This window comes from Oncorhynchus keta, chromosome 8, assembly GCF_023373465.1.
Source record: "Oncorhynchus keta strain PuntledgeMale-10-30-2019 chromosome 8, Oket_V2, whole genome shotgun sequence".
NCBI lineage: Eukaryota > Metazoa > Chordata > Actinopteri > Salmoniformes > Salmonidae > Oncorhynchus > Oncorhynchus keta.
The window spans coordinates 2,301,178-2,589,535 of record NC_068428.1 but is presented as its reverse complement, the minus strand read 5'-3'; the positions used below and the strand labels follow the sequence as shown (position 1 = coordinate 2,589,535).

The following is a 288,358-nucleotide window of genomic DNA, read 5'->3' as shown; positions in this document are numbered from 1 at the left end:
TAGTAAAAATAAAGAAAAATCCTTGATGAGTAGGTGTGTCCAAACTTTTGACTGGTAACGTACATTAAATAAACAAATGCATCTGCTCATTTACAGATTTCTTCTTGCCTCTGTAAAGAGGGTGCTCTACTAGCTGCTCTTTGAACATCATTCAGCCAGCCCTAAGTCACAATGTGAGAGAGAGTAGGCATGGGGGTTTGACAGTGAATAGCTTGCCACAGCCAGCGTGTATATATATATATTTATATATTTTTTCCTTTATTTAATTAGGCAAGTCAGTTAAGAACAGATTCTTATTTTCAATGACTGCCTGTTCAGGGGCAGAACGACAGATTTGTACCTTGTTAGCTCGGGGATTTGAACTTGCAACCTTCCAGCTACTAGTCCAACACTCTAACCACTAGGCTACCCATTTGAATAAGTAAATAATCAAAACCACACTTCACCAAGGAAGCAGCCCTGTCCTCATCACATTCTCACGTATTTAACGTTATGCAAACTTATAGTGTATTCAAGATTTTAAAATGCTTCTAAAGTTTGAAGTTTCTTCTTAAAAATGTCAGACTTGAAGAAAATGTCACTGAATTTTATTGTAATCACAAGTGCTAGCAGGTTGGCTGCTAGGTAGTTTACACAATACAGCATATTAATGACCATATATTGGCGTTTTATATCACTTGCACTTCTAGAGGCCTTAACAAAGGCTTGCAAACTGGCAGCAACTACAGGGCAAAACTTTGAAAACCTTTAAAAACTTTCAAATGTGTTGACTGGTCTGGATTGAGTTGCTTACATTTTACTTTTTGATATATTTTATACTGATTCCACTTTTTGTCCTTCTTCTTTTTCTCCATCCTCTTTCATGGAATTTCCTCAACATTCTAAAGCTCCCCATTGTGACATCATGACTTCAACATTCACTGTAAACAATGTAACTTTTGACACAAATCAGCTACTTTGAGCACTTTCCCAACAAGTTGGTTTACTTCTCTGCTATTCAAATCATCTGGAATCAGAACAGAAATATGTCATACAGATTTAACGATATAGCTGTTTAGAAACCGCATCAACAACTTTTCGTCTAATTCTTCTTAAACTGTCGTTTAGACCACTTTCCCGAACAAGTTAGACAAAATATTAGATGGTATGACATCTTGATCTACTTCACTGCTATTTTAATCTGGATCTTGTACAGATCTAACGATATAGCTGTTTTAGTTTACGCATAAACAACTTTTCGACTAAAACTGTCGTTTTTTTAATATATATATATTTTTACCCCCTTTTCTCCCCAATTTCGTGGTATCCAATTGTTAGTAGTTACTATTTTGTCTCATCGCTACAACTCCCGTACGGGCTCTTAACACAGCGCGCATCCAGCCCGGAAGCCAGCCACACCAATGTGTTGGAGGAAACACTGTGCACCTGGTGACCTGGTTAGCGGTGCACTGCGCCCGGCCCGCCACAGGAGTCGCTAGTGCGCGATGAGACAAGGATATCCCTACCGGCCAAACCCTCCCTATTCCGGACGACGCTAGGCCAATTGTGCGCGGCCAGCTGCGACAGAGCTCAGAGACTCAGGGCTCGAGTCCTTACTTTATTTATCTATCCTATTTATTTATATATCCTATTTATTTATCTATCCAGTCACAACTTTCTTTATACAGCTTCATCATTTGATTAATACATTAATGTATGGTTGAAGTAAGGGATAAACACTTAGAATAAAATAAAGTGTTTTAATTTATTTTAGACTTCAACGATGCCTTGTATTCTGTACTCTACTATAACAGTGCATATACTGCACTTCAAAAAGTAACTTACTGTCTGAGCCTTTTATATTAGCTAGAGGGCTTTTGTAGTTAGTTTTCCAATATATGCAATCTGCAAAAGCAAGACAGTTGGCGCAGATCAAGGTTACCTTAAAGTGTTTTTTTACATGACCTTTGACTGTTTTACACACTGAACAGTCAAAGGTTTAAACCTAACTGAGGTATAGCCTAGTCCCAATGAATTAACACTAAGTAGCATACAGCAAAAACACCTACATTTAGCAGTAAAAACACCGTATATTGCATATTTACTGTATTTTTATAGCAACCAGTAGCCGGTTACAGGAAATATACCTGTAAATTACCATAAAACAACGGTACCCAAGATTACAGTAAAAGTATTTGTTACATAAAATGACTACAGTAGCATTATTGGATACCATAAAATACAGTTTAGTAACATCCTGCACTTTTTTTAACGGTATATTTTTTCTTACAGGTAACTAGCTGCTAGTAAATAACCGTAAAAACAAAAGGGTATTTTAAAGTGTACTGCAATTCCATCCCTCAGAATACCGTACCATACCATATTTTTGGAGTGCCAAAAACATTTTGACCACTAGTGAGTTCATGGTATTGTTGTTTCTGGCTCATTAAACACATCACATAGCAGCCAACCTGCTTGCAGTAATCCCATGTAATTACAGTAAAATACTGTGAAATACAAACCCAAATCCCCTCAATGAATTTCATCCATCCATTCCTTAATTAGTTAGGATTATGGTAGCAGTTACTATTAGTTTTTTTTTACAGTATGATACAGTCAATTATTCAGTATTGTACTGTGTGTCATTACACCATACTTGCTTAGATACTGTAGATTACAGAAGGTGTACTGCAATATGAAATACAGTAACTTAACTTACCAATGTGCTGCTTGTAAATTACTGTCAAATTCACGGCTACCCCTTCACAGTGTAGATAACGTTTCCAGCAATGTGACAAGTCTAATTACCACTTTGGTGAATAGCCCAGTTAGATACCTAAGAGTGGGTGTGTGTGTGTGTGTGTGTGTGTGTGTGTGTGTGTGTGTGTGTGTGTGTGTGTGTGTGTGTGTGTGTGTGTGTGTGTGTGTGTGTGTGTGTGTGTGTGTGTGTGTGTGTGTGTGTGTGTGTGTGTGTGTGTGTGTGTGTGAGAGAGAGAGAGAAACCCTAGACGTATGGGCTAATTGTGTGAAGAGTGTCTCTGTATGGGGCCCTCAGCAGGCCTTCTCTCTGAGAGTTGTTCCGCCAGCATGAGACACAAGCTGTAGTGATGACAATATGAACCCCACAGAGCCATACATTATCACCAGTGAGGAGAGGTGAGGGACTGTTTGAATAGCTGCTCTTGTCACTGCTCAACAGGACCACGAAAGCTGTGCTTGTGTGCGTGAAAGCTTGGGCTAAAATATCCATTATACAACTGGAATCGATTATCTGACACAGTGACAATGCTTCAAGATGTTCAACCTCTTATCGATCACCTTAGTCATATGGGCTAACAGTAATGACAAGAGATTGTGAGTGTTGCTCATTGTATATTCAGAGTGTAGAGTGTGAGCTATTCTATTTCACTCTCTTTCTGCATGTACATGCACGCACACACACTTTGGCGGAGAGTTTTTCCCTAGATCTCGCAAGATCTCGCAAACTGGAACTCCCAACTTCTAACACACATGGACCCAGAACCAAATAAACGAAGCTGACCAAATTACGCAAGATTCTAGTTCTGGGTTAACTGAGATTAGATTGCTCTAAGGAGTGACTGCAATCCACACTGGTTTTGCTTATGTTCAATACAACCTCCTGATTGTGTGCTTATTGTTTAACCATTGATATTTTCTAGGGGCCATTTTGAGTTTTTGCTACCATGGGTAGGTTTTAGCTTGCTTGAGCCTGCTAACTGAGAAGTGTTAATTCACCTGTTTCCATACATGTTTCATTTAAAAAGAAATTATTTTACAAAGGAGTTGTTTAGACTATCATCAGTTTAGACTATCATTTTACAGATGTATGTTGAAAAGGTTTTTGGGAGCTGCGATCGATAATTGGGGATATTATTATTATATTATATTATTATTCAATATTCCCTATCTTTTGTTGTTCAGTGAAATCATCCCATGTGAACAGTCAACTCATTTAATTATAGTTCAATTTGTAACTAAACCGTTTTTTACATTTCTATTGGAAGGATTTAATCATTTACAATTATGTCTACTTATGGTAAAAGGTTTATGTGCCTGTCTCCATATGATATGGTAAATATTGCAAGGACCTGAAGCCGAAGATGAGAAGCAGGTACGGGGAGTCAAACATTTATTCAGGAACAGACATAGAACACGACAGGAACAGCGTTAGCACACGGGTATACAAGGACATATGACAAACAATCCCGAAGCAGGGAACAGAGCTAGGAAACAGACAGATATAGGGAAGGATATTACACAAATAATTGAGTTCACCTGAGTCCGATGAGCGCTGATGCACGTGACAGGGAAAGGCAGGTGTGCATACTGAAGGTGGCTTGAGTGCATAATGTTGGGGGGTCTGGTGCCCTTGAGCGCCAGAGGGAGGAAGAGCGGGAGCAGGCGTGACAGTACCCCCCCCCCTTCCCCCCGGCGTCCCACCGGCCGAGACATAGGCTGGGGGAGAGGAAAGAAGAGCAGGAGCATGCATGGCAAGTATATCCAATGCAAAAAACAATGACATTTAAATGGTATTAATATTAGTTTGCGTATATTTCCGTTAGTTCCCATATATTCCCATTAATTCCCGTTAATTCCTCTGAATATTCCCCAAAATGTGCAACCCTACTTGTACATCAAGCTGCCTAACACGACAGGGATCCTTAGGCTACTTACCACCATCCTGACTAAAGCGCTGTGTGAATCAAAATGTAAGCTCTGAGATCAAGATGGTGGAATGAAACTACCCCACTAGCATCTGAAGAAAATAATGTTAGAAATTCCCTCCCAAATGACCCAGAGTGTTTTCGAGTTCAGTGTATTTCTTCCAGAGGATTGAATAGATGAATATTTAATCACAGCAAGCACTAAGCACTGAGTTAAGCCTTTAGAGGTGCAGGCTTCCATCAGGGTGCTGTGGGTGATGACAGGGCCATGGTCCCACTCTCTCGGGACTAAAACGGCTGCTGGATTGCTGCTAAGCGGATGACACACACATCTGCTCATGAACAGCACTGGGAAAGTGTGTGTGTGTGTGTGTGTGTACAGTGCCTTCAGAAATGATTCAGACCCCTTGACTTTTTCCCCATTTTGTTCGGTTACAGCCTTATTCTAAACACAATACCCCACAATGACAAAGCAAAAACAGGTTTCTAGTCATTTTTGGTCATTTATAAAAAATTAAAAGCTAAAGAATTGCATTTACATAAGTATTCAGACCCTTCCCTCAGTACTTTGTTGAAGCACCTTTGGCAGTCACTACATCCTTGAGTCTTTTTGGGTATGAAGCTACAAGCTTGGCACACCTGTATTTGGGGAGTTTCTCCCATTCTTCTCTGCAGATCCTCTCAAGCTCTGTCAGGTTGAATGGATACTATCACTGCAGCGCTATTTTAAGGTCTATCCAGAGATGTTCGATCGGGTTCAAGTCCGGCCTCTGGCTCGGCCACTCAGGGACATTCAGAGACTTGTCCCCGAAGCCACTCCTGCATTGTCTTGGCTGTGTGCTTAGGGTCATTGTCCTATTGGTAGGTGAACCTTTGCCCCAGTCTGAGGTCCTGAGCGCTCTGGAGCATGTATTCATTAAGGATCTCTCTGTACTTTGTTACGTTCATATTTGCTTCGATCCTGACTAGTCTCCCAGTCCCTGCCATTGAAAAACATCCCTACAGCATGATGCTGCCACCACCATGCTTCACCGTAGGGATGGTGCCAGGCTTCCTCCAGATGTGACGCTTGGAATTCAAGCCGAAGAGTTCAATCTTGGTTTCATCAGACCAGAGAATATTGTTTCTCATGGTCTGAGAGTCTTTGGGTGCCTTTTGGCAAACTCCAATCGGGCCGATAATAGATAGGTTCTGCTTTCCTTGACTGCGTCCCAAATGGCACCCTTTTTTTGCCATTTGGGAGGCAGTCTTCCTCTGAGACTGGCGGTGATTTGATTAAAGTATGCATCCAGCCATACATCAACACACACTCGATATCAGCATCCCGTCACACATCTCTCATCTCACTGCAGACCATCCAAGGCAGCCGTACAGAGCAGAGGAGGCTGGTGGGAGGAGCTGTAGCAGGACAGGGTAATTGTAATGGCTGCAATGGAATAAATGGAACGGTATCAAACACATCAAACATATAGAAACCACATGTTTGACTCTGGTCCATTCATTTCATTCCAGTCATTATAATGAGCCCATCCTCCCACCAGCCTCCTCTGGTACAGAGCCACCACTGCAGTTTAGAGATAGTTGAGACAAGATGATAGTCTCTGCTAATGCTCCTGTCAGCCCTTGCCCGCCAAGAAGCAAGCCACCATTATGTACTCCAGGGTTATACAGTTGAGTTGTTCAAACTCTTTCTTCATTCAAATGCAAACACGAAATCCTCTGAGGCATCTGACTATGCTACCAGTCAACCAGATCATTAGTTGATGCAAAGTTAAAATGACTCTATAGATTTCTGATTTGGGGCAACCCTCTTTGGTGAGCCCCTGAGTTAGCCTCGCAAGCAGCCTTATCTCGCGAGCTTACATGTTCACTACTGCAGTCAGTCTGATAATTACCAGGCTACCCCTGAGCCCCACAGAGACTAATCGAGGGGAAGAGAGCATTTAAGAGGGAGAAAAATACCTGGATGGAATTGGCCCAGGTACAGGCCCTTATCAGGTACTACAACCTGAGAAATTGGCACAGAACCGAACAGGAGCACCATTTTCTAAGTAACAGTGCTATGGGCTAATCTTTCCCTGCATCTTGACTAGGTTTTGCTTACCAAAATGGCACTACTTTTGACCAGGGCCCCAAAATAGTGCACTATGAAGGGAATATGGTGCCTTTTGAGACAGCCTGAGTTAGTTCTCTTCAAGTCAAGCTCACCATCTTTTATCCATGAAAGTAATTTGGTTACTTGGAGGCATTAAGGTGTGGCACTGAGAAATGTCTCAGCATGTCAATTTGCCTATACTCTTCCTTCTGCAGAGGAATATATCTGACTAATGTAAATGGGATATCTTGTTCAGGCACATTTAGTCTGTTTCAGACGTGCTTATTTCAGACAGTATTGTCTAGAACAGAATACAAAACGCTTCCTCTAAGATCTATCACCACAACACTCACGACTGCAATTTGTGATCATGGCAACAGGTATTACTATTCATCACACAATGCAAATCTGATCAAAGCATATATATTCTCCCATTCAAGGGTCTGGGTCCAGTGTCTCCCCCGGCCTGCCATGTCTGTATGTACACAACTCACACGCCTGAATTTCCACCCTGCCATCCTATCTCCCTCTGTCTACATCTCAAATAGCACCCTATTGCCTATATAGTGCGTTTCTTTTGACCAGCGTCCAATTTGAATAGGGTGTCATTTGGGACACACCCTCTGTCTCATTATCCTGCTTCCAGTCTCCTTCTGAATAAAGTGATATCAAATAATCTGCAAAGGGTACACTATCTCTTTCTCATTCTATTCTCGGCACCTACAGTTGAAGTCGGAAGTTTACATACACTTAGGTTGGAGTCATTAAAACTCGTTTTTCAACCACTCCACACATTTCTTGTTAACAAACTATAGTTTTGGCAAGTCGGTTAGGACATCTACTTCGTGCATGACACAAGTCATTTTTCCAACAATTGTCTACAGACAGATTATTTGTTGCAGGAATTTAATTCCTCTGTTTTAATTCCCAATTAAAATTAAACACTCTGTCAATTCATAAGAATTTGTATGACCCTTATTTTATAGAGATCGACAGAGCCCGGTCTTAAAGTCAAATAGCAGCCTTTATTCACGAGAGTACTGAACACGATACAGTTTACCACATGTTATAAACTGAAAATTACATCATTAGTTTCAGCACCAACCCGTGCCATCTCCGTTTCAGTACAAAGGCTGTATGGTTCTCACATTGGCTCATATTATTTATGAGTCAAGGTCTTCTTGTGTAGATAAGCATTCTAGCCAGTCTGAAGATATCGTTCATTCATTTCTACCAAGGAACAGAAAGTAATTGTTCTAACTCTTGACCACATTCACACACATTATATTCAGTACTGGGATCAAGAAAGAAAACTCATACATATACAGCAACATAATAGTATTCTGATTAGTACATATACAGTAACATAATAGTATTCGGATTAGTACATATACTGTAACATAATAGTATTCTGATTAGTCAGTCCTGATTGAAATGTATACATAATTAGTCATCATTGATAAAAATTCCATTATTTCACTTATAATTCACTGTATCACAATTCCAGTGGATCAGAAGCTTACATACACTAATATGACTGTGCCTTTAAATAGCTCGGAAAATTCCAGAAAATTAAGTCATGGCTTTAGAAGCTTCTGATAGGCTAATTGACATAATTTGAGTCAATTGGAGGTGTGCCTGTGGATGTATTTCAAGGCCTACCTTCAAACTCAGTGCCTCTTTGCTTGACATCATGGGAAAATCAAAAGAAATCAGCCAAGACCTCAGAAAAAAATTGTAAACTTACACAAGGCTGGTTCATCCTTGGGAGCAATTTCCAAATGCATGAAGGTACCACGTTCACCTGTACAAAGAATAGTACACAAGTATAAACACCATGGGACCACGCAGCCGTCATACCACTTAAGGGGGTGACGCGTTCTGTCTCCAGGAGATTAATTTACTTTGGTGCGAAAAGTGCAAATCAATCTCAGAACAACTGCAAAGGACCTTGTGAAGATGCTGGAGGAAACAGGTACAAAGTATCTATATCCACAGTAAAACGAGTCCTATACCGACATAACCTGAAAGGCCACTCAGCAAGGAAGAAGCCGTTGCTCCAAGACCTCCATAAAAAAGCCAGACTACGGTTTGCAACTGGACAAAGATTGTACTTTTTGGAGAAATGTCCTCTGGTGTGATGAAACAAAAATAGAACTGTTTGGCCAAAATGACCATCGTTATGTTTGGAGGAAAAAGGGGGAGGCTTGCAAGCCGAAGAACAGCTTCCCAATCGTGAAGCACGGGGGTGGCAGCATCATGTTGTGGGGGTGCTTTGCTGGAGGAGGGACTGGTGCACTTCACAAAATAGATGGCTTCATGAGGAAGGAAAATTACGTGGATATATTGAAGCAATATCTCAAGACATCAGTTAGGAAGTTGAAGCTTGGTTGCAAATGGGTCTTCCAAATGGACAATGACCCCAAGCATACTTCCAAAGTTGTTGCAAAATGGCTTAAGGACAACAAAGTCAAGGTATTGGAATGGCCATCACAAAGCCCTGACCTCAATCCTATAGAAAATTTGTTGGCAGAACTGAAAAAGCGTGTGCGAACAAGGAGGCCTAGAAACCTGACTCAGTTACACCAGCTCTGTCAGGAGGAATGGGCCAAAATTCCCGCAACTTATTGTGGGAAGCTTGTGGAAGGCTACCCGAAACGTTTGACCCAAGTTAAACAATTAAAAGGCAATGCTACTAAATACTAATTAGTATGTACATGTAAACTTCTGACCCACTGGGAATGTGATGAAAGAAATAAAAGCTGAAATAAATCATTCTCTCTACTAATTATTCTGACATTTCACATTCTTAAATTAATAAGTGATGATCCTAACTGACCTAAAACCTGGAATTTTTACTAGGATTAAATGTCAGGAATTGTGAAAATGGAGTTTAAATGTATTTGGCTAAGGTGAATGTAAACTTGTGACTTCAACTGTAAATATATTATGCCTGATAGATTATATGGCTTATTGATTTGCTTTTAATTGGACCGTTTGTTTTCAGTTCCACACTGATACAAGAGGGGGAAGGATATCATCTGATTAATATTAATATAACAGATTGAAACAGTTGTCATACCCATTTATCATGTATGAGAGTTACTGCTGTATCCCACCAGTTATGTATCAAACTACCATTAGCCAAATGTATTTCCTGAAAAATCTATATTCCATTTGCACTATGTAGATGACATGCCTATTTCATCATTAAATGGGGAAAGTCATTAGACTGTAGACACATCCCTGAGGATCACGCATCTGGTTATACAGTGGGGCAAAAAAGTATTTAGTCAGCCACCAATTGTGCAAGTTCTCCCACTTAAAAAGATGAGAGAGGCCTGTAATTTTCATCATACACTTCAACTATGACAGACAAAATGAGAAAGAAAATCCAGAAAATCACATTGTAGGATTTTTAATGAATTTATTTGCAAATTATGGTGGAAAATAAGTATTTGGTCACCTACAAACAAGCAAGATTTCTGGCTCTCACAGACCTGTAACTTCTTCTTTAAGAGGCTCCTCTGTCCTCCACTCGTTACCTGTATTAATGGCACCTGTTTTAACTTGTTATCAGTATAAAAAACACATGTCCACAACCTCAAACAGTCACACTCCAAACTCCACTATGGCCAAGACCAAAGAGCTGTCAAAGTACAACAGAAACAAAATTGTAGACCTGCACCAGGCTGGGAAGAGTGAATCTGCAATAGGTAAGCAGCTTGGTTTGAAGAAATCAATTGTGGGAGTAATTTTTAGGAAATGGAAGACATACAAGACCACTGATAATCTCCCTCGATCTGGGGCTCCACGCAAGATCTCACCCCGTGGGGTCAAAATGATCACAAGAACGGTGAGCAAAAATCCCAGAACCACACGGGGGGACCTAGTGAATGACCTGCAGAGAGCTGGGACCAAAGTAACAAAGCCTACCATCAGTAACACACTACGCCGCCAGGGACTCAAATCCTGCAGTGCCAGACGTGTCCCCCTGCTTAAGCCAGTACATGTCCAGGCCCGTCTGAAGTTTGCTAGAGAGCATTTGAATGGTCCAGAAGAAGATTGGGAGAATGTCATATGGTCAGATGAAACCAATATATAACTTTTTGGTTAAAAAAAAACTCAACTCGTCGTGTTTGGAGAACAAAGAATACTTAGTTGCATCCAAAGAACACCATACCTACTGTGAAGCATGGGGGTGAAAACATCGTGCTTTGGGGCTGTTTTTCTGCAAAGGGACCAGAACGACTGATCCGTGTAAAGGAAAGAATGAATGGGGCCATGTATCGTGAGATTTTGAGTGAAAACCTCCTTCCATCAGCAAGGGCATTGAAGATGAAATGTGGCTGGATCTTTCAGCATGACAATGATCCCAAACACACCGCCGGGCAACGAAGGAGTGGCTTCGTAAGAAGCATTTCAAGGTCCTGGAGTGGCCTAGCCAGTCTCCAGATCTCAACCCCATAGAAAATCTTTGGAGGGAGTTGAAAGTAGGTGTTGCCCAGCAACAGCCCCAAAACATCACTGCTCTAGAGGAGATCTGCATGGAGGAATGGGCCAAAATACCAGCAACAGTCTGTGAAAACCTTGTAAAGACTTACAGAAAACGTTTGACCTCTGTCATTGCCAACAAAGGGTATATAACAAAGTATTGAGATAAACTTTTGTTATTGACCAAATACTTCTTTTCAACCATAATGAATTATCTGCCCCATTGTATATGGAATTCATATGGAGGACGTACCAACCAGGGTTGAGGTCCATTTGTATTGAAGTCAGTCAATTCAGAAAGTGACTTGAATTTAAAATTCCAAAATGTTAAAAATTCACATAAATTGCTTCTCTTTTTGAGCTTATTGAGAAGATATTGAAATTAGATGGCCTTTTTTAAATGATTGAATTTAATTTCACTTTAATACCTGAATTGAATGTCTTGAATTTGAATAGACCTCAACTGTGAAAAACCCAGCAGTGTTACAGTTTGACAAACTCAAACCGTTGCGCCTGGCACCTACTAACATACCCCATTCAAATGCACTTAAATATTTTGTCTTGCCCATTCACCATCTGAATGGTTCCCATACACAATCCATGTCTTAATTGTCTCAAGATTTAAAAATCCTTCTTAAACCTGTCTCCTCTCCTTCCTCTGCACCAGGTATGGGCAACTTTGATGGGGGCCACAAATAAACTCATCATGAGGAGCTGCAGTGGCTCGTGGGTCTGCGTGCCCACATCCATGGGCCTACAAAAGAGGGGCCATGGACCCCTGATCTACATTGATTGAAGTGGATTTAACAGGTGACATCAATAGGGTATCATACCTTTCACCTGGATTCACCTGGTCAGTCTGTCATGGAAAGAGCAGGTGTTCCTAATCTTTTGTACACTCTGTGACGATGACATCATGACAGAATCTCTCAATTGGAATTACAGAAGGTCCTATGGACCATAGAGATCCTATTAAATATGCATGTTCTATATGTAATTCTATGCTACTGTATCTGACCAAGGGGAACCTCGTGGAAAAAGTCCCACCGCTCAACTTGACCTGTGCCAATGCTGATGGATAAAGAACCCATCCCGTGGTTTTACATATCCCTCTGATGTTGCTATGTTTCTGTCAAGCTGGACGTACAGTAGAATTTGCCCCCATCTACAGACCTGACCTAGGGTCAGCTCACCAAACCTCTGTGCAACAAAAACTATTTGAAGGTAAAATCATAGCATTATCTTTGATCTGGGGCCATATGTGCAGCATCAAGTGTCTCAGGGTAGGTGATGATCTTGGATGAGGTCTCCCCTGTCCAAATAACTGTATTCATTACAATCTGAAAGGGAAAACTGTTCATGAATCCCCACTCCTGCTCTAAGACGCTTGATACATACAGCCCCTGTGCATAAGGGTAGCTCCATCCTACACTCAGCCCCAGCCTGCTTGTTGGGAAGGTGGTCTGGGGGGTATGACTAAGTCTGAGCCATGGCTGAGTGACGTCTGCCTACCTGTGGGGACAAGAAGCACCATGTAACGCTAGCTACCCCTGGAGCATCGTGATAACTCAGCATTTCAAGGTTAACTAATCAAAAGTGTGAAATTCACTGAGCTGAAAATGACATTAAAGTCCCCTTAAGCTTTATTAAAAATGTTTTCTCTCTCAATTTCACGGTAGGGCAAAAAATGCAAAAAAAAATGTATTGGGGAATTAGTTTCAGCACCGCCGAGCAGAGCAATATCACAGAGAGTTCAGGGGACGTTGTGCATGCAAATGGGAGTGATGAAACTGCAATAAAATGATAATGATTTTGGGAAATTTCACAAGCTTGGTGTACGGTTTGACTTTGCTATTCCTATATTTTTTAGAGGCATTGTTGTGGAGGAAAAAGGAGGGAGTACATGGATAAACCTAAGTCTGTGTAATCACCACTCACCACGTTCAATGTACCCTCTAAATAAGATGCTTTTGAGACAGTCAGTAGCACATAAGGAGGACTGTGTGCTCCAATGCCATACTGACTGCACTATTAGGCATAGCTGTAGCAGAGCGTGTGGGGCTGAGAAGGAAAGCGAGGGGGAGGTGGGTTGATACTTACCGCTCAGGCTGAGTGAGCATGCCTGAGTAAACCCTGTTTCCAGGCAGGTTTCAGGAGACCAGACAACGCCCAGAGGCTTCTCTCTCTCTCCTCATTTCTGAAAGAGTGCCTGTTACGTAATGCAGCTCGACATTTAGCTGCAGCCTGTGTGATCTACTTTGCTGGCAGGAAGAGGAGCGAGATGGGTGTGTGTTAGAAGGGGTTACTGGCGTCTTGCAGGGGCATAGCCACTCCCTGGCTGCCTCTTCACACACACACACACACACACACACACACACACACACACACACACACACACACACACACACACACACACACACACACACACACACACACACACACACACACACACACACACACACACACACACACACACACACACACACACACACACACACACACACACACACCTGACACACACACACACACACACAATCCTGACAAAGCAGTGTCGGTGTCCTTGTTCTAGCTGGAATCCAGAGAGTCTTATCTAGCCATTAACTTCACCTCCCCTCCCTATTGCAGAGCCGCCTCTACACATAAGGCTACGGTCAGCTCTCTCTCTCTCTCGCTGTACCTTTGACTCTCTTTTTCTTTCTCTTTTTTTTAAAAACCCGTCCTTGATCTCTCTCTCAACACCCTCAGAGCAGGTGCAGTATATCAAACACCCACTGAGATAAAGCCTGGGCTGTGGTCGTTGAACCCATGAAACCTCTCCGACACATTTACCTGTCACAGAACTGTGCTTGTATAATGGGGAGGGTGAGGCTGCTGACTGAATGACTCATACATAAATAAGAGGAGAGGATAGTGACCAATGGACAGCACTGTGCTGTTTTAGATCTCAGTGAATCAGACTATGCAAAAAAAGACTTAATAGCACAAAATAAAATGTACATTGGCCTCAGATACAGAGCCCTAGCTTTCTCTGGATTATGTTGATCCCTGAGTGTCAAAGATTCCTCTAGTCTAGAGAGTATGACATTTATGACTTAGCAACGGAAGAACATTCCAGTAAATCAGAGGAAAAGAGGTGGTGTGTCTCATCATTCTGACTCTGGCATAATGGATGGGATCACATAAAGGAGAACATTCCAGACCCCCAGAATCGTATCCATATCTCTGCTACAGAGAGAATCGCATTGCCCATTCTTCTACCAGCCATAGAAAATTCTACAGATGAATAAACCCTCAAACCCAGTGTTTTATCAAAGCTTTCCTGGTAATGCTTCCTTCTAGTTACACTGACAAACGCAGCTCGATCTATCCTGTCTATTCACTGTGCAGCCATACCTCACCATACATATGCCCAGGCTTGCCTTGCTTAAAGCCTATGTAACACCATAATTGTAGAGCAGAACGAGAGACAAGACACCGCTCTCCTTGTTTAATGTGATTTTGCTATTACACAGAGGAATAATGGGTATCTGGGTCTTTCTTTTTCAAAACAAACCTTTGCCGTTGACTGACTGACTGGATGCATGTCAGGAGTTAGTGAAAGTGCCCAGAAATCTCCCGAGGGGACTCAAAATGCCACATTCTGCATGGTTCACACTTAAACTCAACCATCTTGTGGAATGGGGTGACACACCTACAGTGGTTTCATGGCATCAATGTCTTCTGTTATAGATACACACATAAAAGCCTTAGCCTTCTCTCTGAGATGAAAGGTTGTCTGTGTCTTCTGGCTGTGGTCTCCTGAGGGATAGGGAATTCTACCTCCAACCCACTCTATGGGCCCTGGTCAAAAGTAGTGCACTTTGTAGAGAATGGGGCATATCAAGTGGGCTTTCCCATTTCTTTTCCTCCTCTCTCACTGTGACACTGTCTCCATGACAAACACTGGGCTCCTTCTCCACAGTCTTCCTGCATGACTGGCTCTAATGATGGGGTAAAGGAGCAGGAGCAGGAGCCTACCACTGGATACAGGCGCTGCCATCCGGAATGATTGCATCCTAGCCACGGGGAAATGCACATTTAATTTGTCCTTTATTTAAGCGTACAGTCATCATAATCTATTAAAAGAATTGTACTACAGAATAAAATGAAAACGAGTTGGTTTATTTCACTAATTCATGTCACACACACACACACACGTGGGTGGTGATCTCTTGCCGACAGATTCCACAATAAAGGGCTGGTCCTTGCAGTCCTCCTGGCATTAGAATTTGTGGTGGTGATTCTCAAACTTGATAGGCTAATCTGGACTTTCCAGTATGATTTGTATGTTCTATAAGACAAGTGTTCCATGTAGACTGAGAACTGCTTTCACTCATTGGCCCTTATGACAAAAACCAACCCTTCCTCCCCCATTACATTCTCTCCCATAACTCTCACCCAGATATTCACCACCAAGACCAGGGACTAATTGTACTGGTGACCTCATGAAGACATTCTGAATCAATGGATGACAAATCAATGGATGACAAATCCATCAAATCTGTATTCAATATTGTTCACTTAGTGACATTTTTTTTCATGAGGTTATGATACCCATTAATTTGTGTATGCAGCATTGCAGGTGTATTCCCACTTCTGGAGGGCTGAGTCGCTAATGGCACCCTATTCCATATAGTACTACATTTGACCAGGGCCTGGAAATAAAACAAGTGGGCTCATAAACCTTGTAATAGCTTATTCCTTTATTCTTGGTGGTCACACTTTTGGGTAAAATAGTATAGGCTGATCCAACCATTAATGACATTTTAACTGCAAAGTATCTTGCAAAGATGTGTGTGTGGCTACAATCTTGTTCAATCTGCCACACCCACTAGCCTACTTATCAAATATGGTTTACTCTGGATTATATTGACGATGTATGTGTGTGAGATCAGAGATATTACAGAAAGAAGGAGATAGGAATCCCATTAGTCAATGAATTGGAGGAACGCGTAATGCCCCACCCAGCAGACTGTGGACCAATCGCGTTCACGTTGTCATGCTGCGTCACACGGTTGCTAACGCTAATTGTCACATAAATCCCTCCTCAAAGCCAGGGTATGATGCTGCTTTCAAAAAAACCCAGAACTTGGAAATGTCAGACTTCCGACTTCAGTGTGTTCAAGACAACTGGGAACGATCTCTGACTGGGAAAAATAATTTTCAACAGTCATCCAACTCTGAATTCCAGTTGGCAACGATTGGCCTCTTCCTAAAGCTCTGACTTTCTGACCTGAAGACGTCACTAACATCATGATTTGACCCAATTCTTTTTGAGTTCCTAGTTGTCTTGAAAGCACTATGAGTTGAGAAACCTGCCTATTTTCCTCAAAAGTATGCAATCTCACGATTCCAAAGGAATATAATATTACAGAGAACAAGTTAATTATCTTACATCTCTGAAAATGTTTTAATGTTGTACTTGTTGTTGACGAAATTCATGCGAATGTTTGATTTTTGAGCTTGCGACCAATTCACTCCTTGGAGGAGAGCTCTCCTTGTCCCAGAATCACCCAGAATGCACTGTGTGGCCCATTGATGATGCATGGGCAACGTACACAATGGCCGTTAATACTATTCCAAAGGAGTTTCCCATCTCCTCAAAAGTATCTCTGGAGGAATGCACTGAGGTATATATAGAGAGAAATTGTAATGGCATGTTTTCGTAGGCACCAACTCCACCACAGTTAGTTGGACAAAGCCTATGAGGAAAATGAATGCAGTTTTTGGATGGTATTTGGATAAACTAGAAAAATAAACACAGGCGTTGGAGATCTTATACTTCTTGTTCTATGAGATAATCATCAGCTAACGTCATTTTTGATAATTTTGAAGGATTTATACAATCATAAAAAACACATAAATCACATAAAGGCTCCATAATTCATAAAGGTCACGTTTAACTGATTATTATCTCATAGAAGAAAACGTATATGATCTCCTAAACCTGTGTTAACCATGGACCTTATTTTCGGCGTTAATTCCAAAACCCTATTCTTTCCCTATAAATGTTTCCCATAGGGATGGCTGAACGAACCAAAGGTAACCTATTTCCGGGTTTTAGGTGTACAAACGGACGATCTCTATTGGTGTGACGGGAGGTCGTTGGATATCCATGGTAATGGTGACGTCCTCTCTTGCTTTAATTGGTTGAGTTAGTTTTGCATGGCCCGGTGTCCCGGTTAAGTAGAGAGTTCGCTTTAAGATCCAATGGAATGGTAGAAAACATACCAACTCCGCCTACCTGGCGCACCGTGCCATGCAAAACAAATTTTCCCATTGGAGAAAACCCCGTTGCTTCAAAAAGCCCTCCTTCTTTCCCCGCCCTATCGTCCTATTAGTTCTTGTTTTGAACGATGACGGGTAATTCCGATTCAAAGACCGGTTCTCATAGGGCTATTGTTTTGTTAGACACGCCCTTTGGCCATGTTTGGTTGAAGGCGTAGATTTTTTTCGCCTGCCCGAAGCTCATAGTGTATCTCCTTGGAGTGGCTGATCGGAACAACCGAGCGAACTAAAGGTTGGGAAATATTCCTTCTTCTTTATATCGTGGAAATTAATGTGTAGCTTGGTTACTATATTTAAGATCAAGTTCGATTGTTCCAATCGTGTAAGGAAATGTAAACTGTCTATCTATGGCTTGTTAGCTTACGGTGTGTGGTTGCCACTGCCAGTGCTTCAGAAAAAATATTCGGTATCGTGCTATTTACTGCAGCCAGACAGCCATCCAGCTAACGTTAGTTTGTTAGGCAATCAAATTTGGATGTTGGGCAAACCACCACACTTGCTTGTAAACGAGATGGCATAAGTTGTAACATAGTATTATATAGTAAGCTCTTGAACAAGTCAAGTGAATTACAACATATCCGTCCAACAATTTTACTAGTACACTATAACTATCTAACGTCATTAGCTAGTTAGAAGAGTAGTTATGTTACTTTAGCCAGCTAACGTTAGTTAGCAGACTACATCTGCCTGGCTAGGCTACGCTGCAGATGGTTGGCTAACGTTAACTAACACACATTGGCATCATACGTTTTAAAAAGTACTAACGTTACTGTAGTATTGGGGAAGCGGGAAGGTTACACAATATTGTCTGGCTAGTGCCATTTCACCGAACTGGGTCGCTCACGACCATGACTGAGTTGACAGTGGGTTGGCTTGATGCTGAGAGTGAAAGCTGTGTGCAGTAGTCGGGAGTAATTTGTGTCAAGCCAGGACTGTTTCCCAGCTAGCTAATGTTATATTAACAAGTCAAATATTTAATATATTTGTTTTTGTAAAAGGTGAACGAACCAACCAACCAACTTCATCACTACAAGTTGTGTGCAAGATTTGACCATCCTAAACAATCTTCTAATCTTCCTCCCCAGGTGTCCCTGTCTGGATAACATACCTGTACCTCCATTCACCTGTCCATCGATTATAAATATCTTATCGTTCTACACAATCTATCTACACGATCTAGCCCCACATCTTTGTCCCATTCCTTCCGCTCTCTTGGGACTCTATTTGCATCTGCGAGCGACAGTTTGAACATCAAATAACACATAAATATGGATAAAACAGAGCTGATTCAGAAAGCCAAGCTGGCGGAGCAGGCTGAGCGTTACGACGACATGGCTTCGTCCATGAAGGAGGTAACTGAGAAGGGGGCAGAGCTGTCGTGTGAGGAGAGAAATCTTCTTTCGGTTGCCTACAAGAACGTTGTCGGGGCCCGGAGGTCAGCATGGCGGGTCATCTCCGCAATCGAGCAGAAGACCGAGGGCAGCGACAAGAAGCTTCAGATGGTGAAGGAGTACCGGAATAAGGTGGAGACCGAGTTGCGAGACATCTGCAACGACGTATTGGTGAGTTAATGTTTTTCCGTCAGCCAGAATGAGTGGGCATGTATGGCTTTGAGAGAACCAAATTTGATTTACCCAGTCCACTCTCTGCTGGTAATTGAGGACAGACTGTCTGTGACGACCACAATAAACCATTTGTGGGGGTCAATAAATGGTCAATCGTGGTATAAAAAGCTTCTTGATAGATGGAATCATCAACAAATTCTCACTGTGTCTGTGAGGCCGAGGAGAGAGAAAGAAGCTGTCATCCATTTTTTTTCTTTGGAGATGAGATGATTTGGTTGACTGACTGTGTCCTCCCTCTTTATGACAATCTATTTACTAGTAGTGCAAAATAGAACAGTCCTATAAATCCTCTGTTTGCTGTAGTGCATTAGTGGAGACCAAGACTGTTCTCTGGCTGGGTCTGCCGGTTGTCAATTATTCTAACCTTCTACGAAAAGTAACGTGGCAGGTTAGGCTAATTAATGTGGCAGGTTAAAATGCAAAAATGGTCTCAGACACGACTCAAACATATACAGTATCTAGCTAAAACCTGAGAACAGTGTTAGTTTCCACTAATGCAATGCTGCCCCTCATTCCTGGACTTTAACATTGCAGTGCTTCTATTGGTGTGATGTTTATCTGAAACTATGCAGAAAGGCTGCACCAATTGATTATCTGAGCCACAGTGGTGCAGTGGAATGACCTCCCCTTTCCACTGCTGCTCACAATCAATACAGTGCATTCGGAAAGTATTCAGACCCTTTCCACATTTTGACCAATTCCACATTTTTATTTTACAGCCTTATTCTAAAATGGATTCAATTGTTTTTTCCCCTCATCAATCTACACACAATACCCCATAATGACAGAGTAAAAACAGTTTTTAGATATTTTTTTAAAAACAATTATTCAGAACCTTTACTCTGTACTTTGTTGAAGCACCTTTGGCAGCGATTACAGCCTTGAGTCTTCTTGGGTATGACACTACAAGTTTGGCACATCTGTATTTGGGGCGTTTCTCCCATTTTTCTCTGCAGAGCCCCTCAAGCTCTGTAAGGTTGGATGTGGAGTGTCACTGCACAGCTATTTTCAGGTCTCTGCAGAGATGTTCGATTGGTTTCATGTTCGGGCTCTCGCTGGGCCACTCAAGGACATTCAGAGACTTGTCCCGAAGCCACTCCTGTGTTGTCTTTGCTGTGCTCTTAGGGTTGTTGTCCTGTTGGGGCGAAGGTTCTACTTCCAGTCTGAGGTCCTGAGCGCTCTGGAGCAGGTTTTCATCAAGGATATCTCTCCATCTTTCCCTCGATCCTGACTAGTCTCCCAGTCCCTGCCGCGGTGCCAGGTTTCCTACAGACGTGACCATTCTTGGTTTCATCAGATCAGAAAATATTGTTTCTCATGGTCTGAGAGGCCTTTGGGTGCTTTTTTGGCAAACTCCAAACGGGCTGTCATGTGCCTACTGAGGAGTGGCTTCAGTCTGACCACTCTACCATACAGGCCTGATTGGTGGAATGCTGCAGAGATAGTTGTCAGTTTGACCGTGCGGCCAGCTCTAGGAAGAGTCTTAGTGGTTCCAAACTTCTTCCATTTAAGAATGTAGGCCACTGTTCTTTGGGAGCTTTAATGCTGCAGATTTTTTCGTGTAACCTTCCCCAGATCTGTATCTCGACACAATCCTGTCTTCTAAAAACCTGTTTTCACTTTGTCATTTTCAGTTATTGTGTGTAGATTGAAGATTCCATTTTAGAATAAGGCTGTAACATAACACAAGGTGGAAAAAGTGAAGGGGTGTCAATACTTTCCGAATGCCCTGTATGGTTTGCAGGCACAGGCCGTAAAGGCAGGCAGGACCTCTTTTCTTCCTCTTTTTACATTTCACTGAATAGTTTTATTAGGGTTGTCAACAGAACAGTCATATGTTCTGAGTCAAAGGGCACAGCAAATGTCCACATAATAATGGGCTCTACTTGGTAGACTGATGTTTAGTTGGCTTGGCTGTTTGAGTTTGATATGCCAGATCAAATGAGGCAAAACAGCAGTATGTGAACTGGGCCTCCAGTGGGGATGTTGGAGCATCTAGACACGATCAAATCAAATGTATTTATATAGCCCATCGTACATCAGCTGATATCTCAAAGTGCTGTACAGAAACCCAGCCTTAAACCCCAAACAGCAAGCAATGCAGGTGTAGAAGCATGGTGGCTAGGAAAAACTCCCTAGAAAGGCCAAAACCTAGGAAGAAACCTAGAGAGGAACCAGGCTATGTGGGGTGGCCAGTCCTCTTCTGGCTGTGCCGGGTGGAGATTATAACAGAACAAGGCCAAGATGTTCAAATATTCATAAATGACCAGCGAGGTCCAATAATAATGAGGCAGAACAGTTGAAACTGGAGCAGCAGCACGGCCAGGTGGACTGGGGACAGCAAGGAGTCATCATGTCAGGTAGTCCTGAGGCATGGTCCTAGGGCTCAGGTCCTCCGAGATAGAAAGAGAGAATTAGAGAGAGCACACTTAAATTCACACAGGACACTGAATAGGTTCAGGAGAAGTACTTCAGATATAACAAACTGACCCTAGCCCCCTGACAAATAAACTACTGCAGCATAAATACTGGAGGCTGAGACAGGAGGGGTCAGGAGACACTGTGGCCCCATCCGAGGACACCCCCGGACAGGGCCAAACAGGAAGGATATAACCCCACCCACCTTGCCAAAGCACAGCCCCCACACCACTAGAGGGATATCTTCAACCACCAACTTACCACCCTGAGACAAGGCTGAGTATAGCCCACAAAGATCTCCGCCACGGCACAACCCAAGGGGCACCAACCCAGACAGGAAGATCACATCAGTGACTCAACCCACTCAAGTGACGCACCCCTCCCAGGGACGGTATGAAAGAGCCCCAGTAAGCCAGTGACTCAGCCCCTGTAATAGGGTTAGAGGCAGAGAATCCCAGTGGGAAGAGGGGAACCAGCCAGGCAGAGACAGCAAGGGCGGTTCGTCTCTCCAGAGCCTTTCCGTTCACCTTCCCACTCCTGGGCCAGACTACACTCAATCATATGACCCACTGAAGAGATGAGTCTTCAGTAAAGACTTAAAGGTTGAGACCGAGTTTGCGTCTCTTACATGGGTAGGCAGACCATTCCATAAAAATTGAGCTCTATAGGAGAAAGCCATGCCTCCACCTGTTTGCTTAGAAATTCTAGGGACAATGAGGCCTGCGTCTTGTGACCATAGCGTACGTGTAGGTATGTACGGCAGGACCAAATCTGAGAGATGGGTAGGAGCAAGCCCATGTAATTCTTTGTAGGTTAGCAGTAAAACCTTGATATCAGCCCTTGCCTTGATAGGAAGCCAGTGTAGGGAGGCTAGCACCGGAGTAATATGATCAAATTTCTTTGGTTCTAGTCAGGATTCTAGCAGCCGTATTTAGCGCTAAATGAAGTTTATTTAGTGCTTTATCCGGGTAGCCGGAAAGTAGAGCATTGCAGTAGTCTAACCTAGAAGTGACAAAAGCATGTCTTTTGAAGAACATATCAAGACCATTTCAAGGACAGCTTTTTTTCCATCTACGTAACATTGCAAAAATCAGAAACTTTCTGTCCAAAAACGATGCAGAAAAATTAATACAGATCAGGGTCCAGAGTAACGCTGAGGTCCTTCAGTTTTATTTGAGACGACTGTACAACCATTAAGATTAATTGTCAGATTCAACAGAAGACCTCTTTGTTTCTTGGGACCTAGAACAAGCATCTCTGTTTTGTCCGAGTTTAAAAGTAGAAAGTTTGCAGTCATCCACTTCCTTATGTCTGAAACATGCTTCTAGCGAGGGCAATTTTGGGGCTTCACCATGTTTAATTGAAATGTACAGCTGTGTGTCATCCGCATAGCAGTGAAAGTTAACATTATGTTTTCGAATGACATCCCCAAGATGTAAAATATATAGTGAAAACAATAGTGGTCCACAATGACACGTTACAATAATACTTAGCAGTTGTGGTACTGATAATATTAGCAAGTGACTGCACTGCCATAATCCTGGTTTTATACAGGAAGGTTTTTACTTGTTCTATACATTTCCTGTTCAACTGAGCAAATTTTAAGCACACACCTTGATCCCCATGTTGTATTGAATGACTCAGTGACACTATTTTGGGGATCAACTGTAGCATGAGCTGTCATGGGCTGGTCATATGCCCCAACCCAATGAGATGATGGTGGATCCTGTGGCCTTTGCTGTCCCTCAGTTCTTTGTTATACAGAAGGGCTGTGGCTGCATCTCAAATGGTACACTATTCACCCCATATAGGGCTTTGGTAAAAAGTAGTCAACAGGGTGCTATTTCAGACAGAATCCTAGTGTCGTCTGGAAGTTGCCTGACCTGTTTGCATTGATGTCTTATCTACTGTCACTATGGGAGAGTTTATTCTTACTCCTGCCTGCAGGGCTTAAGTGGGTGTGGCCATGGTGACAGACGGTACCTGTAATCTCTCTCCGATTACTTGCCGGTGCCACAGCCCCCTAATGTTCATCCACTTTAAAAGACACGGTTTAACACCAAGGTGTGCCGATACTATGGGCTAACTTCTAATTCTGCCTGTTCCAGGAGTGGCCAGTTTATCCACTGGAGCATGATCTACTCTTTATGATTGACTAATGTAATCATAGCTGCCCCCCCCCCCCCTTTCTATGGATAGAAAAGAGCAGAAGCTTTATCTGACCAGGACCCAGTCGTAGAAGACTCATGCAACACCCTGAAGGGTGTCTCTGTCAACTGCATTCTTGACATACTCACCTAAAGCGTAAAGCAAGACTGACATTCTCATTAGTTAGTGCATGACCTTCCCATTGGCTCACTATTCAGTTTGTGTGTGTGTGTATAGTACTCGATGAAACCGTATGAACATTTCATATCACGATTACAGTGACCGAAATTATCACTGTTATCAGTATTATCGCTGTATTGTTAAAATGTGTGGAAATGTTCAAAAAGTACTGATAGACACACTCAAATAATTTCACCAAGTTTTATTTTGAAAACCAACAAACAACAAATAAAATTAGCAGCACAATGCACTTTGTGTCCATAAACATTAAACTAATAACATTAAAGATGACACTATGTGGCCATGAGAGGTAAGTTTCCCCAGTGCAGGTTTAATCGAACACAACCTGAAGTAAGCAAATCCAAATAAAGAAACCAAAAATAAAATTAGTAGCACTCACTTTGTAGTGAGGCACGGCAACCTTCATCAGCCTCAAAGCCAGGCCTCTCAACAATTTTTGAAATGGCATCATCTCCTTTGCAATGTAGTATGAAAAGGCTGTAGTGAGGTCTTGAGCATTTGTTTTTGATGTGGGTGCATCCGCAGCCTGCCTTTTAAAAAAAAATGCTTGCTCGAGTGTCTGTGTTACAACTGTAGATGAGGGACCAGTAGCATCACTGGGTTTGCCTGCTTGCACGCCCACTCTGTAAACAAGGGAATGGCAAACGTAGTATTATTATTGGTGTTATTTATTATTATATACACACACAGTATCTTCTGTGTAGCATTTCAGTATATGCAATGACCCAATGCACAATTGACATAAATACAAATGTCTTAAGAAGACAGTGATAGTAATTACAATGAGCCCAACAATTGACGTAAATACAGGAGTCTATAGTTTTCTCCTGTTGAAACACTTTTACAACCGAGTCGACGTCTGCCGGATTTTAAATGAACAAAATATGTTGGTTGGTTGACTAAACCACATAACGTGTTATCGTGTGCAACGGCCGAATAGAGTCTGCAAGACACACGACGCATACAGCAGCAGAGCAACGCGTAGTGTTTTTACAAGAGTAGGTAACACTGAAAGCTTCAATTGACATTGTTGACAGGCTATTAGCAGACAAACCATGACATTTTCCCCCATTCCGAAGTCCCACATCATGCATTGAGCTAAAAGTGAACTTACCTAGCATTCCCTATAAAGTAGTTGGTGGTGGTCACGAAGATGACTCAAGAGATTTGAAGTGTTGCCCCCTTTCGCGGCATTTTTTGTTGTTGTTGCGTGTTCTGCAGACAGGGTGACCATCTTCGATTTTTAAGTTTCCCTAAGCACTTTCGTAAAACCCAACATATGACCACCCTTCAGATTTGGTCCTCTTAGAAGGCAGAAACATCTCCCGAGTGCTGTCACTGCCTTACGCCATGTTTCACATGACGCCACGTTGCGTGCTGCGCCTACGTCAGACTGTTGCTAACTTTGGTTGATGCTGGACAGTATTTACCGTGAGTTTTTCAAACCGCGGTAATCAAACACGGTTTTAATGATAATTGAAAAGGCAATACTAATCGTCAGGAATTTTACTGTGGTTTATCGTGAAACCGGTAACCGTTTCATCCATATATAGTACTACTCTTTATTGTTAACTTACTCAACCAGCTCCATAACCCTCTGTATATATGTGTCACCATCATGCTTTAAATAGGACAGAGATGTTTGTGTGAAGCGTAGCTGTATTTTTCAGTTTATCCCTCAGAACAGTGTGGGTTGCATCCCTAAAAGCACCCTATTCTCTATATAGGGCACTTTTGACCAGGTAGTAGTATAGGTCGGCTGATAGTATAGGTCGGCCGATTGTGATTTTTCAACGCCAATACCGATTTATTGGAGGACCAAAAAAGCTGATACCGATTTAATCGGCCGATTTTGTTTTATTTATTTGTAGTGATGACAATTACAACAATACCAAATTAACACTTATTTTAACCTAATATAATACATCAATAAAAATCAATTTAGTCTCAAATAATGAAACATGTTTAAATAATGCAAAAACAAAGACACACTAGCCCTGAGCATACAGTACCAGTCAACAGTTTAGACACACCTACTCATTCCAGGGTTTTTTCTTTATTTTTACTATTTTCTACATTTTAGAATAATAGTGAAGACATCAAAACTATGAAATAACATATATGGAATCATTTAGTAACCAAAAATATCTTAAACAAATCCAAATATATTTTATATAAGATTCTTCAAAGTAGCCACCCTTTGCCAAGATGACAGCTTTGCACACTCTTGGCATTCTCTCAACCAGCTTCATGAGGTATTCACCTGGAATGCATTTCAATTAACAGGTGTGCCTTGTTAATTTGTGGAATTTCTTTTCTTTTTAATGCGTTTGAGGCAATCAGTTATGTTGTGAGAAGGTAGGGGTGGTATACAGAAGATAGTCCTATTTGGTAAAATACCAAGTCCATATTATGGCAAGAACGGCTCAAATAAACAAAGAGAAACAACAGTCCATCATTACTTTAAGACATGAAGGTCAGTCAGTACAGAACATTTCTAGAACTTTGAAAGTTTCTTCAAGTGCAGTTGCAAAAACCATCAAGCGCTATGAGGAACTGGCTCTCATGAGGACCACCACAGGAAAGGAAGTCCCAGAGTTACCTCTGCTGCAGAGGATACGTTCATTAGTTAACTTCACCTAGATTGCAGCCTAAGTAAATGTCTCAGAGGTTAAGTCAAAGACACATTTCAACATCAACTGTTAAGAATCAGGCCTTATGAATCAGGCCTTAATGATTGTTTTTGTTCCAACCGCTGTGTCTTTGTGAGACGCAGAGTAGGTGAATGGTTGATCTCCACATGTTTTGTTCCCACCGTGAAGCATAGAGGAGAAATTGTGATGGTGTGGGGGTGCCTTCCTGGTGACACTGTCTGATTTATTTAGAATTTAAGGCACACTTAATCAGCATGGCTACCACAGCATTCTGCAGTGATACGCCATCCCATCTGGTTTGCGCTTAGTCCCACTATCATTCGTTTTTCAACAGGACAATGACCCATAACACTCCTCCAGGCTGTGTAAATGCTTTTTGACCAAGGAGAGTGATGGAGTGCTGCATCAGATGACTTGGCCTCCACAATCACCCAACCCAATCTCAACCCAATTGAGATGGTTTGGGATGAGTTGGACCGCAGAGTGCAGGAAAAGCAGCCAACAAGGGAAAAGCATTCCTCATGAAGCTGGTTGAGAGAATGCCAAGAGTGTGCGAAGCTGTCATCTTGGCAAAGGGTGGCTACTTTGAAGAATCTCATAGAAAATATATTTGGATTTGTTTAAGATATTTTTGGTTACTAAATGATTCCATATATGTTTCATAGTTTTGAAATAACTACAATTCTACAATGTAGAAAATAGTACAAATAAAGAAACCCTTGAGCGAGTAGGTGTGCTTGATTGGTACTGTATGTTGGTCTATACAGTTGTTCTCTATACTCAATTGTGAAGTACACACTTAATTCTAGGTGTTTGGTGATGGAGGAAAAGTTCAGTTGTATAGTATTTCTTGTGGATGAGGTTTAGATCTAGCTCCCTGGTGGATTAAAGCAGATTACCAGTAATCCAGACAGGTCCACCATCTATTCAGGTGATTCCTAACTCCAGTCTTGCAGTTCCCTCAACGCACACATACACCCTTTTGATCTGAGCTGTGATGGGGGTGTCAGGCTGTTCATCGAAGCAAGCCAAGCTCTCATCCGCACAGGCCCTTAACTTAACCTACATACACTGAGTGTACAAAACATTAGAATATCTGCTCTTTCTATGACGTAGACTGACCAGGTGAATCCTGGAGAAAGCTATGATCTCTTATCGATGTCACTTGTTAAATCCACTTCGATCAGTGTAGATGAAGGCAACGAGATGGGTTAAATAAATATTTTTAAGCCTTGAGACAATTGAGATATGGAATGTGTGCCTTTTGAATGGGATATGGTAGTAGGTGCCAGGTATACCGTATTGTGTCAAGAACTGCAACACTGCTGGGCTTTTCACACTCAACAGTTTCCCGTGTATATCAAGAATGGTCCGCCACCCAAAAGACATCCAGCCAACTTGACACAATTATGGGAAGCATTGGAGTCAACATGGGCCAGCATCCCTGTGGAATGCCTGATGAATTGAGGCTGTTCTGATGGTGGGTGCTCTTAATGTTTGGTATACTCTATATGGCATGCAGGACCATGGTCAAGTGGGCAATATTCTCGGCACAAGCCACATGTACACGCCTCCCCACTGGAGACCAGGGTTCAATCCCAGTCTCCACCCTTCATCCTATGTCACCCTTCTATAGCTATACCTGTCAAATAAAGAACAACAAAATATTCTGTTTAAATAACACATCGTCCTGCTGTGTCACTTCCTGTCCTGTGTGTAAAGGAAGCTGTAACCCTGACAGACACGGATGTTCATTGAGGATGCAGCCTAGTGTTTTGGTGTGGCAGGCTCAACACTGAGCTAGTTCGCACACTGGCTGAGCAGCATCTGTGTGCTCTAAATCTGCATTGGCCATCTGTTAGTGCCCTGTGGGCTCGTGCCTTGGTGCTCCAGCCTCGTATTACATAAGTATGTGTGCTATTACATATTCTAGGTAGTGGGTACACGCAGGGACAGTGATGTTTGTCTGGTCAAGTTATCACACATTGGGTACAGTAGGTGATTTGTATTGCCTATCTGTCTGTGCTGTCACGCCAACTCATTGTCATTTCATGTTTGGTAAATATGTCATTGTTTTGGTCAAATTCCATTGACAATGCCACCATGTGTCCCCCCTGTGGGAGATAGATTGAGAATCTCCTCACCGCCGCCCATCAAATTAGCCTACATTTAGCAATTGGTTGTCTATTTCACACTATGTTGGGGTATAAATCTGAGTATAATTCTTGTATAGATGTTTATTTATAAAAAAAAAAAAAAAACGTATTTAACTCGGCAAGTCCATTAAGAACAAATTCTTATTTTACAATGTCGGGCTACCCCGGGCCAAACCCTCCCCTATACCGGACGACGCTGGGCTAATTGTGCGCCACCCTATGAGACTTCAGATCACGGTGGGTTGTGATACCGCTGTGCCACTCAGGAACCCTCAAAATGATGTCAACCCCAATACATGTTCGTGTCATCGTCACCAATCGGCTGCATTCGCCTTCACTTAACGGCTTCAACTACCATCACTGATTTCTATATGCTAGCTTTGCTACCAGCTTATATGAATGGGAGTTAGCATTTAGCAGACCCCCCCCCCCCCTTTTCTCTAAACCCTAAAATGACAACTTCTAAGTATTATACAGTGAAAACAGACAAATATATCCAAATGGGATTTTATTAACCTGTTAGATCACAGAAATCATGACTGATTTCACGAATATCCATTTTGGTAGATTTGTTGAATGGGTGCCAATGACGGCGCCCTTCTATCCCCCACGTTCTGCGTTCCAATGATCTCTTTACCCACATGCATGGAGTTGGCAAGAGTACAAACAGATCTGGGAGCAGGCTGGATTTGTGTAACCTATGGTAAGCTGTTCATGAACCCATACAAACCCATAAGGATACTGACTTGACCAATGTTTATGATGACTGCGTAATATGCTGCTTCTGGTACTGTGTGATGTGCAATGGGTTAAATGGTGTAAGTCAAAATAAAAGGGGTCTGGAAGCGTTTAGTTTTTGTCTGTGCTAGTGACACTGTTAATTTGCTCTCGTCACCATGAATAACGGGGATATGCCATCTGCTGTGGTCAGATGACCGTTTAAATGTAGCTAGGCTATGGAAAGAATCCAGCTCAGTGGTCACAGTATGGCACTACAGCGTCAACATTGTCATCTACTTTCACTTTATTTCATGTGCTCCTGCTACTTGGTTGTTCAGGTGCATAGGGAGGTCAGTGACTAACACTTGTGGTATAGGGTGAAAGTCAACGTTGGCTAAGTGTTGACGACATGACCGTGCCCCAGCGCTCTGTTTGAATGGATGTGTCCCAAATGGCAACCTATTCCCTTGATAGTGCATCACCCATAGGGCACTGGTCAAAAGTTGTGTGCTATATAGAGAATAGGGTGCCATTTGGGACGCATACTGAATGTCTGAGCACATGTTTGTTGGGAGGCGGTAGGGAGGTTTACAAATTCCTCCCCTCTATCTGTGAAGGTTGCTGGTGACGATAGGAAGAGAAAATATTTATTCTGTCCTGATTCCCACCCTCCCACCAGGGATAAGATCAAACTGGAAGAAATAGTCTGTCACAAATAGCACCCTATTCCCTAAGTGGTGCACTATTTTTGAGTCATTTGGGCCCTGGTCAAAAGTAGTGCACTATATAGGAAATAAAGTGTCATTTGGGACACTCATAGAGAGGATGGCAGCAGAGAAATGAGAGAGAAATTCAATCCAGGCAGAATCCAGGCTGTATCATAAGCGGCCGTGATTGCGAGTCCCATAGGGTTTGGCCGGTGTAGGCTGTCATTGTAAATAAGAATTTGTTCTTAACTGACTTGCCCAGTTAAATAAAATGAAAACCCAGCATGTTCACTTGAGGAGTCTAAGTGAGCTCTCCACAATAACTGTCAGGCCCAATTATGAGGTTTTTATTTTGCCTTGTAAAATGCTCAGTTAGAGGTGCTGAATCATGCCATGAGCCTTTGAGGACTTCTGCTTCACTGACCTGCTAACACACGCATACCTGCTGCGCGCGTGTGCGCACACACACGTTCTGCGGTGTGGCTGCTGAGGATGGAGGAGTGCCTCTCTAAGGATGTTTGTGGTGACGATTTCACTCTGAGGAAATGGCTGCCAGTTCAGCCCATTTCCTGGGTTTGCTGCGTGGCTTAAGTGTGTGCATGTGGGAGCATGTGACTTCTCAGAACAAGCCTCAGTTAAGCTGTACAATTAAACGGATACTTTGGGATTTTGGAAATGAGGCCCTCTATCTACTTCCCAGTCAGATGAACTCATGAATACCATTTTTAGGTCTCTGTGTGCCGTTTGAAGAAAGTTGCTAGCAATTGCGCTACCGCTAGTTAGCAACTTCCTTCCAACTGCATGCTGACTTCCTCCAAACTGCAAGATATCCACGAGTTCATCTGACTCTAAAGGGCCTCATTCCCAAAATCCCAAAGTATCTCCCCTCTCTGTGCATCTCTACAGCAGTAGTATGATGTCATGGGACACTCACTGTGAACAGTTGGTTGTATAGGTGTAGTGAGGGTGGGTGGCAGGTAGCCTAGTGGTTAAAGCATTGGGCCAGTAGCTGACAGGTCGCTGGTTCAAATATCCAAGCTGACAATGTGAAAAGATCTCTGGTGTATGTGACAAAACACTGTGTTTTGTCAGTTGCCTGTACATCAGTACTGTGGGGCAGGTGTAGTTGCCTGTGGGGCAGGTGTCGTTGCCTGTACGTGTGGCGATCATTACATTTTGTCAGGTGGTAACTGTCATGCAAATAACTGCCAGTCTCACGGTAATTTAACGTTAATTAACATAAACGTTTAGCATCTCCTGGCTTCCACGCATAGGCTACGAGCCACTGATGTAGACATCTGGAACATCCACATTTTTAAAAAGTATTTTTACATTTTGTTTTAATATAGTTTATACCATAACAATTAATCCATTATTTATTTTAGGCAGGTATAAAGAAACATGATATGAAAAAAGTTTTGCCCATTTCAGAAGATGGCTGTGGGTTACACTAGTCCATTTAGCAGACAAGATTTGCCTGTAATTCCTGTGGCATTATTTGATATTAATATAGTTGAAGTCGGACGTTTACATACACTTAGGTTAGTCATTTAAAACTCATTTTTCAACCACAAGTAATTTTTTCCAACAATTGTTTACACACAGATTCTTTCACTTATAATTCACTGTATCACAATTCCAGTGGGTCAGAAGTTTACATGCACTAAATTGACTGTGCCTTGGAAAACAGCTTGGAAAATTCCAGAAAATTATGTCATGGATTTAGAAGCTTCTGATAGGCTAATTGACATAATTTGAGTCAATTGGAGGTGTACCTGTGGATTAGAGGTCGACCGATTATGATTTTTAAACAGCGATACCGATTATTGGAGGGCCAAAAAAGCCGATACCTATTAATCGGCCGATTTTTATTTTATTTATTTATTTATTTGTAATAATGACAATTACAACAATACTGAATGAACACTTATTTTAACTTAATATAATACATCAATAAATTCAATTTAGCCTCAAGTAGATAATGACATGTTCAATTTGGTTTAAATAATGCAAAAACAAAGTGTTGGAGAAGAAAGTAAGAGTGCAATATGTGCTATGTAAGAAAGTGAACGTTTCAGTTCCTTGCTCAGAACATGAGAGCATATGAAAGCTGGTGGTTCCTTTTAACATGAGTCTTCAATATTCCCAGGTAAGAAGTTTTAGGTTGCAGTTATTATAGGACTATTTCCCTCTGTACCATTTGCATTTCATTAACCTTTGACAATTGGATGTTCTTATAGGCACTTTAGTATTGCCAGTGTAACAGTATAGCTTCCGTCCCTCTCCTTGCTCGAACCAGCAACACAACGAAAACAGCCAGCCACCCTCGAAGCAGCGTTACCCATGCAGAGCAAGGGAAACGACCACCCCAAGGCTCAGGGCGAGTGACGTTTGAAACGCTATTAGCGCGCGCAAACTAGCTAGCCATTTCACTTCGGTTACACCAGCCTAATCTCGGGAGTTGATAGGCTTGAAGTCATAAACAGCGCAATGCTTGACGCACAACGAAGAGCTGCTGGCAAAATGCAGGAAAGTGCTGTTTGAATGAATGTTTACGCTCCTGCTTCTGCCTACCACCGCTCAGTCAGATACTTAGATACTTGTATGCTCAGTCAGATTATATGCAACGCAGGACACGCTAGATAATATCTAGTAATATCATCAACCATGTGTAGTTAACTAGTGATTATGATGGATTGTTTTTTATAAGATAAGTTTAATGCTAGCTAGCAACTTACCTTGGCTTACTGTATTCGCGTAACAGGCAGTCTCCTTGTGGAGTGCAACGAGAGGCAGGTCTTTATTGCGTTGGACTCGTTAACTGTATGGTTGCAAGATTGGATCCCCCGACTGACAAGGTGAAAATCTGTCGTTCTGCCCCTGTACAAGGCAATTAACCCACCGTTCCTAGGCCGTCATTGAAATTAAGAATGTGTTCTTAACTGACTTTCCTAGTTAAATAAAGGTATAAAAAAAACATTTATCTGCAAATCGGCGCCCAAAAATACCGATTTCCGATTATTATGAAAAATTGAAATCGGCCATTCCGATTAATCGGTCGACCTCTACTGTGGATGTATTTCAAGGCCTAAAATTCCAGAAAATGAAGTCATGGCTTTAGAAGCTTCTGATAGGCTAATTGACATAATTTGAGTCAATTGGAGGTGTGCCTGAGGATGTATTTTAAGACCTACCTTCAAACTCAGTGCCTCTTTGCTTGACATCATGGGAAAATCAAAAGAAATCAGACAAGACCTCAGAAAAAAATTGTAGACTTCCACAAGTCTGGTTCATCCTTGGGAGCCATTTCTAAATCCCTGAAGGTACCACGTTCATCTGTACAAACAATAGTACGCAAGTATAAACACCATGGGACCATGCAGGCGTCATACTGCTCAGGAAAGAGACTGGTTCGGTCTCCTAGAGATGAACGTACTTTGGTACGAAAAGTGCAAATCAATCCCAGAACCACAGCAAAGGACTTTGTGAAGATGCTGGAGGAAACCGGTACAGAAGTATCTATATCCACAGTAAAACAAGTCCTATATCGACATAACCTGAAAGGCCATTCAGCAAGGAAGAAACCACTGCTCCAGAACCGCCATAAAAAAGCCAGACTACGGTTTGCAACTGCACATTGGGACAAAGATTGTACTTTTTGGAGAAATGTGCTCTCGTCTGATGAAACAAAAATATAAATGTTTCGAGGAAAAAGGAGGAGGCTTGCAAGCCGAAGAACACCATACCAACCGTGAAGTACGGGGGTGGCAGCATCATGTTGTGGGGGTGCTTTGCTGCAGGAGGGACCGGGGCAGCTCCAGCAGGGCAGAAATTTGACAACCTGACTTGTTGGAAAGGTGGCATCCTATGACTGTGCCACGTTGAAAGTCAGGTCTTCGGCAAGGCCATTCTACTGCCAATGTTCGATAATGGAGATTGCATGGCTGTGTGCTCGATTTTGTTAATTTGTATGTATGTATGTATGTATGTATGTATACTGCTCAAAAAAAATAAAGGGAACACTTAAACAACACAATGTAACTCCAAGTCAATCACACTTCTGTGAAATCAAACTGTCCACTTAGAAAGCAACACTGATTGACAATAAATGTCACATGCTGTTGTGCAAATGGAATAGACAACAGGTGGAAATTATAGGCAATTAGCAAGACACCCCCAGTAAAGGAGTGGTTCTGCAGGTGATAACCACAGACCACTTCTCAGTTCCTATGCTTCCTGGCTGATGTTTTGGTCACTTTTGAATGCTGGCGGTGCTTTCTCTCTAGTGGTAGCATGAGACGGAGTCTACAACCCACACAAGTGGCTCAGGTAGTACATCTCATCCAGGATGGCATATCAATGCAAGCTGTGGCAAAAAGGTTTGCTGTGTCTGTCAGCTTAGTGTCCAGAGCATGGAGGCGCTACCAGGAGACAGGCCGTTACATCAGGAGTTGTGGAGGAGGCCGTAGGAGGGCAACAACCCAGCAGCAGGACCGCTACCTCCGCCTTTGTGCAAGGAGGAGCAGGAGGAGCACTGCCAGAGCCCTGCAAAATGACCTCCAGCAGGCCACAAATGTGCATGTGTCTTCTCAAACGGTCAGAAACAGACTCCATGAGGGCCCGACATCCACAGGGGGTTGTGCTTACAGCCCAACACCGTGCAGGACGTTTGGCATTTGCCAGAGAACACCAAGATTGGCAAATTCGCCACTGGCACCCTGTGCTCTTCACAGATGAAAGCAGGTTCACACTGAGCACATGTGACAGTCTGGAGACGCCACGGAGAACGTTCTGCTGCCTGCAACATCCTCCAGCATGACCGGTTTGGTGGTGGATCAGTTATGGTGTGGGGTGGCATTTCTTTGGGGGGCTGCACAGCCCTCCATGTGCTCGCCAGAGGTAGTCTGACTGCCATTAGATACCGAGATGAGATCCTCAGACCCCTTGTGAGACCATATGCTGGTGCGGTTGGCCCTGGGTTCCTCCTAATGCAAGACAATGCAAGACCTCATGTGGCTGGAGTGTGTCAGCAGTTCCTGCAAGAGGAAGGCATTGATGCTATGGACTGGCCCGCCCGTTCCCCAGACCTGCTTTCGTCCAGGTCTGGGATGAGATCCCTCAGGAGACCATCTGCCACCTCATCAGGAGCATGCCCAGGCATTGTAGAGAGGTCATACAGGCACGTGGAGGCCACACACACTACTGAGCCTCATTGACTTGTTTTAAGGACATTACATCAAAGTTGGATCAGCCTGTAGTGTGGTTTTCCACTTTAATTATGAGTGTGACTCCAAATCCAGACCTCCATGGGTTGATAAATTTGATTTCCATTGATAATTTTTGTGTAATTTTGTTGTCAGCACATTCAACTATGTAAAGAAAAAAGTATTTAATAAGAATATTTCATTCATTCAGATCTAGGATGTTATTTTAGTGTTCCCTTTATTTTTTTGAGCAGTGTGTGTGTGTGTGTGTATATATATATATATATATATATATATATTGTCCACTTCAGTTATTATACAGAACATATAGGCCTATGGTCTAGGCTACGTAATGCATGTGACTATGATTAGAAAAAGTTGCAAAAAAATGCATGTGCTTTTTCTTGCCTTAGACTGCACACGCTAGGCATCAAGTGATGATATTCTCACCCATCAGACTATTCTCAATATAATCTTGTCTTTACATACACTAAATAATGTGTGAAATGAGTTATTTATCATGAGCCTGTTGGAACAGGGGCAGTGGGGGGAAAAAAGACATCTGTATGCACTTGAATAGCGAATGGAGGACGCTTTTCCCCGGTTCGTTTAATACCAGCCAAGTAGAGCGCCGTTTTGGAGAAGCCTAGTTACCATGACTCAACAGTCACATGGAATTTGACTGCGGTCATGGCTCGTGACTGCCAGTGTGGTTGTAGTATGGTCATCGTAACAGTCCTGCCTGTATGTCAGTGCTGTGCTCTGGCATGTGTAGTTGCCTGTGCGTCAGTGCTGTGCTCTGGCATGTGTAGTTGCCTGTATGTCAGTGCTGTGCTCTGGCATGTGTAGTTGCCTGTATGTCAGTGCTGTGCTCTGGCATGTGTAGTTGCCTGTGCGTCAGTGCTGTCACCAAGCGTCTCACCCAGGCTGTCAGATTGTCGTCACACCCATGCCGAGCTGATAATCAGGTATTAGAGAGCCAGCATTAACTGCGGCCTGCAGTTGGTATCACCTTCCCTCAAGCCTTTCACTGAGTTCTCTATGCCTCCGCATCTTTCACTGTGTCTTCTGGGTTCGCCCACTACACAGATGAAACACTATGTCATTGTAATTCCTCCCTGCCTCCCTCCTTGGCTCCCTCCTTGGGGCTGAACATTGGCCTCACCATGCTGTAGTACTGACCTCCGCAGGTGCAGGGAGCTGATAACTGCTTACCACACGTGTGGTCTAGAGCCAGTTTGTGCTGTCATGCCAACTACCTGTCACTCACTGCCATGCCGAACACGATTGACTCGACGATAACAATTATGGAGTAGACGAGCACAAACGTATGTGGGAACAGGCTACCTAACACACGTGGTCTCTAGGTAGGACTCTGTCTACTGCTGTAAGCAGCGTGCCCTTATTAAGAGGAAGTGGACGATTGTTCGGTTTACACAGGAAGCTGGTTGTGGAGTGCTCATTCTTTCGTACCAGTGTTATGTGCATGTAAATGCCACCACAATCTGTTTGTGGGAGTAGCACACAATCTGAGGCAACGGATAAGTCAACAAAGTACAGCTACAATAATTGATAGCGGTTTGTCCCAAATCGCACCCTATATGGTGCGCTAATTTTGACCAATTCTGGGAATCGGGTGCTATTTGGGACTCATTCAATGTTTTATATGTGCGATAACCATGCAGAGTGTTTTGGTATGTTTACGAGAATGTAACTCCAAAAAATAATGTCCAAGGTTTTATTTAACCCGAGTCATCCTGCACCATTGGCCAAAGGAAGGAGTCCATCACATTTGATTTTTTTCCCTTTTTGTAAATTATATTTCCCGTTGCTGAAGAAGCACTCCCTCTCTGGATGCCACACTATTTTCTTTCTCCTCTTCAAAGCAGATCATATTAATGAAAAATATACTATTTTTCTTGAAGTTACAACTTCTAAGCATTTCTTCCAATTATGTTCTCCCTCCAATTTTAATTATTGAACTGTGGCCTGTCATGGAATCCTGCCTGTACAAAATGAGTTGGGACGTGTCCCAAATGGCATGTGTCCCAAATGGCACCCTATATAGTGCACACATTTTTACCAGGGCCCCAGTGTACTATGTAAGGAATGGGGTGCTATTTAAGACGACGCAGACCTGCGTCTCAAATAGTTCTTCACATTAATATTAACTCTCCTCCTGTCGGTTTTTCTCCCTCAGGGGCTGCTGAGCAAATATTTGATTGAAAATGCTCCCAATGCGGAGAGCAAAGTGTTCTATTTGAAGATGAAGGGAGACTACTACAGATACCTGGCTGAGGTGGCCTCCGGAGATGACAAGAAGGGTAAGTACTGGTCCTCTGGACTTATCAGTGCCAAATGGCACCCTATTCCCCATATAGTAGACTACTTTTGAACACGGACCATGTCTATTCTCTAAGGGCCTATGTCAAAAGTATTGCATTATATAGGGAATAGGCTGTCATTTGGGACTCAGATTCTTTCTCTCGGGGGGGGGGGATTTTGATAGTTACGTATCACAATATTTCTGGATGATATTATATCGATATTTGACTCCCAAGTTTCAATTTGTGAACATTTTTTATGTATTTATTTTTGGCTAGTGTAGGTAGTGTTAGCTAGCGCTAGTTTGCTGTACCTGCACCAAATCGGCGGTATTTTTAAATTTAACTAGGCAAGCCGGTTAACAACAAATTCTTATTTACGATGACCGCGTACCCTGGCCAAACCCTAACCCAGTCTTTAGGGGACTCCCAATCATGGCCAGTTGTGATACAGCCTCTAGTACTGAGATGCAGTGCCTTAGACCGCTGAGCCACTTGGGAGCCCAACAGCCTATAACTTGTTCTCCATCTTCTTTTTAAATAGTGAGCAACATGTTTTCAGCACTTATTTCCCTGACTGATCAAAACTAGTTTTCTCCTCTCCCTCTGCAGCAGACATGTAGTGAGCAATATGTTTGGCACATCAAATCATAGTATCAATTCGCAAAACATCTAGAAACGTGAGAATCGCAATGCATATCTTATCAACACCTAAGTATGGTGATAATATCGTATCGTGAGGTCCGTGTCAATTCCTGGCCCTAGCTCCCACTGTCCCTCCCTTTTAACTGGAGTTTACAGTGGATAAAAGCATGAACTTTATTGTAGTAGAAAGGATTACAGGGGCTTATGAGGTTGTAGTCTGACCATGAAATGAAATGATGGTTATGTTGTAGAGCAGACAGTATACCAGGGAGGACAGCAGCTCTGCGTCCCAAATGGAACCCTATCCTCTTTCGTGCACTAATTTTGACCAAAGCCCTGGACCCTGGTCAACCATAGTGTACTAGATGGGAAATGAACCGGGTGCCATTTGGGATGCTCATCAGTTCTCTTTTGTTTTGTTGTCAGACCGTATGTGTTGATAGGACATCTGTTTTTGTTTTCCTGTTTCCCCTCAAATCATTATAGACCTTGAAGGTATTTAACAAGCGTTTACTCAAGCATGCATCACCCTCTATCTAAATACATTCTGTGTGTTTGAGTGCCATCCAGACCTCTCGCTTCAGGGGATTCAAGTTTGTTGATTTATTGCAGGCTGAGTTAGTTTGGGCTCTGAACGTGGAGATGGGTATATGAATGTTCCCTCCCTGGGGGTCTCTTCCCTCCCTCTCTGCCCCAATTGAAGATGGAGGGGGTTGAAACGGGGAAGGGAGGATGTCTGGCACCAGCTACAAAACAGTTGAAATGTTGGCCTAGGTCTAATCAGTTAGTAGCATAACGCTTGCTGGCTTATTTTGGCAGCCACTTCAGGCACTCTGCAATTAGGTCCACATGGATCATATCAGGGGATTATTTGGTACTTTTTAATTATTATTTTATATATATATTTTTCTATTTTACCCCCTTTTTCTCCCCAATTTTTTGCTATCTTGTCTCATCGCTGCAACTCCCCAACGGGCTCGGGAGAGGCGAAGGTTGAATCATGCGTCCTCCGAAACATGACCTGGTTAACCGCTCTTAACACCCGCCAGCTTAACCCGGAAGCCAGCTGCACCAATGTGTCGGCGGAAACACCTTTCAACTGGTATCCGGGGTCAGCCCGCAGGCGCCCGGCCCCTCCACAAGGAGTCGCTAGAGCGCGATGAGCAAAGTAAAGCCCCACCGGCCAAACCCTCCCCTAACCCGGACGACGCTGGGCCAATTGCGCGCCGTCCTATGGGACTCCCGACCATGGCTGGTTGTAGTAAGCACAGCTCGGGATATGAACCCGGGACCATAGTAACGCCTCTAGCACTACTGCATGCAATGCAGTGCCTTAGAGCCCCCGGTACTTTGTTATTCTTAATGCCAGGGCACTATTTGTGGCTTCGGTGCTCAACAAAGGATATTTATAAGCCCATTATCTCATATAGCATAGCTCTCAGAAACACTTTCAGATAGGCTGACAATTGTCAGAACAGTGGCCAGGCCAGAGCAGGGAAAGGAAAGTGATGCCATCTGGAGCAGTGATGGATTCCTAGAGACACATGACTTCCTGACCAAAGTCACATTTTTACAAAGGTTGGGAAATGAAACCGAGACCATTGGTTTGTCCCAAATAGCGCCTTTATCCCTAATGAAGTGTACTACTTTTGAGCCTATGGGCCTGAAATGTAGTGCACTATATAAGGAGTAGGGTGCCATTTGGGACATAGAGAATGTTTTTAGAGTCAGAGCTCTATCTTAATTATTCCTTCTTTACCCCCCTCCTCTCCACAGAGACAATATCCAACTCTCAAGACTCCTACCAGGAGGCGTTTGACATCAGCAAGAAGGAGATGCAGCCCACTCACCCCATCCGCCTGGGCCTGGCCCTCAACTTCTCTGTCTTCTTCTACGAGATCCTCAACTCCCCAGAGAAGGCCTGCTCACTGGCCAAACAGGTCGGGAAAATGACACAATGCAGAAGCCCACACTGGCGGCATCCCACTCTGCACCCTATATAGTGCTTTATTTTGACCGGGACCCATATGGTTTGACCGGGACCCATATGGTCAAAAGAAGTGCACTATATAGGGAATAGGGTGCCATTATGTTGTGCGCACTATACAGGGACAGATATGTATTATATGCCCTCTCTCTCTACCTTTCATCTCCTTGTTCATATGCGTATATCAACCATTTTATTATTTGTGTGGGTGCTCGTAGGCCTTTGATGACGCCATCGCTGAGCTCGACACACTGAGCGAAGACTCGTACAAAGACAGCACCCTCATCATGCAGCTGCTGAGAGACAACCTCACAGTAAGTACCCTCCTGCCTCCCTCCACAGAGCCACGAGATTGGTCAATGCTGCACCACATCTGCCCACCCTCCACCGAGTGACATGATTGGACACATCCCACCTACATCCATTGACCAACACAGGCACTGACTGCAACCCCCTCTAGTGTATGTGCGACTTAGTTTAGTGTTTTAATCTCAAGCAGTGCAATATGTGAATGATTAGCTATGATTATAGGGGTTTGAAATGATTTGACCTAAGTGGAGCACATGTATTACATTTACATTTTTTACATTTAAGTCATTTAGCAGACGCTCTTATCCAGAGCGACTTACAAATTGGTGCATTCACCTTATGACATCCAGTGGAACAGCCACTTTACAATAGTGCATCTAAATCTTTTAAGGGGGGGGGGGGTGAGAAGGATTACTTTATCCTATCCTAGGTATTCCTTAAAGAGGTGGGGTTTCAGGTGTCTCCGGAAGGTGGTGATTGACTCCGCTGTCCTGGCGTCGTGAGGGAGTTTGTTCCACCATTGGGGGCCAGAGCAGCGAACAGTTTTGACTGGGCTGAGCGGGAACTGTACTTCCTCAGTGGTAGGGAGGCGAGCAGGCCAGAGGTGGATGAACGCAGTGCCCTTGTTTGGGTGTAGGGCCTGATCAGAGCCTGGAGGTACTGAGGTGCCGTTCCCCTCACAGCTCCGTAGGCAAGCACCATGGTCTTGTAGGGGATGCGAGCTTCAACTGGAAGCCAGTGGAGAGAGCGGAGGAGCGGGGTGACGTGAGAGAACTTGGGAAGGTTGAACACCAGACGGGCTGCGGCGTTCTGGATGAGTTGTAGGGGTTTAATGGCACAGGCAGGGAGCCCAGTCAACAGCGAGTTGCAGTAATCCAGACGGGAGATGACAAGTGCCTGGATTAGGACCTGCGCCGCTTCCTGTGTGAGGCAGGGTCGTACTCTGCGGATGTTGTAGAGCATGAACCTACAGGAACGGGCCACCGCCTTGATGTTAGTTGAGAACGACAGGGTGTTGTCCAGGATCACGCCAAGGTTCTTAGCGCTCTGGGAGGAGGACACAATGGAGTTGTCAACCGTGATGGCGAGATCATGGAACGGGCAGTCCTTCCCCGGGAGGAAGAGCAGCTCCGTCTTGCCGAGGTTCAGCTTGAGGTGGTGATCCGTCATCCACACTGATATGTCTGCCAGACATGCAGAGATGCGATTCGCCATCTGGTCATCAGAAGGGGGAAAGGAGAAGATTAATTGTGTGTCGTCTGCATAGCAATGATAGGAGAGACCATGTGAGGTTATGACAGAGCCAAGTGACTTGGTGTATAGCGAGAATAGGAGAGGGCCTAGAACAGAGCCCTGGGGGACACCAGTGGTGAGAGCGCGTGGTGAGGAGACAGATTCTCGCCACGCCACCTGGTAGGAGCGACCTGTCAGGTAGGACGCAATCCAAGCGTGGGCCGCGCCGGAGATGCCCAACTCGGAGAGGGTGGAGAGGAGGATCTGATGGTTCACAGTATCGAAGGCAGCCGATAGGTCTAGAAGGATGAGAGCAGAGGAGAGAGAGTTAGCTTTAGCAGTGCGGAGCGCCTCCGTGATACAGAGAAGAGCAGTCTCAGTTGAATGACTAGTCTTGAAACCTGACTGATTTGGATCAAGAAGGTCATTCTGAGAGAGATAGCGGGAGAGCTGGCCAAGGACGGCACGTTCAAGAGTTTTGGAGAGAAAAGAAAGAAGGGATACTGGTCTGTAGTTGTTGACATCGGAGGGATCGAGTGTAGGTTTTTTCAGAAGGGGTGCAACTCTCGCTCTCTTGAAGACGGAAGAGACGTAGCCAGCGGTCAGGGATGAGTTGATGAGCGAGGTGAGGTAAGGGAGAAGGTCTCCGGAAATGGTCTGGAGAAGAGAGGAGGGGATAGGGTCGAGCGGGCAGGTTGTTGGGCGGCCGGCCGTCACAAGACGCGAGATTTCATCTGGAGAGAGAGGGGAGAAAGAGGTCAGAGCACAGGGTAGGGCAGTGTGAGCAGAATGTATAATATACCATTTAGCTTCACTTTTATCCAAAGTGACCTACAAAGTGATCAAATTTTTAGATGGTGACTTCTGAAATGCTTATGGTCAGTGCATTGTTAATGTTTTTTTTGTCTTGTGTGTTTCAGCTATGGACGTCTGATAATGCAGCAGATGAGCCAGAGACTGGAGAGGAAGGAGAGAACTGAGATGCTCCCTGTCCTTCCTCGCCAAGAAAAAAAAGAGAAAGACCCCCAAAAATATTTTACACTTCATTCCTTATTGTTCCACTCGAAATGATTCTAGTAATGAACGCCTGTCGTTACCGAGGAGCTGTCAGTATGTGGGAAATTTAAATAATTTTTGTTTTCACCACGACTCAGAGTTTTGGTATGAATAAAAGCTAAATTAAAGTAAATAATATCGCCATTCCTGAGTTTGTGTTTGCCCCGACCTTCCTGACGTGCAGTTTCTGCTGTAGAAAAGTATTCGCTTCACTTTAACATCAACATTAACTGTCTGTCCAACATGACAATATAGGATGTATGTGTATGTACACTCCCGTACATATATATTTGGACAGTGATGCTAAAACTTGTAATTTTGCTCTGTGCTCTAGCATTTTGGATTTGAGATCAAATGTTTTATGGGACAACGGTACAGACTTTCCTTTTTGGGGGGGGTTCACCGTTTAGAAATGAATGTACTTCTTGGAAAGTGTTTGGACAAAATCACTAATAGGTGTTCCATTTAGTCAAAAGTTTAGTATTTAGTCTCATAGTCCTAGCAGTGTCTCCATCAAGCTTCTGACTTTGCAAATAGTTTTGGTTGTTTCTGATCATTTTGTGCCCAATAGAAATGAATGGTAAATAATGTGTTGTCATTTTGTGGTCACTTTTTATTGTAAATAAGAATATGTTTCTGAACACTTCTACATTAATGTTGATGCTACCATGATTCCGAATAATCATGACTGAATTGTTAATAATGTTGAAAGATCATACCCCCAAAACATTCTAACCTTTCACCATTACCAATAACAGTGGAGGTTAGGGTTTTCTTTTGGGTATGATATTTATGCATCTAACTTTCCCACTCATCATTAGCCATGATTATCCGTAATCACACATTCATGTAGACGTGTGCAGACACATTCTAGTCTTACTTCCAATAAAAGTGACTATAAAATTACGCAATACATTATTTACCATTTCTATTGGGCACGACATAATCTGAAACAACCAAATCAAACTGCAATTGCATCTAACCAATGGGTAGTCCCAAGCTTGGTGTTGTCCGTGCGTGCTGGGAATATGGGCCCAAATACTACACTTTTTGACTACATTTAATACACTAAGTGAATTTGTCTAAATACTTATGACACCTTACAATAGGGGGACTAGATACATAATGTGCTTTCATTTCTATACAGTGAAAAAAAGCCTAAAATAGACCGCCCGAGTGGCGCAGGGGTCTAAGGCACTGCATCTCAGTGCTAGAGGCGTCACTACAGACACTGGTTTGATTCCAGGCTGTATCTCAACCGGCCGATTGGGAGTCCCATAGGGCGGAGCACAATTGGCCCAGCGTCATAAGGGGTAGGCCGTCACTGTAAATAAGAATTTGTCTTAACTGATTTGCCTAGTTAAAGAAATATTGAATAAAAAATGCAATAAAAGGTGACATTCTGTGCTGTCGCATAGTATGAAACATTTGATTTCCAATCCAAAATATTTGATTTCAAAGTCCTCATTGCTGGAGTGAAGAGCCAAATTAAATGTTTTGCTTCACTGTCCAAATAAATATATGTGTGTGTGTGTCCAGAAAGATCTATTTAGTACATTATGAAAGACCATTTGCAAACAGCGAGCATGGAGCAGTCTGGGCATATGGTGGGGAGGGAAAGAAATGTCAAGCTGACCCAAATTTTACAGCTATTCTGGCGTGCCTCCACGGTTTGGTCTTCCAAAAAAGGTTGCAAGGTAGTTGCATCTGCCAGCACCTGCTGGACCATGTAAGCCAACCTGTCATGTTGGTTTTGTCCCAAATGGCACCCTGTTCCCTTTATTATGCACTACTTTTGACCAGAGCCCTTGTCAAAAGTAGTGCACTATGAAGGAAATCGGGTGCTGTTTGGGATGCAGGTTGTATGGTAACTTGAATACTCCTGCCACCTGTATTGTATGAAGCTGCTGAGGTTGTCCAGCCAGTGGTTGCCTCCCTATTACCTATATTAGTGCACTACTTTTGACATGGCCCCTAGGGCTCTGGACAAATGTATTGCACTATATACGTGTTATTTGGGATGCAGACTCAGCAGAGCATGTGCTAAACATGGGCTCTTGTTACAAGGTCTCTCCCTTTTCGGAGGTCGCAACAACTCCTTCCTAGTTATTATATTATTCAACGTTGAGGTGACCATGTGTTACTTTTTAGCATGTCTGACAGTAAAAAGGTGGCACTTTATGAAGACAAAACAAGTGAAATGACAAGTAATGCATGCCCATTTTTCAATGTACACTGGAATGGGAATCAATATTGCATACACAGAGTCCCATTTGTTTTTGCTTAGTACTTTTCATTGCAGGTTTGTGCACATGTTAGAGGGTGTGTGGTTTGTCCAGTGATTGTCTTTAGAGATTCGGACCACTTTTGTGGTTTTCTTTGCTAACCGTTGATTGTCGTCCCCAAACTCTTGTGAAAAATGTGTAATCGCCTACGGAACATCTATGTAACGTTAATAAACATGACATTTTATAAACCATAAACATTTTGTGAGAATACATTGTTGAATTGATTAAATGTATATATGTATTAACCTTTAACACCATTGAGACCAGGGTCTCATTTCCGATGGCGCTCTGAGAGAAGAACCGTTCAAGCGATGTGAGGAGGCCGCTTGGTCTAAACCAATTTCCGATAGCATCCGTAGCAGGAGTGCGTGATCAACTGTATTGAATGCTTTCGACGGATCAACATGAAGTGCAGCGCAGTGCTGTTTCCTGTTTAGTGCATTAACAATATTAAAACAAAAATATAAACTCAACATGTAAGTGTTGGTCCCATGTTTCATGAGTTGAAATAAAAGATCCCTTACATGTTCCATATGCACAAAAAAACTTGTTTTGTGCACAAATTTGTTTACATTACTGTTAGTGAGCATTTCTCCTTTGCCAAGATAACCCATCCACCTGAAAGGTGTGGCATACCAAGAAGCTGATTAAACAGCATTATCATTACACAGGTGCACCTAAAAATGACACTCTAAAATATGCAGTTTTGTCACACAACACAATGCCAAGGACGCGTAGACCTTACAGTGAAATGTTTACTTACAAGCCCTTAATTAACCAACAATGCTTTAATATGTTTTAAGGAAGTAAGTACGTTTTGAGGTAGAATTTAATGTTAATTTCTCTTCAGTAAGTAGTTTTAGAGAATTTGGCAGTACGTCCAACCGACCTCACAACTGCAGACCACGTAACCACGCCAGCCCAGGACCTCCACATCTGGCTTCTTCACCTGCTGGAGATTGCCTGAGACGGGCCACCCAGGCAGCTGATGAAACAGAGGAGTATTTCTGTCTGTAGTACAGTGATTTTGTGGGGAAAAGCTTATTGTGATTGGCTAGGCCTAGCTCCCCAGCCAAGGTGGGCCTGGGAGGGCAGACCCTGCACAGTCATGTGCAATTCATAGATTAGGGCCTAATTCATTTATTTCAATTGACTGATTCCATTATATAAACTGTAACTCAGTAAAATTGTTGCATGTGGCGTATATATTTTTGTTCAGTATATGTCATTTACAACTAGAGAAGCAGCCGAGATGGTGCTGTGTCCTTGATCACATGACCTAGGCATCTCAAACCAATGTTGTATTGTTCACAGGATAGGAACACACATTGCACACCATTTGGTTTGATTTTTATATAAATATTTGAAACTTTAAAGTATCAATAGCTCTTCAACCACTGGAAACCGAAACTTCCTTACATCCGCACCAAAACCTGGGAAAACATTGCATCCGCTCTCCACTGACTCCACTGTTCACCTACACATCTCTCCATGTCCTGGCTTTCTTACCTCTCTGACATGCTGCACATCTAAATCCCCTGTCACATACTCTTAGAAGAAAAGGTGCTATCTAGAACCAATAATGGTTCTTCGGTTGTCCCCGTAGGATGGATAACCCTTTAAAGAACCCTTTTTGGTTCCAGATAGAACCCTTTTGGTTCTAGGTAGAAGCCTTTTGGGTTCCATGTTGAACCCTTTCCACAGAGGGTTCTACACGGAACCCAAAATAGTTATACCTGGAATCAAAAAGGCTTCTCCGATTGGGGACAGCAGAAGAACCCTTTTGGAACCCTTTTTTCCAAGAGTGTACTCATCTGACTCCGTTTTCCTTATCTCCTGCAACACCAGACTCCTGGACAGTGTTGATCTCGTCTTCAGTGCCTTCAGCTCAACTGCACTTCTGAAACTCCTGGAACATCCATCACGCTGCTTGCACATTTGAAAGCAGACTCACAAAGCATCTCTTCAGACAACACTTACAGTGAGGGAAAAAAGTATTTGATCCCCTGCTGATTTTGTACGTTTGCCCACTGACAAAGAATTGATCAGTCTATTATTTTAATGGTAGGTTTATTTGAACAGTGAGAGACAGAATAACAACAAAAATCCAGAAAAACGCATGTCAAAAATGTTATAAATTGATTTCCATTTGAATGAGGGAAATAAGTATTTGACCTCTCTGCAAAACATGACTTAGTACTTGGTGGCAAAAACCCATGTTGGCAATCACAGAGGTCAGATGTTTCTTGCAGTTGGCCACTAGGTTTTGCAAACATCTCAGGAAGGATTTTGTCCCACTCCTCTTTGAAGATCTTCTCCAAATCATTAAGGTTTCGAGGCTGACGTTTGGCAACTCGAACCTTCAGCTCCCTCCACAGATTTTCTACGGGATTAAGGTCTGGAGACTGGCTAGGCCACTACAGGACCTTAATGTGCTTCTTCTTGAGCCACTCCTTTGTTGCCTTGGCCGTGTGTTTTGGGTCATTATCATGCTGGAATACCCATCCACGACCCATTTTCAATGTCCTGGCTGAGGGAAGGAGGTTCTCACCCAAGATTTGACGGTACATGGCCCCGTCCATCGTCCCTTTGATGCGGTGAAGTTGTCCTGTCCCCTTAGCAGAGAAACACCCCCAATGCATAATGTTTCCACCTCCATGTTTGACGGTAGCGATGGTGTTCTTGCGGTCATAGGCAGCATTCCTCCTCCTCCAGACACGGTGAGTTAAGTTGATGCCAAAGAGCTCCATTTTGGTCTCATCTGACCACAACACTTTCACACAGTTGTCCTCTGAATCATTCAGATGTTCATTGGCAAACTTCAGACGGGCATGTACTGTATATGTGCTTTCTTGTGCAGGGGGACCTTGCGGGCGCTGCAGGATTTCAGTCCTTCACAGTGTAGTGTGTTACCAATTGTTTTCTTGGTGACTATGGTCCCAGCTGCCTTGAGATCATTGATAAGATCCTCCCGTGTAGTTCTGAGCTGATTCCTCACCGTTCGCATGATCATTGCAACTCCATGAGGTGAGATCTTGCATGGAGCCCCAGGCCGAGGGAGATTGACAGTTCTTTTGTGTTTCTTCCATTTGCAAATAATCGCACCAACTATTGTCACCTTCTCACCAAGCTGCTTGGCGATGGTCTTGTCTCCCATTCCAGCTGTGTGTAGGTCTACAATCCTGACATCCTTCGAGAGCTCTTTGTTCTTGGCCATGGTGGAGAGTTTGGAATCTGATTGATTGATTGCTTCTGTGGACAGGTGTCTTTTATATAGGTAACAAACTGAGATTAGGAGGCCTTCTTTTAAGAGTGTGCTCCTAATCTCAGCTCGTTACCTGTATAAAAGACACCTGGGAGCCAGAAATCTTTCTGATTGAGAGGGGGTCAAATACTTATTTCCCTCATTAAAATGCAAATTAATTCATAACATTTTTGACATGAATTTTCTGGTCTCTCACTGTTCAAATAAATCTACTATTAAAATTTAGACTGATCATTTCTTTGTCAGTGGGCAAACATACACAATCAGCAGGGGATCAAATACTTTTTCCCCCTCACTGTAGGTTACCCTCCACTCTTCCCCAAGTCTCCCATTTCTTTAAAAAAAAGACATTACTCCAGTGCTAGCCTCTGGCTTCCTGTTAAAGCCAGTGCTTATTTCAAGGTTTTACTGTTAACCTATAAATCATTGCATTGACTTTCTCGTTTCTCTTATCGCCCTGATTTGGTCCTGCCATGCGTACATGTACACTACACGTACACAAGACTCAGGCCTCCTTATTGTCTCTATAATTTTGAAGGAAACTTCTGGAGGCTTTCTCCTATAGAGGGTCACTTTTAGGGAAGGGTCTGCCAATCCATGTGAGAGAAGCAGACTTGGTCTCAACCTTTAAGTCTTTACTGAAGACTCATCTCTTCAGTAGGTCCTATGATTGAGTCTAGTCTGGCTCAGGGGTGCGAAGGTGAATGGCAAGTCACTGGTGAGAGGAACCACCCTTGCTGTCTCTGCCTGGCCGGCTCCCCACAATGTCCTGGAATTCTCTTCCTCTATTACGGCTTGTTCAGGCTCTTCCATGCTGTCCCTATGAGGGTGCATCATGTCATGCCAGGCTTTGTTTACTACACTCAACTCCCTTGGGTGGGTTGAGTCACTGACATAATCTTCCTCCAGTGTTACGCTCCCCCTAAGGCTAGTGTGGTGGGGGAGATCTTCCTGGGCTATACTCGGCCTTGTCTCACGGTAGTAATTTTGGACGAGGCCACAGTGTCGCCCAACCGCCCGTCTCAGTCCCCAGTATCTACGCTGCAGTAGCCTATGTGCCGTAGGGCAAGGGTCAGTCTGTCCTATCTTGTGTACTTCGTGATCTTAGGCATGCTCCTGCTGTTCCCCCTCTATCTCTCTGTTTCTATTTATGTCTCCCCTCCCAGAGGACCTGAGCCCTATGACCATGCCTCAGGACTACCTGGCCTGACGACTCCTGGCTGCCCCTGCCCCTAGTCCACCTGGTCGTGATGCTAATCCAGTTCTGCTGTTCTGCTTGTTACTATGGAACCTGCTACCTCCAGGACCTGCTGATTCAACCCTCTCTCTATTTCTCTCTCTCTCAGACATGCTGTCTCAACCTCTGACTGCTCCGATTTGAAAGTCAATTGACATCTACTCCTGAGATATTGAACTGTTGTACGGTCTATAACCTCTGTGGCTATTATTCGACCCTGCTGGTCATCTATGAATGTTTGAACGTGTTGAATAATGATCTGACCTTAATAACCATGAACTCTTAAAATGTCCACCCGGCACAGCTAGAAGAGCATTGGCCACCCCTCGGAGCCTAGCTACGCTTTAGATTCCTTTCAAAGGAGTTTTTCCTAGCTACTGTGCTTCTTCATCTGCATTGCTCGCTCTTTGGGGTTTTAGGCTGGGTTTCTGTATATCACTTTGTGACAACTGTTGATGTAAAAAAGGCTTTATAAAATGTATTTGATTGAGTAATTGTTTAATGTATTTGTCTTCATACTGGGACCTTGTTTACACCTCATTGACCTGTGACCTTGTTGCAACCACCTCCCTTCACACACCCAACCCCAGACCAGTATTTGTTTTCCTGTTTTCAACGAAAAAATATCAACCTGTTTTTAATTATAATTTGATGCGTTATGTCTTGTGGGTTTCATAACTACATCTTTATAACAATTCAATAATGATGTGACGGGAGGCAGGAATAAGTTCAACTGGTCATCTCAACATTACCCATGATGCTCTGTGCATACAACTAATTGTCCTTGGGTAGTTTTAAAATGTTCTACTTAACACCCGTTTTCCTAAGAGTGTACAACCATAACCCACTCTCATGTGCAATTGAGTTTCTGTGATGTGTTTTTAGTGTGCTGCTGGAATTCTGTAGTTTGTTCAATGTGTTTTGTTCAATTTAAATCATTATTTAAATGCAATTTCTAGTGGTATATTTCTCTTTCAAGTCCTTCTGTAGTTTGAATATGAAAAGGTTTGTGTTTCAGCTTTTCTATGAGTTATTCTGTGTAGACTCCAGAAGTTGGCTAATGTTGTGTTGATAAATGTGTGCCATCCTTTCACCGGCGGGAATAGATCTATTTTCTGTCTTTCTATTGATCCAAATAAATCGTATTTGATGCCAATGAACATACTGATTTATCAAAACAGTTATCGAAGAATGACAGAAATAGGCGCTAGTGCTGGCAAGCTACATACTTAAGGGATGAGTTAGGACAGAGGGAAAGAATGACTGTGTCAGGTTTCCAGTGTAACATTGATTATCAGCATAGTGTCTGGGAACATGGAATAAAGTAAGAAATAAAGATGCATCACAAATGGGTAAATAACATGTAGTAAGCAATGCAGGCAATTATATTAAATAGTTATACACCATTCACAAAAGACACAAAAAAATACATTATTAGGTTGAAACATTGCAAATCACTGTGTGAAGAATGCAAAGGACGTCCTCTTTGACTTCAGAAAGAAGGCTGATTTCATAGCCTCAGTTGACCCTCAATTGAGGACAGGTAGAGAGGTTTAGCAGTTTCGATCATTTGGGGATTATTACAAACAGTAGCCTTAACTTCACTGAAAACACAGTACATTACATTACTTACCTACTATGAAGACTGAGGCGCCTCGTAATAGAGCTACTACGGTCCAACTCATCCCAAACCATCTCAATTAGTTTGCGGTCGGGTGATTGTGGAGGCCAGGTCATCTAATGCAGCACTCCATCACTCTCCTTCTTGGTCAAATAGCCCTTCCACAGCCTGGAGGTGTGTTGGGTCATTGTCCTGTTGAAAAACGAAGGATAGTCCCACTAAGCGTAAACCAGATGGAATGGCATATTGCTGCAGAATGCTGTGGTGAAATGCTGGTTAAGTGTGCCTTGAATTCTAAATAAATCACAGACAGTGTCACCAGCAAAGCATCCCCACATCATCACACCTCCTTCTCCATGCTTCATAGTGGGAATCAAACATGTACTGTACTGCAGCGCTAGCTGTGCCATCAGAGTCCCTGGGTTCGCGCCCAGGCTCTGTCGTAACCGGCCGCGACCAGGAGGTCCATGGGGCGACGCACAATTGGCCTAGCGTCGTCCGGGTTAGGGAGGGCTTGGTTGGTAGGGATGTCCTTGTCTCATCGCGCACCAGCGACTCCTGTGGCGGGCCGGGCGCAGTGCGCGCTAACCAAGGTTGCCAGGTGCACGGTGTAGCCGGAGGCTACGGGTTGGATGCGCGTCGTGTTAAGAAGCAGTACGGCTGGCTGGGTTGTGTATCAGAGGACGCATGACTTTCAACCTTCGTCTCTCCCGAGCCCGTACGGGAGTTGTAGCGATGAGACAAGATAGTAGCTAAATTGGGGAGAAAAAGGGGTAAAACATTTTTTTAAATAACAAAAATAATAATAAACAAATATTTAAAATAATAAAAAATAATAAAAAAAGGATCTCTAAGGTCACAGTACCCCCCCCCCAAAGGTGCGGACTCCGGCCGCAAAACCTGAACCTATAGGGGAGGGTCTGGAGGCTCAGGTGCAGGACGCAGACCCCGCTCCACCACTGGCTCACCCCGATCCCCCGGGCTGGGGACCCTCGCTGCGGGCCCCGGACTGGGCACCCTCGCTGAGGGCCCGGACTGCAGGCCAGCTCTGGAGGCTCCCGGACCGGAGGCCGTCGCTGGAGGCTCCGGACTGAAGGACGTTGCTGGAGGGTCCGGACTGAAGGATGTTACTGGAGGCTCCGGACTGGAGGCCGTCGTTGGAGGCTTCGTGCCATGAATCATCACTGGAGGCTTCTTGCCATGGATCATCACTGGAGGCTTCGTGCCATGGATCATCACTGGAGGCTTCATGCCATGGATCATCACTGGAGGCTTCATGCCATGAATCATCACTGGAGGCTTCGTGCCATGGATCATCACTGGAGGCTTCATTCCATGAATCATCACTGGAGGCTTCATTCCATGGAACATCACTGGAGGCTTCGTGCCATGGAACATCACTGGAGGCTTCTTGCCATGGATCATCACTGGAGGCTTCGTGCCATGGATCATCACTGGAGGCTTCGTTCCATGGATCATCACTGGAGGCTTCATTCCATGGAACATCACTGGAGGCTTCGTGCCATGGAACATCACTGGAGGCTTCGTGCCATGGATCATCACTGGAGGCTTCGTGCCATGGATCATCACTGGAGGCTTCGTTCCATGGATCATCACTGGAGGCTTCATTCCATGGAACATCACTGGAGGCTTCGTGCCTTGGATCATCACTGGAGGCTTCGTGCCATGGATCATCACTGGAGGCTTCTTGCCATGGAACATCACTGGAATGGAGAGACACACAGGAGGCCTGGCTCTGGGAGCAGGCACAGGACTCACCAGGCTGGGGAGACATACCGGAGGCTTTATCCTTGGCAGAGGCACCGGATACACTGGGCCGTGGAGGCACACAGGCGTCTCGAGCGCAGCGCTGGCACAACCCATTCTGGCTGGATGAGCACTTCCACCAGGCAAATGCTGGAAGCTGGCACAGAGCACACCGGCCTGTGAATGCTCACTCGAGACACCATGCGCATCATCCCATAGCACAGTGCCTGACCAGTCACAAGTTCGCCATGGTAAGCACGGGGAGTTAGCTCAGGTCTGAATCCTAACTCTGCCACACTCCCCATGTGCCCCCACCCATTTTTTTTTTTTTTTTTTTTGGGGGGCTGCCTCTCGTGCCTGCTTCGATGGTTAACCTCCTCATATCGCCGCCGCTCAGCTTTAGCTGCTTCCAGTTCCTCTTTCGGACAGTGATATTCCCCAGCCTGCCTCCAGGGTCCTTTCCCGTCCAGGATTTCCTCCCAAGTCCATGAATCCTGGACACGCTGCTCCTCCTTACCACGCTGCTTGGTCCGTTGTTGGTGGGAAGTTCTGTCACGGCCGCTAAAAGAAGAGGACCAAGGTGCAGCGTGGTGAGAAATTGTTAATATTGTAAATTACTATTGTAGCTGGAAACAGCTGATTTTTTATGGAGTATCTGCATAGGCGTACAGAGGCCCATTATCAGCAACCATCACTCCTGTGTTCCAATGGCACGTTGTGTTAGCTAATCTAAGTTTATCATTTTAAAAGGCTAATGGATCATTAGAAAATCCTTTTGCAATTATGTTAGCACAGCTGAAAATTTTTGTTATTATTAAAGAAGCAATAAAACTGGCCTTCTTTAGACTAGTCTGGAGCATCAGCATTTGTGGGTTTGATTCCAGGCTCAAAATGTCCAGAAACAAAGCACTTTCTTCTGAAACTCCTCAGTCTATTCTTGTTCTGAGAAATGAAGTGTATTCCATGCGAGAGATTGCCAGGAAACTGATGATCTCATACAATGCTGTGTACTACTCCCTTCACAGAACAGTGCAAACTGGCTCTAACCAGAATAGAAAGAGGAGTGGGAGGCCCCGGTGCACAATTGAGCTAGAGGACAAGTACATTACAGTGTCTAGTGTGAGAAACAGACATCTCACAAGTCCTCAACTGGCAGCTTCATTAAATAGTACCCGCAAAACACCAGTCTCAACGTCAACAGTGAAGAGGCGACTTCGGTATGCTGGCCTTCTTGGATTAGCAAACTTAGATTAGCTAACGCAATGTGCCATTGGAACACAGGAGTGATGGTTGCTGATAATGGGCCTCTGTACGCCTATGCAGATACTCCATTAAAAATCAGCTGTTTCCAACTACAATAGTAATTTACAACATTAACAATGTCTACACTGTATTTCGGATCAATTTGATGTTATTTGAATCAACAAAAAATGTGCTTTTCTTTCAAAAACAAGGAAATTTCCAAGAGAGTTATAACTGGGAATGATTTTATGAGAAATCCAAAGGCATGTGCATCATGCCTCTCTTTGTTAGGAATAATCAACAGTTGAAATGAGGTTGGTATGTTATTGGTAGAAGAAGTATTGAAATTTGTAAATAGTGATCATGCACTTTGTTGACGGTCCCTAACTAGTTACACTGACAGTGTTACAGGCTGCCTCCACCGTTTCCGTGTGATTATGAAAATAATAAAACCTGTGCAATGTTGTACACTTTTTTCTCATCATAAATAACCTGAGGTATATAGCTCAAATTGTTCGCTAACTATTGAAGTTCCGAATGTCTGACGAATATCGAATCTCAGACCAACTACTCTAGGCTACCACTGTCGTCCAGCGGTCTCATAAAGCCCAGACATAGTATTAATAGACTTCTCAAGACAGACTGAGACTGGAGAATGAAAATAGCAGGCTTTTAAGCCCATCTCACATCACTTCAAGAATAGAGCTCACCACTTTAATATACAGGTAAATGCCAAAATAAAGGAAACACATAGCGTCTTAATAGGTTGTTGGGGCACCACGAGCCGCTAGAACAGCTTCAATGCACATAGATAACTGGAACTCTATTGGAGGGCTACAACTTTTGTTGTTGTACACAGAAGGTTAAGAAGCATCCACTTACCATCAACAATCTTTTTTTTTCTGGGATACACTCAAAATTCCTGTTCTAGGGAGTCCATTAATATGTGCAAAACCAACCAAGTGAAAAGGGATGTAATGTAATCTCCCTTAAGTGTTCAGTTGGTTTGAGATCAGGGATGTATTCATTATGCCAATCCTGTTGCAAAACGTTTTGCATTCTGTTGCACCATAAACCATTTACTCCAAACGGAAAACGTTTAATGGAAACACACACACACACACACACACACACACACACACACACACACACACACACACACACACACACACACACACACACACACACACACACACACACACACACACACACACACACACACACACACACACACACACACTTGCATGCTTCAGACCCCTCTTTCAAAGTCACTGAGATGTCTTGTTCTAGCCATAACAGCCAAATCAATGGGCAAATGGGGATTTTTATAAATGACCCTAAGCATGATGGGACATGAATTGCTTAACTAATTAATTCAGGAACCACACCTGTGTGGAAGCACCTGCTTTCAATAAAATCTATATCCTTCATTTAATTTGTATCCTTCAATTAATAAAGTGTTTTCTTTATTTTGGCAGTTACCTGTATATCATAGCGTAGGCCTACTTAATTTGAATGCTTATTACATAATGTATATTTGTGCAAGAATATAATATGTAAGGTAACTGTAATAGGCGTGTTACTGTATAAGATAAGTTATTTCATGGTTGTTTCAGCGTTGTCAGTGAACGGCCCCCAGAAAATGTTATTTGAAAGTAAAAATGACAGTTCACGTTGACAAAATAGGTCTATACATACACTACTACCCAGGCCTAGGCATATGGTTGGGATTTTAAACGCAAATGTTAGACGTTAAAATGGGATGTCCAAGCATTAAAAATAGATCAGCCCAGATGTCGCTCGGGTTTGCAATCCCTCTACTGCTGCTAAAGCTTTATTATCCTTATGTAAGAGCTGCAGTGACTGAAGCAAAAATGTTCTGCAAGATCCTCCGAACACAGATCTACAGAAGAACAATTTCAATTTTTGGGGGCGGGTAAAATTAGTCTACAACAGGGGATAGATTGCGGTGAAAATAGTTTTTAGGCTACGGGTCATGTTAATGTAAATTGAACAACTGTAATGTGATTTTTTTTCTGTCACAACACTTCCGGGTATGCGGGAGCTGGTTTTCAAGAACAAATATTTTTGCCGAAACTAGAAGTCCGACTTTTAACAATCGGTTATAGTTGCAGAACAACTGAATGTTTTTGCTTACATGGTCACCGTACCAATTTTGTTACATGGTACCATAACAATTTTGTTAAATTGTTGCCTGCCTTGGGAATTCGGAAACACCTCAATTAGTGGGCTTTTGGAGAGATTATCCCGATACAACACATACTGTGGAAACAGTTTTTTGACCAAGTGTATGGAATTTATCTTTTTTTTACACGTTCCACCCATAAATACCGATATGCAGATAGTCCTTTTATTTATAGTTTCTCTATTTTTAACGAATGGTGCAACAAAGCCGCCTGCTGAGGTTGTAGATCCTGAATATGGTGAGTGGAGAGAGCCTAGGCTAACTTGATTTTCAGTTAAACAGATGTCATGAGTTTATGCTACTCGAGATGGGGATGGTCACAAACCAAACATCCCACACACAACAGTTGCCAAAGAATACATCATAATAGTATTTTCCATATGGAAATAACATCTGAAGGAAAAAGTATTTCAGACTTTGCATGTGAGACGATATTCAACCATTTGTACGCGCCAATATAGCAATTATGGCAGCAATAATAGTATAACTACTGGGTTAACCCCCCTGGCACGTGATGTGTTATGAGAGAACTGTTCTGATAGAATCGAATAAAACGGAATCGTTTTAGGTTGAATAGGTTGGTATATGAACGCTCTGGTGTTGGTGGTATTTAGTCAGGAAAATGTGTTCTGTACTTATCTGTTCTGTTATCCTCTGCATTTGTTTCAGACTTCCTCAGTTCCATGCTTTCAGACTTTGAGGTGCTGCCCCTCGCCAGTCTCCAGACTCACTCGGTCCGGCGGCGGGACCTCCAGACACAGACCCACGTGGAACGACATCTCAGCTTCACTGCCTTACAGAGGTAGGAACTCCACGGCTGTGTCCCTATGGGCCCTGGTCAAAAGTAGTGCACTTATATAGGGACTAGGGTTCCATTGGGATGCAAATCAAATGTCAATGCCTCAGTTGCACTAAGTCACGGATCTTATTAATGATCTTTGTGATTGACTTTCACCCCGTTTCCTTACTCTGTTTGTGTGCGCTAGGCATTTCAAGCTGTATCTGAGGACCAACACGGAGCTGTTCACAGAGGACTTCAGTGCTGTGTTCGTGGATGAGGATGGACAGGAGGACAGTTACGAGGTCAACAGACAGAACTTCTTCACCGGCCATGTCATAGGTAAGACGGACACCACATGGTTGGGCTCCGAAGCCACCAGATTGAGGTCCATTATGTGGCTTTAAAGTGCTACATTGATTATAAAAGGTTGCCTACCAGTATCATGTGGACTCATCAACCTTGGACTACTTTTGAGGTCTGAAAACATTTGGCTAACATCTGATTTTGGAGTGAACTATCACTTTAACGTCTCTTTAGTGCCTTAGGAATTTGGCTTTGTCCCATGTTTATATTTTGTGGTGTTTCTCATCATAGTTGTTTACTGAGTGTTGTCCATTTGAAGGGGAGGAGAACTCTAGAGTGCAGGCGCATATTGATGACAATGACTTCTCGGCACACATCCTCACTGACGGAGCAGAGTACAACATTGAGGTATGGTAACACACTATTTTAACAGCAGATTGTGATATTACAACAATATGACAATCTACTCTGAAATGTCTCAGTGTGTGTGAGGAATATTCTGTATATAATCCACCTGAGTTTTATAATCATATAAAATCTTCCTTTCTGGGCAGAGCCGTGGTAACACTCCTGGCATATGTCACATATACAAATCAATCCCTGTGTCCACCCTTCCCAATGTTTCTCTCACCTGCCTGAATCCTCTTCTGATTCTCATACTGTCTCAATAAAGTGTCAAAATACCCCTTTTCGTTTTGACTCCCTGTCCTTTCTCAGCCCCTGTGGAGGTTTACGTCGGCGCCCCCCGATGGCCGTTTGCTGGTATACCGTCCTGAGCACATAAGGAACATCAGCCGACTGGCCTCGCCCAAGGTCTGTGGCTACGTGAAGGCTGACTCCAATGACCTGCTGCCTGAGAGTATGAGATTAGCTAGACTGGAGGATGAGGAGGAAGGTAAGTGTGAGAGAGGGAAGTAGGGTGAAGACGGAGAGGGTGAGTAGGGGAGCACGAGGGAGGGAGAGAGTGAGTGTGGGGGGGGTAGGAGGTGAAGGTTGAGTAGGATTGAACTCATAGTTGACTACGAGAGAAGAATGTGGGGTGGAGCTTTCCCAAATAATGATCACAGTAAAATCCTGTCCCTCATAAGTCCAAACCACATGTAGTGACCACTCCATCTAATGCAACCCAATGTATGCTATTTTAATACGATTGAATTTACAGTCAAACTAAACATATTCACATATCAGGCTATCCAAAAGCCCTGGTCACATTGTCAGTGTCTGTTAAATTAATAATCATATCCCCATTGCGTTAATCTGTTATTCACACTAGCTTAAATGACTTGCCTAGTTAAATAAAATGCAACACATATACTTTAAGTTAGCTGTAATGGCAGACCCATGATGATGACGACATAGCCATGTTCCCTGCAGTTATGGTGTGAGAACCAAATCACTCTTTATGAGAAGCACTCAGTGATCTCAGTTTGCTGTTGTTAATTGTATGGCATGAGATGTCGAATTGCAATATATTTGTGAAATTGACAGCTTGAATCTGCCCAATGCTCTGTTTAGGGTAGTGTAGTGTAGAACATAAAAGTGGTGTGTAGTTCAGCTTGACAATGGCACTGACTGGCAATGAAACATGATCTCCTCTCCACTCATCCACAGAGCCCCTGGTCAGAGAGAAGAGACAGGTTCATGACCACAGGAAGAACACCTGCCCTTTACTCTTGGTGGCTGACCATCGCTTCTTCCAAGAGATGGGCCGTGGCGAGGAGAGCACTACCCTCAACTACCTGGTGGGGGGCGCTGTTTAGTAAAATGTGATGTTATGTGTGTCCCAAATGGCACTCTTGTCAAAAGTAGTGCACTACTCCCTATGCAGTTGCCTCTTCTTTTGACCAGGGCTTATAGGCAAAGGGGGATACCTCGTCAGTTGTACAACTGAATGCATTCAACTGAAATGTGTCTCCCTCATTTAACCCATTTAGCTCTGGTCAAAAGTAGTGCACTATAAAGGAAATGGGATGCCATTTGGGATGCTTCCTATGTTGTTTGGGCTGGTCTTTGGCTTGATGGTTGTATGTGAAAAACACCACATACCTTTCTCCCTGTTCGTGATTGGTCGGTCAGATCGAGCTGATTGACCGCGTGGATGACATCTACAGGTCGACGTCGTGGGATGACGAGTATAAAGGATATGGGGTTCAGATCCAACAGGTGAGTTAGCTGAGACAGGCTGAGGATATGTTCTACTACCACCTCTCGGATTGCCCCCCCATTTTATTTCTTAAGGAGAATGGAGTCTCGTCCTCCTTCTGTATTTCCTGTTTATTTAGACAGTTTCTATGTGGGATTCCATCTCATGGCACTCCTGGACAATATGTGCTCAGTGGACTACAGCACTACCCTGTTGCCATGCTGCCGGGAACAGATGATCACTGTCATTTTTTAAATGTATTTTTTACCATGAGGTGGGATTGATGATTGATTCTTCCTTCCCATCATGCTCAATCTTTAATCCTCAATGTAGATCATCATTGAGAAGGTCCCCACCCGCGTACCCCCGGGGGAGGCCCACTTCAACATGAGGGGAAGTCCCGTAGAGGGTAAGGATGTCTGGGACGTGAAGAAGCTTCTGGAGGTGAGCAGCATGTTCAATCATCTGAGTAATGACATCAGAGTAGTCGTATACTGTATGATAATAGGCCATAATATATTCCCTCTTTGTTCTCATCGCAGCAATTCAGTGTGGACATAGCAGACAACGCGTCCAAGGTGTGTCTGGCTCACCTGTTCACCTACCAGGACTTTGACGAGGGGACCCTGGGCCTGGCCTACGTGGCCCCCTCCAGACAGGGCATCCCTGGGGGCCTCTGCTCAGAGAGTAAGGTTGCGTCCCCAAATAGCACCCCATTCCCTATGTATTGTACTACTTTTGAGCAAGTCCCATGTCCTAAATGGCACCCTATTCTCCCAGGCCTATAAGGCGCTGGTCCAAAGTAGTGCACTATATAGGGAATAGGGTTCCATTTTGGGACGGATAATAAGCCTCCCGTCAACACATTAACCTTGACCACAACTCTGACGTAGGTAAACTGATATTGGAAAATGTTTGCCTTCTCTGTCATCAGAGTGCCCTCCGTCTTCGCCTGAGACGAGAGCTATTTATCTCAACACTGGGCTCACCAGCACTAAGAACTATGGGAAAACTATTCTGACCAAGGTGGGTTTATGAGACCCAGACACAGAATTAACTTAGACTTGGACAGAAAAACAGTTCTCCCGACTGGGTATTAATTTTAGTCCAGGACTAGGCTTAATCTGTGTCTGGGAGACCGCCCCTGCAACTTAAAAAAAAAAAGAGGCTTCCCATTTGGAACATCCAAATGTACACAAAGGCAATAACTATTATTCTGTCTGGAATAGGCACCATCATATTTCACTAATATGACCTTTTCTTATGGTTTGCCCTCAGGAGGCAGACCTGGTGACAACTCACGAGCTGGGCCATAACTTTGGGGCAGAGCACGACCCCGATAACATCCCCTACTGTGCTCCCAGGGAAGACCAGGGGGGCAAATACGTCATGTACCCCATCGCTGTGAGCGGAGACCACGTCAACAACAAGGTTCAAAAATAGCCTCCTTTTTTCCCCACTCGACAAACCAAACATCAATCTTAAACAAACCTTAAGTCTTCATTATACCAAGAATGATTATGGATGTGTCCCGAAACGGCACCCTAGGCCATAGGGCTCTGGTCAGAAGTAGTGCGCAATGGAGGAAATAGGGTGCCAGTTTCGGACACGGCTCTTGACCTTGTTCTGTGTCCCCAGCTTTTCTCCAACTGCAGTAAGATCTCCATTGTGAAGCGTCTGAGGAACAAGGCTCCAGTGTGCTTCAGGGAGAGGAACAGTAACGTGTGTGGGAACAGCAGGGTGGAACAGGGTGAGGACTGTGACCCGGGACTGCTGCACATCAACGACGACCGCTGCTGTACCTCCGACTGCAAGCTCCGCCCCACAGCCAAGTGCAGGTGAGCCCTCTCTGGAACCACCAACCCCCGGATACCTGCACACCACACCCACTTAGGTTCTAGGAACAGTGGTAGGATTCTGACAACATTTGGTGGTAATTTGTGATACGTTGATTGAATGTTATAAAGAATGAATCTTCTCTCTGTGATATCACCCTGTATTACCATGATATCTCTCTCGCTCTCACTCGCTCTCTCTCTCAGGCTGATATCACAGAGAAGAATCATTCTTTATAACATTCTTACAACATATCATAAACGACCACCAAATGTTGTCAGAATCCTACCACTGTTCCTAGAACCTCTCTCTCTCTCTCTCTCTCTCTCTCGATGTAGTGACAGGAACAGTGCATGCTGTAAGCAGTGCCAGTATGAGCGGGAGGGCAAGGTGTGCCAGGAGCCCATCAGTGCCACCTGTAAGGGCAAGTCCTACTGCACAGGTAGGCTGATATCACCTGATACCCCCCAGGAAGGGAGCCCCGCCACTACACCATCCTCATATCTACAAGTCCTAATAAAACATGAGAGTGAAACAATGAAATATGTCTTAGTTCTTTGTTATTTCTACGTCCTTTTATGAACAATGACAATGTCATATTTTCGTTCCCAGGCAACAGTAGTGAGTGTCCGTCTCCTGAGAACGCCCTTGACAAGACTGTGTGTTTGGACAACGGAGAGTGTCTCGACGGTGTATGTATCCCTTTCTGTGAGGCCGTCAAGAACCTGCAGTCCTGCGCCTGCAATGGTACACTCCCCTCACCATCACCGCCCCTCCTTTAAAGGCTGTAGTGGACTAATCCAACCTCAAGACATAATATAATATGCCATTAAGCAGTTTTTGCATTGAATTTTGCATGGGTTGCCTCAGCGGGAATTGTACCCATGATCCTGACATCACAAGCGTCATGCTCTACCAACTGAGCCACATAGAACCTGTATACGCTAAATGTCCTGCTTTATTAAAGATGCCTTTTGCTCATAATATGAATACATTTAAAAAAAAAAAATGTACTACAGTGTGTTGTTCTTCCTACCCGCTCTAGAAACCAACTCGTCATGTAAAGTGTGCTGCCGAAGCACCAGTGGAGTGTGCGCCCCATTCCAGGACGACGGAGGGGAATTCATCTACCTCCGCAAGGGGAAACCCTGCACCGTGGGCTTCTGTGACGGAGAAGTAAGTGACACCTGACCTCTGACCCTTACCCTCTAGTGCAGTGGTTCCCAAACTTTTTATAGTCCCCGTACCCCTTCCGACATTCAACCTCTAGCTGCGGACCCCCTCTAGCACCAGGGTCAGTGCACTTTCAAATGTTTTTTTTTTTTTTGTTGCCATCATTTTAAGCCTGCCACATGCACACTGTACAATACATTTATTAAAAATAAGAATGAGTGTGAGTTTTTCTGTCACAGCCCGGCTCATGGGAAGTGACAAAGAGCTCTTATAGGAGCAGGGCACAAATAATAATATAATAATAATCAATCATTTTGCTCTTTATTAAACCATCTTGCATATAAAACCTTATTTGTTCATAGAACATCGTGAATAACTCACCACAGGTTAATGACAATTTTTCAAATTGGCATGTTTTGTTTCTAGATGTCTGCAAGATGTGAGAGAGTACTTTTCCCACATATAACACACTGTGGCTGAGGAAAGGCACTACTCCCAGTATACACTACCGTTTAAAAGTTTGGGGTCACTTAGAAATGTCCTTGTTTGTGAACCATTCAAATAACATCAAATTGATCAGAAATATAGTGTAAATATTGTTGATGTTGTGAATATTGTAGCTGGAAACAGCTGATTTTTTAATGGAATATCTACATGGGCGTGCGGAGGCCCATCTGCAACCAGTACTAGGAGTACTACCAGTAGAGCTGGTATGTGTCTCTATGGACGTGGGCCTTACTAAATGGACTGTTTGAATTGTTTTTTAAAATCTATATTATATATATTTTTAAACGTGAATCACATTTTTATTTGGCGTACCCCCGACGGCATTGCGCCCTTACCTCAGTTTGGGAAGACCTGCTCTACTGTATTATATATCGATATTCTATCCCCTTTCACTTGGTTGATTTTGCACATATAAATGGAATCACTAGAACAGGCATTTTGATTGTATCCCAGAAGAAAATAAAAAAGAAAGATTGTTGATGGTAAGTGGATGCTTCTTAACCTTCTATGTACAACAAATAGAAAAGTTTTCTTTAAATGTATTTTTTAGGGGGTGGGGGGGAAAAGATCATCTTTATCAATTTAATTGTTTGCATAATTTCTAATCCCCTTGTTAATTTAAAAAAAAATCTCTATATTTCCCCCCCATACCCTACCCTCCCTGCCCTAATTGGAGTAAATTAACCGACAACAATACTTCTATTGCAACTTACAGCTATTTCGGTCACATCTAGCAACAAGTCTTGCATGGCTGTACAGTTTTAATTTCTGGATTGCTGTGGTCTGAGGGCCTTCTTTCTATTCTCGAGTAATTCTATTTCTATGGTTTTCTAACTAGCATGTGATATTTTTGTCATATTCAGGGTAAATGTATGAAGCAAGTTCAGGATGTCATCGAGAGGCTGTGGGATTTCATTGACAAGCTGGACATCAACACGTTTCGGAAGTTTTTGGCAGACAACATCGTGGGCTCTGTGGTGGTCTTCTCCTTGGTCTTCTGGGTCCCCCTCAGCATCCTGGTTCACTGTGTGGTAGGTGTTATGTTTGTTCCTTGATGAATGACAAACTGGGGCATAGGTTTAGCTACTTGTGATTACAAGATTCTTGAGCTAGCAAAATACATGGGTGTGTAGCCAAGCAAGGCATTAGATCCACATCCACGTTGTGTGTTGCATTGTGGGAACTGTAGTGTTTTTTTCTTAACACACAATAATACATTGGATGCCCATACTCAGACATTCTGAGTGTTGTCATCAATCACCTAATACTGTACATGTTGTTATTATATAGTACCTGTCACATGTTATTATATAGTACATGTAACATGTTATATAGTACCCGTCACATGTTATCACATCAAACATATTTTTCCCACTTTCAGGATAAAAAACTGGATCAGCAGTATGAACAGACCACCAAGTCTCTGCTTTTTCCGAGTGTAAGTATTGTTTGATTCATATGTCACACACACACACACACACACACACACACACACACACACACACACACAGTACAAGTCAAAAGTTTTAGAACACCTACTCATTCAAGGGTTTTTCTTTATTTTTACTATTTTCTACATTGTAGAATAATAGTGAAGATATCAAAACTATGAAATAACACATATGGAATCATGTAGTAACCAAAAAAATGTTAAACAAATATATTTAAAATGTTTAATTCTTCAAATTAACCACCATTTGCCTTGATGACAGCTTTGCACACTCTTAGCATTCTCTCAACCAGCTTCACCTGGAATGCTTTTCCAACAGTCTTGAAGGAGTTGTTGGCTGCTTTTCCTTCACTCTGCATTCCAACTCATCCCAAACCGTCTCAATTAGGTTGAGGTCAGGTGATTGTGACGGCCAGGTCATCTGATGCAGCAATTCAATCACTCTCCTTCTTGGTCAATTAGCCCTTAACACTTTTAATACTTTTTTTGATTACATGATTCCATATGTGTTATTTCATAGTTTTGAAAACAGTGAAAAATAAAGAAAAACCCTTTAATGAGTAGGTGTGTCCAAACTTTTGACTTGTACTGTATATACAAATTATACACTGTAGTCATCTTGGTTTTCTGACCCTTGGCTTTGATCCTGCTTGTGTGTCTCCAGAATGCAGAGTTTATGAGCAGTCTGGAGTCAGCCTCCGTACGGATCTTCAAACCCCCTGCCATTTCAGCCCTGCGCTTCCAGGCCTCTGGCCCCGAGCAGACCAGCACTCCCCCCATCCAAGCCCCAACTCGAATCCCTGGGGCCCAAGTCCCAACCTCCACTCCCAGCCCTAGCCAGAGTCCCCTGCCCCCCCTGGAGAGCCCACGCATGGCCACCATCCAGGAGGACCCCAGTTTTGACTCCCACCTGGATGAAGAGGCCCTGGAGGGCGACTTTCCCATGGGGAGTTCGGCTCCACACTCCTTTGAGGATCTGACAGAGCGTGGGCCCCTGGCCCGACGCAGTGACAAGGCCCTGTCCTTCAGACTCCAGAGACAGGCCCGCATCCGCATCAACAGCAAGGAGACAGAGTGCTGAGAAAGGGAGGCGAAGAGAGAGAGAGATAAAGAGGGTTCTTTAACACAGAGGACACTGATAAAGAAAGAGACTGGAGGAGAGAGAGGACCGAGCGTGGGAGAGGATGCTCACCCAATCACCACTGAATGGCAGACCACAGAGTAAAACGAGCTGGACTTGTCTGATACTATATGTGGGCTGAGTTATATAAGGTATTATATGAAGTTGGAGAGCAGCTTCAGTTGAAAATAGGATCCACTGGGCTAAAATGAAACCTACTGAGCATTGAAAAGCCAAATTCTTCAAAACTGAAATTAGAATGAATAGATGAAACGATTACGTCTAGAATTGTCTTGCTACAACCAGGTCATATTGATGATGTTCTGGTTTCAGATGATGTATTGTTTAAGATATCCTGGGCTGCTCACTTGCACAGCCTGGCATATGAACATGTTGCACCATGCCTCCATGTATGTAGTTGAGTTGGTTGACAGTGACACTTTTGGCGCAGTTTGAAAATAGGTCAGCAAATATATGCTTTAACACCCTTATGCATACATCACCAGCAGCACTGTGGCTATGTCTGTAATATCATTGGCCTGGTGTGAGTTAATGTACTTTGTGGCACAGCAATATAACACTAGTTTACCGCTTTGCTCTTTGTAACCGAGGGGGGGGATTTATCATGGAAAAGTCTACAAAACTGTTACTAAGTATTTCATTTGTTGGGTGAGCCGGGATGGCTGTAACTAATAACAAAACCAGCATAATGTTTACTTTTCAATTCTGTGAACCGTAGCCTGAACCAGTATTACTCATAGAGATAAATGGAGGACTCATTTTTGTACCTGTGCCGTTATAGCCATTGAGGGTGTCTCCGTTTTGAGGGAATTTTTTTCCAGGGTCACCAGAAGATTTCTTTCTCCAACAGGGTCACCAGAAGCTTTCTTTCTCCAACAGGGTCACCAGAAGCTTTCTTTCTCCAACAGGGTCACCAGAAGCTTTCTTTCTCCAACAGGGTCACCAGAAGCTTTCTTTCTCCAACAGGGTCACCAGAAGCTTTCTTTCTCCAACAGGGTCACCAGAAGCTTTCTTCCTCCAACAGGGTCACCAGAAGCTTTCTTCCTCCAACAGGGTCACCAGAAGCTTTCTTCCTCCAACAGGGTCACCAGAAGCTTTCTTTCTCCAACAGGGTCACCAGAAGCTTTCTTTCTCCAACAGGGTCACCAGAAGCTTTCTTCCTCCAACAGGGTCACCAGAAGCTTTCTTCCTCCAACAGGGTCACCAGAAGCTTTCTTTCTCCAACAGGGTCACCAGAAGCTTTCTTCCTCCAACAGGGTCACCAGAAGCTTTCTTCCTCCAACAGGGTCACCAGAAGCTTTCTTCCTCCAACAGGGTCACCAGAAGGGATCAGCCAATAAAGTTGGAAGTCCCGCCCAGTTTACATTAAATCCCGACTGTTATTAGGTAATTTGTCAAACCAGACCTGTATGGTGTCTTATGCATGGAGATAGATCTGACCATTACAGAGTTTTCTGATATGCAAGATTGACAAAACTCTAATTGTTACTCAACTCTTAATTGCGGAAAGTGTTTTTGATACCATTTGTATGCTTTCATATGACAATTGTGACAATCAGCAAGATGTCTATTTCTAGCCTCACACGAGCCAGTTATATAATATAATCTCCCAATTCTGGCTTTGGCCACTCTCATCCGATGTTTGAAAATGTATTGTTGTATTAGCTACCTTTTATTTGCCATATTATCTGGTATTTTGTTTCATTGTGAACTCCTGCCAGACATGATCTCACCAACCTGTTATGGGTTTAACAGAGTTTACATTGGAAATCCCATATTTAGGAATTTCTTTGTATTTTATGCTCTCACATACAGAATGATTTATTCTTTGAAAGAAAGCCCCAACAGCATCCTACAAGTATTTTATATCTGGATTTGTGATTAACTTGTATCATGCCTCAGGTAGGTTGTCTTCAGGTGTTCCAATGGCTATATATTAAAATGTCAGACACTCAGAACTTTGTTTACCCATTTTCTTAAATTGCTCACATTGCTGCACTTCTCAATATTTCAGAACATATTCACAGAAATAACTACTTTATAAACCTGCAATATTAGTTCAGAAATGAGGCCAGCAGTCCTTAATTACTTTATTTAAAACAAATTTTGTCAATGCAATGCATAAATACAAAGTCTACACGTTGAGAATCCAACGTAACTCAATGGAGGTTTGATTCCTGTGAAATCTACACTTTCCCAAACACAGATTCTTCCTTTATGTGATAAAGGCAGCTAGAATCACAGAGGAATGAAACGGAGGGGGCAATGTTGTCAAGACATTACAAGTACTGGGACAACATGTAGAATATATCCACTGTAATCATTGCCCGGCTAACATACGCATATCAATTAATAATGCACTGGAAAACTCTTCATATAGACCACGTCAGTACTGCACTGCCCGTAAAGGAAAGTGGGCAAGTGCCTCTGGGTGGTGCTGTTTGGGAACCCCGGTGTGTTGGACAGGCTGCCTGTCCAGGGAGAGAGAGAGAGGGGAGGAGGTGGATGACTCCTCAGATGGCAGGGTTGAGAGCATCATAGAGCCTCTGCACAGCCAGCTCCACCATCTCTCTCAGGGTCTCATCTTCAGCACTGCCCTCCTCATACTGCACCGTCTGCACAACAGACAGACAGGGGAGAACCAGGTCAGAGGAGAACACACACACAGAGAGAGAGAGAGAGACAGAGATATCTACTAAATCCTCACTCTGGTCTCTGGGCAGATGAAGGCAGTATTCCCGTCCACTGTTACTGTCAGGTTCTTATTGTCCTTGAAGTCCACACAGTCCTCCCCAAACATGTCACTGTTGAGGGAAAGATTTCAAATGTCTCAGAGAAGCGATTCTATCCGTTACATTTTGATACACATTCACAACCTTCCTGTTGACCCATGACAGGTGTGTGTGTGTGTGTGTGAATATAGAAAACGTGAATAGGGGGTGGAACTTACAGAAGCATAATCTCCAGCCTCTGCTGGAAAACATCCAGTTCTATACCTTCTTTCTTGTGCTCCATAACTATAGGATGAAGAAATGAACATCAGCAAGGGAAGGGACAAGCACAAAGACATTAAACATACTGTAATGATAGTCCATAACGCAGAGATAATGTTAGAACACGTTCGCTGACCTAGGTAGCACACCTCTTTTCTCCACAAAACTAACCCTGTGTCGTAGGATTTTACCAGTCTTGTACTCACTATACTACACGAGAACATACATGTGAAAACGGACTTTTATAGCGTTCAGATTTCTTCACTGACCTTTCTGTGCTTTAGGGTTGGACTGGACCTCCAGAACCACTGTGGTGACCGCATCAGCATACATGTCATTCAGAGGGTTGGCGATCCACTGCGCACAGCACCAATACAAAACCAGTTAGCTAATGTTCACACCCTTTCCTATAGGGTTGCAATATTCAAGCAACTTTCCCAGATTTCCTGCGTATTCCCTTCTGATTCTGGGACTCTACCTACTGGGATTTCTGGAGGGAAATAACCAGGGAATTTTGGAACCCCTACTTTCCTTATATTCAGTATCTCACCTCTAAAACCACCATGCCAGCTTCATGCACCAGTGTGACATTCTTGAAGATCCTGAGTGTGATTTTCTCTGCAGACTCCACCTCCTCCACATCCCCTAAAAGACAAGCGGGTTTGTATAGTCAGACAGTACCGAGAAAAACTCCAGACCCTGGTTATAGGTGACAGCTTTACAGTGGCTTTGAAAACAGACCAATGTAACCACTACTGTAAAGCAACTGGCACACTCCCACAACAAACTAATAACACCTGCAAAAAAAAAAAAATTCACTAGGTGTTCCCCGTTCGTCTGTTGGTTACCATTTGTTGAGTGATATTTTGTTGGCTTCCACATTTGTCCGATTCGGAATCAATCAGTAGTTGTTGGTGTTGATTGATTGACCAGTGTGCCTAAATTTTCAACAAGGTGAGCAGAGTTCTGTAGAAACCCACCTGCCAGGTTGCGTAGATGGCTGGCCAGCAGAGAGATGGGTCCAGTGAAGGGAATGGCCTGGGTCTGCTTCACTGTGCTCATGGCCAGGTCTGTATAGTCTGGAGACAGAGAGAAGAGCTCGTACACACATGTGGACACACACGGAGGGATGCTTGCGCACACACAGTCAGATAGTGAATCAGTACTGACTGGACAGATCTGAAGGGGTGAGGATGTGGTAGCTGAAGTTGCGTTTGACCAGGATCCCAGACACCCTCTGACCCTGCTGACACTTCTTATCAGCCAGGGAGCCCATCACCTACAGCACAGAACAGCAACAGTCAGTATACACACACACACCACAAGTGTTTGGAAGACACAAATCGCCTCAGTTGTACACACTATAAAAAATCTTTGATAATTCCGCTTGATGCCAATGGATAAAGTCTAACTCAATTCAGTCTAATTCTCCCAATAAATGATATTACAGTAGGAGACCACTAGAGAGAGAGTGGAGGATGGGCTCACCTTAGCCAACTTCTCTCCTCTGAAGTTGAGTGTGACGGCCTCAGTGTTCCGAGGGTTGTGCACCTCGATGTGGACCTCATCATTGTCCTCGTACTCCCTGATCAGAGCAGCTTTCAGACGCGCCATCTCATTCTGCTCTCCGTGCACCAGGATCTGCAGGCGGGACAAAGAAATATGTCACACGAGCAGGCTCAAGTCATTGAAGTATAACAGGGGAAAAAAAGAGAGGCCCAAGCACACTTCCTTGTGGAACTGTGTCCCGTTGGCATTTACAATTTGATTACGGCCCGTAAGATAAGATCTGACTCATTTAATGGCTGACGGAGTGTGTCTATTTACCACATGAGGGGGTTTGAGAGCCCTGATGAACTCGCTGGTCTGTTGGTAGTCAGTGTGGGCTGAGAAAGAGATGTAGTCCACAGACATCTTCAGCTGCAGCTTCTGGCCTGACATGGTGGTGATCTCCTCTGGCTCTGACATAATGTGCTGAGGATAGAGTCACAGAGGAACAGTCAGCTCACACACACAGAGTAATGAATCTTAGCATGGCTGGAAATGACTTGATTTAAAAAAAATTGTGTCCATGGTTATCTGTCATTTGATGACACTAAAAAATACTTGATCACAACAAAGCTTGGCTTGCAATAAGACCCCACTGTAGGATTCCTTTGGTTGTGATGACTTGGTGTGACTGAGAAATGTCTTAAGAAGGGTTGAAGACCGAGCCCCACCTTTGCGAGGGTACCCTCCACAGAGTAGCCGGCGATGATGACGCCGTTCCTCTTATCGGTGCACCAGCTCTCAAACAGCTCTCTTGACAGACCGCTCTGCATCATACCTGGAGAGGCCATCACCACACTGGGCCCGATGTCATCAAAGTGGTCCATGCTCTGGTAGAGAGTGGTACAGCAGACTTAGCATGGACCGAGGGACACAGCAGGTGCTAATTCATTAGAGCACACCGTAGTAAAACTTTTCGAAAAGGAAATGAAAAGGAGTGTTTCTTATTGGACAAGTTCAGATAGTCACTCCCTGTTTCAGCCTGTTTTCTACTTTATGGTGCCTAATAAACTTTTTTTATTTTTTATTATTGAAAAATGCCACTACCAAACATTCATCTGATTAACGTCACCCACCTTGAGGTTGCTGATGTGCTTGAAGACGAAGGGGTTGTTGACGTTAATGGCCTTGCGGATCTTGTCGTTCATAGCGTTGACGTATGTCTGGTAGACGGCCATGCACTTCTTGGCTAGAGACGACGCATAGTAGATGGGAATGTCATGGAGCTCTGGGTGGTTCTGCCAGTACTCGTCTGAAACACACACGCAGAGGCACATAACCACACACATTAGAGAAGGGTTGTGTTCATTAGCGCACGCAACAGAAAACGTTTTAAAACAAGTTTCTGATTGGATTAGGCCAGGTGACTGTTGGTTCCTAATGAACACTTTCATGAATGAGAGTCACTGGATACCTGCTCTAAAGGCAGGCTGAAGAGGGAACTGGTTGGAGAATCTCACCCAGGATGAGCAGCAGTTCCTGGGCTCGGCCCAAGGCGAACACGGGGATGAGACAGCGGCCCTCTCTGTTGACGATGTCATGGATTGTGTTGCAGAACCGGGCCTCCCGCTCCTCCCTCTTCTCATGGATGTGTGTTCCATACGTGGACTCCTGAGGACATAGAGCAATACACATCAAATCCTCATGTTAGGAAAACAAGATCACACGAGAATCAAAATGAAGTATGCTGCTTTTTTGTAGTTGTGATTAGGTTGGGTTGCCATAAAGCACCATGTGACAACTGCTGACAAATGAATTTGATTGCCTGATTGTATTAATTGATTGTAGGAGTGTTTAGTGTTGTATGTTACTATTAGCGGGAACTCACAGTAATGAGGATGTCAGGCTTGACACTGGGGATCTCGGCTGCCATCAAATGCCTGTCCTCCTGTCGGGAAAAGTCACCTGTGTAGAGGATCTATGGACAGAGACACACCCAAAGGAACAAGGATAACAGGAGACAGGTTAGTTTAAACCTACCATTTTAAGAGACAGTAGCAAAGTAAATAGACAAAAATATATTTATTTTTCAAAGAATTATTCACTCATGTAATTGTATTGGGAACATTTGTTCAGCATATGGGTGCCACCTACTGGCCACAGTAAACAATACAATCTGTATACAGTGCATTCAGACAGTATTCAGACCCCTTCACTTTTCCACATTTTGTTACATTACAGCCTTATTCTAAAATTGATTCAATTATTTTTTCCCCTCATTAATCTACACACAATACCCCAGAATTGTTTGAAAATGTATTACAAATAAAAACATTCATACCTTATTTACATAAGTATTTAGACCCTTCGCTATTAGACTCGAAATTGAGCTCAGGTGCATCCTGTTTCCATTGATATGTTTCTACAATGTGATTGGACATGATTTGGAAAGGCACACACCTGTCTATATAAGGTCCCACTGTTGACAGTGCATGTCAGAGCAAAACCAAGCCATGAGGTTGAAGGAATTGTCCTTAGAGCTCCAAGACAGGATTGTGTTGAGACACTGGTCTGGGGAAGGGTATCAAAAAATGTCTGCAGCATTGAAGGTCCCCAAGAACACAGTGGCCTCCATCATTCTTAAATGGAAGAAGTTTTGAACCACCAAGACTCTTCCTAGAGCTGGCTGCCCAGCTACACTGAGCAATCGGGGGAGAAGGGCCTTGAAGAGGGAGGTGACCAAGAACCCGGTGGTCACTCTGACAGAGCTCCAGAGTCCCTCTGTGGAAACCTTCCAGAAGGTCTGATGAAACCAAGATTGAACTCTTTGGCATGAATGCCAAGTGTCACATCTGGAGGAAACCTGGCACCATCCCTACGGTGAAGCATGGTGTTGGCAGCATCATGCTGTGGGGATGTTTTTCAGAGGCAAGGACTGGGAGACTAGTCAGGATCAAGGGAAAGATGAACGGAGCAAAGTACAGAGAGATCCTTGATGAAAACATGCTCCAGAGCGCTCAGGACATCAGACTGGGGCAAAGGATCACCTTTCAACAGGATAACACAGGAGTGGCTTCGGTACAAGTCTCTGAATGGCCTTGAGTGGACAGCCAGAGCCCGGATTTGAACATCTCTGGAGACCTGAAAATAGCTGTGCAGCGACACTCCCCATCCAACCTGACATAGGTTGAGAGGATATGCAGAGAATGGGAGAAACTCCCCAAATAAAGGTGTGCCAAGCTTGTATGGTCATACCCAAGAGGACTCAAGGCTGTAATCGCTGCCAAAGGTGCTTCAACAAAGTACTGAGTAAAGGGTCTGAATACCTATATAAAATGTGATGCTTCCTTTTTTATTTTTAATATATTCGCCCAAAAAAAATCTACAAAACTTTTTTCCTTGTCATTATGGGGTTTTATTTAATCAATTTTAGAATAAGGTTGTATAATAACAAAAGTCAAGGGGTCTGAATACTTTCCGAATGCACTGTGATGATTTGGGGAGATAAAGTTTATAAACGCGCCTCTACAAAACCAAGGTGCGGATGAGGAGATATTCAAACAAAATAAAAAATGGGAGAGAACAAAATTTCTGGGAAATCATGTGCTATTTATGATAAGAACCTTTTCTTATGGTCCTTTCACAAAGAAGATGATGAATAAGCTGTAGTTGCTTTTCTGTCCCAGTCGTCAATGTAAATGTAATATAGTCACCTTCACGCCAGCTATCTCGATCATGAACATGGCTGCCCCCAGGACGTGACCGGCATGGTAACACCAGAACTTGATGCCGGCCACCTCCTTCACCTCGTGAAAGTTGATGGTCTCGATCTTGTCCATGCTCTCCTCCAAGTCTGTCTCTGTGTACAGCATGTCGTCGGCTGAGATGTTACTGGGAGGGAAAACACAGAGACCGTCAGGGGCACAATGTGAACCCGAATCATCCATAATGGATAATGGCATCTCTACAATTGTTTTGCCCTGAAGACATGGCTGTGTAGACTTATGACGTCTAACAGTTAGATGCCAAAGGAATCGACATAGGAATCTACAGCCATGCCTTCAGGGCAATACATTTTGCAGCTACTCTATCAAGAAAGAAACAGTAGAGTACGCTGCTATTTCCACGAACCGAGTAATGTTGCTTATAGGAGCCAAAGGCTAAAGATAAGTCAGGCTGTTATTGGAAGTTAATAAACTCTTGTCTACCTGACTTTGACATAATCAGACAGCAGCCAGCGGTAAATAGCTTTGGTGGCGTGGGTCATGAAGGTCCTTCCTTTGAAACTGGTCTTCTGGAGAAACCAAGGCAAGGCTCCACAGTGGTCCAAGTGGAAACTGAGATAGAGAGAGGAGATTATAGAGAACTGAATATGGTGCATTAGAAAACTGAACTCTTGTCTTCAGTGTGTTAATTCATCTGACCTGGGGAAACATATAATGGGGTTGTGTTTATAAGGCCCAAAACGTAGGAAAACCTCACAGAAACAGGAAGCTATTTATGAACTTGTCCATATAAGAAACATTTGTTTATGTTTTAGGTTGTGAAAAGTTTTGCTACAGTTGAATTTGACCCCAATAAATACAACCCAGATGAGAGATTAGCAATACTCACTGGCTGATAAGAAGCAGGTCTATCTCAGCAGGATCGATCAAGTCAATATACGGAAGAGCATCCATTCCTTCTAATCCTGGGTGGATTCCACAGTCCAGCTACAAAGGAAAACGGTTGTTGTACTCAATTATCTGGTTACTTCTATTTTGGAATGTCTCATACAATCCATGGTAAATTCAACAGGGACAGCAGAGTGCACGTAATATTACCATGATTTTCCGTCCCTTGAACTCCAGAATGATGCATGACCTTCCCACCTCCTGCCCAGCTCCACTGTGAGAGGGAAAGAGACGTCAATCACTGTCTGATGACATTTGTGACACAGTGACGTTATGGCAGATTCAGAAAAATCTTACGCGTTATGAACGTAATGCATAGCTACGGTAGCTACTTGAAAATACCATCTAGCTATCTATACGTATACTAGGTAAATCACTGTGGCATCTTTGGACAACTACTAACACTAGGTAACATTGAACAAATTCATGATTTATCTAACTAGGTAGACAGGCGTCAGTCTTCATGTATTTGCTAGTTAGACGGGCTAAAATAGCTAGCTAGCCAAACAGCTCACGAAATGTTGAATGTATAAACCCACAGTGGTCTGATGAGGAGCTGATCACTTTCCTCCGCAGGCACTGATAAATCAGCTTTGCGTTTCGCCGCCATATTTTCTCTTACGATTTAATAAAAAAATATATGCTTATTATGTATTAATTGTACTAATTCATTCTTCTGACACCTACAGAAACTAACCGCACGCTGACTACAACAACACTTCCGGTCCAGCGATATATGTCCGTACGATGAATGGTCTTTGCTATAATGGGTTCCGGTGTTGTAACATAGGGCGCCCATTCAGGAGCACACAACGTTTTGTAACGTTAAGGTAGAAATATGTTATTTAGAACAAACATGCTTCTCCAACATATAAAACACGAAATCATGTAGGCTGTATTTATGACATTTCTATCAGCAACGTTGGAGAACGTTTGGCAACTGAACATGGTCCTGATTTTAGGGCATAGTAGCCAGAGCACAGTATAATCATAATGACATTGCTATAATCTATCCTCTCAAAAAGGACTCTAACCATTTATGAACGTATTTTAAAAAATAAAAACAAGTTTTTGCTTTCATTGTGCTACATACAGATTACTGAAGAATATGTGGGTTGGTCCATTTTTTTGCCTAGTTGGTCTGTCTAACAAACTTTTGGGGGCTCAAAATTATCACCATCTCGCTAATAATGGTGCCCTCAAAATGGCAGTGTGGGGGCCTCAAGGAAAAATATTGGCTGGTGTTAGAAATACCAGGGGCAATTTTTGGTCCCAGTCCGCCCCAGAATCAGATAATGGTTCTGTTCATAATCATCAAATGGAGTGACCACTACAGATCTGTCTTAACCCGACTGCAATGAAGACAAAACACACAATGAGCCATTTCACGTTTTAATGAATAACCATGGACATGTAAAGAACATGAGGGAAGAGGAAAATGTAGGATGTACATTCCTTTCAATTATCTCAAATGTTACAGCTACAATATACATACAGAGTTACCCTGCAACCCTTTTTTACAGCATCATATATTCACAAATGCTCTCTTGATAAATTAGATTTCATTCCATGTTAGATTCAAACATATCAGTTTCCCATCAGCAGAAGCTGTCATAGGATGATCATGCTCGGTGATACACAGCAATGTAATGACTGATGTAATATATAGACTTTGAGTGGTTGCAGTACAATACGTTTTTTATTATACCAAGTTAGACTTTCAATACGCATCTGAATTTATAACACAATTGCGGAATATTGAATTTAAAGACAAGTTTGACTGTATCCTCAAGGATGCACTGTACTGTGTGGACTTTAAATAAAATATAATTAAGCAGAATCTTGCTTCAGTTATTTCCAGTTGTCCCAGCAAACCAAGTCTAAATATACTTTCTCAAAACTTAGCATGCAGGTTGAACAGTTTCCCCCATTTCCCCCCCCCAAATATTCCAGCATTGTAGATTAGAACATTCTGTTGGCAGGTCAGAGGTCACCTAGTCATCATCTTTGGCTGTTTGGATGCATGAGAATATCACCACCCACACATGTGATGTGCACATCCCACACCTCTTTCACTCATAGACATTGTTTTTCTCCAAAACGATACCCTATTTCTTATATAGTGCACTACTTATAGGGCTCTGGGCAAAAGTAGTGCACTACATAGGGGATAGGGTGGAATTTTGGACAAGAACAGATAACACACAGCCTAGTAGTGAGCGACAGCTTCGGTCACACCATCAGATGCATCAGTCAGTGATTAAGTGCACAAATGTCACAGGGAAGACTCCTTTCCTAGTCGAATCCCCCTCAATATGTCCCACCTGCAACACACACACAACAGGACATACAGTCAGTGGATCAGAGACATAAGGACACAGTCAGAGGATGTGTGTGTGTGCGTATGTGTGTGCGTGCCTATGCGCGTAGGTTGGAGCTGTTGTACTTACCCACCACTCCTGGTCCTCCTCTCCATCCACTACAATCACCTCTCCCTCGGTGAACGTTAGCTCATCTGGGTTATCAGCTAAACAGCTGTAGCGGGCTTTCACCCTCCTGGACCTCTGTTGCTAAGGGCCAAATAATAATAAGTTAGACAAGAAGATGTTAGTTAATGTTTTTTTTGTAAGTGTTCAATAATCAGTGTAAATATGATATTACTGTTTTACTATAATAGCCTGTGTGTTAGGTATTGATTGCATGCCACTGATTGGCTGAGTTGAGGATCTCACAGGGAGGTTAGCGCGGGGCTTGGGTGTTGGTGGAGGAGTTGGACCAAAGCTCTGAGGGGATCCAGTTACAGGTGCATTCTTTACTGCTCACACACAAGCAAAAAGACACATTGGAACATTTAATCATTAATTCATGGACATGGTCCCAGATCTGTTTGTAATTTTACCAACTCCATTATTCGAACCAATTGGCATGACAAATCCATAAGGAATTGGCAAGAAAGAAGAAACAGACTGGCACCCAGATTAATAAAAACAAAGCTCTTTGAAACAGAGCAGGTTAGTTATTAGATATTGTAGGCTGAGTGCACAAAACTTTAGGAACACCTTCATAATATTGAGTGGCACCCCGTTTTACCCTCAGAATAGCCTCAATTCATCGTGTCATGGCCACTGCAAGGTGTCGAAAGCGTTCCACAGGGATGCTGGCCCATGTTGACTGCAATGCTTCACACAGTTGTGTCAAATTGTCTGGATGTCCTTTGGGTGGTGGACTATTCTTGATACACACGGGAAACGGTTGAGAGTGAAAAACCCAGCAGTGTTGCAGTTGTTGACACAAACTGGTGCGCCTGGCACCTACTACCATACCCTGTTCAAAGGCACCTAAATATTTTGTCTTTCCCATTCACCTTCTGAATGGCACACATACACAATCCACGTCTCAAGGCTTAAAAATCCTTCTTTAACCTGTCTCCTCCACTTCATCTACACTGATTGAAGTATATTGAACAAGTGACATCAATAAGGTTTCATAGCTTTCACCTTGAGTCACCTGATCAGTCGTGGAAAGAGCAGGTATTCCTAATGTTTTGTACACTCAGTGTATACTAAAAATGTGTGAATGGTATTTGAGTGTGTGATGTGTTTACCGGATCTATTAGTGGGTCCAGCAAGCCTGCCGGGTGGTCCTTTAGGCATGGGTTTATCTGAACTGAGACCACACACACATTAATTGTCTTAGTTAACTGATAATACATATCATTATAAACCTAACACAAGACTTAATACAATTAAATGAGAACATATGAACCTGAATTGGTCAGCGGACGTATCAAGCGTCTCAGAGTAGGAGTGCTGATCTAGAGTCAGGTCCCCCCCTATCCACATAATCATATTTATTGTGATCTAAAATACTAAACTGATCCTAAATCAGCACTCTTACTCCGAGATGCTTGATACATACTGCCCAAGTTCTTACATAGTGGGTGATTTAGTTGATTTGGACCGTGCGGCTCTGCTTCTGGGATGGTGGGCGGGTACAGGAGGGGGCTGTGTGGGTCGGAAGGAGGGTGCAGGGGGCACTGTTGGCGGGAATTGTGGTAGTGGGATGATGAGGGACACTGGAGGCCCAGGTAATACTGAAGGTAGTGGTGGTAGAGGAGCAGTCTTATGGCTTCTAGACTCCATCACACTGGTCCTTTTACACACCCGGGGAGGCGGAGCAGCAGGTGGAACAGCTGGGGGAAACACTGGATGGAGACAAGGGAGTGATATCAATCAGTCAAATGTATAAAAATAAATAAAAAAGTTTAACATCGGCAGTTGTAACAAAGTGCTTATACAGTACTTAAATCTTGTTGTTGTGCCAGCAGCGCAGTATAATCACATGAGGGATAGGTCAGGAGCTAGTACTATAATGTAGTGCACTTACCATTCATGGAGCTGTTACGCTCCGGGATGTGAGGGTTCGGGGGGTCTGAGGAGGACCTCTGTCTACCCACCACCTCCTCCATATGAGCCTGCTTCCACCCTGGGCCTACAAGGTTACAGTCATAGGGTCAATCATGTGTAGGGTGCAGTCTTTCGGATGGGACGTTAAACGGGTGTCCTGACTCTCTGAGGTCATTAAAAAAGATCCCATGGCACTTATCGTAAGAGATGGGGTGTTAACCTCGGTGTCCTGGCTAAATTTCCAATCTGGCCCTCAAACCATCACGGTCACCTAATAATCCCCAGTTTACAATTGGCTCATTCATCCCCCTCCTCTCCCCTGTAACTATTCCCCAGGTCGTTGCTGCAAATGAGAACATGTTCTCAGTCAACTTACCTGGTAAAATAACGGATAAATAAAATAAATAAAATCATTTATTTATACTACAGTTTGGCATCTGGTGTTTAGTTCATTATTCCAGCAACCATGTCAAGGAACTGTAATCTATTACCTAGTGCAGGGCTGTTTCATTCTGGTCTTGGATGGCCGAAACATTTCCGATTTATGTTTCTAACTTGGAGCTGATTGCACTCACCTGGTGACGTAGGTCAGAATCAAGCCCTGATTAGGAGAGTGAAAACCTGAAAAAGGGTTTTTGCCCAATAGGTCTGTAATTGACCAGCCCTGACCTAGAGCATGACTTATTCTCTATGACCTATGGCCGATTCTCATTGCCAATGGACTAACCTTTGCTGGTGTTCCTGGGGGGCAGAGGTGGGATGTGTAACCCCGGTCCCCCTGGCATGCCGCGGGGAGGGGGGCTGAGGTCCAGGATGGCGCCATAGGTCTCATTGTTCATCATCATGCTGGGGACATGGGCTCTCTGCTTGTCCCTGACCAGGCTGGCTGCATCACGGGCCAGGGAGGCCATGTTGAGACCTCCAGGCATGGGACCCATGGGACCATTTCCGGGGACAAAACAGCTGACCGGACGCTCCTGCTCTAGCCGTCTTTGGGGGATGGGCTGGGTATGGGCGATAAAGAGTGTAAGTATGCTAGTGTAGTATAAGCTAGTATGCTATTGATGTAATGTCTTCAACTGAGGTTGAAGTACTATAGTACTCACTCAAGTACTGACTCGTGCATTTTTGGCAAAATAATTCAACTAATACAGCAGTACAGGTTTGCCTGGTATACCATAAAATCATGGTTAGAAGGATTTGTGAATTCTATTAGAGTTCTATATGAGTTTTGAGTTATGAGGTAGAGGCTATCCAACTCACCTTGTCCTCCATCTCGTCTTCGCTCTCGTCCAGGTCGTCGTCTTCGTTCTGGAGCCGCCACTCATATTCCACATGCACATGGACGTTAAACTTCCCCGTCATAGCCTGGGTCAGCTGGACACCACAAATACAGTCAACCTTTACCATTACCCATGTTGATAAAACAGAACCCCTGGACCATCCTCTAAGACATCTGGATCATCAAATTCAAAGTAGGTGCCACACATCGGTGGTGGATGAGTTTGAGTTTCCCCTTACTTTGTAAAGCGCTTTGGGAAACTATGTGGAAAAGCACTCTACAAGGCCAATCAATTATTATTAGTATATTGTTACAGTGTTCAAATCCATGTGACCTTTAGGTTCAATTCAAAGACTGCACTCACCAGCTCTTCACACTGCGAATGTCTGAGGCGCTTGGCGATGTCCATTGGTGTTTCTCCTGCCTCGTTGGCTGCACACAGACAGACAAACCAATTTATGTGTGTGTATATATATATACATATATATATATATATATGTGTGTGTATATATATATACACACACACATACATACACACCACATACTGTATATATACAGTTCCAAAAAGGTGTTAAACAAATCAAATATATTTTATATTTGAGATTCTTCAAAGTAGACACCCTTTGCCTTGACAGCTTTCCGCACTCTTAGCATTCTCTCAACCAGCTTCATGAGGTAGTCACCTGGAATGCATTTCAATTAACAGGTGTGCCTTGTTAAAAGTTCATTTGTGGAATTTCTTTCCATCTTAATCCGTTTGAGCCATTCAGTTGTGTTGTGACAAGGTGGGGGTAGTGTACAGAATATTTGGTAGTAGACCAAGTCCATATTATGGCAAGAACAGCTCAAATAAGCAGAGAGAAACGGCAGTCCATCATTACTTTAAGAAATGAAGCTCAGTCAAGCCGGGAAAGTGTCAAGAAAGTTCAGAGGAGACTGTGTGATGAAACTCTCTCAGAGGACCACCACAGGAAAGGAAGCCTGCAGAGGATGGAGTTACCAGCCTCAGAGATTGCTCCCAAATAAATGCTTCACAGCAAAGAAAACCACCACTAAAGACACCAATAAGAAGACACTTGCTTGGGCCAATGAAAACGAGCAATGGACATTAGACCGGTGGAAATCTGTCCTTTGGTCTGTTGAGTCCAAATGTGAGATTTTTGGTTCCAACCACCATGTCTTTGTTAGACGCAGAGTAAGTGAACGGATGATCTCTGCATGTGTGGTTCCCACCGTGAAGCATGGAGGAGGTGTGAGGGTGCTTTGCTGGTGACTCTGTCAGTAATTTATTTAGAATTCAAGTCACACTTAACCAGCATGACTACCACAGCATTCTGCAGCGATACACAATCCAGTCCGGTTTGCACTTAGTGGGACTATCATTTGTTTTCAATAGGACAATGACCCAACACACCTCCAGGCTGTGTAAGGGCTATTTGACCAAGAAGGAGAGTGATGGTGCTGCATCAGATGACCTGGTCTCCACAATCACCTGACCTCAACCCAATTGAGATGGTTTGGGATGAGTTGGACTGCAGAGTGAAGGAAAAGCAGCCAACAAGTGCTCAGCATATGTGGGAACTCCTGTTGGACTGTTGGAAAAGCAGTCCAGGTGAAGCTGGTTGAGAGAATGCCAAGAGTGTGCAAAGCTGTCATCAAGGCAAAGGGTGGCTACTTTGAAGAATCTCAAATATATTTAGATTTGTTTAACACTTTTTTGGTTACTACATGATTCCATGTGTTATTTTATAGTTTTGATGTCTTCACTATTATTCTACAATGTAGAAAATAGTAAAAATAAAGAAATACCCTAACATGAGTAGGTGTGTCCAAACTTTTGACTGGTACTGCATATTTTTTGTTTTTTTGTTTTTGTACTCTTCTCCCTTGTACTTTTCTCCCCAATTTCATGAGATCCAATTGGTAGTTACATTCTTGTACCATCGCTGGAACTCCCCTACGGACTCGGGAGAGGCGAAGGCCAAGAGCCATGCGTCCTCCGAAACACAACCCTGCCAAGCCGCACTACTTCATGACACACTGCTTGCTTAACCTGGAAGCCAGCCACACCAATGTGTAGGAGGAAACACCGTCCAGCTGGCAAGTGAGGTCAGCTTTCAGGAGCCTGGTCCGCCACAAGGAGTCGCTAGAGCATGATGGGACAAGGAAATCCCTGCCGGCCAAACCCTCCCGTAACCAGCACAAAGCTGGGCAAATTGTACGCCGCCTCATGGGTCTCCCGGTCACGGCCAGCTGTGACACAGCCTGAGACCAAACCCGATGCAGTGCCTTAAAGACCGCTGCGGCACTCGGGAGGCCCAATTTATGTGTTTCTATGGGACTTGAGTCTGGACTATATAGGGAATAGTGTGCCATTTGGGACATGATACTAGCAGGGCACTTACCAATACTGACCGAGGCCCGGCCCCGCAGCAGCAGTTTCAGACACTCACTGTTGTCTGTAAGGCAGCAGTAGTGCAGTGCCGTGCTCCCTTTGGCTGTCTGCTTCTCCAGGTTGCCACTGACACAGAGCAGACACACCATTGTGGTTAGGACATTCACCTCAAGGGAGTCAGAACTTCCCTCCATCGACATCAACAACTAAATATGTCTAATCTGAGAGAACAACTTCTGATCTTATCTACATGTTTTTGTTTACCGTTAAAATACTTTAGACGAGTTCCCCCTCTTCACATTTGAGATGTTTGCGTCTGCTTTTATGAGACATAAACCCAGCATCTTTTCACCTAATCAGTCCTTAAGTAAGGCTTTAGTACCTGTTCTGGGTCAGGAAGTCCACAATATGGAGGGAGTTGCGGTGTTCGGGTCACTCAAATACATGCACCTTTTACATTTGGGGCACGTAAAGGAACAGCAATTGAAGGCGGTTTGTCTGTTCGCACATCATTGTTTGACCATGCTAAAAACATCATAAAGCTCGATTCTGCACATAGTTTGACCAGTTTAGTCGACCACCATTCGTACTGCTAGATGTAGTGCCGTCTCACCCGGTTCCTGAGAGCATGGACAAATACCCTACATGACTAAAAGTATGTGGACACCTGCTTGTCGAACATCTCATTCCAAAATCATGGGCATTATTATGGAGTTGATCCCCCCTTTGCTGCTATAATAGCCTCCACTCTGGGAGGGCTTTCCACTAGATGTTGGCCACAAGAGCTTTAGTTAGGTAGAGCACTGATGTTGGGCAATTAGGCCTGGCTTGCAGTCGGCGTTCCAATTCATCCCAAAGGTGTTCGATGGGGTTGAGGTCAGGGCTCTGTGCAGTCCAGTCAAGTTCTTACACACCGATCTTGACAAACTATTTCTGTATGAACTTCGCTTTGTGCACAGGGGCATTGTCATGCTGAAACAGGAAAGGGCCTTCCCCAAACTGTTGCCACAAAGTTGGAAGCACAGAATCGTCTAGAATGTCAGTGTATGCTAGCATTAAGATTTCCCTTCACTGGAACTAAGCGTCCTGGCCCGAACCATGACAAACAGCCCCAGACCATTCCTCCTCTACCAAACTTTACAGTTGGCACTATGCATTCGGGCAGGTAGCGTTCTCCTGGCATCCGCCAAACCCAGATTTGTCCACCGGACTGCCAGATGATGAAGCGTGATTCATCACTTCAGAGAATGTGTTTCCACTACTCAAGAATCCAATGGCGGAAAGCTTTACACCACTCCAGCTGATGCTTGGCATTACGCATATCATCAGTTTGTGTGCGGCAGCTCACATTTTATACACCTGTCAGCAACAGGTGTGGCTGAACTAGCTGAATCCACTAACTTTAAGGGGTGTCCACATACCTTTGTATACATAGTGTAGCAAAAGGTATATTACAGAAGCATACATGCATATCGGCAAAAAAACAGTTTACATTTGAATCAGAGGTATTAACATATGACAAATCAGCAGAACTTTTTTTAGTCCACGTTAGAAGTCTGTCATGTGGGGGCATGGTGCAGCAGTAGTGGTAGAGACTGCCATGCACATATTTCCCACAGTACCATGTGTACGAAGCCCCCCACCCTATACTTTGTACTGTTTTCCCTCTAAAACAAGGTATTCCCAAACCCCAGGGGTAAGCGCAATGCCCTCGGGGGTACGCCAAATAAAAATGTGATTCACATAATTGTATTTATTTATTTTTTATTAAATAAAAAAGAAATCAACAATTCTTCACATTTTCAAACAGTACATTTATATTTTCCAATGGGGCTATACATTTGGTTGAGGTTTTTCTCTCCCCTGAGTAGCCTCGTTTCACTGCCATTTTTTTCCCTTGACCATCTAGTGTTCAGCGAAATGTCAAATACAGGAAGCCTTGTCAAATAATTAACATCCAATCACATTAACCTTTACTCTCTCGCGGGAAACCTTCACTCTTTTAACCTTTACTCTCTCGCGGGAAACCTTCAAACTTCACTCAGTTTTCAGAATATAGACGACTTCCGAGTATAAAGACGTGTAAAAGCAACAGATACCATTAACAAGAAGGAACTAAAAGCATCTTATATGGCGAGTTACCGAGTGGCAAGGACAGGCAAGCCCCATACTATTGTGGAGGGCTTAATTCTTCCTGTTGCCGTGGATATGGCTGGGACAATGCCGGGGGAAAAGGCCAAAAAAACTATACTATACGCATCAATGACATGGCAAGAGATGTTTTGAAACAATTACTGCTTCGCATACAAGCCGGTGAATTCTATGCTGGATGAGTCAGACGTGGCGGACAAGGCACAGCCTGGCACAGCTCCTGGTATATGTCTGTTACGTTTATGGGGGGTCAATTAAAGAAGACATCCTCTTCTGCAAACCACTGGAAACCAGAACAACAGGAGAGGATATTTATTTATTTATTTTACCCCCTTTCCGCCCCAATTTCGTGGTATCCAAATGTTAGTAGTTACTATCTTGTCTCATCGCTACAACTCCCGTACGGGCTCGGGAGAGACGAAGGTCGAAAGCCATGCGTCCTCCGAAACACAACCCAACTAAGTCGCACTGCTTCTTAACACAGCGCGCATTCAACCCGGAAGCCAGCCGCACCAATGTGTCGGAGGAAACACCGTGTACCTGGTGACCTGGTTAGCGTGCACTGCGCCCGGCCCGCCACAGGAGTCGCTAGTGCGCGATGAGACAAGGACACCCCTACCGGCCAAACCCTCCCTAACTCGGACGACGCTAGGCCAATTGTGCGTCGCCCATCACCCCGGCAGGCTGCGACAGAGCCTGGGCGCAAACCCAGAAACTCTGCGATGCAGTGCCCTAGACCACTGCGATATTTTTAAAGTACTGGACAGCTTTGTGACATCAAATGGACTTTGGTGGTCAAGATGTGTTGGCATCTGTACTGATGGTGCAAAAACCATGACAGGGATATAGTGGAGTGGTAATGCGCATGCAAGCAGTTACGTGTTCAAGCAGTTGCCCCCGACGCCACTTGGGTACACTGCAGCATCCACCCAGAGGCTCTTGCTGCCAAGGGAATGCCTGGACACTAGAGTGAGAATGGTTAACTTTGTTAAAACAAGGCCCCTGAAATCTCATGTATTTTCTGCATTATGCAATGATATAGGCAGCAACCATGGAACGGTTTTACAACATACAGAAGTGCCTGGCTATCAAGGGGCAAAGTATTGACACATTTTTTTAAATTGAGAGATAAGCTTAAAGTTTTCTTGACTGGCCATCATTTTCACTTGTCTGACCACTTCCATGATGACGAGTTTCTCACACGACTGGCCTATCTGGGTGATGTTTTTTCTCGCCTGAATGATCTGAATCTAGTATTACAGGGACTCTCCTACTATTACAGGGACTCAACTACTGTATATTCAATGTGCGTGACAGAATTGAGGCTATGATTAAGTAGTTGGAGCTCTTTTCTGTCTGCATTAACAAGAACAACAGACAGGTCTTTCCATCATTGTATGATTTGTGTGCAAATTAACTCAAGCTTACAGACAATGTCAAATGTGATAAAGAAAAGCACCTGAGTGAGCTGGGTGCGCAATTACGCAGATACTTTCCCGAAACGGATGACACAAACAACTGGATTCGTTATCCCTTTCATACCCTGCCTCCAGTCCACTTACCGATATCTGAACCTCATCAAAATTGCAACAAGCGGTTCTGTGTAAATTTAATTTAATCAGAAGCCACTGCCAGATTTCTTGATACGGCTGCGCTCAGAGTTTCTTGCCTTAGCAAATCGCGCTGTTAAGACACTGATGCCCTTTGCAACCACGTACCTATGAGAGAGTGCCCTTAATAGCATGACAACTAAATACAGGCACAGACTGTGTGGAAAATTATTTAAGACTGGGACTCTCTCCAATACAACATTGCAGAGTTATGTGCATCCTTTCAAGCGCAGCTTTCTCCTTAACCTGTGGTGAGTTATTCACAATTTTTGATGAACAAATAAGGTTTTATATGTAAGATGGTTTAATAAAGAGCAAAATTATTGATGATTATTATATTATTATTTGTGCCATGATCCTATAAGAGCTCTTTGTCACTTCCCACGAGCTGGGTTGTGACAAAAACTCACTCATTCTTATGTTTAATAAATGTATTGTGTAGTGTGTGTGTGTGTTTGTGGCAGGCTTACGTGGCGCTGACACTGGTGCTAGAGGGGATACGTGTAACAGTAGAACTTTAGACCGTCCCCTCGCTCATACCCGGGCGCGAACCAGGGACCCTCTGCACACATCAACAACAGTCACCCACGAAGCATCGTTACCCATCGCTCCACAAAAGCCACGGCCCTTGCAGAGCAAGGGGAATTACTACTTCAAGCTCTCAGAGCAAGTGACGTCACCGATTGAAACACTGTTTAGCGCGCACCACCGCTAACTAAGCTAGCCGTTTCACATCCGAAAACATACGCAGGTGGAGGTTGAATGTTTGAAGGGGTACGGGACTGTAAAAGGTTTAGGAACCACTGCTCTAAAAGATAGCTCAGTGGTTAGACTGTTGGGCCAGTAACTGAAAGGTTGCTGGTTCGAATCTGCCAATGTGCCCTTGAGCAAGGCACTTCACCCTATTTGCTCTTGGAAATTGCTCTGGATGAGAGCGTCTGCTAAATTAATAAAATGTCAAATATGTCACCTGCCCACCTTCTGGCTGTCTACATAAAAAAATAAGATAATGTGATTAATCTTACATGCTCATTGGCCAGTGGTATGGTCTCCATCAGGTCCACTCCTTCAGCGTAAACCTGGATGAGGGAGAGGATGTTTCGGGTCTTCACTGCCTCACACAGGACGTGGAGCCTGGACTCCTCGTCCTCACACTTCCTCTGAACAAACTTCTTCTCTGTGTACTTCGCTGTGATGTAGTCCTTCCGCGTCTGCCTGAGAGAGACAAGAGCACAGACAGATGGGCAACTACCAAGAGACAGGAAATCTGAGTTTAAGGCCAAGTTCCAAATGGAACCCTATCCCCTAGTACATGGATTTTGACCAGGGCCCCTGTCAAAAGTAGTGGACTATATAGGGAATAAGTTGCCATTTTGGGATGTACCCTAAGACATTCAGGACTATACATAGTATAACAAGAAGTTAAATGTATTGAACTTAATATGAAATAAATAGTGAATGTATTCAGTCAGTGTTTTTCCTGTTATGGTGTTGAAGGAGGGAGAGGAGTGGGTGTGGTTTGCCCGACTGTCTGTCACTCACATGTCACTGGAGGGGTTGGGTTTGGTCACGCCCCGTGCAGACAGGTCCGCTTCCATGATCTCATTGAAACCCGCATTGCCCACATTTTTTGCCAGCTGGGAAAGACCAGATAGAGCACACGTCAATATGGTATCTATTCAGACCCTATAAATCTAGCCTGGTTCCAGATCTGTTTGTGCTGTATAGCCAACTGCCATAGGAGTTGGCAAGACAACACAAACAGATCTGGGACCAGGCTACTACTAATCATACTAAAATAGTACAACAGCTTATACAATCAGAGCTGGATTCAAATAATCAAAACTGCTTGGCTGAGCTTCCCTGGCATCTACCCATCTGGCACTCCAGGCAGGCTAAAGCAAACACAATCAAATATTGTATACCTGTTTGTATACAATGCAACCATTAATGCCTGTGATATTTACCAGGAGCTCTGCGGTTCCCAGGACGTCCAGTGTGAGAGACTGTATTCTAGAATAGTGGACGCCCATCTCCCTGTGGATTCCAGAACACTCGATGCAGATGAGCACTCCCAGGTTAGTGGAGAGCCAGGTGGGCTCTGAAGACAGAGATATATTATCAGTGTAAGACTAGTGTGCTATGGCCTGGGGTGATCTGGTGGGTTGCTGCCACTGCCTTCGGATCTTAGCCCTTAACCTTCTGGCACACCATTTATCCTCTTTACTTTCCTGTCTCTGATTTTTTTTTTGTTGAAAATCTTTAAAAAATGATATTAAAAAAGACTAGTGTGCTTCCACTATAAGTTCTCACCTGAAATAGTTGTACAGTTAAATAAAGTTCCACTCCTAAGAGGGAGATGTGGTATATTGATGCACTATTTTCATTGTCCTATCAGTGTAAATTCAGCACATGGGATATATAGGCAAGGTAGGATTTCAATAACATCTAACCGAAACAGCCAACCCTCTTTCTTCTATATTTGAGGAATTAGTCTGACTGGCCTAACAAAGACTCCTAAGAATGTGTGTGAGCGCATGCACATAGACAAAAGAACACGTCAATCGTCAAACAAAGCAAGGTTGTGCGTTCAGCATGGTAAATTACGAAAACCATGTCAGCCCCTCACACATTCACATACTGTATGTACAACACTGTGTTCATTTTCATATAATACCCCTCCGGGAGGAAGACCACAATATTTTCTTGCTGCCTTTTCCCAGAATGCTCTCTGTGTGTCACTCACTAGGCGCTCCACAGTCGCAGCAGACGTCGTTGCCGCTCATCCTCTTGACCTCACTGACGATGGCCTTGGTCAGCTCCTGCACTATGTTGTTCTCCCCTCCCTCGTCCTGGTCTCCTTTGAAGGCATTGTTCAGCGCCTCCTCCTTACTGTTCTGCAGGACTGAGATCCATCTGAAAACACAGGCAGGTCCAACCGAGACAAAACGTAAGCTTGGAGGCAACATGTACGTCCCAAATGGCACCCTATTCCTTATGTAGTGCACTACTTTTGACCAGAGCAGAGTACACGTTATAGGGAATAGGGTGCCATTTGGAATGCCTACAACGTCAAAGAGGGTCTGAGAAGTGACCAATTACATGTACCCCCTGTATCACGTATACACATAATGAAGAACAGGGTTCCCCAACTGTTTTCTAAGCAAAAAATAAATACAATGAAACAAATGTATTGATTTTTTATTGTTGAACATAAAATACTGTAAAATCACCAGCAAATCAGCTCCAAGTTATTTTAATTCAGGAAATTCTAGAGAGATACACTAAATACACAAAGGTATGTGGACACCCCTTCAAATGAGTGGATTTGGCTATTTCAGCTGACAGGTGTATAAAATCGAGCACAAAGCCATGCATTCTTCCAACATCTAGTGGAAAGCCTTCCCAGAAGAGTGGAGGCTGTTATAGCAGCAAAGAGGGGACTAACTCCATATTAATGCCCATGGTTTTGGAATGAGATGTTCAACGAGCCCATGTCCACATACTTTTGGTCATGTAGTGTATGTGATCATATACACCTTTTAAGTGATGATTATTTAGTCAAAAATGATATCTGTTTTAGCTTCCTGCTGTAAATTTGTAGTCTACAAATCATTTGTAATTATGTTCCGGGCCTCCATCCACTCAAAAAATAAAATCGGCCCGCGGCTGAATCTAGTTGATGAGCCCTGATAAAGGGTGATCAATCAAAAACACATATTTTAAAACAATGTTAATTGTGTAGATACTCCTCTGAGAAAACCAATGGTTCAAACTTCACATCTCTATCATAATCCGTTCAATTTTTTTTTTTTTTTTAGCTTTGTAGGAAGGCCAGAATTAGGGTGACTATGGAGGCCAGAGGCCAGAGAAGAAAATAGCATTGCATCAGCTAGGCTGTATGCTGTTTGAGAAATAACAGTCTCTCCGACAGGCTCACTGTTGAACTCATCTTTCTTCTTAAATCCGAAGGACATAAAACAATATAGAGGTAAGATAGAAATCGAGTTTGAGACATGACATGTTTTATTTTCATATTTCAGTATACACTTTTCAAATGAATGCTATTCTTCTTTTGAAGATTTCTCACAGAAACATGCATATCTCTGTGAAATGTCAACAGAGCACTGAGCATAACGCAAGTTTTTTTTTAAAATTTCAACGCCGTTTACATTTAATTCAACTTCGTGTCATGCTAATTTAGCTTTTTGCGACACACGGAAACAACTTTGCAGACTACCACCACAACACGTAAAATCCTCAAAAGTTGCAGTGCAAAAGTGCCACCGCTCTATCAACAGAGCTCGGAGCTTATTACCGGATGTATTAGGCACAAAATCCGAATTTGGGATATAATGCGAATGACATGTTAGAGAAAGACCCCACCGAACGATTCAGACATGAAGAATCATATTTGTCTTGGTAAAATGTATTTTATAAAATAAGGAAGTGAAATTTCATCACCAAAGTGTGTTTTCATCCACTCTGGGCAGAGTGGATGGACACCCTGCGTAATGATGTGTACACAATGTTCGCACACAAACTTGCACTGTGCAAAAGGCACAGACAGTTCACATTGGTTCAGTGAACCCCTATGCTACTTACATCTGACACTCAGTCTCTTCCTCAGCTTGAAAGTGATAGGTTCTGTCATCTGTTTGGGTAAACAAAAGAATGAGATCAGATTGAGTAAGAGGTAGTTGCAGTAAGAGAAGCTAGGCTACCGGAAGGCATACTACTTAGTACTAGATGGAAGATGAAATGGCTGTCGTGGGAAAAACTAGTCCAGGGTTGCAGAGGTTTGAGATGGAGATGAGCCTCAAACTGCTGCGTAACATACGGGAGAAGAGATCAAAGCTTTTCTTCTCATCTGGGTTGACCTTCACTTGACAGGTTAGCAGGTTGAGTTTAGCTGGTGGTCTGTTCGCCTATGAAAGAGGAGCAGAGAGACAGATGAGAGAAGACCAGAAAAATAAGAGTGTATCATACCGCATGCATATGGAACTTTCCCATGAACTAAGTCAGTTGTGTGATGTCAAACACTCAAATGACTTCAGAAAAATACCATTATCAAATGCTGCAGTAACCCATAAATGTATCATTGTTGAATTAAATGGTATGCTGCTTACAGCCACATCCATATTAAGGCCCAATGCCTTTTGCCTTTTGGTAGGCCATCATTGTAAATAACAATTTGTGCTTAACTGACTTGCCTAGTTAAATAAAGGTTAAATAAAATATAAAATAAATCTATGCACTTAAAATAGCAAATGGAGGACACTTTTCACGTGGTTCATTTTCATTCCAGCCAGGTAGGCTGTAAAGAGAAGCAATGTGCATTAGGGAAGTTGAGAAATATATATGGTAGGCCTAGTCCATAGAAAGCTGATGGGATACTCCTCTTTTTATTAGAGGCCATCCCCCTCAAGCAATTGCATAGCCTATAGAAGTGTTGCGCAACATGAGCTCATATGACGTGTTTGATTACATTTGCATTGATAGAGTGCTGAGTACCAGGCAGTTTGGAAGTTTGGTAAGCTACTAATGACCATCAGCAGCATCAGAGCTTGGAGAAACTTAATTACCATGACTAAACAATCTAGTGGAATTTGACTGCCATCATGACTCGTGACTGCCGGTGTGGCGGTCATACGGTCACCGTTACAGCCCTAATCACAACTGAGACAATGCTATGCCATTAGGATTAATGACGTTTTGACATTAGGGTAATGTTGTCAAGAGGAATATCATGCACGAAATAACTTGTAGCCATTTGTGATTGGATTCCTAGAAGAGGTCAACAGGAATCCAGTCAAAAAAGAAAGAGAAAACCCTGTGCACAGCAGGAATTTAGTCAAGTGTTAATACAGTTCAATCATAGATTGAAATTCTAAGAGTGGCGCAGTGGCCTTCTTTTCATCTTCTTCTTGCTCTGTCTTAACATGTGGTCTGGCTCTTCATCAACAACAAAAAGATGTAATTGTGCTTCGTCGTCTACATTGTCGTCCACAGACCTAATTGAATTACACCGGCTGACGTGCAGTATGTACAAGCAGCATGCATAACGGCATGGTATGAAGGAAAGTGAGTGACCAATAGGAGAAGACAGGAACACGAAAGGAAGCCTCTTACCGTTCCATGGGAGATGGTCAGGAACCCGTTCTTCACAGAACACTTCCTCTTCTGCCACACTTTCCTCAGGCTGAAGAAGAGAAGGGAGAGATAATATTCATTATGACACTACAACACTTCTCTATACATGTTCACCTAGAGCAGGGTTTCCCAAACTTGGTCCCGGGGCCTCCCCAAGTGCACGTTTTGGTTTTTGCCCTGGCACTTCACAGCTGATTCAAATAACCTGGATGACCAATCCACATCTTCAACCACACCATTTCCCGAGCAGCAAATGGAATCATGTACTGTATGTCTAGAGGACATAATATCACCCTATCGCCGATCACCCTATCGCTGCGAGTAAAACGCAAGTGCAAGGTGTCCACAGTGGGTTCCCCACCACTGCGAGTCAAACTACATTTCCCTGCCTTTGCCGGGGAAATATACAGCTGTTCTTGCATCTGACCATAGGCCATATTGGTCATCCACTCACCCCTCGCTCCTCTTATGGAGAATTCCACAGCATTCCGTACCGTAGGCCTTATTCCCCTGGAGCTGATGAAGGCTGTATCCAGTCTGTTTGGCCTGGGAGTCCTAATACGCAGGAACAAACACACGTGCACGCACGCACACACACACACACACATGTACAGAACAAATATATAAGTCTCATCTCTCTCAATGCTCAGACATTCATCCAAATCATGTTTCTTCAGCCTCCTCTTCTGAAGGCCTCCACTACACTATGTCGCCATACTCCCTACAGTAGTGCACAATATAGGTAAAAGGGTGCAATTTGTAACTCAGACAATACCTTCAGCAAAATCGAGGTTCAAGGAGAGGGAAAAAAAAGGCTTGATTGGGGAAAGAGCTAAAGTCCACCAAGAAAGCACACATTCCCTCTCCTGGCCACTGGTGGTAACCATCATCTGACTATTGCATTGTAACCGTAAGTCACGAGCCAAGTGAGACGACACATAAGACCAGTCATCTGTAATCCTGTAGTAGACTACAGGTTTGTTAAGGTAGAACTAGTGTCTTTTCCTATTTTGCTATGACAAGACAGGTAAGACTAAATGCATGACAGTATATGCACTAGAACTGGTCTGGAGAAATGATTGATATAAGTAATTGGATTAGGTCCCTTCCTCTCTGCTACCAAGGTTATGTAACTGGTGGGCTCCTGAGTGGCACTGCGGTCTAAGGCACTGCATCTCAGTGCCAGGGGCATCACTACAGACTCTGGTTTGAATTCCAGGCTGTATCACAACCGGATGTAGTTGGGCGGCGGACAATTGGCCCAATGTTGTTCTTAACTGATTTGCCTAGTTAAAAAAAGGTTAAATAATTTGTTTTTTAAAATACTGGTCTCCTACTAATACCAAGAGGAAATTCCCTCTTGGACCTAAGGTGACACTGGTTTTAAGTCGCAGGCAGGGCTACCTCATCACGAGAGTGTGATTCTAAATCACCGCCACTTCTTACTCCAGTGATTGAGAGCTCACCTCTTTCTGTTCAGACAGTAGGGAGGACTTGAGAACATCTCTGAGCTGACTCAGCTGTTTCCTCTCCCCATCTTGGGTCTGTTTGATCTGAGAAACAGGACGTGGGAGAGTCAAGAGACACATTATTGACAGACATGCAGTGAAACCAGGGCATCTACCAAAGAGAATATTATAAAATGTGGATGAGTCTCAAATGACACCCTCTTCTCTATATAGTTTACTACTTTTGACAGAAGCTCTATGGGCCTTGGTCAAAAGAAGTGCACTAAATAGGGAATAGTGTGCCATTTGTGAAGCAGCCTCAGCGATAGAGAGAAAAACCCCTCTCAGACCAACTCAGACCCACTTCAGCACAATCAACCCAAACACTCAGTTCAAGGAAATTAAGATAAAACATTCCATCTCTTTTTTATAAAGCAGTGTTGGGACTGACTCCTGGCCTGTGGAGACTCAAACTGACACTACATAAACTTTGAACAAGCATTGTTTGGAAAATGCTTATCAAGCATTTGGTGAGAAATGCGGTGTACACATTAAACCAGGAAAGGATAAAGATAGAGGTCGACAGAGTGGCTCACTGTAATCAAGTCTGTCGCCAGTTTCTCTATGGAAGGTTTGAGGCTTTTCACTGCGATTAGCCCATCCTGGAAGAAGCTGTGAGGAGAGAGGAAAGAAACACAGAACAGGAATTTTCAGAGTCAAGATGGGTCAAGCATTTGCCCTCCTACAAAAGACAAAAGCCAATAATTAAACATTGATCATGTGAAATCCCCAAATAAATGAAAATGACATACTTGCACTGGGCGTGGAAATATTTGATGAGGTTTTGGAGGAAGTCGACCCTCTTTTTCGTATCGATTTCATTCACTTTTAGAAGATACTGGAGACAGAATAACACACAGCTAGTAATGGCCACAGAGAGGTAGGATGAGGTGGTGCACTGGCCTGATCCCAGATCGGTTTGTGCTCTCTATGTAACTGAGTTAGATTGTACAGTAACCTCACTCCCCAGGTGTTGAAATGTCTACACACGCGCTACTGAATTGGTCACTTTTCACTGGCACAACTGGCTAAGACGTTGTGGTTGTCCCACCTAGCCATCTTAAGATGCATGCACTAACTGTAAGCTGCTCTGGATAAGAGCTCCTGCTAAATGACTGGAAAACGTTCATGTAAATAGAGGATCACTTGTCGAGCCCTGTAAGGGGACAGGGACACTGAAGGAAGCTCTGCTGTTAAAGCAAGCACAGTCACGTCCATCACATTATAGCCAATACCCATGATCATAATAGCCCATCCAATCTACCTACCTCATCCCCATATAGCTTCTTTTTTTTAAATGTACTTTTCTGATCTTTTGCACACCAGTATTTCTACTTGCACATTATCATCTGCACATCTATAACTCCAGTGTTAATTTGCTAAATTTGATTTAATTTGCTACTATGGCCTATTTATTGCCTTATACCTCCTCACGCCATTTGTACACACCGTATTTAGACTTAGAAGAAGTCCACAGTGACTTAGAAGAAGTTCTATTGTGTCATTGACTGTACGCTTGTTTATTCCATGTGTAACTCTGTGTTGTTGTTTGTGTCACACTGCTTTGCTTTATCTTGGCCAGGTCGCCGTTGTAAATGAGAACCTGTTCTCAACTGGGCCTACCTGGTTAAATAAAGGATGAAATCATTTTTTTTTTTTAAATAATAATAATTGTGATGCCAGCGAAACAGAACTGGGACCTGGCCAGTGGTACACACCCTCTCACCTCACACATCTGGAACTGGAAAAGGCGTCTCTCCTTCTCCATCTCCTCAGCGATCTCTCCGCCACTGAACTCTGTCCGTATCATCCCATGCTGCTTGGCATGCTCCTTCTTCTCCTTCTCTATCTTAGTGCTGCAGGGAACACAGAGGTCACAGCGATGATGATGCTGGTGAAGCACCGCACGAATGGACGAAGGAGGAAAATCATTCACCAATTAACTCATAGCAAGCAGCTGCACGTGGTATCAGCATTTACTCGCATCAGTTTACGTTAAGAGTTATTACACCGTTCTCATTCATCAATTCGAACCAACATGGCCACTCACATCAACCCAAAGGCTCTATGACTATGCCACAGGAGTTTGTTTGCACAAGGCTCTTTAGTAAACTATTAACTCTTAAATGACCTGCCAAGACGTCATACAGTGAACTAGATTGATCTCTACCTTTGTTAAGTAACTTATAATAATCTTTCAAAACATGTCTTTCATACCTGTCATTTTGAAAATGAAAAGATTATGTAGGGACTAGGGACATGTGCCGTATAACTGCAGTAAAGTAAACCCCTTGTCTGTCCATACCATAGTTCATTTGACAATAAAATAACCTCAGACGGACAGAGTATTCACATACAAACAGGAAGCAAGTGCGGCTATTGTAGGCCTAGTCTCATTCTCTCTCCTAAGGGGCTGTCTGTCAGCTGTTTTAGGAATAGCAGCAGTTGACCTTTTACTAGCTTCCATTGTTTTCCCTTCATATTTGTTGTTAAACTGAACCCACATGCAATTTCATGGTGGTGGCAGCTTATGCCCCCCTCCTCTTTTCCTTGTGCTCGTAAGCTATAATCATTCATTTAGGCTCAACTCACACATAGCAAGTGATGGTGATTTTGTTTGAAAGTCAAACGGCTGCAGTGGTGGCGGTGGTAAAACGTAGGGAGTTGTAAACTTGCGAAAGTAAAGTGACTCTAACTCACAGTTTAGTTTCGTAATCTTTCCAGGCTTTATCAAAAGGCTTTTTCAGATCCTGTTGAAAAGGAACATAACAGTATTATTACAAGGGAGAGACACATGATATGAGTTTAAGTCGTGAATATTAAACTGACCATAAACTGTGATTTATATTACAGATTAAAGGTCAGTCACATGGACTTTGCTCATTAAGTCATTTACAAGGCAATCCTTAAATGGCTATAGGGATAGGAATTAGGAGGACCATCCTGTGTGTGTTCAAAATGACTAGCATGGGACAGGCCTACTCCCTACCTCTTGTTCTGACTGGTATTGTAAAACACATGTTCTGATTGGTTATGGTACAACACTGATTGATAATGTTTAATAACACATATATAGTAGACCTACCCCTTTGACCCCTTTCAGGTCTCCTTTCAGTAGACTGTCTATGGGGAAGGTGATGATGTTGTTCATGTTCTGCAACTGCAAACACAAAACAGGTGGACAGACAGAGTTAGAGTGAAACGTGGACAAACAGTGAAGAACAAACATCACTGTAAATACAACCTACAGTGGCTTGAGAAAGTATTCACGTCCCTTGGGGGGGGGTTGTATATCATTTGATTTGCACAACATGCAAAAAATATTTTTTACTGTGAAACAAAAAAACAAGACAAAAAAAAGCTGAAAACTTGAGCGGGCATAACTATTCACCCACCCCAAAGTCAATACTTTGTAGAGACACCTTTTGCAGCAATTACAGCTGCAAGTCTCTTGGGGTATGTCTCTATAATCTTGCCCATCTAGCCACTGGGATTCTTGCCCATTTTTCAAGGCAAAACTGCTCCAGCTCCTTAAAGGGTTCTGCTGGTCTACAGCAATCTTTAAGTCATGCCTGGGGCGGCAGGGTAGCCTAGTGGTTAGAGCATTGGACTAGTAACCGGAAGGTTGCAAGTTCAAATCCCCGAGCTGACAACAAATATGTTGTTCTGCCCCTGAACACCCACTGTTCCTAGGCCGTCATTGAAAATAAGAATTTGTTCTTAACTGACTTGCCTAGTAAAATAAAAAAAACATATATTTTTAAAAAAAAGGTTGAGGTTTGGGCTTTGACTAGGCCATTCCAAGACATTTAAATGTTTCCCCTTAAACCACTCGAGTGTATGCTTATTGTCCTGCTGGAAGGTGAACCTCTGTCCCAGTCTCATATCTCTGGAAGACTGAAACAGGTTTCCCTCAAGAATTTCCCTGTGTTTAGCGCCATCCATCATTCCTTCAATTCTGATCAGTTTCCCCAGACCCTGCTGACGAAAAACATCCCCACAGCATGATGCTATTCTCGGGGTTGTTGGGTTTGCGCCAGACATAGCATTTTCCTTGATGGCCAAAATGCTAAATATTTGTCTCATCTGACCAGAGTACATTCCTCCATATGATTGGGGAGTCTCTCAAATGCCTTTTGGCGAACACCAAACGTGTTTACTTATTTTTCATCTTTAAGCAATGTCTTTTTCCTGGCCACTCTTCCATAAAGCCCAGCTCTGTGGAGTGTATGGCTTAAAGTGGTCCTATGGACAGATAATCCAATGTCCGCTGTTGAGCTTTGCAGCTCCTTCAGGGTGATCTTTGGTCTCTTTGTTGCCTCTCTGATTAATGCCCTCCCTGTCTGGTCTGCGAGTTTTGGCGGGTGGTCCTCTCTTGGCAGGTTTGTTGTGGTGACATATTCTTTCCATTTTTTAATACTGGATTTAATGGTGCTCCGTGGGATGTTCAAAGTTTCTGATATTTTTTATAACCCAACCCAGATCTGTGCTTCTCCACAACTTTGTCCCTGACCTGTTTGGAGAGCTCCTTGGTCTTCATGGTGCCGCTTGCTTAGTGGTGTTGCAGACTCTGGGGCCTTTCAGAACAGGTGAATATATACTGGGGCCGTAACAGATCATGTGACACTTAAATAAAGTGTGCAATCTAACTAATTAAGTGACTTCTGAAGGTAATTGGTTGCATCAGATCTTATTTAGGGGATTCATAGCAAATGCACACATACATATGCACGCACCACTTTTCAATTATTTTGGGGGGGAATTTTTTGAAACAAGTTCTTTTTTTTCATTTCACTTTTGTGTATGTCCATTACATGAAATCCAAATAAACATCCATTTAAATTACAGGTTGTAATGCAACAAAATAGGAAAAGCGCCAAGGGGGATGAATACTTTTGCGATGAACTGTATATTTCTGTTTATTTTCCCTTTTGTACTTTAGCAATTGGCACATCATTACAACACTTTACATAGACATAATTTGATATTTGAAATGTCTTTATTGTTTTGGAACTTTTGTAAGTGTAATGTTTACTGTTCATTTTTAACCGTTTTTTTCCCACTTTTGTTTATTATCTATTTCACTTGCTTTGGCAATGTTAACATATGTTTCCCATGCCAATAAAGCCCCTTAAATTACATTGAATTGACAGAGGCTACTCTGTTCAAGAAAGCCTAAACTCTTCACAAGTCACCCATCACAAGGTGTGAAGGAAACGCTAACAATTCACACTATGAAAATAGCAACTGAGAACTCAACCCCCTCTTGCACAATGTCTTAAAAGGCTAGTTCTGCCTGTTACATAGTCTTAAATAGGTCTAGATATCTTCAAAAGTGTTACACTCCACACGCATGGTTGCAACAGGTCAAATGAAAGGACAGATAAAAACTATGAATAAGAGGAAAACAAGGGCCATAATGGAGGTATTTGAGAGGTGGAGAGAGAAAGGAGGTAGAGACACAGTATGTGACAGTGTATAGCTGTGTGCGTGTGTGTGTGTGTGTGTGTGTGTGTGTGTGTGTGTGTGTGTGTGTGTGTGTGTGTGTGTGTGTGTGTGTGTGTGTGTGTGTGTGTGTGTGTGTGTGTGTGTGTGTGTGTGTGTGTGTGTGTGTGTGTGTGTGTGTGTGTGTGTGTGTGTGTGTGTGTGTGTGCATGTGCGGTGGGGTCTCACCAGGTTCTTGAAGAGGGCTGTGAGCTCTTTGGTAAAGACGGAAAACATGATGAAGGCTGAGCCCACCTCAGGGTCCTCTCTACAGACACAGTTGTCCCCAAACTTCTCCATAGACTGGATGTACTGCTCCTCATTGTCAAAGTGGGCTGGGAAACACACACGGCGGTCACTTGCAGTCAGTGGTCAAGTCGAACCAGAGTTTAAGTAATGGATCATCACAACACACTTTACGTCATTTAAAAAAAACAATTACAAGTGGCTCTACACAGACTCCCATATTCATATTATCTTCTATGCTATGCAATCCAGGTGACTTTTTAGTGGACATTTCACATCTCTGTGATACTGTCCATGTTTCTAAGTTGACCTGGACCTATAAAATGGAAACGCTTTGCCTATGACTAATCACCAATAAGCTTGACCATAGGAGTTGTCAAGACGGCACAAACAGATCTTGGGACCAGGCTAATGAAGCCACTCTCACACGGCCTCTTCTTAAACAATGAACAGCATGTAAGGGCGTGCAAAGTGTGTGTAACAAACTAAGAGCAGCTCCAAACCAAAGCAAGCGCTAAGGTATTACCAGCATGTGCAGATCACACTCGATTAGAGCCATGATTACCAACTCCTGATTGGTTTCAAAAACACCCCAGGATTATGACTCAGGCCTGGGACTACACTGGAAGGTCTGTGGACTGGGTGAAGGGTGGAGAGGTTCAGTCATGGAGAGAAAAGGCCTGGGCCTAGGGACTCTTAATATACCGTATTATAGGAAGGACTGGAGTTACAAGAGCAACACCTCTGTTCTTTTGGCCTGCTGGGACAGGTGTGTGGAATGGGAGGAATGTGGAGAGGCGATATCCCTCTAATTCTCTGTCTCAATCGCTCTTTCAAGGTTACACTTCGCCTTCTTCATACACTTCAACCTTCAAGGTCACACTTCACCTTCGATTTCCAGGTGGCGTGTGAAGGCCCCCAAAATCAAGATCCAGATCCTCTGGGATCAAAATGTTCAATGGTAGGTGAAACACTGCAATCGCTCCAATCTGTGTCCGTGTCGATACAGTAAAGTCTATTGTAGTTTAAGAAGCATTGAGAGGTCAAATGAAAACAAGAGGGTGCTGCACCAAACACTGAATGGTACAAGAGATTACTGTGCAATCTCTTGAAATATACCAACATGCTGCACAACTAAAAAGTTCTGAGGTTAGCACGTAAACAAAAAAGTGTGAAACTTGAGTGGGTGTAGTGATATAGATGCTATAACAGTATACAGTATATGGAAAATGTATACCAGGACTGACTCACTGTACTGTAATGTATAATACTATAGGCCTGGCCTACTATACTGTAAAGCACAGTGCTGTACTGTACTATGCTGTGTTGCGTTGTGCTGTACTCACCCAGGCCAGAGTTGTTTATGGCCTTGACAGACTTCTTGATCTTGGAAAGTACTCCCCGGTCTACGTCTAGAGCCTAGGGGAGAGAGCACAAAGGGGAAGATCAGTAAGGCAGGTATAGAGAAAGAGATACTGTCACTACTCTATTTCCCTCTATACAGTATCCCTCTCTTCTCTCTCCCAGCCCACACACAAACACACACACACACAATTCATAGCCCAGCCCTTAGTCACTATATGGTTGAATTTCCTTGAGATTAGAGAAGTATGGTCATGCTGCCCTGAGCCCAGCCCTACTGTTTAGACAGTAACAACAGACATGGCAACGTGCCAGCCAAGCCCACGCCTGCCTGCTCAACCATAGTACTAATGCTATAGCGACAGGCAGCCACTCTTGTGTGTGTCCAAATAGCACCATATTCCCCATGTAGTGCACTACTTTTGATCAGGGCCCATAGGGCTCTGGTTAAACGTAGTGCACTATATAGGGAATACAGGGTGCCATTTGGGACGCATGCGCTGATATGTAGCTCAGAAACCTTAAGAGAGGCTGTAGAAACAAAGGAAATGCTTTGTGGGAAAACCGCACTTAGGAACTGTGGAGAACAGGTGGTACAGTACTATAATGGCCTATTGAACTATAATATAGAAACACATGAATTAGGTAGATGAGCTCATTCAACTGCGAGGGCTGTCCCCGACTAGAAAAAAAAAAAAATCCAAATGAAATCCAAATAAAAATCTATTTAAATTACAGGTTGTAATGCAACACAATAGGAAAAACGCCAAGGCGGATTAATACTTTTGCAAGGCACTGTGTGCACTGAGCTTTAAGTACACGGTTTTATTAAATAATTAAGACACACACATTATTTGAGAAAGAGCCTGACGGTCACAATGTCATAAAAAAAATATGACAGCGAGTGTCTGTGTGACTGCCGGACGTTGTCTCGCTCCCCACTGCAGCGAAAAGGCACAACAGCCCAGCAAGTGTTTATTGCCCTGTCTGTGCTGAAGCTGCCACATCATTTCAGCCATTTAGTTTTCTTACTTCTTTCTGACTGAAAATCAGATAAAAAAAAAAAACGAAAATCATTCCGTATTCCCTCAACCTCTGCTCGCTCTCTTTATGTGAAACATAAACATTGCATGCACGTGACCAATTGGGCCTGACCTATAGCCTATCAATATCACATCATTAATTGGTTACAACAAACTCCGAACACAGTAATGTTGACACACAAAATGGATGCGGAAAGACGTGAAAAAGAAATGGCTGAATGGTTACCGGTTGGTCAGGAAAAGGAGAAGTCAGATCTGTGGAATACATTTGACTTAGTTGTGGAAACAACTGAAGATCAAGAAAAAGGAAGGTATAGAAGCAAGCATTGCATGAGCATTATGTGTGCCAAACAGGTGCTGCTAGATCGCAATATTATGATTTTTACACTATTTACACTAAATAAACAAGTGTTACAGAGAGTCTGTTCTAACGAATAAAAAATATATACAGTTGAAGTCTGAAGTTTACATGCACCTTAGCCAAATACATTTAAACTCTGTTTTTTTACAATTCCTGATATTTAATCCTAGTAACAATTCCCTGTCTTAGGTCAGTTAGGATCACCACTTTGTTTTAAGAATGTGAAATGTCAGAATAATAGTAGAGAGTATGAATTATTTCAGCTTTTATTTCTTTCATCACATTCCCAGTGGGTCAGAAGTTTACATGCACGCAATTAGTATTTGGTAGCATTGCCTTTAAATTGTTTAACTTGGGTCAAACGTTTCAGGTAGCCTTCCACAAGCTTCCCACAATGAGTTGGATGAACTTTGGCCCATTCCTTCTGACAGAGCTGGTGTAACTGATTCAGGTTTGTAGGCCTCCTTGCTCGCACACACTTTCTCAGTTCTGCCCACAAATTTTCTACAGGATTGAGGTCAGTGCTTTGTGATGCCACTCCAATACCCTGACTTGGTTGTCCTTAATCCATTTTGCCACAGCATTGGAAGTATGCTTGTGGTCATTGTCCATTTGGAAGACCCATTTGCGACTAAGCATTAACTTCCTGACTGATGTCTTGAGATGTTGCTTCAATATATCCACATAATTTTCTCATGGTGCCATCTATTTTGTGAAGTGCACCAGTCCCTCCTGCAGCAAAGCACCTCCACAACATGATGCTGTCACCCCTGTGCTTCACGGTTGGGATGGTGTTCTTGCAAGCCTCCCCCTTTTCCCTCCAAACATAATGATGGTCATTATGGGCAAACAGTTCTATTTTTGTTTCATCAGACCAGAGGGCACACATTTGTGGAGTGGTTGAAAAACGAGTTTTAATGACTCCAACCTAAGTGTATGTAAACTTCTGACTTTAACTGTATAAAGCCTTTAGTACAGCAAACTAAAAACAGTCGCATGCTTTTGTGAATAGTGGCTTTTATTTATTGTTTAGGCTAATTATTCAAAGCTTCCTTTTGTTAATTCATTTCAAAACGAAAATGCTTGATTACATTTCAAAGCATGAATGTATCGTCTGCTGTGTGACGGCATGAACGACTGAATGATTGATTGATACAGTAGCATATATATTGAACTATAGGCCTAAGTAAGTTACAGTACTAAGACTTAATAACAGCAGGCGCTCTTAGGCCTACAGCTTGATGGTGGTTAAGCAAGGCTACTATACAAAGCCTACTAATGATAAAGATATGACATATTATTATAATGATGATCGTAATAATTGTAATAATAGCAATAAGAAGGAGATCAAGAAAAAGGAGGGTATAGGAGCGAAGGCTGTGTGCATAGTATGTGTGACAAACAGGTGCTATTAGATTACAGTATTATTTTTCTGCTTGTTTGGAACAGTGTAAACAACACTAAATCAGTTATAAGTAATACCAGTCTGTTCTAAACATTTTTTAAAAAGCCTTTATTACAGCATAGCAAAGATTAAAAACAGAAAAATCTGTAAATTGCTTTATCCGACACATAGCCATTGCATGAGGCTTGGTGCTCACGGAATCAGTAGGCTACTAAGAACAAACAGGCAACAGAAGCAAGATTTGTCTTATTTCTGTAGATATATATGGATGATTTTTAAAGCCAGGCACATTTAACAGTTAGGCTATTGATTATAGACCTAATTAAGTTTGGGTTTGCTCTCTTCCCCAATTTTCTTAGACAATTATGCTAAGCACTATTCACACGGGACTAGTATTACTAGAGAACGTTGGTTATGTAAATATTACCCCAGAATGTCTGTTATTCCAGATGACGATTCGGACAAGATTGTTTTTTTTTCCAAACTACCCTCTGTAATTGTTCCTTTTTTCCAATAAATGTGCAGTTATGACGGAAGCCTGGAGTTTTTTTTTCTAGGTGTGAAGATATTCCAGGAGATAACAGGGCTGATAACTGATAACTCCAGCTTGGTTTACCAAGTTTGTAAACAGTACCAAACCATCTTTGGTATGGTGTCGTCATTGATTGACTTGATTAGTGTAGTGTCAACAACGCAGCCACTGCCAGCTAGTCTACAAAGTCAACAACGCAGCCACTGCCAGCTAGCCTACTTCAGCAGTACTGTATCATTTTAATCATTTTAGTCAATAAGATTCTTGCTACGTAAGCTTAACTTTCTGAACATTCGAGACGTGTAGTCTCTTCTGTAGCCTGTCAACTATGTGTCTGTCTATCCCTGTTATCTCCTCTCTGCACAGACCATACAAACGCTCCACACCGCGTGGCAACTGGGTCCCCTAATCTGGTGGTCCCAGCGCGCACGACCCACGGGAGTTCCAGGGTCCGGTAGCCTCTGGAACTGCCGATCTGCGGCCAACAAGGCAGAGTTCATCTCAGCCTATGCCTCCCTCCAGTCCCTCGACTTCTTGGCACTGACGGAAACATGGATCACCACAGATAACACTGCTACTCCTACTGCTCTCTCTTCGTCCGCCCACGTGTTCTCGCACACCCCGAGAGCTTCTGGTCAGTGGGTGGTGGCAAAGGATCCTCATCTCTCCCAAAACAAAGTGGTCATTCTCTTTTCTCCCCTTACCCATCTGTCTATCCTTCCTTTGAATTTCATGCTGTCACAGTTACCAGCCCTTTCAAGCTTAACATCCTTATCATTTATCGCCCTCCAGGTCCCCTCGGAGAGTTCATCAATGAGCTTGATGTCTTGATAAGCTCCTTTCCTGAGGACGGCTCACCTCTCACAGTTCTGGGCGACTTTAACCTCCCCATCGTCTACCTTTGACTCATTCCTCTCTGCCTCCTTCTTTCCACTATTTTATTGACCTCACCCACTCACCTTCCCCCTACTCACAAGGCAGGCAATACGTTGACCTCATCTTTACTAGATGCTGTTCTTCCACTAACCTCATTGCAACTCCCCTCCAAGTCTCCGACCACTACCTTGTATCCTTTTCCATCTCGCTCTCATCCAACACTTCCCACACTGCCATTTGGATGGTATCGCGCCGTCCCAACCTTCGCTCTCTCTCCCCCGCTGTCTCCTCTTCCATCCTATCATCTCTTCCCTCTGCTCAAACCTTCTCCAACCTATCTCCAACACACAGATTCTGCCTCCTCAACCCTCCTCTCCTCCCTTTCTGCATCCTTTGACTCTCTATGTCCCCTATCTTCCAGGCCGGCTCGGTCCTCCCTCCCGCTCCGTGGCTCGAACTCATTGCGAGCTCACAGAACAGGGCTCCGGGCAGCCGAGCGGAAATGGAGGAAAACTATTTCCTCCCTGCGGACCTGGCATCCTTTCGCTCCCTCCTCTCTACATTTTCCTCCTCTGTCTCTGCTGCTAAAGCCACTTTCTACCACTCTAAATTCCAAGCATCTGCCTCTAACCCAGGGAAGCTCTTTGCCACCTTCTCCTCCCTCCTGAATCCTCCTCCCCCTCCCCCCTCCTCCCTCTCTGCAGATGACTTGCACAACCATTTTGAAAAGAAGGTCATACATCCGATCCTCGTTTGCTAAGTCAACGTGCACCGCTGGGTCTGCTCACACTGCCCTACCCGGTGCTCTGACCTCTTTCTCCCCTCTCTCCAGATGAAATCTCGCGTCTTGTGACGGCCGGCCGCCCAACAACCTGCCCGCTGACCCTATCCCCTCCTCTATTCTCCAGACCATTTCCGAGACCTTCTCCCTTACCTCACCTCGCTCATCAACTCATCCCTGACCGCTGGCTCGTCCCTTCCGTCTTCAAGAGAGCGAGAGTTGCACCCCCTTCTGAAAAAACCTAAACTCGATCCCTCCGATGTCAACAACTACAGACCAGTATCCCTTCTTTCTTTTCTCTCCAAAACTCTTGAACGTAGCCATTTTGGCCAGCTCTCCCATTTGCTATCTCTCTCAGAATGACCTTATTGATCCAAAATCAGTCAGGTTTCAAGACTAGTCATTCAACTGAGACTGCTCTTCGCTGTATCACGGAGGCGCTCCGCACCGCTAAAGCCTAACTCTCTCTCCTCTGCTCTCATCCTTCTAGACCTATCGTGCCTTCGGTGAACCATCAGATCCTCCTCTCCACCCTCTCCGTTGGGCATCTCCGGCGCTTAGGCCTTGGATTGCAGTCCTACCTGACAGGTCGCTCCTACCAGGTGGCGTGGCGAGAATCTGTCTCCTCACCACGCGCTCTCACCACTGGTGTCCCCAGGGCTCTGTTCTGGCCCTCTCCTATTCTCGCTATACAAAAGTCACTTGGCTCTGTCATAACCTCACATGGTCTCTCCTATCATTGCTATGCAGACGACACACAATTAATCTTCTCCTTTCCTCCTTCTGATGACCAGGTGGTGAATCGCATCTCTGCATGTCTGGCAGACATATCAGTGTGGATGACGGATCACCACCTCAAGCTGAACCTCGGCAAGACGGAGCTGCTCTTCCTCCCGGGGAAGGACTGCCCGTTCCATGATCTCGCCATCCCGGTTGACAACTCCATTGTGTCCTCCTCCCAGAGCGCTAAGAACCTTGGCGTGATCCTGGACAACACCCTGTCGTTCTCAACTAACATCAAGGCGGTGGCCCGTTCCTGTAGGTTCATGCTCTACAACATCCGCAGAGTTCCTGGTCACCCTGCCTCACACAGGAAGCGGCGCAGGTCCTAATCCAGGCACTTGTCATCTCCCATCTGGATTACTGCAACTCGCTGTTGGCTGGGCTCCCTGCCTGTGCCATTAAACCCCTACAACTCATCCAGAACGCCGCAGCCCGTCTGGTGTTCAACCTTCCCAAGTTCTCTCACGTCACACCGCTCCTCCGCTCTCTCCACTGGCTTCCAGTTGGAAGCTCACATCCGCTACAAGACCATGGTGCTTGCCTACGGAGCTGTGAGGGGAACGGCACCTCAGTACCTCCAGGCTCTGATCAGGCCCTACACCCAAACAAGGGCACTGCGTTCATCCACCTCTGGCCTGCTCGCCTCCCTACCACTGAGGAAGTACAGTTCCCGCTCAGCCCAGTCAAAACTGTTCGCTGCTCTGGCTCCCCAATGGTGGAACACACTCCCTCACGACAGCGGAGTCAATCACCACCTTCCGGAGACACCTGAAACCCCACCTCTTTAAGGAATACCTAGGATAGGATAAAGTAATCCTTCTCACCCCCCTTAAAAGATTTAGATGCACTATTGTAAAGTGGCTGTTCCACTGGATGTCATAAGGTGAATGCACCAATTTGTAAGTCGCTCTGGATAAGAGCGTCTGCTAAATGACTTAAATGTAAATGTAAATGTCATAATATTAGATCATAATCATTTGAATTTTTTAGCGATCCGCAGTAGGCGTCCTAAATGTCCCCCAGCCTTCAGGTGTGAGCTAAACAGTGCACTTGTACTTGAGATGAGTTAAGGCTATGCATGCGAAAGTGAACAAATCATTTCGATCTATTAACAGCAAAAGGCACAATATTTTTTACTGATACATTTGGCAATATTCAATTCATATGCACAAAGCATATGAACAAAAGCATTCACTTACAGCATATGACACCATAGTACCCTCCAAACTCGTCGTTAAGCTTGAGATCCTGGGTCTCGACCCCGCCCTGTGCAACTGGGTCCTGGACTTTCTGACGGGCCGCCACCCAGGTGGTGAGGGTAGGAAACAACATCTCCACCCCACTGATCCTCAACACTAGGGCCCCACAGGGGCGCGTTCTCGGCCCTCTCCTGCACTCCTTGTTCACCCATGACTGCATGGCCATGCACGCCTCCAACTCAATCATCAAGTTTGCAGACAACACCACGGTGGTAGGCTTGATTACCAACAACGACGAGACGGCCTACAGGGAGGAGGTGAGGGCCCTCGGAGTGTGGTGTCAGGAAAATAACCTCACACTCAACGTCAACAAAACAAAGGAGATGATTGTGGACTTCAGGAAACAGCAGAGAGAGCATCCCCCCACCCCCCATCCACATCGATGGGACAGCAGTGGAGAAGGTGGAAAGTTTTAAGTTCCTGGGCGTACACATCACGGACAAACTGAAATGGTCCACCCACACAGACAGCGTGGGGAAGAAGGTGCAACAGCCTATTCACTCCACTATCATCCATAATGTTTACATACCCTACATTACTCATCTCATATGTATGTACTGTACTCTATACCATCTACTGCATCTTGCCTATGCCGTTTGGCCATCGCTCATCCATATATTTATATGTACATATTCTTATTCATTCCTTTACACTTGTGTGTATAAGGTAGTTGTTGTGAAATTGTTAGATTACTTGTTAGATATTACTGCACGTCGGAGCTAGAAGCACAAGCACTTCGCTATACACTCGTATTAACATCTGCTAACCATGTGTATTTGACCAATAACATTTGATTTGAAAGTTGATAAATGTTGGCCCTTCATATATAGGCTATGCACAGTACTTTGTTCAATGTATCTAATCAGTTATTGTTTCCTTGCTCAAATTGTGAGCCACACCACATTTCTCTCAACACACAGGGATTACGATTCGCACGGGACTAGTACTTTCAGAGGACCTTGGAGTTCGCCAAACAGTAGGTTGTTCTGGCTGGAATTTTTAAACTCCTGCCATGTACAAATTACTGCCATGGCAAATTCGGATGGGACTAAAATGACCGATGTAGTGTTTTGTGTTTGTGCTCATAATTACATTACCCGACCTCCCCCAGCGGAACTAATCCCGTCCGAATAGGGCTGAAGGCAAGGGCTATTTCCTCGTCTCTACTGCTGCTGCCTCTGCCACATTGTTCTCAATCCCAATGTGCTGGTTAACCTTGCTATTATGCACATAGCAACATAAGGAAAGGTGCCAATTCTACGGCGCACTGAATATTATGTTTCAGAGCCGCGGGCAGCGACCACATCCAGGGCGTGAGAAAGCGCATTTGTTATCAAATAATATTATATTTGTTTGTGTTGCACCATTATTTTTTTACATAACACAACCATATGCAATATCAGTATCACATGTTTTAGAGTGATGGACTGTGCCATCCCCGTGGCCTCCGCAATGGATCAGTCCACTGAGACAGGTGCAAATCAGACAGGTGTCTTGTGCACCATGAACAAAACAAAATGGTGACTGCTCGACTAAAGAAATCTCGGTCGACCAATAGCCTATTGAACAAACAATCAACCAGTCGACGAAATGGGGTCAGCCCTACGACTAACCCATTTTTCTCATTCCTGTGTGAATTTCTATGTACAGTAATTACTAAGTTATATATTCTTGGGTGGATACACAAACAACATGAAAGGGACTTTTATAAACCAGAATAAAGAAGGGGATATTCCCAGTTTCCAACAGTTCAGTTCTCACAGCAAGGATAGGATTCTCCCCTTCAATTAGCCATTTTCATGGTTTAGTTCCTCCTCTCAATGCCATTTGCTCATAATTTTAAAGAGGCATATCACGATCCCCTGTCCGAGATTAATCACTGTACAAACTCTAAATTCTGATGACTGTGTATGCTGGGGGCACTGAAATCTGCTCATGAAGCTATACATGTAGCCTACAGTCATCATCACATGTAGCTTTGGTTGACTCTACCTCTGAGTCACAGCACATCACAGTAGCAGTGCAGGTGGGTGTCTGGAGGCCCCCAACTGACAGACCTGATGAGACTGTTGTGTCAAAAGCATCTCCTTGAATCAATGTCTTAGATCCTCTGTACACTGTCATGCAGACCCAAACCAAATTCCGCTGGCTCTGATATTTTTTTTTGGCCACATTGCCGGTTCTAGAAACTATGGTGGATGAGTAACCAGGTTAGCTCAGTACAGTTTGGTTTGCCTCAGTTGAACTCAATAGTGTAAAAATCACTTTAAAATGGTCAACTTACAGTACCAGTCAAAAGTTTGGACACATCGACTTATTCAAGGGTTTTTCTTTATTTGTACTATTTTATACATTGTCGAATAACAGTGAAGACATCAAAACTATGAAATAACACATATGGAATCATATAGTAACCTAAAAAGTGTTAAACAAATCAAAATATATTTTATTTTTTAGATTCTTCAAAGTAGCCACCCTTTGCCTTGATGACAGCTCTCTCTCAACCAGCTTCACCTGGAATGTTTTTCCAACAGTCCTGAAGGAGTTCCCACATATGCTGAGCACTTGCTGCCTGCTGTTTCTTCACTCTGCGGTCCAACTCATGGCAAACAATCTCAATTGGGTTGAGGTCAGGTGATTGTGGAGGCCAGGTCATCTGATGCAGCACATCATCACACTCCTTCCTGGTCAAATAGCCCTTACACAGCCTGGGGGTGTGTTGGGTCATTGTCCCGTTGAAAACAAATGATAGTCCCACAATGCACAAACCAGGTGGGATGGCGTATCGCTGCAGAATGCTGTGGTAGTCATGCTGGTTAAGTGTGCCTTGAATTCTAAATAAATCACTGACAGTGTCACCAGCAAAGCACCCCCACATCACACCTCCTCCTCCTCTATGCTTCACGGTGGGAACCACACACACTATTCTGTGCCTCACAAAGACAATGCGGTTGGAACCAAAAATCTCAAATTTGGACTCAACGGACCAAACGACAGATTTCCACTGTTTGCTCGTGTTTCTTGGGCCAAGCAAGTGTCTTCTTATTATTAGTGTCCTTAAGTAGTGGTTTCTTTGCAGCAATTCGACTATGAAGGTCTGATTTACACAGTCTCCTCTGAACAGTTGATGTTGAGATGTGTCTGTTACTTTAACTCTGTGAAGCATTTATTTGGGCTGCATTCTCTGAGGCTGGTAACTCTAATAAACGTATCCTCTGCAGCAAAGGTAACTCTGAGGCTTCCTTTCCTGTGGTGGTCCTCATGAGAGCCAGTTTCATCATAGAGCCTGATGGTCTTTGCGATGGCACTTCAAGAATCTTTCCAAGTTCTTGACACTTTCCGGATTGCCTGACCTTCATGTCTTAAAGTAATAGACTGTCGTTTTTCTTTGCTTATTTGCGCTGTTATTGCCATAATATGTACTTGGTCTACTACCAAATAGGGCTATCTTCTGTATACCAACCCTACCTTGTCACAACACAACTGATTTGCTCAAACACATTAAGAGGGAAAGATATTCCACAAATTATCAAGGCACACCTGTTAATTGAAATGGATTCCAGGTGACTATCTCATGAAGCTGGTTGAGAGAATGCCAAGAGTGTGCAAAGCTGTCATCAAGACAAAGGTTGGCTACTTTGAAGAATCTCAAATCTCAAATATATTTGGATTTGTTTAACATTTTTTGGTTACTACATGATTCCATATGTTTTATTTAATAGTTTTGATGTATTCACTATTATTGTACAATGTAGAAAATAGTACAAATAAAGAAAAACTCTGGAATGAGTAGGTGTGTCCAAACTTTTGACTGGTTCTGTACATGCAGGAATGCACACTTGAAAACAAATAGCCTTCTGGTTTTCCCACAGCCCCAGCAGCCCAATGGACTGGCTGGCAGACACTCACCCAGCCCAGGAAAGCATGGGAGCGAGCAAGCTGGGACAGGCTGGGCAGTCAGAGAGAGGGAGGATAAAAAGAAAGAGAAAGAAAGATAACATTCTAGGACAGTTGCAGCAGCCCAACACCAGTCCAGGCCCCAGGGACTCTCCCAGGATGCAGCAGTGATGTACAGTACAGGTAGCCACACAGCCAGGTCTGAGCTAGACTAGATTAAATAGTGATCCACCACACACCATAGCTCTGGTCCAGGGTGTTACGTGCAGCTTGCTGATACTGACACAGCCTGTCTGACTGGCAAACATACTAAACTAAACTAAATAAAAATATACTACACTATGAAACAAAGATGATTTATATAAAGAATATAATAAAAAGCTTTGGGGCACCTTAAATTAATTTTGGGGGGAAAAAGCCAACTCGGCTCCTTCGTTTCATTCATCACAAAGCCCAATGATATTCCAAACTACTTTAATTACTTTTTCATTGGCAAGATTAGCAAATTTAGGGATGACATGCCAGGAACAAACCCTGACACTACACATCCAAGTATATCGAACCAAATTATGAAAGACAAGAATTGTGCTTTTGAATTCCGTAAAGTCCGTGTGGAAGAGGTGAAAAATTATTGTTGTCTATCAACAATGACAAGCCACCAGGGTCTGACAATCTAGATGGACAATTACTGAGGATTATAGCAGATGATATTGCCTCTCCTATTTGCCACATCTTCAATTTAAGCCTACGAGAGAGCGTTTGCCCTCAGGCCTGGAGGGAAGTTAAAGTCATTCCGCTACCCAAGATAGTAATGCCCCCTTTACTGGCTCAAATAGCCAGACAATCAGCCTGTTACCAACCCTTAGTAAACTTCTGGAAAAAATGGTGTTTGACCAGATACAATGCTATTTCACAGTAAACAAATTGAAAACCGAATTTCAGCATGCTTATAGGGAAGGACACTCAACAAGCACAGCACTTACACAAATGACTGATGATTGGTTGAGATGAATTGATGATAAAATGATTGTGGGGGCTGTCTTGTTAGACGCAGCTTTTGACAATATTGATCATAGTATACTGCTGGAAAATGTACGTGTTATGGCTTTACACCCCTGCAATAATGTGGATAAAGAGTTACTTTGTCACGATCGTTTAGAGATGGATTGGACCAAGGTGCAGCGTTGTAGGCGTACATTCACTTTTATTTAAATGACACCAAAAATAAATAAATAATAAAAAAACGAACGTAAAGCTACATGCAGTGCAGAAAGCAACTACACACAAACAAGATTCCACAATCTTGGAAAAAAGGCTGCCTAAGTATGATCCCCAATCAGAGACAACGATAGACAGCTGCCTCTGATTGGGAACCATACCCGACCAGCAAAGAAATTGAAAAACTAGAATGCCCATCCAAATCACACCCCGACCTTACCAAATAGAGAAATAAAAAAGCTCTCTAAGGTCAGGGCTTGACAGTACCCCCCTCCAAAGGTGCGGACTCCGGCCGCAAAACCTGACTCTATGGGGGAGGGTCCGGGTGGGCATCTAGCCTCGGTGGCGGCTCCGGTTCGGGACGTAGACCCCGCTCCGCTCGCTGATCCCTCCGCTTCTGAGGAACCGGACTGTAGATCGTTGCCGGGGACTCCGGACCGTAGATCGTCGCCGGAGGAACCAGACCGTGGAACGTCGCCAGAGGAACCGGACCGTGGATCGTCGCCGGATGCTCCGGACAGTGGATCATCACCAGAGGCTCCAGACCGTGGATCGTCGACGGAAGCTCCGGACCGTAGATCGTTGTCGGGGACTCCGGACAGTAGATCGTTGCTGGAGGCTCCGTACTGGGAACCCTCGCAGGAGGCTCTGGACTGGGAAACCCCGCTGGAGGCTCTAGGCTGCGGACCGTCGCTGGAGGCTCTGGACTGCCGACCGTCGCTGGTGGCTCTGGACTGCAGACCGTCACTGGAGCCTCTGACAGCAGACCGTCGCTGGAGACTCCGGACCTTGGATCATCGCTGGAGGCTTCGGGCCATGGATCATCACTGGAGGCTTCATGCCATGGATCATCACCCGAGGCTTCGGGCCTTGGATCATCATTGGAGGCTTCGGGCCATGGCTCATCACTGGATGCTTCGTGCCATGGATTATCACTGCAGGCCCCGGGCCATGGATCATCACTGCAGGCTTTGTGCCATGGATCATCACTGGAGGCTTCGGGCCATGGATCATCATTGGAGGCTTCGTGCCATGGATCATCACTGGAGGCTTCGGGCCATGGATCACCACTGGAGGCTTTGGGCCATGGATCATCACTGGAGGCTTCGGGCCATGGATCATCACTGGAGGCTTCGGGCCATGGATCATCACTCGAGGTTCCGGACTGTGACCGATTAATCGGAATGGTAATTTTGGACACCGATTTTGCAGATTCTTTTTTTTTTACACCTGTATGTAATCTTTATTTAACTAGGCAAATCAATTAATTAAGAACACATTCTTATTTTCAATGATGGCCTAGGAACAGTGGGTTAATTAACTGCCTTGTTCAGGGGCAGAACGACAGATTTTTACCTTGTCAGCTCAGGGATTCAATCTTGCAACCTTGCGGTTAACTAGTCCATCGGTCTAACCACCTGCCTCACAAGGAGCCCGTCTGTTACGCGAATGCAGTAAGAAGGCAAGGTAAGTTGCTAGCTAGCATTAAACTTAATCAATCATAATCACTAGTTATAACTACACATGGTTGATGATATTACTAGTTTATCTAGCGTGTCCTGCGTTGCATATAATCGATGCAGTGCGCATTCGCGAAAAAGGACTGCCGTTGCTCTAACGTGTACCTAACCATAAACACCAATACCTTTCTTAAAATCAATACACAGAAGTATATATTTTTAAACCTGCATATTTAGCTAAAAGAAATCCAGGTCAACAGGCAATATTAACCAGGTGAAATTGTGCCACTTCTCTTACGTTCATTGCACGCAGAGTCAGGGTATATGCAACAGTTTGGGCCGCCTGGCTCATTGCGAACTAATTTGCCAGAATTGTACGTAATTATGACATAACATTGAAGGTTGTGCAATGTAACAGGAATATTTAGACTGATGGATGCCACCCGTTAGATAAAATACAGAACGGTTCCGTATTTCACTGAAAGAATAAACGTCTTGTTTTCGAGATGATAGTTTCCGGATTCGACCATATTAATGACCTAAGGCTCGCATTTCTGTGTGTTATTATGTTATAATTAAGTCTATGATTTGATAGAGCAGTCTGACTGAGTGATGGTAGGCACCAGCAGGCTCATAAGCATTCATTCAATCAGCACTTTTGTGCGTTCTGCCAGCAGCTCTGCTGTTTATGACTTCAAGCCTATCAACTCCCGAGATTAGGCTGGTGTAACGATGTGATGTGAAATGGCTAGCTAGTTAGCGGGGTGCGCGCTAACAGCATTTCAAACGTCACTCGCTCTGAGACTTGGAGTAGTTGTTCCCCTTGCTCTGCATGGATAACGCTGCTTCGAGGGTGGCTGTTGTCGTTGTGTTCCTGGTTCGAGTCCAGGTAGGAGCGAGGAGAGGTACGGAAGCTATACTGTTACACTGTCAATACTAAAGTGCCTATAAGAACATCCAATAGTCAAAGGTATATGAAATACAAATGGTATAGAGAGAAATAGTCCTATAATAACTACAACCTAAAACTTCTTTACTGGGAATATTGAAGACTCATGTTAAAAGGAACCACCAGCTTTCATATGTTCTCATGTTCTGAGCAAGGAACTGAAACGTATTACACTTTTACTTGCACATATTGCACTTTTACTTTCTTTTCCAACACCTTATTTTTGCATTATTTAAACCAAATTGAAAATGTTTCATTATTTATTTCAGGCTAAATTGATTTTATAGATGTATTATATTAAGTTAAAATAAGTGTTCATTCAGTATTGTTGCAATTGTCATTATTACAAATACATTTAAAAAAACGTCAGATTAATTGGCATCGGCTTTTTTTTGTCCTCCAATAATCGGTATCGGCATTGAAAAATCAGAATCGGTCGACCTCTATACACAACAGCTACTACAGCGACTCAAATGACTGAAACACTCAACAAAGAGCTGCAGTTCGTTTCAGAGTGGGTAGAAAGTAATAAGTTTGTCCTAAATATTTCCAAAACTAAAAGCATTGTATTTGGAACAAAACACTCACTAAACCCTAAACCTCAACTAAATCTTGTAATAAATAATGTAGAAATAATGTAGAAATATGTATATAGTTAATTCATGCGTACTGTGTGTGTGTGTGTGTGTGTTGAGATGACTAAACTTCTTGGAGTAACCCTAGATTGTAAACTGTCATGGTTAAAACATAATGATGCAGTAGTAGCTAAGATGAGGAGAAGTCTGTCTATAATAAAGCGATGCTCTGCCTTCTTATCAACACTATCAACAAGGCAGGTCCTACAGGCCCTAGTTTTGTCACACCTTGACTACTGTTCAGTTGTGTGGTCAGGTGCCACAAAAAAGGACTTAGGAAAATTTCAATTGGCCCAGAACAGGGCAGCACGGCTGACCCTTGGATGTACACAGAGAGCTAATATTAATAATATGCATGTCAATCTCTCCTGGCTGAAAGTGGAGGAGAGATTGACTTAATCATTACTTTTATTTATGAGAGGTATTGACATGTTGAATGCACCGAGCTGTCTGTCTTTCTAAACTACTGGCACACAGCTCGGACACCCATGCATACCCCACAAGATATGCCACAAGAGGTCTCTTCACAGTCCCCAAGTCCAGAACAGACTATGGGAGGCACACAGTACTACATAGAGCCATGACTTACATGGAACGCTATTCCACATTAAGTAACTGACACAAGAAGTAAAATTAGATTTAAAAAACAGATAAAAAACACCTTATGGAACAGCGTGGACTGTGAAGCAACACAAACATTGGCACAGACACGCACGCACGCATGCACACACACACACACACACACACACACACACACACACACACACACACACACACACACACACACACACAACTAGACTACTGCAATGCCGTTTCCCCTGCCATAGCCCCTTACATTGGTGCCACAAAATGATGATGTGCAAATTCACAAAAAAAAACGTGTGCTGTTTTTGGATATTGATTAGCAGAAATGACAAAATATGTGTTTTTAGTTTAGATTATTTGTTTGCAATATGTGATCAATAGGCTAAGATCGCTTCATAAACGGTTTATTCCATTGTGGCGTTTGAATAGTGTGAGAAGTTGACAACATATTTGCTAAGAATCACAACATAGGGTACAAAATCTTTTCTAGCTCTTAAAGGGGCAGTAGCCTACATTGTACTTCCAATTTTAAATTGCATAGCATTAGAGACACGCCCCCCTCAGAGAGAGTGACACAGCTGCATGTGAGCTTTTTTACAAAAGGATAGATTTGGAGTTAGATAAACTTGGATTTTTAAGCAAGTACATGTGCAGGATGCTACCCTCCACAGCATGGCCTTCGCTCCAGATCAAAACTTCAAACCTACAACCTAATTTTGACCAAAATTAACTGAAGAGATAACTGCTTCCAAGGTTTTTCTTTTTCCAAGCTATACGGAGGGTGTTCTAGCAAAGAGACCTGAGGACACCATCCAACCTGGAACTGAGTCAGTAGTGTTCGGTCTGATACTATTTTGAAAGCCAAGAAGAAAAAGAAAAAAGGAAAAGAAAGTACATTACGATGATATATTTTATTTTATGAGGACTGAATGCTGAGTTAAGGCTCCCAGGCTTGCAAGGACAGACCAGATACAAATTCAATTAGCACTAAGGTGTGGAGTAAAGGGTATTGAGGCATTTGGGCCAAACAAGTGGCAGGAGTCTTTGAAGCATCCTCTGAAGCCCCCTCCTGCTGTCCTCCATCAGCACCGGCCTGTACCCTACCTGCCCTAAAATCTCTCCTGGTCCCCTACACCAAGTCTGAATTTGTCCTGCTTGGTGACCTAAACTGGGACATGCTTAAACCACCTGACTAAGTCCTAAAGCAATTTCTCAGATTATTACCAATCCCACAAAGTATGACTCCAAACACCCAGAAAATGCTCCTCTCCTCGATGTTAACCTCACAAATAATCCTGATAGGTATCAGTCTGGTGTTTTCTTTAGTGACCTTAGTGATCACTATTTTACAGTCTGTGTTCGTAATGGCTGCTCAGTGAAATTACCTGTCCTGATTTGTCATAGACTCTTGCTAAAAACCTTTAATGAGCAAGCTATCCTTCATGAACTGGCCTCTGAAAAATGGTATAGAATCAGCTTGATCCCTCTCTGTCGAAGACGCTTGGACCTTCTTTTTTGATATTTCAGTGGTATTGTTAACAAACACTCCCCATAAAGAAAATGAGAATTAAAATCAGGTTCAGCCCCTAGACCATGTTCTTGCAGAGTTACTCCACCTCAAGAATTGCATTTGGCGAAAGGCTCAGCAAACGCATACTCAGGCTGACTGGCAATCGTTCAGGCAAATGAAACATACAGTGGGGCAAAAAAGTATTTTGTCAGCCACCAATTGTGCAAGTTCTCCCACTTAAAAAGACGAGAGACCCCTGTAATTTTCATCATAGGTACACTTCAACTATGACAGACAAAATGAGAAGGGAAAAAAATCCATAAAATCACATTGTAGGATTTTTGCTGAATTTATTTGTTGTTGTTATGTTGTGTTGCTACCATGCTGTGTTGTCATGTGTTGCTGCCTTGCTATGTTGTTGTGTTTAGGTCTGTCTTTATGTAGTGTTGCATTGTCTCTCTTGTTGTGATGTGTGTTTCGTCCTATATTTATACTGTATTTATTACTTTATTACTACAGGTTTGTTATGGTAGAACTAGTGTCTTTTCCTATTTTGCTATGACAAGACATGTAAGACTAAATGCATGACAGTATTTGCACTAGAACTGGTCTGGAGAAATGATTGATATAAGTAATTGGATTAGGTCCCTTCCTCTCTGCTACCAAGGTTATGTAACTGGTGGGCTCCTGAGTGGCGCAGCGGTCTAAGGCACTGCATCTCAGTGCTAGAGGCAGCACTACAGACCCTGGTTCAATTCCAGGCTGTATCACAACCGGAAGTGATTGGGAGTCCCATAGGGCGGCGGACAATTGGCCCAGTGTTGCCCAGTTTAAGGTTTGGCCGGTGTAGGCCGTCATTGTAAATAAGAATTTGTTCTTAACTGACTTGCCTAGTTAAATAAAGGTTAAATTAAAAAAATCTATATAAAAAAATGTACATGCAGTTATTATTCTGCTATTTATTCTGTTACCAGTAATATTTACATAGTATCCTCTGATTGCAATTATTATGTCAAATTTTTGTATTTTATTTCACACTCCTTTTTCTCCCCAATTTAGATCTTGTCTCATCGCTGCAACTCCCCAACAGGCTCGAGAGAGAGAGAGAGAGAGAGAGAGAGAGAGAGAGAGAGAGAGAGAGAGAGAGAGAGAGACAAAGGTGGAGTCATGCGTCCTCTGAAACATGACCAGCCTAATCCAGCTCCCTAACACCCGCAGCTTAACCCGGAAGCCAGCCACACACCAATGTGTCGGAATAAACACCGTTCAACTGGCGAGCGGGATCAGCCCGCAACCCAGCTCACCTCAAGGATTCCCATTCTTCTCTGCAGATCCTCTCAAACTCTGTCAGGTTGGATGGGGAGCGTTGCTGCACAGCTATTTTCAGGTCTCTCCAGAGATGTTCTATCGGGACAAAATCCGGACTCTGGCTGGGCCACTTAAGGACATTCAGAGACTTGTCCTGAAGCCACTCCTGCGTTGTCTTGGCTGTGTGTTTAGGGTCATTGTCCTATTGGAAGGTGAACCTTAGCCCCAGTCTGAGGTCCTGAGCACTCTGGAGCAGGTTTTCATCAATGATCTCTCTGTACTTTGCTTTGTTCATCTTTCTCTCGATCCTGACTAGTCTCCCAGTCCCTGCCACTGAAGGTTTCCTCCAGTCGTGACGCTTGGGATTCAGGTCAGAGTGCAATCTTGGTTTCATCAGACCAGAGAATCTTGTTTCTCATGGTCTGAGCATCTTTTGTTGCCTTTATGCAAACTCCAAGCGGGCTGTCATGTGCCTTTTACTGAGGAGTGGGTTCTGTCTGGCCACTCTACCATAAAGGCCTGATTGGTGGAGTGCTGCAGAGATGGCTGTCCTTCTGGAAGGTTCTCCCATCTCCACAGAGGAGCTATCGGGTTCTTGGTCACCTGACCAAGGCCCATCCCCCCTGATTGTTCAGTTGAAGAAACGATGATCAATGGAAACAGGATGCACCTGAGCTCAATTTCGAGTCTCATAGCAAATGGTCTGAATACTTATGTAAATAAGGTATTTCTGTTTTTGTATTTATAAATTAGCAAAAATTCCTAAAAAAAACGTTTTAATTTTGTCATTATTGGGTATTGTGTGTAGATTGATTAGGATTTATTTTTATTTAATCAGTTTTAGAATAAGGCTGTATGTAACAAAATGTGGAAGAAGTCAAGGGGTCTGAATACTTTCCGAAGGCACCGTAGGTATATGGTATATCTAGCTGTCTGACATTCTGATTGAATGGTAAAAACCCACAGTGCATTGAGTGAATGTTGGAAATAGATCTTAGTTATTTTCTAAACATATTAATGGGAATGCAAAGAGGACTTGGACCAAAAACATTGGTGAAGTGAACTGGCAAAAAAGTTGAGTCCTCATTCAAAGGTAAGGACAGTGTGAATACAAAGAGAACTGAGATATATATTTATGTATTTTTTACCCCAGAGTTCACTTTAAAGAGGACTGAGATCGGTTATTTTAAAGAGGACTACAGTTGAAGTCGGAAGTTTACATAAACTAGTTTTAATGACTCCACCCTAAGTGTTTCAACCACTTCACACATTTCTTGTTAACAAACTATAGTTTTGCAAGTATGTTAGTACATCTACTTTGTGCATGACACAAGTCATTTTTCCAACAATTGACTACACAGACAGATTATTTAACTTATAATTCACTGTATCACAATTCCAGTGGGTCAGAAGTTTACATACACTAAGTTGACTACGCCTTTGAACAGCTTGGAAAATTCCAGAAAATTATGTCATGGCTTTAGAAGCTTCTGATAGGCTAATTGACATAATTTGAGTCAATTGGAGGTGCACCTGTGGATGTATTTCAAGGCCTCCCTTTCAACTCAGTGCCTCTTTGCTTGACATCATAGGAAAATCAAAAGAAATGAGCCAAGACCTCAGAATTTTTTTTTTAGACCTCCACAAGTCTGGTTCATCCTTGGGAGCAATTTCCAAATGCCTGAAAGGTACCACGTTCATCTGTACAAACAATAGTGCGCAAGTATAAACACCATGGGACCACAAAGCCGTCATTCCGCTCAGGAAGGAGACACATTCTGTCTCCTATAGATTAACTTTGGTGCGAAAAGGATCTTGTTAAGATGCTGGAGGAAACAGGTACAAATGTATCTATATCCACAGTAAAACGAGTCCTATATCGACATAACCTGAAAGGCCACTCAGGAAGGAAGAAGCCATTGCTCCAAAACCGCCCAAAAAAAAGCCAGACTACAGTTTGCAACTGCACATGGGGACAAAGATCGTACTTTTTGGAGAAATGTCCTCTGGTCTGATGAAACAAAAATAGAACTGTTTGGCCATAATGACCATCATTATGTTTGGAGGAAAAATGGGGAGGCTTGCAAGTCGAAGAACACCATCCCAATCGTGAAGCCCGTTGTGGGGATGCTTTGCTGCAGGAGGGACTGGTGCACTTCACAAAATAGATGGCATCATGAGAGAGGAAAATTATGTGGATATATTGAAGCAACATCTCAAGACATCATTTAGGAAATTAAAACTTGGTCTCAAATGGATCTTCCAAGTGGACCAAAACAACTTTCAAAGTTGTGGCAAAATGGCTTAAGAACAATAAAGTCAAGGTATTGGAGTGGCCATCACAAAGCCTTGACCTCAATCATAAAGAACATTTGTGGGCAGAACTGAAAAAGCTTGTGCGAGCAAGGAGTCCTTACAAACCTTACTCAGTTTTACTAGCTCTGTCAGGAGGAATGGGCCAAAATTCTCCCAACTTATTGTGGGAAGCTTGTGGAAGGCTACCCGAAACTTTTGACCCAAGTTAAACTATTTAAAGGCAATGCTACCAAATACTATTTGAGTGTATGTACACTTCTGACCCACTGGGGATGTGATGAAGGAACTAAAGCTGAAATAAATAATTATTTCTACTATTATTTCACATTCTTAAAATAAAGTCGTGATTGTACCTGACATAAAACAGGGAATATTTACTAGGATTAAATGTCAGGAATTGTGAAATACCGAGTTTGAATGTATTTGGCTAAGGTGTATGTAAACTTCCGACTTCAACTGTACATGTGAAAACAATCTGTGGCTCCCTGGAACAGAGCTACCCACCACACATCACAAAGAAGCAACAGCATGACACTCCAGTCCACAGCGATACTGTCCTCAACAGGCAGGCAGCCACAGAAGGCTACAAGCAGATGACAACAGGCAGCCACAGTGGGCTGCTACAGGCAATGTCAGGCAGACAAGAGGAACTGGAAAGGGGAGTGCTGCCTGTCAGTCGACTTGATGTAATGATCGCCATTACTGCTGCCTGCCGGCTGTGTGTTCTGGACGTTTGTGTCAATTTATCAACGTGAGTGTAACGTGTGTGTGTGTGTGTGTGTGTGTGTGTATTTGTGTGTCCAACTTGATAAACACAGTGTGTTCACTGTCAACTGTGAAATCTAATGGGGGGAAAGGGGAAGCTAAAGACATGGCATTCTGTTTCAGACTATCAGTTGTGAAACAGGGAAAGTCGTTGCAATACAACACTTCTTTGTTTTGACAAGATTACAGTTAATGTAACACTTACAAGTGTTCTCTAGTCAGCTCTCCTCATGTGGTATATTCTGTATGCAACACTGTACACATATCAGCAGATCCTCTCATAGGGCTATGTGTGTGTGTGACTTCCTCCATTGCGCAAAAACAGTTTGCTCTAAAATGGATAGGGCCTACACTATAACAATCCAGTGATTCATACAGCCTCCCCAAAGGCCAGTAGCGTATCTGTGGCATTGACAGACCATGTTCTTATTACCAGCCTGGCTTGGGGCAACAGCACATCTCCAGAGAGCATTCAGGAGCAGATCTGGATGCCAACAGATGCCAGGGATGCCATAGAAGTACCCATCGTGATCTACCGTGCATGACAATAGGCCTAATGCGAACACAAGGTTTCTGTCTCAAACGGCATACTATTCCCTTTATAGTGCACTCATTAGACCAGAGCCATAGCAGTGCCATTTGGGATATATCAAGGAAATCCAATTCCAATGATATGGAAGTGTGAAGGACCCACTGTGTATTAAAGGTGTGGTACTACTATTCAAGTGTGTAAAGGGCTCAAGCCTCAACGTGGGAAGTGTCCACACACTGTTTTCAAAGTGAAACTGCCTCATAGGCAGTAGTAGGCTAACAGATAAGATAGATTCCTCACAACGGGGTAAAGCATTTTTGCATGAGGTCATAGTAGCCTACAGTAATTACATATTTACAAAGGAATGTTCAACTACATTTTCGGTATATATATTTCTAATTAGAATTGGGTCCGAATTAAATAGCCTATAAACTTTTGCGTTTTATGAGCACTTGTTGGACACTTTTGGGGAATAAGAAAGCAGGATAAGAAAAAATTTATTTGACTTCTCAGAGGTCTTTTTCCGTTCCTCTTTTGTTTTCAGAATAAGTTGCATCCGTATCACTTGAAGGGAAACTAAACTAACTAGATGTGGGAAAATTCGGTTACTTTGTGCGTAAAGGCGCACATTTGATTATAAGAAAAACTTTAATAATGTAAAGTCAATTACAGTATATTGCTACTTTTCACACGGCGGTGGCCTGCACCCACCTCTTCCAATGCTGCCACGGCGTTCCGACAATGCGACATCCGAGTGGTGAAGTTGGAAGTTGTAGGCGCTTTGTAGTCCTCATTAGTTTCGGCCACAAATTCCGTTACCGTGATCAACTCCGGCTGAGGCATCTTCGCTCACTTTAAATGTCTATAAAATAAGTTATATCACAATCCTTAATTAAGTTTCACAAAAAAAAAAAAACTGGTGTGCCATAGGATTTGTTCGGTTACTCCAAGTTTGCCATTCCGCTATCCGCGTCGATCCAGTCAAAACTACAGTAGTGAAATGTCTGTTTATTTGTGTGTTATCCTTGTGTCCAAGACAAAAATACAATATTTCATTATTACAGTTTGTCTTAGCCCACGAAACAACCTGTACTGGGCGCATAGTCAATGGAGCGTCAACCTGAGTATAGAAAGGGGAGGGACAAACGAGTGAATTGGCATGTTTGAACGAATTGGAGCATAGATGGATTTCCCTTTGCTCAGTTGGCTTTCCAGGACTCACTAGCAATGACAAACTCAGTGGATAAGATGTCTCAGGTCTACACCATAGGAATGATAACGATTTTTGAAATACTATTTTTTAATTACATGTCAAAATCGTGTACCTCATAAATAGAAATTTAGCCAGGATGTTGCACATGGAGATAATTAATAAAATAAGGGTTAGATATTTGTTTTTATATACAAGTGAGTTTATTCATAAGAGGATGCATTGGAAGTGATTTCTTAATTAGTAATAACAGATTTTTTTTTTAAACAGAAAGACAAACAACTTTTAATAGGGCATTCAGAATAGTTAGATGAAACAAATAAAACCAAATAACATACAACTGTTCCAATCCACTAAGGTACATGATGAAACTGCTTGGAAAATTTAACTTTATGTACATGAGCATGTGTTACTTTCTAATGACTATAGCTGTCACATTGACACTGTCCACCATTTTGCAAACATTTGAAGATGACTGAAAAGTACAGTAATACAGTAGTGTACTGCAACCACTTTAGTACAGTAAGCCCTGGAGGGCCAACCACAACCCTGCTTTAAGCATGAAACAACTGAGAATCTGAGTGAGGATAGACTGTAAACTCAAAACTACATGTATAAAAATAAAGCTTGTGATTTCATGACTTATGTGCACTTTTTACAATCAAGTCATACGAGGAATAGTTGGCATTTTACACGGAAAAATATATTTTTTTAAAATGACAAAAATGGCCTCTTCCCAAAGTGACAATGTCAGAATGTGGAGTCAGAGTCCAAACAGTGAGACAAAAACATCCAATGAGGACAATGTGACAGTGCAGCATACTACCATAACGAAAGACTATCCACTCTGTACCGCATTCTGTGATGCAGAGGCCCCTACAGAAGGAGAAATTAACAGTTGATTTGTTGACCACAACAAAATACACCGCTCAAAAAAATAAAGGGAACACTTAAACAACACAATGTAACTCCAGGTCAATCACACTTCTGTGAAATCAAACTGTCCACTTAGGAAGCAACACTGATTGACAATACATTTCACAACCTGTTGTGCAATTGGAATAGACAACAGGTGGAGGTAGAGATAGGCAATTAGCAAGACACCCCCAGTAAAGGAGTGGTTCTGCAGGTGGTGACCACAGACCACTTCTCAGTTCCTATGCTTCCCAGCTGATGTCTTGGTCACTTTTGAATGCTGGCAGTGCTTTCACTCTAGTGGTAGCATGAGACTGAGTCTACAATCCACACAAGTGGCTCAGGTAGTGAAGCTCATCCAGGATGGAACATCAATGCGAGATGTGGTAAGAAGGTTTGCTGTGTCTGTCAGCGTAGTGTCCAGAGCATGGAGGCGCTACCAGGAGACAGGCCAGTACATCAGGAGACGTGGAGGAGGCCGTAGGAGGGCAACAACCCAGCAGCAGGACCGCTACCTCCGCCTTTGTGCAAGGAGGAGCACTGCCAGAGCCCAGCAAAATGACCTCCAGCAGGCCACAAATGTGCATGTGTCTGCTCAAAAAACCCCCCAGAAACCGTTTGAGGGGTTGTGCTTACAGCCCAACACCGTGCAGGACATTTGGCATTTTCCAGAGAACACCAAGATTGGCAAATTCGCCACTGGCGCCGTGTGCTCTTCATAGATGAAAGCAGGTTCACACTGAGCACATGTGACAGACGTGACAGTCTGGAGACGCCGTGGAGAACGTTCTGCTGCCTGCAACATCCTCCAGCATGACCGGTTTGGCTGTGGGTCAGTCATGGTGTGGGGTGGCATTTCTTTGGGGGGCCGCACAGCCCTCCATGTACTCGCCAGAGGTAGCCTGACTGCCATTAGGTACCGAGATGAGATCCTCAGACCCCTTGTGAGACCATATATTGGTGTGGTTGGCCCTGGGATGCTAAACGGACTGGCCCGCCCGTTCCCAGACCTGAATCCAATTGAGCACATCTGGGACATCATGTCTTGCTCCATCCACCAACGCCACGTTGCACCACAGACTGTCCAGGAGTTGGCAGATGCTTTAGTCCAGGTCTCGGAGGAGATCCCTCAGGAGACCATCCACCACCTCATCAGGAGCATGCCCAGGCGTTGTAGGGAGGTCATACAGTCACGTGGAGGCCACACACACTACTGAGCCTAATTTGGACTTGTTTTAAGGACATTACATCAAAGTTGGATCAGCCTGTAGTGTGGTTTTCCACTTTAATGTTGAGTGTGACTCCAAATCCAGACCTCCATGGGTTGATACATTTGATTTCCATTGATCATTTTTGTGTGATTTTGTTGTCAGCACATTCAAACAACTATGTAAAGAAAAAAGTACTTAATAAGAATATTTCATTCATTCAGATCTAGGATGTGTTATTTTAGTGTTCCCTTTATTTTTTTTGAGCCTTGTATATACTTTCATAACTTTCCTTTTGTGAGAAAACTGACCTCATTTGATACAGTATTCCCCAAGCCTATTTTATAGTAAACAGCTCTCTCTGCTGCTTGCAGTGGGGAACACACTCAATGTTCCAATCCAATCATGGCATAATCCCTTTCTTACAGAGTAGGACATATCAAGGTACTTTACATAGTTGTAATTAAATGTCTGGGGCACCTGATATAGCTTAACAATTGATTAATTTGATTGAGTGATTGAAAAGCACATCTATGCTGTTACCTGTGTGCAGACGCATAGTCTTAATCCGGCTCTCCTCCAGTGATAGAAAGACGGTTGTCTTTCCACTTCCCTGTGTGGCACGTTGAGGCCCGTCCATCTCACAGGTCAGCACTTTGATTGGTCCCCTGCCTCCCTTCAGGTGGATTTGGATGCCATCCTAAAATGTAAACAATTCAAAGTGATTAGTTCAGCCAATCAACAGACTAATTGGTTTAGAATCGTACCGATTCTGCAACTGTTTAGATGGCATCAGTCCATCATGAGTGAATACGTATGCATGTACTGCAACGGAGTTGTGTTCACTGGGCACAAAACGGTCCAAAACAGAGCGGTACTACGCGAACTTGTCCAATAAGGAAAGCAAGTGTTTTGCACAATGGTTTGCTAATGTGTTTCCTAATAAACACAATCAAGGTCTGTAAAAGCTCACACAAACCAGTAGGATTGTCAAACGTTTCCCTGCAGACAGTACTTAGCACCTCTTTACAGTGTCGGCAGCCAATCTCTTTTGTGTTCACACAGCAAAGATCTTGAAGTTGTCAGCCAATCAGCCTTGTTAAAATACTCTGAACCAAAAGGTGGCAGTAGCGTTGTTGCTTTATGGTCTAGTCAATGTTAGCTATAGCTGCGCTAATGTTGCAATTACCTAGATGGCCACAGCTAGCAAGATGACAAAACATGTTAATTCACTCTCCATAATCGCATAAAGCCCATAGATACATTTTAACTAGCTGTTAGCATGATTCGCTAGCTAGCTGTTGTGCTTGCTAAGCAAAGACGCCGCATTTACTCTCGGCAGTGAGCTACAGGCAGCTGCTTCATGGAAACAAATCCATTGTGATTGAATTGTAATGTTACTAGCTACAATGTCCAGATAGCTAGAGTGGTAAAGCATTGTGTTGCATTGTGTTTAACTTATTACCACCCCATTCGTTTGATATTAAGTGTGTTTGACTGACTTGCTCAGTTAGCAAGCTAACATTTGCTAATAAGTGCACATTTGCAAACCAAATAAAAAAAATCCATCTTCAATCACAACACTCTTTTGCTAGACTTGCTCTAAAAAATGTATTATGTAGCTTTTTGTTTTAGTTTGAACAACTCTGATGAAAAGGGTGGATTAGACTGGAAAAAGTGCCATCTTTCTTCCTTTTTCTTGTCACTCCTGTCGGCTCCCCCACGTGGAGGTCCGTGTTCTCTAATTGGCTAAAAGTCGAGTTGTCTGCCACTGCAGAGCATTACAATTCTACAAGTAGAAACGGCAGTTTGGTTGGTACCAGGTCAGTACACAGCAGGTACGTCTTTTGTTCTAGCAAGAGAAGGAAGGCCTCATACTGCGATAAGTACCTATCGGCAGTCTATCCTCACTCAGATTCTCAGTTGTTTCATGCTTAAAGCAGGGTTGTGGTTGGCCCTCCAGGGCTTACTGTACCTCCTTGGGTGTTGGCACCTCCAGCTTGGTCTCTTCCGGGGCCTTGATGGCAACGACCGTCTGTTCCTGGAACACCTTGATAGCACTGATGTCACTGTGGGTCACGTAGGCTAATGTACAGAGGGAGTTAAAGAGTATACACCAGCAGGATACATAACACCCTTGTACTTTAGTAGACACTGAGGTAACTGAACCAATGTTTGGGCACAGTATGGTTCATTCCTGATGATTGTGAACTGAAACGTAGGTTAATTTACAGTTGCACTTTCTCACGTGGATTTCACAATGGTGGAAACTTCCTCCAGCCAAATCCTATGCTTTTCAATCCATGATGGCGAGGGTGCAAGTGCACACTCCTGGAAAAGGTTTGAGAATCGAAACCCATGTAAGAGGTGAAATGTACTGTATGCTTTTCTAAAAGGATATTCTATGTTGTCCAAACTGTCGGTCATGTCAAAGAGCTGCTGGGCACAGGTCTTGATGAGCGCATCTAGACTCTCCTCCACCGTCTTCAGGTTCTGCAGCTCCCGCTGAAGCCTCTGCTTCGGCCCAATAAAACTGGTGACTGGACACAGACCTCTGGGGAGGGAGAGGAGGAAACCACACAGAATACAGATCACCCCCTTGCAACCATGCAAGTTGACCTGGGGGTCGCATATTCACCAGGGAACGCAACAGAAAACATATAACAAAAGTTTTGCAACAGAACATGAAAATAAATCTTTCTTATTGGACAAGTTCAGGTAGTCCATTCCTATTTTAGTCTGTTTTATTCCATTTGGTGCCTAATGAATACAACCCTGCATGAACACATCCTGTCAAAACAGACACATAAACACAGAAGGTGAGAGCACAGACTGGCAAAGAGGCGGTGTGTTGAAGATATACTACTCACATCCACTTGATCTTGTTGGCCGATTGTTTCTGGATGAGCTTGATCCCCTCCAGGCAGTTGGTGATGTCATATACCCTCCGTTTGCGTGTGTGGAGATTCTGTGCTGCGAGGTTGAGGTCCATGATACCATGAGGGGCGCCACTCATCAGCCTTAGGAACTTCTTGGTCAACAGAGCCAGGGATAGATCCTGGCGGACAAATCCCTTACTGGTGTACGGTAACACTGGCTTGGGTTCAGTAGAAGCACCGACTACAGTGGGAAAAAGGTAAACATTGCATCAAAGCCAAAAATATACTTTGATTTGACATTACCTGCATCCTAAATGGCACCCTATTCCCTATATAGTTTATTAAAAGGCCCTGGTGAAAAGTAGTGCACTATATAGGAGATAGGCTGCCATTTGGGATAAAGTCTTTGTCAAAGGCACGGAAGCAACATTATTTTTCAGTAAAGATGATTACCCATACCTTGTCTTGTCTTTGTCTTGGTGCCTTCAACCAGTTCACGGAACCTAGAGTGAAGAGGATAAAACGTTTTTTTTTAAACACTGAAATAGGCCTTGTGTGCACAATGCATGTGTGCATTAAAAACACAAAAGGATGAATGCTTATATTTGCTATTTTTATCCTAAATACAGGCTAGAGTGCTGCAACCTTACCTAGATGCAGATGGTTCTGTCTCGGCCTGACTCTCATCATATTTTTCTTTAACATCGTCATTCTGTAAATAGAATACATATAGACAGGGGTTGGTCAAAGTTAAAACGACTACAATGAATGCAGTAAGAAAGCTGTCAAAATGATGAGCACATCCTTACGTGCATAGCCGAAGCATCATCATCATCATCCACGAATTCCTCTTCGTCAGAAGAGTCCTCGCCCCACGGGCTGATCAGACTCAGTGGCCCGTCGAGGTATGGGGGCATGATAGGAATGGCATCCTCGCTTATTCCGCGTGGTGTTATGTGGTCTGTCAGAAAGTGGTCTTCACATATTCGGTGCTCCTCTGTTGAATCCTCCTTCTCCGTTTCTCGCAGTGCGGCAAGCCACACTTTCACCCGAGCCTGGTCATTAGGAAAATTGAAAAACCTCTTGGAAGGACGATTCGGAAACGCTCCTTTATTATTGTCACTTCGATTAGGACACCCCTGGACCACGCATTTCACCATGGTAAAATGTAATGTGGCTACCACCTACATTCGAACGTTTCGTAGCTAAATAAAAGATAACGTTTGTTTATCTCAAATTCACGTTTCTTGGACAGGAAAAATATATTTTCAGGCCGGAAGTTGGCGTCACGTGATGATGTTCAGCCAACGAGATTCTTAGAAACGCAGAGGATGTCGGGGTTCCTCGTCTAATTCTATGAAGTACGTTGTAGTTTACGATGTTGCTTTGCCTCCACCTTCAGGAGTGGGGTGAATAACAGTGACACTGCGAGGGGACAGCAGCGCAGCATCTTATTTTGCGTTCAGTGTGCGCGGAAGCAGAGCTTCATATTGAGGACCTGCGCTTAATATAACATTTTAGTATGCTATTTATAAAGAAAAAAAGTTACATTTTGGACTACAAGAGAAATGAAATAACGCGAATAAAAAGTAGCCTATTTCAACTGGAAACGGAGAATTAAAGATCCATTTATACTTTTTAGACTTATTAGTGGCACCAACGCCTATTTAGTCCAGCCTATATGGTGCTGACATTGTCACAAACCATTGTCTAAAGCGGAGATGAGCCGAATCCTTCCCCGCCCAAATGATGGTTGATTTGGGAAGTATTTCCGCCTAGAAGGTGCTGTAGAGCAACCGACAGCCAGTAGTGGCCAGCAGCAAACAGCAGCTACAGCGGTGGATGTAGGATCAGAGTCGGGGCGAATCGGGGATCCACTGTCAGAGGGGAAGGGGAGCAGAGGGACTCTCTCAACACTCACTGAATCATGGCTACTGAAACAGTGTCACCGGCATGCACTGGATCCAGTTTGCTGCAACCCATAAGCGAAATCATCAATCTCCCCCTCGACCAGGTAAATATGCAATTTCTTGTTTTTTTTTCCAACAGATGCTATTCAGTTGTATTTCTAGAATTCCGTCGCATGTCCGAAATCGCAGCAAAACCAACATTGTGCAGTTTATTATTTGATTCCCCAATATCAAACAACGAAGATTGGTATTTTTCGCTCAGAAGAAATCATGAATTTGGATTGCTGTGATTCAATTGCGGTTCCACGGGTTGTGTCAACACGTTGATGCCATATTGGCATAAACGCACATCTCGTAATTATTTAATTAAAGGCCCCTTTTAAATGTCACACAAATGTCACGTTTAGTCGACAATGAATCTTCGGCCAACCTTTCAATTAAGTCGCTTATTTGAACAATATGTACCGTAGGTTTCTGTGTAGCAGACTGTCTACAAAAATCCTATATTTGGATTCACATCTGACATTGTCCTCTCACTGTTCAGGCTATAATGGCTGCGTTCACACAGGCATCCCAATACTGATCTTTTTCCCACCAATTAGTCTTTTGACCAGTTCCATCAGATCTTTTCACTTAAGGTATTTTTCAGAACTAATCTGATTGGCCAAAAGTCAAATTTAGGAGGAGGGGCAGAATTTGGCTGCCTGTCTAAACTCAATGTAGCCAGTTTTATTTTATGCACAAAATAAATAAATGACACATTTTCATTAGCCTAATCAGTGCTGTAGAATAGGCCTATGTGTATTGCTGCCAGTGCCAAATGAATCTATTTATCATACCTTCAGTTATTACCGAAATTAGGGAATGTATTCATTGCAATGGTTTTCACATAGCCTAAACCTATGACTACCTATATGTAAATGAAATAGTCTCCCTTGTCATTAGACTACAGTGAACACTCAGATAACAGAGTAAATTCTATTAACCTGGGCCGCAGTGCACTGGTCTATGGCCCGTGACATGAATGGACAAAAGTGGTGAGGAAGGAGCGCCCTTTTCAAGTCGAACCGTAATCCGTGCCGCTCGGTCATGTTGTCAACAAGGCAGCATGGTGCATCGTCAAGAAACATGCATCACTTTCCATCAAATAAATTGTATACTTTTCAAACTAGTTTTAATTGGGAATGCAGATAAATAATTGTTATCAAGAGAAATGGCCTTTTCACGTGAACACAGAATCCTATTCCACGTGCTTAATCTAGCCTAGGCTACGTCACTTTTGTTTTGAGCGGACATCGCCTCAGGCTTTGAACGGGGCACCGGGCTCACACCGGGAGGCCCGGTTCCAAAACGAATTCAATCACTTTTTACCCGGTACAAACCTCTTCCACCGGGGTAACCATGTCCAGATCATCAAATCCCCTCATAGCCTACTCAGACCACAACAGCTTGTGCAGAGCAAGTTTTAAATTTGCACCTACGTTTACGATCTACACAATATTTGCATCTGAAAAAAGATCAGTGGAAAAATCCTTCTGGTCCTTCTGTGGCTCAGTTGGTAGAGCATGGCGCTTGTAACACCAGGGTAGTGGGTTCGATTCCCGGGATCACCCATACGTAGAATGTATGCACACATGACTGTAAGTCGCTTTGGATAAAAGCGTCAGCTAAATGGCATATATTATTATTATTATTATTATTATATATATTATAAAATCTCTCAGAATATGCCACACGTCTCTTTCACATTCATAACCAACCAAGTTTGAAGCCATGCTCATTTATGGCATGTGGCTCATCCATATAGCCAATGTATGAATCCCCAGCTACAACCTTTCTATTGAATTTTTATTTAACCTTTCTTTAACTAGGCAAGTCAGTTGAGAACAAATTCTTATTTACAATGACTGCCTACCCCGGCCAAACCCGGACAACGCTGGGCCAATTGTGCGACTTGGGACTCCCAATTACGGCCGGATGTGATACAGCCTGGATTTGAACCAGGCACTGTAGTGACGGCTCTTGCACTGAGATGCCGTGCTTTAGACCGCTGTGCCACTCGGGAGCCCTAAACCTTGAGTTATGTGCTGTAATGAACTAGGTAAAGGATGGTAAGAGGGAGCCTCTCTCACTAAGGTCACATCACGATTGAGTCCCAAATGGCACCCTATTCCCTATGTAGTGCACTACTTTTGACCAGAGCCCTATAGGCCCTGTTACGGAATAGGGTGCCATTTGGGACACAAAACACATCTCTGGGATTGGAATCCTGCCGGTTATTGGCCAAGCATCAGCTGTTCCCTCTGATTGCCTCTTTGTCATAAATCTGTGAGAATGAAGAAATGTTCTCCCCACTCCTCGCCTACTTGCCACTTTAAAACCTGTCTGTCACTTAAAAGATCTAGGTGGTTATAGTGTATTGCCTAGTACTGCCTGGCCTCTTTGTTTATAATCAACACACCTTGTTCCTTTTTTCACACCTTATGAGCCCTGGTCAAAAGTAATGCCTTATAAAGGGAATTAGGTACCAGTTGGGCACAATTCAAGAAGATGTACTGTTGTACTTCTGCTTTCTACAAGAGACACTGTAGTTGCCAGTAAATGCTCCTATAGTATTTATGAAGGAAACGCGAACACAACAGTGGGTCATCTGAACAACTCCTTCATGTGGAGAGGTATGCGGTGTGCTTGTTTGGTGACTTCATGGAGTCTATTCTAATGAGTACTCACTGAGTATGTCCATTGATCTCTGTGGTACAGCTTTGGCTCTACATATTGATGGCCTACCTTACAAACAGTAGCTTCATACTCACTCAGAGGTGTGGCATTATATCGAATGATCTTTCTATAACGCTTATCTTTGGCCTCTTTGTACCTAAAAACCAACTGTGACAGCATCTGTCTTCCAGAATACCATCAATTTATAAAAGTATAGCTGCTGATCAACATTATTTAATGGTCTCTTTCCCTTCTCTCTCCAATGGTAGATTTTTCAGTTGTCTCTGATGACAGAAGTTGTTACTAATCTATTAAGTGATCTTGTTCTCTAGGCAGGCAGTAAAATGAGCCCTGGGTCTACTACGGATCCTGTAACATTACTCACTCTTCCGTAGACACTGGTCTGTAGTTACAGCCTACAGATATGTGGCTTACCACTGCCTACGGAATGCAAAGATGCCATCTACGGCCTATAGGCCCTAGACTGAGGTCTGTTGACTGTGTGGACTGGGTCATTTCACCATTCCTCAATGTTTAGAGAGCTCCCTCTGACTATTGGACTTTTGTCATCAGAAAGTGATTTTCCTGTACTGTATTGGCTGTAGATGTTTGCTGTTAGAAGATTACTTCATTGTCAATGTACTACATTCTCCCCAGTAGCCAACACTGATACAGTACATACAACATATTACTATCAGGGTAGGTAGTGAGTGAGTTTGCCAACTGTTGTCTTGTAGTAGGCCTTGTAGATGGATAGGGATTATTACTCCTTTAGCCCTGGCCAAACCCTCCCCTAACCCGGACGGCGCTGGGCCAATTGTGCACCGCCCTATCACCGCCAGTGATATCCTAGTTATTTGGCCTAGAACAGAGATTGTAGAGACCCAAATTATTTTTTTCTTCCTGTCACCTTGAAAATAACAAGTGTATCATATATCCATATTGTGACTAAAATTCTCTCACTCTCTGAATTCAAGATGATAGTTACCTCAGCCACGCTCAAGGTACTAAACGATATCATAAACGCCATCGATAAAAGACGATAAAAGACAGTACTGTGCAGCCATCTTCATCGACCTGGCCAAGGCTTTCGACTCTGTCAATCACCATATTCTTATTGGGAGACTCAGTAGCCCCGGTTTTTCTAATGACTGCCTTGCCTGGTTCACCAACTACGTTGCAGACAGAGTTCAGTGTGTCAAATCGGAGGACATGTTGTCCGGTCCTCTGGCAGTCTCTATGGGGGTGCCACAGGGTTCAATTCTCTGGCTGACTCTTTTCTCTGTATATATCAATGATGTTGCTCTTGCTGCGGGCGATTCCCTGATCCACCTCTACGCAGACGACACCATTCTGTATACTTCCGGCCCTTCCTTGGACACTGTGCTATCTAACCTCCAAATGAGCTTCAACGTCATACAACACTCCTTCCGTGGCCTCCAACTGCTCTTAAACGCTAGTAAAACCAAATGCATGCTTTTCAACCATTCGCTGCCTGCACCCGCACGCCCGACTAGCATCACCACCCTGGATGGTTCCGACCTAGAATATGTGGACATCTATAAGTACCTAGGTGTCTGGCTAGACTGTAAACTCTCCTTCCAGACTCATATCAAACATCTCCAATCTAAAATCAAATCTAGAGTCGGCTTTCTATTCCTCAACAAAGCCTCCTTCACGCACGCCACCAAACTTACCCTAGTAAAACTGAATATCCTACCAATCCTCGACTTCGGCGATGTCATCTAAAAAATAGCTTCCAATACTCTACTCAGCAAACTGGATGCAGTTTATCACAGTGCCATCCGTTTTGTTACTAAAGCACCTTATACCACCCACCACTGCGACCTGTATCCTCTAGTCGGCTGGCCCTCGCTACATATTCGTCGCCAGACCCACTGGCTCCAGGTCATCTACAAGTCCATGCTAGGTAAAGCTCCGCCTTATCTCAGTTCACTGGTCACGATGGCAACACCCACCCATAGCACGCGCTCCAGCAGGTGTATCTCACTGATCATCCCTAAAGCCAACACCTAATTTGGCCGCCTTTCGTTCCAGTTCTCTGCTGCCTGTGACTGGAACGAATTGCAAAAATCGCTGAAGTTGGAGACTTTTATCTCCCTCACCAACTTCAAACATCTGCTATCTGAGCAGCTAACCGATCGCTGCAGCTGTACATAGTCTATCGGTAAATAGCCCACCCAATTTACCTACCTCATCCCCATACTGTTTATATTTATTTACTTTTCTGCTCTTTTGCACACCAGTATCTCTACCTGTACATGACCATCTGATCATTTATCACTCCAGTGTTAATCTGCAAAATTGTAATTATTCGCCTACCTCCTCATGCCTTTTGCACACAATGTATATAGACTCTCTTTTTTTTCTCCTGTGTTATTGACTTGTTAATTGTTTACTCCATGTGTAACTCTGTGTTGTCTGTTCACACTGCTATGCTTTATCTTGGCCAGGTCGCAGTTGTAAATGAGAACTAGTTCTCAACTAGCCTACCTGGTTAAATAAAGGTGAAATAAATCAAATGTGAAAAACTGAGAAATCCACAGCAATGTAAGAGTAATTGAGTCAGTCATAGGGGCTGCGGTACAATCCATCAGAGACGGTGGCAGACTAACATTTCTTATGTTTCCCTAGTTACAGTATGGTGTTTTAATGACACGCTCAAGTGATGTTACTGTGGAAACAACTTGCTATAAGCTAGAAACCAAAAAAGGAGCGGCTCCAGGGATCTGCCTGGAGTCTAGAGCTGGTCTAAGCCAGCTTTACTTCAGACTTCTCCTATGAAAAGAGACAGGCTGTGTCCCAAATGGCACCCTATTCCCTTTATAGTGCACTACTTTTGACCAGAGCTCTATTGCCACTTAATAGCATGCCATTTGGAACACGATCACAGTTTGGTTTCTGCTTGGCCATACCCAGCAACACGGTCATAGTAAGCTGATTTAGTGTTAGGGATTTGTCCAGGGGGAAAAGGGTATCTGCAGCTATAAGTTATAGGCTTCCTAGCTCTTACTGCAAACTCTGGCCCAGGGCAGAAGACTTCTGTAATATCGAAGGGGTAATAACACTTGGGCATTCCAGAAGACACGGTCAGAGTCCCAAAATGGCAGTCTATTCCCTATTTACTAGTGTACTACTTTTGACCAGGACCCTACATAGGGAATAGGGTGCCATTTGGGACGCAGTCATGCTCTGCTCATGACTCTGATATGAGTCTCTGAGACTCCCAAATACTCTACCAGAGTTCACTTTTTTTCATTGTGGTCTAAAAGGCTAAACTGAATCTAGATCAGCACTCTAAGATGCTTCCAGAGCTGTGGGTTAATGGTTCTGAAGTTTCAATGGAAGTGTCTTCCCTATGGCCAAGTTGCATTTACATCCTTGACTGTGGTGGTATAGAAGCAAACTTGGTTACCAGTACTTTCACACATGCAGCGCAATTGACACATCCTGAGTGTGAGATGCGTCACAAGCACTGCTGTCGACCTACTGCAGTGAATATTTTAGCAAGCGGAGGAGCTCAAGCTTATTGCATTAGGTGTGTGTGTGTGTGTGTGTGTGTGTGTGTGTGTGTGTGTGTGTGTGTGTGTGTGTGTGTGTGTGTGTGTGTGTGTGTGTGTGTGTGTGTGTGTGTGTGTGTGTGTGTGTGTGTGTGTGTGTGTGTGTGTGTGTGTGTGTGTGTGTGTGTGTGTGTGTGTGTGTGTGTGTGTGTGTGTGTGTGTGTGTGTGTGTGCGCGCATGAGAGAATCTTTTGTGCCAAGCCATAAATGGTGATGTTCCCCATCCAAAAGGTTTTTGCCTGAGTTTGCTGTCCAACACCCTGGTAGCGCAGTGAGAAGGAATGTGCTCCGGGAGTAGAGGAAGGCTATCTGGCACAGTGGCTGAAACCCAAATGACAACCTATTCCCTGCATAGTGCACTACTTTTGACCAGAGCCTTATTCCCTATGGGCCGTGGTCAAAAGTAGTTCCCTAAATAAAGAAGAGGGTGCAGTCCATGTGTGACCTTTACATAACCACGGGAATGTAACCAACTCAAGTCAGAACATGGAGCTAATAATGCTGACTGCTCATTTGAATAAATCCACTCAACTCCGATTCCCGTCTCATAAAACCGAGAGGGATTCATGTCATAGACCTATGAGTTTGTTGAGTGAATACCCCAGTTGGCTAATTTGTTCCTTATGTTGGCTGAGGTTACGTGACCATGGGACTGGGTTTTCCTATCTCTTCAGGGCTAGGAGCAGATTGGATCAAATGGAACCCTATTCCCTCTTTACTCTACTTTTGACCAGGGCCCAAATGAGAGCCTTTTTGATATTTTAAGTAGAAATGTTTTTAAAAGCCTGTTATATTCAATGAAGTGCCCTTTTTAATATAGGAAACATGGAGAATTCAATAAATCAGATGTGTTTTAAATATGAAAATAAAGACTTTTGGCATTTCACTCCATCCACCCTCTGTGACTTCCAGGAATATTTTAACCCACTTAACCTCCAAGATTTCTCGAAGTTCACCATCATTGTGAATTCCTAGATATTTTGTTGCTTTGACAGTCATTTCTGAAGATTATTTATTTAATGTGATTCATTTTAATGGAAAAAAACCCTGTCCCTCATTTTAAGGTCAACCCTGTTACGTGAACTGAACTCTCTGAAGCTTGTTTCAACAATTTCATTTCATGACACTCAATTGCCCCTCCCTGTGGTACACAACAAGCTTCCATTTCCTCAGTCGCAAGGGAATTTATGGCTGATTTTAAGATGAAACCGTCAACCCTGTTACGGTCAACCCTTTTACTTTATTTGGCACTTACTATAGTCATTTTTGAGATGGGAAAACATGTTTTTTATTGCGTTGACAGAATGTTCAAATGAGGTGAAATCAAATGTTATTTTCCACCAAGTTACACATATCAAAGACACCGAATTGGTGGAATGACCAAGTGCACTAGGGAATAAGGTTCAATTGGGGACGGAACCAGGGATCTGCACGGCCATGGACGTAGGCCTGTGGAAAAGGGTTGGGCGGTATCCATATTTCCATATCTTCAAATAAAAATAGACCCCAAAACATCAGTTAGCAGAATGCTAACAAAATGCTAACAGGTGATAAGGAATTCCCACAGCGGATGCTAGGTAAATGCTAATTAGCGCTTGCAAACATTAACTACAACACAGCTCATAAAGTTATGCAAGTATTTCAAAACATAGCTTGCAGCATGGATAAAAAAATATTAGACAGCAAGGAATGGATGTTAATCCAGGTGGGGATTGTCTCAACTGCTGTTTCCAAGAAGCTGGTGTACAAAACCGAAAGTAAAAGACACAAAAACGAGACTTAAGAATGGGAAGCATAGAAATAGTGCACATAGAACAGACCTACCTCTTCTTAGACTTGCTTTCAATGACCATGATATGTCTATAACTCACTTTTCTATGTGCATTTGGTCAGGTCTCCCAACAAGTTACATATTGCAGCTTTAAATTGTGCTGCAGGAGTGACTCACCTCATGAATCTCCCGAGGGGTATATAGTGCCATCTTTATTTTATTACTTACCTATTTTCCCTCTTCTATCGATCAAAATTAAGTCAAAGTTTTACTGTGAAGTTTCAATTGCATTCTGCCATTACTAATGTGTAATGTGCTAGGTATTTAAACTTTTTCTTTCAACACAAAAACAACTTGATTTATAAAACATTTAATCAGTCGTCTTTGTCAAATGAAGAGGATGGTAAACTCAATCTTTGCGAGAGGGAGGGAATCTGATTTCATTGGTCCTCAATTTGCGGCTCTGACACGTCATTCAGGATAAATGGAGTAATCCCTGAGTTAGCCTGTCAGGGAGCAGGTTAGTTCTGAAGGATTCGTTGCCATAGAAATGTACCTGGCTAAAAGGAGAGCCACTTTTGTGGTACCGGTTATCCCGAGTTAAACTCAGAGTTGACCAAAGTTACATCGCAAAGTCCTCAAACCACGTACATAGTATAGGGCTCTGCTTTGTTCATTGTGGTTCTTTGTAAACAAACACACATGACAGGCTCAAACAGCTGTTTTGAGAAACTAGTACAGTACAAGTAGTACCGGTAAGCATCATAATGGAAAAATTATCTAAAAGGCCAAATTATGAACTTGATCTGCTTTTTCTATTACCTAGTGCACAAGTTGACTGTAGGTATTTATTTTAAAAGTGCCAAAAAAAAAGTGTCTACATCCCAAATTGCACCTTATTCCCTATTTGGTGCACTACCTTTGACCTGGGTAGTGCGCTGTGGTGGTAGGGTGCCATTTTGGGGATTTTTATATCTAAGTCTATAAAGGACTGCTTATGGGACACTTTCTGAGGCCTCGGAGTGCTCTCTGGAGAGCGACTGGGAATCTACCATTTACGCTGTAATTTTCATGTTCCTTTTTCTGATAAATTAAACTAAAAGTGAAACCATGACAGTGTAGAACAGCATGCTTCTGCATTGAGAATAATTCATTTTATGTTGAGGAGCTAATTAATTTAACAAACCTCTTGGGGTTGAGAATCTCTGATGTCGCAAGTGGTTTAGAGACAGCCATTGACCCTGTATTACTCAGCATTTTCACTGACCTAGAGAGGGAGGAAAATATTCTGAACAAAAATATAAATTCAATATGTAAAGTACTGGTTTCATGAGGTGAAACAAAAGATCCCAGTAATCTTTCATGTGTACAAAAAGCATATTTCTCTCAAATTTTGTTCACAAATTTGTTTACATCCCTGTTAGTGAGCATTTCTCCTTTGCCAAGATAATATATCCACTTGACAAGAAACTGATTAAATAAGAAGCTGATTAAACAGCATGATAATTACCTGTTTGCTAGGGACAATAAAAGGACACTAAAATGTGCAGTTTTGTCACACAACACAATGCCACAGATGTCTCAAGTTTTGAGGGAGTGTGTAATTGGCATGCTGACTGCAGGAGTGTCCATCAGAGCTGTTGTTGAGAATTGAATGTTCATTTCTCGACCATACCAACGTTGTTTTAGAGAATTTGGCAGTACCTCCATCTGGCTTCACAACTGCAGACCACATGTAACCCTGCCAGCCCAGGGGATTCCTCACCTGTGTGATTGTCTGAGACCAGCCACCCAGACAGCTGACGAAACCGATGAGTATTTTTGTCTGTAATAAAGTCCTTTTGTGACCCCCCACCATGGCAGTGCCCCTGCCCAGTCATGTGAAATCCATAGATTAGGGCCTAATTTATTTATTTCAATTGATTGATTTACTTATATGAACTGTAACTCACTAAAATAATTAATTGTTGCATTTTATATTATTATTATATTATTACAGGCAGTCTGCCCACGTCCAGGAAATCTACCCCAGTGTTTAAGATTTTATTTTTCATTTTCCTGGGAGATGAACATTGGGTTGTTATTTTACCTGAAATGCATATAGTCCTTTTTTAAAATGATTTGTTGCTCGATCTTTGTAGAATTTTGCTTCCTCCATCAGCACCGGCCTGTACCCTACCTGCCCTAAAATCTCTCCTGGCCCCTTACACTAAGTCTGAATTTGTCCTGCTAGGTGACCTAAACTGGGACATGCTTAAACCACCTGACCAAATCTTAAAGCAATGGGACTCCCTAAATCTCTCTCAGATTATTACCAATCCCACAAGGTATGACTCCAAACCCCCAGAAAAGGCTACTCTCCTAAATGTTATCCTCACAAATAATTCTGATAGGTATCAGTCTGGTGTTTTCTGTAATGACCTTAGTGATCACTGTTTACAGCCTGTGTTTCTAATGGCTGCTCAGTGAAATTACCTGTCCTGATATGTCATAGACTCTTGTCAAAAAAACTTTAATGAGCAAGCCTTCGTTTCATGAACTGGCCTCTGTAAAATGGTATAGAATCAGCTTGATTCCCACTGTCAGAGACGTTTGGACCTTCTTTTTTTGATATTTTCAGTGGTATTGCTAACGAACACGGTCCCATAAAGACACATCCTGCATTGTCTTGGCTGTGTGCTTAGGTTCGTTATCCTGTTGGAAGGTGAACCTTTGCCCCAGTCTGAGGTCCTGGAGCACATTTTCATCAGGGGTTTCTCTGTACGTGACTCCTGGTATTCAGGCTAAAGACTTCAATGTTGGTTTCATCAGACCAGAGACCCTTGGTCTCTTGGTTTTTCATGGTCTGAGAGTCCTTTAGGTGCCTTTTGGTAAACTCCAAGTGGTCTGTCATGTGCCTTTTACTGAGGATTGGCTTTCCGTCTGGCCACTCTACCATAAAGGCCTAATAGTTGGACTGATGCAGAGATGGTTGTCCTTCTAGTAGGTTCTTCCATCTCCACAGAGGAACTCTAGAGCTCTGTCAGAGTGACTATCGGGTTCTTGGTCCCCTCCCTGACCGAGGACCTTCTCCCCCGTTTGCTCAGTTTGGTTGGGCGGCCAGCTCTAGGAATAGTCTTGGTGGTTCCAAACTTCTTCCATTTAAGAATGATGGAGGTGTCTGTGTTCTTGGGGACCTTCAATGCTGCAGAATTGTTTTGGTAACCTTCCCCAGACCTGTGCCTCGACACAATCCTGTCTCGGAGCTCTATGGACAATTCCTTTCGACCTCATGGCTTGGTTTTGCTCAGACATGCGGTGTCGGCAGATAGCCTAGTGGTTAGAGCGTTGGACTAGTAACCGGAAGGTTGCAAGATCGAATTCCTGAGCTGACAAGGTCGTTCTGCCCCCGAACAAGGCAGTTAACCCACTGTTCCTAGGCCGTCATTGAATTTGTTCTTAACTGACTTGCCTAGTTAAATAAAGGTTAATTTTTTTTTTTTTAAACAAACAAACTGTGGGACCTTATATAAATAGATCTGTCCTTTTCCAAATCATGTCCAATCATTTGAATTTACCATGGGTTGACTCCAAGTTGTAATACCATCTCAAGGATGATCAGTGGAAACAGGATGCACCTGAGCTCCATTTCGAGTCTCATAGCAAAGGGTCTGAATACTTATGTAAATAAGGATTTCAGTTTATTTTGAATACATTTGCAAAAATGTCTGAACCTGTTTTTGCTTTGTCATTATGGTGTGTTGATTTTATGATAAATGTTTTCATCCATTTTTGAATAAAGGCTGTAACATAAAAAAAAAAAAGTGGAATAAGTCAAGGGTCTGAATACTTTCCAAATGCACTCTATGCTATTGCAAAAATAGTCCTTTGGTTTTGTTTATAAAGCTCTTAAGTAACATTTTATTTCAAAAAATAGCATTTTCATTAGTTTGTTACTGATGGCTATATCTAATAACCAGACAATTCCATATTTTGTTAAGACATGTCTTAAGAAACATAAAAAACAAATCAATTATATTTCAAAAGAACAGAATTGCATTTTTTAAAATGTTACTAGTCTGCCGCTTAGTAGCCAATGGCTATACTTCCGCAAGTCCTCACATGTAGAATAATATCGTCTGTAATATTCTGAATATTGTCTGTTTCAGATGGCAGCCAACTGTTTGGTGAAGGAACGGCAGGGGGCAAAAATGACATAATATAATAATATATGCCATTTAGCAGACGCTTTTTATCCAAAGCGACTTACAGTCATGTGTGCATACATTCTACGTATGGGTGATCCCGGGAATCGAACCCACTACCCTGGCGTTACAAGCGCCATGCTCTACCAACTGTGCCACAGAAGGACCACATGTCCTCCTAAAACTGCGAATACACATCGACATTTGAATAACGACAGTGTTTTGAATATACTTGAACAGGAAAAGTCAAGGACAGTGGTATATGACTTTGAAAATTGCACTGTAGGCTAATTAAAATGTTTAAATTCATGACTCTTCATATGACGCTTCTAGTGTTAATCCACAGATAAAATAAAAAATGAAGTTCCCCCCTTAAATCTATGATTAATCTCTCCTCATTCATATTTCAAATACCCCACGCGGATTTGTCTGCTCTTGAAAGCCAATGAGTAGCTGGGAGAGGTGGGACTTGCAAGTACGCCAAGCGTCTCAAATAAAACGAAGTTCCATTTTAGTGCCTGGTTACGCAGACACCCGTTGAGGTGCGAGAGCAGTGTGGATGAAATGATTGAAATAGCATGCACGGGGGTTAGGATTTATAACACTGCACAGGATCCTCTTTCAAAAAGGGGTTCAAACCCTGGCACGTGCTTATAATCAATCAGTATATATGTATATGACTACGATAACGCTACATTTGAATAATCAACATCTGAGGGGTACTAGTTTTTACAAATCAGTTCTTTAGTTTGATAATTTTCAGGATTTTTCCTTGTCTACTGTGCTCTGTGTGTGACACAATGTTCTGTGTGCTAGCAGGCCTATTTACATGGGCGTTTGGGCATTTTAAATCTGCTCACTGATTGTACTTGGCTGCCAGTGGGCCCCTCTACTGTGCGGTTCCACCTACAAAGCACTTCCTTCCCTCTATGTGTCAGAGCCTAGGTCCCAAATGACACTGTTGGGTGAAGGACACAGTCAGAGGTGTCTTCCCGGGCGAGGGCGGAGCATACTGGAACATGATGGGAATTTCCCCAGTTCCTGTAGTTAGATCATTCCGGGATGGGATTATTCAATTGATGTATCTGTGAAGCAATGTGTTGTGTGGGAAAGGGAGGTGCTACTGATGATTCATCTAGAAAAGAGTGATATATAGATTCCTCATTTAACATGCTTCTCAGTATGGTGAGTTCTGCCCTTGAACAGGGTCAGCAGGGTCAGGTTACGTCCCAAACGGCACCCTGTTTGCTATGTAGTGCACTACGATTTGGAACACACCCGGGGTCAGAATACTGAACCGCTGGGAAATGAAACCCCTGTTGTGTGAAGTCATAAAGTCTTGCCCTAGTATAACCATCAGGATTGGTAAAGAGAATAACAAAGACAGACTGTAGCTCATGGCAGTAGGGTTGATGACATTGGTACCCTGGCTACCCCCTGCTGCCTCCTGGCACTGGGGCCACGGCCGTGTGGCTTTATGAGGAGGCCGCTGTCCCTCAGGAGTGACTCATTCTATGATTCATTCTCTGTGGTTGTGCCCCAAATTGGACTTTACTCCCTATAGGCTCTGGGCAAAAGTATTGCACTAAATAGGGAATTGTGCCAATTGGGAAGCAACCTATGTCACTGCCACCTCATGACCTGGGTGGATCTCAGTCAGAGCCTTATCCACTCCCAGTTGCACACCCTTTGCGCCCCTGGCCAAAAGTAGTGCACTAAATGGGTAAAAGGGTGCCATTTGGGATGCAGATGCAGACATAGTGTAATAGGAATGATAGAGGGTTTGATGTGAAGTAGTTAAATAGATGAATTGGTATTATTCTTCATGTCCACTATGATTATGTCAGGTGTGCATTATTGCATCACGCATCTTTCTCTGCATGTAACTCATCTTTGCGAACGTGTAATCTGAAAATAAAATGGTCAATACACTATTCTTCCTCTGTAGATCATGGGAGGTCTACCTCATCTCTGGAAACGGCAGTAGTCATTATGATTTCTCTCCTGATCAAACCTCTATTACTTTACCTAAGTGTATGACTGTCTAGCTATGGAGTAATGGTTTAGAATGGGGACTCTTGAGATAAATAATTGTGTGTCTAATGCATTGCACTGAGAGAGCACTTAGTGTTCATGGGAGATTTAATCATCTGAGAGCAACTTCCTGCTGCTCGGTAATACCCAATGGACAAAGCCATCGATCACATGACACAAGTCATTCCTGTTTGAAGACTCAATAGCGCGTTGAAGCCAAACGAAGTCGGTTAAGATATAACATGAGCAGTTTGAGCTACTACCACTCCAGGAAGTGACGTTGCAGGTTAACTCAGTGCTGCATCCTCTCATTGACTAACTCAAATTGATAATCAATTCAAGGACGTACATCTGGAGAATTAGAAGCAATTATTGGTATCATAACTGTCTTTGAATTTTTTTATTTTTTTACGTGAAGATTGCACATTTTTTAAATTCACTATAATGGGGGATCCTGTTTTTGGCATAATAAAGCCTCCACTACTGGTGTACCGCGGTAGGCCTTGAACTTCCGTGGCTTCAATGAGAGGGGGCTGTTGTTCTCTCAGTTAATACTGATGGCGATGACATGCCAAGAGCAGATGTTTTGCACTCGGCCAATGGGGAATAATGGGTTAAGAACACTGGCTTGGTGTGCATTTTCAAATTGTTCCCAAAAGTTTGGGGTCATTTAGAAATGTCCTTGTTTTTGAAAGAAAAGCACATTTCTTTGTCCATTAAAATAACATAAAATAAATATATAGGATATAGGATGGTGGGGCAAAAAAGTATTTAGTCAGCCACCAATTGTGTATTGAGATAAACTTTTGTTATTGACCAAATACTTATTTTCCACCATAATTTGCAAATAAATTCATTAAAAATCCTACAGCGTGGTTTTCTGGATTTTTTGCTTTATTTTGTCTGTCATAGTTGAAGTGTACCTATGATGAAAATTACAGGCCTCATCTTTTTAAGTTCTCCCACTTAAAAAGATGAGGCCTGTAATTTTCATCATAGGTACACTTCAACTATGACAGACAAAATAAAGAAAAAAAATCCAGAAAACCACGCTGTAGGATTTTTAATGAATTTATTTGCAAATTATGGTGGAAAATAAGTATTTGGTCAATAACAAAAGTTTATCTCAATACTTTGTTATATACCCTTTGTTGGCAATGACGGAGGTCAAACGTTTTCTGTAAGTCTTCACAAGTTTTCCACACACTGTTGCTGGTATTTTGGCCCATTCCTCCATGCAGATCTCCTCTAGAGCAGTGATGTTTTGGGGCTGTTGCTGGGCAACACGGACTTTCAACTCCCTCCAAATATTTTCTATGGGGTTGAGATCTGGAGACTGGCTAGGCCACTCCAGGACCTTGAAATGCTTCTTACGAAGCCACTCCTTCGTTGCCCAGGCGGTGTGTTTGTGATCATTGTCATGCTGAAAGACCCAGCCACGTTTCATCTTCAATGCCCTTGCTGATGTTAGGCTTTGTTACTTTGGTCCCAGCTCTCTGCAGGTCATTCACTAGGTCCCCCCGTGTGGTTCTGGGATTTTTGCTCACCTTTCTTGTGATCATTTTGACCCCACGGGGTGAGATCTTGCATGGAGCCCCAGATCGAGGGAGATTATCAGTGGTCTTCTATGTCTTCCATTTCCTAATAATTGCTCCCACAGATGAAGCTGCTTACCTATTGCAGATTCAGTCTTCCCAGCCTGGTGCAGGTCTACAATTTTGTTTCTGGTGTCCTTTGACAGCTCTTTGGTCTTGGCCATAGTGGAGTTTGGAGTGTGACTGTTTGAGGTTGTGGACAGGTGTCTTTTATATTGATAACAAGTTCAAACAGGTGCCATTAATACAGGTAACGAGTGGAGGACAGATGAGCCTCTTAAAGAAGAAGTTACAGGTCTGAAATTTTGCTTGTTTGTAGGTGACCAAATACTTTTTTTCCCACCATAATTTGCAAATAAATTCATTAAAAATCCTACAATGTGATTTCTGGATTTTGTTTCTCATTTTGTCTGTCATAGTTGAAGTGTACCTATAATGAAAATTACAGGCCTCTCTAATCTTAAGTGGGAGAACTTGCACAATTGGTGGCTGACTAAATACTTTTTTGCCCCACTGTGTGTGTGTATATGTGTGTGTATATATATATATGCACACTACTTTTAACCATGTAGTGTGCTATGTAGGGAATAGGGTGCCGTTTGGGACGTAGACTAGACTAGCCTGTTATCCAAACTGTAGCAAATCAGTACATTTACATTTTAGTAATTTAGGCCTAGCAGATCTCCAATGCTTTTAGATTTGTGGGAAGTAGTGAACAAGCTCACACTGCACAGGAGATATTATTAAGAGTGTGATGCATTCTGTTATGTGGACTGATGTTTCTGTGACTGCAGCCTGTGGGGTGTAGGGCCAGGCTGGATCTGATAACAGTCTCAGTGGCCAGGGGCTGGGTCTCTGGAGTGAGACCTGGGGAAATGGTCAGTAGTGAAAACAGGAAAGGGGAAGAACTGTGGAATGTGCAATCAGCCACTGATGTAAAACAGTGACCTTTTTCTGTTGGTCGCAGTGTGGCAGAGACTAGAGAGAAGGGATGTGCATGTCACAGGTGGCTGGTGGCCCCTTAATTGGGGAGGACGGGCTCATAGTCATGTCTGGAATGGAATAAATTGAATGGTATTAAATGTGGTTTCCAGGTGTTTGATGCCCTTCCATTCACTCCATTCCTGCCATTATTATGGTGTGTGTGTGTGTGTGTGTGTGTGTGTGTGTGTGTGTGTGTGTGTGTGTGTGGTGCCAGCTGGGGTTGTGTTCCTCTGGTTTTCTCCAGATGTACATCTTATTGATGTATTTGCGGTTGATAGTGTCTTAATTCCAACTGGCAAAGTGAATTTCCTATTTGCCCATGACAGTATTTTGATGTGAGATAGATTTTTGGTGGGTGGAGATCGTGACTTTGCATATGTTCTAGGCTTGAACAAGAGTAGAGGCAGTGGTTCTCTCTTGTTTTGCATAGGCTGTCCTTACAGCTATAATTGTTAAGAAGAAAAGCCATTGAGGATATGGCTTGTTGCATTGTGGCAATGAGACAGATGATGCGATGAGACAGTTGATTGTAAAAACATGGCCTCTGCTCAGCAGCACATCAACATCTTTGCTATTGGAAGGCATGCAGGCTGTATCCTAGCAACAGGCTTCTTCAGTATCCATTCCATCATGGGCTCCAATGAGCCTTAACATTCACCAGAATGTGTTCTCTCTTGCCTCCTTGTGATTGGATGGATGCTGCGATTTAGAATGGAGGCTCATTCAATCCTGTAATAGAGGAAATTATTATCTTTGTTTGTGTAAGGTCATACTTTTCTATATGAATGACATAGATAGACAGCAAGGCAGGTCTCTTCTAGTGAAATTTTACTTTCCCCCTCAGTTTTTCTGTTGTAGTTTGCGTCCCAAATGGCACCATATTCCCTATATAGTGCACTACTTTTGACTAGAGCCCTATGGGAATAGGTGGACATTTGGGACGCAAACGTAATCCTGTGAGAGAAGCAGGGTGGTGGTGTAGTGATGTATGGGTCTCCCTATTCTGTCGTCTCTGGGCACTGCCTCATCCTGGCCTTATGCATTAGTTTTCCATACAATTTCTAACATTTTGTGTAGTAGTCATCCTTTTGTTTTGGCTTCTTATTGTTTGTATAAAGGCTTAAAAAAAACTCCTTATTTGGCAAAAATAGTATTTTACATCCTCCTGTGGTTGTGGTGTTGTGTTACCATTGTTAAAACATGATTGTGATGTCACCTCATCTGCACATATAATGTACCATTTAAAGGCTGTCTAAAAAAATATTTGACACAGGTTGTGTTACAACAGCCCATTGTAGTAGGAAACACATTTTCTGAAACCTATTTAAAATGTCTATCTACATAGTAACATTTCCTCCAACTCTCAACATTGTTAATTTTCTTCATTTGTTCTACAGTCCACCCAGAATGACCTTGTGATCTGGAAGCTACTTTAACATTTTATCAGAGATTACTGCATACCAGTTCCCGTCTGCGTCCAAAATGGCACCCTATTCCCTGTACAGTGCACTACTTCTAACCAGAGCCCTATGGGCCCTGGTAAAAAGTAGGTGCACTATATAGGGAAAAGGCAGTTATTTCCTGGTCCCTCAAGTAGAACATCTGATTTATTTGCACTCCATCAATGTCCGTCTGCTGGCTGGCTGGCTGGCACATTCTCCCACACATCCAGTACATATCCTCCCCAGCTTTACCTCAACCCATTGCTGTATACAGTATGAACCCAGCCCAGAGTAGGAGTGCTGATTAACGGCCCTGCTAAACTATTGGTCATCCAGCATTGCCATCAACCATTGAGGGAATGCTTCCTTTGAAATCAATGAAAGATCTGTACTGCCTGTGTTGCACCTGCGTTGCGTCATGTCCAATGGAAGCGTCCAAGCTCAAGAGTCGCAGAGTTTCAATTCCTGATGGCTGACGCATGTGCTCATTCTGTCTTGTGAATTGAAATAATGGAAAATTATAGTTGATTTTGGATGAATAATGGCCCCCACTAGACACCACTGGTTATTTTACTAAGATTTATGAAGTCAAGAAGCTACTAGCTATCTGTTACTCTAGCTAGCTTGACTATAGCTGTGTTCGAATACTCATACTGCCCACACTAACCATACTATTAGTGGCGTGAATTGAGTATATCAACTCTGCAAAAGAAGAAACATCCTCACTGTCAACTGCGTTTATTTTCAGCAAACTTAACATGTGTAAATATTTGTATGAACATAAGATTCAACAACAGAGACATAACCTGAACAAGTTCCACAGACATGTGACTAACAGAAATTGAATAATGTGTCCCTGAACAAAGGGAGTGTCAAAATCAAAAGTAACAGTCAGTATCTGGTGCGGCCACCAGCTGCACTAAGTACTGCAGTGCATCTCCTCCTTATGGACTGCACCAGATTTGCCAGTTCTTGCTGTGAGATGTTACCCCACTCTTCCACCAAGGCGCCTGCAAGTTCCTGGACAATTCTGAGGGGAATGGCCCTAGCCCTTCTGGGGGGAATGGACCTAGTGAAGAGCACTTTTTGCCAGTCCTGTCTGGTCCATAGATGGTGAGTTTATGCCCTTAGGCGACATTGTTGCCAGTGATGTCTGGTGAGGATCTGCCTTACAACAAGCCTACAATCCCTCAGTCCAGCCTCTCAGCCTATTGCGGACAGTCTGAGCACTGATGGAGGGATTGTGTGTTCCTGGTGTAACTCAGGCAGTTGTTGTTGCCATCCTGTACCTGTCCCGCAGGTGTGATGTTCGGATGTACCAATCCTGTGCAGGTGTTACACGTGGTCTGCCACAGCGAGGACTGACCCTAGGCATCTTTCTTTTGGTGTTTTTTAGAGTCCGTAGAAAGGCCTCTTTAGTGTCCTAAGTTTTCATAACTGTAACCTTAATTAAGTATACAAGCAGGGGACACTATTTCTGTACTTTAGGGCCCATAATGCAATTCTTTATGATTTAAAAAAAAGAAAATGTTAAAATATGCAGCCGAAGTCCAACATTAGTGGATACAAATTCATTGCTTTAATGAACTAATTATGACAAATTTTAACAAAATGTTGAGCAATGTAATAAAGTCCTTACTTTTCAAATAAATTAGCTTACAGTTATGATGGCTGACAATTTGTTAGCTTACCTATGGTGTCCTTACGAACCACATACTGCTGTAATGATGTGCCATGTTAGCTAATTAGCTATCTGATGTTAGTTGGCTACTTATACATCAAACTTGCCAGTATATTAACTGTAGGCTAACTAACTACCCAACATTTATTGACTTTATTATTCCCGTCATTCTTAGCTAAATGGTATAGTCGTTGTGCGTTCTCAAGGGACTTTCGGGTGCTTTCGTAAATTTGCTCTGAATTTTTGAGCGCTCAACACCGGTCGAATATGGCCGGTGTCAGTTAAAGTCAGCAAAAAAAAAAATTGCAATACAGTTAGTCACCAACACTCTGTATAACATGAAAACTGCCTAACCAGCTCTGCTAGGGCGAGTAAAATGGTCAGTGGTCACTCTCATTTGTGTGGAAGTGGCTAGCAAACTAGCCAATGTTAGCTTGGGTGCTCGACTGCCGTTGTAAGATCAGAACGCTTAAATCAAAACTACTCAGCCCTAGAGTCCTAGTGTGTGCGCCGAGAGGGAAACGCTCTGAATTTACAAACCGACATCTGACAACGCTCTGAATTTACGACCGCACTCTGGCACTCCAGATTGAATTTAAGAACAGACCCAAAATGTCAAACTAGTAATTTGTTACGCTAACTAGCTAGCAAGAGGTTGCATAGCAACAGCATCAACTTCCGGTAGAGCTAGTATGCTAAACTAAAAAGATACTGTTCCGTTCACAGTATTATACTCATTAAGTATGCAGTATACAGTATGTTAGTATGGGTATACGAAGACAGCTTATGTTTACATTCACAATGTAAACAAAAGCAACGTGTGAAATTAGAAGATAATTTAGTACAACCACTTGCAACAGTTGCATGAGTACTTGCAAGAAATGGTACAGTAGAGGAAAATAGAATAGACTTCCCCTCTTCCCCTCTGCTCCTCTCCACTCTCAAACCACACGCTCTGTGTAGCAGGTAGAACTTCACATTGAGGGGATGATGATGGCAAAGCAACACAAGTGTTAGGATCAGTTTTGCCTTTTTAGATCATAATGAGTCAGATTATTATAGACGGGGGAACTGATCCTAGTTCTACTCTACTCTGAGACGCTTTAGGAATATGGGCTCTGAACCGAGCCCATAGTTCAGAACACCTGGCACTGTAGAAGGTATTGTCTCTGGTTGAGGTTGGCGTGCCCCTGCAGGCTGTAGAGAGCAGTGGGAAGGAATACTGTAGCCTAGCCTAGACATCAAGGAGCATGAATTAAAGAAGACGATGACGCTTGAGTGTCTGGAAGGAGCGTACAGGAGTGCACAGCAGTAGAGCCACCATGAGATATTAATGAGCGGTAGATAAATTCAGAGCAGGATTTTTTTTTTTTTTTTTAAACAAGTCTAACTCACCCCTCAACTTTCTTTCTGACTGTCACACTCTCTCCCCAGCATTGCTCATCTTAAAAGGCATCAATCTGAAAGGGGTATAATGGCACATTTCGGAAATTTGCCATCATTCCCCTTTTTTTTAAGTCCTAGACTTCGTCTTTTTTACGTAGTCTAAAACTGCAGTTGTAGGTTTTAGGGTTAATCTACCTTTCGATGAACTGAAAGTATCCTGTGTGAGAAAAAGTTTGAGATCCATCTAATTTGGCCAGGCTATCGTCCTTGTTCTGTCCCATTTTAGAAATGCCATATCTACTCAAACACCATTTCTAGCTTTGTGCATCCTTCCATTTCAATACGTCTCGATACGTATCTAGATACATGGGCTACGATACGTTTAATTTGAAATTATTCAGTGCAATTCGGTTTGATTAGAGAAAGAATCGATACAATTCAGTTTGATACGATTTGATGCACTAACATTTGTTGCATGAACACATTCATTTAACAATCTAAAATAAAATCTGCTACTGATGGAGCTCATGAGCTGGGCCTCTGAGTTGTGTGTGTGTGTGTGTGTGTGTGTGTGTGTGTGTGTGTGTGTGTGTGTGTGTGTGTGTGTGTGTGTGTGTGTGTGTGTGTGTGTGTGTGTGTGTAAATTATGTATGTCTGGTGTATGTGGGTCTTTCTATAAATAATGGGGCCAGTGTGTAACATTGGGATAAAAAGAAAATCAAGGATTTTTATGCAGTTCCGCATGTGAACTTGGACTGGGGAATATATGCAAATTGGCCATACAGTGCCTTCCGAAAGTATTCAGAGCCCCTGACTTTTCCACATTTTGTTACGTTACAGCCTTATTTTAAAATGGATTAAAAAATAAATCAATCCACAGCTACACACAATACCTCGTAATGACAAAGCAAAAACAGTTTCTTTAGAAATGTTTGCAAATTTATGAAAAATAAACTGAAATATTACATTTGCATAAGTATTCAGAACCTTTACTCAGTACTTTTGTTGAAGCACCCCAAGCAGCGATTACCGCCTCGAGTCTTCTTGGGTAGGACACTACAGACTTGGCACACCCATTCTTTTCTGCAGATCCTGTCAAGCTCTGTCAGGTTGGATGGGGAGCATCGCTGCACAATTATTTTCAGGTTTCTCCAGAGATGTTCAAGTCCGGGCTCTGGCTGAGCCACTCAAGGACATTGAGACTTGTCCCGAAGCCACTCCTGCATTGTCATGGCTGTGTGCTTAGGGTCGTTGTCTGTTGCAAGGTGAACCTTCTCCCCAGTCTGAGGTCCTGAGCTCTCTGGAGCAGGTTTTCATCAAGGATCTCTCTGTACTTCACTCCGTTCATCTTTCCCTCGATCCTGACTAGTCTCCCAGTCCCTGCCCCTGAAAATCCCTACAGCATAATGCTGTCACCACCATGCTTTAACGTAAGGATGGTGCCAGGTTTCCTCCAGAAGTGACGTTTGGCATTCAGGCCAAGAGTTCAATGTTGGTTTCATCAGAGCAGAGAATCTTGTTTTTGATGGTCTGAGAGTCCTTCAGGTGCCTTTTGGCAAACTCTGTGTGGACTGTGCCTTTTACTGAGGAGTGGCTTCCATAAAGGCCTTATTTGGTGGAGTGGTTCTCCCATCTCCACAGAGGATCTTTGGAGCTCTGTCAGTGACCATCGGGTCACCTCCCTGACCATGGCCCTTCGTCCCCAATTGCTCAGTTTGGCCAGGCTGCCAGCTCTAGGAAGAGTCTTGGTGGTTCCAAACTTCTTCCATTTAAGAATGATGGAGGTCAATGTGTTCTTGGGGACCTTGGGACCTACATACAATTCCTTCGACCTCATTGCATGGTTTTTGCTCTGACATGGATTGTCAACAGTGGGACCTTATATAGACAGGTATGTTCCTTTCCAAATCATGTTCAATCATTTGAATTTACCACAGGTGCACTCCAATCAAGTTGTAGAAACATCTCAAAGATGATCAATGGAAACAGGATGCACCTGAGCTCAATTCCGAGTCTCATAGCAAAGGGTCTGAGTACTTCTCTGTTTTAGTATGAATACATTTGCAAAAAATTCTAAAAACCTGTTTTTGCTTTGACATTATCGGGTATTGTGTATAGATTGATGATTTAAAAAAGTCTGTAACGTAACAATGTGGAAAAGGTCAAGGGGTCCGAATATTTTCTGAATGTACTGTATATTGTCATTTATTATGATTCTATATGTATTGCAATTTGCTAATGCAAATTAGCACTCTTTGAAAAAAACATTTTAAAAAAATGTATTTAAAAAAAGAGAATAATAATTGATCACTATATGTCTGCTGCAGAGAGACAAAAAAGAGAATGGAAAATGTGTTTTGATCAGTCATGGAAATAAGTGTTCTAAAAATGTTGGCTCACTATTTAAAAATATAATTAAAATTACCAGAGTTTTGTATCAGGTAGAGCTGACTAGTTCTAGCTAATGCTACTTAGACGTAGAGTAGGTGAACGGATGATCTCCGCATGTGTGGTTTCCACCATGAAGCATGGAGGAGGTGTGGGGTGCTTTGCTGGTGACACTGTCTGTCACTTATTTAGAATTCAAGGCACACTTAACCAGCATGGCTACCACAGCCTTCTGCAGCGATACGCCATCCCATCTGGTTTGCTATTAGTGGGACTATCATTTGTTTTTTTAACCTCCAGGCTATGTAAGGGCTATTTGACCAAGAAGGAGAGTGATGGAGTGCTGCATCAGATGACTTGGTTTCCGCAATCACCCAACCTCAAACCAGTTGAGATGGTTTGGGATGAGTTGGACTGCAGAGTGAAGGAAAAGCAGCCAACAAGTGCTCAGCATATGTGGGAACTCCTTCAAGACTGTTGGGAAAGCATTCCAGGTGAAGCTGGTTGAGAGAATGCCAAGAGTGTACAAAGCTAGTAAATAACCCCCCTCCCCCATCACTAGTAAATACCACCTTCCCACTTGGTTATGGACGCATCATGAGCTACCACATTATGTGGAAATTTGATTAGATCATTTTTTAGATCATTGACTTTAAAGGTTAAATATATATAATTTTTTATTCTATAAATTAGAAAATATTTGACAACACTGTTTGTAAGCTTTCAAATGATATTAAACTCAACCGTTTATATTTTTCTGAGATAAAGCCATGGATGTCTAATGGAAGGGTGGGGTTTTAAAAATAGGTCAACTTTGAGCACTTCGATCTCCTAAATATTTTGGCATTCAGGTCCATTAAGTCACTTTCTGACCACTCTACCAAGGGCAAACATGTTTGGAAGATTTCATTCAAATCTAAATGAGTGCAGTCAGAAAGTGATTGAATTCATATGGAACGACCCAGAGCCATGAACAAAGACTGGAAGACAATCAGCCCTGGTCAAATAATATGGCTGTCAGCTGCCCCTTAACACATCCCTGGCTTGGCCCAGGGCTCGATATTTAGATCTGTGCCCCAAATGACACCGTATTCCCTTTTTTATAGTTCAACATTTTTTTTTACCAGGGCTTCCAGGGATCGACCCCACCTGTCAGCCAGCCAGCAAGGACAGTCCAGACTCCAGCTCTGGAGAGAGACCGGGCCAAGGCTTTACCGCCACAGGACCGTCTTAAAGGGCCTAGGAACGTACAGCAGAGAGGCCCCACTTGGTATGCAGGTTCAACAAAGGGCGAGCTGGGAGTGACAATTGATCACTTTAATTAAAAACATTCTGGAAAACTACGGCGTGGTTCTCCAGAAACTGACCACAAAATCAACCGTGCAGAAGCTTTTTTATTTGATTTGAATGGCTCCCCGTGATGATCATCAGACACTTCTGTCTTTCTCTCTTTGCAAAGCTTTGAGGAGGTTATGTCTTTTGGCTTCTCATTTACTCTCACAATGGACTTGCCTGAATAATCATCAAGGAGGTCCTCTTTTCTTCAGTCTCTGCATTCATTTCTCCACTTCAGCAGGGTGGCCAGAGTTTAACCTCCTTATGGATGGATTGGAAGAATGGGCTCATCAAACACACAGCCAGAATATTTTTGGATTTTCATCTGACATGGCGATAATGGCTGGCTCCCAAATGGATCCCTATTATTCCCTATATAGTGCACTGCTTTTAATGGGCCCTGGTCAAAAGTAGTGTACTGTATAGGGAATTGGTCGCCATTTTGGACGCACACAATATGAATCAGTGGGTTTTTATTACCAGTCAATTTTTATGAAGCTCTTTCCCTTATGTCTAAAAAATATGTGGACAAAATACTGAAGTCTATTCAGTGCGTCTGAGCTTGTGGTTGAATTGAGTCATTGGGTTTAGTAATTTCGATATTTAGGGACAGATTGGGGGAGTAAAATAGTTTAACGCTAAGCTAATGGCTGTGCTGTGAATCTTTTGTGTGTGTGTGAGACCTAGTAAAGATTTGAAGTGTGTGTGTGTGCTCATATAACAATATGCGGTACTTGTACATGGATAGATTTTACAATACAATCACAAGCTCTTTAATGTGGAAAACCTACTGTACACACTCTACACTATTGTCCCTAGCCCCGCACTGTAGCTCTTGCATTGTCATTGTGTACGCCTGAGCCGTGCTAAACACAAGCTGTCCAAACAGAGCAGAGGAGATGAGGGCTTTGAAGGCTTTCTCCCTCCCTGCTGGCAGAGAGGAGGACATCTGCGCCCAGAATATCACCCTATTCCCTATTGAGTACACTACTTTGTATCAGAACCCTATGGTCCCTAGTGGAAAGTAATGTACTATATGTAATAGAGTGCCATTTGGGACGCACTCCAGGGCTCCACAACCAAAACAGCCCTTTGAGGCGAGCTGGATGAAATACAATCGGGAATGTTCATTATTATTTCCTATTCACTCCCTTCCCTCTCTGCCTTGCCAAACACACACTAACTTTGTTTAATAAGTTAAAGGTGGCAGCAGGCTGAAGAGAAGGGAGAAGGAATGCAACTCTAGCTGGACTCAACCACAAAAATAGGAAAATATGCATCCTCATTTTTATAGGGTGTTTTCCCTTCATCTAGTATCTGATAAACCTGTGCTGTGTGTTGATAGTGTATCGTTTAGGGTTCTTCTTCTGTTTTTTTCACAGCGTTCGTGTCCCGCTGTGTTTTTGAGCACAGCTTGGCAGCAGATGGCTGCTTACATAAAACGCCTGGAGAATCAACTGATTTAGCCTATTGAACATGACGGTTTCTCCTCCTGACTAGCTTCTGACCCCGTTAGTTTGTCTCCTTGTGGTGCGACAACATCTTAGCATAATGATTCCTTTAATAAAAGATGGAGAGGCAGCACAGAGAGAGAGAGAGAGAGAGAGAGCGAGGGAAAGGGAGCGTGTCATTATATCATCTACAAACACTAACACTAAATGTTGCCCTAAACTGCAGAGAGAACTCACTTGGGAGTGTGCCGTTAGCGATGATGCTAATGAAATCTTCTGGTAGATGGAAAGGCTTTCCCTAAAAGCTTCTCAATTTAAACGTTAACTACAAACGAGCCTGTTCTTACCTGGCAGAATGATATGATTATTTGAATCAATCCAGTGGGTATTTGTTTTGCAAACTCTAACATCACATGTGCGCTTCAAAAACACAACTAAACAGCAGCCTCTTGCTAGGTGCGCACTGGAATTAAAGGGTAACTAGGCTACACCCCCCAAAAATCTAAATTTCTACATTTTCCCAGACCTCAAAAGTGGTTTCCTGACATGGCAATGTTGTGGACGTATAACCATCCAGTTTAGTACAATTTCTGTAATTTGTTTCGCGTTTGAGCGAAAACCTGGAAAAACAAAACAGAGAACAGAATCTAGGGAAAAAAACTGAATCAGGCTAAAAATAAAACTGATTTCATAGGGCCCTACACTAAGGGATGGAGCCATGTGCAGTGCCCTACTGTATGTGCAACGATACACAAATGATTCTTTAGTGACTTGTCCCGCACTACCTATTTATTTAGTATCTGATTTCAACATATATTAGTCATCTGCCAGTGTATAGTACAGGTCAAAAGTTTGGACACACCTACTCATTCAAGGTTTTATTTATTTGTACTATTTTCTACATTGTAGAATACTAGCAAAGACATCAACACTATGAAATAACGCGTGGAATTATGTCGTGACCATTACTTTTAAAACATGAAGGTCAGCCAATACGGAACATTTCAAGAACTTTGAAAGTTTCTTCAAGTTGTTGCGTTCTGAGAATATGAAAATATACTTATTCATGTCACTGATGGAGTGCTAAGGTTGAAGGCCGACACCAGAAGTTAAGGGTTATAGGAGGACGGTATATAGTGGGGGCAACTAAGCTTGGAATGTGTTGAGTGCAGGGAAGTGATTACATGTGGCAGGCATTGATAAGGAGAGACGGGTGGAGATCTTAGAAGCTAACAATGTCACTGAGGGAGAGAGGGTCATGTATAACGTTTACATGATGTCAGGATATGTAATTGTTAGCCATCAGGGATACTATGGGAGGAGAAGAGACACAGTCTGGTATCAATAACCATGACAGCCTTGAGTTGGGGAGGAGTGAGCACTTTGGGGTCGAGGTCAGGTTAGATGAAGTGAGGAAGAACAGATATCACTAAGGTTCTGTCTAGCAACAGAGATGCGTTGGCTGTTCAGGAGGAGGAGACTCAGCCTAGGAGAAAGGGTTAAATATCAGTGCTTGTCTGAAATGTGTTTTTTTTTGTCTGAATTACAGCTGTATCGGCCCTTTGGGAAGAATTCAACTTGGTTAAGCTTCTCTAGTGTTATTTACTCAAAATTAGAACCTAACAAAGTGCCGTCGCAAAACCGTTTTCATGCCAGAGTATGTGGAAGGAAAGATCACAGAAATCCCATGAAGAATAAATTGAGGTCAGCCATATTCCATGAAGAAGACATTGAGGTCATGCATATCATTTGACAGCCATTCTGTAGTGGTACAGTATACTTTGAGTTGTTAAGTGTGGTTTGCATGGATTATGCATGGGGCTGTGTCACACACTCTCTCTTTCTCTCAGTGGAATCAGAAAGAGGAATGAGGAGGTTTGGTTTAACATCACTGACAATTCCTGTGTGAGAGTGCACGTGAGCGTGGTGTGTGTGTGTGTGTGTGTGTGTGTGTGTGTGTGTGTGTGTGTGTGCGGCAGCATGTGTGCTTGTGTGCGGCAGCATGTGTGCTTGTGTGCGGCAGCATGTGTGCTTGCAGGTTAGCCTAGTGGTTAGAGCGTTGGACTAGTAACCGAAAGGTTGCAAGTTCAAATCCCCGAGCTGACAAGGTACAAATCTGTCGTTCTGCCCCTGAACAGGCAGTTAACCCACTGTTCCTAGGCCGTCATTGAAAATAAGAATTTGTTCTTAACTGACTTGCCTAATAAAAAAAATGTGTGCGAGCTTGTGAGCGAGCTTGTGTGAGCGTGCTTGTTTTTTTGTGTGTGTGTGTGTGAGCGTGTTTATGTGAGCGTGCTTGCGTACGTGTTCTTGCTTGAGCGTACCTGCGAGCATGTGAGTGTGCTTGTGAGCATGCGTGTGAGCATGCGTGTTTGTGTGTGAGCGTGCGTGTTCCTCTGCCACATTGCCCTCCAGTTCTATAGCCACCTCTTCATGGACAAGTGGTCTCTCTTGGAATCAGTTTACTGGAGGTGTTGCTTGATGTTAATGGCACGATGCTTTGGGATGGTTCTAAAGGGCTGCATAGGGCTCTGGCCAAAAGTAGGGCACTGAGGGGAATAGGGTGGACATCACAAAGGATGTTAGAGCTGTAGCTACTCATTGTCGTGCAGATTGTGTCAGCTTCCTGTTACGTAAACACCACATGACCACTTTTCCCCTCTCGGTCGGAAGCAAAACAGTGGTTATGTCCCAAATGTACCCCTATTTACTATATAGTCACAAGGACTCTGGTCAATAATAGTGCACTATGTAGGGAATAGGGTGCTATTTGTGCTGCAGACAGTGAATAACTGGGATTAGATTTGTGTGACGGTCTTTGTGGTAACCATCGACATGGTGCAGAGACATAAGTCTGTATGCAGACTGCTGATGCACATCTTGCCAGCCTCGTTAGAGAGGTACAACCGGCAGCACCCACACAGAGAACACCGAAACAAGGCAGAGGGAGAAATAGCAGAGAAAGATGGAAAGAGTATGAGGCACATAGAGACCAGAGGAGGCCAGAGTGGACAGACAATAGGAAGCCAAAAATGGTCTGAAAGGCAAAGGGGAAAATGTGTGGTCATGGTTGATTAACCCCTTACACTTCTGGAAATTGGCCTATATGGATATGGCCAAATTTGTAATATTTCAAACAGGAATACTCTAAAAAGCATATTCATGACTATGTCTTTGATATCATTGATCATAGCTGAAAAGAACGTAGGTGTTATGGATTAACTTCCTCTGCCTTATCATGGATGGACAGTTACCTATTAAATAGAACAGAGGGTTTTCTTTAATGGAATCCTCTAACCCGTCGCAAGTCCCACTGGTTGTTGCTTATTTATAAAACCCTCTTAGACCTCACTCCCCCCTATCTGAGATATCTACTGATATCTACTGCCCTCATCTTCCACATACAACACCCCAAAAGCGCACACATCCCTCTGTCACTCGTCTTTTCAGTTCGCTGCAGCTAGCGACTGGAACGAGCTGCAACAACAACACTCAAACTGGACAGTTTTGTCTCCATCTCTTCATTCAAAGACTCCTGAACACTCTTACTGACTGGCGGCTTTGCATTGCTGTGCTGTTGTCTGAGTACAATCATTATTGGGCAATGTTTTGTGCTGCTGCCATGTTGTGTTGCTACCATGTTGATGTCATGTTGTGTTGCTACCTTGCTGTGTTGTAATGTGTTGCTGCCATATTATGTTGTCGTCTTAGGTCTCTCTTTATGTAGTGTTGTCTCTCTTGACGTGATGTGTGTTTTGTCCTATATTTTAATTTAATTTATTTTTATTTTTAATCCCAACCCCCATCCCCGCAGGAGGTTTTTTGCCTTTTGGTAGGCCGTCAATGTAAATAAGAATTTGTACTTAACTTACTTGCCTAGTTAAATAAAAAAATATGCAAATTCAGGTGAGTGGTGTACCGCAGGGCAGCCGGCTTGGACCATTATTGTTTTCTGTGCTTACTAATGACCATCCACTGTCCTTAAATAAAGCTTGTGTGACCATGTACCCTGACGAATCCACAGTATACACTTTGGCTGCAGCATTACAATAAATAACTGACACATTTAACATAGTGCTCCAGTCAGTTTTTAGAATGGGTAACTAGCAAAAGGCTAGTGCTATAAATATCTCAAACTAAAAGCATAATTTTTGGGACAAATCATTTGCTCAACCCTAAACCTCATCTGGATCTATACTGAACAAAAATATAAACTCAACATGCAACAATTTCAAAGATTTTGCTAAGTTATAGATCATATTAGGAAATTGGTCAATTTAAATCAATGAATCTATGGTTTTCATATGACTGGGAATACAGATATGCATTTGTTGGTCACAGATAATATTTAAAAAAGGTAGGGGCGTAGATCAGAGAACCAGTCTGTATCTGGTGTGACCACGATCATGCAGCGCAGATTTGATCAGGCTGTTGATTGTGGCCTGTGGAATGTTGTCCCACTCCTCCTCAATGGCTGTGAGAAGTTTCTGGATATTCGCGGGACCTGGAACACACTGTCGTAAACGTCGATCCTGAGCATTCTAAAATATGCTCAATGGGTTACATGTCTGGTGAGTATGCAGGCCGTGGAAGAACTGGGACATTTTCAGCTTCCAGGAATTGTGTACAGATCCTTGCGCCATGGGGCCGTGCGTTATCATGCTGAAACATGAGATGCCGGCGACATGACAGTTGGCCTCAGGATCTCATCACGGTATCTCTGTGCATTCAAATTACCATTTATAAAATGTTTGCTGTCTGTAGCTTATGCCTGCCCATATCATAACTCTTCCGCCACCATGGGGCACACTGTTCCCAACGTTGACATCGGCAAACCGCTCGCCCACACGATGCCATACACAGGGTCTGTGGTTGTGAGGCCGGTTGAACGTACTGCCAAATTGTATTATGTGTGTGATGCGTGGTTGGGATACAACTGTGATATGTGGTTGTTTCGACTGTCTATCATAAGATGAAAGCAGTAGCTGTGGGTCGCTCTGGATGGGGGCGTCTGCTGAATGGCTGAATTGTAATGTAAATGTAGTGCATTCGGAAGGTATTCAGACCACTTTACTTTTTCCACATTTTGTTACGATATAGTCTTATTCTAAAATTGATTGATGTGGGAAAACATTTATTCAATCTACACACACTACCCATAATGACAAAGCGAAAACATGTTTTTAAATATTTTTGCTAATAAAAAAATAGTCCCCTTATGGTAAATTCAATTGATTTGGTTGGAAAGGCACATGCCTGTTTCTATAAGGTCCCACAGTTGACAGTGCATGTCAGAGCAAAAACCAAGCCATAAGGTTGAAGGAATTTTCCGTAGAGCTCCGAGACAGGATTGTGTTGAAGCACAGATCTGGGGAAGGGTACCAAAAAATGTCTGCAGCATTGAAGTTCCCCAAGAACAGTGGCCTCCATCATTCTTAAATGGAAGAAGTTTGGACCAAGAACGTGACCAAGAACCCGATGGCCACTCTGACAGAGCTCCAGAGTTCCTCTGTGGAGATGGGAGAACCTTCCAGGAGGACAACCATCTCTGCAGTACTCCACCAATCAGGCCTTTATGGTATGGTGGCCAGACGGAAGCCACCCCTCAGTAAAAGGCACATGACAGACCGCTTGGAGTTTGCCAAAAAGTACCTAAAGATTCTCAGACCATGAGAAACAAGATTCTCTGGTCTGATGAAACCAAGATTGAATTCTTTGGCCCGAATGCCAAGCATCACGTCTGGAGAAAACCAGGCACCGTCCCTAAGGTTGAAGCATGGTGGTGACAGCATCATGCTGTGGGGATGTTTTTCAGCGGCAGGGACTGTGAGACTAGTCAGGATTGAGGGAAAGATGAACAGAGCGGAGGCTCAGGACCTCAGACTTGGGCAACGATTCACCTTCCAACAGAACAACGACCCTAAGCACACAGCCAAGACAATGCAGGAGTGGCTTAAGGACAAGTCTCTGAATGTCCTTGAATGGCACAGCCAGAGTCCAGACTTTTAAAAACTGATCGAACATCTGTGGAGACCTGAAAATAGCTGTGCTGCGACGATCCCCATCCACCCTAAAAGATCTGCAGAGAAGAATGGGAGAAATGCCCCAAATACAGGTGTGCCAAGCTTATAGCGTCATACCTAAAAGAAGTAGGCTGTAATCGCTGCCAGGAGTGCTTCAACAAAGTACTGAGTAAAGGGTCTGAATACTTATGTAGTTTATATATATAAATACATTTGCCAAAAAAATTTTGTTTTTGCTTTGTCATTAAGGGGTATTGTATGTAGATTGATGAGGGAAATAAAATAACAATTTTAATCCATTTTAGAATAAGGCTGTAACGTAACAAAATGTGGGGAAAAGTCTAGGGGTCTGAATACTCTCCGAATGCACTGTATATTTATGTATGTTATGTTTTTATTTGTTTCCTGTTTGGACCCCAGGAAGAATAGCAGCTGTCTTGGCAGTGGCTAATTGGGATCCTAATATATACACACACACACACACACACACACACACACACACACACACACACACACACACACACACACACACACACACACACACACACACACACACACACACACACACACACACACACACACACACACATAATTGCATTTGAATTGCATAGGAATTTGCTGAGTTTTTGTAACTATTGCACACGAGTGGTGACTGTTCCTTATTTCACTTACGTAATAACTCCATTATTATGCAATGCTAAGGCAATTTCCAAAGTCCTATGTAACGATATTGCTATCTTACTACACATTTTTTTATTTTTTTTACCAGGCAAGTCAGTTAAGAACTATTCTTATTTTCAATGTGGGAACAAGTTAACTGTGTTCAGGGGCAGAACGACAGATTTGTACCTTGTCAGCTCAGGGGTTTGAACTCACAACCTTCCGGTTACTTATGAAAATATATTTGTTAGTCATTTTGAAGCTGCGAAAGTGGTCGACTCTAATGTTGAGGTGATTCCATGCCCCTCGTGTATTTAATTCTAGGCTGTAGGCTATATTAAGATTCATATCCAAGAACCCTCCAAACCATGTGCTTATGATCACATATTTAGACTAATTCAACCAACGTTTGTAGTTTTTGGTTCTATATATAAATATTTGGGTTCAAAATAACTTGCATAGATTCAAATACCTTTTAAATATGATTTGGTTTTCTGGAGAGAAGAGAACCAATTTTCAAGGGTTTGAGTAAGAGGTCCAACTGGCGTCTCCGAGTGGCCACACGGCTCTTCAAACTATGCACAGTTCAGAAGTAATTTCAATAACAAAATGTGACTGAAGGAAAGAGCCTTCAATATAAACGTCTCCATCGCACCTACAGCGACGTTACATTTTGGCACACCAGAAGTACATCCATTTCCAATGGAACGGCGCGTTTGCTTTGCAGCATGGCGTTGCAGAGGCAGTTGCAGTGCGTTCTGTGTGGCGCAGACGTTGGATTTATCCAACATATGCATCCAATTTTATGAGTGGACCGCTTGACAGAAATGGTAGAAGGTGAATGTTGAACTTTTTGTTGCACACGTATCCAGATGATGCTGCGTGCTATTTTACGCAATGACGCTGTAGGTGTGATCAAGGTGTAACGTGCTTTGTTTAGCTCTCCTAGCTTTGCCATTGACGAACTGAATCAAGTACACTTGTAGTTTTTTTTGTTTGTTTGGAACACAGCCCTGTGTCCGCACCGTCACACAATTACTGTTGTTTACGCAATCCAAAAAGGTCCATTTATAAGTCGCAATCTGGGTCAGGTGGGGATCATTTTAAAGCTTATTCTATTGCCAACATGGGTAGCTAAGTTGTAAAATACGATCTTACAGTTTCGAAAGGCACTTCAGACATACATAGGAATGAGCCTGAATGATGAAGCTTTGCAGAAAACTGAGGTGATAAATCATTTAAAGGGGCAGTGCAGTAAAACTAGATTTTCTTGTGTTTTTATATATTTCCACACTGAAATTGGAATAATATTGTGAAAATTATGATAATGCAATTTTTAGTGTATTTTAGCTGTTTGAAAAGTGCCTGAAATTTCAGCTTGTTTGGCTGGATGGACTTTTTGGACCACCTGGTGACATCACCAAGCCGTGTAAGTTAATAGACCAATAAAGACAACAACAGCTAGTTTTCAGGTTACTCATCTCTCCCATTTACGTTCCTACAATTAAATTTTCGAAGAAGTCATTTATTTTGTCCTTTTTGACCATTTTAAATTTAAAACAGAAAGATACTTTATTGTTAGCAAGAAATGATTTGATATTGAGATAACAACGGCTGCATTCGACCTTTTAAATCATGACTCAAGCCATGAGTCTAATATGGTATTTGAAAGCATGTTCCTCCCTACCTGTATCACTGCCTCGCCGATTGACGCAGGCCTTTCTGTTATTTGGTTGAGAGGAATGCCCAAGACTCTCGTTGTCTTTGATAGGCAGCAGATCGACTCACCCTGGCATGGGGTGAGTTGACAGATGTGCTGTCCTTAAACCAGGGCCAGCCTCTCTGTCTGTGTCCCAAATTGTACCCTATTCCCATAGCGCACGGTAAAAAGTAGCGCACTATATAGGGAATAGGGTGCCATTAGGACCAATGGCAGACGGGAAGGGTAGCAGAGCTACAGATGAGGGGATTGACTTTGAGAGGGGTGATGATGCCCTGCAGCAGAGGGTGCGGGCTGTCTTACCCTGAGCTGGACCGCCTCCCACTATAGTGACATTTGACCCGAGAGAGAGGGAGAGCATGGGTTGTCCCCTCTTGCATCCCTGCCAGCTCCTCAGTATTCAACTCGCACCGGCCCAAGAGCTCTGCTTAAGTGTGTGTGTGTGTGTGTTTGAGCTCGTGTCCCTATGTGTGTGTGTGTGTGTGTGTGTGTGTGTGTGAGGCCCCTTAGCTCTGTTCAGTCCAGACTCAAGCGCTGTATTACTGTGGCTCCACTTGGCTCTTGGCATTATGGCATATGCTAACAGAACAGCAGTTTTATCTGGGTCACAGGGCATCTTGGGTAGCCCAGCGCTACTGGCCATGCCCTTGCTTTGGATGCGTCCCAAATGGCACCCGTTTGCATTTATTTCACAACTTTTGCCCAGAAACCAGAGTAGTGCACTAAATAGAGAATAGTGTGCCATTTGGAATGTAACCTTTGAGTCACACCTCATTCTGCTTCCTGTCGTTTAGCCTACATTTTCCCCTGTTATCCTTGTGCGGTAGCCTGGTTAAACCTGACTGAGCGCTGCACTCACCAAGTGAAACAGTGTTCAGTCTGTTTTAAATTTGTTTGTGTGGTGTATTTCGACAGTCCTGAAATGACAGAGGGGATACAGATGGGTTGGCGAATCCGATTGAAGGATAGGAGTTGGGAATTGAACCCCGGTATCCGGTGGTGTGAGGAGTCTACATGAGTCGCAGCCAGGAGTGTTACCGTTAGACTATGGTCGCTGCACATTCAGTATGGTTCAACCAGGCTATAATGTAAGGTTGGGCAGTATCCAGATTTTCCTACCTTCGTACCATACCAGAAGTGCACAAGGTCCGCTCTTTCCAAACTTTAAGCAGGAAACACGTAGAGAATCTGATTGCCGATACAGTAGCAGGCCGTTCCTTCCCTTGCTAGAACAGAAGACGTACCGACCTGGTACCAACAAAACTGCCGTTTCTGCTTGTAGAATTCTAATGCTCGGCAGTGGCTGACAACTCGACTTTAAGCCAATTAGAGAGCACGGACCTCCACGTGGGGGAGCCGACAGGAGTGACAAGAAAAAATTTAATAGGGCACTTTTTCCTGTCTAGTCCACCATTTTCATCATACTTGTTCTAACTAAAAAAATAAAACTGCATAATAGTTTAAAAATATATATTTTTTAAATCATCCTTTAAGTCTAGCTAAAGTTTGTTAGGTTTGATAATGTACACTAGCGTATCAGGTTAGCAAGGCAGTCCAACACACTCAATATGAAACGAATGGGGTGGTAATAAGTGCAGCTCAATGCAACACTAAATGCTTTACCACTCTAGCTATCTGGTCACTGTAGCTAGTAACATTACAGTTCAATCAATGGATTTGTTCCCATGAAGTAGCTGCCTTTTAGTTGGCTGCGTAAAGACAGTAGAGTGTGAAGGCAGACACTGCTTCTCCAATAAGATATCCCCGATCACACTTATAGGTGACGTTGACAAGCTAAGCTCATGCGCAGAAACGCGTCATTGGGGGGGTTAACGATCATCTCTCGCCGAACTGCGCAGGCCGGAAAAAAATCAAAGGCACTCCTATGATATAAAGTAGTGGATTGATTGTCTCTGCTGTAAGCAAGACGCTTAATCTTGCAAGGTAACCACTGCCTGAGTCCAAAATGGAACTATTTTGCCTGTTCCCTATAGTGCACTACCTTTACCCAGGGCCCAATGGAGAATCGAGCTACCATTTGGGACATTTACAATTTTGTCATTTAGCAGATGGTCTCATCCAGAGCAACTTACAGTAGTAGTGAGTGCATACATCTTCATACCCTATGGGAATCGAACCCACAAACCTGGCGTTGCAAGCCCCATGCTCTACCAACTGAGCCACACTGGACCCCAGTCTATGTCGTCATATCTCTGGCACCAGTTTTGTTGATCGGAATATAAAAGGATCTGCATTGTTCAGACATCTCCGTGAATGTATTCTCTTCACAGTAATTTGCTGCAAGTCAATGGAACACACACTGTTAACATTGGATTTCTGATCTTATCATTTAAATGAATCCCAAATTCCCGGCTGTATGCCTCATCTCTCTGGTTAAGACTTTATACAACTACATTATGGTCCTGGAAAATAACACATGCCAGCCACAATAACAAATTAATGCATCTCTCCCTCTCCTTCCATCCTTCTCTCTCCTTTCGCCCCCCCCTCTCTCCTTTCGCCCCCCCCTCTCCTTTCACCACCTCCCCCTCTCTTTTCTCCAGGTGAACTTTGTTGTGTGCCAGCTGTTTGCCCTGTTGACAGCCTTCGGGTTCCGTCTCTATCTCCATCCCAGTAAGACCAGTCCCTTTGTCAGACATGTGGTGGCCACGCTACTGGGATTCTACTTTGCTCTCTTCTGTTTCGGCTGGTGAGTCCGTCTCTCTGCCTACACACACACACACACCCACACACATTCTCAGGTTCCACGCGCTGTGTCATGGTGGCCAAACGGGTCGATTTAGAGGGGAAACCGATACCCCCATTCCAAGCACTCTGCTTGCGCTGCTGCATATAAACGGGACGCTGTAATTTGTCTAAGCATGGGTTGATAGGGGGCAGTTGATTTGTTTTGCGAAACTTTAGCCGGGAGTAAGTCGCGGAGTTAGAACCAGATGGTTGTGTCGTATTGGTGTTCACAATCTGATGCTCTCAGGTTCAAGAGGATGTTTTTGCTTTGCACACTGATGTTCTATTGAATAGGACTGTGAGTGGATAGGATAGGTAGTGGGACAATGAATAGGGATATTCTTAAGCCCTCGTTAAATATTGACCTGCTGCCTCTTGGCAACTATCTGTTATTAAATACTATGACATAGTCTGTGTACATTTCATATACTTTTAAGCAACATATATTTATTTGTTTGCAAGCCAGTATTTTGAAGAAGCTCTTTTGACTGCCTCCAAGTATAGTTAAATTAGTGAAATTAATAAATTAATTAGGGACCGGTGATTCCTTATGTAAAATATCCATAACAGGATCCCCACCTCTAACCTGATTCATGGGCACCAAGGGAGGACATGCCAATATGGGTCCGCCAATAGATGTATCATCAGGTCAATATGCTGCTGGACTCATCACCGACTAGTGCTCTCCTCAATTTTTATCAGTGTTGCTAAAAAGATTTCTCTCATTAACAGATCTGCTTTAATAAAACAAACCGGTCGATGGACCAATGGGGCAAATGAGGGTTGTGTCCCATTTGTCCCATTATTCTCTACGTAGTACACTTCTTTTGACGAGTAGTGGACTAAATAGGGAATAGGGTGCCATTTGGGACACTGCCGAGGACTGAGTGCCAGGACGTTTAGTTGTAACACTGTAAACTGCCGGATCTCATTAGAGCCACACACATACTTACAGGGTGTGCATCCCAAATGGCACCCTATTAACATAGGGCTCTGGTCAAAAGTAGTGTACTATGTAGGGAGTCAGGGCTACATTTACTGTATATGGGTTGTTGTTCGTAACATGCAATATGTTGTGAAAAATATGAATTCCTTGCCACAAAATGGCATGCAAACATTGCCATCCTTTGTGACCACAAACTGCCACACGTGGCCGATTTATTTATTTATTTTCTTAACTTAAAACTATATAAAATGGGCATGCTTAATTGTCTTCAATGGAAACAATGACTGGGTAAAAAGTCTGTGTAGCACTAAATAATGTGCTTGTGAGGTGTTGGGTATGTATCCACTTTGGCATTGTTCCTATGTAACTGCACCCAGTCGCACTGTTGAGTGTGTGTGTTATGGGTGAATGTGTGTTAAATTAAGCTAATGTAGGGACAAATGGTTCTCTGTAGGCTGACTGGGCACATGAACCTTGGCCCATTACTGACTGGCAACAACATGGCAAATGGCACAGAGGAAAGACAGACTGAGGGAGGATGGAGGAAAAGAAGGGTGGAGGGAAAGCGAGGGAGGGGAAAAGAGACGTGGAGGGAAATAAAGAGGGAGAATGAAAGGGGAATATGCAAATGACACAAACTCCCTTTTTCAGGAACCTGTCTTTCAAAGATAATCTGTAAAAATCCAAAAATCTTCACTGTAAAGGGTTTAAACACTGTTTCCCATGCTAGTTTAATGAACCATGAACAATTAATGAACATGCACCTGTGGAACGGTCGTTGAGACACTAACAGCCTTGCCATGATTAAAAGCGGTGGTTTGCGCTTTCAGTTTTGCGTGAATGCTGCTATCAATCCACGGTTTCTGCTAAGGAAAGGTTTTAATAGTCACAGTGGGTACGACATCTCGAATGCACTTGCTAATAAACTCGCTCACCGAGTCGATGTATAAATCAATGTTATTGTCGGAGGCTATCCGGAAAATATCCCAGCCCATGTGATCGAAGCAATCTTGAAGCGTGGATTCCGATTGGTCAGACCAGCATTGGAAAGACATGAACACGGGCGGTTCCTGTTTTAGTTTCTGTCACTAGGCTGGGAGCAACAAAATTTGAATTCTACCAGCTTGTGTCGCACATTCACATTCATGCTGATAGAATTTAAGAGGTCTTGTTCTCAGGTTAGCTTTCTTAAAATCCCCAGCTACAATAAATGCAGCCTCAGGATGTATGGTTACCAGTTTACATAGAGTCCAGTGAAGTTCTTTCAGGGCCGACGAGGTATCTGCTGGGGGGGGGTTGTGTATTGTGTATATGATTGTAAGGAATTATAGGTCAGGTGAACAAAAGGACTTGAGTTCCTGTATGTTGTTGTTATTACACCATGAGTCGTTAATCATAAGGCCCCCGCCCTTCTTCTTACCAGAGAAATGTTTGTCTCTGTCGGCGCGATGCGTGAAGAAACCGTGTGGTTGTACTGACTCAGACAACACATCCCGAGTGAGCCATGTTTCCGTGAAACAGAGAATGTTACAATCTCTGTCTCTCTGGAAGGCAACTTGTGCCCTAACGTCATACACCTTGTTATCTAGAGATTGGACATTGGCAGTTAATATGCTCAGAAGCGGTGGATGGTGTGCTCACCTTCTGAGTCTGACCAGTAGGCTGCTCCATCTGCCTCTCCTGCGGCGACCATGTTTCGGGTCGGCCTCTGGTATAAGATCCAATGTCCAAAGTGGACGTCAAAACAAAGGATACGCTTCGGGAAAGACTAATTCCTGGCCGTATTGTTGGTAAGTTGACATCACTTTTATATATCCAAGTTCTTTCCGGCTGTTTGTAATAACACTTGAGATTTTCTGGGCTGCATAGTTTTCTAAGGACTTGAAGTTAGGCAACCATCTCTGTCGGCGCCATTCCTCCAAATGCTGATGCTCCGTTTCTGGAGTATCAGCATTTGTGGGTTCGAATACAGGCTCAAAATTTTCAGAAACAAAGACTTTCTTCTGGAACTCGTCAGTCTACTCTTTTTTTCGGAGAAATAAAGGCTATTCCATGCGAGAAATTGCCAAGAAACTGAAGATCTCGTACAACGCTGTGTACCTCTCCCTTCACAGAACAGTGCAAACTGTCTCTAGAACAGAATAGAAAGAGGAGTGGGAGGCCCCGGTGCACAACTGAGCAAGAGGAGTACATTGGAGTATCTAGTTTGTGAAACAGATGCCTCACAAGTCTTCAACTGACAGCTTCATTAAATAGTACCCGTAAAACCCCAGTCTCAACGTCAACAGTGAAGAGGCGACTTCGGGATGCTGGCCTTCTAGGCAGAGTTGCAAAGAAAAATCCATCTCCCAGACTGGCCAATAAAAATAAAATGTGTGTGTGTGTGTGTGTGTGTGTGTGTGTGTGTGTGTGTGTGTAGTGTGTGTGTAGTGTGTGTGTAGTGTGTGTAGTGTGTGTAGTGTGTGTGTTGTGTGTGTGTTGTGTGTGTGTGTGTGTGTGTGTGTGTGTGTGTGTGTGTGTGTGTGTGTGTGTGTGTGTGTGTGTGTGTGTGTGTGTGTGTGTGTGTGTGTGTGTGTGTGTGTGTGTGTGCATGAAGTCGGAAGATTACAAACACGAAGGTTGGAGTCATTAAAATGTGTTTTTCCAACTACTCCACAATTGTCTTGTTAACTATAGTTTTGGCAAGTCGGTTAGGGCATCTACTTTGTGCATGACACAAGTCATTTTTCCAACAATTGTTTACAGACAGATTTTTTCACTTATAATTCCCTGTATCACAATTCTAGTGGATCAGAAGTTTACATACACTAAGTTGACTGTGCCTTTAAACAGCTTGGAAAATTCCAGAAAATGATGTCATGGCTTTAGAAGCTTCTGATAGGCTAATTGACATAATTTGAGTCAATTGGAGGTGTACCTGTGGATGTATTTCAAGCCTACCTTCAAACTCAGTGCCTCTGCTTGACATCATGGGAAAATCAAAAGAAATCAGCCAAGACCTTAGATTTTTTATTTTGACCTCCACAAGTCTGGTTCATCCTTGGGAGCAATTCATTTCCAAACACCTGAAGGTACCACGTTCATCTGTTCAAACAATAGTGCGCAAGTATTAACACCATGGGACCACGCATCCGTCATACCGCTCAGGAAGGAGACGCGTTCTGTCTCCTTTAGATGAACGTACTTTGGTGCAAAAAGTGCAAATCAATCCCAGAACAACAGAAAAGGAAGACGCTGGAGGAAACAGGTAAAAAAGTATCTATATCCACAGTAAAATGGGTCCTATATCAACATAACCTGAAAGGCTACTCAGCAAGGAAGAAGCCACTGCTCCAAAACCGCCATAAGAAAGCCAGACTACGGTTTGCAACTACACATGGGGACAAAGTTTGTACTTTTTGGAGAAATGTCCTCTGGTCTGATGAAACAAAAATAGAACTGTTTGTCCATAATGACCATAGTTATGTTCGGAGGAAAAAGGGGAAGGCTTGCAAGTCGAAGAACACCATCCCAACCGTGAAGCATGGGGGTGGCAGCACCATGTTGTGGGGTGGCAGAATGTTGTGGGGGTGCTTTGTTGCAGGAGGGACTGGTGCACTTCACAAAATAGATGGCATCGTGAGGGGGGGAAATTATGTGGATATAGTGAAGCAACATCTCAAGACATCTATCATGAAGTTTAAGCATGGTCGTAAATGTTTCTTCCAAATGGACAATGACCCCAAGCATTCTTCCAAAGTTGTGGCAAAATGGCTTAAGGACAACGATGTCAAGGTATTGGAGTGGCCATCCCAAAGCCCTGACCTCATTCCTATAGAACATTTGTGGTCAGAACTGAAAAAGCGTGTGCGAGCAAAGAGGCCTACAAACCTGACTCTGTTACACCAGCTCTGTCAGGAGGAATGGGCCAAAAGTCACCCAACTTATTGTGGGAAGCTTGTGGAAGGCTACCTGAAACGTTTGATCCAATTTAAACAATTTAAAGGCAATGCTACCAAATACTACTTGAGTGTATGTAAACTTCTGACCCACTGGGAATGTGATGAAATAAATAAAAGCTGAAATAAATCATTCTCTCTAGTATTATTCTGACATTTCACATTCTTAAAATAAAGTGCTGATCCTAACTGACCTAAGACGGAATTTTTACTGGGATTAAATGTCAGGAATTGTGGAAAAACTGAGTTTAAATGTAGTTGGCTAAAGTGTATGTATATATATATATATATACTGCTCAAAAAAATAATGTGAACACTAAAATAACACATCCTCGATCTGAATGAATGAAATATTCTTATTAAATACTTTTTTCTTTACATAGTTGAATGTGCTGACAACAAAATCACACAAAAATGACCAATGGAAATCAAATTTATCAACCCATGGAGGTCTGGATTTGGAGTTACACTCAAAATTAAAGTGGAAAACCACTCTACAGGCTGATCCAACTTTGATGTAATGTCCTTAAAACAAGTCAAAATGAGGCTCAGTAGTGTGTGTGGCCTCCACGTGCCTGTATGACCTCCCTACAACGCCTGGGCATGCTCCTGATGAGGTGGCGGATGGTCTCCTGAGGGATCTCCTCCCAGACCTGGACTAAAGCATCCGCCAACTCCTGGTCAGTATGTGGTGCAACGTGGCGTTGGTGGATGGAGCGAGACATGATGTCCCAGATGTGCTCAATTGGATTCAGGTCTGGGGAACGGGCGGGCCAGTCCATAGCATCAATGCCTTCCTCTTGCAGGAACTGCTGACACACTCCAGCTACATGAGGTCTAGCATTGCATTAGGAGGAACCCAGGGCCAACCGCACCAGCATATGGTCTCACAAGGGGTCTGAGGATCTCATTTCGGTACCTAATGGCTCCGTCTCATGTTACCACGAGAGTGAAAGCACCGCCAGCATTCAAAAGTGACCAAAACATCAGCCAGGAAGCATAGGAACTGAGAAGTGGTCTGTGGTCACCACCTGCAGAACCACTCCTTTACTGGGGGTGTCTTGCTAATTGCCTATAATTTCCACCTGTTGTCTATTCCATTTGCACAACAGCATGTGAAATGTATTGTCAATCAGTGTTGCTTCCTAAGTGGACAGTTTGATTTCACAGAAGTGTGATTGACTTGGAGTTACATTCTGTTGTTTAAGTGTTCCCTATATTTTTGGAGCAGTGTGTATAGCAGTGTGTATAATGGTGTGTATAACACTCACTGTCAACTGTATTTTTTTTACAGCATTTGTAAATATTTGTATGAACATAAGATTCAACAACAGACATAAACTGAACAAGTTCCACAGACATGTGACTAACAAATGTAATAATGTGTCCCTGAACAAAGGGGCGGTCAAAAGTAACAGTCAGTATCTGGTGTGGCCACCAGCTGCATTGAGTACTGCAGTGCATCTCCTCCTCATGGACTGCACCAGATTTGCCAGTTCTTGCTGTGAGATGTTACCCCACTCTTCAACCAAAGCACCCGCAAGTTCCCGTACATTTCTGGGGGCCCTCACCCTCCGATGCAACAGGTCCTAGACATGCTCAATGGATTTGAGATCCGGGCTCTTCGCTGGCCATGGCAGAACTGACATTCCTGTCTTGCACGAAATCACGCACAGAATGAGCAGTATGGCTGGTGGCGTCATGCTGGAGGGTCATGTCAGGATGAGCCTGCAGGAAGGGTACCACATGAGGTAGGAGGATGTCTTCCCTGTATTGCACATCGTTGAGATTGTGCTCTCCTCCCAGAAATGTTCCATACACACAAAAACCTTATTTCTCTCAATTGTTCTGCACAAATATGTTTACTTCCCTGTTAGTGATCATTTCTAATTTGCCTATATAATCCATCCACTTTACAGGTTTGGCATATCAACAAGCTGATTAAACAGCAGGATCATTACACTTGTGCACCTTGTGATGGGGACAATAAAAGGCCACTAAAATGTGCGGTTTTGCAACACAATGCCACAGATGTCTCAAGTTTTTAGGGAGCTGAATGAATGTCCAACAGAGCTGTTGCCAGAGAATTTAATGTTAATTTCGCTACCATTAAACTGCCTCCAATGTCGTTTTAGAGAATTTGGCAGTACGTCCAACTGGCCTCACAACCGCAAACCACGCCAACCCAGGACCTCCACGTACCTATAATGCCAATCCATTTTTCTGGACGCTAGATTAAGTCTCTATATTTTGGGGTGCTTTAATTTGAAGAAAAAAAAACACTTCACATATTGTTGCCAAACACTCTTTCTCCTCTTTCTATCTAAAGAAAAGAGTACTGCCATGTATGAGAAATGCTTTTATTATATATTTTCCAATAGAATCTTAGCTAGAACACATCCTTTTCAAGACCTCAAAAATTGCTTTAGTAAAAGTCTGAAGATATGATACATCAATATCCGTAACATTCACAGCCGTTATGCATGTTACGGTTATCATAACGCTGAAAAAGGAAACTGACCATGAAAAGAGAGAAACCAATTATACACCATACGAAAACGTTTCATTTGAAAGTTAGCTTTACAGAGAAAAGCTTCATATGACCCGATGTAAAGGTGCATGTTTTACAAAAAGGGTGAAGAAATAGACCTCTTTCTGTCTCTGCTGCAGGGTAATGACTAAGGGTCAGTTGCGGGTCAATCTGTCTGACTTATATGGCACAGGGGACAGGGAGGATTGAGTGAGAAAAAGGTAGCATTGAGAGAGAGCGGGAGGATGGAGGGAAAGAGAGAGAGGGAGGATAGAGGGAGAGAGAGAGAAAGGGGGGTGGAGGGAAAGCGAGCGAGGGAGGATGGAGAGAAAGCGAGCGAGGGAGGATGGAGAGAAAGCGAGCAGGGGAGGATCGAAGGAAAGCGAGAGAGGGACGATGGAGGGAAAGTGGGAGAGGAAGGGGAAAGAGAGGAAGGGAGGGTGGCGGGGAAGAGGGACAGAAGTGGAGGGAAATGGAGACATCGTGGGAGAGGAGAAATAGTGGGTATTATGTGTATTATGTGTATGATTGATTAAACTGTTAATCACTTATCTCCCCTGTGTGTTTCAGGTATGCTCTCCACTTTCTGGTTCAGAGTGGGCTCACCTATGGCATCATGATCCTAACAGGAGTGGAACACATGCACAAGTAAGTCGTGTGTGTGTGTGTGTGTGTGTGTGTGTGTGTGTGTGTGTGTGTGTGTGTGTGTGTGTGTGTGTGTGTGTGTGTGTGTGTGTGTGTGTGTGTGTGTGTGTGTGTGTGTGCGTGGTTCAGGGTGAGAGTTGTTTCTGAATGATGATGTGTAGACTGGCCGCAGATGACATGCTGTACTGCCTCTAGAGCGGCCGCTGCTGCTGGACCAATAATGTTCAAATCCCCCAGGAGAGCCCAGACATACAAAGTACCAGTGAAGAGTTTGGGAACACCTCCTCATTCCAGGTTTTTTTTCTTTATTATTACTATTTTCTACATTGTATAATAGTAGTGAAGACATCAACACTATGAAATAACACACATGTAATCATTTAGTAACCAAAAAAGTGTTAAACAAATCAATATATATTTTATATTTGAGATTCTTCAAAGTAGCCATTCTTTGCCTTGATGACAGCTTTGCACACTCTTGGCATTCTCTCAACCAGCTTCACGAGGTAGTCACCTGGAATGCATTTCAATTAACAGGTGTGCCTTGTTAAAAGTTGATTTGTGTCATTTCTTTCCTTAATGCGTTTGAGCCAATCAGTTGTGTTGTGACAAGGTAGGGGGTATACAGAATATTTGGTAAAAGACTAAGTCCATATTATGGCAAGAACAGCTGAAATAAGCAAAGAGAAACGACAGTCCATTATTACTTTAAGACATGAAGGTCAGTCAATACGGAACATTTCAAGAACTCTATGAGGAAACTGGCTCGCATAAGGACCGCTACAGGAAAGGAAGTTACCTCTGCTGCAGAGGATAAGTTCATTAGAGTTACCAGCCTCAGAAATTGCAGCCCAAATAAATGCTTCACAGGGTTCAAGTAACAGACCCATCTCAACATCTATTCAATCTCCGGGAGTTCACCTTCATGTGCTAACCCCACCCCGCCCTCTTTAATTTGTCCTATTTATATTTAACTTGTACATGCAGAGGTCATTGGAACAAATTGCTCCTTCTCTTGGAAGTAATAATTGGAGCAGTAAAGGTGTGATAAATCATAATTTCTTTGTGTGTGCGTGTTTGGTCCCACAGTATGTCATTATCTGTCTGATAGCGGAGGGGAGGCCATCATGGCCATCATTCCGTCCTGTTGCTCACCAGCTGTTGGCGGACATTTTTTCTTTTTTTCTCTGGCTTCGCGATTATTGTAATAACATCTTCCAATTATTACTTCCTGTTTGGCCTCCTGTGTCTTACTGGCTGTGTCCACCACCTACCTCGAGGCACCAGTTGTTTTCAGATGAGCGCATCCATGCATAAGAGCCTACTCCAGCTCACCCCTTGTCTCTCTCCTTTGCTAGCCCAGCTGGGGCACCTCTCTGGGGGGTTGCTAACTAGGCCTACTTGATGCCCAGGCCCCATCTACAGGCCTGGAGGAAACTAATTGTGGAGGATACTAATTTCACTGCCTAATCGATTACTTTGATGTTCAGTTGATACTTTGGAGAAAAAAAGAGGAATGAACAGGTCGGCATAGATTGCTGTTGTTTCTTTCTGTCTCTCTCGTCAGTTGTGTGGGCAAGAGATAGGGTGCCACTTGGGACCCAGCCAATGTGCCCTGGTCAAAAGCAGTGCATTATATGAATATAAGGAATAGAGTGCCATTTGGGACGCTACCATTGCCTGGCTCGCCACTTATCTTGGGCCTCTGCCAAAAACGAGGGGCCACAACAGTCTTTTTTCCCTTCCCTTAGTTCCCCTCTGCGAAATTAGTTTGATCTGTAAACGGTAGCACATATGCCTCCAACATTGACTCGAAAATGTTTTGCTTGACTCCTTTGCTTATCTTGGAGGACAGCTCAGTCAGCGGAGGAGGAGGAAGAGATGGTGGTAGCTGTCTGGCTGACATAGCCCAGAGGTGTCTTCAGGTGCATTCACAGTCACAGGTTCTCACAGTGCTGCTGAAGGAGCTAGTAGTCTCCTCCTTTCCTCTCTCCTTGTCCTTCCCCCTCTGCCCTAGTCTCTCCTTCCTGACCCTCATAGTCTGCAGGGAGCTTGACTGTATGAGTCATCGCCATGGAGTGTGTGTGAAGACTGAGAGTGTGGGGTACTCCTTGAGACTTAAAATGCCTTCCCTGCCACACACACACACACACACACACACACACACACACACACACACACACACACACACACACACACACACACACACACACACACACACACACACACACACACACACACACACACACACACACACACACACACACACACATTTCCTCTCTTACTGTGGGGATGTGTGTGGGTTGTGCACGTGTATGGACTGTGCAGGCTGTGAGATATAATCGTCTCCTCTCTGATGATTTCGAGGCTGTGTGTCCCAAATGACACCATATTTCCACCCCCTGTGGGCCCTGGTCAAAAGTAGTGAACTAAATAGGAAATAGGGTGTTTTTTGGGAGGCTGTCTGGGAGTAACAGAGCCACTATCCACTGTGCCTCCTAACTGAGTTCAGAGCGCTGCCAGAGAGAGAGGGAAGGAAGAAGGAAATAGGGAGGGAGGAAAAGGGAGAGAGAGAGGGTGGAAGAGGGGGGAAGAGGGTGTGAAAGACAAGGAGCGAGAGCAAGGGAGGAAGTAAGAAGGAGAGGGTAGGCTTGTTGTAGATGAGGCTGAGTGAGGGAGATGGAGAGAGATGTGCCAGAGCACCACAGAGCACCCGCTAGATCCCCGCTCTGCTCAATAATGAGACAGCAGGAGCAGGTGGGTGACTGGCTGAATGGCTAGCTCACTGACTGATTGACTGACTGGCTGGCTAGCTCACTGACTGGCTGACTGGCCGGCTGGCTAGCTGACTGACTGTCTGGCTAGCTGACTGACTGGCTGACTGACCGGCTGGCTAGCTGACTGACTGGCTGGCTGGCTAGCTGACTGACTGGCTCACTGACTGGCTGACTGGCTGGCTGGCTGGCTAGCTGACTGACTGGCTCACTGGCTAGCTCACTGACTGGCTGGCTGGCTGGCTGGTTAGCTGACTGACTGACTGGCTCACTGACTGGCTGGCTGGCTAGCTGACTGACTGGTCGGCTGGCTAGCTGACTGACTGGCTCACTGGCGAGCTCACTGACTGGCTGACTGGCCGGCTGGCTAGCTGACTGACTGACTGGCTCACTGACTTGCTGACTGGCCGGCTGGCTAGCTGACTGACTGACTCACTGGCGAGCTCACTGACTGGCCGGCTGGCTAGCTGAATGACTGGCTGGCTGAGTGACTGACTAAATGTGTCCTGTTGAAATGATAATGGGTTGATTATGATACCCATGCTCAACAGCTCTGTCTCCATGGCCTGCACAGACTGTACAAGTTTTGCCATTTTTTTGCCACGATTTTTGCCGTAAGAAAGAGAGGGTAGGCTAAGTGTAGATGAGGCTGAGAGAGGCAGATGGAGAGAGATGTGCCTATTAAGGACATACCAAGCTTTAAGCTAGAGCATGAAGATCAACACGGAGCAACACAGAGCACCCGCTAGATCCCTCTGTTCGATAATGAGGCCGCAGGAGTAGGTGTGTGACTGGCTGGCTGACTTACTGACAGAGACGAGCTGCTCTACGTCCTGCTGCGATGTTTACGGAATGATTATGATACCCATGCTCAACAGCTCTGTCTCCATGGAGACCTCGTCTTTTGTCACTTTTCGGCCAGCAAAGACTGTAGGATATTAGTCATCTTATGCCACGATTCTGCCATCCCAGACCAAATGTCCATGTAGTGGGTAAATTCTTAAACAGCTTGGTAAATTCCAGAAAATGATGTCATGGCTTTAGAAGCTTCTGATAGGCTAATTTGACATAATTCGAGTCAATTGGAGGTGTACCTGTGGATGTATTCCAAGGCCTACCTTCAAACTCGGTGCCTCTTTGCTTGACGTCATAAGGAAAATCAAAAGAAATCAGCCAAGACCTCCGAAAATAAATTGTAGACCTCCACAGGTCTGGTTCATCCATGGTAGCAATTTCCAAACGCCTGAAAGTACCACGTTCATATGTACAAACAATAGTACGCAAGTATAAACACCATGGGACCACAAAGCCGTCATACCGCTCAGGAAGGAGACGTGTTCTGTCTCCTAGAGATGAATCTACTTTGGTGCGAAAAGTGCAAATCAATCCCAGAACAACAGCAAAGGACTTGTGAAGATGCTGGAGGAAACCGGTACAAAAGTATCTATATCCACAGTAAAACGAGTCCTATATCGATATAACCTGAAAGGCCGCACAGCAAGGAAGAAGCCACTGCTCCAAAACCACCACAAAAAAGCCGGTTTACAACTGTACATGGCGACAAAGATTGTACCTCTTAGAGAAATGTCCACTGGTCTGATGTAAAACAAAAATAGAACTGTTTGGCCATAATGACCATTGTTATTTTTGGAGGAAAAAGGGGGAGGCTTGCAAGCCAAAGAACGTCATCCCAAACATGAAGCACAGGGGTGACAGCATCATGTTGTGGGGGTGCTTTGCTGCAGGAGGGACTGGTGCACTTCACAAAATAGATGGCATCATGAGGAAGGGAAATTATGTGGATATATTGAGGCAACATCTGAAGACCTCAGTCAGAAAGTTAAAGCTTGGTCGCAAATGGGTCTTCCAAATGGACAATGACCCCAAGCATTCTTCCAAAGTTGTGGCAAAATGGCTTAAGGACAACAAAGTCAAGGTATTGGAGTGGCCTGACCTCAATCCTATAGAAAATTTGTGGGCAGAACTGAAAAGGTGTGTGCGAGCAAGGAGGCCAGCAAACCTGACTCAGTTACACCAGCTCTGTCAGGAGGAATGGACCAAAATTCACCCAACTTATTGTGGGAAGCTTGTGGAAGGCTACCCGAAACGTTTGACCCAAGTTAAACAATTTAAAGGCAATGTTACCAAATACTAATTGAGTGTATGTAAACTTCTGACCCACTGGGAATGTAATGAAAGAAATAAAAGCTCAAATAAATCATTTTCTCTACTATTATTCTGACATTTCACATTCTTAAAATAAAGTGGTGATCCTAACTGACCTAAAACAGGGAATTTTTACGAGGATTAAATTGAGTTTAAAAAAACGGAGTTTAAACGTATTTGGCTAAAGTGTATGTAAACTTCCAACTTTGTATTTCCCTAAAACTTGTTTTCTGATTCATTCTTTCATCTCTCTGCAGCAGGCATGTAGTGAAGAATATGTTTGGAACATCTAATCGCAGTATCGAATCGCAATACCTATTGCATCGTGAAAATCGCAGTACAAATATCTTATTGGCAACTAAGTATCGTGATAATATCGTACCATGAGGTCCCTGGCAATTCCCAGCCCTAGTAGTGAGCTATTGTGCTTTTTGTCTGTCTTTATTCTCAGATACTGTTTGGTGGTGGCCCTGGGGTATCTAAGCTTCTGCCAGATCACGCGTGTGTACGTCTTCGACTATGGCATGTACTCTGCTGACTTCACAGGGTAAGACTGGAGTGCGGTAATACAATGTCCCGATGTCCTCATGTAACATTGTGTCGGAAGATTGTGTGAAACCATGCCTGAATTCATGGGACGGCTTTATATCCTAATATAGCTTTTGCTTATGATCACTCATTTCATTTCCTCTAAACCTTAGTCTCTTTTACACTTTCTCTCTCTCTTACTCTCTCTCTCTCTCTCTCTCTCTGTCTCCCTCTCTCTCCATAGGCCTATGATGGTGATAACACAGAAGATCACCAGCTTGACGTTTGAAATCCACGACGGTAAGTAAAAAGGAGCTTTTTCACCCCTTCAAACCAGACATAGAGAATATATTTCTGGATTAATCACATAAGCCTGTCTCCTCCTCTGATGTCAGATGGACCGGAAGACAGAAGTCATGCACTAGTAACGTCATGGGATATTCCTCACATCACCTCCAATGTTATGGCATGTTTAATACAAACATCGCTGGAACATCTCACATGGAGGAGTCAGATCATAAGGCTGTGTTCCCAGTACGTTTATGAGTACTCATTCTATTGTGCTCTGATAACTGCCACACGGACCAAAACTAAAAGAGAAGAAGAAAGCAGAATAGAAAGTATGTGTTCGAGAGAATAAGGAGCAATAGCTTTCCACACACACACACACACACACACACACACACACACACACACACACACACACACACACACACACACACACACACACACACACACACACACACACACACACACACACACACACACACACACACACACACACACACAAACACAGGGATGAGGGATGGCCTGTGTCACATGTGGCTCCAGTCCCTAGCAGGCATTAGGCTGTAATATAATGAGCTGATTAGCTGTACTTATCTTGTTATCAGAGTAATGGCCCCCATAAACAACTCAGAATTATTCGGCCCGCTTCCCTCCGGTCGCCTCATCCCCAGGGTGTGGTGTGCAACAAGAAGGGTTGCCGAGACAACGGGGCTCCAAACTTTCTGCAAGTTTAGCATCTGTTACTTAGCCCTTAGATCAGCAGGGATCTACAAAGAGTGAGAGAGAACGAGACCGACCACTGTGACGTAATGGATATCGTTACCCACACTGGACAGTCACAGGAGAGGACAGGACAGCACTGACTTCTCAGAACACTGCCTCTCTCTGGGAGGAAGTCTATGGGCGTGGAATGGTGGCCTCGCCCGTGTCAACCATATATACTGTTATGAAATGTTTTCGTTCCGTCAAAGTGAGTATCTTGAACACAAACCACCCTGATCAAAAGCAAGCATTACATATGTGTTCATCTCTGCGTCCCTCCCCCCAACAGGAATGTGCCGGAAAGAGGAGCAGCTGACTCCAAATCAGAAAATCCTGGCTATAAAGTATGTTTTACACGTATGTTTTTGTTATTTTGAGCAGAAAATGGCTGCTTCCTGTATGATCATGTAAGGACGCTCTGGCTCTGTAGTGGCTGAATTCCAAAACCAACCCCTTAGTCTCTAGCCATAGGCATTTCATGTAGCTCTTTTTAAAAGGTTATTTTAAAATGCCTTTAGTTACATGATTTATCTTGAGAGAGGTAGAGAGAGTCTTTGTGGATTCTAACTATGCCTGTATCAGTCAGCATCACAGTCTGTACTGTCACTGTAATGACTGGGCGACCGTGTTGTGATGGTTTCCGTGAGTCCCTTTTGTGTCAAAGTTGTCACTATCTCTATGTTGACTGTCTCCCCCTTCACTGTAATGACTGTGTTATGACCGTCTCTGTGTCTCTTCCATCCTCCCCTGTAGGAGGATGCCCAGTCTGCTTGAGTACTTCAGCTACAACTGCAACTTCATGGGCATCCTGGCCGGCCCCACCTGCTCTTACAACGATTACATCGCCTTCATTGAGGGTACGCCCTGCCGTCGCCATAGAGACCAGCAGACAAATGGGAAGGCCAATGGCAGGCACAAACAAACTGACCCCTCCCCAAACGTAAGCATTGGTCTCAAATGCCACTATGACGTTTTGGAAAGTTACCAAATGGGCGGCATGCTCTGCTTTTAAAACATGCCAACTATTACCAATGCTTGTCTGAAACATTATTTCTAAGAGGACACCATTGCTGTGTAGTAAATGCAGAGTATTCCCTATTCACTGAAGGAATAGCAACATGGCTGTCTTTTGTCTTTCTTGCGAAGAGCTCAATTATACATAGCCAATGTGAGTTCAAGGAGGCTGCGTCCCAAATGGCACCCTATTCCCATGGGCCCTGGTCAAAAGCAGTGCACTATATAGGGAACAGAGTTCCACTTGAGACACACGGTTTTTAATGGCTGACGTTTCCCCCCTCCCATTCCTCAGATTGAAGTCGTCCGTAAACTGGCCACCTGTTTCTTCTCCCTCATGGTTTTCCTGTCCGTGTGTAAAGTGTTCCCTGTGGAACGGAACATCGACGACGACTTCATCGCCACCACGCCCTTCTACGCCCAGGTGGTCTACCTCTACCTGTCCATGCTGACCACCCGGCCCAAGTACTACTTCGTCTGGACACTGGGTGGGTCTTCTCTCTCTTCCATAGGCTGCCGTCTGATTCTCCACCCTTCTTTCGAAGTGTGCACTTCAACCAATGTTTAAACCAATCCAACACTTTCAAATCCATGATGAGGAGTGTGGGAGAAGGAAGGAGAGTCGCGATGTAGTTGTAGACAGTTTTCCATTGTAAAGCTCCATCTTTAGGCTTGTTTTCATTGATTGACCTTGAAAACAATTCTTAGCTATAATATCCTCCATTATTCAATGTTGACAAGTAACCCCTCCCAGACTGAGAACAGATGAGCTTTAAAGGTGATGAAATCAGTCCAACTTCGATCAGCAGTTTAGTTTCCCTGAACTGTTAATGTGCCGGTTGTATTTGAAACATTTCTAATGGAGGTAGCATCCTTCACCTCAGAAATTCAGCTTCTCCTCACCGATATCCAAAATATGGCCTTGTTAATCTTAGGGTCTGCAATAATGTCCACATGAGAGGAGTGCTGAATTAATCATGGAAGTGTTTGTAACAAGGTGTGCATGCGTGTGTGTGTTTGCAGCAAGGTGTGAGATTATGGGGATAACAAGCAGGTAGAGGTGGGACTCACTCGGTGCTTCTCTGTATACACACACACACACACACATATATACGCGCACGCACGCACGCACGCACGCACGCACGCACGCACGCACGCACGCACGCACGCACACACACACACACACACACACACACACACACACACACACACACACACACACACAGAGGGAACGGATGCACCGCCTCATTGTCATGTTGTTCCACACTGCCTTCTGCAGGAGCTCAAAGGAATATGGTGCTTCACTTTACCGGGTCATAAACATGATGTATAGCTTCTGTATTGTCCTGCACTGTGATATTAATACGCTGTTATTAGGATGATCTGATGTTAAGAACATAAATGAATGTCTATAATGATATTATCATCACTAATAAATGGTGCACTTTGTGGATGCAATTACATCCCCTCTGAGCTGGGTTTTGCTCAAGGTTTCTTCCTCCTAGGGAGTTTTTCCTGGCCACTGTGCTTTCACTTCTGCTTTGCTTGCTCTTCAGGGACGAGGCCGGGTAACTGTTAAGCACTTTGTGACAACTGCAGATGTAAAGAAGGGCTTTATAAAATACAAATGATTGAAGGATGGATGACGGTGCAGATGGGACATGTGTGAGTGGATTCTGTAGCTCAGTTGGTAGAGCATGGCGCTTGTAACGCCAGGGTAGTGGGTTCGATTCCCGGGACCACCCATACGTAGAATGTATGCACACATGACTGTAAGTCGCTTTGGATAAAAGCGTCTGCTAAATGGCATATATATATATATATATAAGTACGTGTTTTCATTCTGAACAGCCGATGCCATCAACAACGCAGCAGGCTTTGGGTTCAATGGATACAACAGTGACGGCTCACCGCGTTGGGATCTCATCTCCAATCTGAGGATAACGGATATTGAGGTTTGATTTATTTTGTATTGTTTATCATAACTGGAATCCAAGCTAAAGTTACTGTATACTGATGTTTTCATTCTCTCCCTTTTGGTTCCAGTTTGCCACCAGCTTTAAGATGTTCCTCGACAACTGGAATATACAGACGGCACATTGGCTCAAAAGGTACAGAGACAAAAGAAACCAGGATTGGTCTGTAATTGGTAAAGACACAAAGTGTAATTTCATCCATTTCTTTCTCTAATTATCAACACCAGTTTGCAGCCACATTGTATATACTATTTAAATACATTTAAATAGAATACATTTAAATACAATACAGTAATTACAGTTGAGGCTTTATTCTTATTTAATGTGAGGTGTGCCCTAAATAACTTGTGGATGTGCCTATACTCATGGCACTGGGGACTTGTCTGTCTGTGTAAAAGTGTGCCACCTAGTGGATTTTGTTAGCACTAAGAGTAGTTTACATTAACCCTATCAGTTCTGAGACCCCAGCAAAAATCAGACTTTCATTTATCTGAATGTACAGCCCTCATATTTAGCCTCACAATTAAGTATTTTACCATTTTCTTTTCAGGACAACCAGGGCTACAAGTACAACAAAAATCAATTTGACATAAATAGTTGCATTCGTGAGTTTTGTTGACACGTCACACACAAAAAAAGTCTGCCAAAGCAAAAACCTGATGAAAATGATGTAGGTACAGAAATTGTTTGCTCTGTAAGAAATGAATATCCAGCTAGTCAGTGACAACTGTGTAGAGTTTGTGACCTCAACTATGTGAGTTTATTATAGTATTATGGACACTATGTACTGGGATATCCAATGATCTTCTATGTAGAAGCACCCCTTACCTTCTAACGACTCTTGTTTTAGCCTGTGAGCATCCTAGAGTAAAACATGCATGTTCGTGAGAGTCTCAGCTTTTCATAGATGGCTATTTAATCGTTTTTAGCTCAAACTATTCGGACTTTACAGACATTTTTGTAAAAAGATCCGGCCCCGGGCCCCTTCGGGATCCGCCCTTGTTTTATTAACACAGCTCTACCTGTGACCAATGGTTGATGTGTAAATTCACACAGACTAATGGTTGACGTGTTAATCACATAGACTAATGGTTGATGTGTTAATCACATAGACTAATGGTTGCTATCAATGGATGCAGAAAAAATAGAAATCCATAGAACCTGTGTGTGTGTGTGTGTGTGTGTGTGTGTGTGTGTGTGTGTGTGTGTGCACAGGGTGTGTTACGAGCGCTGTCCCTACAACCCCACGGCGGCTACCTTCATCCTGTCGGCCATGTGGCACGGAGCATATCCTGGATACTACCTCACCTTCCTCACCGGCATTGTGGTCACACTGGCTGCACGCGCCGTGAGTACTGTCTCTGTATCTCTCTCTCGCTCTCTCTGTGTCTCTTTATGTTTCACCCTTTCTCTGTATACCTCTCATTTTTCATATCTCCCCCTTCTAAAACAAACACTGACACTCAGGCACAAGCTGGCCTCTCTCTCACTCAAGTCTGTTTCTCTCGAGACTCACTGAACCCTAAAACTTTCAAAAGCAGCGATTTTTAAAAAAGAAAGAAAAAAAAAGTGATTCACCGTATCCGCTTAAACAAATGACATTTTTTTTCTTACGTCAATGACTTCAGCTATCGCCATAGATATCCTGATAAAACAAAATGCCACGTTCATCCTGATGGTTCTTTATTTCTGCATCATCACTGTGGGTTAAGGGATCACTCATAGTTCGTCCACCACGGAGACTCTGTGCTCTGAAGGCGTAGCCTGAATGAAGTAGCATATTTATTAGAGACTGGATCTGCATCCCAAATAGCACCCTGTTCCTTAGTGTAATACTTTTGACCAGAGCCCTGGTCCCCATCGGTGTACAAAACATTAGGAACACCTGCTCTTTCCATGACATAGTTTTCACCTGGTCAGTCTATGGTCCCTTATTGATGTCACTTGTTAAATCCACTTCAATCGGTGCAGATGAAGGATAGGAGGTGCCAGGCACACATGTACTGTATGTCAAGAACTGCAACGCTGCTGGTCACCCTCAACAGTTTCCCGTGTGTATCAAGAATGGTCCACCACCCAAAGGACATCCAGCCAACTTGACACAACTGTGGGAAGCATTGGAGTCAACATGAGCCAGCAGCCCCGACGAATTGAGACTGTTCTGAGGGTAAAAAGCAACTCAATATTAGGAAGGTGTTCCTAATGTTTTGTACACTGTGTGTAGGGAGTCGGGTGGCATTTCGGACGCATCCTGGGTCCAGCTGCTAGACTGCACAGATAACAGGCCAGCCAGACAGACAGATGGAGAGCAGACAGGGCAGGAATCAGGCTAATGGAGCATCACCTGAGTCACTTTGAGACTCACCGAGGCAGATCACCGCTGGTGGATGAGCCGAGAGAGAAAGTCCAGTTGAAAACTTGACTCTTGGCTGCACTACTTCTAACCAGGGCCCATGCACTATAAAGGGAATAGGGTTCCATTCAGGACGCAGCCTTAGATATGGGAAATGTGAACTTGGCAAGGGAGAGAGAAAGAGAGAGAGTTAAAGGCAGAGCAGGAGATTTAGAAGGGTTGTTTATACATTTTGTCTCACTTCTTCTTTTGCTCCACTGAATTCATTGCTTTGGTTCTTTTTTTCTCTCCAGATGAGACACAACGTGAGGCCACACTTTCTGGGCTCGCCGTCACATAAACTAGTCTACGATGTGATCACGTGGGCGGGCACCCAGATTGCCATTTGTTACACTGTGGTGCCTTTTGTGCTGCTGTCTGTCGGGCCCTCTATGAAGTTCTACAGGTGAGTGGCAAGAAACTATGTTTGCATCCTACAGTTGAAGTCAGAGGTTTACATACACTTTAGCCAACTACATTTAAACTCAGTTTTTCACCATTTCTGACATTTAATCCAAGTAAAAATCCCCTGTTTTAGGTCACTTTATTTTAAGAATGTGAAATGTCAGAATAATAGTAGAGAGAATTATTTATTTCAGCTTTTATTTCTTTCATCACATTCCCAGTGGGTCAGAAGTTTACATACACTCAATTAGTAGTTGGTAGCATTGCCTTTAAATGGTTTAAATTGGGTCAAACGTTTTGGGTAGCCTTCCACAAGCTTCCCACAATAAGTTGGGTGAATTATGGCCCATTCCTCCTGACAGAGTTGGTGTAACTGAGTCAGGTTTGTAGGCCTTCTTGCTCGCATACGCTTTTTCAGTTCTGCCCACACATTTTCTATAGGATTAAGGTCAGGGCTTTGTGATGGCCACTTCAATACTTTGACTTGGTTGTTCTTAAGCAATTTTGCCACAACTTTGGAAGTATGCTTGGGGTCATTGTCCATTTGGAAGACACATTTGGTACCAAGCTTAAACTGATATCTTGAGATGTTTCTTCAATATATCCACATAATCCCCCCCAATGATGCCATCTATTTTGTGAAGTGCACCAGTCCGTCCTGCAGCAAAGCACCCCAACAACATGATGCTGCCACCGCCGTGCTTCACGGTTGGGATGGTGTTCTTCGACTTGCAAGCCTCCCCCTTTTTCCTCCAAACATAACAATGGTCATTATGGCCAAACGGTTCTATTTTTGTTTCATCAGACCAGACATTTCTCCCAAAAGTACGATCTTTGTCCCCATGTGCAGATGCAAACCGTAGTCTGGCTTTCTTATGGAGGTTTTGGAGCAGTAGCTTCTTCCTTGCTGAGCGGCCTTTCAGGTTATGTCGACATAGCACGTGTTATACTGTGGATATCGATACTTTTGTACCGGTTTCCTCCAGCGTCTTCACGAGGTCCTTTGCTGTTGTTCTATGATTGATTTGTACGTTTCGCACCAAAGTACATTAATCTCTTGGAGACAGAGAGGAGTGGTAGGATGGGTGCTTGGTCCCATGGTGTTTATACTTGCGTACTATTGTTTGTACATATGAATGTGGTACCTTCAGGCGTTTGGAAATTGCTCCCAAGGATGAACCAGACTTGTGGAGGTCTACAATTTTTTTTCTGAGGTCTTGGCTGATTTCTTTTGATTTTTCCATGATGTCAGGCAAAGAGGCACTGCGTTTGAAGGTAGGCCTTGAAATACATCCACAGGTACACCTCCAATTGACACAAATGATGTCAATTAGCCTATCAGAAGCTTCTAAAGCCATGACGTAATTTTCTTGAATTTTCCGAGCTGTTTAAAGGTACAGTCAACTTAGTGTATGTAAACTTCTGACCCACTGGAATTGTGATACAGTGAATTATAAGTGAAATAATCTGTCTGTAAACAATTGTTGAAAAAATGACTTGTGTCATGCACAAAGTAGATGTCCTAACCGACTTGCCAAAACTATAGTTTGTTAACAAGAAATTTGTGGAGTGATTGAAAAACGAGTTTTAGTGACTCCAACGTAAGTGTATGTAAACTTCCGACTTCAACTGTAAATGGCATCCTATAGGGCTCTGGTCAAAAGTAGTGCACACTATAGGGAATAAGGTGCCGTGTGGTACATATCCAGAGAATAGTATGTTACCTCACTCAGGTCTAAAAAAAAGTATTCATAGTTTGACCTTGGATGGAAGTGCAAGAACAATTGTGTTTTTATCTAAAACTCTGACCAACAGTCTAATTTATCGCTGAAATGTAGAGGACCATTAGTCCTTCTGACAGACATACACTGAACAAAAATATAAATGCAACATGTAAAGTGTTGGTCCCATGTTCCATGAGCTGAAATAAAAGATCCCAGAAATGTTCCATATGCATAAGAACCTTATTTCTCTAAAATGTTGGGCTCAAATTTGTTTACATCCCTGTTAGTTAGCATTTCTCCTTTGCCAACATATCCATCCACCTGAAAGGTGTGGCATATCAAGAAGCTGATTAAACTGCATCATCATTAAGCTGCCTCCAACATAGTTTTAGATAATTTGCCAGTACGTCCAACCGGCCTCACAACCGCAGACCAAATGTAACCACGCCAGCCCAGGACCTCCACATTTGGCTTCTTCACCTGCAGGATCGTCTGAGACCAGCCACCCGGACAGATGATTAAACTGTGGGTTTGCACAACCAAATCATTTCTGCTCAAAATGTCAAAAACTGCATCAAGAAGCTCATCTACGTGATTGTCGTCCTCACCAGGGTCTTGACCTGACTGCAGTTCGTCATCGTAATCGATTTCAGTGGGAAAATGCTCACTTTCGATGACCACTGGCACCCTGGGGGAAGTGTGCTCTTCATTGATGAATCGCTGTATCAACTGTACCGGGCAGATGGCAGACAGCGTGTATGGTGTCGTGTTGGCGAGCGGGTTTGCTGATGTCGACGTTGTGAACAGAGTGCCCCATGGCGGCGGTTGGGTTATGATATGGGCAGGCATAAGCTACAGACAACAAACACAATTGCATTTTATCTATGGCAATTTCAATGCACAGAGATACTGTGACGAGATCCTGAGGCCCGTTGTCGTGGCATTCATCCGCCGCCATCACTTCATGTTTCCACATGATAATGCACGGCCCCATGTCGCAAGGATCTGTACACAATTCCTGGAAGCTGAAAATGTTCCAGTTTTTCCATGGCTCGCATTGTCACCAGACATGTCACCTATTGAGCATGTTTGGGGTGCTCTGGATTGCCGTGTATGACAGCGTGTTCCAGTTCCCACTAATATCCAGCAACTTCGCACAGACATTGAAGAGGAGTGGGACAACGTTCCACAGGCCACAATCAACAGCCTGATCAACTTTATGCGAAGGAGATGTGTTGCGCTGCATGAGGCAAATGGTGGTCGCGCCAGATACTAACTGGTTTTCTGATCCACGCCCCTACCTTTTTAAAAAAAAAGTATCTGTGATCAACCGATGCATATCTGTATTCCCAGTCATGTGAAATGCATAGATTATGGCCTAATGAATGCATTTCAATTGACTGATTTTTCTTTTAAGAACTAACTTAGTGAAATATTAGAAATTGTTGCATTTTATATTTTTATTCCGTGAATTTATAATACGAATAGCGCTAGCAAGCTCTAGAGAGATTAGATGTTTGATCTCTGAGAATAGTCAAGGACGTAACACATTTGATGTTGACAATAATTATCCTTACACAGTAGCTTTTTTTCCCCCTTTCTGAGAAGTTGAATGAACTTGTTGTGATAGTTGATGTGAACTTTCGGTGTTCAACACCAAGAGAAATTCCTTGCAATATTTGTTATAAGTTGTCAAATTCTGATTCTTATATTGATCCCTAAATCATCCCACCTCTCCCCTCCCAGGTCCTGGTACTTCAGCGTCCACATTGGCTGTGTTCTCCTGGCCGTAGCCCTGCCAGTCAAGCCCCGACACCTGCGCCTGAAAGAGCAGCAGAAAGGCCTGCATCTGGCCCCCATCCTCTCCCACCTGGACTCCACCTCCACAGACAGCAACTGCAACAAGAAGACCAAGGCCACATGAAGCAGAACCAGACCAGCTAACGGTGGACACACAGAGAGACTAGCACCAAGGACTGCAGGGGACTGTCCAACACTGTATTAAATCCACGTATAAAGAGAGAGAGCGAGGTGGATAGAGGAGTAGATTCTAACAAACAAACTCTGACAAACCTGACCAACCTGCCTCTGTTTGTCTCTGTTTTGGAGTGGGATGATGATTCTCATTCAGTCACATGGCACTGAGACTGAGCAGCAACCACACCATGGAGGGAAGGATGTATGGCTTTGGGATATGTCCAAAATGGCACCATATTCCCTATTTAGTGCACTTCAAAGGGAATAGGGTGCCATTTGGGATGCAGCTCTACTGTATTATGATGATTTGTGTCTGGGGTGGAGTGGGATGGATGGGTCCCGGTGATGAAATGCCAGTATTGTACTATTACTGTATTATGGGAGTATGCAGACTTGCCTTATACCCTTTGTCTCTTTCTCCACAATCTTTTTTTTTTAAAGCTTTTGTGTATCCTTCTCACATTGGATATTGTCTGGGCTGTGTTTCTCACTTGAGGTGAACGGGTTTTAGTATCAGGTGGGCGAGATTGAAGTGTTCTCGCAGTTAACGGTGACAAATGAGTGTTTTAGTCCTGGTGAAAAGCAAATGTAAGTTAACTTCTCTATGATACAGGAAGTTAGAAGAATTAAAGAGAAGGAAAACAAGATGGCAGTGTCCTCAATGTCTTTTTACATGATATGATTCATAGTCTCAACATGGAATGTGTACAAATTGCACCCCTTTCCCTACATACAGCAGTACAGTTATTTTGACCAAAGCCCTAAGGGCCCTGGTCAAAAGTAGTGCACTATTTAGGGATATGGTGACATCCAAGGACCTACTTCTAGACTGTTTGCTTTTACTGAGTGATGTTATGGGCTGACTTAAATGCTGTTTTATTCAGTTAAGTCATTGTATGATTTTTACATAACGGCACCAAGAGTAGTTACTAACTCCTACTTATTCATGATTTATATGTGTCAGTAGTGTGAGAGGCAAGATGGTGTAGTATTTCCATGTGTAGAGGTCAATGTTTTGTCATTTCATGTACTTGTTATTTATGTGATTCCAATGGACTTGTGGTATGTTCGACAAAGGTGAAAAGGTGGTGTTAAGGTAAGAAAATCAACCTGACATACTGTTAAGTTGGAGGTGAAAGGGACAACATTACAGTATTTATGAACACTCCTCTTCTTCAGACAGTTCTGATTCTATTTTCATTACAGGGGGAAGTGAAAACTAAACCTACTTCTTCTTGAGTCTATTGTGAGTTAACTATGGTAATTGTGAGAAACCTTTGCTTGGGGCCCTGGTGAAAGGAGAATGGTGCGCTCATCCTAACCCCTCAGCCAACCGCGCTACTTGTTCATGTGGATGATGTGGATGGTTTGTTTTTGTATATGATGTGATTAAAATATTGATCTTTTCGCAACTTGACATAGTAAGTGTGATATGCAAAAGGCAAATGAATAACTGTGGTGTAATTGTTCTTATTACAGTGTTATTACACAGGAGAACCTTGTCCTAAGGCTCAATTGCTACCATATAAATTTGACAGAGAGAGAGCTGGCTGGTGGACAAGATTACTGAGCAGGGCATGATTGAAAAAAAGATACTTAAAGATCCCCAATTTACAACCTGCAAGGCTTGATTTACAAGTCAAAGACACTGTATTTGTTTTGGGAAACATTTTTTGTTTACTCCCTGACAGCACTTGATGACAGTTTGATTGGCTAGAGTATTACCTCCACATAGGTAGTACACATTAGTACTACTGCTAGCAGGTAAACCAGTCAGAGCTCAGAAATGTAGGCCTGTAGCTTTTCACAGGCACCAGCCTCTGTGTCAGTAACCACGTTTCCATCCAGTTTTTACGAAAGTAAAGTCATACCCTATAAAAATCACGACAGCTGTGATGGAAACAGGAAGTTATGGTGCAATTTTAGAAATGCAGACAGATCATTTGTTCGTTAGACATGGTGGGATCTTTTTGTGTCTCAAATGAATTATGCGAGAAATGGCGGTGGAAACACCTTTATGCGCAAATATTGATGTAATAACTATAATATCGAAGTAAACTTGGAGTCACATGATGATATGGGTGTGTGGTCCTCCCACTACGATTTCGGATGTCACGCAGTTTATCAGTCTACTGATGAAAATAAATTATGATGAATTTCACGGTGATCTTAATGATCATTTCGAATAAATATCGAGGGTCTTATTCTGATGCCATGATGATCGATTCTTGACTACCGTTTGACAAATACACATATTTTCGCTTTTATCCATAATATCATGTAGACGAGCCTACCCGCACAGCATACCCACACTGCGAGTTTGGGTTAGAGCGCACGTGTCAAAACCAGAGCAGGCACATTTGTTATTTAACACAATTGTTTTTGTGATACAAATAGTGGAAAAGTTTACAATGTGATGGAAACATACTGAACTTTAGATTTTACAATTACATTTTGGGTGCAATGCTTCATTGCGCTCTGGTTTTAATCTGCAAAAAAAAATGCGCATAATAAACGGTGCAAGCAACAAGCAACAACGTAGCTAACTTGGCTAGTCTTGCGAGCGAGCTAGCTAGCTTGTTATCTCTGCTGGTTATTAGCTTGCATAACTGTTATGTATACACTGAGTGCACAAAACATTAGGAACACCTTCCTAATATTGAGTTGCACCCCATCATAGGTAAGCTCCTTGCAGGCAGGTTAGCAGTAAGTATGTAAGTCGTGGCCAAAGGTTTTGAGAATGACACAAATATTAATTTCCACTAAGTTTGCTGCTTCAGTATCTTTTGATATTTTTTTTACTATGCAATACTGAAGTATAATTACAAGCATTTCATAAGTGTCAAAGGCTTTTATTGACAATTACATGAAGTTGATGCAAAGAGTCAAAATTTGCAGTGTTGACCCTTCTTTTTCAAGACCTGCAATCAGCCCTGACATGCTGTCAATTCACTTCTGGGCCACATCCTGACTGATAGCAGCCCATTCTTGCATAATCAATGCTTGGAGTTTGTCAGAATATGTGGGTTTTGTTTGTCCACCCGCCACTTGAGGATTGACCACAAGTTCTCAATGGGATTAAGGTCTGGGGAGTTTCCTGGCCATGGACCCAAAATATCGATGTTTTGTTCCCCAAGTAACTTAGTTATCACTTTTGCCTTATGGCAAGGTGCTACATCATGCTGGAAAAGGCATTGTTCATCATCAAACTGTCCCTTGATGGTTGGGAGAAGTTGCTCTCGGAGGATGTGTTGGTACCATTCTTTATTTATGGCTGTGTTAGGCAAAATTGTGAGTGAGCCCACTCCCTTGGCTGAAAAGCAACCCCACACATGAATGCTCTCAGGATGTTTTACTGTTGGCATGACACAGGACTGATGGTAGCTCTCACCTTGTCTTCTCCGGACAAGCTTTTTTCCTCATGCCCCAAACAATCGGAAAGGGGATTCATCAGAGAAAATTACTTTACCCCAGTCCTCAGCAGTCCAATCCCTGTACCATTTGCAGAATATCAGTCTGTCCCTGATGTTTTCCTGGAGAGAAGTGGCTTCTTTGCTGTCCTTCTTGACTCCGGCCATCCTCCAAAAGTGTTCCACACTGTGCGTGCAGATGCACTCACACCTGCCTGCTGCCATTCCTGAGCAAGCTCTGTACTGGTGGTGCCCCAATCCCGCAGCAGAATCAACTTTAGGAGACAGTCCTGGTGCTTGTTGGACTTTCTTGGGCACCCTGAAGCCTTCTTCACAACAATTGAACCGCTCTCCTTGAAGTTCTTGGTGATCAGATAAATGGTTGATTTAGGTGCAATCTTACTGGCAGCAATATCCTTGCCTGTGAAACCCTTTTTGTGCAAAGCAATGATGACGGCACGTGTTTCCTTGCAGGTAACCATGGTTGACAGAGGAAGAACAATGATTCCAAGCACCACCCTCCTTTTGAAGCTTCCAGTCTGTTATTCGAACTGAATCAGCATGACAGAGTGATCTCCAGCCTTGTCCTCATCAACACACACCTGTGTTAACAAGAGAATCACTGACATTATGTCAGCTGGTCCTTTTGTGGCATGGCTGAAATGCAGTTGAAATATTTTTGGGGGATTCAGTTCATTTGCATGGCAAAGTGTAACGACGTTCGTCTGTTGTAAGAAGAGAGGCAGACCGAAATGCAGCGTGTAGGTTACTCATGACTTTAATGAAATATATCGCGGTACATGAAATAACTGATATAAGGAAACAACAAACGAAACGTGAAACTAATTACAGCCTATCTGGTGACTACAACACAGAGACAGGAACAAACACCCACAAAATACAAAGCGCACTCAGGCTACCTAAATACGGTTCCCAATCCGAGACAACAAGAATCACCTGACTCCAATTGAGAATCGCCTTAGGCAGCCAAGCCTAACTAGACACACCCCTAATCATACACAATCCCAATTAATACAACATATAAACCCATGTCACACCCTGGCCTACCCAAACATATAACAAAAACACAAAATACAATGACCAAGGCGTGACAGAACCCCCCCCCCTAAGGTGCGGACTCCCGGACGCACCTCAAGAGCATAGGGAGGGTCCGGGTGGGCGTCTGTCCATGGTGGCGGTTCTGGCTCGGGACGTGGACCCCACTCCATAAATGTCCTATTACCTCCCCTTCGCGTCCTGGGATAATCCACTTTCTCCGCCGACCATGGCCTAATAGTCCTCACCCAGATCCCCACATAACTGAGGAGCAGCTCGTGACAGAGGGGCAGCTCGGGACAGAGGGGCATCTCGGGACAGAGGGGCATCTCGGGACAGAGGGGCATCTCGGGACAGAGGGGCATCTCGGGACAGAGGGGCAGCTCGGGACAGAGGGGCAGCTCGGGACAGAGGGGCAGCTCGGGACAGAGGGGCATCTCGGGACAGAGGGGCAGCCCGGGACAGAGGGGCAGCCCGGGACTGAAGCAGCCTGGTACTGAGAGGAAGCACAGTACTGAGAGGAAGCTCAGTACTGAGAGGAAGCTCAGGCAGGTAGTAGGCTCCGGTAAATCCTGGCTGGCTGGTGGAACTGGATGATTCAGGTTGTCTGGCCGATCTAGAAGATCTTGGCAGACTGGCACTTCTGGCGGATCTTGGCAGACTGGCACTTCTGGCGGATCCTGGCAGACTGGCGACGCTGGGCCGACTGGCGGCGCTGGGCAGACTGGCGGCGCTGGGCAGACTGGGAGCACTGGCCGCGCTGGGCCGACTGGGAGCACCGGCTGCGCTGGGCAGACTGGAGACTCCGGCAGAGCTGGGCAGACTGGAGACTCCGGCAGAGCTGGGCAGACTGGAGACTCCGGCAGAGCTGGGCAGACTGGAGACTCTGGCAGAGCTGAGCAGACTGGAGACTCCGGCAGCGCAGGAGAGGAGAAAGGCTCTGGCTGCGCTAAACAGGCGGGAGACTCCTTTCCGCTTTAGCCGCGTCTATTTCTTCCTTGGGACGGCGATATTCTCCCGGCTGCGCCCAGGGTCCTTTACCGTCTAATATCATCTCCCAAGACCAGAAGTCCTCATATTGCTGCTCCTCACAATTAACAGGGAGAGTAGGCTCAGGTCTGACTCCTGACTCAGCCACTCTCTCTCTGCGCTCTCCCCCGTTACTTTCGGTTTTCCAACCGCGTCGCCGTGCTTTCCTTTTCGACTCCATTCCTCTATAGCCCTCTTCGCATTGCTGTAGGGAATCCCAGGCGGGCTCCTGCACTCTCTCCGGGTCGGCCACCCACCTGTCGATTTCTTCCCACGACGTATACTCCATGCTTCTGCTGTCCATAACGTCCTCCTTAGGCTCCTGCCAGTTCACACGCTGCTCGGTCTGTGAGTGGTAGGTGTTTCTGTAACAACGTTAGTCTGTTGTAAGAAGAGAGGCAGACCGAAATGCAGCGTGTAGGTTACTCATGGCTTTAATGAAATATATCGCGGTACATGAAATAACTGATATAAGAAAACAACAAACGAAACGTGAAACTAATTACAGCCTATCTGGTGACTACAACACAGAGATAGGAACAAACACCTACAAAATACAAAGCGCACTCAGGCTACCTAAATACGGTTCCCAATCCGAGACAACAAGAATCACCTGACTCCAATTGAGAATCGCCTTAGGCAGCCAAGCCTAACTAGACACACCCCTAATCATACAATAATAATAATAATAATAATCATACAACATATAAACCCATGTCACACCCTGGCCTACCCAAACATATAACAAAAACACAAAATACAATGACCAAGGCGTGACACAAAGAGGGACTCTGATCACTCTTCATAACATTCTGGAGTATATGCAAATTGCCATCATACAAACTGAGGCAGCAGACTTCGTGAAAATTAATATTTGTGTCATTCTCAATATTTTTTGGCCAAGACTGTATATGATCAAGAGTGGGTGTGCTTTATTCCTGGCAGGCTGATCAGATTCAATGGCAGCCTAAGAGGCTGACAAGTCAGGATGCTGCCTTGTAGGCTGTCTGTAAGAAGCTTTACCTATGAAAGAGCCTGCCAGGAATAAAGCTCACCCCCTGGATCAGATATGTATCTGCCTATAAAGCACTTTGACAGGTAATCTGCCTGCAAGGAGCCTTACCTATGAAACAGCCTACAGGGAAGCATTCTGATGTATCAGCCTCTAGGATGTTCACCAATAAAATTATAAATTAATTCAAGGTTTATACAAATATGTCCATTCAATAGAGAATTCTGTCAGAAAAACAATAGTCAAACCCCATGTCTCTCCCATATGGTGCAAACGTTACAGACAATTTAGCATGTTTAGAGTGAACGGAATGTCATCATAGGCATGATAAAAAGTGGTCACTGGTCAATAGAACTCTGACATGCTGCTCTGCAGCAGAACGGCGCTAACTTTGAACATTAACTGACAAGCTAACTAGTGGTGCTTCTACACCTGCATTGCTTGCTGTTTGGGGTTTTAGGCTGGGTTTCTGTACAGCACTTTGAGATATCAGCTGATGTACGAAGGGCTATATAAATACATTTGATTTTATTTGATTTGGTTGCAGGTTCGTGAGTGAAAACATGGTCATTTTCTAAATGAAATCTGCTGAATACAAAACTAAATAAGGGTAAAAATATATATTTATTTACTAAGCTAAGAGACTGAATTTCAATACCCACCCTCCACGAAGACAATCTGTTTCTGTTTTCATTGTGTATTTCTGAGTCTTTCTCTTTAAATCACCATAGAAACAGCCCCTCTCAACAGAGATGAATCGCCAATATAGGCAATGAATATAGCCACTATAGGCCATCACTAGCACCTTAGAGGCTGCTGCCCTATATACATAGACTTGAAATCACAGGCCACTTTAATAATGTTTACATATTTTGCACTACTCATCTCATATGAATATACTGTATTCTATTCTACTGTATTTTAGTATATGCTGCTCTGACATTATTTTACATTTCTGTGTATTGATGTTAAATTGTTAGACATTACTTGTTCGATATTACTGCAATGTTGGAGCTAGAATCACAAGCATTTCGCTACACCAGCAAAAACATCTGCTTAACATGTGTATGCACCAATAAAATTTGATTTGAAAGCCTAGGATCTGGAGGTGAAAATGGCGAAGATATCAAGTTGATTTTGATTAGTCCAACCAGTGAAAACACCTCCAAATAGTACAACCGCACAACGGCAAATATGGAAGAGCGACAACCAAGTTGCGCTGTCTAAATAAACTAAGAACGGGCACAGCAAGTTAACGTTCTTATTTCATCGACACTGTCAAGTACAAGTATATTAAGTTTATAATATTGTAGAGAACAATCTAATGATTCATTCTATGTAATTTATAAAGACATAAGGCAAAGAAAACTACGTTTTGACATTCATTTCGTAGCACACTTGAATTTTTATCTGAATGCCCAACAGCCCCTGAGGATGCAATATAATCTGATCAGCCTGTCTGGAATGGAGCTCACCCACCGTAAATGTAAATATTACCCACAAAACATGGTGTCTCTTAAAATTATACACATATAAATTATGTAAACTAACAACCAGCATACATAACAAGCTAGCTAACAAGACTATCTAGCTTACTAGCTAGCACACAAGAGTAGACAAGTTAGCTGCGATTGGCTGTGGTTTTGGGTGCTGCACACGGCCTTAGAGACAGAGCTGCCTGTCAGGCATGTTCAGGGCTTAATGCCCCACGAGCACATTGCGATAATTGCAAACACAGGGATCCTTGATGAGGTGGTTATCGTGCAACTGAACAAGTGATACTTTTGATTATCTCGTGATCTCGACAAAACATGTTGTTGTCATGATCACGAGAAAATTGTGATATTTTGTTATGTAGTGATCATGAGAAAAATAAATTGTGATCTCGACATAACAAGGGACATGTAATTTTTTTATTCATATGCCCTCTATTGACTTCCATAGATTCTAGAATATTTGCATGAAAATCTTGTCGCCAATTGGATGGAAACCTAGTCATAGTCAGTGTAGGTCATCAGAAGCTATTGAATATTTCTGCCAGGTGAATAAACCTATACACTGCCTTCAGATACCATTGAGTAATGCTGCTATCTAGTAAAATGTGTTATTTTCCTCACAACACAACTAACTGCAGCTCCTTCGTAAATTAGGGTCGAGAGTGAATGTGATACCAAAAAGGGGAATTTATGAGAGCAATAACCTGAAATGTGTAACACATCCAAAACACACACAAAAAGCTTTGACATAATATGAAATATTTCCTAGTCAGTTAATAAAATATGATCATTTTTGAAATTGCAGTTTTAGTAAATGGCTAATTCAGCTTGTACAGTATCGACCCCGCATCTTTCCAAGATTTTCTTCTCAGAGCTCCCATACGTCACAGTTTTGTAGGCGGGGAGGATGAGTTGACGAACAGTGAGGAAACCACCCTTACGTGCTATTTTTCTGGTCCACTAAAATGGCTGTTGTCGAGGATGGGGAATAAATAGCCCGTGAGCCTTTACACGCATATACATCGAGGATTGAGACGACAACACCGAAGTGTGGAACATTTATAGACGTTTTACTCCAGAGGTATGTGACTGAGAATCGCCATTTCTCACGTACGAACATCAAAATGCGTCCTCCTTTGATCGATGCGTGTAAAATTGACATGACAGCTCGAGCAGTTCAGAATGTTCTCTTGTTTGAGATCTGGCCGTTTAGCAAATGTCATATTCGCTGTCAAACAAATGTTATCAACTAATTACGGTCATTGACATTTATTAAAAATACAGCAATCAATAATGGTCGCAGTCAGGAACGAAAAGCTAGCTATTTATTTTATTTTAGAAGATGTTAGCGCGAGAGCGCGCTAAGCTACCATTCGATGGTTTAGGTAGCTAACGTTAACATTCGATAGGGATAAATAGATCGTTTCGAGATACACTCGATCTAAATGTTGTTGGAAATTGAAATTAGCTAGCCCCTATTGGTCGAACGAGTCATTTTTGATACATCCTGATGATGATGACTTTAGTAGCCGGATGCATCGTATCAATACAACAAGTGGTGTCGCACATAAACAATGCATAATTTATGTAAATCTCTCATTTCCAAACCTTACATTATTATTTGAAGTTATTTTGAGGTACTTTCCAAGCATATGTAATTTCTCTATGATTACTCTGCAGTACTTTTGCTTTCGGGACAGAGAAGCACAAAACATAAATAGATACAGCATACAGAAACACTGTAGTAGGTTAAACGTTCACGATTCGTATTGATAGACTAGCCTGGCTGCGTTCACATCAGCCAATTCGGATCTTTTTTCGACTATTTGGTCTTTTGACCAATCACATCAGATCTTTTCACATCAGCTCTTTTTGTGAGCTGAATTGATTAATCAAAAGACCAATACATTTAAAAAATATATCAGAATTGTGCTGCCAGTTTAAAAGCAGTCATATTCCTTCTATATTCTCCAGAGGTCTCATTTAGAGCACTAATCAATGTAAATTAAAATCATTTCACCTGTATTTTAAACCATTTCACCTGTATTTTATATTGAAAGTCAAGTGTTTTTTTTTCCATCATAGAGGGATCAGGGGTATGGAACGATATTTGTACTTCACATAACATGCAACACATTCGGAAGAAAATAGCTTCATTTTTATCAGATGACAACATAAGTGCAACGCAATTTGGCTATCGGCTACAACTAAATTTGCTTACAGTGAAAAAGCAAGGTCTTTTTTGTTATCATAGAAATAAAATAGGCAGCTACATTTCCTAATGCTTTTAAGTTAATCATCCATTTTACCAGAAAAAAATGTAGGCTAGACTGACAAAAGGAGTGAGAGAGAAGTGCAGCAAGATATTTCTTATGCATTTAATACTTTTCTTTGCTTGAAAACACACAATTCTGCTTTTAACACAACCCCTGATCCTCTGCATACCACAGATACTGTACAATGTCCAATTAGGGCTATAGTGTAATGATGTGTGCTGAGAGTCGGGAAGCAAGTTCAGGGAGTGCGTGTTTTAATAAATAAACGCAACTTAATACAAGACAAGAAACACTAACAGCACACAGACATTATACAGAAACAATAACGCCTGGGGAAGGAACCAAAGGGAGTGATATATATATATATATATATAGGGAAGGTAATCAGGGAGGTGATGGAGTCCAGGTGAGTCTGAAGACGCAGGTGTGCGTAACGATGGTGACGGGTGTGCGCCATAACGAGCAGCCTTGTGACCTAGAGTCCGGAGAGGGAGCACACGTGACAAATAGGCTATTCGTTGTATACCACAGATAGACAGGAAGGTCTTAACGGTTCAAACCATCCTCACAACTAGGCCTACATCATAGTATTGACGTTACGAACTGATTAAGTAATAAGGGCTTTATAAAATACATTTGATTGATTGATATTATACTCTCTAGGTCAGTGGTACCACTGGCCTATATTGGGCCTGTTTTCTCCACTGTGCTATGTCCTCTGAGCATGTGCCAGAGAGGCTGAGTGGTATCTCCTTCTCATACATAATTCAATATCAGCAGCCACAGCCAGGGAGAATAGCCTAGTCAATAGGTTTAGCCAGGACCGCTGTATGTGGAGACAAAAGTTACAGAGCGAAACGAGAGTAGCCAAAAATAACCCACATAGAGAACAGTAGGCCTGTTATTCCCATAGGTAAGATTGCACGGTTGTAACAGTGTAATAATTGCGCCTTGTCTTCTGTCTGTGTGCGACAGCCGACAGGTTAAATGGTATTGGCAGCAATGCAGCACACGGTGATGTGTTTTGATGTTTTGCTGGCTGCCTTGCCTCCATTTTCTATTCTTTGTGGCTGCTTTCAGCTGTTGCTGCAACAGGCCCTGGGTGTTGTGTGGTGGAATGCTGGAGGGTGTTTGTGTGCGAGTGCAGGAGGGCTTGTGCTGTGCTCTCTCTGTGGTGATGGAAGGAATGCTTTCTTTACTGGCTGTCAGTCTGCCAGCACTGCCAGGCTTGTTAATCTAGACATTGTTTCATGTCATACAGAATGGGTTCATTTTTGAGCCTTGATTAAGTGCACCCTGCCATGCATTTTTAAGGTTACATTGTACACTGTAGGCTTGGCTGGCTGAATTGTAAGCTAAATTGTCTGTATTGTGTCGGATAGGTATATAGTTAGTGTAATAAAACTGACCAGTTTTATGGAGAGAGTACAATATGGATAGCGCTGGCACAATTAATTACCGAATAACCGCGTAACGACGGTTATGGATGAAGACCATCATGAAAAGAAAATAAACATCATAAGCTTTAAACAATAAAATTCTGACTACAAAAATTTGCTAATTGACATAAGAAAAAAAAAAAGCTAATTGATGTGAATTTGATATAAGTTGTACTCATCTAAACATGACTGCAGTCAGGAGCAGAGGAGAGGTGACCGCTATTCGAACGGTTATTACGGAGACCGCTGTCATTTGGCATCAATCAGAAATCGATGACCGCCACAGCCCTAATAATGCATGATGATTAATTAACTTGTGTTAATGGGTAGGCCAGGAAGATAAATCACTTAGGCCTGTTGCCTACCTAGCCTAATGTCTTCCCCAAAGAGCCTGTGAATAGGGTAAGTAAGTTGTGAACATGCACTGTTGGTTTTCATTTATATATTTTGGGGTTGTAATATTTTCTATGCCATTGGTGTGTTACCCGTGAATTTCTAGTATGACTTAAGGCTACTGTATATATTTTTTCTATGCCAAAAACAAATGGATAATAACTTTGTAATAACACTTTATATAGCCCAGGACTTATAACGGCACATGTTTTGAGAACTAAAAAACAAAATTTAGACTAGCTACCATTTTGTGTGCCGGTAAAATAGGAAGAAGACTGTATGCATTTCCAAGCAGAGGCTATTCTCTGAGTGAGAAAATACATTAATGGCAGATGATGATAGCAGCCAGGAGAACTTGAATAAACCAAGCAAACATCTCTTTCAACTCTTCCTGCTGTGACTGCCTGGGTGAAAATCCTGTCATCAAAGTAGTGAGTGATGGGTCTTGAGTCTCTGAGTGTGATATTGCTTGCATCTGCCAGGAGATGGCTAGGCCTGGGCCAAGTAGCACTGGAGTGAGTCGACCCACTGGCTGCCTGCCAGGGTCAGATAACTAGGCTATGTGCTCTGTTATATCTCCATCTCACATGGTCACCAGCCACCATAGAATTAGAATGAAGCTCCCCATTGTTAGCGGTTCCAAGCACATTCTATTAATTATATTTCTATGGTCACTGTTTCACACTGCTTTTTATATAAACATATAGATATAGTCTAGCCTTTTTATAAATGAAAGGTAGCCTATAACAAGTGAGGGGGAAATCATGTATGTTGCTGTTATTGGTGCTAAGCTATATATTGTGTTTATTACGTTTTTGTTAGCTTCCCATGACTACTATCCTGTCTTTCTTCCACAGAACTAGAATGAGTAGAACGGGGGTTCCCATTGGAGTCAATTATGCCATAGTGGGTGGTTTGGCAGCCATTTTGAGTGTACGCATTGAAGTGAAGCAGTCTATTTCTATGATCTCTCTCCATGCAGGTGCAGTGGGGGTGAGGAGAAGTAGCTGCAGCCATGGACACCACCACCTCCATCAAGATGACCTCTCTGGCCATCCAGAACCTCTTCAGCTACGTGGAGGAGGAGAACCTGGCAGCACTCAAGGCCCACCTGGACAAGTTCAAGGAGGTGGACGGCAGGAGTGACGTGAGTATCCTCATACTATCTAATAGGCCTACAGGTCTACTAATATAGCTATAGTTATTATATATAGGCTGTGTTCTAACTGGCACCCTATCACCTTGTAGTGTGCTACTTTTGACCAGAGTTCTATGGGTCCTACTCAAAAGTAGTGCCCTATATACAGAATAGGGTTCCATTTGGGAAACACAGTCTAATACATTTGGTCTAATGAAGATGGGGTCTATTACTGTATAAAGAGAGATCATTCATTGTGTTAGGTCTTTCTAATTGCTTGCCTTTTCCCCCTCCCTAAAAGAATGGGCAGACACCCCTGATGCTGGCTTCAGAGCAGGGCAGTATTGAGATAGTACAGGAGCTCATCAGGAGAGGAGCCAATGTTAACCTGGACGATGTGGTGAGTAGGAGAGCTCAATGGATAAACACACACACACGTTCATTTCAAGGCCGACATGAATACATTCAGTTCAGTATGACAGTCATTGGGAATGTGCCAATCACTGTGAACTTTGCCTGAGATCTCCATCGTAACGGTAGTCATGGTCGTCTCCCTGTTTCCATGGTGACCGGTAGGATGTGATGTGGTATTCTCCTTTCCTCAGGACTGCTGGTCTGCTCTGATCTGTGCTGCTAAGGAGGGCCATGTAGATGTGGTGAAGGAGCTGCTAGAAAGCAGTGCTTACATGGAACACAGAGACATGGTGAGACACTCAGTCAGTTCAACAGGCCACAATCAGTAATAACTGTAATGTGTTGGTGATTGTATAAACTTGATTTGTATGCTTGTTCAGTCCACTTCAGTGAGTACTTTCAATAAAGTTTTTAGTCTTTGTTTCCATTGAACATGCCATAGAAATAAAGGCCTTTTAATTAATTATATGAAGAGTGCCTTGGTCCTCCTATCTTTTTGATAACCAATTTACCCCTGTTATCAAAGAGCACCTTCTGTCTACCAAAATCCACTATTGTGTACCAGAGGTGGACCGATTCTGATTTTTCAACGCCTATACGGATTATTGGAGGACCAAAAAAAGACAAATCCAATTAATCGGCCAATTAATATTTTTTTTATTTTATAAAATAAATAAATAATAATCATAATAAAAAAAAAATAATAAAAAAAAAAAATAAAAAAAAATATATATATATATATTATATTATATTTTAAATACATTTGTATATATATTATTTTAAATACATTTGTATATATATTTGTAACAATGACAATTACAACAATACTGAATGAACACTTTTATTTTAACTTAATATAATGCATAAATAAAATCAAATAATGAAACATGTTCAATTTGGTTTAAATAATGCAAAAACATAGTGTTGGAGAAGAAAGTAAAAGTGCAATATGTGCCATGTAAAAAAGCTAACATTTACGTTCCTTGCTCAGAACATGAGAACATATGAAAGCTGGTGGTTCCTTTTAACATGAGTCTTCAATATTCCCAGTTAAGAAGTTTTAGGTTGTAGTTATTATAGGACTATTTCTCTCTATACCATTTGTATTTCATATACCTTTGACTATTGGATGTTGTTATAGGCACTATAGTATTGCCAGTCATAAACAGTGCTGGGCTTCAAGCATTGCGAAGAGCTGCTGGCAAATGCAGGAAAGTGCTGTTTGAATGAATGCTTACGAGCCTGCTCCTGCCTACCACCACTCAGTCAGACTGCTCTATCAAATATCAAATCATAAACTTAGTTATAATAAAACTATCATACAGAAATACGAGCCTTAGGTCATTAATATGGTCAAATCCGAAATCTATCATTTAGAAAACAAAACGTTTATTATTTCAGTGAAATACGGAACCGTTCCCTTTTATCGAACGGGTGGCAACCCTAAGTCTAAATATTGCTGTTACATTGCACAACATTCAATGTTATGTCATAATTATGTAAAATTCTGGCAAATTAATTACGGTCTTTGTTAGGAAGAAATGGTCTTCACACAGTTCGCAATGAGCCAGGCGGCCCAAACTGCTGCATATAACCTGACTGTGCTTGCACTGAACGCAAGAGAAGTGACACAATTTCCCTAGTTAATATTGCCTGCTAACATGATTTTTTTTAACTACAGTTGAAGTTGGAAGTTTACATACACTTAGGTTGGAGTCATTAAAACTAATTTTTCAACCCCTCCATACATTTCTTGTCGGTTAGGAAATCTACTTTGTGCATGACACAAGTCATTTTTCCAACAATTGTTAATTCACTGTATCACAATTCCAGTGGGTCAGAAGTTTACATACACTAAATTGACTGTTCCTTTAAACAGCTTGGAAAATTCCAGAAAATGATGTCATGGCTTTAGAAGCTCCTGATAGGCTAAATTACGTCATTTGAATCAATTGGATGTGTATCCGTGGATGAATTTCAAGGCCGACCTTCAAACTCAGTGCCTCTTTGCTTGACATCATGGGAAAATCAAAAGAAATCAGCCAAGGCCAGCCAAGAATTGTAGACCTCCACAAGTCTGCTTCATCCTTGTGAGCAATTTCCAAACGCCTGAAGGTACCACGTCCATCTGTACAAACAATAGTACGCAAGTATAAACACCATGGGACCATGCAGCCGTCATACTGCTCAGGAAGGAGATGCGTTCTGTCTCCTAGAGATGAACGTACTATGGTGCGAAAAGTGCAAATCAATCCCAGAACAACAGCAAAGGGCCTTGTGAAGATGCTGGAGGAAAAAGGTACAAAAGTATATATATATGAAGTGCACCCGTCCTATATCGACACAACCTGAAAGGCTGCTCAGCAAGGAAGAAGCCACGGCTCCAAAACCGCCATAAAAAGCCAGACTACGGTTTGCAACTACACATGGGTACAAAGTTTGTACTTTTTGGAGAACTGTCCTCTGGTCTGATGAAACAAAAATAGAACTGTTTGGCTATAATGACCATCAATATGTTTGGAGGAATAAGGGGGAGGCTTGCAAGCTGAAGAACACCATCCCAACCGTGAAGCACGGCGGTGGCAGCACCATGTTGTGGGGGTGCTTTGCTGCAGGAGGGACTGGTGCACTTCATAAAATAGATGGCATCATGAGAGGGGGAAATTATGTGGATATATTGAAGCAACATCTCAAGTTAAAGCTTGGTTGCGAATGGGTCTTCCAAATGGACAATGACCCCAAGCATACTTCCAAAGTTGTGGCAAAATGGCTTAAGGACAACCAAGTCAACTTATTGGAGTGGCCATCACAAAGCCCTGACCTCAATCCTATAGAACATTTGTGGGCAGAACTGAAAATGTGTGGGCAAGGAGGCCTACATACCTGAATCGGTTACACCAGCTCTGTCCAAAATTCATGGGCCAAAATTCACCCAACTTATTGTGGGAAGCTTGTGGAAGGCTACCCAAAACGTTTGACCCAAGTTAAACAATTTAAAGGCAATGCTACCAAATACTAATTGAGTGTATGTAAACTTCTGACCCACTGGGAATGTGATGAAAGAAATAACAGCTGAAATAAATAATTCTCTCTACTATTATTCTGACATTTCACGTTCTTATGGTTAGGTACATTGGTGCAACGATTGTGCTTTTATCGCGAATGTGATTTTGTTAAATCATCACCCGTTTGGTGAAGTAGGCTATGATTCGATGATAAATTAACAGGCAATCTAATTGATTATGTGCAATGCAGGAGCAGCTAGTTAAACTAGTAATATTGTCAACCATGTGTAGTTTGATTGTTTTTTGTAAGATAAGTTTAATGCTAGCTAGCAACTTACCTTGGCTCCTTGCTGCACTCGTGTAACAGGTGGTCAGCCTGCCGCGCAGTCTCCTCGTGGATTGCAGTGTAATCAGCGTCCAAAAACGCTGATTACCGATTGTTTTGAAAACTTGAAATCGGCCCTAATTAATCGGCCATGCGGATTAATCGGTCGGCCTCTGTTGTGTACCTTAGCAGCACTTTCCTACCTTCTTTTTTTCTACAAAAACACAACTATTCAATTAACATGCTTTCCAATGTACAGGCTAGGTTTGTAATGTTTTGTGTGCAAAGCCCTAAAGGTACTGTAATGTGTGCAGGAGAATGTTTTTGTACAGCAATTGAGGTTGTGTGTTTGGTGTTCTGTAGGGAGGCTGGACGGCCCTGATGTGGACTGCCTACAAGGGCCGCGTGGAGGTAACCAAGGTTCTCCTTGACAACGGAGCCAACCCCAACACTACTGGACAGGTGAGCAGTCATCATGACCCGTCTCAGACATTTTACATTTTAGTCATTTAGCAGATGATCTTCTCCAGAGCAACCTACTGTTAGTGGTCCCGTTTGGCTCAGTTGGTAGAACATGGCACTTGCAACGCCAGGGTTGTGGGTTTGATAAACACGGGGGACCTGTATGAAAATGTATGCACTCACTACTGTATAAGACGCTCTGGATAAGAGCGTCTGCAAAAAATGACTAAAATGTCAAATGCATTCATCTTAAGATAACCAGGTGAGACAATCACAATCGTAGTAACTACATTTTCCCGCAATAATGAATATAAAACATACCAAATAACACAACAGAAACCAAAGGCACCAGAGGTGGTGGGGCCCAGGAGGCACGCGTCCATCTTGTTATCCACAACTTCCAACGTATCAGACTCCATTACCCCCATGCTCCTGGAAACAACCACACCTCTGGACTGCATTCCCTCCTATGGGCGGCCTTTAATTCATGGCTATTCCCCAAGTATTATACACATATTTATGGGTGAAGAGGGATACACTATTCCCCATGTATTATACATAGGGTAATACATCCAAAAGTAGTGCACTGTGTAGGGTGCCATTTGGGACTCACTAAGTCTCTTTTTCGCGCTCTCTCTGCCATCAGCAATACAGTGTGTACCCCATCATCTGGGCAGCAGGCAGAGGTCATGCTGAGATTGTGCAGGTCCTGCTGGAAAATGGAGCCAAGGTCAACTGCTCTGACAAGGTGAGACAACAGATTGGGCAGCATGGCGGGGCAATGCCAACCTTTGAGTTAGTGGTGGCCCAGTTTGGCCAGAAATAGTGACCTGTGCCAGTATTGATAACTGTGTGTGTGTGTGTGTGTGTGTGTGTGTGTGTGTGTGTGTCTTTCCCTCTCTCAGTACGGCACTACCCCTCTGATATGGGCAGCCAGGAAGGGGCATTTTGACTGTGTGATGCACCTGCTGGAGAACGGAGCCGATGTCGACCAGGAGGGGGCGGTATGTCTGCAATCTACACCAGTGGTCACCAACCTTTTCTGAGTCAAGATCACTTTATGAGTCAAAATGCATGCCGATTTACTGCTCTGATTTTTTAAAATAAACATGACTAAAAAAACGTAAGCCTATGCAACATTAACCAATTAAAAACAGTACTGTAGCAATGAGGTTTGTGCAGTAAGCTATAGGCCCAATACATTATCGCTGCATATTGGCTTTGCTTGAATTTACCTGCCAATGCATTGAGGTTCAGGACATTTTTTAAAATTATATTTCAAAATTTGATGTAGGCTGTGTGATCACATTGGTAATAGATACATTGTTGTATTACTTGTGAGGCACAGCTGAGTGAGCACACATTTAAATAATTTGCTTTTCATTTTACTGGGCTGACAGTGCCTGCATCTGATGGTCAGTCTCAGCGGAGGGAGAGAGCAGCAGACTGAGGGTCTGTCTCTCAACTTCCCTCCGGTCTACACCTCTCACTGTTTTATCATCTACTTAAAGTCCTAGAGAACTGCTTTGTACATTAAGCGTAGTTACTCTGGATTGATTTACTATCATCGTTATCACACGGATCTCTCTACTCCTCATCTCTTTCCTGTCCTCCTCTGTCTCTCTTTTCTCCCTTTTGTTCTGCCCCCCCCCTCTCTCTTTCTACTGTCCCTCATTCCCTCCCTCCCTCTCTCCATCCCACCCCTTGTAGAACTCGATGACAGCTCTGATTGTGGCAGTGAAGGGAGGTTTCACTGAGGTGGTGAAGGAGCTTCTGAAGAGGAACCCTAACGTGAACATGACGGAAAAGGACGGAAACACAGCACTGATGATCGCTGCCAAGGAGGGCTACACTGAGATAGTACAGGACCTGCTGGACGCTGGCACCTACGTCAACATACCAGACAGGGTGAGCAAAGGAGCACACACAGACACATATTTTGTATTATAGGTGCTGTATTGAGATGTGGATGTAGTGTGTATGCTGTATGGTGACCTATTGTGTGTGTGTGTGTGTGTCGTACAGAGTGGAGACACGGTGCTTATCGGGGCAGTGAGAGGAGGCCATGTGGAGATAGTGAAGGCTCTGCTGCACAAATACGCTGATATCGACATCAGAGGACAGGTAAGGAGTCTGACACCTAGCTACTTCAGATAAGACGCATACCGTGCATCGAAAATTGCACCCTGTATCCTATATCAGAGGTTCTTCAACTTTTTCAGCCTGGAACCCAAATGAGAAATTCTGTGTTTTTCGGGGACCCAAGCTTATGAAAACATGCAACTATACGTACATATTGGTACATTATATTGCTCTTATGCCTAAAACAAATGCAATGTAGACAGAAACAAATAACAATAAAATACCCATATAAATAGCTATTCATGTTTATTTTTCCCATTTAAAAACTCTCTTATATATCTGTCTCGGTTGGAACTGTCGCTGTTAAAATACAAGAAAGCATTATCATTCTGAACCGGAATAAACTGATTGATCACATCACACAGATGTATAACAGAACACACACACACAGGCTGAGTTTCTGATAGTGCAACCCTAAGTAACAGTACAGATGAAAAATGGTCTGGCCTACTGTGTTCATCTTACTGTATAGGTACTGTTACTTAGGGTTGCACTATCAGTATCTAGCTAGCTTGCTTTTGCTAAAGTTGACGTTAGCTAGCTGGCTATTAGCTGTGTACAAGGGGATTGTTTGAAAGAGAAACTCACATCGATTACTGTCAAGAGATAATACTCCCTTATTTCTGCTTGTCATCCATCACCTGTTATAAAATGACAACAATGCTTTGCTAACTGACTTACTCTTCCACCGTCGAAGCACTGTTTCCTGAAGTATTCTGCCCTGTTCTGAAAGAACTCCCTGATTTAACTTCATGCCCTGGATGTTTGGTCAGGGTGTGTCATTTAATTTGTTCATTTTGAGAGACTCATTTATGAAGCACTTCCCCACACAAAACACATTGTGGGCGCTCTTGGTTATTTCTCAAAATGTGTGTGAAACCAAGAGAGAGAACTCATCGCTGTATTTGCGCTTCGTGACGATTGCACTCAGTCAGAACTTGTGGCTAGCTTGAGTCCATTCAATGGCGAGTGGGAATGACAAGTCAGTGGCTGACAGCGCATCATCTAGTGCTGAACGACAACGCTGCATTGTGTGGGTCGCAGACTGATCTTCAAGAAATCTGCCCAAAAAAGATCTGGCAAACCACGAAGCATACGCACTCTCCCTCCCACTCGCGCTGCTGCCAAACTGACCAGAGACACTGCTGCTAAGCAGAGAGTGCACTGAACAGATTGCGCAGTTGCACTTGGCCAAATCAATTCCAGTAATTAATCAAATAATTATACATTTACTCTGACACGTCGCGACCCAAACCCATACTTAAATAAAGGCTGCCCTATATAGTGGACTACTGTTGACCAGGGCCCATAGGGAATCTGGTCAACAGTAGTGCAATATTTAGGGGATGGTATGCCATTTGAGATGGAGACACACAGTACTACATTATAGAAGAAGGTACATACAATTCACCTCCACTGCCTTACAACAATACATTTTGACCTCTTGTAGGATAACAAGACAGCCTTGTACTGGGCCGTGGAGAAAGGCAACGCCACCATGGTGAGAGATATCCTTCAGTGCAACCCCGACACGGAGACCTGCACCAAGGTAAGAGGCAAACATATTTCACTATGTGACAACCCAGACACATACACAGCCACCTACTGTAGTCACTGTTCTCCAAACCATAATCATGTGTTTTTTTTTGTCTCAGGATTCAGAGAGCCCTCTGATCAAGGCCATTAAGATGAGGAATATTGACATAGTGGAGCTTCTGCTGGACAAAGGAGCCAAGGTGTCAGCTGTGGATAAGGTACAAGATATTTAGCCATTTAACCTTTATTAAACCTAGCTTCCGAACGACCTGTACAATAATCTATTGCCGTCCATATGTAATGTATAATAAACCATATACATGGCACACAGAATGTCAAAAAGACACAAGTTATGTAGATAGAAGTCTGATCCTACCTGTCTCCCGCTAGAGAGGCGACACCCCTCTCCACATCGCCATACGTGGGCGGAGCCGCAGGCTGGCGGAGCTCCTCCTCCGTAACCCGAAAGATGGCCGCCTGTTGTACCGGCCCAACAAGGCCGGCGAGACGCCCTACAACATCGACTGCAGCCACCAGAAGAGCATCCTCACCCAGATCTTTGGAGCCCGTGAGTATCCTTTCTCTCCAGAAGCTCGGTCAGTGACTTTCGGCGGTGGAAATCTAGTAGAACACCATAAAGGACGTTACCTGTGCGATGGAGTCGCTAAGACTGGGAGTCACATTTTAGCCACTGTTCTCTGACAATATGACCTAATATAAATATTGTAGACTTGTAACCAAATAAACGGTAAATAATGTAGATATTGTAGAGCTGTAAGTAACCTCATTCCCGTCTGTCTCTGTCCCCTCCAAGGCCACCTGTCCCCTACTGAGTCTGACGGAGACATGCTGGGTTATGACCTGTACAGCAGTGCCCTGGCAGACATCCTCAGTGAGCCCACCATGCAGCCACCCATCTGTGTGGGCTTGTACGCCCAGTGGGGCAGCGGCAAGTCCTTCCTGCTCAAGAAACTGGAAGGTAAGGAACTAAAACAGAATTAAGAGTATAATTAACATTTTTTACCCCCTTTTTCTCCCCAATTTCGTGGTATCCAATTGTTAGTAGTTACTGTCTTGTCTCATTGCTGCAACTCCCGTACGGACTCGGGAGAGGCGAAGGCCGAGAGCCATGCGTCCTTCGAAACAAAACCCTACCGCACTGCTTCTTAACACAGCGCGCATCCAGCCCCGAAGCCAGCCGCACCAATGTGTCGGAGGAAACACCGTGCACATAGCGACCTGGTCAGCGTGCACTGCGCCCGGCCCGCCACAGGAGTTGCTAGTGCACGATGAGACAAGGATATCCCTGCCGGCCAAACCCTCCCTAACCCGGACGACGCTGGGCCAATTGTGTGCCGCCCCATGGGCTTCCTGGTCACGGCCAGCTGCGACAGAGCCTGGGCTCGAACCCAGAGTCTCTGGTGGCACCCGGGAGGCCCCTTAAGAGTATTATTTATACCAGGGATTCTCAAAGTGGGGTCTGTGGCCAGATCTCAAAATATAAATATATGTCAATTTTTTTGGTGTGTCATTTTGGAGTTACTTTTATTGTAAACAAGAATGGAATATGTTTCTAAATACTTCTACGTTAATGTGGATGCTACCATGATTATGGAAAATCCTGAATGAATCATGAATATTGATGAGTGAGAAATATCATACCTCCAAAAAATGCTAATCTCCCCTGTAATTGTAATGGTGAGAGGTTAGCATGTCTTGGGGGATCATATTTGTGCTTTTGTAACTTTTCGTAATCATGGTAGCATCCACGTTAATATAGAAGTGTTTAGAAACATATTGTATTTTTATTTACAATAAAAGTGACTCCAAAATGACACAATACATTTATTTACCATTCATTTCTATTGGGCTCAAAATAATCTGAAAAACAACCAAAACAAACAGCAATACCATTCAACAAGTTTGTAGAGTCACCAACATGATGTAATCATTGCGTGCTCGGAATATTGGACCAAATACTAAACTTTTCACTAATTTGTCCCAATACTTTGGGTCCCCTAAAATAGGATGGACTATGTATAAAAAGTGCTGTAATTTATAATCGGTTCACATAAATAAATAAAAATTGAATTAAATCTGACAGTCTGCACTTTAACTTCCTAGTCTTTGTATCATAAAAAAAGTCATTTGTATCATTTTGATATACTTTTTGTATCATTTCCCAAAAATGTGTCACTGTCCCAATACTTTTGGAGCTCACTGTATCTCTTTCTATAAGGCAGTTTGCTTGCCATTGCTCCTCTCACTTCTATAGAGGAGTCTGAGCGTTTATGACACTGCTCAAAATAATGATATGTTAAAGGAGTAGTTCACTATTTTACAACTTGATGTTAGATGGTTCCTCACCCTGAAAGTAATTTATGGGCCAAGAGAAACTGGTATTCCAGGGTGAAAGGTTCTTTAAACAGCCACTACCACTTTAGCCATCACAAGCTAACAATCAATGCAAGTGATGGGGCATGTGAGCATTTAGAAAAAATATATATATATATATCACCTGAAATCAACTGCATATTTGGTTTGATGTTACCTAAATGTGATTTGGCCATAAAAAAAACAATAGATGCTCACATCACTTCCATTGATTGGTAGCTTGTGATGGCTAAAGTTAGCTGACGTTTGTAGTGGCTGTTGGATTAACTTTTCTCCTAGCCAATAGATTACTTTCAGGGTGAGGAACCATCTAACATTAAATTGTAAAATAGTGAACTACTCCTTTAACAATATGTTATACATGTTAATAATAAGATGGCTGTTAATATTAACAAATTATTTTATTAACTCATTCTCGCCTGATCTTACTCCTCATTCAACCCCTCCTTTTCTTCCCCTCTCCAGATGAGATGAAGACGTTTGCTGGCCAGCAGGTAGAGCCGTTGTTCCAGTTTTCCTGGATGGTGTTGTTCCTGTCCCTGCTGCTGTGTGGTTCTGTAGCTCTGGTCCTGGGCTTCACCGTCGACCCTAAGCTGGCCATTGCCATCTCCCTGAGCCTGCTGGCCCTGGTCTATGTCTTCTTCGGTGAGACCGTCACTTTGTCCTCTATTTTGTATGTAGTCCAGTAGTATTAAGTTATTTTCAAGTGCCACACTAGAGGGCAGTATTATACCAGTAACAATAATGTAGGTAACTCTGGTAACAATGCAGTTAGCGATATCAAGGATATTTGAAAAAGGATTCATACTTTTTACTGGACTTAATGCTTGAATAAACAGTATATTAACACACAGCCTATGCACTATACTGACTGGCTTTTCCAAACCCCTTTAATGACACAGGAACAGTTTTTTAAAACTCGGGCTGTCTTCATTGGCCTGTAGTGGTGGTGGCTGTGAATGATCCAGTTAGGAGATAACCGTTTCCCTCGCTCTGTAGTGGTGGTGTACTTCGGCAGTCGTCGTGAGGGGGAGAACTGGAACTGGGCATGGGTGATCAGTACCCGTCTGGCACGACACATTGGCTACCTGGAGCTACTGCTCAAACTGATGTTCGTCAACCCCCCTGACCTGCCCGAACAGACCACCCGCGCACTTCCCGTCAGGTATAACACACACATCCGCACCCACACACATACACACACACAAACACACACAGACCACCTGTGCTCTGCCCATCTGGTACACACACCCCTCCTCACCCACCCAAAATCACTATCAAATCCCTCTTAGCAAAGCCAGAAATCTAAACTTCAATCACATGCCGTATTTATCACATCAGTCCTGGATGTAATCACTTCATTATATGCCTTGATTTGTCAATTATTTCCATATTATTTATGCAGCGCTCATGGAGACTTTATGAATTACATATAAAGTCGTTCTAAGTTGTAGTTTGTGTGTGACCAATGATTTAATATGTCCACTCCTCTCCCTCTACTGTTGTATCCCTGCAGGTTCCTGTTCACAGACTACAACCGTCTGTCCAGTGTGGGAGGAGAGACCAGCCTGGCAGAGATGATAGCCACCCTGTCTGATGCCTGTGAGAGGGAGTTTGGTTTCATGGCCAGCCGCCTTTTCAGGGTCTTCAAGACGGAGGAATCACATGGTAAGGACCAGAGGAGGACAGACTAGTCAATTCAGTTTACTTTATTGAATCCCCTTGGGCAAATGTGTTCGACTGTTGTCACTACTTTGAGTCACTATCAGTCACTACATTCGTTAATACACAGTTTTCAGTAGGAACTAACAACAAAGGCTTGCAAACGTCCAACAGACAATACGAATGAATGTTCTTATTGAACAAGCTTAGTTAGTAGCCTACTTCCTGTTTCGAAATATTTGTATGCCCACTGAATACTTTATACCTACTGTTTTCTATGCTTTCATGATAAATTGATTATAGGCAGCAAAAATCCGCATTTCTGTTCTGATTGTCATTCAAAATGTATTATAGGGAAGAAGAAGTGGAAGAAGACATGCTGCGTTCCCTCCTTCGTCATCTTCGTCTTCATCCTGGGCTGCCTGACCACCGGCATGGCCCTCCTCGCCATCTTCAAGGTTTAACTTTATTAGTCTAGCTTATTGGCCTTTTGGCATTATTGCAGGTTCTGAAATCGATGTGATTAAAAAGTCTGAATTTCTTCACCAATGTTGAATGAATAAGACAATTTCAAAATGCATAAAGGTGGACGTTGCCAACCAGACAGTGAACGCCGTGCTGATCGCCATGGCCAGCGTGGTGGGCCTGGCGCTGGTGCTCAACTGCCGGACCTGGTGGCAGGTGGCCGACTCGGTGCTAAACTCTCAGAGGAAGAGGCTGCACAGTGCCGCCAACAAGATGCACAAGCTCAAGAGCGAGGGCTTCATGAAGGTAGGGTGCACTGCAAACAGCCACACATGCATCCACACGCAAAAACAAACATACACAGATACCTGCTACCTGTCTCAACATATCTTTATATCTCGCTGTACCTCTCGCTCCTCCATCCTCAGGTGTTGAAGAATGAGGTGGAGCTGATGGCGAGGATGGCTAAAACCATCGATGGCTTCACTCAGAACCAGACGCGTCTGGCTGTCATCATAGACGGCCTGGACTCCTGTGAACAGGACAAAGTACTGCAGATGCTGGATACGGTAAGACTCACACACACACACACATAGTCACAGGGTGATAGGGTATACCGTATCACTCTGAGCACTAACTTATTTGAACATCTCACCCTTGTGCAACCTTTTGAGTTTTTTCCAAAAACAATCTGTCCCAAGAGAGCAAACAACGCATCAGTCATAAATATTCCAGAAGCTGTCAGTAATACAATTGTCTTGAATCTGATCAATTTATTAGAGGAGCAAGGCCATCTGAACTCACTGCTTCTTGTTTACTAATGAAATCTTTGATCTGCGGAAATAATGGGTCTTCTATGTAAGATGTCTTTGTAACGGAATAACCAACATCACTCATATGTTTAGAGTAATTCATCTAGACATTTGATAGCGGTCACAAAATGTCATATTTCAATGTCTTTTGTTCATTGGGATAATGGAGTTATTAGCTGACTGAGCTGTAGCGGAAATGGTGAAATAGAATAGAATAGAAACAACTTACACTGCATGGCAAAAGTATGTGGACACCTCTTCAAATTAGTGGATTCATGTCCGGGCAGCTACACACAAGCCTAAGCACACCATGCGCAAAGCCAAGCGTCGTTTGGAGTGGTGTAAAGCTTGCCAACATTGGACTCTGGAGTGGAAACGTTTCACCATCTGGCAGTCCGACGTATGAATCTGGTTTTGGACAACGCTACCTGCCCTAATGCATAGTGCCTACTTTAAAGTTTGGTGGAGGAGGAATAAAGTTTTTTCATGGTTCGGGTAGGCCCCTTAGTTCCAGTGAAAGAAAGTCTTAACGCTACAGCATACAATTACTTTCTAGACGATTCTCTACTTCCAACTTTATGGCAGAAGTTTGGGTAAGGCCCTTTCATGTTTCAGCATGACAATCCCCCGTGCAGAAAACGAGATCCATGGCGAGATCGGTGTGGAAGAACATGACTGGCCTGCGTAGAGCCCTGACCTCAATCACTTTGAACACCTTTGGGATGAATTGGAACGCCGCCTGCGAGCCAGGCCTAATCGCCCAACATCAGTGCCCGACCTCACTAATGCTCTTGTGTCTGATTGGAAGCAAGTCCCTGCAGTAATGTTCCAACATCTAGTGAAAAGCCTTCCCAGAAGAGTGGAAGCTGTTGTAGCATTTAAGGGGGGACCAACTCCATATTAATGTCCATGATTTTGGAATGAGATGTTCGACAAGCAGGTGTCCATATACTTTTGGCAATGTAGTGTATATATTTGAGTGGTAGCCCCAACCAGGAGATTCAAACCACTTGACGGTGTAAGAACCGACGCCGGAAATGAGAAGCAGGTATGGGGAATCAAACATTTAATCGGGAACAGACAGAACAAGACAGGAACAGCATCAGCACATGGACATATGACAATCAATGCAGAAGCAGGGAACAGAGCGGGGAACCAGACAGATATAGGGAAGATAATGACAGAGGTGATTGAGTCCAGTAATCGCTGATGCTCGTGACTGGGGAAAGGCAGGTGTGCGTAATGATGGCAGGAGTGCACAATGCTGGGGAGGGAAGGGTGGGAGCAGACAGACGGGGTTGCTAGGTGTTGAACTGAGGTCCCTTCACAGACACACGCGCACACACATGCAGCGAGCACCCCACACGCACAGGGCTAGCCCGCCCATTTAGGCAGGATTAGGCAGCCACTTAGACGGCAGGTTGACGAGGGCGGCATCAAGACTGACCGAGATGCACCTCCGACAACTCATACTGCTTCACATAATTCTGCCCAAAACAATGAAAATGTCTCTCTCCCAGCGGCATATGGGCCATTTAGGTGAGTGCTGATGCCTCACCATGTTAATAAGCAGTGCCCACATTGCCAAAGTCAGGGCCGCAAAATATTTATCTTGCATGTGCCCAGTGTGCCTCTCTAGGGTGCTGTTGGAGAGACGCAGTGCTGTGGCAGTCCACCAACGCTCAAGTCATCTACATCAATGATGTATCTTATAGTAGAAAGAGTAGTAGCCTATGTGGTTTTTCTGTAGACTTGACAAATAGCCAAAAGGGCGTGCCCTATCAAATAAAAATGCACTTCGATTTGAATATGACTTTGCATGTTAACAAACACCATATCCTAAAAACAGAACAGGTGAAAATAAAATGGGCAATATGGAATGAAATTGGGCTACTCAGGAGTAGGGCTGTGGCGGTCATGAAATGTTGTCAGCCGGTTATCGTCAAGCAAAAGACTGCCAGTCTCACGGTAATTGACCATTAATTAACATAAACTCTTTTAGCATCTCCGGGCCTCCACACGTACAAGCCGCTGATGCGCTTTGAAGCATCTACATTTTAAAAAGTCAAATCAATGTAATATACAGTGGGGCAAAAAAGTATTTAGTCAGCCACCAATTGAGCAAGTTCTACCACTTAAAAAGATGAGAGAGGCCTGTACTTTTCATCATAGGTACACTTCAACTATGACAGACAAAATGATTTAAAAAATCCAGAAAATCACATTGTAGGATTTTTAATGAATTTATTTGCAAATTATGGTGAAAAATAAGTATTTGGTCACCTACAAACAAGCAACATTTCTGGCTCTCACAGACCTGCAACTTCTTCTTTAAGAGGCTCCTCTGTCCTCCACTCGTTACCTGTATTAATGGCACATGTTTGAACTTGTTATCAGTATAAAAGACACCTGTCCACAACCTCAAACAGTCACACTCCAAACTCTACTATGGCCAAGACCAAAGAGCTGTCAAAGGACACCAGAAACAAAATTGTAGACCTGCACCAGGCTGGGAAGACTGAATCTGCAATAGGTAAGCAGCTTGGTTTGAAGAAATAAACTGTGGGAGCAATTATTAGGAAATGGAAGATATACAAGACCACTGATAATCTCCCTCGAACTGGGGCTCCACGCAAGATCTCACCCCGTGGGGTCAAAATGATCACAAGAACGGTGAGCAAAAATCCCAGAACCACACCTAGTGAATGACCTGCAGAGAGCTGGGACCAAAGTAACAAAGCCTACCATCAGTAACACACTACGCCGCCAGGGACTCAAATCCTGCAGTGCCAGACGTGTCCCCCTGCTCAAGCCAGTACATGTCCAGGCCCGTCTGAATTTTGCTAGAGAGCATTTGGATAATCCAGAAGAAGAGGGGGAGAATGTCATATGGTCAGATGAAACCAAAATATAACCTTTTGGTTAAAAAAAACTCAACTCGTCGTGTTTGGAGGACAAAGAATGCTGAGTTGCATCCAAAGAACACCATACCTACTGTGAAGCATGCGAGTGGAAACATCATGCTTTGGGGCTGTTTTTCTGCAAAGGGACCAGGACGACTGATCCGTGTAAAGGAAAGAATGAATGGGGCCATGTATCGTGAGATTTTGAGTGACAACCTCCTTCCATCAGCAAGGGCATTGAAGATGAAACGTGGCTGGGTCTTTCAGCATGACAATGATCCCAAACACACCGCCCAGGCAATGAAGAAGTGGCTTCGTAAGAAGCATTTCAAGGTCCTGGAGTGGCCTAGCCAATCTCCAGATCTCAACCCCATAGAAAATATTTGGAGGGAGTTGAAAGTCCGTGTTGCCCAGCAACAGCCCCAAAACATCACTGCTCTAGAGCGAGATCTGCATGGAGGAATGGGCCAAAATACCAGCAACAGTGTGTGAAAACATTGTGAAGACTTGACCTCTGTCATTGCCAACAAAGGGTATATAACAAAGTATTAAGATAAATGTTTGTTATTGACCAAATACTTATTTTCCACCATAATTTGCAAATAAATTCATAAAAAATCCTACAATGTGATTTTCTGGATTTTTTTCTCATTTTGTCTGTCGTAGTTGAAGTGTATCTATGTGTATCTATGAAAATTACAGGCCTCATCTTTTTAAGTGGGAGAACTTGCACAATTGGTGGCTGACTAAATACTTTTTTGCCCCACTGTATACCATCACAATAAATACATGATTTATTTTTGTCAGGTCTAAAGAAACATGATATGAATGAAAATGTATTTCAGAAGAACTGAAGATGAGTTTGACTACTGTAGGCCTATGTTATCTGGCTATGCTCCATGCCATAGGCTGCGGGCTAGTTCATTTAGCTGACAATATATGCATATAAGTCCTGTGACATTATTTTCTTTTAGATGATTTTATAGTAAGAAGAATATAATTGAATAAAATAGAAAGGGTATTTTTCCCGTTACAGAACGACTGAAATGGCTGTGTTGAACGTATACGTGATAATTGAGAAACAGGTCCTATATGCAACATTTTTAGTCATGTGGGAACTTTAGTTGTGAATGATACAAACCTTAGAATACCTTAGAAATCGAAACATATATGGGCTGCATGATGCGACTATAGACTTGATGATTTGAGAAAGTAGCAAAAAAAAGCTTGTGCTCTGTCCCTTGTCTCCGGCTGCACAGCTGTTCTCATCAAGTGATCATATTTTCACCCATCAGACTATACTCAATTTAATCTCGTCTTTACTAATATGTCAAATTAGTTTTGATTTAGAATGGCCCGTTATCAAATGGGCAGGAACGGGGGCAGGGGGGAAAAGACATGTCATCTGTATGCACTCCAATAGCAAATGTTTTGTAGGCTACTTTGGTTTTTGTGTGCTTAATATGAGCAGCTGAGAAATAAATATAACAACACTTACTTCACTCCACGCATCAACCACTGTTTGAGGAGCATGCTCTCGCTGTGATATTCTGCCCACACTCTGTATGCCATGGGCTCTCCAACCTTGTTCCTGCAGCTACCCAGTACTTAATATGGGAAACCAAGTCAAGTCTGCGTGGGAACATCTACAGTAACATGTTTTTGCATTTAAATACATTTCACTAAACTGTTGACAGCCCGTCTGCGTGCTCGAGAAAGGAGTAAAGGAGAGAGAGAGGAGATGGAAACGCATGGTGGTGAGACATTCTGTGTAGCTATGAAACAACATCCACAACAACCATGTTTTACACTGTTTCAACCTGCTGTTGAACTTCTTTTTTTCTAATTGATCATCACAGTGAGGTGAGTTTTAAAAGTACTATAGGCCTACTGCTTTGATGATGTGTGTTTTTGATATGATTTTCATTTGCATTGATGTCAGAGTGGCTAGAGGGACAGTAAAGTCCTGAGTACTAGGCCATTAGGACCTGATCGTCGTTAGCGAGTTGGGTACTACCAAAGCATGTCCAGAGTGCATAAAAGGAGATTAATAATAATATAATAATATATGCCATTTAGCTGACGATTTTATCCAAAGCGACTTACAGGCATGTGTGCATACATTCTACGTATGGGTGGTCCCGGGAATCGAACCCACTACCCTGGCGTTACAAGCGCCATGCTCTACCAACTGAGCCACAGAAGGACCATAGATTACTGTGACTTAGCGGCTACATGGAATATTACTGCGGTCAATGCTCATGACTGCCGGTGTGGTGGTAATACAGTCACCTCAACAGCCCTACTCGGGAGTGCTGTCCGGGAGTTTCACTCCATTGGCTAAATTCTCATGAATGTAAGTAAGCCTATTAGTACCTATTTTTTTTTTACGAGCTGATCATAGCGAATAAGAAAATACTTCTGCATTTCTCGCTGTGTAAGCACATTGATTCTCATTGCAAATAAGCAAACAATTACAACTGATAAACTTGGGTAGCTCATATGCCCATCTTAAATAGCCAAAGTGTTTAGTCTTAATCACTGGTCAGGACTAATGTCTAGGCGAATAAAGCCAACGCAAATGCCTGTTTTACAAACGTTACGACATGGATGGGCATTCACAAAACTGCATTGCGAGCCAACGCTGTAGGCTACTCTATTCTGATTCTGCGGGGATAGGAGGGGGGCAGCGATTTCTATGTCTCGCCTAAGGAGGCAGAGCGGCCTGGGCAGGGCTTACACAGTCACACACACACACACACACACACACACACACACACACACACACACACACACACACACACACACACACACACACACACACACACACACACACACACACACACACACACACACACACACACACACACACACACACACACACACACACACACACACACACACACACACACACACACACACACACACACACACACACACACACACACACACACACACACACACACACACACACACACACACACACACACACACACACACACACACACACACACACACACACACACACACACACACACACACACACACACACACACACACACACACACACACACACACACACACACACACACACACACACACACACACACACACACACACACACACACACACACACACACACACACACACACACACACACACACACACACACACACACAGTCAAAGGGTGGTAGGGTATACTGTATAACCTCGAACACTAACATTGATATGTTCTTCCCCAACTCCTCACCTTGTGTGGGGCTTTTGTCTACAAATGGAATTATTTCAATCTGTCCCAATAATAGAAAGAACACACATACATTACTCACAAAGATTCCAGAAGCTCTCATGATTTTTCTTATTATTTACAGTAATGCAATTTTCTGTAATCTGATCAATTTATTTGAGGATCTAAACTTGCTGCTTCTTGTTTACAAATACAATCTTTGGTCAAAGTAAATATTGGATATTTTATGTAACATGTCTTTGTCGTCAGAAGCAACATCCCTCATTGATTAGAGCAATTTGTTGAGACATTGACAGCAGTCACAAAATATAATATTTCAATGTCTTGCACATTTGGATAATGGAGTTATGAGCTGGCTGCTGTGGAAAAGGTTTTAGAATAGAAAAATGAATATGCTACACACACACGGCTTTGTAATGCTATCCTTGTGGGGACCAAATTGATTCCCTTCCAAAATTATATTTTCCCTAACCCCTAACCCCTATTTTTCTTAAACCTAACCTTAACTCCTAACCCTAAAACTATACCTACCCCTAACTCCTAATCCTAATTGTAACCCTAAACCTAACCTTAGCTCCTAACCCTAAAACTATACCTAATGCTATATCTTATCCCTAATTGTAACCCTATCCCTAAACCTAAGCCTAAAATAGCATTTTTCCTCGTGGGGTTTGGCAAAATGTCCCCACTTTTCTGATTTATTTATTTTTTTCCTTGTTTTACAATCCTTGTGAGGATTTCTGGTACCCACAAGGATAATTAAACACACACACAACTTTCTTTCCCCACACACCTCACCATATATACCTTGTTTCTCCCTGCTTCACCAGGTGAGGGTGCTGTTTTCCAAAGGCCCCTTCATCTCCATCTTCGCCAGCGACCCCCACATCATCATCAAGGCCATCAACCAGAACCTGAACAGCGTGCTCAGGGACTCCAACATCAACGGCCATGACTACATGAGGAACATCGTCCACCTGCCCGTCTTCCTCAACAGCCGGGGGTTGAGTAGCGCCAGGAAGATGTGTGTGGCAGCGCCTGCTAACGGAGACACCAGCAACTCAGACGGTAATCTGTACCACTCAGACGGTAAAGATGGACTTGCACAGCCACACATGACTCGTGCACACGCGCTCATTCACATTCATCCAGACACTGAACACATACAGCCACCTCCAAAACCCAAATGACTCCCATTGCACACAACTGTAGCTCCCAAATCGGGACTATGACTGAATGTGTCAAATGATTGATCTGTTATTAGCTCTGATTTCTCATCTACATCTTTCCTGCCTGTAGCCTGGCATGAGGAGCTAGACAGGAAGCTATCCCAGCACAGCATCGGAGAAATGACAAAGTTTGGCAGCAGGACCACCCTAAACCGCAGGGTAAGAGAGAGAAGAGTGTGTGTGTGTGTGTGTGTCAAATCAAATCTCATTTAATTTGTCACGTACACAGTTTACAGCATGGACAAAAGGTACAGTGAAATGCTTGTCTGCTAGCTGCCTCAATATTGCAGTACAATTATCAATTATTACAATAGTAAAAGAGGTATGCATAGTAACAGCCTTCTATGTACACAATATGGTATACAGTATAGATAATGAATGTGCTATAAGTATGACTGTACAAATATAAAGTAGTGTCTTGGTCGTGCAGATGAATTAATAGTATATAATAGAACAGCTGTGTGTGTGTGTGTGTGTGTGTGTGTGTGTGTGTGTGTGTGTGTGTGTGTGTGTGTGTGTGTGTGTGTGTGTGTGTGTGTGTGTGTGTGTGTGTGTGTGTGTGTGTGTGTGTGTGTGTGTGTGTGTGTGTGTGTGTTTATGGGTGTTCATGGGTGTTTGTGTGTGTATAGGTTGAATGTTTGGAGAGTCTCTAAGGTGCAAATAGTCTCAAAGGTGCAGGTCTGTGCAGGGAGACAGCAAGGGTTAGTATTTTGGGGTCGACATTTAGTCGGGAGATATTCTAGATCGGGAGAACAAAAAGTTGTAAGGTTTGTACATTACCACAGTCACACCATTGTGTTGTTGATGATGAAGCAAACCCCTCCTCCTTTACTTTTCCTGGATAATTCGTTTCGACCCTGTCCGCGCAATGTTGGGAAAACTCAGCAGTCTGGATAGCTGGATTCAGCACGGAATCCGAGAGCCATGTTTCAGTCAGGCGTATTACGTTACTGTCTGTGTCCCGTTGATGGGAAATCCTTGCCCTGAGCTTGTCTACCTTATTGTCCAGAGACTGCGGTGGATGATTTGCCCTCCTTAGTCTGACTAGAACGGCCAGCTCTCCTTCCTCGCCTCCGTCGTTGTCTTTTTGGTAGGGCTACCAGAATGAATGGGACTGCTTCTGGAGAACAAAACAAAAAAAGAAAGTGTATGGTTCTGGAAAGTCAATATTTCTGGTGAGTAACCGCCGTTCTGATGTCCAGAAGTGCATGTCTGTCATAGAAATCACAGAAACGTCATGAGCAAATAAAGTAAAAAATGACGCAAGAGTAAACAACTTGGAGCTAGCATCAGGGTGACCGTTTCTGCTGGTGCACTTCTTGCCGTGCGTGTTTGTGTGTGTGTGTGGCCTGGTGGATTCCCGAAGAGGACTGGCATATGGGTCAACACAGCCACTAATAGTATCATCAAACGCCTTCAGATCGGGCATGTTTAAATCAATATAATAACCACACATCTATCTACACATGGAAATTCAGTCATATGCAGGTGCTTTGATTCTATTCCCTCTGTAGTGCACTTCTTTTTACCAGACATTTTGTTTTTTGGTCATAAGTAGTGCACTATAAAGGAGATAGGGTGCCATTTGGGATGCATCCAGGACCAATCTCATAGCTCTTTCCTCTGGTCTGAAAAAAAGCTCCCAAGGCAGGGATTGGGGACATTGCCCTTTGTAGGGTGCCATCTTTCAGATGGGGTGTTGAATGGGAGTCCTGAATCTCTGTGGTCAATAAAGATCCGATTGATGATCACCATCATACCAGGTCATTTAATGCTTAAAAACAAATGGATGAATAAGATATTAGGCTACAGAAGTGCCATGTCTTTACCGATCTCTACAGCTTCCGTCTTAAAACAAATCCTGTGAAATGATGTCAGCACACACACTTAAGGAGTTAGTGGCTAGCTAAAGTGGCCAGCTTGGCTAAATAACTAGCTACGTCGGTCGCGGCGCACATTACCAGAATGGCACATCGATGAACCACCAAAGGCACGCCCCATTTCTGTTAGAATCTTGAGAAAGGGGCCGAGTTGGACCTTTTTTCGTGCCCAAAGTCGACTTTTGAACAAAGTTAATATATGGTTTCTCTGTCTGTGTATAGGACACATACCGGCGCAGGCAGATGCAGAGGACGGTGACGCGGCAGATGTCCTTTGACCTGAGCAAGCTGCTGGTGACAGAGGACTGGTTCAGTGACATCAGTCCCCAGACCATGCGGAGGCTGCTCAACATAGTCTCTGTCACAGGTGGGGCACACACAGTCAGACACAAACACACACAGTCATGCAGGCAGACAGACACAGTAGCTACCCCCATGTTTGTCACTGGGTTTACTAGATAAACCACAATTGGCCATCTAGAAACTGATTAATGGACAGATGATTGTGAATAATATATTGTGGAGGAAATACTGTTTGTTTTCTCCAGGATGACTGGCACAATGCTGTTCTGTTTGTCTACAGGTCGTCTGCTAAGGGCCAATCAGATCACGTTCAACTGGGACCGCCTGGCGTCGTGGATCAACCTTACTGAGACGTGGCCCTACAGGACCTCCTGGCTCATCCTATTCCTGGAGGAGACCGACGGCATTCCCGACCAGGCCGCCCTAAAGACCATCTATGAGAGGTAATGTAGTCCTTTTAAAACTACACCCAAGACCATCTAGGAAAGGTAGTGTACTGTAGTCCCCCTATACCCCCTAACACTAGGTCACCCTCAAGACCATCTACCAGAGGTACTGTGGTCCCCAACCCCCTCTCCAAATCCCCCCAAAACTAAGATCTTCTTGAAACACATGTCTTAAGTTGCAGGAGTGAGGGTTTTGTTTTAAATGAGAAAGATCTGTTTTGAAAATGTGCAATAAGGTTTTGTTTATTTGGTTGAATCATCATTAGAATTGCGTCCAATTGGTTGGCTTATTGTAGTTTCATTTAAATTACCCATCAGTCAAAAGCGTAGTCACTGCACATTTCTCCAAAAAGTATGATCTTTGTCCCCATGTGCATTTGCAAACCGTAGTCTGGCTTTTTTATGGGAGTTTTGGAGCAGAAGCTTCTTCCTTGCTGAGCGGCCTTTCAGGTTATGTCGATATAGGACTTGTTTTACTGTGGATATAGATACTTTTGTACCTGTTTCCTCCAGCATCTTCACAAGGTCCTTTGCTGTTGTTCTGGGATTGATTTGCGCACCAAAGTACACTTTTCGCACCAAAGTACATTAATCTCTAGGAGACAGAGAGGAGTGGTAGGATGGGTGCTTGGTCCCATGGTGTTTATACTTGCGTACTATTGTTTGTACATATGAATGTGGTACCTTCAGGCGTTTGGAAATTGCTCCCAAGGATGAACCAGACTTGTGGAGGTCTACAATTTTTTTTCTGAGGTCTTGGCTGATTTATTTTGATTTTCCCATGATGTCAAGCAAAGAGGCACTGAGTTTGAAGTACATCCACAGGTACACCTCCAATTGACTCAAATGATGTCAATTAGCCTAACATAAGCTTCTAAAGCCATGACTTCATTTTCTGGAATTTTCCAAGCTGTTTAAAGGCACAGTCAACCTAGTGTATGTAAACTTCTGACCCACTGGAATTGTGATACACTGAGTTATAAGCGAAATAATCTGTCTGTAAATAATTGTTGAAAAAATTACTTGTGTCATGCACAAGGTAGATGTCCTAGCCGACTTGCCAAAACTATAGTTTGTTAACAAGAAATTTGTGGAGTGGTTGAAAAACATGTTTTAATGACTCCAACCTAAGTGTATGTATTCTTCCGACTTCAACTGTATATTCCATTAAAAAAATGTTCCCCTGAATGATTCAAACTTCCTTCATTGTCACTTGAAATATTATTTTATGTGCCTTATCCATGAAGCTCACAGAATTCTTATTTTTTCTTATTTTTAAAATGATATTATTTTCCTTATTGCAATTTCATTTCCTGTAACCTCCTTCCCGTACCTACATGTTTTGGATAAAGATATATTTTATGTTGTATCTAAGTCTTTTGTGGGTAAAGCTACATAAAAGTATGCCAAACAAAAGAAGCAGCCTTTCAGTTTAGAATAGCTATAGCTCTTTCCTCATCTGTAATGGCTTTTTCAATGTTTATCTCTGGTGTTTTTAGGATCTCCAAAAACATTCCCACCACTAAAGATATGGAGCCCCTGTTGGAGATTGACGGGGATGTGCGTAGCTTCGAGGTGTTCCTCTCCTCCCGTACCCCGGTCCTCAACTCGCGCGACATGAAAACTTTCCTGCCCTGCACCGTCAACCTCGACCCCAAACTACGAGAGATCATCGCAGGTGAGTGAGAGTCATAGAGGTACTATAGTTTGTTGCAGGTTTGTTTTCAGTGCATTTGAGATGTAAGCCTGTTCATACGTAAATAAAACTACTTATCAAATGTACTTATTAGTCGATTTACAACATCTGAGTTTTGTAAAAACTTTTTCTGTCAGCGTGCGTCCCTCTTTCCCTCTCGTTCTCTGACGTGCATATCGCAGGTGAAGGGGAGCCTAGCTAACTGTGTCTGTGTGCCAAATCATTTGAGTTCCACACAATTGTTTGTAGACATGACGTAGGCAACCTGAATACAGCAGTTGACTTTTGGATGATTTCTGAAAGAGACTGGAAGAGTTAAATTACTTTTTGTTTTATTACTTTGAATTTCACATTTCTCTTTGCCTGTATCTCTCCCTCTTCCCCCCCACCCCCCAGATGTGCGTGCTGCCAGGGAGCAGATGAGCATCGGAGCAGTGACCTATCCCAGTCTGCCATTGCAGGAGGCCGCTCCCCGCCCTACCTCCGTCTATAGCCAGCAGTCAGGCATGTCCGCCTACTCCCCCTCCTTCAACGGGCCCTTCAACCCGCCCGGGGTGGTGTCCCCACCGCCACACAGCAGCTACTACAGTGGCATAGCTGGCCCCCAGCACCCCTTCTACAACAGGGTGAGTGTATAGGGAAGAACACCACCATGTCATCAACATCATGGTCCTTTCATTTCCAGGACTCTGAGAAGGGCCTGGTTCCAAACGGAATGACCGAAGCTTCAGTTGTAGACTCTGACTCTAGGCCTATATCGTGTCCAGTGTTTCCCCTGCTGCTAAATCGTCGCCGAGTTTCTTGTGGAAGAATGGTGTCGCATCCCCCCGATATAGTTCCAGACACTTGTAGAATCTATGCCAAGGTGCATTGAAGCTATTCTCGCTCGTGTGGGTCCAACGCCCTATTAAGACACTATATGTTGGTGTTTCCTTTATTTTGGCAGTTACGTGTATGCGTACGCTAAAATGCAGTAACGTTACGCTAGCTATAGCATTTTTGGGGTTAATATAGATTTGGCTGGTGATGACATTGACATCAAGAGATACTATTGAACTGTCCTTGATTTCCAGATGCGTTTCAAAGAATAAGAATTAATTCAATGTTCATGCATGTTGGAGTAGAATGTCCTGTAGCCCTTTACACTCATACCCAGATTTGGGCACTGATAAGTAGGGCCCTATAAAATCAATTGTATTATTTGCTTGATGCTGTTTAGTTTTTCCAAAATAGTTTTTTTATCCGTTTAGTTTTTCCTGGTTTCCGTTTTCCCCTGTTATATTCCGTTTTTCGCTCTTTTTATGGATAAATAACAAAATTGGGTGTTCTAAGTCCACAAAAAATGCTTAAACCACATCAGAAGGCCACTTTTTTGAGGTCTGGGAAAAATGATAGAATTTTGGGTGTATCTACCCTTTAATTCTAATGCCACCTAGCAAGAGGCTGTTTATCTATGTTTTTGTAGCGCACATGTGTTGGTAGCATTTGCAAATCAAATACCCACTGGATTGATTCAAATAATCATATCATTCTGCCAGGTAAGCACAGGCTACTTTGTAGTTAACATTTAAATTGAGAAGGTTTTAGGGAAAGCCTTTCCATCTACCAGAAGACTTGTGGTAGATGTGCGCAACACAGATGGGGAATTCTTGTTGCTTTATCAGAAAGTTGCAGGAAATACAAATCACTGATGCATTCTGTTCATGTCTTATGATAAACTCTGGAAAATTAATTAATTATAAATTAATTTAGTTTATATCCTACTAAGTTCAAAACCATTTTTAATATTGTTGAATTAAGTTTTAATGTCTGGATTCATGATTCTGTCCGCGTTTTCCGCATCACAGAATTTACAGGGCCTTAGATAAGTGCCTTAATTGGAATGCAGCTGCACAGTAACATGCGATATTTGACTGACAGACGTTCTGAACTTGAGCCCCGCATACGACAAGAAGTTGCCCCCATCCCTCTCGCTAATTGGGCAACTTGCTAATTATTTTGTTGTCTGAGTGAGGGAAATGGTGTAAATTAAGAGGACACGTGATGGCCTCTGCAACAAAGCAAAGTACTTTGAACCTCAACCCATGACTTTGCCTCCATTTCCCACCACCCTTCTTCCAATCATTTTTATGTTATCGTCCCCCTTCTCACTTTGTGGGACACTTTTGGTATATCATTTACAGAGCTGTCATGTTATTTATAGTTTTGTAATGTTTCAGTTATCTGTAATGTAACATACACACGGTGCCTTCAGGAAGTATTCATACCCCTTGACTTATTCCACATTTTGTTGTGTTACAGCCTGAATTCAAAATGGATGAAGTATATGTATTTTCTCTCACCCATCTACACACAGTACCCCAATAATGACAAAGTGAAAACATGTTTTTAGAAATTTTGCAAATGTATTGAAAATTAAATACAGAAATATCCCTGAGTAATACATGTTAGAATCACCATTGGCAGCGATAACAGCTGTACGTCTTTTTAGGTAAGTCTTGTGGCGCAGTGGTCTAAGACATTGCATCGCTGTCCTAGCTGTGCCACTAGAGATTCTGGGTTCGAGTACAGGCTCTGTCGCGAGGACGCATGGCTCTCGACCTTCGCCTCTCCCTAGTCTGTACAGGAGTCGCAGCGATGAGACGAGTGTAACTACCAATTGGATACCACAAAATTGGAGAAAAGGGAGTAAAAGTAACAAAAGGGCTTTTCACACCTGGATTTTACAATATTTGGACATTATTCTTTTAAAAAATATATTCAAGCTCTGTCAAGTTGTTGAGCATTTAAGTCTTGCCATAGATTTTCAAGACGATTTTAAGTCCAAATTGTAACTAGGCCGAACATTCGATTTTGTCCTTGTAAGCAACTTCAGTTTATATTTGGTCTTGTGTTTTAGGTTATCAAATCAAATTTTATTTGTCACATGCAGATGTTAATGCGAGTGTAGCGAAATGCTTGTGCTTCTAGTTCCGACAATGCAGTAATAACCAACAAGTAATCTAACTAACAATTCCAAAACTACTGTCTTATACACAGTGTAAGGGGATAAAGAATATGTACATAAAGATATATGAATGAGTGATGATGGTACAGAGCAGCATAGGCAAGATACAGTAGATGGTATCGAGTACAGTATATACATATGAGATGAGTATGTAAACAAAGTGGCATAGTTAAAGTGGCTAGTGATACATGTATTACATAAGGATGCAGTAGATGATATAGAGTACAGTATATACGTATACATATGAGATGAATAATGTAGAGTATGTAAACATTATATTAGGTAGCATTGTTTAAAGTGGCTAGTGATATATTTTACATCATTTCCCATCAATTCCCATTATTAAAGTGGCTGGAGTTGAGTCAGTGTGTTGGCAGCAGCCACTCAATGCTAGTGGTGGCTGTTAAACAGTGTGATGGCCTTGAGATAGAAGCTGTTTTTCAGTCTCTCGGTCCCAGCTTTGATGCACCTGTACTGACCTCGCCTTCTGGATGATAGTGGGGTGAACAGGCAGTGGCTCGGGTGGTTGTTGTCCTTGATGATCTTTATGGCCTTCCTGTAACATCGGGTGGTGTAGATGTCCTGGAGGGCAGGTAGTTTGCCCCCGGTGATGCGTTGTGCAGACCTCACTACCCTCTGGAGAGCCTTACGGTTGTGGGCGGAGCAGTTGCTGTACCAGGCGGTGATACAGCCCCCCAGGATGCTCTCGATTGTGCATCTGTAGAAGTTTGTGAGTGCTTTTGGTGACAAGCCAAATTTCTTCAGCCTCCTGAGGTTGAAGAGGCGCTGCTGAGCCTTCTTCACGATGCTGTCTGTGTGAGTGGACCAATTCAGTTTGTCTGTGATGTGTATGCCAAGGAACTTAAAACTTACTACCCTCTCGACTACTGTTCCATCGATGTGGAATGGGGGGGTGTTCCCTCTGCTGTTTCCTGAAGTCCACAATCATCTCCTTAGTTTTGTTGACGTTGAGTGTGAGGTTATTTTCCTGACACCACACTCCGAGGTCCCTCACCTCCTCCCTGTAGGCCGTCTCGTCGTTGTTGGTAATCAAGCCTACCAATGTTGTGCCCTCTGCAAACTTGATGATTGAGTTGGAGGCGTGCGTGGCCACGCAGTCGTGGGTGAACAGGGAGTACAGGAGAGGGCTCAGAACGCACCCTTGTGGGGCCCCAGTGTTGAGGATCAGCGGGGTGGAGATGTTGTTGCCTACCCTCACCACCTGGAGGCGGCCCGTCAGGAAGTCCAGTACCCAGTTGCACAGGGCAGGGTCGAGACCCAGGGTCTCGAGCTTGATGACGAGCTTGGAGGGTACTATGGTGTTGAATGCCGAGCTGTATTCGATGAACAGCATTCTCACATAGGTATTCCTCTTGTCCAGATGGGTTAGGGCAGTGTGCAGTGTGGTTGAGATTGCATCGTCTGTGGACCTATTTGGGCGGTAAGCATATTGGAGTGGGTCTAGGGTGTCAGGTAGGGTGGAGGTGATATGGTCCTTGACTCGTCTCTCAAAGCACTTCATGATGACGGAAGTGAGTGCTACGGGGCGGTAGTCATTTAGCTCAGTTACCTTAGCTTTCTTTGGAACAGGAACAATGGTGGCCCTCTTGAAGCATGTGGGAACAGCAGACTGGTATAGGGATTGATTGAATATGTCCGTAAACACACCGGCCAGCTGGTCTGCGCAAGCTCTGAGGGCGCGGCTGGGGATGCCGTCTGGGCCTGCAGCCTTGCGAGGGTTAACACGTTTAAATGTTTTACTCACCTCGGCTGCAGTGAAGGAGAGTCCGCATGTTTTTGTTGCAGGCCGTGTCAGTGGCACTGTATTGTCCTCAAAGCGGGCAAAAAAGTTATTTAGTCTGCCTGGGAGCAAGACATCCTGGTCCGTGACTGGGCTGGTTTATTGTCCTGTCGAGTGGTGAATTTGTTTCCCAGTGTCTGTTGGAAAGCAGACTGAACAAGGTTTTCCGCTATGATTTTGCCTGGGCTCAGCTCTGATCTGTATCTTTTTATCCTAAAAAAAACTCTCTAGTCCTTGCTGATGACAAGCATACCCATGCAGCCATCCATGCAGCTACCACCATGCTTGAAAATATGAAGTGTGGTACTCAAGTGATGTGTTGTGTTGAATTTGCCCTAAACATAACGCTTTATATTTAGGGCATAAAGTTCCTTTTTCATTTTTTTTTTACAGTATTACTTTAGTGCCTTGATGCAAACATGTAATATTTTTAAGCAATGGATGAGTCTGCCTCAGTTTTACTTTAGTGCCATAATGCAAACAGAATGCATGTTTTGGAATAGTTTTATTCTGTACAGTCTTCCTTTTCACTCTGTCAGTCAGGTTAGTATTGTGGAGTAACTACATTGTTGTTGATCCATTCTCAGTTTTCTCCAATCAGAGCCATTAAACTCTAACTGTTTTAAAGTCACCATTGGCCTCATGGTGAAATCCGTGAGCAGTTTCCTTCTTCTCCGGCAACTGAGTTAGGAAGGACGCCTGTATCTTTGTAGTGGCTGGGTGTATTGATACAGCATCCAAAGTGTAATGAATAATTTCACCATGCTCAAAGGGATATTCAGTGTCTGTTTTTTTTTACCCATCTACCAATAGGTGCCCTTCTTTGCGAGGCATTGGAAAATCTTCCTGGTCTTTGCGGTTGAACCTGTGTTTGAAATGTTTGTATGTGTGGGGTACAGAAATTTGGTAGTCATTAAAAAAAATAATGTTTAACACTATTATTGCACACAGAGTCCATATACCTTGTTTAAGCACATGTTTACTCTTGAACTAATTTAACCACAATGTGGTTGAATACTTTTACAGCTTCTTCATTTTTAATTAATTTGTTTAAAAAAACATTGTTTGACATTGTGCTGTATTGTGTGGGCCCAAAATCCAGGTTGTAAAACAACAAAATGTAGAAAAAGTCAAGGGGTGTGAATACTTTCTGAAGTCACTACATGCATACATACAGTGGCTTCATGCATACATACAGACTGGCTGTGAATGTATTTAATTTGCCTGTTTTAATTTAATTTGCCTGTTTTAATTTAATTTGCCTCAGTCTGTTTCTCATATCTCATCATCAGACTCCTTTAAGTGTTGTTTATATTTTATTTTACCCCATGTTAAACGTGTTTCCTATCTCCCTGGTATTCCCCCCTCCCTCTAGCCATATTTCCCCCATCATGTTTACCAGCTGCCACGCCAGTACGTGGGCACTTTCCCTGTTCATGCACCTCCACCACGTCCATTCCCACTTAAAAGTGGCTTTCCCCGGGATCCGAGCAGTGGACACGTAAGTATTAGACTTAGCCAGTATGTCATAGTGCATAGATAGAAGTAGTGCATCTAGAATGGCATCTCTGGATGTATAAACATGTACATTTTAATTAGCTTCTACATGCTTGTGTGAACCTTCTGATTCAGATTGTTTAAACATCAGAACATTCTGATCGGATTCTACATTTCACACTTTTGTCATTTAGCATACGCTCTTATCCATAGCGACTTACAGTTAGTGCATTCATCTTAAGATAGCTAGGTGAGACGACAACATATCACTGTCGTGGGAAGTACATTTTTCCTCAATAAAGAAGTTATGAGCAAAGTCAGTGCTCGTAGATTCTAAGAGAGAAGTTAATTTCACAAGAAACACATCCCTCTGTTACAAAAACATGCTGCTCTTTCTTCGTCATACACCCCCCCGCCCCCACAAACACAGAAACACAATGACCTTGCTACCTCAGCATCAAACTGTCCTAAAAACCACTGAACCCTGCAGATATCAAACACATTTTTCTCATCCTCATGATGAAGACATGCCCCCTTTCTCTCGCTTCACTCTCTTTCTTTGTATTTCTGTCTCTCTCTCCACTCTTTCTTTGTATTTCTACCTCCCTCTCTCTCAATCCACTCTCTTTTTCTCTTATTTCCTGTCTTGAAGATGTCTACCTCCTTAATGTTTTTTCTCCACTACAACGATGATGTTTGTCAGCTGTATGTCTTCCTAATGTTCTCTACCCACATCCATCCCTGATGAACACCTGCTTTATGCCACTCCCATCTCACCTTTCCCTCTCTCTTTCCACCTCTCATTCTCTCTCCTCCTCTCCAAGCCGTTAAAGGTACCGTCTTTGAAAAAGAAGCAGGTACTGAAACCATCTGATTTTTGTCCCTAACTCTGGCTTTTTACTCCCTTCGCTAATGCTGCCCTCCTACTACCTAGACCGACAAACTAACCCCTTCCGAGAAGTGATCTGACCACAGTCCTAGCATGCACCTTTGGAACTCTAGCCTGGGAACCGGGAGTTACAGGCGTGCGACACTGGACGAGTAACTGTTTCAGAGCACGAGACGCTCCCATTCATGTCAATGAAACCTGGGCGTAAGCGGCGTGGCTCCGCGAGAGGCTTGTGTTGCTCGGTGTAAATTTACGCCCTGGTTCTACTTTCAAGAATTTGACATGCCTCTCACGCCCAAGAACACTTGATAAAGTGTCTCGCGTTCTTCTCATGCCTGCAAAAGCTACGCTTCCAGTGTTGCAGCTAAAAATGCACTGTTATTGCGAGGCTCTAGCTCTCTTGTTAGGATTCTAACTGATGTAGATACTGAACACTACAAGGCTGCTGACTAGTGAAATATTTGATCTGCTCATAGTGCTTCTGTCCTTAATATTGCAATACTGCTTAAGGCCTATTTTCAATGACACGTTTTGGAACCTTGTAAGATACATGTTTGATTTAGTCACTTGTACAGTCTCTATAAGCATTTCAAACATTAGCTGAAGTCCTCTCCTTACCACAAACCCTTACAAACTCCCACCTCCCCCACCTCATCAAAGTCAACATGTCCTATGAAGACAGCCCTTCTACTCAGTCAGTGGCATTGCCTGTGGTTTCATGAAGACCTGAAACTAACCCGTTTTGAATAAATAATAGTCATGCACCATTTTTTTGCTGTGTGCATTCTATCCATACTAGCATCACAGCAATCTAGCACTAGATGTGTATCACTTACCTGTAGTATTTTCTCCATTCGTCTTTGGTGGGGTGTGTGGTGTCATATCTAACTCAAAGAAATAGAATCACTAGAATGGACATCCTCATTCAAGTCAATTCAATGGTCTGAGGGGATATCCGTTATAGTGATTCTATTTCTATGGTGTAACTCTTGCGTTAGTGAGTAACCTAACAGTAGTAATACTTTACAGATAACAGGAAGTGATGTAATTTCCTCCTCACAGATAACATCCAAGGTGTACATCCATCCATCCATACTGTACCATGCGATATTCACCCTAGGATAAGGCCACTATCATCAACAACCCATTAATAGATCAGATATTTTATTTCTCTCATACTGTACCTACTAATGGTTTATGTGGCCTACGTTCTCTTCATGTTGCTCTCCCCTATACCATGCCTTTATACCTTTGCAGGTTTGAACGGAGTTTCAGCATGGAACTCTTATTTTATGTGATTCTATGTTATTCAATTTTTACCCAGACTGGCAGAGCATACTACAATAGTGAGATACATAATAACTTGAAAGGGGAGAAATTTTATTCTGAATTCTAACGTCCATCAAAATAGCTATTCACCCAGGTTTTGTCCTTCAGCTGTATCCTGTCATTGACAATGTGTTCTGGACCTGGTTGTGTGTGTCAGGGTTCTGCCTCTGTGGTGTCGGACACCCCGGCCATCCTCCTGAGCTCCATGAACACAGACGCAGTGTGTGAGCGCGTCAAACAGATCGAGGGCATCGACCAGAGCATGCTGGTCCAGTACACAGCCACCATCAAGAAGGTGAGCTTGAGAGGGAGAGAGGGAGGGAGGGAGGGAGAGAGAGGGAGAGAGAGAGGGAGAGAGAGAGGGAGAGAGAGAGGGAGAGAGAGAGAAGAGAGAGAGGAGAGAGAGGAGAGAGAGAGAGAGAGAGAGTGTATTTCTGACATCTCTCCATTGCTTCTCTCCCTCAGGCTAATGTGAACGGCAGAGTTCTGACCCAGTGCAACATCGATGAACTGAAGAATGAGATGAAAATGAACTTTGGAGACTGGCAGCTCTTCAGAGGAACGGTGAGTACTTTGGCTCTAACTTTGCTCTTACCTGTTTCTTTTTATTGTGTAGTGTATTTACCATCAGCTTTAACAGTGGACACTGCTGTTACAGTATGGTTCTTAACTCAGTACGGTGTCTACCCACTCTGCCCAAATTGCTCTTTGCTGATGAAATTTCACCTCATGTTATAAAATACATTTTTACTAAGACAAATAGTATTCATGTTCTGAATCGTTCAGTGGGGTCTTTCTCTAACAAATCATTAACATTATATCCAAAGAGTTGGATTTCATACCTAATACATCCTATGATAAGCACCGAGCTCTGTTGACATGCAGGTTTCTCGTAAACAACTTTTGTCACTTTTACATTTTGTGGTCGTTGTCTTCAAAGTTGTTTCTGCGGATCACAAAATGCAAAATTAGCATGACACGAGCTGAATTAAATGTAAAAGGCTTTGAAAATAAAAAGCTTATACAGATGTAGGATCTTAATTTGAGCCAGTTTGCTACAGAAGGAACATAATCCTGCAGCAACAGGAAATGTGAATTATTATGTGGATCATAGTTCATGTACATTTTTTGTAGGGGTTAATACATTCTTTGTTAGGGCAAATTAAGTCTGACATTTTAAAGTGGAAATTACAAACTTTAGAAGTCTTTTTAAACCTTGAGTACACTACAAGATTGCATTTCCGGCTGTGCAGGAAAATAGTCTGCAACAAAAGAGAGATCAAATTAAGATCTTGCGTCTGTAAATTCAGTGCTCCATTGACATTTCACAGCGATACGTTTGTTTTTGTGAGAAATATTTGAAAAATAACAGGAATTTCCAATTACAAATGAAAAGTATATGCTAAAATATGAAAATATTACATGTCATGTTTCAAAATCAATATACATCTTACCTCTATTATTGTTTAAAATTCAATAAAAAAGATAACGAGTTCAACAGGAAAGTGAGCCTGTCAGATAGCCTGTATAGCCTTAATTCTTGCACAGAATCCAGCCTAGCTGACATGATGCAATTTTCCAGATTTTTGACCACACTTATTTGCTGGCCTCCATTGATTCAGTCACCATAATTCTGGCCTATTCCTCAAGGGTAAAAACTCCATTAACGTTTTAACAGATTACTATAGACACATGAGGTTTGGTTTTCTTAAAGGGTTATAATTTTAGCCATTGGTCAAAATATGTGTTTTTGATTGGACACCCTAAACCCAGTCATCTGTGGTCCTCCTCCTACATCTTCTTTTTCTAGGTGTTGGAGATGCGTCACGTGGAGAGCCAGGTGCTTCATGAGGAGGCTCCCAGCGAGATGGGCAGCAGTGTGGCGGGACACGGGGAACCAAGGCGCAAGGTCGCCCCGCCCCAAGCTGGCGCCGCCAACCTCGACGCCAACTCACCAATGTACAGCTTCAACCTGAGCTTTGAGGAGCTAAGCAACGTGGGACTGGATGAGCCTCCCAGGAACAGCAACAACACATGGATGGTGAGTGACTGGTGGTATTTTCCATTGTAGAGAGGTCTATAATTGCATCATTATATGACATTGACAGAAAGACTGGTATTGAATAACTATATGTACAGAACCATAATTTAAGTCGTTGCCCTGTATGAAAACCAAATGATAGCCGATTTGCCTTCATGTACACTACCGGTCAAAAGTTTTAGAACTCCTACTCATCATGGGTTTTTCTTTGTTTTTACTATTTTCTACATTGTAGAATAATAGTGAAGACATCGGAACTATGACATGACACATATGTGTAATCATGTAATAACCAAATAAGTGTTAAACAAATCAAAATATATTTGAGATTCTTCAAATAGCCACCCTTTGCCTTGTTTACAGCTTTGCACACTCTTGGCATTCTCTCAACCAGCTTCACCTGGAATGCTTTTCCAACAGTCTTGAAGGAGTTCTCACATATGCTGAGCACATTTTGGCTGCTTTTCCTTCACTATGCAGTCCGACTCATCCCAAACCATCTCAATTTGGTGGAGGCCAGGTCATCTGGTGCAGCACTCCATCACTCTCCTTCTTGGTCGAATAGCCCTTACACAGCTTGGAGTTGTGTTGGGTCATTGTCCTGTTGAAAATCAAATGTCCCACTAAGCCCAAACCAGATGGGATGGATGGCGTATCACTGCAGAATGCTGTGGTAGCCGTGCTGGTTAAATGTGCCTAGAATTCTAAATAAATCACAGACAGTGTCACCAGCAAAGCACTGTCACACCATAACACCTCATCCTCCATGCTTTACGGTGGGAAATACACATGCGGAGACCATCTGTTCACCCACACCGCGTCTCACAAAGACACGGTGGTTGGAACCAAAAATCTCAAATTTGGACCAAAGGACAAATTTCCACCAGTCTAATGTCCATTGCTCGTGTTTCTTGGCCCAAGAAAGGCCTTATCTTATTATTAGTGTCCTTTAGTAGTGGTTTCTTTTCAGCAATTCGATCATGAAGGCCTGATTCACGCAGTCTCCTCTGAACAGTTGATGTTGAGATATGTCTGTTGCTTTAACGTTGTAAAGCATTTGGACTGCAATTTCTGAGGCTGGTAACTCTAATGAACTTATCCTCTGCAGCAGAGGTAACTCTGGGTCTTCCATTCCTTTGGCGGTCATCACGAGGGCCAGTTTCATTATAGCGCTTGATGGTTTTTGCGACTGCACTTGAAGAAACTTTCAAAGTTATTGAAATTTTCCATATTGACTGACCTTCATGTCTTAAAGTAATGATGGACTGTTGTTTCTCTTTGCTTATTTGAGCTGTTCTTACCATAATATGGACTTGGTCTTTTACCAAATAGGGCTATCTTCTGTATACCCGCACTACCTTTTGACACATCACAACTGATTGGCTCAAATACATTAAGAAGGAAAGAAATTCCACAAATTAACTTTTAAGAAGGCACACCTGTTAATTGAAATGCATTCCAGGTGACTACCTCATGATGCTGGTTGAGATAATGCCAAGAGTGTGCAAAGCTGTCATCAAGGCAAAGGGTGGCTATTTGAAGAATCTCAAATATAAAATATATTTAGATTTTCTAACACTTATTTGGTTACTACATGATTCCATATATGTTATTTCATAGCTTTGATCTCTACAATGTAGAAAATACTAAAAATAAAGAAAAACCCTTGAATGAGTTGGTGTTATAAAACTTTTGAACAGTGGTGTATACTTAGACCACAGATCTAGGCCCTCCTCAGTCTTTCAATGTCTTACTCTATTAAATGTAATGTTTCATAACCTCTCCTCTCCCCAGGCCCCTACCCACCGCACCCCCAGCATGTCCAGCCTCAACTCCCCGGAGTCATCCAACGACATCGTCAAGCTGACGGAAAAGCAGCAATCCGAGTACCGCAACGCCTATCAGGAGTACATCGCCCAGATGGCCACGCTGGAGGTGGGCGGAGGCGGGGGAGAGAAGCCCGTCCAGCCCCACCCCAACCAGTTCATGACCTCCTCCAGCTCCGAAGATAAGACCAAGGACAAGGCTACCGCCAAGAGGAGCACCGCCAAGCCCCCCGCTTTAGACGCCCCAGACTTCACCAACGCTGAAGCCCCCCTGGACCCCATCACAGAGGAAGATGAGAAGCAGGACCCCCATGGCTCCTCCAAAACCCTGCTGGGCCGCAAGGCCTCCGGACCCAACGACAGGGGGAGCGGCCTGTTTCTGGGAGCCGCCGATCTCAAGTTGAAGACCACCGGCGGGCTGCGTTACCAGAAGCTGACCAGCGATGACGAGGATTCAGAGAACTCCGACACTCCTCTCCTGGGCGACGGGAAGAAGCTCGGTGAAACCAAAGCATCCTCCTGCAGCAGCTCCCTGGCCCTGGCTAAGGGGAAAGAATATGTCTCCGATGCCATGCTGGATAAGAAGGATTCGTCGGACTCTGGCATGCGGTCCAATGAGAGCTCCCCCAACCACTCTCTGCAGGACGAGGAGGCCGACCTTTCCCAGCTGGAAAGGGCCAACCTCATCGACCTGGACCAAGAGGAGAGCCAGAGCCTGGCAGCCAGGAAGATGGGTCTGCCCAGCAGCCTGAGTGGCCTCCAGGACCCAGCCGTGGCCCGCATGTCCATCTGCTCCGAGGACCAGTGCAGCCTGCTGGCCAGCAGCCCCGAAGAGAGCTGGCCCTCGTCCAAGAGCTACAACCTGAACCGCACGCCCAGCAACACCACACTCAACAACAACACCAACGCCCAGCAGCAGCGTTGCCCAGGGCAGTGTGCTCCGGTAGGGTCGACCGACACTACCTGCTCCACTCCTACCTCCTCCTCCACCAGCGAGATCATCGTCTCCCCGGGTTCTGGCACCACCAAGTCCGGGCCGCAGAACGAGAACGTGCGCGTGGTGCACCTGAAGCGGGGGCTGAACCCCGGGGATCCCCCAGAGATCACCAGCGTGTCCTCCGACACCGTCACATTCGGAGAGGAGCGCGAGAGCATCCTGTGAGCCTCCCCGCCCACGCCGTACCCAGGAGGGAGACCCCTGGAGAGCACTCAGTCAGTAGATCTTTGGTGTGGTAGTCTGAACAACGCATGAGTAGCAAGGTACCGTAGCTAGCTAAATGGGTAGATAAATGAAGATTTTAGGGCTATATGTTCCTAGTTGTGTACTATGTAGATAGCATCGTTAAACCGGCCTGATTTTGCGTGCTCACATTCTGTTTTACTTCAGTGAAATAAAAGGCACAACTGTCTGTCTGGTTTCACGAGGCTACTATGTACTGTAGAGGCAGCGTACTGATGTTGTATTGTGTATTTTTATCATCTGAAGTGAAGTGACCCATACTAACTATCTTGGTAGTTAGTTGTCAATTATACTGTAAGTAACTATCTGTGAATTCTCCTGCACTAGAGCAAACATTTTAAGCTTGAGTGCCAGTCTGTTTGTGCTATCAGGCCAACTTCTTGTCACTCATTGTCATGCCAAGGGATTTGACAATGAGCAATGGAGTTGGCAAGAGCACAAATCTATCCGGGACCACTCTAGGAGCATGTGCCAACAGTATTATTCTTAGCTGCTGCTCCCTGTGTGTGTCAACTAGTGATGTATGGAGCTTGTGGGTTCTGTACAATAGAAGATCGATGAAGAATAAATGCAAATGAACACGTGAGCCAATTGAACAAAAGTGTGTGTAGGATCTGTCTTTGCTGTGTCTCAGCAAATGTCATGGAGGAGACTCAACTGAGCTGTTCTGCAGTGTTGCTATAGCCACAGGACTTTTAACTATGTTTGCATCCAAAATGGCACCCTATTCCCTATAAAGTGCACCACATTTGACCAGCGCTATGGGGCCCTTCTTACAACACTAACAAACTTTTGAGGATAAAAGGGAGGGGACGTTGACACTAATAATAGACAAGTGTTTTAAGAAAAAATGTAGAACGAGAAAGAAGTATGTTCAGAAAAGTTATTGCTCTCCAGAAAAATTCAGTTGCATTCTCCATGTGATAAATTGGGACTGTGTGTACGCTTCTTTGTAAATGAACAGTGGTTGTAAAATCATTTTGGTTTATTAAATGTCATGGTCTGTCTCGTCCCGTAACACTAGTACTATGTATCCAATGCCATTGAAATGTACATCTGATAAGCAGATGGCATCGGATTCACAAATCTGGCTACAGATTATGACCCGTGCCATGCATATGCAAATTAGTTTGACGTCTGTGCAAGTGTCAGAGTGCCCTCCTACGTGTAGCATGCACTGTGATGTTCTATGGTGTATTTTACCCAGTCTGGTGACCGTGTCGGAGAAAAAAATAAGAAAATAGGGGATTCGATCTATAAAGGAAAATAAGTGAATTTTGCCAGCAGACATGAATCGGATTGTAAAAAATAAAATCTGGATGTTGGCTGTATACAGAGTCTGACCTCGTTTGTTCCCACGTAGGCATGTTGGAAATGATATGTATGGACCAGTATGTTCTCATATAGCAGTTTCTTCTTAACGTCCACCAGCAGGAGGCGTGCTCCACCCATGCAAAAATAGTAGTAAGCATCTTAATATGTAATAATATAATATGCAATTTTATCGAAAGTAACTTACAGTCATGGGGCATAAGTTATTAATGTATGAATGGTCCTGGGAATCAAACCCACTTCCCTGGCATTGAAAGCATCATGCTCTACCAACTGAGCTACAGAGAACCACCAGTGACTAGATGGGCACCAGCCCATCATCCTGGATAACTGGATATGATTAGTAACTGCAATACATTGAGACTTGTTATGTGGTCTGCCTAATGATAGTCTGAATCTTTCAGATACATTTAATAGCAAGTTCAATGGAATGCAGTTCCACCATCCTTCGATGTAAGAGAAGGTCCAGTGACAATGTTGAAAATTGTCAGTTGTTGGAAATCTGTATATTTACACCACTTACAAAGTTCCAATATAATCCCTCATAAAACATAATATGGATATTAACATAATTGTACAGTATAAGGAATCTAATTTATTATTGTATAAAAGTGCAATTTACAACGTTCCTCATTATATTCTCTGCAACCAATCTGATACTATACAGGCATGATTTTTGTCTTAACATTTATATACAGTGAGTGTCCATTAGTCCGTCTGTAAGAAACAGCAAACATTTAGAGAGTTCTCCTGTGTTTCATGCGCCACCTGCCCAGGAAAAGGCAGAATCCTGTCGTCGAAAGATATCTCGTTTCAATACTATCTTTTCAGTCAGTTATTCTGTCCTTGTGTTTCCATTGTCGGTGAGATATCATTCTTCCGTTGAAAGAAAAAAATAAAAGGCCAGTAGATAAATAAAAACTATAAAACACATACTTGTATCTCCTTTTAGGAAAAAATATAAACTTAAGTCAAGAGGAAATCCAGCCAGCCAGTGGAGGTGAACATGGGGTCCTGTTTAAAACACACCTGTAATAGACTGGGAAGAGAAAAGAGGGTCACATTTAGAGAGAAGCCAGGCTAAAGGACAGACAGGGAACTGGACAGTCAGACTGGCGCCTGAGAGGAAGCCACAGTTCTTTTTCTACTTTAACCAAACACTGAAATACTGGTGGAAGTCTGGCCCAAATGGCACCCTTTTCCCTATGTAGCACACTACTTTTAAACAGGGCCCATAGGGCACTACTTAAGGAAATAGGGTGCCATTTGGGACGCACGGGCTGAAATACTGGGCAATCCCTGAGCACCAGATGGAGGCGTCGACACAGTCGGAGGAATAAGTAACATCCTGACAACCTCTAAGTACAACGTGGGAATAGATCTACACTTGCTATAATGATGCTGGCTGGCGCCTGCTTTTACTTACAGACAATTATCTACAGACCAGTAGTTTTCAGAACCCACACAACCACAGACTGGAGTAGCCATCCAGTCTATTATGTAGCCAGAGCCTATGATATCATGATACAGGTAGGTTAATCAGTGGTGTCAAATGTCAGTCAAGTCAACAATATAACAGTCCATGGACTACCCTTTTCAAAGTGTAACTGATGCCAAGTCTCTATGTTCTTAAAGTTTTGACCCATTTGAACGCACCTTTTCTTTTACCTCTCAACAAAATTACTTTTCCAAATGGAAATGGATGCAATAATGGCAGTATTAAAGGAAATACTTACCCAGTCAGAGGGAGAGTTTAGCTGTCATCAGTCTCTGTCTCTTTGGGGAGCTGGTCATTTGACTGTGAAAACACACAAGACAACCACTGTTCAATATCACTGTTTACAGATCGAGGCTACTGGCATCGCTGAGTTAGAACAGTGGCTGTGGTCTAGTTTCTATTAGGTTTCTATTCATTCACCACCAAGCTGTAACTTGTACAATAGCCAACAGTGGCACTTGAGGTTAAAAAAGATTTAGTACATTTTTACAGATTTATGTGAAGCAGAATATAAGGCTGCTTTGGAAAGAATCTAATAAATATTTGAATATAAGCCTGTAAGCCTTTAACCAAAGTAAGCATATATAACATATTACATAGGCTACATGAATAATGTACATGTCATAGGAGTTAGGCTACATCAAATTAAAGGAACTCCAATTGAACAAGCTCGTTTCTGTGTAGCCTACTATGTTTATGTTAGGCTATTTATTTTTCTGAACCACTCCAAAACAGAAGTTCCCTCATTGGAACAAAAAATGAAGTTATTCTATGTTATTCGTATTTTTACCTGAAAGGTGAGGAGACTGATGTCGGAGTTGATGGTTGCTAAGGGGTTCCTGGGTGATGCTGGCTGTCCCGGTCGCTGCTGCTGATGTTGGCAGCTGGAGATGATTGAGCTAGAGTCCAGTGCAATCTGAAGGTCTAATATATAGTCTATAACATGCTGCAATATCTCAATTTTACTAACGTTCTTGTTCTGCGGGAGGCTGGGCACGAGTTCTTTCAGCTTGGTGTAGCAGTCGTTCATATTGTACATCAGACTCAGAGGATCATCCATCGGGCTTTTGCTCCGGGCGATGCCGAGGGCATGTTCCGACGAGTTGGTGATGTTGTTTCTCATAGACCGCACAGGACTTATTGCTTTCATGATGACAGTTCTGTGCGATAAGATATTACGCATGAAAGAAACAGATATCCCTGCCCAGACGTCGCTAAATACAATCAGTGCAGTGCGCACGCTGTCAAGTCTTTTTATAAGCCTTGTGGACGGGGCTGGTCGCGCATCAGGTCGAAGATTGCTCGTAGATTGGCTTCCTGGAAGTGTCAATCACTTGTCCAAAGCAATGGAATTGGTTCAAATGGAGCTCATATTTCCACCCCGCCCATATTTTCCGCATTCTTGAGCAAGTTATGTGAAGGCGCGCAACTGAAGTGATGTTCTTCTCTGTTCATGTGAGTTTATTTTGAAGTCATCTATGTCCGTAGGCTACTTCTGACTGTGGGCCTATAGGTGATCTAAAGGCACATCAGTGTGCCAAATGTAGACTACCTCCTAATTACGCAGACCCGATTAGGTTACTCACCAGAGATGTTCACCCCAACAACCATGTATTAGCCTACAGTTCCACGTTCCAGCTATTGATAGCCTATATTGGCCTTTTTTTTCCATAGAGGGAAATTGCACATTATTTCGTTTCGTGACCCTAGCTCATCTGGAGTGAGTTAACTTCACCATGCGTTAAAGCTGTGCGCAGTCTCCCCATTTCTTACCCACTGGACCAAGTTGAACCCAATCTCATGATTGCTTGGCAACACAGAGCTCAACGCACTCACACTGCAGTAGCTGTAGCGAGTTGCCTGGCTTCGCCGCAAGCTCCCACTTCTACCGACTGCCTGGCGCCAGCGCTGTGACGGCATCCCATTCACAGCAGCACTTGAAGCCAGGCAGGCGCCGCTCTGGCGGCTGCTATGACGACGGGAGCTGTCAGTCAGCGCGCGGGCTCTCAGCTGACTTGAGATGGAGCTCTCACAGTGCCTGGAGTGCCCGGAGCCACACACCTGCACTGGTGGTTTGAGTTTCTCAACACAACTGAACTACTGTTTTCTATCTGTTTACTGTCTTAATTCACTAGCTGTACTAGATGCCAAGGGCTTGTTGTGAGAAAATAGTACAGCGTCCCAACTGGCACCCTATTTCCAACACAGTGCACTTCTTTTGATCAGATCCCTAATGGCACTGGTCAGAAGTGGTGCACTATAGGGAATAGGCTGCCTTTTGGGATAGAGCTGATATCTCATGCGGTCCAGTAGCGGCAGTGTAGCCTAGTGGAGCGTTGGACTAGTAACCGAAAGGTTGTGAGTTCAAACCCCCGAGCTGACAAGGTACAAATCTGTCGTTCTGCCCCTGAACAGGCAGTTAACCCACTGTTCCCAGGCCGTCATTGAAAATAAGAATGTGTTCTTAACTGACTTGCCTGGTTAAATAAAGGTTAAATATTTTTTTTTTTTAAGTTTTCAGCTACAGGTTTATGTGCTACTTAAACGCCCTACAACAAAGCTTTCTTAGTGTCCAACAAGCATTCTGTGCCCTTAACCTTGTTCTGAACACCCTCAAAACAAAGGTTGTGTGGTTTGGTAAGAAGAATGCCCCTCTCCCCACAGGTGTGATTACATCCTCTGAGGCTTTAGCGCTTGAGGTAGTCACCTCATACAAGTACTTGGGAGTATGGCTAGATGGTACACTGTCCTTCTCTCAGCACATATCAAAGCTGCAGGCTAAAGTTAAATCTAGGCTTGGTTTCCTCTATCGTAATCGCTCCTCTTTCACCCCAGCTGCAAAACTAACCCTGATTCAGATGACCATCCTACCCATGCTAGATTACGGAGACGTAATTTATAGATCCGCAGGTAAGGGTGCTCTCTAGCGGCTAGATGTTCTTTACCATTCGGCCATCAGATTTGCCACCAAAGCTCATTATAGGACACATCACTGCACTCTATACTCCTCTGTAAACTGATCATCTCTGTATAACCGTCGCAAGACCCACTGGTTGATGCTTATTTATAAAACCCTCTTAGGCTCACTTCCCCTATCTGAGATATCTACTGCAGCCCTCATCCTCCACATACAACACCCGTTCTGCCAGTCACATTCTGTTAAAGGTCAGTTTTATCTCAATCTCTTAATTCAAAGACTCAGTCATGGACACTTACTGACAGTTGTGGCTGCTTTGTGTGATGTATTGTTGTCTCTACCTTCTTGCCCTTTGTGCTGTTGTCTGTGCCAAATAATGTTTGTTCCATGTTTTGTGCTGCTACCATGTTGTGCTGCTACCATGTTGTGTTGCTCACCATGCTGTGTTGTCATGTGTTGCTGCCATGCTACGTTGTTGTCTTTAGGTCTCTCTTTATGTAGTGTTGTGTTGTCTCTCTTGTCATGATTGTGTGTTTTGTCCTATATTTTATTTGATTTATTTCTACTTTTAATCCCAGCACCCGTCCCCGCAGGAGGCCTTTTGCCTTTGGTAGGCTGTCATTGTAAATAAGAATTTGTTCTTAACTGACTTGCCTAGTTAAAAAAAGTTTAAAAAAATAAAATACTGTATAAATCTGTGTCAAAGTAATTTATGTACTTTTCAGGAGTATTTAAGACAATGGAAAATGGACATTCAAAATAGAGATAAACAGTGTAAAACACAGTCATTGATCAGCAACGGTTAAGATCAATAAGAAAATGGGTCACTGACTCCAAGCATTCTGTACTTCTGGTCAGAAGTATAGTACTATACAGGAATAGAGTGCCATTTGAGATGTACAGAACCCTCATTATGCATTTTCCATGGTCACTCTTCTCTTCCCAAGTTGCTGGATACAGTAGCAGGTACGCACATTCCCTGTTTCAAATTGATGATGCAAACAGCCTGCACAAATAAACCGTAGACTCTTAATAAGGTAAGGGGGAAAAGAGCACATTGATGTTTACATGATATTCAACTGGGGAGGAAGAAGACCTGGAGTAGTTGTGAAAATATTACGGCTTTCCAGCATTCATAAGAGAGTGAATGTGTTCATTTTGTCATATTTACTGAAAGTTTCACTTTGTGGTATTTTCCTCCCGCTCGTCAATGTTGCACATTATCCAACAGGGGCAGTATTACAGGGTTTATGTTTTGTCATAGATTATTTTCTTTGGACAAAATGCTTGTTGAAGCTGGGACAGCATTTAAATCGCATCTCAGAGCAACTGTTACTCATCCATCAGAATAACACCTTATAGGAAATTGGGTGCCATTTGGGATGCACACTGTCACAATGGTAAGGGCTTTTGGCTGCAACCATTTGAGTACTTGTTCTCAGCACTTCCTTTTCTGGGCCCCTTTTCAAACTTACCGAGAATGTAGCAGTTCTTTTGAGGACATGTTTTATAAGAAGGGGGGTTAAGTGGCCAAAGTGAAATTTTGATGTTTAGAATTTTTTTTTACATTTTCCGTCATTGGATATCAATATAATTATGGTGAGCTATTCCTCACAATGCCACTGGCTGTCTGCATCTCTCTTCTTACACACAGCCTTGACCAGGGTGGAGCCCTTTACATTCGCATTGTTCCTCTGTCCCTGGAAGTCAATCATTATCCGATACCCCTTAGGTAGACGTTCCTGATGAGAGGCCAGGTGATGGGTACCCTTTCCTGAGACTTGAAGATTTGCATTAGCTCCCTGAGCTTATATCTAGGCTTTAGCTAAAGCTAAAGAAGTCTCGTTCTATTCATTCTATTTCTATGCATTTAATTGTATCCGATAGGTGAAATCCGGATGATAACTTCTGAAAAACTGGGCCCAGGAGACCCGAATTCGATCCCAGTTGGTCTCACAAGAACGGCTCAGTACAGACTCAATACAGTCTGTAGTCCTCATGGGTACAATCTGATCAGGGTAGACAATATTGGCATCCCAAATAGCAACCTATTCCCTATGTAGGGCACTACATAGGGAATAGGGTACCATTTTGGATGCACTGAATCTGACCTATTTTGTTATCTTGGTTACATTAATTTTGTCTTGTACAATGTATCTGTAATCGGTGCTTTCAAATCAAATGTTATTTGTCACATGCGCCGAATACAACAGGTGTAGACAGAGTAAAATGCTTACTTACAAGCCCAACAATGTAGTTTTAAGAAAAATGCCCCCCCAAAATAAAAGTAACAAATAATTAAAGAGTTGCAGTAAAATAACAATATCGAGGCTATATACAGGGGATACCGGTACAGAGTCAGTGTGCGGGGGGTCACTGGTTAGTCGAGGTAATTCAGGTAATATGTACATGTAGGTAGAGTTATTAACATGACTATGCATAGTTAATAACAGAGAGTAGCAGCAGCATAAAAGAGCAATGTAAATAGTCTGGATAGCCATTTGATTACATATTCAGGAGTCTTATGGCTTGGGGGTGGAAGCTGTTTAGAAGCCTCTTGGACCTAGACTTGGCACTCCTGTACCGCTTACCGTGACTTGAGAGGGTGATCACACAGTCGTCCGTTTGTCAGCAGCTATCAGTTCACTCCTGTTGGTTCAATGCGTTCACGCAATCATGTCAGGATTTGTCCTAGGGAGAACTTTCAGGACTTGCACTTTCAAGGGATCCACTTTTATATGACGATTAAGTCTTCTTATTGCTCACAGTGCGGCTTTCTCTCTCTGTGTCTCTCGCTCTCTTTCTCTCTCTCTCTCGCGCTCTGTCTCTCACTCAATTAAATTAAATTGAAGGGCTTTATTGACATGGGACACATGTTAACATTGCCAAAGTAAGTGAAGTAAATAATTAACAAAAGTGAAATAAACAATACAAATGTACAGTAAACATTACACTCACAGAAGTTCCAAAAGAATAAAGAAATTTCAAATGTCATATTATGTATATATACAGTGCTGTAACAATGTGCAAATAGTTAAAGTACAAAAGGGAAAATAAATAAATATTCGTATTTTTATTTGACCTTTATTTACCTTGGCAAGTCAGTTAAGAACAAATTCTTATTTGATGGCCAAAAACATAAATATGGGTTGTATTTACAATGGTGTTTGTTCTTCACTGGTTGCCCTTTTTTATGGCAACAGGTCACAAATCTTGCTGCTGTGATGGCACACTGTTGTATTTCACTCAGTAGATATGGGAGTTTATCAAAATTGGGTTTGTATTCGAATTCTTTGTGGATCTGTTTAATCTGAGGGATATATGTGTCTCTAAGATGGTCATATATTTGGCAGGTTAGGAAGTGCAGCTCAGTTTCCACGTCATTTTGTGGGAAGTATGCACATAGCCTGTCTTCTCTTGAGAGCCAGGTCTGTCTACGCTTGGGTCAGGTATTCTGCCACTGTGTACTCTCTGTTATGGGCCAAATAGCATTCTAGTTTTTTTGTTAATTCTTTCCAATGTGTCAAGTAATTATGTTTTTGTTTTCTCATGATTTGGTTGGGTCTAATTGTGTTGCTGCCCTGGGGGAGGGGTCTGTTTGTGTTTGTGAAGAGAGCCCCAGGACCAGCTTGCTTAGGGGACTCTTCTTCAGATTCATCTCTCTGTAGGTGATGGCTTTGTTATGGAAGGTTTGTGAATCGCTTACTTTTAGATGGCTCTGTAACGGCTGTTTGAAGAAGGTATGGACCAAGGTGCAGCGTGGTACGTGTTCATGATTTTTATTAACTGAACACTGAAATAACAAAAATAACAAGGAGAACGAACGAAACTGAAACAGTTCTGTCTGGTGCAGACACAAAAACAGAAAACATAGAACACAAAACATAGAATGCCCACCCCAACTCACGCCCTGACCAAACCAAAATAGAGACATAAGAAGGATCTCTAAGGTCAGGGCGTGACAAGCTCTTTTCTGAATTTTGATAATTAGCAGGTAGTGGCCTAATTCTGCTCTACATGCATTATTTGGTGTTTTACGTTGTACATGAAGGATTTTTGGTGTTTGTCCCATTTTGTGAATTCTTGGTTTGTGAGCAGACCCCAGACCTCACAACCATAAAGGGCAATGGTTTCTATAACTGATTCAAGTATTTTTTGCCAGATCCTAATTGGTATGTCTAATTCTATGTTCCTTTTGATGGCATAGAAGGCCCTTCTTGCCTTGTCTCTCAGCTCGTTCACAGCTTTGTGGAAGTTACCTGTGGCGCTGATGTTTAGGCCGAGGTATGTATAGTTTGTGTGCTCTAGGGTAAGTGTCTAGATGGAATTTGTATTTGTGGTCCTTGGCAACTGGACCTTTTTCGGGAACACCATTATTTTTGTCTTACTGAGATTTAGTGTCAAGGCCCAGGTCTGACAGAATCTGTGCAGAAGATCTAGGTGCTGCTGTAGGCCCTCCTTAGTTGGTGACAGAAGCACCAGATCATCAGCAAACAATAGACATTTGACTTCAGATTCTAGTAGGGTGAGGCCGGGTGCTGCAGACTGTTCTAGTGCCCTTGCCAATTTGTTGATATATATGTTGAAGAGGGTGCTTCACCCCATGACCCTCTGGAAATAAATGTGTTTTTTTCCAATTTTAACCTCACACTTGTTGTTTGTGTACATGGATTTTATCATGTCGTATGTTTTTCCCCCAACACCCCTTTCCATCAATTTGTATAGCAGACCCTCATGCCAAATTGAGTCAAAGGCTTTTTTGAAGTCAACAAAGCATGAGAAGACTTTGCCTTTGTTTTTGTTTTTTGTCAATTAGGGTGTGCAAGGTGAACACGTGATCTGTCATACGGTAATTTGGTAAAAAGCCTATTTGACATTTGCTAAGTACATTGTTTTCCCCCGAGGAAATGTACGAACAAGTCTGCTGTTAACGATTATGCAGAGGATTTTACCAAGGTTGCTGTTGACGCATATCCCACGGTAGTTATTGGGGTCAAATTTGTCTCCCCTTTTGTGGATTTGGGCGATCAGGTCTTGGTTCCAAATATTGGGGAAGATGCCAGAGTTAAGGATGATGTTAGAGTTTTTTTTATTATTTCATTGAGGATACCATCAACACCACAGGCCTTTTTGGGTTGGAGGGTTTGTATTTTGTCCTGTAGTTCATTCAGTGGGTTCTTTAATAGTTGATTCTAAGTTTTGTATTTGACATGTATATGTTTGTTCTTTGTTATAGGGCCAAAAATATTGGATAAGTGGTTTACCCATATATCCCCATTTTGGATAGATACCTCTTTGTGTTGTTTGTTTAGTGTTTACCAATTTTCCCAGAAGTGGTTAGTCTATGAAATCTTCAATTACATTGTGCTGTTCCTCCTTTTTCCATAGTGTATTTCTGTATTGTTTTAGTGATTCACCATACTGAAGGCGTAGACTCAGGTTTTCTGGGTCTCTATGTTTTTGATTGGATATGTTTCTCAATTTCGTTCTTAGGTTTTTGCATTCTTCATCAAACCATGTGTCATTGTTATACATTTTTCTTTGGTTTTGTGTTTGACATTTTTTTGATTTTCTTAATATTATTCAGTTCCTTTGGCTTTGATGCTTCATGATTGAGTATTGCTCTGTTCAAGTAGACTGTGATTTTGCTGTGATCTGATAGGGGTGTCAGTGGGCTGACTGTGGACACAGAGACTCTGGGTTGAGGTCAGTGATGAAGTAGTCTACAGTACTACTGCCAAGAGATGAGCTATATATGTAGCTACCATAGGAGTCCCCTCGAAGCCCACCATTGACGACAGTATGTATAAACCCAGCATGCGACAGAGCTGCAGGAGTTGTGACCTGTTTTTGTTGGTTATGTTGTCATAGTTGTGCCTAGGGGGGCATATGGAGGAGGGAATGCTGTCACCTCCAGGCTGGTGTTTGTCCCCCTGTGTGCTGAGGATGTCAGGTTCTTGTCCGGTTCTGGCATTTAGTTCGCCACAAACTAGTACATGTCCCTGGGCCTGGAAATGATTGATTTCCCCCTCCAGGATGGAGAAGCTGTCTTTATTAAAGTATGGGGATTCTAGTGGAGGGATATAGGTAGCACACAGGACATTTATATATATATATGTGTGTGTGTGTATATATGCCATTTAGCAGACGCTTTTATCCAAAGCAACTTACAGTCATGTGTGCATACATTCTACGTATGGGTGGTCCCGGGAATTGAACCCACTACCCTGGCGTTACAAGTGCCATGCTCTACCAACTGAGCTACAGAAGGACCATTGTCTCTGTTAAGATCATTTCCTTTTGAATTTCTAGCCACATGTAAAATGTTCTTGTTTTGATTATTAGAGTGAGTTAGGTCTGCTCTATACCAAATTGGCAACCCCCTGAGTCCCTTCCCTGTTTCACACCCGGTAGTTTGGTGGATGGGACTACCAGCTCTGTGTAACATAGAGGGCAAGCAGTGGGTCTGTCTCCTCTATATACTGTAAAAAAAGTATTTGTTGTTTCAAGTTAATATTTCCAGTGACCTAGTTGCGTGGCCTTTTTCAAACTCAAGAGTACTTCACATTTCACGTTATCCTAGCTTTTATTACATTTATTTTGACGAACAATAGACGGTTAATGTTATGTTTGTTAATTGTTAATTTAATTTGATATTATTATTTGAATCAACTTAAACCTTTGTTATGTTATCAATAAATGTGGAGTTCTAATACGCTACGTTAATGTTGACAAATGAAAGACAGTTAAGTCTACTGCTTCATTTTTCAGTGTAACTTACTATTCTCATTTAAATCAACTTAAACATTTATTACGTCAACAATAAATGTTGAGTTATCATAGCTAAAGCAACATTTATGTTGACAAATAAAAAAGATTTAAGCCCACATCATCATGTCAGTATAACCAACCATTTTAGTTGAATTCATTTCAGATTTTGTTAAGTAAACTTTCAATTAAGTTATTGTAACTAGTAATACAGTTATCATAATTACATTTAAAGTTTACATAAAAAAATTGTCAAAGCTTGGACAACGTGACATGGTGCTCTGAGCTTGAAAAAGGCCACGCAACTAGATGACTGGAAACAACATGTTGAAACAACATTAAAGTGTGAGTTATCTGATCTAAAGCCACATTTAAAAGAATGATACATTCTAATAAAAAATGTCAACTTAATATAACCCAGTATGTACAGTTTAACAAAATTCCGATTTAGTAATGCTTATCTCCATTTTAAATTACTTTATATTTACAATGATTTACTATCAAGAGCACATTCATCGATTCAACAACTTACATTGAAATCAACTAATTCCATCTAGCTTGTAATGACAACACAGGCCTTTCGTGTATTTCAGAACATTTATTGCATTATGTATTAACAACCAAATAAACTTGCAACAATGTATTGTTCTCTAGAATGCATTTTGATTGTCATAAAAAAAAAAATCTAACAATGCATATTTTTAGATGCATGTCTTTGGGTGCATTTAAACGGGTAGCCAAATTCTGCTGTCCCTAACATTCCACTGTCCAATAAACCCATACACATTTGTAAATGGCACCATTGAAACATGGTTTTATGGCACGGTAAATGCAAATTCAAACACTGAGCAAAGACAACCGTAAGAATGGTTTCTAAGACAAGTTGGTGTTGAGTGTGACATTTTTTTTTAACATGCTGTACACATGTTCAAAATGCACTGTAGTTAATGGGAAACGGTGATAGCAAATCAATGGTCTCTAACAAAAGATGGATGTAGTTTGTAGACTGAAGGTCACACGTAAAAATAGCGTAATTTAAGTCTTCCCAAAACTGAGATTTGTAAGATTTAGGCAAATAACAGCATCGTTGTCAAGAGATATTAACTCAACTACTGCGAGTAAAACAAAAACACACAAATTAGTTGTCTTAACGAAGGAGACGGTTCTTCAGCCCATGCACTTTGCTGTACAGTTTTCTGTACCAATCTTCAAGAACATTTTCTGAACTACCTCAAAAGTATACCTCAAACAATTTGGGTAATCCATGTTCGGACAATAAAGAGGTCCAATCAAAGTGGCAAAGGCATTTGGGACGTTGTGAAGCTCATGTATGATCACCTGCTCTTCTATCACAAGGGCAACGTCTACATTGTCAGCTGGTATTGGGTCATCTGCTTCAGCTCCAACCACAACGACAAGGATCCGCAGGTGACTTCCTCAGAATCAGTTGTCTTCTGAAAAACAGAACAAAAATAGACAAAGATTAGAGGCATTGCCCTACAAAACATCCTCCAATACAAATTTTCTGTGAAACTGTCTGCAAATGTACTGTTGCATATTGATGCAGGCAAGTGGGGTGGCAGGTAGCCTAGTGGTCAAGAGCGTTGTGCCAGTAAACAAGCATGGTCCTTAAGCACGTCAGTCAACCATGATTGCTTGCAGGTCTAGATAGAATGTGTTCTTAGCTGAGGTAAAACATGTCTGTTCTTTTCCCATTTGCAAAAAACAATTGATTGTTCTCTATAGCGCCGCAAAGGCCCATGGTCATCCAACACTGAAAATGGGGGGGAAAAACCATATAAAGCCTCATCTATCATTCAGTGCTATTTTGGCAATCAGCTCTTTCCACAACATTCACTGTGCACTGTGTAGAATTCCGCCTCTACTACTTTCTTTTTAAATGACAAGCTAACAAAATCTAAAAAAATATATATTTCTAGATATCAAAGAAATATAAAAATTTTAGATAGGACAATGAATCCCTATAATAAGCAACTAATATGTTGCACAAAAGCACAGCCTAAAAATGCTACGTTTATATTGAAGACGGACCAGGGCGAGCCCACTGACAAAACATGTTGACGCAAAACTGATTGCAATTCCTGTTCAAATGGAAAAATCAGCACTGCATGGTGTAGGGATTAATTATTCTATCAACATCGCTTTTTATACTTTTTTAAATAACAATAAATATTGTTTTTACAGCTTTTGTATAGAATTTAGAATTCCTCACAGTGCCACTTTAATTCTGTTAATTGTCTAACCATAAGGAATTTGACATATCACTAAGGGCACTGCAGTGTTGTGTGCTGCCATACACCAGGGATATGTGATACGTTCAAATATGCTAGAACTTGAGCATACTTACATTTCACAACCATCGACAACAGCTGTTTACATGGTAGTTAGGTATTATCGCCCAAACGTAGTATTGTGTTTAATGTATGGTCCTGATTTTTGCTTTGTAGTCCAAGATAAACCTTCCCCCCCTACTCACAAGGCAGGCAATACGCTCGACCTCATCTTTACTAGATGCTGTTCTTCCACTAACCTCATTGCAACTCCCCTCCAAGTCTCCGACCACTACCTTGTATCCTTTTCCCTCTCGCTCTCATCCAACACTTCCCACACTGCCACTACTCGGATGGTATCGCGCCGTCCCAACCTTCGCTCTCTCTCCCCCGCTACTCTCTCCTCTTCCATCCTATCATCTCTTCCCTCTGCTCAAACCTTCTCCAACCTATCTCCTGATTCTGCCTCCTCAACCCTCCTCTCTTCCCTTTCTGCATCCTTTGACTCTCTATGTCCCCTATCTTCCAGGCCGGCTCGGTCCCCCTCCCCGCTCCGTGGCTCGACGACTCATTGCGAGCTCACAGAACAGGGCTCCGGGCAGCCGAGCGGAAATGGAGGAAAACTCGCCTCCCTGCGGACCTGGCATCCTTTCGCTCCCTCCTCTCTACATTTTCCTCCTCTGTCTCTGCTGCTAAAGCCACTTTCTACCACTCTAAATTCCAAGCATCTGCCTCTAACCCTAGGAAGCTCTTTGCCACCTTCTCCTCCCTCCTGAATCCTCCTCCCCCTCCCCCCTCCTCCCTCTCTGCAGATGACTTCGTCAACCATTTTGAAAAGAAGGTCGACGACATCCGATCCTCGTTTGCTAAGTCAAACGACACCGCTGTTTCTGCTCACACTGCCCTACCCTGTGCTCTGACCTCTTTCTCCCCTCTCTCTCCAGATGAAATCTCGCGTCTTGTGACGGCCGGCCGCCCAACAACCTGCCCGCTCGACCCTATCCCCTCCTCTCTTCTCCAGACCATTTCCGGAGACCTTCTCCCTTACCTCACCTCGCTCATCAACCGCTGGCTACGTCCCTTCCGTCTTCAAGAGAGCGAGAGTTGCACCCCTTCTGAAAAAACCTACACTCGATCCCTCCGATGTCAACAACTACAGACCAGTATCCCTTCTTTCTTTTCTCTCCAAAACTCTTGAACGTGCCGTCCTTGGCCAGCTCTCCCGCTATCTCTCTCAGAATGACCTTCTTGATCCAAATCAGTCAGGTTTCAAGACTAGTCATTCAACTGAGACTGCTCTTCTCTGTATCACGGAGGCGCTCCGCACTGCTAAAGCTAACTCTCTCTCCTCTGCTCTCATCCTTCTAGACCTATCGGCTGCCTTCGATACTGTGAACCATCAGATCCTCCTCTCCACCCTCTCCGAGTTGGGCATCTCCGGCGCGGCCCACGCTTGGATTGCGTCCTATCTGACAGGTCGCTCCTACCAGGTGGCGTGGCGAGAATCTGTCTCCTCACCACGCGCTCTCACCACTGGTGTCCCCCAGGGCTCTGTTCTAGGCCCTCTTCTATTCTCGCTATACACCAAGTCACTTGGCTCTGTCATAACCTCACATGGTCTCTCCTATCATTGCTATGCAGACGACACACAATTAATCTTCTCCTTTCCCCCTTCTGATGACCAGGTGGCGAATCGCATCTCTGCATGTCTGGCAGACATATCAGTGTGGATGACGGATCACCACCTCAAGCTGAACCTCGGCAAGACGGAGCTGCTCTTCCTCCCGGGGAAGGACTGCCCGTTCCATGATCTCGCCATCACGGTTGACAACTCCATTGTGTCCTCTTCCCAGAGCGCTAAGAACCTTGGCGTGATCCTGGACAACACCCTGTCGTTCTCAACTAACATCAAGGCGGTGGCCCGTTCCTGTAGGTTCATGCTCTACAACATCCGCAGAGTACGACCCTGCCTCACACAGGAAGCGGCGCAGGTCCTAATCCAGGCACTTGTCATCTCCCGTCTGGATTACTGCAACTCGCTGTTGGCTGGGCTCCCTGCCTGTGCCATTAAACCCCTACAACTCATCCAGAACGCCGCAGCCCGTCTGGTGTTCAACCTTCCCAAGTTCTCTCACGTCACCCCGCTCCTCCGCTCTCTCCACTGGCTTCCAGTTGAAGCTCGCATCCGCTACAAGACCATGGTGCTTGCCTACGGAGCTGTGAGGGGAACGGCACCTCAGTACCTCCAGGCTCTGATCAGGCCCTACACCCAAACAATGGCACTGCGTTCATCCACCTCTGGCCTGCTCGCCTCCCTACCACTGAGGAAGTACAGTTCCCGCTCAGCCCAGTCAAAACTGTTCGCTGCTCTGGCTCCCCAATGGTGGAACACACTCCCTCACGACGCCAGGACAGCGGAGTCAATCACCACCTTCCGGAGACACCTGAAACCCCACCTCTTTAAGGAATACCTAGGATAGGATAAAGTAATCCTTCTCACCCCCCCCCCCCCTTAAAAGATTTAGATGCACTATTGTAAAGTGGCTGTTCCACTGGATGTCATAAGGTGAATGCACCAATTTGTAAGTCGCTCTGGATAAGAGCGTCTGCTAAATGACTTAAATGTAAATGTAAATGTAATAAAGTTGTCCAGTATAAAGACGTAGTTTCTTCTGGACAAAAAGCATGCAAAATTACTATTCTTAATTGAATGTCTAGCAAGGGAGAAAGGTTGAGTAAAAGTGAAACAAATAAAACATGGCTAAAAGAAATGTCCTTATATACTGTAGTTGGTACACATTTGATTTGGCCTGTGTGTTATAATCACTTCAGATGGCGACAGACATTCAACTTGACTGCTACAACTTGACTGCTACAACTTGAATGCTACAGTGCATCATGATTCATCGGAAATTTCCCTCCTGGGAGAAAGCATAAAGTTATGTTGTAGGGATGTATACCTCACATGTCTTTAAAACATTGGTAGGGTCTTCTCGCAGGAAGTATGGCAAGCCCCCGAGCACAACCTCTCTCTTCCTTTGATTGGAACTCTAACAACAAAAGCACAATTGACTGTTTTATGACATTGTTAATGTGGTTGTCAATGTTAAGTTTTTATCCCTAATACTGATGTGTATTTAAAGAAGTAGCAATTATCAATACACCAAAATGTAGGTAATAACTGTATAGAAGACTTTAATGTCAATATAATCGAACGCTCTTTTGCCCATCTTAATATTTTCTTTTTATTGGCCAGTCTGAGATATGGACACTGAATACAGATACTGGACAGAGGACCTCTGCCTAGAAGGCCAGCATCCCGGAGTCGCCTCTTCACTGTTGACGTTGAGACTGGTGTGTTGCGGGTACTATTTAATGAAGCTGCCAGTTGAGGACTTGTGAGGTGTCTGTTTATCAAACTAGACACTCTAATGTACTTGTCCTCTTGCTCAGTTGTGCACCGGGGCCTCCCACTCCTTTTTCTATTCTGGTTAGTGCCAGTTTGTGCTGTTCTGTGAAGGGAGTAGTACACAGCATTGTACGAGATCTTCAGTTTCTTGGCAATTTCTCGCATGGAATAGCCTTAATTTCTCAGAACAAAAATAGACTGATGAATTTCAGAAGAAAGTGCTTTGATTCTAGCCATTTTTAGCCTTTAATCGAACCCACAAATGCGGATACTCCAGATACTCAACTAGTCTAAAGAAGGCCAGTTTTATTGCTTCTTTAACAACAGTTTTCAGCTGTGCTAACATAATTGCAAAAGGGTTTTCTAATGATCAATTAGCCTTTTAAAATGATAAACTTGGATTAGCTAACACAACGTGCCATTGGAACACAGGAGTGATGGTTGCTGATAATGGGCCTCTTTAAGCATATATAGATATTCCGTTACAAATCAGCCATTTCCAGAAATAATAGTCATTTACAACATTAACAAATGTCTACACTCTATTTCTGATCAATGTGATATTATTTTAATGGACAAAAAATGTGATTTTCTCTCAAAAACAAGGACATTTCTAAGTGACAATGCTTGAAGCACAGCGCTGTTTATGACTTCAAGCCTATCAACTCCCGAGATTAGGCTGGCAATACTAAAGTGCCTATAAGAACATCCAACAGTCAAAGGTATATGAAATACAAATGGTAGCGAGAGAAATAGTCGACGCGTCATAATTCCTATAATAACTACAACCTAAAACTTCTTAACTGGGAATATTGAACCACCAGCTTTCATATGTTCTCAAGTTCTGAGCAAGGAAGTTAAACTTTAGCTTTTTTACATGGCACATATTGCACTTTGACTTTCTTCTCCAACACTGTGTTTTTGCATTATTTTAACCAAATTGGACATGTTTCATTATTTGTTTGAGACAAAATAGATTTTATTTATGTATTATATTAAGTTAAAATAAACATGTTCATTGTTTTTTTAAATTTTATTTATTTCACCTTTATTTAACCAGGTAGGCTAGTTGAGAACAAGTTCTCCTTTGCAACTGCAACCTGGCCAAGGTAAAGCAAACCAGTTCGACACATACAACAACACAGAGTTACACATGGAATAAACAAACATACAGTCAATAATACAGTATAAAAATCTATATACAGCATGTGCAAATGAGGTAAGATAAGAGAGGTAAAGGCAATAAATAGGCCAAGGTGGCGAAGTAATTACAATATAGCAATTAAACACTGAAATGGTAGGATGTGCAGAAGATGAATGTGCAAGTAGAGATACTGGGGTGCAAAGGAGCAAGATAAATAAATAAATACAGTATGGGGATGAGCTAGATTGGATGTGCTATTTACAGATGAGTTACGTACAGGTACAGTGATCTGTGAGCTGCTCTGACAGCTGGTGCTTAAAGCTAGTGAGGGAGGTAAGAATCTCCAGCTGGTTCCAGTCATTGGCAACAGAGAACTGGAGGGAGAGGCGGCCAAAGGAAGAATTGGCTTTGGGGATGACCAGTGAGATATACATACTGGAGCACGTGCTATGGGCTCACTGCTATGGTGACCAGTGAGCTGAGATAAGGCGGGGCTTTACCTAGCAGAGACTTGTAGATGACCTGGGGCCAGTGGGTTTGGCGACAAGTATGAAGTGAGAGCCAGCCAACGAGAGCATACAGGTCGCTGTGGTGGGTAGTATATGGGGCTTTGGTGACAGAACGGATGGCACTTTGATAGACTGCATCCAATTTGTTGAGTAGAGTGTTGGAGGATATTTTGTAGATGACATCGCCAAAGTCAAGGATCGGTAGGATGGTCAGTTTACGAGGGTATGTTAGGCAGGATGAGTGAAGGATGCTTTGTTGAAAAATAGGAAACAAATTCTAGATTTAATTTTGGATTGGAGATGTTTAATATGAGTCTGGAAGGATAGTTTACAGTCTAACCAGACACCTAGGTATTTGTAGTTGTCCACATATTCTAAGTCAGAACCATCCAGAGTAGTGATGCTGGACGGGCGGGCAGGTGTGGGCAGAGATCGGTTGAAGAGCATGCCTTTAGTTTTACTTGCATTTAAGAGCAGTTGGAGGCCACGGAAGGAGAGTGGTATGGCATTGAAGCTCATCTGGAGGTCAGTTAACAGAGTGTCCAAAGAAGGGCCAGAGGTATACAGAATGGTGTCGTCTGCGTAGAGGTGGATCAAAGAATCACCAGCAGCGAGATCGACATCATTGATGTATACATAGAAGAGAGTCGGCCCGAGAATTTAACCCTGGGGCACCCCCATAGAGACTGCCAGAGGTCCGGACAACAGGCCCTCCGATTTGACATATTGAACTCTATCGGAGAAGTAGTTGGTGAACCAGGCGAGGCAATCATTTGAGAAACCAAGACTGTTGAGTCTGCCAATAAGAATGTTGTGATTGACAGAGTCGAAAGCTTTAGCCAGGTCGATGAATACGGCTGCACAGTAATGTCTCTTATCGATGGCGGTTATGATATCGTTTAGGACTTTGAGCGCGGCTGAGGTGCACCCATGACCAGCTCTGAAACCAGATTGCATAGCGAAGAAGGTACGGGAAGATTCGAAATGGTCGGTAATCTGTTTGTTAACTTGGCTTTCAAAGACCTTAGAAAGGCAGGCTAGAATATATATAGGTCTGTAGCAGTTTGGGTCTAGAGTGTGTCCCCCTTTGAAGAGGGGGATGACCGCGGCCACTTTCCAATCTATGGGGATTTCAGACGATACGAAAGAGAGGTGAACAGGCTAGTAATAGGGGTTTCAACAATTTCGGCAGATCATTTTAGAAAGAGAGGGTCCAGATTGTCTAGCCCGGCTGATTTCTAGGGGTTCAGATTTTTCAGCTCTTTCAGAACATCAGCTATCTGGATTTGGGTGAAGGAGAAGTGTCGGAGGTTTGGGCGAGTTGCTGTGGGGAGGGCAGGGCTGTTGACCGGGGGAGGGGTAGCCAGGTGGAAAGCATGGCCAGCCGTAGAAAAATGCGTCTTGAAATGCTCAATTATTGTGGATTTATCGGTGGTAACAGTGTTTCCTAGCCTCAGTACAGTGGGCAGCTGGGAGGCGGTGCTCTTATTCTCCATGGAATTTACAGTGTCCCAGAACTTTTTTGAGTTTGTGCTACAGGATGCACATTTCTGCTTGAAAAAGCTAGCCTTAGCTAACTAACTGCCTGTGTATATTTGTTCCTAACTTCCCTGAAAAGTTGCATATCACGGGGGGGCTGTTCGATGCTAATGCAGAACACCGCCCCCTCTGGCAGTTCTATCTTGTCGGAAAATGTTATAGTTAGGGATGGAAATTTCAGGGGTTTTGGTGGACTTCCTAAGCCAGGATTCAGATACGGCTAGGACATCCGGGTTGGCAGAGTGTGCTAAAGCAGTGAATAAAACAAACTTTGGGAGGAGGCTTCTAATGTTAACATGCATGAAACCAAGGCTTTTACGGTTACAGAGTTCAACAAATTAGAGCACCTGGGGAGTAGGAGTGGAGCTAGGCACTGCAGGGCCTGCATTAACCTCTACATCACCAGAGGAACAGAGGAGGAGTAGGATGAGGGTACGGCTAAAGGCTAAAAGAGGATTGGTCGTTTAGTGCGTTCAGAGCAGAGAGTAAAAGGAGCAGGTTTCAGGGCATGACAGAATAGATTCAGGGCATAATGTACAGACAGAGGTACGGTAGGATGTGAGTACATTGGAGGTAAACCTAGGCATTGAGTAATAATGAGAGAGATATTGTCTTTAGAGATGTTTAAACCAGGTGATGTCACCGCATATGTGGGAGATGGAACTAAATGGTAGGTTAAGGCATATTGAGTATGGCTAGAGACTCTACAGTGAAAGAAAACAATAATCACTAACCAGGACAGTAATGGACAAGGCATATTAATATTAGGGAGAGGCATGCGTATCCGGGTGATCAATAGGGGTCCAGTGAGTGGTTGGGCTGGCTGGATACACAGCGATTCAGACAGCTAGTAGACCGGGGCTTGCAAGCTAGCAGAAGGGCCTTAGAGGGATGTCTCGACGGAGTAAAGTCTGTTTTGGCCTCCGCGTTGGTGACTTCGATTGACCAGTCGTGATGGATTAGTAGGGTTACGAGTAGCAGAGGGGTCCACGTCCAATTGGCAAAATAGGTATAGTGGCCCAAGAAATTGGCCGATGGATCTATACAGCTAACAGTCCAATATGCTCTAGACAGCTAGCGGGCCACGGCTTGCGGATGGGCATTCAGGGGTAGTCACGATGTAGAGGCCAGTTGAGGTCCTCCTCGAACAGATTAAGTCTTAGTCCAGTCGTTCCTTGCCCCGTACCGGCAGTAGAAGGGTTCCAGGTATTGTAGCTCGGGAGTGGCTGATGGGTCTCTTTAGCAAGCCGGGAGAAAGGGCCTAGCGTGGGCTAGCTCCAGGCTAATTGGTGCTTGCTCCGGGACCGACGTTAGCCAGTACTCGGATAGCAGCTCGCTAGCTGCGAAGATCCAGGTGAAAATGTTCAGAGCTTGCGGTAGGAATCCGGGGATATTGAGAGAAAATAGGTCCGGTATGCTCTGGTTTGAGACGTGTTGTACAAACTGTTGAGAGCCTTCTGTGCTAAAGGTTAGCTGATGACCGCTAGCAGTGATTAGCTGACTGCTAGCTAGTAGATTCCGGATTCGAGGTGAATGTTTGAAGTTTATTTTTTTTAAAGATATAAAAAGGTATGTGAAAAAAAAGATTAAAAAATATATATACAATATATACACAGGACACGACAAGACGAGGACAAAGGACGTCTGACACCATCTTGGAACATCAAAATGATGATTGTTCATTCAGTATTGTTGTAATTGTCATTATTACATATGTATAAAAAAATCGCCCGATTAATCGGTATCGGCTTTTTTGGTCCTCCAATAATCGGTATCGGTTTCGGTGTTGAAAAATCATAATCGGTCAACCTCTAGTCCAGGCCTTCATAAAATGTCTTCTTTAGGTCCACAGGCACCAGTATCATGAACTCCAGAGCAACCTGTTTGAGGAGAATATCATACCAGGAAAGGAATTTTAGGGACAAGGCCATTATGCCTTAAGGGGGTGCCTCATCTGCCAGTGCACCAAAACAATCAGCCAGGGCACTAAGGCCATCAAGCAAAATAGCCAATTACATTGCTACAAAATGCAAAAAACACTTGTTAAAAAACCCCATAAGCATTTAATGTAGGAAAGTGATTAAAATGATACAGGAATAAGCAATAGGCCTACTTGCTAAGCAAGCAGCTTGGCCTTAGTTACACATGTGTAGACCTTCATACAGTAAAAACCTGTAACCCTCAGCTAACACAATAGTAACCCATAGCCCATACAATTGACACAGTTCATGCTATGTGGCTCCATATTCTTTAACATTTGCTGCATTGGTGTCAGAAATGACAAAATTAGATATTGCATGTGACTTTTGCCCTCACAGAGAAAAATTTAATTTATTGGCTACAAGGAATATGGGGGACGTCACTCCAACAAAGTTGCACCAATCAAATTCCATTTAAAAAAAACGATAAACAAAATGACAATGGTGACAATTGTTGGCAACCCATTGGGATTCGTATTTATGAAAAAAGGATCTGTAAATGTGGTCTTCCATGACTCCCTTTAACTGGGGTATTTTTCATCAATCACAATGTGGAAAGGCAAACAGTCACAAATTCAAAACACTATTAGAGCGATAATTACGCAGTTCAAACCCAGACTTAAACCCACACAACAGTGCATGTGCACCAGAGGAAGTTGCACAGACCACTGATTTGACTTCTTGGTTCTGACTTAAAGTTAAATTAACACATAGGTCTTGTTTTAGTTTATTTGACTTATTAGTTCTGATTTGAAAGTTGACTGAACAAATTGTTCTTATCGGATTCAAATGTTTTTTTGCAAGTTAAGACAGTGTAATTAATTGTAGTTATCATAATTTCAAATTTTTAGTAAACACAACTTATCTTGGTGTTGTTGATTTCACTTCTTGGTTCTGACTTGAAAGTTAAATTAACACACAGGTCTTAGCTGATTTAACTTAATTTTGTAACTAAAATTTATGTCAAGATCTGTAGTTATCCTAACTGGATATTTAAAGTCAAAACAACAGTTGTCTTTATTTAGTTCATTTGACTTATTGGCTCTAATTTGAAAGTTGAGTGAACACATAGTTAATAGCTGATTCAACTTGATTTTCTAAGTTAACACAATGTAATGATTTGTAGTTATTATAACTTGACATTTTTCATCAACACAACTGGGATCTTGTTTTAGTTGATTTGACTTATTAGTTCTGATTTGAAAGTTGACTGAGAAAATTGTTCTTTGCTAACTGAACTAGATTTTTTTTACAGCTTTTGTTGAGTTGAAGTCAACTTAACATGATTTGTCAAATCAACACATTTTGCACATTTAGTTGACTTGAATAGATTAAATAAGTTATCTGACTTAATCGCAAAAACTCTTTTTACAGTGTACCATGTTTTCTGTAGAATGACAATGTCTGTATTTTCTTTGGTGAAGTTCAGGTTCCTGCTCTTTAGGCCAAACCCAGATGACCTCAAGCCTTGGATATTCCAGGATGAGATAGTGAAGGCTTTGTGTTCCATAAAGGGTCCAATGTTGTTGGTCGTGTGGTTTGCCTCAGACCGGTAAGTGTGAGCAGACCCTGCTGAGCATCTGGTACATGCCATTGGCTTGGGCTAGTGTAAGAGTGAGGGTTGGGACTGTTTGCCTGCTCACAGCCTGGGCGTACATGTGACTTCCAGGTTGAGGTCCTCTTTGCAGGAGTGGGGGGCATCTGGTGGCCTGGAGGGGATAGGTCTGATCTGCGGGGGCCTAAATTAGGTGTGGGCATGGTTGACCTGGGCATGGTTGATTGGTTGGGTTGGGGTTGTGGATGTGGCTGGTGGTGCTGTGGCTTGGATGTAGGTCCTCTCATCATGGGTCCTCTATGTGTAGGTCTGGGAGAGGTGTCTTGCTGGTCTGGTCGGGGGTGTCTATTGATCTGTTGCTCCTGTGTGAAGTCTTGGGGCTGTTGTTGAGGTTGATGTTCTTTAGGGTCCGGGTGAAGGTGGGCACTGCTGCCTTGCATTGGTGGACCTGGTCGTAAAGGCTGTTCAAGTCCAGGGTGGAGTGGTGGGCCAGGAAAACATTTGGTTTTGAGGCACAGTCACGGGAAGTACTTGAGTTTACCAGCTGTATGGTAACAAGGTGGAAGTATTTTCATGGTGTCAAGGTGGAGACAACCACTTGTGCGCTGGGGAAAGTAGGATACGTTTTTTCAATCATTCCCTTGAGTGCTGTGGCCACCCTTTCCTGCTGTGCTCTCAGGTTGTTTGTGCCTGTGTGTATTATTATGTGGCTGGGTGACCCTAGTTGGTCCTTAAACAGAAGGTATAGGCCGCGCTGGGTGTTTGAACACCAAAGTTTAGACACTGTGTTTGGGAAAAAGTGTATTTTCTTGAATATATTTCCTGTTTCAGGAGTACAAGGAGTAAAATCTGTGGCTTGTGTATGTCCTTGTGGGTCTGGTGTCGTTGTCAGGAGGGCTATCAGGGTGGCTGACAGGGGGTTGCTCAGAGGAGGTGGGATCCCCTGGGCTTGGAGTTCTTCATTTGTCTGTCCTGCTCTGATTTCGACGCTATGATCTGGGGTGGACTGTTCTGTTGTGGTGTCAAGACTTTTGTCGGGAGCTGAGGTGGGCTATTCTGCTGACTTCTCTGCGGGGGTGGCCACCTCTCTAATGGGTTGTTCTCTGTCACACGCCATCCCCTTCACCCTCTCCTCCAGCAGTCTGATCCTCTCCTCTTAGTGCTCTGTTGTTCTCCTGCCCCTGTTCTTTCTCCTGTTGATGTTGTCTCACCACAGTCCAGAGTGCAGATATGTCTCTCTCCACCTCCAGCTCTCTGGGTATGGTTGAGGGGGTGTTGTTGAGCTGGACTATTTTTTTGTGCTGACTGGAGTGTGTTCACCTTCTGTTCAAGCTCCACCTGCCATACCTCCATCTGGGAGAATTTATCCTATATTTCAGTGGGACTCTATGCTGGGAGGTGAACTTTCTGCTTGGGGTTGCTCGTCTCTGGGGTTGTATAATGGAGAGGTCTGATCTGACACGCTCGGGGTGGGGGTATCTTTCCCAAGAGGGAGCTTATCCTGCTGAGATATCCCTTTGATAATGTGAAAGTCCAGCTGGGGTTGCCCTGTACCATTACTGTTCCAGATTTGTACACATTCACTCTCTTTCGCACTCTCTCTCTCCCTCAATTCAATTCAAAGGGGCTTTACTGGTATGGAAAACATACAAGACAAAGGAGCTGATCGTGGACTACAGGAAAAGGCGGGCCGAAAAGGCCCCCATTAACATAGTTTGTAAGTCGCTCTGGATAAGAGCGTCTGCTAAATGACTTAAATGTAATGTAAATGTAGTGGTCCGGGTCGGGAGTTTCAAGTTCCTTGGTGTCCACATCACCAATGAACTATCATGGTCCAAACATACCAAGACAGTCGTGAAGAGGGCAAGACAACACCTTTTTCCCCCTTAGGAGACTTTAAAGATTCGGCATGGGTCCCCAGATCCTCAAAAGGTTATACAGCTGCACCATCGATAGCATCCTGACCGGTTGCATCACCGCCTGGTATGGCAACTGCTCGACATCTGACCGTAAGATGCTACGGCCCAGTACATCACTGGGGCCAAGCTTCCTGCTATCCAGGACCTATTTAATAGGCAGTGTCAGAGGAAGGCCCAAAACATTGTCAAAGACTCCAGTCACCCAAGTCATAGGCTGTTCGCTCCGCTACCGCACGGCAAGCGGTACCAGAGCACCAAGTCTAGGAAAAAAAGGCTCCTTAACAGCTTCTACCCCCAAGCTATAAGACTGCTGAACAATTAATAAAATGCCCACCGGACAATTTACATTGACCCCCCCTTGTCCCTTTTGTACACTGTTGCTACTCGCTGTTAATTATCTCTGCATAGTCATTTCACCCACACCTACATGTACAAATTACCTCAACTAACCTGTACCCCTGCACACTGACTCGGAACTCTTCTTGAACTGCACTGTTGGTTAAGGGCTTGTAAGTAAGCATTTCACGGTAAAGTCTACACTTGTTGTATTCGGCGCATGTGACAAATAAAGTTTGATTTGAATATGTTTACATTGCCAAAGCAAGTGAAATAAACAACAAACAAAAGTGAGAAGAAACTAATGTAACAACATCAACAAAAAACGATTCGAAATGAACGGTAAACATTGCACTTAAAAAAGTTTCAAAAAGATAAAGACATTTCCAGTGTTATTTTATCAACTGTTTTAGCAATGCGCAAGAAGTTGTAGTGAAAATAGTGCGGGTATTTTCAATGTTGTCTGTGCTCCACTGGTTGCCCTTTTCTCCTGGCAACAGGCCACAAATCTTGTCAGTGTGATTGTACATTGTGGTATTTCGCCTTCCAGATATAGGAGTTTATCAACATTTGTGGGTCTGTGTGATCTGTGTGAAATATGTGTATCTAATGTGGTTATACATTTGGCAGGAGGTTAGGAAGTGCAGCTCAGTTTCACCTCATTTTGTGGACAGTGGGCACATATCCTGTCTTCTCTTGAGAGCCAGGACTGCCTATGGCGACCTCTCTCAATAGCCCTCTCTCTGTCCCTGACTCTAAGTTGAGGATAGGAGATGCCTCGGGCATGACTTCATAGGACAGGTGTTATTTGCTCTGCTGTCTCAAGGCTGTGCAGTTGAATCTTCAAAGGGGGAGATGGGAAAGATTACCGACATAAAAGGTTAGACTTGGCGTCTCTTTCTGTTTGGCCTGGACCTCCTCTCGCCTGGCTGCTGAGCTCTGGTTAGCAAATGACTACTTCTGACTGGAGGCCTATGAGCCCTGGTCAAAATTAGTGGACTCTATAGGGAATAGGGTGCAATTTGGGATGCATATGATGCCTGTGTGATGAGCTAGAGGCCCGTTTGCTCACATGGTCCTGGTGGAAATACACACCCTTGTGCAAGAGATTGGTCACACACCTCGCTGTGTACAGTGAATATTATTATTAGGAAGGAAAACGGTTGGGGTGGAGTATCTGGGAAGGTATCCAGATTATAGTGGCGAAGGATTTTGTTGGTTGAATGAACTGTCCCCTAAATATTTTCAAAGATAACTGAAGTCTATCAAATGTTTCTTAACGTGGTAGAACTCCACTTTGTTCCCCTCTAACTCAACCCCTAATCAGACCTGTTTTTGATAGTGTAAACTCATACATGCATGCACATATGCAGACATACACACATTCACACACATTTGCATGTAAGGAAGTACAAGTCCGGAGGACACGGCAGGTGCGTGCTAGACATTGGTCGCTGCCCGTTTTACCTGAGGCTAAGTAGAGTGGATTCTCTCCCTATCTCGAATACAGTGAACAGAGCCCTTGGATGTATCCCAAATGGCCCCCTATTCCCTATTTAGTATACTACTTTTGACCAGGGCCTCTGGTATAAGGTGCTGCACTCTACAGGGACTAGGGTGCCATTTAGGATGCAGATTTACAGTCAGAGAGAGAGAGAGAGAGAGAGAGAGAGAGAGAGAGAGAGAGAGAGAGAGAGAGAGAGAGAGAGAGAGAGAGGAGAGAGAGAGAGAGAGAAAATCCTCTACCAGAAAACTGATATCATTGAGAATCCTGTCAGACAACTCTTCCTTTCTCTCATTCTTTCCTTTTTAACTCGTCATTCATTCCCTTCTTTCACTCTTTCCTGTCCTCTGCAATAGATTGTGATGTCTTCTTTCTGTACCTCCCTTCCTCAACAATGACAGTGATGTGTTGCTGTACCTCTGTGTGCTGGTCCCTATCAGTTGTGTGTGTATACATGTCAGTGGAACCTGTGGCTGCATGGTGGGGGCCAGGCTATGGGACCAGACGACAGGGGCCAGGCCAGTTGAGGAGTGTCTTTGCCCAGGTCAGTGAACACCGTGCTGGGGGAGAGACCCAGAGAGAAACACCTGCCTGGCAGTCCCACTCCCCTCTCTCTCTCTCTCTCTCTCTCTCTCTCTCTCTCTCTCTCTCTCTCTCTCTCTCTCTCTCTCTCTCTCTCTCTCTACCCCCACTCCCCCTTCCACCCCTCTTTTCTTCTCCCCTCCTCACTTCCCCCTCTCATCCCCTTCCTTCCTCCCCTCCTGCTCCACCAGCCTCAGCTGCTAACACCATCAGGTGCCAGGAGGACATCTGCCCACCTCTGGGTAATGGAGCTGTCACTAATGTTGTCCGTTTACGCTTAGCCCAGCTTTGCCATTTATGTCTCTCTCTCTCTCTCTCCCTCCTCCTCTCTTCCCCTCAAACTTCAATCCTTCCCTCTGAGCGCTGCCTGCTGCTCAAGAACTGTAGAACTGCTGTAACTATGTCAAGCTTTTCTCACCCTCCTCTCACTGCTCATGCCACTGTGCAGTATGTGTCGCTTAGGTTAGGTCTAACTTAGGCACTGTGAACTCCTGGAGATATTCTCTTCCGTTTTATGTTATATTTTATGTTATGCTATAGTTTTTTGATTCAGTACTGATGATAAACAAAGACTTTCAATTAATGTGACAGCCAAGGGAAATCCAAGTGCACTAAAGGGAATATGGTGCCATTAGGGACGTGTACTGGGTCAGCAGCAGGCCAGAGACTGGGCTCCTCCACACAGGAAGACTGGGTGTAGTCATAAATTACAAAATTCCATCTACTTGGCCTTTGGTACTCACAATTTATTTAAACTACACTGAATAAAAATATTATGAATATTTATGTCTGTAATAAATCCCTTTTGTGTGGAAAAACTAATTAATTGGTTAATATAAGGAAATCAGTCAATTAAAATAAATAAAGTAGGTTCTAATCTATGGATTTCACATGACTGGCCAGGGGCGCAGCCATGGGTGGGCCTGGGAGGGCATAGGCCCACCCACTTGGGAGCCAGGCCCACCCATGGCTGCGCCCCTGGCCAGTCATGTGAAATCCATAGATTAGGACCTTATTTATTTTAATTGACTGATTTCCTTATATGAACTGTAACTCAGCTAAATATTTGAAATGGTTGCATGTTGCGTTTATATTCATGTACAGTATACTTGAAAACAACATAGCCCAAATGTGGTATGTAAAAACAGTATGTATCCACTTACAGCTGGACAAAGCTACACATCATGACATGAGATGTGACAATATAAAAGCTGTGTCCCTGTGAGTGGGACTACTAATCATCAATGATCCTGAGAGAGGCTTTCATTAAACTGGAGGGCTCTTCAGAGTGCCTAACAGTCTCTCCTTCACACCAAGGCCATTGTCTGTATTCTCACATGTAGGCCTGGGAGACATTGAACCATTGTATCTCCTCTGCCATGGTTGTTTTTCTCAGTAAAGTGTCATATTATTATTGTGATTCTGAATGATAGCCACTATTGGGATTATCCACATATGTATTCATATGAAAATGAAATGGGAGAGTTTGTGCAATTAAGTGTTGTGTCTGTGTTACATATTGTAGTGATGCTGAGTGGTTTTGGCATGTCGTTGTGCGGTTTATAATACAATTAATAACCTTTGTGCTATTCTGTCAGACAGCTCAGTGCTCAACTTATCTGGAAAGTGGAGACACTTTAAAGTCAGTGTTGATGAAGGGAAATACAATCGACAGTGCATGTGGAAGACTGTGTCTGATAAGATAAGGTAACATACAAGAGACAGGGAATGCATTTCTGCAGAATTACAAGTCTCCAGCTGCCATCATTCGTTAACCTTCATATTTGTGGAAATGTCTGATTATAAGGATGAGATACAAGTGGAGGAATGTTGCATACATAAGGTTCTTTCTTTGTTTTATGACATGTTTCATATTAGCAGCTAGAGACTGGGAGTGAAGACGGGAGCTCGTGGCTGGTAGAAGGATGCACTGGTAATAAAAACGCGAAGGTAATGAGTAAATTGCATGTTTCATGGGGGGCTGTATAATATGGTAATTGCTACAGCAGATCGGGAGGGAAAAAACAGTAATCAAGCCAAGATGATATGGAGGATGGAATGGGATGGGACCAGGCAAAGCTAGGGGGAAAGCCACAAGGCACCATCAAACTGTCTCTCACTGTGCTTTACTAGCTCACTCTGACTAACAAACAACACTTTTGTCATGCCTCCTCTATCCTCTGCTGTTTTATTTGGTTTTGTTTTTCATTACTCCGACAGTGGCTTCCCAGCTTGCACATTTGGTTCCTTGGAAGTTGTGGGAATGTACATTTTTGGTTTCCCATCGGTTCTGAGAACGGAAGTGGACGTTTAGCCTGTTCTGGGAATGCACATTTTTAGGTTGCAGGGAGGTTCTGAGGACATAAATCATAGGTTATTTGAAGGTAATTAAATAACGTTCTGAGAACATTCTCTAAATGTTGTGAATGTTTTGAGTGAAATGTAAAGGTTATCTGGAGGTTTTTTAATAAATTCTTATAAGACTTTAAAAAACACTGCTACCTTAGTTTGAGTTAACTGTTTTGATAGAAGTACCACAGAGAGTACACATGGAAATTAATTTTCTCAGGCATTAATCATGTAAGCACATTTCTTTTTTATTGTGGCACGGTGTCAGTGAGATTCGGACATATGACCTTCTGTTCTCTATCCATAGAATTAGTACACTGTGCCACCATTTCAAAGGAAACAAGCACTCATTAAGATCAGTTGTGGCCAATTAGTGGGTGCAGCCAACACACCTGAACACACTTAACAAGATAGGGGATAGAAAGAGTTTTGTTGACGCTGAGAATAATAATAATAATATATAATATTTAGCAGACGCTTTTATCCAAAGCGACTTACAGTCATGTGTGCATACATTCTACGTATGGGTGGTCCCGGGAATCGAACCCACTACCCTGGCGTTACAAGCGCCATGCTCTACCAACTGTGCTACAGAAGGATGGAATGTATATGTTTTTAAATACCATTCTTAGAATGTTACTAATGTTTTCATGTGTTTTCTTATGGAACATTTTCTTAATATTCTGAGAACATGACTTTAAATAGAACCATGAGGAAACCTGTAGAAAACGTTACGCGGAAGTGCTGAAATTCCCACAGAAGAACGTTGTTCCTTAATGTTCTCTGAAAGTTCTAAGAACTTGCCTTCAAATAGAAGCATGAGCAAACCTGAGAAAACGTTAAATGCTGAAATCATAATATTGTTATTGTTAAATTGTTATCAGAATATTGTTTCTTAAAACCTCTTGGAACCACCCCAACCCCCCGGATCCGGGATAATTGTCATCAACTACGCTAAATAGCGCAACGGTCAAATAATCTTACTAGAAAATATTTATATTCATGAAATCACAAGTGAAATATAGCGAAACACAGCTTAGCCTTTTGTTAATCACCCTGTCGTCTCAGATTTTGAAATTATGCTTTACAGCGAAAACAATACAAGCGTTTGTGTAAGTTTATCGATATACTAACAAAACATTATGTACACCTAGCGGCAGGTAACTTGGTCACGAAAATCAGAAAAGCAATCAAATGAATCGTTTCGGATGTTTTCACTCACGAGACTCCCAATTAGACAGCAAATGTTCTTTTTGTTCCATAAAGATAGTTTATATCCAAATACCTCCGTTAGTTTGATGCGTTTATGCCTAAGAATCCACCGGAAATAGCTGTCACGACAACGCAGACAAAAATTCTGAATTATTTCTATTTTACTAGGCAAGTCAGTAAAGAACAAATTCTTATTTTCAATGACGGCCTAGGAACAGTGGGTTAACTGCCTGTTCAGAGGCAGAACAACAGATTTCTACCTTGTCAGCTCAGGGATTTGAACTTGCAACCTTTCAGTTACTAGTCCAACACTCTAACCACTTGGCTACCCTGCCACCTATATCAATAATATCAACAGAAACATGGCAAACGTTTTTTATAATCAATCCCCAAGGTGTTTTTCAAATATCTATTCGATAATATATCAACTGGGACAGTTGGCTTTTCACTAGGACCGGGAGGAAAAATGGCTACCTCTCTGTTTAGTGCAAAAATCACATTGAGAGCCAACAACTGACCACTTATGCAATGTGGACGTTTATGCTCATTCTTCAAAATAAAGGCCTGAAACTACATCTAAAGGCGTTAGACACCTTATGGAAGCCACAGAAAAAGGAATCTGGTTGATATCCCTTTCAATGGGCAATAGGGATGCATAGAAAGACAGGGGTTTCAAAATAAGAGTCACTTCCTGATTGGATTTTTCTCAGGATTTCGCCTGCAATATCAGTTCTGTTATACTCACAGACAATATTTTTACAGTTTTGGAAACTTTAGAGTGATTTCTATCCTAAGCTGTCAATTATATGCATATTCTAGCATCTGGCCCTGAGAAAAAGGCAGTTTACTTTGGGAATGTTATTTTTCCAAAAATAAAAATAGTGCCCCCTAGCTTCAAGAGGGTTTAACGTTCTCTGAACAATTTGAGAACATTTGTTTAAATAGAACCATGAGGAAACCTGCAGAAATAATTATGCTAAATTACTGAAATTCCCACCTAAGAAACATATGGTTCTCAGAACGTTATGTGCTAGCTGGTTATCCTGCACCATTCCCAGAACATTGTGGGAACCCACTGGCAACACCACATCATTTCAATGTGGATAATTGGGTAATATTTGGTTGAGACGTTGATCAATGACATTACAACCTACATCGAGCGTACAAAACATTAGGAACACCTTCCTAATTTAGAGTTGCACCCCCTTTTTGCCCTCAGAACAGCCTCAATTCTTTAGGGCATGGACTCTACAAGGTGTCGAAAGCATTCCCCAAGGCTACTAGCCCATGTTGACTCCAATGCTTCCCACAGTTGTGTCAAGTTGGCTGGTAGTGGAACTCTACGCCGAATAGCTCGTTCCATCTCATCCCACACATGCCCAATTGGATTAAGATCTGGTGACTGGGCCGGCCACTGTAGTAAACTGAATTCACTGCCATGTTTGTGGAATCCTTCCTGGCAATCCTAGCCTTGTCCTACTGAAAAAATATATTTGCAGATGGATAGACATGAAGGGATATACCTGATTGGCAATGATGTTCAGGTATCGTGTGGCATTGCTCCACTTTTATCAGGGGGCCCAATGTGTGCCATAAAAACACACCCCACACCATCACATCACCACCACCAGCCTGCAATGTTGACACGCGGCATGATGGATGCATGTACTCGTGTGGTTTTCTCCATTCCCTAGTCCTCCCATCAGCGTGAAACAGCAGGAAGAGAGATTCATTAGACCAGGCAATGTTTTTCCAATTCTCCAGTGTCCAGTGTTTTCGTTGCTTAGCTCACTTCAACTGCTTCTTATTTTTTGCTGAACGAAGTGGAACTCTGTAAGGTAGTCGACTGCCTAACCCCATTCGTGTCAAGGTGCGACGAGTTGTACATTCTTTTATGGGTCTTTGGGCACCAATGTTGTACTAGACTGTCAGTTGACTAACTGTAGCCCGTCTGTTGCTCTGCACTATTCGTGTCAGCCTCCTTTGTCGTCTTTCATCAATGACCTATTTTCGACCACTGGCCTGGCGTAGGGCTGGATGTCCTTTGGGTGGTGGATCATTCTTGATACACACGGGAAATTGTTGAGCATGAAAAACCCAGCAGCATTGCAGTTCTGGACACTCAGACACTCAAACCGGTACGCCTGATACCTACTACCATACCCAGTTTAAAGGCACTTAAATCTTTCGTCACCCTCTGAATGGCATACAGTACAATACACAATCCATGCCTCAGTTGTCTCAAGGCTTAAAAATCCTTATTTAACCGGTCTCCTCCCCTTCATCTACACTGATTGAAGTAGGTTTAACAGGTGACATCAATAAGGGATCATAGCTTTCACCTGGATTCACCTGGTCAGTCTGTCATGGAAAGAGCATGTTCCTAATGTTTTGTCAACCCAGTGTATAGTCACTCACTCAAAAAGACCGCCAAAAGTTTGTTGGATTTCCAATGTGTTATCACTACGCTCTACACCACCAAAATGTCACCCAAATGTCTATCACTGCGCTTTCAACCTCTTAAAAGTTTGTTCATGTGATTAATGTGTGATCACTGTGCTTCATCTAATAGCAGAACCAAATCACAGTTGAGAGTCCTATGAAAGTACATGGTGCAAGTGATCAATGCTGTTCAAGAATCTGAAGAACAAATTATTACAGCAATAGTGTAATGATCTCCACAGACCTGCTACGATCTATGCATGCTATCTTATTAAACATGAACAGTTTATAAGATTACATGCAAAGACAAAATGTGGACATTGATGTGCTACTCATTTTAAGGTAGAATGCTACATTAGTTTGTAAGATAAACTTAACTTTAGGCTATTTTCAGTATAACAAAAGTTAGGTAACACTTTATTTGGACAGTCCATCTGTAGATGCTCTCTATAAGACTATCTACAGACTATCAGTAACATTACAACTAACTGTCTTCTAACCCTAGCCATAATCCTAACCTTAACCCTTATCCTAACCCTAAACTTAACCCTTACCCTAGCCCTAACCTTTAACCTTATTCGGGTTAGGGGAGGGTTCAGCCAGGGTAGGCCATCATTGTAAAATAATAATTTGTTCTTAACTGACTTGCCTAGTTAAATTAAAAATAAATACAAATTAGGATCCCCAATGGCGATAGCTAGTCTTACTGGGGTCCGACTCATAACAAAAAAGTAATTACTGACAAAAGATTTGACAATTTAAAAACATTAACATGTAGTGTGTGCATCTATTTATGAAGTATGGTCGCATTTCATTTGCTTTGTTAAACCTAGCCTTTGGAAGGACTTTGATAGCAACAGTGAATCTATTTAGTTTTTTAAGTGGAGATCTCTCAAAAATCATTCTTACATTGGTAATAGTCATTGACAAATATCATAGCTAAGCAAGGCTGGGCTTGGTTTAAAGCCTGAATGGGAGTCCAAATGGTAGCTATAGATAGATCAATGCTCCTGTAGGAGGTGCTGTCCATTTTATATTTTAATTTTATTGTTTATAACATTGAATATCTGACGTTGTTTTAAAGTTCCAAATTCAACATATTTTATACAAGGCTTGTTTATGTTGATATTTGGTTACCTTTATGATATAATCCTGAGGTTGAAATGTCACCGCCCAAAAAAAGTTTACGTTGATTACTTTTTCGTCAAATCCAATGTATTTTCCATGTAGATTCTTTGTCACAATAATGTGAACAAATTATGTTGCATCAATGTTTTCAAAGGTATGTGCAAAGAACCATAGGACTCACCTAGCTTTAAGTAACATAAGGTTCTCAAAACGTTATGTGCTAGCTGGGTTAAAACAAGCTAGGGGGTTATGGATTATTGCCTACTGTGTGCCAAAGCAGTTGCTACTGAGCATCTCAATATTAGCTTTTATTGTTTCCAGCTGCTGGGATGATGAGTAAGTGTCAGAGGAGAGATGCTACATATCCTATGGAGTTTGACACTAATTGCATCTTCCACCCATAATCATTCCAGAGAAACACCCAACTGCTCCCATAGAGAGTCTATGGCTGTGTCCCAAATTACTATCCTACTATCCTATTCCCTGCACTACTTTTGACCAAAGGCCTGGGGAATAGAGTGCCATTTGGGAAGCAGTCTAATCTCTTACCACCTTTATTGGATTCCATTCCCCCCCACAACATATTACAGTGGAAACAATGTTCTGTCTGTCATTGTCTGAGACACTGAGTGTCTTGATATCTCCACATCAATACTGCTCAACTAGGCCTACATCTCAATTACTTCCATTGGGTGCACATTGTATTCAGCTCCGATCTACAATACTGAATATTATTCAAAGGTATACATGACAATGGTGTGTGAAATCATCATCCTCCCTTTACCAGCTTACAGACAGATAGGGACGGAGGCAGGCAGGTGGCAGACAAGCAGGCAGGAAGGCAGACAGACAGGTAATTATGCTCCTCTTCCTCCTCTTGCGCCAAGAGAAGGAACCATGCTATAATGTATATTTAATGTCAGCTATCTACCACTACCACAATGTACAGTGGGGCAAAAAAGTAAAAAGTCAGCCACCAATTGTGTAAGTTCTCCCACTTAAAAAGATGAGAGAGGCCTGTAATTTTCATCACAGGTACACTTCAACTATGACAGACAAAATTAGATTTTCTTTCTCCAGAAAATCACATTGTAGGATTTTTAATTAATTAGTTTATCTCAATACTTTGTTATATACCCTTTGTTGGCAATGACAGAGGTCAAACGTTTTCTGTAGGTCTTCACAAGGTTTTCACACACTGTTGCTGGTATTTTGGCCCATTCCTCCATGCAGATCTCCTTTAGAGCAGTGATGTTTTGGGGCTGTTGCTGGGCAACACGGACTTTCAACTCCCTCCAAAGATTTTCTATGGGGTTGAGATCTGGAGACTGGCTAGGCCACTCCAGGACCTTGAAATGCTTCTTACGAAGTCACTCCTTCGTTGCCCGGGCTGTGTGTTTGGGATCATTGTCATGCTGAAAGACCCAGTCAAAATCTCACAATACATGGCCCCATTCATTCTTTCCTTTTCTTTTCCTATCTGTCTGTAAGCCGTCGTCCTGGTCCCTTTGCAGAAAAACAGCCCCAAAGCATGATGTTTCCACCCCCATGCTTCACAGTAGGTATGGTGTTCTTTGGATGCAACTCAGCATTCTTTGTCCTCCAAACACGACGAGTTGAGTTTTTACCAAAAAGTTATATTTTGGTTTCATCTGACCATATGACATTCTCCCAATCTTCTTCTGGATCATCCAAATGCTCTCTAGCAAACTTCAGACGGGCCAGGACATGTACTGGCTTAAGCAGGGGGACACGTCTGGCACTGCAGGATTTGAGTCCCTGGCAGCGTAGTGTGTTACTGATGGTAGGCTGTTACTTTGGTCCCAGCTCTCTGCAGGTCATTCACTAGGTGTGGTTCTGGGATTTTTGCTCACCGTTCTTGTGATCATTTTGACCCCACGGGGTGAGATCTTGCGTGGAGCCCCAGATCGAGGGAGATTATCAGTGGCCTTGTATGTCTTCCATTTCCTAATAATTGCTCCCACAGTTGATTTCTTCAAACCAAGCTGCTTACCTATTGCAGATTCAGTCTCCCCAGCCTGGTGCAGGTCTACAATTTTTATTTTATACTGATAACAAGTACAAACAGGTGCCATTAATACAGGTAACAAGTGGAGGACAGAGGAGCCTCATAAAGAAGAAGTTACAGGTCTGTGAGAGCCAGAAATCTTGCTTGTTTGTCGGTGACCAAATACTTATTTTCCACCATAATTTGCAAATATATTCATAAAAAATCCTACAATGTTATTTTCTGATTTTTTTCTCTCATTTTGTCTGTCATTATTTTCTGATTTTTTTCTCTCATTTTGTCTGTCATAGTTGAAGTGTACCTATGATGAAAATTACAGGCCTCTCTCATCTTTTAAGTGGGAGAACTTGCACAATTGGTGGCTGACTAAATACTTTTTTGCCCCACTGTATGTATGTATGTATGTATGTATGTATGTATGTATGTATGTATGTATGTATGTATGTATGTAATGTATGTACACCTGCTTGTCGAACATCTCATTCCAAAATCATCGGCATTAATATGCAGCCACAAGAGCATTAGTGAGGTCGGGCACTGATGTTGGGCTATTAGGCCTGGCTCACTGTCAGCGTTCCAATTCATCCCAAAGATGTTCAGTGTCGTTGAGGTCAGGGCTCTGTGCAGGCCAGTCAAGTTCTTCCACACCGATCTCAACAAACCCTTTCTGTATGGACCTCACTTTGTGCACGGGGGAATTGTCATGCTGAAACAGGAAAGGGCCTTCCCCAAAACTGTTGCCAAAAAGTCGGAAGCACAGAATTGTCTAGAATGTAATTGTGTGCTGTAGCGTTAAGATTTCATTTCACTGGAACTAAGGGGCCTAACCCGAACCATGAAAAACAGCTCCAGACCATTATTCCTCCAGATAGCGTTCTCCTGGCATCCCAAACCCAGATTTGTCTGTCAGATGGTGAAGCGTGATTCATCACTCCAGAGAACACGGTTCCACTGCTCCAGAGTCCCATGGCGGCGAGCTTTACACCACTCCAGCCAACGCTTGGTATTGTGCATGGTGATCATAGGCTTGTGTGCAGCTGCTCGGCCATGGAAACCCATTTCATAAAGCTCCAGATGAACAGTTCTTGTGCTGACGTTGCTTCTCAAGGCAGTTTGGAACTCGGTAGTGAGTGTTGCAACCGAGTACAGACGATTTTTAAGCATTATGCACTTCAGCCCGCGCCGGCCCCGTTCTGTGAGCTTATGTGACCTACCACTTTGCGGCTGAACCATTGTTGATACGAGACATTTCCACTTCACAATAACAGCACTTACAGTTGACCGGGGCAGCTCTAGCTGTGTTGAAATTTCACGAACTGACTTGTTGGAAAGGTGCCATTGTATCATGATACCACGTTGAAAGTCACTGAGCTCTTTGTCAGTACGGGCCATTCTTCTGCCAATGTTTGTCTTTGGAGATTGCATGGCTGTGTGGTCGATTTTTATACAACTGTCAGCAACCGATGTGGCTGAAGTCCACCAATAGTCCAAATACTACTAGTCTGTCTGTATGTAGCTATGTACAGTATGTAAGTGCATTCAGAAAGTATTCATACCATTTAACTTTTCAACATTTTGTTGTATTACAAAGTGGAATTAAAATGTATTTCATTTTTTTTTAATTGGTGAAAGGGAGACAAATTCTCAAAGTGGAAGAACAATTCTAATTTGTAAAACAAAACAAAAACACTAATACTGAGTATTCAACACGCTGAGTCAATACATGTTAGAATGTGTGAGTCTTAGATGTCAGTCTTTCTGGGTAAATCCCACACCTGGGTTGTACAATATTTGGACATCATTCTTTTTTAATTTGTTGATGGACAGCCATTTGTACGTCTTGCCACAGATTTTCAAGCCGACATAAATCAAAACTGTAACTAGGCCACTCAGGAACATACAATGTTGTCTTGGTAAGCAACTCCAGTGTATATTTGACCTTGTGTTTCAGGTTATTGTCCTACTGAAAGGTGAATTTGTCTACCAGTGTCTGTTGGAATGCAGACTGAACCAGGTTTTACTCTAGGATTTGTGTATGTGTTTGGCTTTATTCTCCTTCTTTTTATCAACAACAAAAACAATTCCATAGTCCTTGCAGATGACAAGCATACCGATGACATGCTACAGCCACCACCATGCTTGAAAATATGAAGAGTTGCCACAGTTTTTTTTGCCACAGTTTTTGCAGCTTTACTTTAGTGCCTTAACGCAAACAGGATGCATGTTTTGGAATACTTTTATTCTGTACAGGCTTCCTTCTTTTCAGTCTGTCAATTAGGTTAGTATTGTGGAGTAACTACAATGTTGTTGATCTGTCCTCAGTTTTCTCCTATCACAGTCATTAAACTCTGTAACTGTTTTAAAGTTACAATTGGCCTCATGGTGAAATCCCTGAGTGGTTTCCTTCCTCTCCGGCAACTGAGTTAGAAAGGACTCTTGTATCTTTAGTGACTGGGTGTATACACGATCCACAGTGTAATTAGTAACTTCACCATGCTCAAAGGGATATTCAATGTCTGCTTTTTTTATACCGATCTACCAATAGGGGCAGCAGGGTAGCCTAGTGGTTAGAGCATTGGACTAGTAACTGGAAGGTTGCAAGTTCAAATCCCCGAGCTGACAAGGTACAAATCTGTCGTTCTGCCCCTGAACAGGCAGTTAACCCACTGTTCCTAGGCTGTCATTGTAAATAAGAATTTGTACTTAACTGTCTTGCCTAGGTAAAGGTAAAAAAGTGCCCTTTTTTGTGAGGCATCGGAAAACCTCCCTGGTCTTTGTGGTTGAATCTGTGTTTGAAATTCACTGCTTGACTGAGGAACCTTACAGATAATTGTGTACGTGGGATACAGAGATGAGGTAGTTATTGAACACAGAGTGAGTCCATGCAATTTATTATGTCACTTGTTAAGCACATTTTAACTCCTGAACTTGTTTAGGCTTGCCAAAACAAGGAGGTTGAATAGTTATTGACATTATAGCTTTACATTTTTTATTAATTAGAAAAAAGAAAAAATAATTTCATTTAAAAACATAATTCCACTTTCACATTATGTGGTATTGTGTGTAGGCCACTGACAAAAAACCTCAATAAATCAATTTTAAATTCAGGCTATAACACAAAAAAAATTCCACCATCTAATCATGGCATGGGGTTGCTCAATGACATATTTATTTGAAATCTATCACTTTAAATTTTTTTGTGGGGGCAAAATGCTATATATCTGCTTCACTCTCAGAGGAATAAGTTGTACTGCTATGTTTTACACAGTCAAATGTGATAAACAACTACATTTTTTTTCAAATAAATGCACACGGCCCTCTACTCCGACAATTAATCCACACATAAAACAGCCAACCGAATCGTTTCAAGTCATCTCTCCTTCCAGGCTTTTTCATCTTTGAACTTATATGGCGATTGGCACCTACACTTTCATAGTATTACCACGACAACCGGCAAAACATTTCATCTTTCAATCAGCCACGTGGGTATAACCAATGAGGAGATGGCACGTGGGTACCTGCTTCTATAAACCAATGAGGTGATGGGAGAGGCAGGACATGCAGCGCGATCTGCGTCAGAAATAGAAAAGAGTTCTATTTTAGCCCTTGGCATCGCAGACGCTCGTTGGTGCGCGCGAGCAGTGTGGGTGTAATAATTGAATAACATAGATTTCTAAATTTATTTTGCGACGCTCGAGCACGTGACGTGACGTGTCCGGTCTGGTCAGTATGTTAGTGCATTCATCTAATATTAACCCTTTACTGCAGTGGGCTAAATATGGGTCACACACAGTGTTTCTTGGTAGTCTTAAACAAATCTATAGTGCATTCGGAAAGTATTCAGACCTCTTGACTTTTTCCACATTTTGTTACATTACAGCCTTATTCTAAAATGTATTACATTGTTTTAGCCCCTCATCAATCTACACACAATACCCCATAATGACAAAGTAAAAATGGGTTTTTAGACATTCTTTGTAAATTTATAAAAAATAAAACACTGAAATACCACATTTACATAAGTATTCAGACCCTTTACTCAGTACTTTATTGAAGCTCCTTTGTCAGGACATTCAGAGACTTGTCCCGAAGCCACTCCTGCGTTGTCTTGGCTGTGTGCTTAGGTTTGTTGTCCTGTTGGAAGATGAACCTTCACCCCAGTCTGAGGTCCTGAGCGCTCTGGAGCAGGTTTTCATCAAGGATCTCTCTGTACTTTGCTCCGTTCATCTTCCCTCGATCGTGACTAGTTTCCCAGTCCCTGCCACTGAAAAACATCCCCACAGCATGATGCTGCCACCACCATGCTTAACCGTAGGGATGGTGCCAGGTTTCCTC

At 43.1% G+C, this 288,358-nt stretch overlaps 8 protein-coding genes and 1 long non-coding RNA gene across 16 annotated transcripts; 4 read left to right on the top strand and 5 right to left on the bottom strand.

Annotated features, from left to right (window-relative positions):
* Nucleotides 1–17,644: 17,644 nt before the first annotated feature.
* On the top strand, nucleotides 17,645–45,450 carry LOC118386676 (14-3-3 protein zeta-like). The gene is made up of 6 exons (XM_035774404.2): nucleotides 17,645–17,812; nucleotides 18,666–19,142; nucleotides 37,614–37,737; nucleotides 40,159–40,322; nucleotides 40,588–40,683; nucleotides 42,832–45,450. Exons 2-6 carry the CDS (start codon nucleotides 18,849–18,851, stop codon nucleotides 42,889–42,891), a joined length of 738 nt encoding a protein of 245 aa, XP_035630297.1. The 5' UTR covers nucleotides 17,645–17,812; nucleotides 18,666–18,848; the 3' UTR covers nucleotides 42,892–45,450.
* LOC118386677 (uncharacterized) lies at nucleotides 24,139–25,997 on the bottom strand. Its single transcript, XR_004826267.2, has 2 exons — nucleotides 25,087–25,997; nucleotides 24,139–24,595 (listed from the first exon to the last, which is right to left on the bottom strand). It is a non-coding gene; the product is annotated as an uncharacterized LOC118386677 (long non-coding RNA).
* Nucleotides 45,451–56,183: 10,733 nt separating the features above from the next.
* On the top strand, nucleotides 56,184–67,885 carry adam17b (ADAM metallopeptidase domain 17b). The gene is made up of 18 exons (XM_035774401.2): nucleotides 56,184–56,831; nucleotides 57,263–57,395; nucleotides 57,580–57,713; nucleotides 57,997–58,085; nucleotides 58,395–58,572; nucleotides 59,289–59,419; nucleotides 59,754–59,840; nucleotides 60,154–60,264; nucleotides 60,363–60,507; nucleotides 60,755–60,846; nucleotides 61,099–61,251; nucleotides 61,459–61,658; nucleotides 61,995–62,098; nucleotides 62,269–62,403; nucleotides 62,702–62,832; nucleotides 64,200–64,367; nucleotides 64,718–64,774; nucleotides 65,451–67,885. Exons 1-18 carry the CDS (start codon nucleotides 56,546–56,548, stop codon nucleotides 65,865–65,867), a joined length of 2,751 nt encoding a protein of 916 aa, XP_035630294.1. The 5' UTR covers nucleotides 56,184–56,545; the 3' UTR covers nucleotides 65,868–67,885.
* A 118-nt stretch (nucleotides 67,886–68,003) lies between these two features.
* Nucleotides 68,004–75,828, bottom strand: cpsf3 (cleavage and polyadenylation specific factor 3). The gene is made up of 18 exons (XM_035774402.2): nucleotides 75,621–75,828; nucleotides 75,232–75,295; nucleotides 75,023–75,120; nucleotides 74,617–74,745; nucleotides 74,122–74,299; nucleotides 72,297–72,386; nucleotides 71,929–72,079; nucleotides 71,545–71,720; nucleotides 71,140–71,298; nucleotides 70,748–70,894; nucleotides 70,409–70,561; nucleotides 70,091–70,199; nucleotides 69,901–69,999; nucleotides 69,471–69,565; nucleotides 69,190–69,277; nucleotides 68,878–68,944; nucleotides 68,635–68,731; nucleotides 68,004–68,542 (listed from the first exon to the last, which is right to left on the bottom strand). Exons 1-18 carry the CDS (start codon nucleotides 75,689–75,691, stop codon nucleotides 68,441–68,443), a joined length of 2,073 nt encoding a protein of 690 aa, XP_035630295.1. The 5' UTR covers nucleotides 75,692–75,828; the 3' UTR covers nucleotides 68,004–68,440.
* Nucleotides 75,829–76,460: 632 nt separating this feature from the next.
* Nucleotides 76,461–125,218, bottom strand: LOC118386671 (arf-GAP with SH3 domain, ANK repeat and PH domain-containing protein 2). 3 transcript variants are annotated; one of them, XM_035774398.2, is made up of 29 exons: nucleotides 124,605–125,218; nucleotides 101,663–101,735; nucleotides 100,260–100,405; nucleotides 97,672–97,746; nucleotides 97,287–97,336; nucleotides 96,313–96,442; nucleotides 95,339–95,424; nucleotides 95,123–95,198; nucleotides 94,545–94,631; nucleotides 93,533–93,633; nucleotides 93,058–93,127; nucleotides 91,766–91,853; nucleotides 91,531–91,579; nucleotides 89,672–89,841; nucleotides 88,893–89,026; nucleotides 88,468–88,562; nucleotides 87,951–88,140; nucleotides 83,742–83,784; nucleotides 83,547–83,589; nucleotides 83,175–83,290; nucleotides 81,134–81,201; nucleotides 80,751–80,864; nucleotides 80,215–80,491; nucleotides 79,468–79,572; nucleotides 79,015–79,285; nucleotides 78,686–78,747; nucleotides 77,814–77,896; nucleotides 77,532–77,651; nucleotides 76,461–77,405 (listed from the first exon to the last, which is right to left on the bottom strand). In XM_035774398.2, the coding sequence occupies exons 1-29, from the start codon at nucleotides 124,734–124,736 to the stop codon at nucleotides 77,331–77,333; spliced, it is 3,129 nt and encodes a 1,042-aa protein (XP_035630291.1). In that variant the 5' UTR covers nucleotides 124,737–125,218; the 3' UTR covers nucleotides 76,461–77,330. The 3 variants fall into 3 exon arrangements, with proteins under 3 accessions (XP_035630291.1, XP_035630292.1, XP_052379317.1); XM_035774399.2 differs by having other exon boundaries at nucleotides 77,532–77,645; XM_052523357.1 differs by having other exon boundaries at nucleotides 124,564–124,681.
* A 139-nt stretch (nucleotides 125,219–125,357) lies between these two features.
* e2f6 (E2F transcription factor 6) lies at nucleotides 125,358–131,416 on the bottom strand. Its single transcript, XM_035774400.2, has 8 exons — nucleotides 130,915–131,416; nucleotides 130,756–130,817; nucleotides 130,565–130,608; nucleotides 130,097–130,346; nucleotides 129,628–129,780; nucleotides 129,202–129,316; nucleotides 127,770–127,926; nucleotides 125,358–125,979 (listed from the first exon to the last, which is right to left on the bottom strand). The coding sequence occupies exons 1-8, from the start codon at nucleotides 131,263–131,265 to the stop codon at nucleotides 125,942–125,944; spliced, it is 1,170 nt and encodes a 389-aa protein (XP_035630293.1). The 5' UTR covers nucleotides 131,266–131,416; the 3' UTR covers nucleotides 125,358–125,941.
* A 126-nt stretch (nucleotides 131,417–131,542) lies between these two features.
* mboat2b (membrane bound O-acyltransferase domain containing 2b) lies at nucleotides 131,543–195,195 on the top strand. Of its 2 annotated transcripts, XM_052523359.1 has the most exons (14): nucleotides 131,543–132,119; nucleotides 156,907–157,049; nucleotides 169,533–169,678; nucleotides 177,701–177,778; nucleotides 183,167–183,262; nucleotides 183,488–183,543; nucleotides 184,583–184,637; nucleotides 185,047–185,233; nucleotides 185,603–185,795; nucleotides 187,159–187,262; nucleotides 187,354–187,418; nucleotides 188,499–188,631; nucleotides 189,930–190,081; nucleotides 193,551–195,195. In XM_052523359.1, the coding sequence occupies exons 4-14, from the start codon at nucleotides 177,747–177,749 to the stop codon at nucleotides 193,726–193,728; spliced, it is 1,251 nt and encodes a 416-aa protein (XP_052379319.1). In that variant the 5' UTR covers nucleotides 131,543–132,119; nucleotides 156,907–157,049; nucleotides 169,533–169,678; nucleotides 177,701–177,746; the 3' UTR covers nucleotides 193,729–195,195. The 2 variants fall into 2 exon arrangements, with proteins under 2 accessions (XP_052379319.1, XP_052379318.1); XM_052523358.1 differs by lacking the exon at nucleotides 156,907–157,049.
* Nucleotides 195,196–202,678: 7,483 nt separating this feature from the next.
* Nucleotides 202,679–246,912, top strand: kidins220b (kinase D-interacting substrate 220b). 5 transcript variants are annotated; one of them, XM_035774392.2, is made up of 31 exons: nucleotides 202,679–202,865; nucleotides 206,875–207,039; nucleotides 207,332–207,430; nucleotides 207,636–207,734; nucleotides 211,138–211,236; nucleotides 211,883–211,984; nucleotides 212,142–212,240; nucleotides 212,947–213,144; nucleotides 213,262–213,360; nucleotides 214,829–214,927; nucleotides 215,034–215,132; nucleotides 215,305–215,482; nucleotides 215,729–215,893; nucleotides 217,774–217,953; nucleotides 218,308–218,473; nucleotides 218,825–218,976; nucleotides 219,325–219,428; nucleotides 219,556–219,741; nucleotides 219,864–220,004; nucleotides 227,228–227,486; nucleotides 227,697–227,785; nucleotides 229,729–229,873; nucleotides 230,090–230,252; nucleotides 231,755–231,933; nucleotides 232,348–232,577; nucleotides 238,135–238,260; nucleotides 239,081–239,113; nucleotides 240,632–240,769; nucleotides 240,940–241,038; nucleotides 242,285–242,515; nucleotides 244,310–246,912. In XM_035774392.2, the coding sequence occupies exons 2-31, from the start codon at nucleotides 206,908–206,910 to the stop codon at nucleotides 245,501–245,503; spliced, it is 5,283 nt and encodes a 1,760-aa protein (XP_035630285.1). In that variant the 5' UTR covers nucleotides 202,679–202,865; nucleotides 206,875–206,907; the 3' UTR covers nucleotides 245,504–246,912. The 5 variants fall into 5 exon arrangements, with proteins under 5 accessions (XP_035630285.1, XP_035630286.1, XP_035630287.1 ...); XM_035774393.1 differs by having other exon boundaries at nucleotides 202,680–202,865; nucleotides 227,228–227,465; XM_035774394.1 differs by lacking the exon at nucleotides 239,081–239,113 and having other exon boundaries at nucleotides 202,680–202,865.
* Nucleotides 246,913–247,054: 142 nt separating this feature from the next.
* On the bottom strand, nucleotides 247,055–249,651 carry id2b (inhibitor of DNA binding 2b). The gene is made up of 3 exons (XM_035774397.2): nucleotides 249,202–249,651; nucleotides 248,650–248,711; nucleotides 247,055–247,952 (listed from the first exon to the last, which is right to left on the bottom strand). The coding sequence occupies exons 1-2, from the start codon at nucleotides 249,592–249,594 to the stop codon at nucleotides 248,667–248,669; spliced, it is 438 nt and encodes a 145-aa protein (XP_035630290.1). The 5' UTR covers nucleotides 249,595–249,651; the 3' UTR covers nucleotides 247,055–247,952; nucleotides 248,650–248,666.
* Nucleotides 249,652–288,358: the final 38,707 nt, after the last annotated feature.

Excerpts from the sequence above, each read along its gene's own strand:
- LOC118386671 (XM_035774398.2), bottom strand. The coding sequence starts at position 124,736 with ATGCCTCAGCCGGAGTTGATCACGGTAACGGAATTTGTGGCCGAAACT. Across the intron at positions 97,747-100,259 it reads CAGCCCTCTTCAAGAACCTG|TTGCAGAACATGAACAACAT; the intron begins GTGAGACCCCAC and ends TTGTGTTTGCAG. Across the intron at positions 93,128-93,532 it reads CTCCATAAGAGGAGCGAGGG|CCTGAGGAAAGTGTGGCAGA; the intron begins GTGAGTGGATGA and ends TCTCTTCTTCAG.
- cpsf3 (XM_035774402.2), bottom strand. The coding sequence starts at position 75,691 with ATGGCGGCGAAACGCAAAGCTGATTTATCAGTGCCTGCGGAGGAAAGT. Across the intron at positions 75,121-75,231 it reads TCAAGGGACGGAAAATCATG|CTGGACTGTGGAATCCACCC; the intron begins GTAATATTACGT and ends TTTCCTTTGTAG. Across the intron at positions 70,895-71,139 it reads TGGAGGGTACCCTCGCAAAG|CACATTATGTCAGAGCCAGA; the intron begins GTGGGGCTCGGT and ends CTCTATCCTCAG.
- adam17b (XM_035774401.2), top strand. The coding sequence starts at position 56,546 with ATGGTCACCGTACCAATTTTGTTACATGGTACCATAACAATTTTGTTA. Across the intron at positions 60,847-61,098 it reads GGAAAACTATTCTGACCAAG|GAGGCAGACCTGGTGACAAC; the intron begins GTGGGTTTATGA and ends GTTTGCCCTCAG. Across the intron at positions 64,775-65,450 it reads AGTCTCTGCTTTTTCCGAGT|AATGCAGAGTTTATGAGCAG; the intron begins GTAAGTATTGTT and ends GTGTGTCTCCAG.
- id2b (XM_035774397.2), bottom strand. The coding sequence starts at position 249,594 with ATGCGTAATATCTTATCGCACAGAACTGTCATCATGAAAGCAATAAGT. Across the intron at positions 248,712-249,201 it reads TCAGTCTCCTCACCTTTCAG|TCAAATGACCAGCTCCCCAA; the intron begins GTAAAAATACGA and ends GTGTTTTCACAG.
- mboat2b (XM_052523358.1), top strand. The coding sequence starts at position 132,033 with ATGGCTACTGAAACAGTGTCACCGGCATGCACTGGATCCAGTTTGCTG. Across the intron at positions 183,544-184,582 it reads GACGTTTGAAATCCACGACG|GAATGTGCCGGAAAGAGGAG; the intron begins GTAAGTAAAAAG and ends TCCCCCCAACAG. Across the intron at positions 188,632-189,929 it reads TCACACTGGCTGCACGCGCC|ATGAGACACAACGTGAGGCC; the intron begins GTGAGTACTGTC and ends TTTTCTCTCCAG.
- e2f6 (XM_035774400.2), bottom strand. The coding sequence starts at position 131,265 with ATGGTGAAATGCGTGGTCCAGGGGTGTCCTAATCGAAGTGACAATAAT. Across the intron at positions 130,347-130,564 it reads CAAGACAAAGACAAGACAAG|TCGGTGCTTCTACTGAACCC; the intron begins GTATGGGTAATC and ends TTCCCACTGTAG. Across the intron at positions 129,781-130,096 it reads GCCAACAAGATCAAGTGGAT|AGGTCTGTGTCCAGTCACCA; the intron begins GTGAGTAGTATA and ends CTCCCTCCCCAG.
- LOC118386676 (XM_035774404.2), top strand. The coding sequence starts at position 18,849 with ATGGATAAAACAGAGCTGATTCAGAAAGCCAAGCTGGCGGAGCAGGCT. Across the intron at positions 19,143-37,613 it reads ACATCTGCAACGACGTATTG|GGGCTGCTGAGCAAATATTT; the intron begins GTGAGTTAATGT and ends TTTCTCCCTCAG. Across the intron at positions 40,684-42,831 it reads TGCTGAGAGACAACCTCACA|CTATGGACGTCTGATAATGC; the intron begins GTAAGTACCCTC and ends TGTGTGTTTCAG.
- kidins220b (XM_035774392.2), top strand. The coding sequence starts at position 206,908 with ATGGACACCACCACCTCCATCAAGATGACCTCTCTGGCCATCCAGAAC. Across the intron at positions 220,005-227,227 it reads TACTGCAGATGCTGGATACG|GTGAGGGTGCTGTTTTCCAA; the intron begins GTAAGACTCACA and ends CTGCTTCACCAG. Across the intron at positions 238,261-239,080 it reads GGGATCCGAGCAGTGGACAC|CCGTTAAAGGTACCGTCTTT; the intron begins GTAAGTATTAGA and ends CTCCTCTCCAAG.